The sequence below is a fragment of the Tachypleus tridentatus genome, chromosome 9, assembly GCF_004210375.1.
Source record: "Tachypleus tridentatus isolate NWPU-2018 chromosome 9, ASM421037v1, whole genome shotgun sequence".
NCBI classification, from domain to species: Eukaryota; Metazoa; Arthropoda; class Merostomata; order Xiphosura; family Limulidae; genus Tachypleus; species Tachypleus tridentatus.
Window position 1 is genome coordinate 41287928 of NC_134833.1, and position 208399 is coordinate 41496326.

A 208399-nucleotide genomic window follows, 5' to 3' on the forward strand; every position below is an offset into this window, starting at 1 on the left:
CTTGAACACAAATGAATAAATTTCGTTACGTGTTTACTGATTAACGTTTCGTTTTAGTATGGTCTTAAACTTTTGATCAGCTAGTATTTAGGCTAATTTTTTAGTGTTCACATTTTCCCTATTAAATGCTATGAAAGTCTTTTATTTCCTTTTTCTTATTTTCATCTTTCGAAGCTCTACTCAAATAAGTTTATTTGTTTGTTTGTTTTTTAATTTCGCACAAAGCTACTCGAGGGCTATCTGTGCTAGCCGTCCCTAATTTAGCAGTGTAAGACTAGAGGCAACTAGTCATCACCAGCCACCGCCAATTCCTGGGCTACTCTTTTACCAACGAATAGTGGGATTGACCGTAACATTATAACGCCCCCACAGCTGAAAGGGCAAGCATGTTTGGCGCGACGAGGATGCGAACCCGCGACCTTTAGATTACGAGTCGCACGCCTTAACACGCTTGGCCATGTCGGGCCTACTCAAATAAGTAGTTGAGTTTAACAACCCAGAATGCATATTTTTTATGTTCATTGGCCTTAAGATTTTGGTTAGCAGTGTATTTTATAATATTAATGTCTTCAATTTTTTAATTCTTTAAGTAATTCTCTTTTAACTCTTTTACTTAAAAGATCATTGATAAAAATTTAGGTTATCACCTCCGCCACCGAAGGTGAACGTTTATGAGTTCATTGTTGTGTGTGTATTTGTCAGCAAGATTTCTCGAAAACGACTGAATGGATTTCAATGAAAGCTAGTATGCATTTGGACTATAAAAAAACTAAGAAATTATTAGTATATATAGAGGTATATGTAGCTACATGTTTATTTAGGGATCTACTTTTATTTTATCTTTATTTACTAATTAGTATATTTGCTGCATCACTTATAACTACTGGTCCTGTGGTCATTTTAACTATCACTAGCCTTATCTCTCTTATATCACCTATATCTACTACCATTTAGTCTTTGTTGTACTGGAAGTTACTACCAATGTATAAGTTTTAGATCCCTAGAATCCTATTCTCCTTAATGCATACACTCAGCAAGAAGATATTGTAAGTTTTGACCAGAGCATGATTCCAAATTTGTATTTCCTTCAAAACTTAAGATCTCTGTTTATATAGCTTACCTCTGGTAAATATATATATTTCAGTTCTATAATTTCTTAGAAGATCTTGCCCTGAAAAGACTATTTGATTAAATGTTTGTACTGATCTGCTAAGAAATATAAAACACATATTCAAATTGTACATCTCCAACTTCTACTTAAAATATAATATTTTTCTGTTATAGGAGTTAAAATACTTGTCAAACTGCTTTCCATGCATTATCTAATAATTTCAGATTTGTTTTGCCAAAGTTGTACTTAGCAGAATATATCTTGCAACTATGTCAACCAATAACCAACATCATATAACTTCTATTTTCAAACAAACGAATGCAGAAATTCCATTGACAATACACATGATTGATCTAGAATCAACAACTGTCAGAACTACTACTAGCTAGTTATCTTCCATAATTTCAGCTGTAATTCCTTTTTGCTACTTCTAAAATTATTTGTTTTGATTTACAAAGTTTTTCTGAATGTTTTAGTACAACAGATTTTATTAATTCTCTTTGTGTGGATATCTACAATCATGGGCCATATGTCCATAAAGTCTGCCATTAAAGAATTCTACTTGTGTTTGTTCGCTTCTGAAAGAGTCTCTAACACTATGTTTCTGGTATTTCATATTTAAAGTATTTAACATTTTTGTCTTAATACATTGCTTTACTTTTGTGTTTGACTTTGCTAATTTGGCTTGATTTAATCTGGAAATACCTGTGCTCTAACATTTTTTTTTTTTCTGAACTCTTCTCTTGTAGTAGCTACTTCTATTAAATTAAACATAACTGCTCATGGTATAATGTTTTTCTTCATATATAATATTATCAGTTTGGTAAGTAGCTCCTTTTGATAGTTAAGATTTTAATGTGTCTTGTATCACCAAATCCATCAGATGTGCATAAGCTCATCCTGGCCTATTACCCAGTTCTTGTATTTTATGTTCTAATACTCTAACATATTATCTATTTGCTGTGTTTATTTGTTTCATTAAGGTGTTGGGTGTTTCACGTCTTGTATATTTACAAAGTAATCTATCCCTCAGTACACTGAAATCTGCAGTTAATCTTATCATGTGCTGAAATTAAACTTTCAAGCCACACCTAATGGTATTAACGTGAATATGTTTACTTTTGTCACTCTGTCTAGCATGAAAAGCATACTGCCACATCTGTAGGATCTGAAAAAACATTTAACATCCTCTAGCATGTCATAAAATGACAGAATAGCATTTGTTAGAAATGTAATATTTTGTTGTCTTACAGGAACAGATAGAGATATTGCTGAGTTACTGGATGATGTTTGGTCAGTAGTGTTTTCACAGAGGTCACCAATCAAAAGAAATTTATGTGAGAAGAAGGAAGTGTGATAGAGGCTTTATGTATCAACAAAACATAAGATATTTATTCAAGTTTTCTCTCTATATATAGTTAAAAATATTCTTCATAATTACTTTTATTCTTTAAAATATAATCGTTTTCAAACTTTAACAACATAAAACAGAGGTTCACAGCACCTGATCTTCTGCCATGGTAGACTTTGAACTCTTCTGGGTAGACTTTCAGGACAAACTCTTGGCAGGCTGACTGACAGTGTTTTAATCCCAACTTTATACAATTTAGTTTACTAATAAAAAATATGTGGATGCTGCTTACTAAGTTATTTTCCCATAATAAGTATGAATATTACATATTTTCTTTATCACTGACAGCACTTGAGAAGAATAACCAAGATATTTTTTAACATTACAATCATAAATTTATTGTTGAAAAATCATTAACTCAACTAAAGGTTTATGCTTCAAAGTAGTATTAGGTTAGTCTTTGTCTTTATGCAAGTGAAAACATTTATTTTACAGTAATTTTGATCTACAAGAGAGACATATGAGGATTTTTAAAGAACTCTTTTTATGAAATTCTGTTTAAATGTTATTTAGAAGAAAAATTAAATGCACAGTGAAAAAGATTTTAGACTGAGTGAAATACAACTGCAAGCCTGCATGGAGTGTTATTTTATTTCAACATTTATCATTACATACTATTATTTTGTTATATCATACAACACTTAGAGAATATAACTCTCGCATGGTAAGAAAATTTTTATTAAACTACAGAAGAAGAAATAAATTAAATATTAGAAAGAATTACATTTTTACTGTAATAGAAAAATTACTATACCATGTATAGTACCACATGGTACTATAATTAATTTTGTTTAACCTCTCAGTAACCTAAAATGACATTTAGAGTGTGTCAGTTACAGTTACATAAAACAATAGTTTTACTATATACAATTGATATAACTTGTGCAGAGAAATAAATGTCTACTTAATTAGAAAAAACACTAAAGTACTAGTATTCAGGAGTTTCTTACAACAAGTTTTTTAAGAACCTCAAAAACCTACAATGACATTTATAGTCTCTCACTTACAGTTATATTTCTGATATTTCTAGCTAGTTTCCACTCAAAAATTAAAAACAATTCAAATAAAAATTACACTACCCATTACAAAGTACTTAGAGCAAAGTTCAAGCAATACTTTGGTATCTTCTCATATATGTGATAGGTATAATAGAAACATGTTATGCTACACAATGCTTAATTATCAAATTGTTATACAAACAGTTTCTAACAACAATACGGTTTGATGAAAGTACACCTACTGACTGAATTATGAGTAAAGTAATCTCTCTCACAAACACACACTGATGTATACTTTGTGCAGAGATAAAGACAGACAATAATCAACCTTCCAATTTAAAAATGAATAAAATCCTCAAAAAACTGTGCATATTTAGTTAAAAATTTATGTTTGGGCAACTCAGTTATATGAGAAATAGGGCTATTACAGTCTGGATGTTTCAAAGGGTAAATAAAATGTTCCTATAGTCTTTTTGCACCTGATAGAAAACTAAATTGTTTTTATTATCATAATTTCATTAGTTTGTTCTGATTTTCATGCAAATCTATACACATTATTATGTACACATAACCATTATTATGTTTAAGCTGATATACAAATGCAGTGGTTCCCAACCACCAATCCATGGAAATTACAGATGGTACATAAAATAGATTAAAGGAAACATACTTGAGAAACTTAATACTGCTTGAAGCAGTTCAAGAAATTTTGGGATCAGAAGTAGTTAGTTTTCAAATGAGAACCACTGAACTAGAGGAGAAGCAAGATAGTCAACAGAAACCACTGTCAACTGGAAGGATGCTTTTACCTGACTAAACAGAGGAATTTAACCATTTTCTTATAGCATACCCATGGCCATAAAGAAGTGTGTAGAGGATTTTTGTAGCAATGAGATGTGAACCATAAACCTCCATATTCACAATCTGAACACACTACTGGATCAAACCCCATTTAATGTTAGGTGATGGTTAGGTAGAACTGTACAGAAGGAGCCACTTGTATCAGAAGAGTGTTCTGCACTCCTCTTGGTGGAGAGTTGTTGTATGATCATTTACATGCAAAGACACAGTGAACTACCTGATCATGGGGGCAGGTGAGAGTTTTAAAGCTTGTGGCATGTGAAAAACTTTTGATAACTATTATGTGAGGGGAGGGGAGGTGCAGTATCAGATATCACTGACAATCAGTGGCATTAAGGTTCTTGTAATGGTAACTAGGATCATATGCAAATCATTCTATCACTCTATATGTAAACAAGTCAATTGGATGTTTTGTTAATAGCTAATAACTGTCTTATGTTGATTTGCAATCTTTTCATGTGGTAATAAATAAAAGTATATATCACTGAATAACCAATAAGTCAGGTGCCTAATAATATGAAGTTTCAGACCAGATACTACTTGTAACTACTAATTCAGAGCTTTTAAGTAATATGGGTTACAAATAATTGAAAAGTGTGCAACTGCTATATTATTAAGTAGGTTTTAGGATAATTTATGAAGTTAAATTTGTCTTTGCTTCTTTTCTAATTTCTTATCTGAAAGTTATATTGTTGAGTTCAGTTTTGTTGCTTGTGAAGTCTGGTCCTAGCAGTTTCAAATTTTTAGTATATTATGCTTAACTTGTCAGAGTTCTAATGCAAATCCTATTTATATCAAAACAGAAATCCAGTGACCCAAGTCGTTATGGAAAATGAACTTTCCTTTGTTAGATGCAAATGCAAATTTACCTGGTATTAATGTTTCAGTTATTTTAAGTGCATAATAAAATATCTGATAAAACAATTAGTAAAACCACAAGTAATCTAAATATTAAACATTTGAAAACATTCTTAGTTTTTGCATTTTGTTAGATAAAACACGATGAAATGAAAAAATATATATAAAAATCTTGATACAGCAAAAAAACATTTAAATATACATTTATCACAGAAGTGATAATTCCCAGAAATGAGCATCATTAATCTAAATGAAGGCTTTATATATTCAAGAAAATATGATATTGTATTCTTTACTTTTACCTTCTTTAAAGGATCTCAGAATGATTATTTCAACTATTTAAAATTCACCTTGTAAAGGCAAAGCAAGCAGTTGTATATACTCCTACTAATGCTTAAGACATAAATTGCTATTTAATACATATATGCAAGTTAGTAAACATGAAGTGTTACGAAGCACAGATGTACAAACAATTTGAATTTTTTATGGTTACTGCAAAGTAATGTACAAAGAGCTTAAACATATTCCAAGTTAAGTGTGAGTTATTTAAGAACATTTGTACAATGTAAAACAGTTTTTAAGTCAGTTGTATGAAACAGAACACATCCACATATTTTAAATCAGCTGTCAAGTTAACTGTGAAGTACACTTAAATTGTTTTCATACATTCTTCTTCTAAAAACACCCATACTGAACCAGCTAGGAAAATCAGTAAAGTTATAATTTTCATACTCTGAAATTGTGTCTCTGACAGGCACTTACTTCTGCTCACATATATAGCTATTTTTTTCAGTACTACCCTCTACTTAAATTTTTTTTTACATGCCACAAACCTTTCATTCTCATGGTTTAACTGATTTTCTCATTGCAAGTTATCATATGACAAACCTGAACTAATAGTAGTGTCACACATCTATGTGAATCCTGACTCCCTCTATAATATTCTACCTAACAATCACTTCAAGTTTAGGCAGAAACAGAAGCACCAGTTGACTCTGGGAAGAAAGGGTGGGAGATGTGTGTAGAAGTAAGTACCTGTCATAAATACATTTTCAAGGTAAGAAAATTATAACTTCTGACAAGGTACATTAATTCTGCTCGCATACAACCCAACATTTAATAGGTGGAAGGACCAGTGGGAGGAAGAAAGTAAAAGCATTCTTTGAAATTAGACACACAATTTCTGTACCACATATACTTTTTGTACAAATGTGGAAAAGGAATGACAGATTTGAGCAGAAAATTGTAAGGAGCAATCCCAATGGGAGAGAAAAAGGTTGGACAGTAATCCTAACTCCAGTATATTATGATGTTGATCTCCCTGATGAATGAACATGGGTGTAGAGTGGCTAGGGCACGATGTACTGTACACAAGCAGGTCAACTGCATCCAAAACTCAAATGCCAATTATTCAGCTACAATCTAGAATTCAACTGCCAAGAACAACATTTATGTAAAGGTAAGAAAAGAGGATCATACCAACTTAAACTCAAGTTTAGCCAAGTAGAGGAAGAAATCCCACGACCAATCTATGAACAGATTACCTGTAAGCAGAATGAAATAACACCCATGTGTATGCCACTCAAATCAAATAGACTGAAACCACCTCAAATACAGTAACATCCTCCATAAAGGGATACTGCAAGAGGAAGAAGTGCATTCATCATGACTCACAACACTGAGGTTGTGCACTTGAAGTAAATTAAGAGAGGGAGCAGGGACATTCTGAACACATACATGAAAACTTATGTTGATTGGTTCAACTCTAAATCCAAACCTCAACTGCTGAAAACTGACTTCCATATAGAGAGAAAATGAGGGATCCCAATTATACTCCAAAGTTACAACGTCCCTTCAGACAGACCTGCACAGGGCAGAGCATCTATTTGGAGAACATTTTGTTATCTACACCAGCCGAACACCACTGCACTACTCTCAACAGAATAGAGTATTTATTGTTTACATTGTATATCATTCATGTGGGAGGATACCTCCATGGTCCAACTGGAAGGTGGTTATGACTCTCATACTCCACTAGAAAGAACGGGTGGGGAATACAGTGGAGAGTCCAAGGAATATTCATACTGAAGACAGTGCAGTGGATGACTATGAAACCCTACTTTGAAAAGCAGACCAAACCTGATTTATTCAAGCTTCTGCTTTACCAATGAAGTTCATGAGTTAGTACAGTCCAGAACAGGCATATTTATGAAGCAAGAACATCACAAGTAATAACTGTCTCTACTTTATTGTAATGAACACCATGTATTTTATGGCCATGGAAATTATGAAAGTGAAGTGTGGCTTTTAGTACAACTGTAAGTGACTGTAATATATCTTGACAGGTACTTTTCACCACAGAGCAGTATCCTGATCAAAACATGGAACTAGCCCATGGATTATTATATATACAAGAAAAGAAAAAGAAATTACTCAGATACAGACTCAACGAAGAGAGAAGGATGCAACAGGTGGAAGATGGTACCTTGGCAAAAAAGAAACAGCTACCCAAAGCAGGAAATGAGAGATGAATGTACTAGATGTAGTCCCAACCCTTGACAAATGGAATACCCCCAACAGACAATGAAGTTGAGATGTGAGTAAAAGGTAAGGTGTCTGAAAAGAGTGAAAGCTCCATGAACTGATTACAGGAAAAATAAAACAAGACCAACTGAATTATAAGCCAGACCCCAGGGAAGAAGGAAAAAAAATCATTAATGGAGTGGTGTTACAATGAAATGAAACTAAGGAAAATGGATTGAATAGAAAGAAGCCTTGAAATCAATGAAGAAACCTAGAGCATGTAAAGGACAGAGAAGGTTATCTGAATCTGATTGAAAATAAAGATTAGTGAAAGTGTGTCAGGACTGGAAAGGCAATCCACAATGAGGATGAAAACACCTGAAAGATGATATGCCAAGAGATATATGTCATGTGTGTGGGTTAAAAAAACAGAGATCCACTGTCTATCACCAAGGAAAAAAGAAAAAGTCCCCATTGGTGAGAGATACAAGCCATTACCATTGAATAGTTGGAAAGAAACATGATTAATCAAATCCAGACAAGAGAAAGAAAGTAAAATAAAGCACAATGGTCTGTCAGAAGTGTCAGAGTGTTAACAAGATATGACCTTTCATTCATAAATCATTTTCCTGAAGTCTCCTGTTAATTAACTCCCAACTGTGGAAATGAGCATCAAGGAAGAGAAATGAATCAAAAACAAGAGGGAAAAATCAGAGAACCCAATAACATGATGGATATGTTCAACCACCAATATATTTAATCAAAGAGGAAAAGACAAAAGTTAAAAGGATAATCTAAAGAAGCTCTAGTGAGAGACCTTGAGTCATACAGCATTTTGTGAAAAGACTGCAAATTTGGTTGAGTTAAAGAGAGTGGTATAACCAAAGAAACCACATCTCTCAGTATTTTAGAACCTGGCTAGCTGTATGATAGTGAACTGTAATGACATGGATAACAGAAAGCTATATTCAATGCATTTAAGACAGCATCTTGAGAAATGAAAAACAAAAGCCTAACTGTGATCAAAGACTACATATTAAAACAGAGAAGAGCCAAAAAAGATCGAAGTGGGACCAACTAATCCAGAACATTAATCAAAACTGAGCATATATGATGAAGAGAGAAACATATTGGTAGGACAGGAAGATGCCAAACATGAAACATGTATAAAGATGGCAATGATTCAAAATGCAACAAAAGAGCAACCAAAAACAAAACAAACATATATATATATATACATATATAATATAGCATCACAGATACCCCACGTGATGATAAATGTGCAGCAATAGCCCAACAAAATGGATTGGCAGAGAAAAAGAACTGGCTGTAAGTTCCTATTAAAAGTAGACTGTAAACAAACACTATAAACAGTGTCCCACCCCAGAAGGTCCAAAAGACAAAGAAGCCACATATGGAGGGAAAGAATTGAAGGTGGCAAATGCCCCAAAACTGAGGGAAGGAAGAAGAGGTATCCTATGAAAACATCCTAAGTGAAGGTGAAACACCTCAGAAAGTTAGATAATTCCTGTAGGAGAGTCAATAGCAAAAGATTAAGCTGGAAAACTAGATAAGGGATTATATGCATAGGATTAACAGAGACTGCCCCCCTCCCATACAGGTGTAGAGATTCTAAGTACAAAGAATCAAGAAGAAGATCTGTCTGATAGTAAGCTAAGGAAAATTGAACCAAAGCCTACGGAGGGCAAGGCAGAAAAGTATCCTTGTAATGAAGTATTAAGTTACATAACTGCCAAACAAGAAGTGGTCAGGTGGAATAGCACAGAAGGAGACATATGAATCATGTGTGTTCCACTATTATTGGTGGATTTGTGTTGCATAATAATTTCCAATCAAGAATCAGTTAAACCACATGAATTGAGGGGTGCATGGGAGTAAAAGGCTTGTAGCACATGAAAAGACTTTTGCAAATAGAGGCAGCTCTGAACTGAATGAGAATAGCTATGTATGTGGACAGAAATAAGGTACTTTGTTGGAAATTATTATATGCCCTGAGTTTGGAGAAACGTTTGTGAAACTAAAAGTTGTAATTTTTGTCTGCTCTTCAAAGAAGAAAAAAATTATATAAAAATAATATTAGCTTATCTCACAAGTATATCACTGATAAATAATTCACAGAAAATGTAACTGAAATTGATATTGCTATTATTCCAGTAAGGAAATATGTAATAGTTCTTTGTGAACAATTCTGACTTCCTAATGGCCTCTGTAGTCAAAAATATAAAACTACAGAATTTTGTGCTTGGTATTGAAATTAATGATTGTTTCATATATAAAGAATCTAGGATGCTAAATAGAATATTTAGCTGCATACAAGATGTTACACTTGTACATCCTTCCTTATTTGCAATTTTGACACCTGCACTTTACCATATTTTTTTTGTTGTCCTAAAACTTCCAATACCTTTAGTAGCTCCAAATCCTATAACTGAAATGTGAAAGTGCACTACAGAATATTCACTGTTCTTTAAAACACAACCTATGTGTACCTATACCTCAAGTTGTTATTGAATTCTGCATTCAAACACTTATGTAAGAAACTAAGCGCAGGAACACATCAGCATTAATTGAGTTCAAAGTCTTGCATTTCAGTTTGTGTGAAAGAAAGATACAAGATGTGCAACACTGGTGCAAGCCACACAAGATAACATAAATAGTGTTATAATATATGTATATAAGATGTTATAAGATATATCTTGAATTCATTTCTAAATTTTGTTACATTCAATGAAGCTAAAGCTTATTTAAACTATATCCATTATTTTTAAATATACTTATTATGAAGTACTTTACAATTCTAAAGAGAAAAGCAACTAACAAAACATGTGTACAAATACTCACAGAAAACCATCAAACTCTTAAGGAAATCATTTTCTAGTAATAATAAGTTAAAATGCAACACTGGTTCTAACATAAATTTGGTACAAAATGTAAGTACTACACAATCTACAAGCTGGAATTAAACTGTAACAATACTGTTTTAGTATATTGTTAATCTATTTTGGATGATTTCCACTCCTGGCACAGTGCTATAGCTTGCTGAACTGAAACTGCAGCAAAAATTACAGAGATAAAATAGAAGATGCGATACATTGAGGTCAATCCAAAAATCACAGTTAATACAGCTACTGCATGGACTAAGTATGATATAGTTCCATACTGCCACCTGTTAGAATAAAATACAGAAAAAAGGCTTGTTCTTTAAGAGAGTGAACAGTGTAGTTTGATTCAGAGAAACTTAAAGATTGTTAGCAAAGTTCTCAAAATTCAAAGTACATGTCAATAACAGAAAATTTTTTAAAGAACTTTCAACTATAACATTAATAAATAATTGAAAAATATAATTGTTTTTATGCATTACAAAGGAAGTGTTTTATTAAGTTTCTTTGAAAATAACTCTCATGGGTTTTCTATGTAGAAGGTTAAATGTATTTGTAAATACTGATTTCAATTATTACTTATATAGATTGAGAGTCAGGAAACAAAATTACAAGTACATAGTTGTGATAATGAGTTACAAGAATTAACATCTGGTTAAAAAAAGTTGTTAGTAACAGGTGTACCCAAGTGATGCAAAAACTGCATTATAATATTTATAAATAGAAATGTAAGAAGGGTATATTTAATCAGATATATTGATTGTCAGATTAATTTTTGGCTTTGTTCTAAGTACATAGCTTGCTCTTATCTGAAACTAATATTAATTCAACTTCATAAACCTACATTTATGGCATGCCAGGCACACTATCTACTTTATAGCATAGGGACTAATCTTATATCACTTGAATATTAGTTACATTAAAATAACTCCTGGAGAGTAAATATCCTACTATGAATTACGTAACTGTTTCATTTTTCATACCTTTTAGATATAAAAATAACCCTTTTCTCCAACATGAACTACTGATGTGAGATTGTAGCAGAATTCACCTACACGAATATCTAAGCATTCATTTAGTATTACATGCTAATAATGACTTGGAAATAAATACAAGAGGATCAGTGATGATGAGAAAACCCACTGGTAAAGAAATATATATGTAAAAATGGCTGGTATGGTTAGAGAAAGCTCCATGTAGAAAAGTGAACAATGTTTCAATCTTCTTCTGTCATTGTCAAGTTCACAAAGAAAGAAAGAGGTAACTGACCTATAGCTGACTACACGTTTGAATGGGGTTGTGTAACTGTGTGTAGGAATGTAGAGGGTGTGCTTAGACATTGGATATATTTATTAACATAGATATAAAGATCTTCCTTTGTATTGGTTTATTTTGGGCTTGAGTTGTTGTATAAGTAAGGCTTCTTTAATTTTGCATTTGTTAATGCCTGTTTCTTTATTTAGTATTTGGGTGTTTTCTATGTTTATGTTGTGCTTATTTGATTTGCAGTGTTCAAAAACATATGAAGATGACTTTCTATGTTGTTTGAATCTGGTTTCCATTTTTCTACTTGTTTCTCCAATATAGACGTCGTGGCAGTTATCACATTGTATTTTATAAATAATGTTGGTGTGGTGTTTGTTAGTGTAGTTTTTACATAGTATAGACCTTAGTTTTGTGCCTGGTTTTTGAATACATTTGGTGTTTAATGGAATGTTGTGATTTGTTATAAGTTTTTTTCAAAAATTGGTTATTTTTCTGCTGATGTCGGAAATATACGGCTTGCAGCAGTATATGGTTTCGTGATTTTTTTAATTAGTGAGATATATTTACTTTTGTTAGTTGATTTTGCTTTTTGTCTAGGTTTGTGCATATAATGTTTTCTACAGATTGTGGAGGAAACTTATTGATGTTGATGAAGTATTGTTTTACTTTGTCTAATTCTTCAGTTACCTCTTTCTTTCTTTGTGAACCTGACGATGACCAAAGAAGGTTGATATGTTGTTCGCTCCTCTACATAAAAATGTTTAAACCCAAACTAGCCGTTTTTACATATAAATACAAGAGAAGTTCAAATATTTTAATTTACATAGAGCTCCTTCCACATGAAATAAATGTACATAATGTCTTCTCAGAATCATACATTTTTTAAAGAAATTCAACTTCCTATGTTCCCTCTCACTACATGAAGATTGAAAATTAATGCTTTATTTTGTAAATAACTGAAAAAGGTAACATTTTCTTGATTTGAAAATGTATTTCCAATAATACTTATCTCTGCTGACAACATAGCTATTTCTCAATCTCCTTAATGTGCACGTTTTGCCTATCTAAGCATTGAAAATACTTGCTCCAGTCTTTTATACCCCATTCAGATAATGTAATCACTTTTTTGAGACATAAACCAGCTTATATTGCAGAGGTAAAGCAGGAAAGTGTGAACAGAGGTAAGTATTATTGGAAGTACATTTTTAATTTAGGAAAACGTTAACTTCCAAAACATACATACCTTCACTGACAATATAGCTAGAATCCCACACTGAGAAGGTAGAGGAGCTGATGTAGGCATAATCTACACAGAAAACATCTGTATAGAACAGAAATGCAACAAGATAAAAAATGATAAAAGAGTTAGGGAACTGCACAACATCCAGAACATGTATGTTCTTCACCTGGAACTTAATTCTGATATCTAAGGTGTAACAGAATGAGTAATCATCAGTATAGGCTACCTCCAACCAGATAGATAAGGTTTCACAACTTGGGGATGGAACTGAAGGGTGAGGGTACCTATATCCCATACAGAAGGTTAGGCTGATTCAACCAAAATATTATATAGACATGCTTTTGATTGGATTCCAACTTGAAGCCACAGAGTGATGCATTCTGAACCACCAAAATCATGATGAAAAAGTAAGCATCACCAAAATGGACAAACTTTCGTCTTCACTTGACTGAGAAAAGGTAAAGCTGTTTGATTAACATTTAATTCAGGAGCTTTCTTGCTTTCTTTCACGTGTGGAATCTTTTTTATACACACAGTCCCCAAGATGCTGAAATGTGTAAAAACAACATTTATGTTGCAGTCCTGTAAAGCTTGATGAAGTGTGGACAACTGATTGTATACAGTATTATGTGGATGTTCTTCAAGATGTGAACTCAAACAATGTATTGTAGACCCCATGTAGCCAAAGTTACACTTTGGACATGTAAATATGTATATAATGTGAGAGTGATGCATAACTGGGATCCTGTATGTATATTTAAAATAAATACTTAAACGAAAATGGTTTAAATACTATTCTAAACTTAGTGTGAGGGTGAACATTATTATTCAAAATAAATTTAATCTTTCTCTTTAATTCTCTTGAATGGTTACCAGTAAATAGTAGAATACAATAAATTATTTCTTTATTTTAAGATTGTTTAGTAGTTTTAGGAATGTAAAAACCTTTAAAGTAATTTTTAATAACACTACCAATTAATTGCAGAGAAAAACTATTTTATTGTAAAATAACATTAATGTTTTGTATTTCTTAATGAAAAGAGAAAAAAGAAACAACTATATTATAAACTTGATGAATTAAATTACAAATTAGGTTCATTTTAAATTAAAAAGGTGAAAACCTGTCAAAATGAAAATATTGACTTGTGAAATTTGGCTTATGACAGTGCTTAGTGTCAAAACTTCTACCTAAATTAACAATCTTAGTGTCTGAAAAAAGTAAACTGTAAGTCTGTTCTTTGAGTGTAAATTTAATATTTTTATATTGATTATTCAAGTAATTTTGAAATTCTAAGAAATCAGATTCACTTTTCAAAACTAAAAAAGTGTTGTTAACGAATCTTCTATAAAGGTTTAAACTCTACTGGACAACTTTTCAACCATTTTTATTTATAATAACTTAAAAATAAACTAGCCAAGCATGGTACAACAGTCAAACCCATAGTCTTAATGTATACATTGAGAAAAAAAAAACTGACTCATAAGTGACAAATTTTAACATCTTTGTAAATACAGGTTTGATTGTACCTCTGACCATATTAGAGTTTTGAAAAATTTAATTACCACTTAAACCAATAACATGCAAAAGATTCGTCTCCTGTAACAATAATCCATTATAGATCATGTGAATCAACTTTGGAAGCCACCCTGTTAGGATAATGGAAAATAAGTTATGGGAAAGAGAAGGATCCCAATGAATGAACAATTAGTTCTTAGTATCTCAAACCAATTTGGCATGAGTCACATAACACTAGAGATCCCTTAGAGGACATGAAAAACAATCATGATTATGGTGGTCACAAAGGGGAGAAATTACTGGCAAATTGCTCAGTGAGAAGGATCCTTCCCTGGCTACCAGAGTCTTGGGAAGAAAAGACATATCACAGTAAAGCAAAGAAAATGTGAAGTTATACAGAGTCTTATGCATATGGATGCAAACAACTCAGATAGAAAATGTCCACAAAACAACAAAAAGTACAATTTGAGAGAAAGATGGAACAGAGAACATAAAGCTAAGGGATCAAAATGAGAATGAGAAAATGCATGTAAAACAACTGTAAGATCACAATTTGGTAATTGGAAAGATCTTTTTGGCTGAAGAACATGAAAGGACTTCAGTAGACAGGATAGAAATGGGGAGTCAAAACCTTTTTGATATTTGGAATATTTAAAATATTGGATAAGGATGTCTTATACAAACCCACTATAGACAAGGAAGGCTGTTCTCAAATACCCAAGTCATAAAACAAGTGATGGTAGATACCTTTAGACGAAGAGGGTCTAAATTTCTTTTAATACACCACTGAAAATAAATATTCCATTTCTGTTGATAAACAGGTGAGGTGGGTCTAGGGAAAGAGATTTAGTTAAATACTGAAAAACCAAGCAAAGGACCATATAACTTCCAAGCATAAAAAATGAGTTTCCAAACATCTGGGTGAAGAATGTCTGATTGAGATTGTTTCAACAAAGACTGCCAATGTGGGAAAGTTAAAGGTGGACATTTTGGCAGAAACCAAAGAAGTCAAAACGATGTTTGAGCTTCCAGTATGGTGCAACCATGGGAATCCAACAGGAAGTAAAACAAACCATTTCATCAGAGGAATATGGTTGTGTCAAGATAAGTGATCTGCATTTACATTCATTTCTCCTAGAATATGATATGCTAAAATGACTTATACAATGGGAATAAGATCCAAGTTTTGAAACCAGAACTCTTAGATACTATTACGGAATTGTTAGGATGTATCATGATAATCTTTCCTGTCAAGAGAGACAGACCTCGTACAGAACCTCCCCATCCTCGAAGAGACGCATCTGTGAACAGATGGATCTTGTGATGAGGTGGTGGAATGGGTACCTCAATAGTAGTGTTGTTCTGAACCAAACACCATTCGTAATCAACAATGTTGTTCCTGAGTAATGAGACGAGATAATCCAAAGGATCAGAATGGATGATCCATTGGCCATGCAGCAAATACTGAAGGGACCTCATGTATCTTTGTCCCAAAGAAACGAATGGCTCAAGGAAAGCCCATTATTTATCAAAAGAGAGAGAGAGAGCAATCTGTTCTGTAGTAGAAGAAGATATACATAAAATCCTGATGATTATTTCCGTGGCTTGAAGCCTTAAATGGTTGGTTTAGTATGACTTAAGTAAGTATTGAAAAACACACACAGATAGATGACATATCACATTGGTGACAAAATAGATTTATCCAGTCTGATAAAGAAGCCTGCTTTTGTGGCCTCTGTTGTTCTGCTAATTGACAGGATGGAGTCAGAAGGTGCCAGTCCTTTATATAATTATGTGTGCATAGAGTCAATGGATGCAGGTGACAAGAAAAGGTTTGTATAACTTTCCAGAAAACAATGAATAAATGGGATTAAAATCCTAGAAGAATGGGATCAACCCTCTCTAGTGCCTTTTTTAACTAACAACTCTCTGTTGGACTGGGAATAAAATTCCACTTATTGTGGATCTGTGGGAAGTGGAGAGGCAACAGGTTGAGCAGATAATAGTGGAGATGATGTAAACTGAATGACCAACCCTAAAACCAAACCCTGGAGTACCCATGCATCCCTGATGAAAGAAATCCTGTTGTCCAGGAAGTGATGTAGTAATACTCTCTTGCCCATGGGATAGTCACCAATGCTGTTGTCATTGGTCACCTGAGCTTAAGATCTTCCATTATTTGAATGGATCCTATCATGGGAACCAAAAGGGGGAATTGGGAAACAATATGGGTTGATACTCCCAAATTAGTACCAGAAAGACAAGAAGCCAATGATGATAAAAAAGAATATAAATGGGCTGTATCAATTTGGGATCCTAATGTCTCTGGAACTCCAGTAAATAACAATGGATGGAGAAAACGGGCTTCCCATAATTCTCCTAAGGGCAGAAAATCATTAACAAACACTTTCTAACAAAGCATCTTTACCCAATATATCCCAAAAACAAACCAGCCAGGAAATCAAAGCAAGAATTGAAGAAGACAATCTGACTGAGATAGATGTCAGCAAAATCCCCAACTTGTCTTTAAGTTGTTGAGGGGATCATTGATAGGCTTTAAACAAAAACTGAATTGAAGATAAATACCTCAGGACTGTTGTGAGAGTAAGATAAATACAAGAATCCTGTGACCAGTTAAAAGTGATCACACATTACAATCTAGTCTTCTGCAGGTTCTAAAGGGGTTCCATCCATTGAGAATCTAAATAATCTCCACCTGGCAATGATAAGCCAAAGTATGCTGATCTGATAAACATGGAAGACAAGGCATAGTTAATCCATTTCATAATTAAGTGGCAAATCACCCAGCATGAACAGCAACATCAGGAAAAGGATGAAAATCAAGTTGTCACTTGCCATCCTTTCTGCTAAGGAAGGAAAAGAGGCAAATGCAATAAAGACATCCAAAATCTCACAACCTTTATTAACCAACTGAAGAAAAGGGGATGAAGCTGGCTAATCAAAATGATCCTCTGTGGAGATTGACCTTGCAAAAGAAGGAGCTGGAAAAAGCAAGTCAAAATTCTTGCTAGTTGTTCCAGAGTCATTAGAAAAATTTGCCTCAGAACCCCCTAGAAAAACGTCCTTGATTCACACATATATCTCCATCTCCAGATCATATTATGGACAGCCTCGACTGGGAGTGACCCCTCCCCTGACTGTTCACAAATACCAGATAGCAAAGGTGGAAGAGAAGAGGTCTGGTTGACATTAAGTTGGGATTTCATACCTATCAGTATATTTTCTTTGCTAATTAATCAATGTATAAATATAACAAAAAGATAATTGTAAAAATACCAACCTTGTTCAAAGTCACAATATAAAGAGTGAATAATCACGACACTCATGTGGATAGAAATCCATGCTGAATGTTTTGTTGAGAAAAAGTGATTACATTATCTGAATGAAGAGCTCATATACAGTACCTAGATAGAGGGTGCACTGAAATAAGTGGAGAAATTTGCAAGTTAGAATTTTCCTAGGGCATTCAAGAAGGCTATGAGAGACTGGAACAAGCATTTTTAATGCTTAGATGGGCAAAGAGTGGAAACCCTGGAGACTGAGAAATAGTTATATTGTCAGAAGAGGTAATAATGTTTTGGAATATGAATATTTAAAAAAATTGCAGGTTTAAAATCAGCAAAATATTTCTGGGGATTGAATTCACCTGAATAATTTAATAAACAATACTGAGGTGCAGGTAATAAAACTGAGAAAAAGAAATGTTTATGATAATCACCATTAATAAAGCTATCGAGAGGAAATTACAACTGCTGTAAATACAAACTAATACTATTGTAAGAATTATAAGGCAAGACTTGTGAGTAACCATCAGTCATATTTACAGACTTTTATTTAAAAAAACAAAATAAGTGAATCTGTAGTATATTTACAATCTTTTATCATTTTATTTACATAACAGAGATCTTCAATAATGGAACAATAATCAAAATTGCTACTGTTATGCATAAAACTCCCTTTTTTCTAAAGTAACAAAGTCTGGTACTTCTCTTCAGTGTTACTTGTTACAAACAATGAGCAGAAACAGTTTTAAATAAAGTTCATACACATTTTTATTACTAAAAGTACATACCTTAATGAAGATGGAATGTTCTTTTGCCAGAAAGTGCTGCAAGCCAGGATAATGACAAGTGATGGAAGAAGATGAGGATCATGTGTAAGATGAGAAGAAAATTCAATGTTCCTGACCCATACTACTAAAGATGGAATGGTGAGAATGACTGCCCAAAGCCATAGTGAATAGAGAGAGTTGTGAAAGTGCCATCTTGTAGTACCAGAACTAATCCCTCTCCTGTTTTCTAATGCTCGATTTTTTCCACATAGTGCAGTCAACTAAATAAAGAAAAATTACTTTATATAAATTTTCCAGACAATATAATTCTAAACAGAAACATTATGTCTGCTTAATTCAGCTCTACACTAATTAAATCAAGTGGATGTTAAAATTAAAATTATAATAACACAGCATTATTCCACATACTTTCAATGTTTTTCATTGGATGTGATGAACTTACTGTCCTTTACAAGCTACATAATACCAATTCAAAACCATAAAGTTCTTCAAATGACAAGTAAAATAATACAAAAGGATAAAAGCAGCTTGCTTGAAAACCATGTCAATGTTCCATCTAAAGCTTCTTTTGAGATATCTTATTTGATTGGGAAGAGCATTAACACTGTGTGAGATTCTGCCTGGACACACTCAAATCTATTGCTTTATCATGTGACACTGTTGTGAGACATATACATGTATTCACTGATGACATAAAATTTCAATTAATAATATGCATACAGAATAGTCTGAAGTTCACCACACAATTCAACAAAACCAAAGATGTTGAAAAAGTATCTAAGCTTCCGGTAATTATATGATACTGTTACAAAGAGAAAGGGTTTGAAAAGGTTTTATCAAGTACTGGAAGGTAAAGCTACAGAGGAAGCTATCTTCTCTCTTCTTTATACATTTTCCAACACAAACTATTTTTCTTAGATTATTTGCATTTGGGTATGCACTGATGGGGCAGCTACATTTATAAAAAACAGGCAAAAGTTCAAAGCCAAAGTAAGTGCTCTTGCTGAAGGTGTAGCATTACATATTACATTATACACAGAGAAGATTTGTTTCAGTGAAATTGCAGAATGAAGCACAGTGCTACAATGTATTGTTGATGTTGTGAACTTTGAGAAGTTTAGAGGTTTCAACAGCAGGCTGTTTTTCATTCTTTGTAGATAAATGGGATATACATATGACAAGCTTTCTGATGCATACAGAGGTATGCTGTTGAGTTGTGGGAAAGTTGTCAATCTCATTGTGCAGCTAAAAATGATCTTTGTATTTTTTATTAAAGAGAAATCCCATATCAACAGCACATTTTACAAATGAAAAGTAGCTTCTTGCTCTGTGCTATATGGCTGATATTTCTGATAAACTCAACAGCCTTAACTTGTTTCTATAAGATCAGAATATCAAGATTTTGCAGCTAAGTGACAGAATATCTACATTTTGCATGAAACCTGTGTTGTAGAAAACCAATATGAGAATGGAACCATGAAATGTTTCCTTGCATCAGTGAATTATTGAAGAAAATGACTAAAATCACAGATTTATTCATTATGTTGTTTTCATTCATTTAAAAAATACAACTTCAGATCAATTACAAAAATCAATGACAAAACCTTTTATGATTTAGAATCTATTCAACAGCAGCATATTTCTCTTACATCAATGGCAGAACAATAAAGTTCATAGAACTATACAGTGATAAAATTTTTCAGGTAGAAGTTATAACTTCCCTATGCTATTTTTGATAGGTACTTACCTCCCTCACATAAATAATCTTATTCAGTGTTGCCCTCCATATGAAAACATTAAACATTTTTTCACATGCCACAAGCTTCGAAGTTCCCATCCATCTTTGAATCAGCTGACTAAAATGTCTTGCATGGAAATCCTTATGCTAATTAATTTCCAGGAGCAGTAGTATATAAATATAGACTTATTCTAGACTAGACACACAAAAATAGTAAAATCCCTTACTGAAGATGGTGAAGGGTCTTGTGCAGAGAGATTACAAAGATTAGCTTCTTTTTGAAAGCAACACCAGAGAGAGAAAGCCCATGAGGTGTGACACCCACAAGATGGGAGATAGCTTAGTGAGGCAGTACTTACCAGGAGCCTATATCCATCTCAATCATGAAATACTCGTCATGAAACAGAAATGAGAGAGCAAAAAATAAAGTCATAAGAATCATTTGATAGTTCATATGTGTCACTCAATCATAAGACACTTCAGTATCTTAAAGACAAACAGTGAGGACTATAAATCAAATCATTCCATAATGGAGAAATATGTAAAATACTTACTACAAAAGTAGGGTGTGGTTCGTAGCATCTCGTACCTGTGTCCTAAGGAAAACACAAGACTCACCTGGGAGGACAGACCACCAGGAATAGCTTGGTTCATAATGTAATGGGATGTTCTCTATCACACTACTCTGTAACATTCGAGCCTTACTTCCTAAACTATGGCTGACCAATGGAATTGCACCATCCAGTCAGGAACTCTATTCAACTTCTGCAGCAGTTTAGAGCTGAAGAAGCAAGAGTTCTTTTATACTCTACTTAAAGAAATAAGGTGGGATAATTGTGTGTAGAAAGAGCTCCAAATAAATGCTTGGAATATTGTCAATGGGCATAGTCATCTGGAATTAGGAATCACACTGAAGAGAGTGCAATGGGTTATTGCAACTAAAGCTAGTAAGTGCAAACTAGGAGAGAGGGAATGCAAACACTTGGTGTTATAATTTTTTTTTTATTTTATCAAGTGAAGAATGGCCTAAAATAGACACTGCTAAAACAGTCTTGCAGAAAACCCTATCTCAACAGCTGACACTGAGCAGGTGAAGATGGACTTAATTTTCATACTCCATTGGTAATTACAGATCTTGAGTACGTATTTCTTGAGGCAACACTTGTCATTTGGTGGGTTTCATAATCATCATAATGTATACAGAACTATGCATATATATGTGTGTTGTTTAAGGTTACTGTGAGCCTAAATAATGAAAGGAAAAACACAAACAACTCATGAACATAGCCACTGTGAAGAGTGGAAAATGATGACTAGAAATGAACTAAAGACCAGGTGTGAGAATGGTGTAAGTAATGGAGCACTAGTGTGTCAGAGGTCACCTGAAATCTCATCTACAAGATCTCATATAGAGTATCTTGATGTTTAGAGGCAAAAGAAGCTATGAGATGACAAATATAATGGGAAGAAATATAAAAATAAGAAAAGTGTTCTTACCCAAATAAGATAAAACTAGTCAGATGGAGCATATAATCCAACCAGGCAAGTTGGAAGTTGATAAGTTACTTGATGAAGAGGAATCTCATGGTAAGAAAATTTTTTTGTTAAGTGCCCTAAAATGGGAAAGTACAATTCTTTCAAGCCACCAAAATTTTGAAGCAGTCTGGGATAAAGCTGAATTTGTATCTATAGGTAATAGTGCAGGAGGAGACTAAACAAAAGCAAGATGTTGCTTATTCAAAGGAAATGTGGAATAAATATATAATAGGATGTTGAACAACACCACAAAAAAAGCATCCTTGGCAAAATATATGTCTGTATTTGGACACCAATAAAAATAAAAAAGAAGTGGAGAATAACAGATGATAAGATGCACATTTAGTGGGAGTGAATTTACTAAAGACACCAGAGAATGGAGGAATCACTTTATCGAAAGGGCTCAGGTAAGATAACCACTCAATCATTAAGGCTGGAGTTTTCCATGTATGATAGATTGAGACCAGATACTTCAAACAGATCATGTATCCAGAACTGTACCTCACCAGAATAGAGGCAATAAAAATGTGGGATAGTAGAGCACCCAGGACCAAACTCTAGCAAGAAACCACTACAATTTATAACAGCCACACCTATAAAGAGGGTGAGAACATGAATAATATGAGGAGGACAAAAAAAGAGAAGAGATGAACCCATAAGACTGCATATGATATGAAAGCTGGTGAGGTTCCCTGATTTCAAGGGCAGAAAGAGATGGCTGGTGAAGATGCTAAATGTATAAGAAATACCCCTAAAAACTACATCACAAAGAAAAGGTACAAGAAAGGGAATCAAAAGTCAGAAAAAAGTAGCCTAGCAAAAAAAATGACCCAAAACTCAAGTACCTTCAAATAGTTGGCTATTCTTATTCAAGAAAATAAAATGTGTTTTCATTCATCCTTCTGAAAGAAAGTAGTCAACTATTGGAAAGTGATTGTGTATAAGGTCTTTTTTTAATTAGTTGTTCATATTCAAAATTCTTAATTTATGCATTTTCACTATCTATGCTAGTGGAAATCACTGACTTTTTTTTCAAAACTACTGACTATATCTACAGTATTAGAAACTCTGACTTTCACAAAAATTAACATATTGCACCAGAAATTTATGATCATTCCAAAAATATATGTATCCTTGACTCTGTATGATAAATTCTACTATAAAATTACTACAGGCACTTTCCCATTACCACAGTCCATTGTTAGATGATCAATAGTTAATATCCTAAAAATGGTTACGATACATAAAAATTGTTATGTCAACTAATAGTACATAATAAAATATCTAAAAACTAAACTTAGGAAGAAGATTAATTTGTTCATAATATTATTAATTATATTTACATTTGCCTTTCGTATTTCTGAAGATACCTATCCTTCAGAATACAGTAATAAGTTTACAGTTATATAAAATATTAGTAATTTATTTAGTTAAAAATAAAAATAACTAAATTAATTTTAACATACATCAATTATATTATTTCTCTTTTCTAAATTCAAAACATTTTAAAGGATTTTGAAAAATATGTATGTGCTAAACTATTTACAAACCAAACATTTCTTTAAACACAAAAATTATAATTATTTAATCCAGTGTTTTTCAACCTTTTCCAGTATCATTATTCACCTCTATGTTTTCCACAACAGCTTACTTACCCCAGTTTGAAAAAACATTAAAAAAAGTATGACTTACATGAACATCAAACTACAATTACAATAAATAATAGCAACTAATGACTTTTCGCTTTTGAATTTATTACATAATTTATAATACTCTTCTACCCCCATCATTCTCATTCACCCTGATTCTAATTTTATTAACCCTTGGTTAAGTCATTCACCCAGTTAGAAAGCATGCATTGATCTAAACCAACCTTGAAAAGATACAGGAAAAAACCTCCAATCAGTCCTAGTCCACCAGCTACTGTAAAAGACACTGCTGCCAAAACACTACAGGCCACAACAAACACTAGATCAAATGTTGGCTTCTTTTCAGTCACAGAAGGTACTACTTCTGTCTGTGAAAACCTTCATAGTAAGAAAAAAACATGTACAAGTAAATAAACATATAAAATTTCAAAAGCAATATAAATAAAGTTATATATGTACACAAGTTAATTCTGACAACACTGTAGGAGCATATTAGGAATATTAAACAGGTAATAAAATGCTTCAATATAACCTAATGGGCAAGAATTTGCTTATAGTCTAAACCTGACTAAATATACTTGGAATAAACTATAAAATACAATTCAATAAAATCTGCATCACCTTATCACCTTCATATCTTCAGTAACTGAAGTTTTGAAGCTTTATAAATTAAGTGGTTTCATGAAGGAGTTATGAAGATAAAATTCTGAATATGAATACAAAAGTTAGACTTATGAAAGAAGATTGTTTGTTTGTTTTTGAATTTTGTGCAAAGCTATATGAAGGCTATCTGCACTAGTCATTCCTAATTTAGCAGTTTAAAACTAGAGGGAAGGCAGGTAGTCATCACCACCCACTGCCAATTCTTGGGTTACTCTTTTACTAAAGAATTGTGGGATTGACCATCATGTTATAACACTCCCATGGCTGAAAGGGCAAGAATGTTTGGTGTGACGGTGATTTGAACCTGTGACCCTCAGATTACGAGTCAATTGAAGATCTAAACAATATTCTTTATCTTGCACAGTTGCAATATGGAAATATGATAAATCATTGATCACATTAATTCTGAGCTTGTTCAGGAAAAATTGGGAAATATAAAGAATGATAAAGCTTTTGGCCATATAATACTCCAATAGATGAACTAATAAGTTTCTTGCTGTTCTTACATTTTATGTCATGTTACTAAATATAAATGTTTATTATCATTCAGCAAAATTGAAGAGCTGGAATGACTTGTTTTATCATGATGCTAACTGATCTTATCTTGTTTTGATTTAGTACAATTCAAATGTGCACATTAGATTAATAATTAATGTTTTATTTAAAGTAAAATGCTTAAAAACCAAAATACACTCACTTTCTCATAATGAACTGATGTAAGGCTCCAAACAGAATGACAAGTGAAGATATTACCAACACCTGTAGAATTACTAGACCATACGCAATTAAATACAAGAAAACTCTCAGACCCAAAAAATGTATTTTTCGCTGTTGTAAAACCAGATCGTCAATAGATGGCACCAGTGGAATATGCAAATTGAATGACCTGTAAATGTAAAAAAACAGAGAATAAATTTTTTAATACTTGCTGAATGTTACTAATGTTACATATTTTAACAGTGAAACAAAAGGGAAGACAGCTAGTCACAACCACCCACCATTTGGTGAGGGACTTACTGATTAAGTAATTCCAAAAATAAGATAAAAGCAAGTTTAACATTAGGAAAATGCTGGTTTTAATTATTACAAAATTTCAACCCATAGCAATGAGTCATTATTAGGTAATATTACCTGATGATGACATAATACTATGGTCAAAATTTTGTAATAATTAGGATCAGAATTTCCTAATTGTAACTGTTATCCCATTTCCAAACTATTAAGTTAGTTAAAACTCACAAAGCAAAACATTAAAATGTCATATTTAACAATAAATAGTTATTCTCAAGTTAGTTTTTATTTTTGCATTATACTGATATTAATTAATAATTATGCATGATATAACTTAAAGAGGCTAGTATATACCAATATAAATTCTGAACTTCTTTATTTTAAATTATTTATTATAAAATAAAATAAAATTATGCAAATTAACAAAGAGGTAAACCTACTAGTGTGCAATTTGCTTTATACAAGTAGTACAATTATAAATCACAAAATTCTTTCAATACAAGCTGAAATGTACACATTTTATTTCAACACATTTCCAAATACACTGAACAAATCACTAAAATATTGTATTCTTTGCAAGGAAACAATAAGAAACTAATACATTAAAAGTAAAAATGAAGCAAATATGATATATGCATGTAAAAATGGCTCATTTGGGTTGAGAAAATTTTCTACGTAGAGGAGCGAACAATGTTTCGACCTTCTTCTACAAAAGATTAATGAGGCAGTTATACTTACCTATGTTTAAGACTTATTTAAACTACAAAGCATTCTATTAATAATATTATATTTGAAGAACTAATTACATACAGGGTAAGCATTCATTACAACTTAAAGTTTTGGATATTGAATGAATTGTTTATTACTATAAATTTTAAACTTATGTAACAACATACATATATACACTGCTGGCCAAAATCTTAAGGCCAGTAAATATAAAGAAAAATACGCATTTTGCGCTGTTAGACTCAACCACTTATTTGAGTAGAGCTTTGAAAGATTAAAATAAGAAAAGGGAAAATAAAAATAAAAAACTTTTGTAGCATATAATAGGGAAAATGTGAACACTATGAAATTAGCCTAAATACAAGATGGTCAAAAGTTTAAGACCATACCAAAAAGAAGTCCTAAACAAGGTGAGATATGCCCAACAAGAGGACTCAGTAATGAGTTGCATGGCCATCAGTGCGAATAACTGCAAGCATTTGCTTTGGCATGGTCGATATAAGCGTTTGCAGAAGGCTGGCTGGAATGTTATTCCAAGTGGTGAAGATGGCTTCACAAAAATCATGCACTGTTTGTAATTGACATCCATTTCTATAGACTTCCGCCATCCACCCCCAAACATTTTCAGTGGGGTTTGGTTCGGACAAACACGCTGTATGGTCCAAAAGAATCATGTTATCTGCCATGAAAAAGTCCTTTGTCCTGCGAGCATTGTGAATTGCAGCATTGTCCTGCTGAAAGATCCAATCATTTCCACACAAGCAGGGTCCTTCAGTCAATAAGAATGCTCTCTCCAACATGCCAATGTAGCAAACTGCTGTTTGACGCCCCTGTATAACCTGAAACTCCATTGTTCCATGGAAGGAGAAAGCACCCCAGTTCATGATGCGACCTATTCCACTGTGTCATGTAGAAAATGTCTCTGGTGGGATATGCTTTCTGTGCCAGTAACATTGGAAGCCATCTGGACCATTCAAGTTAAATTTTTTCTCATCAGAGAACAAAACCTTCTTCCACTTTTCTACGTCTCATGTTTCGTGCTTCTCAACAAAGTTTAACCGAGCTCTTTCGTGGTGCGCAAGTAGGCATGGCCTTTGAAAAAGTTTACAGTTTTTAAAGCGTTTCTCTCGTAGATGCCATTTTATTGTTCTTGAGCTGCATTCTGTGTCCATAAGGGCCTTAATCTGGTTTGACGATCTACTGGTGTCTTGCCGGACGACTCGTTGAATCCTCCTGCTCAACGCCGGTGAAATTTTCTTAGGCCGACCACTTGAAATTCTTGTTCTGTATCCCTCGGGGTCTTTTAAGAAATTTGCAACAGCAGTTTTACTATGCCCAATCTCACCAGTGATAGCACATTGACAGAGACCTTGCTTTTGCAGCTTAACAATTCTGCCACAAAAAAAATTTGTCAACTTTTTAGTATTTTCCATGTTTTTACCTAATGTAACACAGATGTTGCCAATGCTAATGCTTGAACACAAATGACTAAATTTTGTTACATTTTAAAAGCTTTGTTTCAGTATAGTCTTAAACTTTTGACCAGCTAGTATTTAGGCTAATTTCATAATGTTCACATTTTCCCTATCAAATGCTACAAAAGTTTTTTATTCTTATTTTCCCTTTTCTTATTTTCATATTTTGAAGTTCTACTCAAATAAGTGGTTGAGTCTAACAACGCAAAATGCATATTTTTTTCTTTATGTTCATTGGCCTTAAGATTTTGGCCAGCAGTGTATATAAAACCAAATTATCAATAAGATTCACCTGTGGATATGAATATGAAAACACTGAAATATTAGACCTTTTCTCTTTTTTTTTTTATTAACTTCTTCTACTGTTTTGTATGTTTTTGTTACAGACTTTCAGTAATCAAATTCTGAGAATCTATAACAAAAACAAATAAAACTGAAAGAAGAAATTAATAAAAGAAAGGGAAAAAAATCTGATATTCTTGTGTTTTTTATGTACATATATATTCCATTTCAGAATTAATGGCTAAATATATTCCAAGTCAAGCATAAACTTGTGATACATAAACATACTGCATAAAAGGCATGTGGGCAAAAAAATTGACAACTGTATGAAAAATATACAAAACTTTATCATGCTGGTATTTCTTATAAGAGGTTCTAGCATTACTTCTATGTTAAAATAACAATCACACCAAATATATATTTCCTTTCTACAGCCATGTGTGATTTATGATCTTATTTGAATCTAACAGCTACAATAAACTAGAGTAGATAAATAGATTACCATTAACTCTACCTAACGTCATTCATTCACAGAAAATAAGTTGACTGAAGAATGTAGAATAAAATAAGAACATTTCTTAATTATAAATGCTAGTTGACAGTGTTCACTAGAAGACAATAATTTATATGGTTATGAAGAAAAGACTAATATAATGTTTATAAGTTTAACTGGTACCATTTATTTACACAACACTAGCTGATGACATAATATAAGGCATGATAAAATAGATAACATTGTTTATAAGTTTAACTTATAATATTATTGGTTGATAATCTAATATACATTATAATAAATTATAATGTGTTATAAACAGTGTTTATAGGTTTAGTTGGTATAATTACAAAACACTGACTGACAGAACAGCCCTAAAAAAAAAAGACTTACGTCAAGCAGTAATATAATACAACTGGTATTATCACCAAGCTAACAAATGATGAGAGCTGCTGTGCTGACAGTAGAAGAGATGGGCAGAGTCCTGAAACCCATGAAACAAATGGTTTAATCTTACACTCTTTTTTTGCAAGTACTAAAATTTCTATTAGAGGTTTCAAAAGCCAGAAATGTGGTAAATTTCACTTGTAATTATTGCAATTTTATGCCTTTTTAGTTAGCTTCCTGCTAATAAGAGTGCTTGTGTTGTATTTATGTATTAGATGAATATTATTTTTATATTTTGGTGGTGAAAATTATCCTTTAATAATTTACTGATGTACTGAAATTTAAAAAAGTAGGAACATAACCTTGAAGAAACTTACCTGTTTTATTGATACATTGAAGTTGCTTACAAAAAGCAAACATGATAATTGCCACCATGTATCCAGGTAAAAGTAGACCATAGTATTTGATAAACTGTGATAAAACAAAATGTAAGCAAAAGTCAAACTATTATTAAAAAGTGATTAACACTATAAACAAATATTTTTGAAGTCATAAGTAAACAATAGGAAACAGCATTCAGTTTTAATACAGATAACAAATCAAAAATTAACAAAACATACATATAAATCAAATTGATTAACCCAAGCCATTCTAAGCGAAGTTCAAATAACAAAAAGTTTTCTATTAAGCTTTCAACAAAATAACCAGCTTAAACTGTAACAATAAATCTACTGATTTATACTAAATAATTTAGACACAATAATTATTAAAACAAGGTTATAAGAATACATGAGTTGTAGTGTTAACAGCATGATGACCCATTTACATTGTACACATAACTAAACTTCTACTAACTGTAAATCTGTATACAAAATGTTTAATAATATTGTTTTCCTTAAGTAGCATTAAATTTAGATAAAAACACTTGAAAGCTTAATCTATTGTTTGGAAACACATTCAATGAAAAGAAACAATTTTCACCTCAGCCCAATGTACTTTTAAGAAAAGGTTGTTGTTCATTGTTATTAAGCACAAAGCTACATGAAGGGCTATCAGTGCTTTACCTATCACAGGTATTGAAACTCAGTTTTTTAGTAGTATAAGTCTGCAGACATACTGCCATACAACTGGAAGGGGGGAGCTCACGAAAAGGTAAAAACAAAAACAAATTAAATTTATTAAGTACAGATAAGAGTAGCACAGAAGTATTTTAGTAGTTCAATGATTGCTTTGTTTTTTATCTAAAGTACATCTTTAGATAATTTTTAACAAAATATGTACTCAATTAATTAGACTTAAATAAAAAGCTGGAAATTTCAAAGGTAAACCAAGCACACAGTTGCCAGATTACTGTAGACCTAGTATGTGGAACTACAGGTGTAGCAATTGGTGATGGTGTAATGAAAGAGCCAAGAATGGGTATGAACTTGGAGAAAAATAAATATTTGTTAAGAAAAAGAAAATAATGATTGTTTGCTTGTTTCTTTGTTTGCTTTTGAAATTTCATGTGAAGCTTCATGAGGGATATCTGCACTAGCTGTCTCTAATTTAGCAGCTTAAGACTAGAGGGAAGGCAACTAGTCATCATCACCCACTGCTAACTCTTTGGCTACTCTTTTACCAATGAATAGAGGGATTGACAATTACATTACATTATTATGCCCCCCATGGCTGAAAAAGCAAGCATGTTTGGTGTGATAGGGAATTGAACCTTCCACCCTCAGATTATGAGTCAAGCACCCTAACCACCTGGCCATGCTGGGCCATAATGGCTAATGGTACAAATGGAAAGGACAACTATATTCTAATATTATTAGTTGAAAATTAAAATAAACCATACTTAAATATTAGTGTAAGATGATTCATATGATCAGCAAGAGTAATAGAGTTAAGGGTAAAACAAGGATGAAACTTCAATAGCAAGACTTGTCTTCTTCATGACAGTAATGAATCTGCTTTGTTTTACTCAACACAGAAAGAAACCAGCCTGAAAACTGAATTTGTTACACATATTCTCTCCTTAGCTAAATCAGCAGAAAGATGGATAAGAATCTGAAAGATCCTATGCTCATGTGACAGTTAAAAAGCAATCTTTTATACTAAAGGTACAGTTTGTCCAAAAATGAGTATACCAAAAATTAAGTTTAATAATTTTATTTCTATTTGAGATAATAACAAAAAATGAATACAGGAAACATTTTAATAATTAATAAAGTTCTACATGTCTTTCATCATTTGCTATAACTAATCTAATTTTGTGTTTAAATTCTGAGTTAAATATTTTCCAACACAGCAGCAGGGATGAATAACATAGCTTCACAAGTTCAATGTTTCAGTTCTTCAAGATCTTTTGGTTTGCTATGGTAGATTTTTGTTTTTTTAAAAAAAAACCAAGATGAAAATCTAAAAGGAATAAATCAAATGACTACCATCCAATGTTTTGAAAAATTTGTTTGAAAACACTTTAACAATTTGAGCAAAGTGGGGTGATAAACCTTCCTCTTAATAGATAGTTTTTTTAACAAACAAGAATTTCTAACAGTTGCAGAATCAACAGTTGTTATAACTTGTGTATATACAAATTTCCTGTAACAGTTTGTTCATCGAAGAACCAAGAACAAAACAAAAATTAATACAACAAAACAAAACCTGCAAGACTGCTACTTACATTTATATTCAATTTTTCTTGTTACCTCAAATTACAATAAAGTTATTCAACTTTATTCTTGGTACATTCTATTTGGACACCTTGTATATGAGTGTGTGAGAGTGTGTCTATATTTATCTATTTATATAGAGATAGATATATATACTTCATGAAACAGTAGATAGCTTCTGTGATTGGAGCCTGTTACTCAAATTAATACTTGAGCTGAATTTTTGATTTATGATTTTCTCAGTATTTGAAAATCAAAAGTTTGTTTGATTGTTTTGGAATTTCGCACAAAGCTACTCGAGGGCTATCTGTGCTAGCTGTCCCTAACTTCGCAGTGTAAGACTAGAGGGAAGGCAGCTAGTCATCACCACCCACTGCCAACTCTTGGGCTACTCTTTTATCAACAAATAGTGGGGTTGACCGTCACTTTATAACGCCCCCACAGCTGAAAGGGCGAGCATGTTTAGCGCAACAGGGATGCGAACCCGCGATCCTCAGATTACAAGTCACACGCATAACACGCTTGGCCATGCTGGGCCCAAAATCAAAAGTACCTTACAGATGTATGTATATGTATGCAGACACACTATATTATCAAAGTACCTTTATTACAACAGTACTTTTCACCTAGTAATGGACATGTTCACAATTAACTCTCATATGAATCCTATTGTTCACTACTGCATAAAGTTCATAAAAGTTAGATGTTCCAATAGTCATCCAAATGGAATAAAAATACCATGAGAAAACAATCTCAAGAATTTTCAAGATAAATAATTTTATATGTAGCTAAGATGTTCTGAGTCTCTAATACCTTTCAGCCCACCTACTCATACTCCCATTTAATGTCAGTAAAGTAACAAAGAATTTGAATAAAAATGGATGTGCTAATGCATAATAGTATTCCAATTTAAAAAACCAAGGCAATTCTTGGTTTTTCGTTTTTCAAAACATGATTTGAAAAAAAGGAACACGTGGCAACAAGTTCATTACAAAGAACTTTAGTGAGAGTTCATGACTGTACATTGGTACATCCACTAAGTCCATAAAATTCCAAGTTGTTGGATATAATGAACAGGATGCTACTGATAACATAATCATCACAGTCATCTTAATTGCAATATGGCTACTGTATTGAAATGGGTTTATTTCTCAATAGTATGAACTTAGTCCACTGCTATTGAGTAAGAAAGCCATAAATGATGTGAACAATGTCTGCACTGATAGAATTCTGTAAGATAGGTTCATACCTTATTCAGCAAAATAATATATGATGCTACATTGCAAGACATGCTCAGCAATGATCTGAGAGTATTCATGTTACACAGTTAAACTGTTTTATTACTTTGTAATGCACATTAAGTGTGTATTGTAAATTTTGCACAAAGCTACTCAATGACCATCTGTAAATGATGTTCTTGATTCAGAAATGATAAAAGGAAGGCAGCTAGTCAACTTTAGGGCTACTCAAGACAAACAAAAAATGGGATTGACCATCAATATAACACCTCCACAGCTGAAGGGATGAATGTGTTTGGTAAGTGGATTTGAACCAGTGAAATGTGTATTGTGAGTCAAGTGCCCTAACTACTTGGCCATGCCAAGTCATACAGTGAGTTATTACCTGTGCTAGACATAAAGTATTAAAGCAAAACACAAGCAAAAAAATGTTAGCAAAAGAATTAGTTCTCTACACATTTTAAAGATATCTCAAGTAAATTATGTACATTTTTACATAAGATGCTTTTATTTGTTTGCTGCATTTCATGAAAAGCTCTCTGATGGTTATTTGTGCAAGTTATTTCCAATTTTGATGAAGCAGACTAGCGTGAAAGCAGCTAGTCAACACAACCCACCATAAACTATTGGGTTACTTTTGTCAAACTGAAGTGTAAGATTTGATTATCACATTTATACCACACTCATGACTCCAAAGTACCAAGTATGATTTTTTAAATTACAGCAGTAAGAACTTTAAAACTGTGGAACCTCAGCTTCACAGTCATGAGCATTAATCAGTGGATCATACTTGACTCACATTCCTATGTAGTTAGGATTATGAAACAAATACTCCCCTCATTTATATCTTCACACTTAAATAGCCAACCTGTGTTTACAAATTTAAAACTGTTAAAATCATTCAAACCCAACAAGACTATTCCATATTAAAAATAATCAGGTAACATGCAGCTGAACTTATTCTTTTACAAGTACTTCTTTATATTTTGTGTACATTACAGGAGCTAGATTTTTTATAAACAAATCTAGAGTATTTATACATTACTGAATATAATAATACACATCAGAAAAACACAAATATAAAATTATACAAGTCAATTATTAAAAATTTGTTCCTTATGAAATATTAGTCTATTTTATTTCTTTATTTTAAAATAATACTGAATAACTAATATGTAACTTCCATAAACATACTGTCACACACTGGCAAAGATATAATATAAATGCAAAATCAATAATACAAGTTTTTCAAACTAAAGCAACTTATCAATACATTATTTTAAGCATTATATTGGACTTAAAAGTACAATATTCTTAAGGATCAAAAATAAAATACATTTCTTTAAATATCTAATGTAATGTATAAATTTATGTTTTACACATAATTTATGTATGTTAAATTCACCACTAGGTGGATATAAACATGTAAGTTGATGTCAATAATTAATTACACACTCAGTAAATGTAATGCATCAGCAAAATGCTCATATGCTATTATAACATACTGTGGTAGGCATACAGTGATATGAACTAGAATATCTCAGCAAATAGAAAGGGTAGGGAGTTCTTATTTTATATTCTATCATTTCAGTATTGGTAATTTGAGTTTCTAATTCATTAAAAACTGTATACTTTACATTTTACGATGCTGAAAATAGAATCTGAGTTAATGCATGAGACAATGTAACAAGTGATACACAAAATATCAATATTCACCTTTTAAATTATTACATTATTAAATAATGCAATAATTTAATATTATTTATTAATATTATAATACAATATTATTTAATTTAATAATATAATAATGTAACATTACATTATTAAATAATATATAATACTAAAATTTAGGTTACAAACTACAGTTTGATTCCAAACTTACGAGCACACATTCATAAAAGAATAGTTTTATAAAATTTTGAATGTAAGTTTACAAAACATGATGACATGCACTCTCACCATAATAAATATGGAAATGGTTAATGTATTAGTCTGTATCTGGTTATGCAAAACATAAACAAAGAGAGTATTAAACATGCTGCCAGCACAGCCAGTAGTAAAATTCTGATTACAGGGTTGTGCTTGTAACATGTATTTTCATCCTTAGCAGTGGCACTGTACTGATTAAGTAGTTACTGTTACAGAGTGTTCTGTTTTATATAATCTTGACTATTTAATCATGATGTACAATGTTTCAATCATAAGTAAAAAAATTATAATTTATCAGCAATATCTTTTGTTTTTTAACCATCATGTTTTATCTATGTTTATACAATTTCAGCTAACAATGGCTGGTATTAATGACTAGTGGTATATGTTAATCTGGTTTAATGCACTATTATCCAATGTATGATCTAATAATAAACCATAATATCTGTACCCAAATTTTAATACCACTGGATAAGGTCACAGAAGCTGTTTTTTTTCTCCATCATGCTATTCAATTTAATTAGTATTGTAGTTTCTCTCCACAGATGTGTAACTACTTGGTGTGCAGTACTTATCTAACAAATAATATAGGTCTCAGATACTTAAGAAGAGTTCTAAATTTTCAGTACTTTTGCTTTACAAGTTCTATCTTAACAATTTCATTTAAAAATTTCCTAACAAAACACAAAATTTGTATTTATTTTTTTATAGGTTTTGGTTCACAGTTATTTCATACTTTTATAAATTTACAAAGGCTAAGAAAAAAACTTGAGGAGGCAAATATCTGCTACTGACTAAGATTACATAGATTTCTAAAAAAGGATTTGTGGATTTATAAAAATGACATTTAAACCCAAGGATCATGAAGTCATTTCCTAGCTGCATGGTTCTATTAAAGTCACTACAAATGTTCATTATCTTACTTTCTGTGTGCTGCATGGTCCAAAAATACCAAAACAGAATATACAGTGATAACTGATGAAACAAAAGTGGGTTCAAATTAATTTTTCTTATATATTTCTTACATTACATTTAATATAGGTATGTGAAATTAACCTAATGAAAAAAATATTCTCTTAGATAATGCTTTATTGTATGCTTCATAATACAGAAGCACCAAAACAGAACTAACAGTGATAGTATAAAAGAAATACATATTTATCTTTTGTGATATTTTTCCAATAATATTTCTCAGAGGTATATGAAATGCATATAATAAGAAAAAAAAACTTTCCCTTATTGCATCATGTATTCTTTAGTATACCACAAGATTAAAGAATTAAAGAAATGCCTTTTAAACTGGTGTACATCTGTTATGAAGTAATACAAGTGCATCATGTTATTATACATCTTTTTAAATACATACAGTAAAATCATTACATGGAGGGAATAAAGTTCAATTGTTGTTATAATAATAATAATAATAATAATAAAAAATACATACTTGTCCTATGCTCTCTTTGACAGAAAACTCACATCTAATATTATAGCTACATTCAGGATCCAGAATCATGTGTAATTGTGGCAAACGGTTATCCGACTTAGCTGGCTTTGGAAACTGAAGTGTTGCAGTGACCCGAGTCAAAGCACCCATGCCCAGCCTAGAAAGCATAAATTACTTTTAGTAATATCACTGGATCAAAAGTTATAATTTTCTCATATGAAAATGTATTTCTGATAGGCACTTCCCTCCCCTCACAAAACTAACTCTTCTTTGCTGCCCCTTATATGCAAAGTTTTTATTTATGCATGCCACAAGCCTTCTGCTCTTTCCTATTAGAATCAAGTGACTTTAATGTGTCATTTATGTAAGTCATCATATGTCATCTCTCTATCAATGGGAGCATAATACACTCAAGAAACATGCAACTCCCTCTGTGCACCTCTACTAAACTATCACTTCAAAGTTTGGGAGCAAACATAAGCACCAGAGGTGTATGTGGATGAAGGGTTGGGTGTGTGAGGGGAGGGATGTACCTATCAGAAATACATTTTCAGTGCAGAAAAATTCTAACTTCCAATACAGCACTTCCCTCCACTCAAAGATTAGATAGATTCCCACATTGACTAGGAAGAAGGAATGGTGTGAGGTAAAAATAGATGTACCTTCTCCCAAAATCCCAAAAGCATCTGAAGAATACCTTTGTAGATGAGACAATCAAATCAGAAGAGAGAAACAATACCATTTCTGAGCTAGGTAAATATATACCTGTAGAACTGGGGAATTAAGAACCACTCTGATTACTGAGTATGATGCAAGAATTAGCTCTGAGCTGCTGGCCTAGCAACTTGACATCCAGTGTTGAAAGGATGTCTATCACATGGAATCAACTCCCCGACTGTTAAACAGTTCAGAACCATCCAAATGGCAATAACATTTCCATAAGAAAAGAGAATGAGGGACAGTCAAGGATAGAACTGGAACAATCCCCATACCCCCACTGTGACCCACAACACATATGGAGGAAATTGAGGGAGGAAGATAGACTACCTGAAACATGTATGAGGACTTATGTTGATTGATTCACTCTAAATCCAAAACCTACCCACAGGAAACTGACATTCAGTAAGAGGGCTCCAAATTGAAAGGGTGAACTGCATTTTGATGTCTCACTCTATTGTACTGATTATTGCAAGTTGGAAAATATTACATCATTTACATCTGCAGAACACCAATGCCCTACTTTGCACTGAATGGTTATAGCCATCTTTGTAGAACCCATAGATGGATGCCTTTATAGTTGACCACACCAGTGGCTTGGAACTGGTAAATGGTAAAGACTTCCATACTTTACCAGGAGTAAAGGGGGTAAGAATGCATTGGAGAGTCCAGAGGAACATCATAACCTCAGACAGTGGAAAGTGTAATCACAAAACCCTGTTTTGAGTAGCAAACCACAGAGATTTATTCAATCGAGGTATGGCAGGGATAAGCAAATATTCCCTTCTGCTTTACCCATGAAATCTACAGGTGATACAAGCTGGCACAAGCAAATTTATGAAGCAAAAATTGTGAGATTATTCACCTACAAGTGATTTTGTGAAATATCTCATCTCAATGTTGAGATTGCAAAGCCATGGAGGACAAAGTGGAAGTCAATATGGCTTATGGTGCAAATTTAAAAAATACCTGGTGAGGCACCACTCATTACAGAACATGATCCCTGTAAGGACAGTAGGAAGGATTGGCCTCTGAAATACAATAAAGTATTAAAAGAGACTTATCCTGTATTAGAGTTGCACCAAAGTTTGAATAGTCACAGGTGAAAGGCAAAAACCCAGTGGATATGAGAAGTTAATCTAAATAAATTAAGGTGGGAAGGGGACAAGAAGAAATATCCCAGTTGTATCAAATGATGATTTTTGAACCCAACTGGTGAAAGTAGAAGGGGAGTGATCTCTAGATTACCATAAGATAAAAGTCTGGAGCCACAAAAGGAAGCCATGCAGGCATTATAACAACAAAAATATACAGCACTGTACCGATTAAGTGGTACTGTTAGAGAGTATTTTGTATTATAATCTTGACTATTTAATTATGATGTACAGTATTTTAGTCAATCCTCCTGCTAATAAATGTAGAAAAATCTCCCTTCAGGTTACCTGCAACTCAAGCCTGTGATAAAGTGACTGTTGAAATTGAGAAGCTGAAGTGGCTGCATTGACTTCATAATTCATGCTTCAATGTTAAGAAAAGCAAATGTATTACAAGCACTATCAAATGAAAAGTGATAGTTTAGTACAGGTGTGTATAGAAAGAGTCACGTATGTGAGTGTACCATGCTTCTATTGGTAGACAGGTGAGGCATGATGATTTACACTAAAGACACAGTGGAATCAACTGATTCCAGTAGGGAATCAGTAAAAGGTTTATGACACACATAAAGAAAACACTTGTGTTTGTATATAGGGAAAAGCAGTAAATAAGAATAGCTAATCTTGTGAGAAGAGGGAAGTACTGTATCAGAAGTGCATTTACATTATTGACAGAGGTGTCAAAAATAAGCAAGTATATATAAGGCAAGTCAAAAAATCTTTGCTATTATATTGTATGCTGCAAATCTACAACAATTATAAATTTAAAATGGTCTCATTAAAACATCCTCTGAATATATTAACTTACACTTACATAAGTAACTTTTCAGATTATCATGTCAGATTAGGTATGATAAAGTAAGTACATTTTCTCAACACATTAATGAACAACATTTGGCTAAAAGTTTCTACATGATCCCAGCTCAAAAACAATTCACTACAGAGGCATACAATTAATTAATGCTGCCAAAGTTGGGTTGAATTTTTAGCAGCTTTACAAGCCAGAAAAAACAACAAAGTTAATTAATCCTCTGTATATAGGCTTGATCAATTTAAGTGACTTAGTAACCACTGTGTGACCATGAAGCGTTACATACTGTAACTTTGACTGTACTACGTGTTTCTTCCAGACAAAAGTTTGACAAGCTTTAAATAAATATGACAATTTTGTTGCATAGAAAAAAAATTATACTTTTAATAAATTACTTTAAATAAAGATTTGTCTTGGAACTTACAAGGATTTTACTGAGTCAATATAACAGAAAAATGATTTTCATACTAAGGATAAAAATATGTTTATTTCATCTTAGTTTTATAAATTATTTGCATAAACTATTGAAACTCCCAAATGAATATCAAAATATCTTCTAATATATATTTACATTTTATCTCTTATTTTCTCTACCCTAACACTAACTGTGGCAAAATCATCAATGTACAATGAAATGAAAAACTAGGAATTATGAAATAAATCAACAATACTATTTTTCTATTATGACTATATATTATAACACACAGTTACAATAATTTATCCTAACAGCTACTACATATGACCTTTTCACATTTGCTTTAGTGCTTTACAATGTATTTTAGACCTTTTCTCAATCAATTTACAATCACACAATGCAACCAGTGTAAGTTGATCAAATGACATTTTATTTAATTTTTCATTCAAACCTATCACCTCACATGATAAGTTTATAATTTTTACATTTTACTAACTTTTTTTAAAGAGTAAATGAGAAACATATAAAGAATAAGTCTGGAACTTCAATGTTGAGGTCATTTACACATAGATAGTGTTATTTATTAACCATATTTTTTATGACAATGTTGGTTGTACAAAAACATAATTCATGTACATTTAAAATATGCATCATAGAATAATACCAAAATATATCAAGCACAACAAAATAAATCCCAAACACCACTATAATTCATCTGGTTTCCTAAATAAGGTATAAATGGTTAAAAAGTTACTTTAGTGCTTGGAGCAATGACTTAAGTCTAAGCACAAGAAGCTTTACTTGTGAACTACTGACTCTGAACACCAAAATTAAACAAACAAAAATATAAGAGTCTACTACATTTAAGATGCTTTTTCTGTTGATTGTGAAAATTTCCTTTAAATACATAGTAGCTGTTTTAAAAATTACCCTAATATTATGATAAGATAGAAGGTGTTTCTCTGGTGGGTTTGAAAAATTCATTGATATCTCAGCAAGTCAAGAAGAGATTCAAATTTTATAGGCTGCCTGGTTACTATCTATAGTTTGTTTTTAACTGGTTGGATACTCTGCAACTCATATAATGGAGAAAGAATATAAATAAGGGGAAATGTAGTGCTTGAGATACACCACGTGACACTTAGAAGTGGAGGTTAAGAATATACTTAAATATTTCCTTTTGATACTAAGTTTATTGACATACTTGAACATAAAGTTGTTCAGTTAAATTTTGAATGTAAGTCTCTACACAAGGTTGTTCCATGCACAGTTTGACAAATCCAAATGCATATGATTAACAGAATATTGTACATATGTAGGCAGATTAAACATTAAGGCTGGAAAAACCCAGCTTTTGTTTTGCACTAACTTCCAATAACAATCAAATGCAGCAAACTAATTTACAATTACCAAAATCAGTTTAATTTACACATAACTCGGTCACTTCTCAAACTTTAATATTTTTCACAGTTAAATTACTTATAACTTGGCCAACACATTATGCATACTTATCATCAAGATGAAACATAAGATGGGTTTGTTCATTACTAAGAGTTAAAAGACTGTCAATCCATATGTACTACCAGTTAAAAATGTTTCTTATAGCTGAGTGTTTTTATAAATTAAGTGTATTAACCATTACAAAAGTATCATATGACTGTTATTAATGATTAATGAATGTATTTTACAAATTCCTCAATCATCATTGCTTTATCATAAAATTCTAATTGAATTACAAATTTCTTTCAAAACTATTAGTAATTCTATTTTCTAAGATGTATAAATTGTAAATTCTGTTGAGCCCTACCTTCCTCTTGTTTACATGATTTGAAAATTCATTCACATGGCAAGCTGTTAATATAAGAGTTCTGTATTTACAGGTAGAAGCCTAATTCAGTGTGAAATGCAAATATTACAGCTGCAATTCTTCAATAACTTAGAAAATTAATACATCTTTATTCAAGTATACTCAGATAAAATTCTAAAACTTACATTTAGCTGATTTGCATAAAAAATAATGTATTCAGTTATGGATAACTTTAACCTCAGTCTTAGACCCATCTTTAGGGCTAGTGTAGTTTTTATGCTTTTGTACATGGCATTTACACTAGTATTTCAATTCCTTTGTCACAATGTCTGATATACTGGACATATTTAACTTAATTCCTTCAATATTCTGTCATAAAAGACTATAAATTGTCAAAATTAGATTTTCAGGAGCAAAAAATTACTATTTTCTGTACAACTAATAAATTTAGTTTTTTAAATCACTGTTCTTCATTTCAAAGCTCTTGTTTCACATTACTATCCTTGTAGCACTTACATGACTTAAACTTGAATGTAGGTCTAAGCAAATCTAATAATTAGCCACAATTGTCATTACCCATATTTAGAGCAAATCCTGTTCTAGTATTAGTTCTTTCATGTTTCATAAGTTGCTGTTAAAATTAAGAAAGTAAGTAGTGTTTGTCAGTAAGGATACAAAATTGGATAATTACCTCTGATCGATAGCTATTGGACTAAAATTGTTCTTTTGGAGATTATAACATGCATAACTAATCATACCAGGAAATACCCAATAAAATAACTAATAGTGGTGATAAAGTTAGTATCTATTTGAATGCCATTTCTAAATAAAAATGTCAATATAATAAACATCAAGAATATTGAATAGCCTCAATATGTCACAAATACTTGATGCAATGATTAATAATATCAGAGGTTTCATGTTCACTTTATAAATACATTAAAAGATGTGTTAATACCTGATATTATAGGACTTGTCTTCATGACTCCATGGTACAACAAATGTAATTAACCCTGGCCTGGATAACAAAGAAATAACCAAAACGCATTCAATAAGATATCTAATATGTATCTTTTTACAAGCATGTAGCTTTAAAGATCAAATACTTTCAGGTGAACATATATGCTTACATACTTCTTGCAACAGTAAAAAGCAAATGAAATGTACTAATTATTAGTGCTTAGTTTAATTACTTTAGTATTCTGACATAAAAGACTTAAAAGCAACTATATCAGATAAGATTATAAGATGCAAAAAAATTGTTAATATCTGTACAATTGAAATAATTTAGTTCCTTGTATTTTTATTTTTCATTTCAAAGTTGTTGTTTCACTTCACTATCTTTAGAGTATTTTTATAGTACTTTTCACACACTATTATTGTTCTGCTGTGACTTAATTTATGAACTAATGATTTCTTTACCACCAACTTTTCTTAATCAAAGTTATTAATTATTACACAGATTCTTAAATATAGAGATTATATTTCCCTAAATGTATGCATCATATCTTTTTGATGCATGTAGCTATATATATATATATATTTGTAATAAAACACGTCCCAACAGCTGTGTGAGCAATGACTTTAGTAGTGACATTGTTGCAACAAAAAAAAAAAAGGAACATGTACATATGTGAATATTGTTCCCATACATGAAAACTACTGCAGAAAACTTACAACAATGACACTATTTTCTTAATAGTTACTCTAACAGTAAAATATACTTCACAGAAATATTCATCTGTACTACAATTTTGCTCCATATATTTTTGCTTGTGCTAAGAATTAAATAATTTTTACTTCTCTCCTACTTCATACTCATTTATCTCCTTTCTACCTCATGTCATCAGTAATCTTGTAAAGTATCATTCTCTATGAGAACACAAAATATTTACCATGTACCTCATTCTGTGTAATGACAAAATTCTTGTGCTAATCATCTTTTATCACATAGATAACTTTATGTGCACCTTTCACTCAAGTAACCTTATGCAGTCACACTTTTCTACACCCACTTTTTGTGAGTAGAAGAGTGAAAACAGTTAATTACAGATAAGCAATTGACCCAATTATAAGGATTTTTTAAATTAATAATTAGGCTGTAAAATTCATAGTCATCGTACTGTGGCTGACCACAGGCCCCTTTCTCTACTCTAGCTTGCCACATTCTTGGATGTCAAGATAGCATCTGTCTATGTATGTGTGCTAAATGTTCACTCCAGGTCATCACTGTTTCCTGCAATTAATCAACTTGCAGGATATTCAGTTGTAGTAGTGATTTTGTAGACCAAAAAAAGAACATTATGACACTCAGTTTTGTTTCTATCCCACAGTTTTAGAAAAAGGGGATTGCCTTACATTCGAAATCACCCTATAATCAGGTCAGTATGATAATCCTTTGAATTATATTTCACAAGTTAATTGTAAATTTAATACCATAATTATATTACATTTATAAAGACCACACTGAAATTGAGGAAGGGCCAGAAAAAAGCACAGAGATTCTCTCACTCCTGGAAATGAAGGGCATCAGATCTAAAAACAAACCAACAAAAACAATTTCATGAAACACAAAGAACTAAACATACAGGGGTAACATTGCTGGCTTTTGGTAGTTTTGTAACAAGATTACTGGAAGGAGACATGATCTGTCATGCACTCAGTAACATCGCATTGCTGGTCCCACAGTGATGACACACCAGGCAGTCTAAAGACCTAGTGTGAAAGGCATATTCACTATTATCAACATAATACACTGACAAATACTAATAAAGGAGGTATCCTGTATAGGAAGACAGATGTACTTGAGTTGTGCTAGTCCTGCTTTTACAGCTAATTAAGCAAAATACATCAAGGGCTGTGAAATGGAATTGGAAAAACTACTCTCATGCTAATAACACACAGTAACTAATACAAATAAAAAGCAACACGTTAAGGTATCATGAAAGTGAAGAGAAAGTTGGTGATTCCCAATTTGGTGTAAATAATATGTAGCAGGATATTTGGAAAGATCTTATGTAAGTGATAAAGCTGTAGAATACCCTTACTGGACACAAAAAAAATATTTTCCATAGGTATATTGAACAATACAAAAAAATCTGCTTTGATCTTCTAAAGCAAACAGTTTCTTTTTATGTATATAATGATTCTATCTCAGTACAAGTATAGCAATCCTCATGAAAATATATTTCAGTCAACAACAAAAGCACACAAGCCGTAATGATGTTACATAAAAGCCAATATAGGCAGAAAAATTATATATTTCTGGAAAAAACTTGAACCACAAGTGCTTAATTGTCAAAAAAAGGGCTTTTTACCAAACCGTAAAAATTAAAGCAACGTCCCAATCCAGAAGACAATAGGGATTAAGAGACTTCATTACACAAAAAACTTAAAAAAAATATCCACCTCTCATTATATGTGTCACTTTAGTAAATCCTACATTTAGATCAATGGGCCAGAGAAAAGGTGGGAATAGAAGCATTTGGATGGGAAACTGAGTTGCAGGACTTACCCATAAAAGTGACTGTTGTAACTGTAAAAGTCACAGCTGTTGAAAAACAAAGCTGTGCTGACAAATCAAGAACTACATTTAGCAAATACTGAACAAAATATTTACCAGGGTCCAAATGAAACACAGTATGGAAGTCTTCTTGATCAATCCAGGGACAAGATAATTACTGCAATGGCCAGAGACCAGAGAAGCAATAAAATGTGATTCAAAAGATTGCAAAAGTGTCTATCATTAAGCAACAAAAAATTGACAAAAATGTTTGGAAGACCACAAGATGAGGAGACTAATTCACAGTCAGTGCTTTGTTAGCATGAAAGTTGATCCATCAAAAGATTAATTCTTCACAGAATATGACAAGGTTATAAAGTGATAGAATGAGTACTTGCCCACAGAACCTGACAGCATTTTAACAGATATTTGACATTCATAATACTGATTATGTCCACTAGGATTACAGAGCCCTGTAAAATGTTTGAGAAGTCTATGCAGTTATTCTGAGTTGCTCACAATTCCAAAAAAAGTTGTGTGTTTTATCAGCTTTGATAAAATGTGGTTATGTAAGTGTTAGGTAGACTCCAAGTTGAAGTAGTGCTATATGACAAAATATAATTGACCCAAAACACTGTAAATAGAAAGCATAAAACATATGATTTAACAACTACTGTTCTTATACAATATAAAGTTTGTATACAATTGAATACTGCATATGGCAGAACACACATGTGTGCAGATAAAGGGAAAAAAAATAATTCTAAACAAGTCACCTATATAGTGAGTTTTGGAGCAAGTTATATGTCTCTTTATATTTTGGGGTAAACAACTTCTAATCCAAAAAACTGCTTGTCAAGTTTTTACATCTGGTTTCAAGGGTTGTATTATGTGAGCAAATGTGCTGTATTACCTAGGTTACACTGACAGGAAAATTACATGTGCAGTATCAAGGATGACAGAGAGTAGGTGATAGAAATTTATGTGTGCCTGTAAGCTTTGTACAGAGATCTGCCATAATTTTCCCATTTAATTCTTTTAAACTTTCACATCAAAAAAATTTACATTTGCAATGAAACAAATTATGTAAACTCAGCGGAAGGAAATACAGCATTTTCATAAGTAATTAAAGATTTGAGTGAAAAAATAAAAATGCATCATTAATAAATCTGAATGAGTAAAAAAGTTAGATAATACTGCAGTGAACTCATATTAAAAAGTTACTCAATAATAATTCTAAAGGATTATATTGCTAAAAACCAGATTTTGATACCCACAGTGGGCACAGCAAGAATAACTTATTGTGAAGCTTTGTTTTATCACTAAGCCAGTAATAGGTAAGTTTTGAAAGAAATAACATTTCCTTCTGCAATGTACACAAGCATAATTCTCACAAAGTAAGTCTAACACAAAATTTCCAAATAAGTATATAACATTTATATAGGTTTAACTAAATGTATATGTATACCTACCATGAGCACCTCCTCGACAAATTCGTGTTTCAATAATTATTGAATATGCTTGCCACAGTTCTTGAAGTCCAGACAAAAACAATTTGTAGAAAACTGCTCCTTCGGATAATGGAATAGTTAGTAGTTGTGTTGGACCAAAGTTTAGAAAGTTCCTCATAATTGAAGGAAGTCTTACTGTCTTGTTTCGAGAAATTTCTTTGTACCTTTCTCCAATCACATGAACCTGATAATACAAGCAGTTATCAAAATGTAAATCTGTTTCATTAATAATACTGATGTAAATATTCAAGCACTAAAACAGAATAATGAACCTTCTACAATAAATAAATTTAAGCACTAATAACTAATTATTATCTCTAAGATTTTAATAATTAAATAATAGACAAAAATTTATAACCTCAATTACATTAACCAAGTTTTAACCAGTGAGTGAATATTCTAGTGATGCCATACTGATTGTAATATTGTTATACACAGGTATATCATATGCTTTATATGTATTTTAGTGACAGATAGGAATTTTCAAAACTTTTCACTTATTTAGTTTCTATATAGTTGTAGTACAAACACACTGTATTGATGATTTGCCTTGTATTTGTTTTGTTTCTTACTTCTCTATAGTATGTGATGTCTATTCTACCTGAGGAAATTCTGCAGTGACATCTAGCCTCTATGGAGGAGGATCACACAGAAATATCCTTTGCAAGCTGAAGTAGTTATGCTCATACGTTACAGCTGATCAGTGTTGTGAGAGACTAAGAGTCATGAGATAACACTCTCTATTGGTAAAGAAAGCAAACTTACAAAATTGAATTTAGACAAGCTTTCTTGGTTCAGTTCTACTAGGAGATTTTCAAGTGAAGACTATATTTTTGATCACCATAGCTAGAGAACTACATACAATCTTGTACATAATCAACTCTGGTTCTGTCTGTACAAGTACATAAGTTACATTTTATAATTTGTTTCACATAAGAATTGTTCTTTGTTTCATTCAAAACATCCCCAGCAATCTCTTTGTTTCACACACTCACAAAAAAGAAAAAAATCAGTCAAGCTTCCAAAAAATTGTACTACAGTTGTTTTGTGAAATCTGCTGTTATTAATGTATCTATCAACCTGATACTTGTAGAGAAATCAGTTTACCTAAAAGTACCACGAGCAGATAGGAAGAAGTCCTGGTACCAAGAGAACAGGATTTATTGCAGAATTTCCATATTTATAACTTGAGTACTAGCTTTTACTTAACTTTGAAGTTTAATTGAGTTTAAAGAAACGCTTTTATAATTAGAATGGCTTAATTTAAACACAAAAGTACTCATGATCATGATGAAGAATTTGGCAGAGAGGGACAGCTGCAGGAAAAACATGTTGAGCCAAGGAGAATTTGTCTGTTTCCTAGGACTTTTGACTTGATATAAAGGTCCATAGCATTAGTCAGCTTCAAAATGCAGACTAAAGGCAATTTTTTCATGTATGAAGCAAACTATTCCCATAAGAATCAATCTTGGTGTAAAGGAGATGTTGATGACTGAGTCATTAAAGTGCAATAGCTCCTAGGATGTTCTAGACCATGTAGAGAGGTTTCTACAAGACTCCTAAGCTGTTGAGAGCCAGAATACCCTGGACTAGCTATGGTCCAGATGAATAACAACCAATGGAGAAAGGCTAGAAATTCCACTAGTGGATGATCATCCACCAGTCAGAGTTTCTTCTCAGCAGGTGATATATTAGGCATGCTGTGGTGATAATGATGAACAATGGGGTGATGTACTTGTCAGGACAAAAAGATTCCCTGCAACTTTCATGGAAGCAAGTGATATCCAAGGTTATGCAGGTCATTTGGGTTTCAGAGTTCCAGTTAGCAGTTTCTTTCTGGAACTAAATACATTGATGCCATTTCTACCTGGTATGGACAGGGGTACCAAAAGGGATAGGATTTTGCCACCTGTACAGGCCAACAGATTACATTACTCACATTCAAGAGGATGGCTGAAGAGAGGCCTGAATGGGTTTCTATAGTGTTTCAGACAGGTAACTGCCTGGAATGGATGGAACTGGGAATGGGCTGTCCAATACATGATCCTAATCTTATGTGGTCTAGAATTGGCCCTTAACTCTGTTGAACACTTGGATAAGGAGCAGCAAGAAGACTTAAATACAGTTGTGTACAAGCCAGATAGCTGATTTGAACCAGTGGAGAAGCAAAAGATTTTTCAGGCCTTGTTCAAAGCTCAACAAAGGATCAGCAATAACATTCTATACCAATTTCATAGAAAAGAATATCTACCAATGATCTTTACAGATCAAGAGAATATCCTGGTAGATAAGTTTATTGTAACATTCAAACTGCCTGATGGAGAGGAAGACACCTGTCATGGAAGTTATTGTGGCCATTCTGATGTTTGATGGTATTATCCAGTTACTTCCACCTTGTAAAGTTCTCATCATCTATATTGCCCAAAGAGATAACAACCAGCTATTCACAAATTCCAGCACTGAAGGTCTCTATTGAGTGTATAGAGCTTTGCAACAAAGTGTTTAGATAGATTATTACATGCCACTGTGAGTTTTGCACTTTGGATACATTCCACAGCCAAGAATGAAAAGACCAAAGCTTTGTAAACTAGTGAAGCATTAGCATAGTTGCTACTCAAGCAGCAAAGATGGCAGAGCTATCAGTTTCAGCCAATGACTTGAGAAATGTCAGCTGATCAACAATTTCAACACTATAATAAGTATCAAAGTAAGCAAAGTTATCAGTACCAACCATCAGGTTAATAGGGTGAGATGGCCAGCTACAAGCTGTGAATGCACTGCAAATAGCTCCAGACAATTGATAGAGCACAAGACAGCTTTGGGCACTGGGTTGGAGAAACACAGCAAACTGTTTAGACCAAAGAATATAGTGGACAGCCCAGTTCTGCAAGGGTTGGGTGGAGCCTGACATATGACAATAAATGTACAAACATGAGATGTTGAGTTCCTGGCAGACACAAGAGTGGAGAAGACTAAGGTGAACCTTATGACCTTTCAAGTCCTATAAGTGAGACATCTGATATGACAAGAGGATACTAACTTATTAGCAAATTGCAATAGACTATATGTAAGAGAAGAGATGGATCATCAGGCCAGTGCAGAAGGTGTTGCCAACATAATGAAGGTAGTCATTCTCATTTACAACTATGGAATCAGAATCCTTGGTATAAATACATTGTGAGCCTGTTCATAATTTTAGCTGTACAGCAAGTGAGCTGAAATTATATATGAGTAAGTTAATCAATGCCAATCAGATTGAGTCCAGGACCAGTAGACTGCATGAGTGTATGTAGTGAGGGATTAGTAGCACTTCCTTGTATACAAGTGAAATTCTGTGGCTTAATGCAGATGAAATCTGAAGCATGGTAGTGTGTGGAAAATTACAAAGGCACACATGAAATTAAATGTTTTCTGTCTAGAAGGCAGATAGCATGAGCTTTGACAGTCCAACAAAAAAAAAAAGTCTTAGTGTTGCTTTGTAACTATGAACAATTAGCTATCCAGCTAGATATGGAATGGTTGTATGCATGATAAGGGTGAAATGGAAGTAACCTACACTAACAGTAATGCTAAGGTTGTGTCCATTGCACCATGGCTAAAAACAAATACAAAGCTATCAACACATATGAAGTAACTGTTTGAGAACTGTGCTGACAATCTAGACCTAAAGCAGTGAAAGTAATTTAGTGACTTACTGGATGAATATGTTGATGTTTTATGATCAGATTGTTAACCAGGTCAAATTATGGTGAATCGGCACCATTGAGAAAGAGGTAACATGTTTCCAATAAAGCACCACCTGCATCATTTTCTTTAAAACACTAGAAAAGTCACAAATGATGAAATATAGAAGATATTGAAGGACAGTGTCATACAATCTTTGTAAAATGCTTGGTCATCAGTGGTAGTGACTGTCAGGAATAAAAGAGATATAGCAAAGTATTGATTTCAGATGGGTTCATGTGGTAATTGCAAAGAGCAGATGAATGTCTGGATGTGTTAGGAATTCCTGTTGGTTCAACACCCAGGTTCTGGCATCTGGAGACTAGCAAATTGAGCTGGATGATGAAAGCACGGCGAAGACTGGTTTTCACACAAAAGATGATGTGTATAAATTCAATGTCAAACTGTGTAATGCAGTAGCTACTTTCATGTGGTCGGTGGAGCTTAAATTCAATGGAACACAATGGGAGGAATGCCTGCACTATGTCAACAATGCTTTGGTGTTTGATTACATTTTTAAGTCCACATCTGAGAACATGAAGATTTTATTCAAACATATCAAAAACAGAATTGAAAATTTTCACTCATGTGCACAAAGTTGGAGTTTCTCAATCATATTGTCTCAACAAACACAGCTAAGACAGTCATAATGACAGATTTGCCTTGACCTGAAATAAAGCAACAATCCACAGTTTCTTTGGTTTTGTATGGTATTACCATTGATTTATGGCCAACTGTCAAAGATAATAGCACCATTGTTGACTCTCACAAAAGTTTAAATGCATTTCAGATGGAGAAAGGAAAATTATCAAGCATTCTTATCTCTAAAGGAAGCCTATTCTTGTCAAGACTGTTAGTTTCTATATGAGAATGACACCAGCAACAAAGATGTCAAAGAAGTGTTACTACAGTTACAGAGTGGAGTAGAATGTGTAAACATGTATGCCAGTTGTTTACTCACTGAGCTCAGTAGAAATACTGTATGACAGAGAAAGAGCTGTCTTCATAAAATACTTTTGTTACTCACTTTATTGTTGGAAGTTCACATTTGGGGTCATGCTTTACTGAAGTGTTTAGCACTTATTAGACCCTAGAAATCTGGATGGAATGACAGTATACTGGATAAAAATATTGCAAGAACATGAACTTGTTATACCTCTGTACCTGGGCCCACAACAGGGAAAAGAAGATGGATTATCTCAATGCATAGTAAGACATTGTTTCTTTGGGGAATGCTCTGAACTTTGACAACAATGAAGTGGAATGTTCCACTGCCAGAGGGATGCCAAAATTATTATTTCAGGAGCTTTAAAACATGAAACTAAAGTACCCTTACCTAAAGTAGATACTCCTTGCTGTCCAGCAAGATCAAGCCTGAGTATCACTAGGAAAATCTGAACTTCCATGGCAAAGTACAGCTTATGTAAGATCTCTTGATGCATGTACAATAAGTTACATGTTAAGTGAAAAATGAAGAATTACTGGTAAGTGAAACATGTTCTACTACTATGTGTGAAAAGCATTCATAAGTTTGAATAACATGCTTATTGACAGCATGACAGCAAATTCATAGGGAGAGGCCTACAGTATTTCAGAGATGAGACTACCTAGTATGAAACTAAAAGCAGAGTTTTTAATTATAATTTTGTGAGAGCTTAAATTAAACAAGACGAAGTTAAAACAAATTATCTTTCTAATTTACATTTTTATACATTTTTATTTTGGTCCATCTAAATAAATAAAAATGTATTATAAGCCTATAGTAAATTGATTTTATTTGTAGAAATGGAAGATATTTCAAAGTAACCTGTGACAAGATGTTTTTCAATAACTAGTTATCAACAAATTATTTTCTTATAAGCATATGGCTAATTCTGCTGCTGCAAGCACAGGCTACTGTAAAGACTTTCAAATATGACTCATATTCTGCTGCATGTGAAAAAGTACAAACAGGTTAAGAGAGAAGGCAGCTCAGTCTTGATTATGCAGTAAGATCTACATTCAAGTGTTTTGAAAATTCCAGATGTGACAGAGAGTGGGTGGCATGAAACTTTAATATCTATATAAAGTACTAATAAATCACACTGAAGGAAATAAAACTGTTTCTGACAGGTGGACCTGTCTACATCAAGAACAAAGGCAGAATTATGCAATAAGGTGTAAGGTGTGAACATAAGTTGAAAAATGGGGACCATGTTTGCTTGGCTGGGGATGGATCAAAGCATAAGTCTGTATTGGTCTACTTCTAATAAACTGCAGTAGTCAGACAGAGTGAACTTATGGCCTTGTGAACCACAACAATCAGGAAAAAAAGTGTGGTAATGCTCTCAATAACACAAATGTTTCATATGTGTAAAAGCATTTTACTCCAAAAAACTCTTTTACACTCATGGTACTAAAGCAGTATTTCATGTTAGCAAAGAAAGGGCATATTCTAACAAATGTTTCAGCAACTTTTTATTCAACTTTTTCTTAAAACATGTGTTTATATAAAAAAAATCAGTCTGTTGGTCGATTAAATATCTTGACTGATAGGTTTATTCTTATGTAAAAAAATAAATAACAGAAAGTTCAAAAGCTTACAATGTTCAGCATAACACAGATATTTATATGTTACTATTACTGTGGGTGAGGTTTTTCTTTTCACCTAACTATGGAATCAGGTACATTTTAAAACAATAACTATTTTGTGTACAGTTGTAAACACAAGATTTTGCATCATGTTTAAACAATACACTAAATGCAAAAGGTAAATAACATTTATAGTTAATGTGGCACATAAACACTAAAAAACTATGGATATAATAGCATGCTTTCATTATAAAAAACGTCTGTATATTGTAGTTTTAAATAGTAAATTACTAAACATTCTCATCAGGTAAGATGTTTATAGTTAAAGCTTTAAGTAATTATTCTTTATTTGTTACATATTTAAGTTATAAAGATTGTTACATACAAGAAGAAATCTTTAACCTCTAGTGCTAAATAGAAGACACCAATATTTAAGAATTCAACTTTGAATAATGCTAATATAGACTTAAAATACACTTTTGAGTACCATTTTATTTGATGGTGAGATTTGCACTAAAAGATGACTGTGGCCTTTCATCAGAAGATCTTTGGCAGGATACTGAAAACATTTTCTGTCAGTCTTCCTTTCTCTAGACAAAATTAATGCTCCCTTGTTTGAAAAGTTCTCTCCTTCGTGACTGAAATAATTAAAGTAAACACCACTCCAATACAGGTATTATACATATTTATATATAGCTGTGTCTAATATTGGGCATATTTATGTTCATTTACAGGTTACCAAATACACACCTAAGAACTTCCTTTTACTGTATAATCTAAAAAATCATCAAGTAAAGAGAAGGCATGCATGCATATCAGTTCTAGAAGAAATTAACAATTCATGTGGCTTAAATTTAATGTCTTAAAATCACTGGAAGACTTGATAACATTCAGATGTTTTTTTTTAACTTTAACATACCACCAACATGAAAAGTGAGAAGTTTAAATACTCAGACTTTTATAACTTTCTGTTGTTTTTTACTTTCTTAATTACAGTTACTTGACTGCAAGAACCATGTTTGGTAAATTCAAAAATACTTTTGTGTCTTTTGAAACATTTTAACACAAATTGTATATATATCTCATTCATTTTGGAACACAATAAAAACTTTATTGGTATTTAATTAATGAAATGTTAATCAGAACATTCCCCCAGAAAATAGTAAACAAAAGAAATACTATGATGCTCTACAGATCATTAAAATAAACAAGACAATAAGCTTTTGCTAAGATAACAAAATCATATTTTGTTCAATATAAAAAAATATATTAAAATCCTTACTAAACATAAAATTAAAAGTACAGAACAGAAATATACATCCCAAGGGAAAAGTCTAATAAAGAAACAATATTTTATTTCCTTAAATTATAAAATCTAACAGATTGGTAACAGCCCATTCCAAAAGAGATAGAAGAATACCTTTTAACAGAGTGTTAAATTGTTTTTTATTTAAAGCAAAATAAAAGAATTCTTCACATGAAGTGAAAGTAATAACAACATTACAGTTGACTTACCATGACATAGTGTCATTTCCTTTGGTCACTGCTGAACAAGCAAACACCCAATCCTCTTTCACCTATCAAGTAAGTTATAATTAAATATCAAAATACAAATAAAAGAAAAAGGTACTCAGACATGACTTTAAAAAAAGAGTTAACATTTTCTTAAACTGAAAATGTATTTCTAATCATACTCACCTCCTCTAACATTACAGCCATTACTCAACTGCCACAGTTTCTTCCTTTGTCTATCTAAGTATTGATCTGATTTTTCTCATTTCCTCCAGTCATTTATACCCCACTTAATTGCCTTTATTGATGTTTGTTTTGTGACATTCTCCTCGCATGTCAGTGCACCCTCTTTTCCTGTACTGTATGTAAGCAACTCAGACAGATAATTGTATCATTGCTTTGAGACCGATTCAATCTGCAGTCTCTAACACAGACTCTTAATGGGGAGGAAGGATAGGGGAGTGTGAATGGAGGTAAGCATTATTGGAAGTACATTTTAAATTTAAGAAAATGTTAATTTCCAAAACATACTTACTTCTGCTCACACTAATAGCTAGAATCCCACACTGAAATGGTCGAGGGGCCAATGAGGGCATTACCTTTACAGAAAGTATCTCCATAGATCATCGGTATGTCAACAGAAAATTGGTACACTAGTGAGAGAACTGCACTAAATCCTGTATAGATATGCTCTTCACCTGGAGCTCCAGTCATATACTGTAGATGGAAATTTACATAATTTATCATCACTTCTGGCCTTGCTCCAATCAGATAGCTGAGGTTCCACTGCTTCAGGTTGGAATTATAGGGCCATGTTCTCTACATCCCACATTGGTAGTTAGAAAAATTGAATTTCATCAATATATATATATACACTTATAAGTGGATCCCAACCTAAAGCCAGAGAGTGATGTGTTCTGAGCTACTGGAATTACAATGAGAAAGTAAGACAAAATGTACAAACCTCCTTAATCTAAAGAATTCCAAGCAACACCCCAGACTCAGGACTCAGGATGGGACCACTTGGTATCTATTCAATCCAATGATCAGCAGGAATTGGTAGGATTTCTTTATGTTTTATTCATTATAGTCTGAGTGGTAGTCCAGCACAGCATAGTAACATCATATGGTCAGCTCCTAGGTTGTCTTTTAGAACACCTCATTTCAACAGAGCCTGTTGCAACCTATATAAAGTATGTTAAATTAATGGTTGCTAGTGTGGAATTGGTTTGATAAAAATACACCTGCTTGGGCAACATTTGCCACAGAGTAGGATCCTGTGGAAACAAGGTAAGGGATCCTGAATGGTAGAGAAGAGATAAGCATAGCAATGAAAATACAACTCTGTATAATCTACCAGCAGTGGTTAACATAACTACAGTGAGTAGTAAAAAAATCTCAGATGAAGATGCTGCTAGATCATGCAAATATTGTGAGATAAAAGTATTAGGAAGGTATACATTTCAGCTGACACAATGTCCTCCAGTGGGCAATTCAACTGGGCAAGGTAAGAACACAAATAATGCAAGATAAAAAAATTGGAGTAGCTGTACATACCAGCCTGTAGAATGTCTTCCAGTGGGCAATTCAACCAGGCTTCTAAGAGCATAGCAATGTGACAAATCTGAGCAGATATGGTTTGCAGAAGTCTCCTCACCTTCAAAGAGAGCCCAGAAAAAGCAATATGGATCACTTTCATACTCACCTCATCAATATAACTGGGGGTAAATCAATCCTGAGAAAATGAATGATCCCAATGAATAAAAAGTTGTTGTCTAGCATCTCTAAAGACATTAATGCATTTAACAAAAACTTCTAGACCCTCACTGGACATAACTAATTATCAAACACTGATCAGTCATGGAAGTGGGATATAGAGATTAAATGAGTTGATGAAAAGAGTTTATATTCTTCCCTGATTGACAGTGACTTGGAGAAAAACTGGTCTGAGGATATAGGAAGAATAATAAAGCATACCATTCACAACTGGAGCAAACCACACTTACTGCCAACATTTGTAGGTCAGCAGCAACAAAAAGCAAAACTTCAGGGAAACATGATACATGGCACATGAGGCTAAAGTCTCAAATAAGTATTGAGGAAGGACATGTAATGCTTTCTTAATTCAGATATCAATGTGTTGAGGGACTGATGGTGGGAGTTAGGACCCTGAAACAGGGATAGAACTGTAACCTCCAGTAGGAACAACTCAAAGTCAAGACATCACAAATTAATGTATTAGCTGACATTCAAACCAATGAACATGCTAACAGTGGTTCTACTTCATCATCGGTAGATCTGGTGATCCTACGAGTCTTCCAACAAGGTTTAGTTTATGGAAAACAACAGGATGAACTTTAGAGTTGTAAATCCATAGGCTAACCAATGTTTCACTCGGGGACATTGATCTATTCAGGTTAATTACAAACTCCACCTTAGAACCCCTAATTTCCAGGAGCAGATGTGTTGGAATATGCTTCCAACTGGTGATGGTAGACTAAATCACATAGGTCTCATGACCAAGGCAGATAAAGCACAAAACTGTCCCTTAATGTAACTGAGTAGTGAATCTACCTCCATGCATGAGCCAAAATGTCAGTGGCTGGAGAGAAAAACTAAATATTTGTTCCCAAACCTTTCAGCCATTAAGTAAGGTGCACGCTTAAAAGCAACTGGGTAAAAGACCAAAAATATGACACACACAGTAGAATAACTGAAGAAAAAAGAGCTAGAGGTAGCTTATCTCAAAAATATGACACACTCAGTAGAATAACTGAAGAAAAAAGAGCTAGAGGTAGCTTATCTCAAAGGGGCCTTCTGAGAAGCCAACAGAATAAAAGAAGGTGAAGGAAAAGCAAACAGCAAATCTAAATTATCTTCAGACTGTTCAGGATCACTCTCAATTACAGCCTCAGAGTACCCTGGAGGAACACCACCAAACTAATAGCTGTCTCCATCTCACTATGAGTAAGATCTCTGGCAGTCACAATTGAGAGTGGCTCCCCCCCCAAATTTTTAAAAATGAAATTGAAATGAGTAACACAAAGAATTCTCAAAGTATCTCCTAACAATCATAGCACAGAGAAACCTGTTAGTGAATACTTTACCAAGAAAAATTTATAACATTATCTAAATGAGGTGTTCATATATGCAGTACCAGGATAGAGGGACCATTGATGTAGATGGAAAGTGTCACAAGACGAATATCACCAAGAGCAATTAAGTGTTAAAATGTGATACAAGAGACTTGAGCAAGTGAGAAAAATCAGATCAATGCTTAGAATGGCAAAGGTAGAAACTGGCAACCAAATAATAGCTGTAGTGTGAGAGGAGACAAGTATGTTTTGGAAATGTTAATGCTTACATATGTGTGTTTTTACAGCAAAGCTACATCAAGTTGTATACTGTGTCCTCCAAAGGGAATCCTACCACTCATTTTAGCATTGTAAACTCACAGACTAACCACTGTTCCACTGACAGGATATGTTAATGAAATCTAGGGTGCCCATGGAGGAGACAAAGGGGCACTTGCCCCTTGTAAAATGAGAAACATAATTCTTTATTTACTCAGCACATGTATATGAATTTATAAGCTTTTTATTCATGCTACTTATTACACTTAATTTTCAATTCTAATAAAAGTCATCAAATTTGTCAGCAATGTTACTTAAGATCTGTAAATATCTATCTTGTAGCTAAATATTGAAAAATGTTGCTACCACAGCAGCTTCTTGGATAGTAGACATGATACTTCTCACTCAAGTAATAAAAGAGACCAATATGGCCTACATACAGATACACAGCAAAACAAAATACTGTGTCCAATTACTGCCCCAAATTAAGACATCCTCAACAAAATTAATTACAGATCAATATAATTCTGCCATATTAAGATTATAAATATGGCTCTTGCATTAGTTTTGTAGAACTTGTTCCAAGTAATTTATTCATCCTCTGAGCCCTGACACATTGTGACTGGTGCCAATATGTTGCCACCTGCCTGTAATACTGGCTGAAGATTATTAAACAGACTGATGCAATCTTGCAGACATCCCACGAGACAACATGATCAAGGTTAATTAAAATTTATTATTGTGGAGTACATATAACTGAATGTCTGCAGTATGGCTTAAAAGGGACTTGTAAACATTAAACCCAACAAAACTTACTATGGGAGCTTGCCTATTCCCTTAACCATAATGGAAGATGTATCATCCCTTCATTTTGAGTTAGCATCTCCAAAGAAAAATTTCTGTGGATGTCCACAAAAGCAATAATGATATTTTTGTAATTCATGAATGAAAAGATGTATAACATTACACACCACATAGGCGCATAAGGGTAACTTGGAAAGACGTTTCATCAAATCAGTGAAGATACTATTCAACATACAAAGCAGTTTATTTTAAAATATACAGTGTACATGTATGTTATTTGGAGAGTAACTACAATAATGTACAAGATGAAACAAGTCTGAAACTTTTATTTTACAAGACCTTTCTGTACTAGTTCTATTCCTAGCAAACTACCTGTACATATTTCCATACACAATAGAAGCATTCTTATCCATGCATATATAGCATTGTTTATGTAGTACTCTTTATGCAGCTAAGAATCAAACACATTTTATGTTAAACAGAAGAGGTGTAGGGTAAGCAATTAAACAGGAATTAACCAATGACATCTTCTTCACACAGGTTCCTACTTACCAATCCATCACCAACAACAATAATTGTTTCACCTTCAAACAATGGCACTAAGATGAAGTTATATGACAGGACCTAAATAATATAAAAAAAATAATTGAGAAGTCTGCTAGAAAATATTCTGATATTCATCTTATAAAACTTTCATTCCTGAATCAGTAAAAAAAAATATATAAAACAACACACAATTGATATGTAATCACCCACAGCAATGCCTGTCTCAACTATCATATACAGAAGGAGAAACACTGAGTCGCAAAGAATTTAATTTTAATCATGGCTAGACAATAAATGTTTCAGTGGCAGTCAATTCTTCAGTATTAAAAAAAAAGGATAATGAGTAAGAACTGGAAATTCAGGATAATTAAACACTTAAACATGTTTACTGCCCCAAGTCTGTGATGTCTTGTTCAGTAACAAATTGAGTGATATGTTTATGTGAAGTTGTTAAATTATGTCTTGCCAGGTTAATGATATGATTACAGTTTGCTGGAAAGTACAATGCAGGATGTCCAAAGCTTCTTCAAAGTAACTGAAGTCTAGGATAAGACTCAGTATACTTAATCATTTCCTCTACAAGGTAATTATTGATTTCAACAGTGTAATGTGAATGGTAGTATCACCCATTACACACAACCTTTACAAATTTAACCTACATACAGATACACAGCAAAACAAAATACTGTGTCCAATTACTGCCCCAAATTAAGACATCCTCAACAAAATTAATTACAGATCAATATAATTCTGCCGTATTAAGATTATAAATATGGCTCTTGCATTAGTTTTGTAGAACTTGTTCCAAGTGATTTTTTTTTTAACTTTGATCAAAGAATTCTACTTCAGCAGTAACAAATCATTGTGGTTTGGGGTTACTTTGGTGAAAAGCATATTATCAGTTGTGTAGTGGACTATATCCATGCTAGAGTCATGTCTTTCTCTTGCTTTATCAACATAACTCAACACTACAGATATTCTTTCTTTTTTTTTTAATGTTAAAAATTCAAGCCTTAAATGCTTTAACAATCAGAGAATAAAAGAATTTCGTATCAGAATTTATGTAAGCCTACCAAAAGAGATCAGATTCAGACATCATCTGTACAACTTTCAAATCCCTATATTTCAACTGAATTACTGTGAATAAGTAAAATTTTAGGTTGTGTAGTCATAGACCAGGTGAGTAGTTTCAAGTAATGGGAAATGCATATTGCTAACACAGATATCAAACAAACATCTGTACCTTTATATTAACACTGCTTTCACAGTTTACACAAGATAAACTTTTATTTCACAGTTTATATAAACTACAAACAAGATTTTGTTTCTAATGGGTCATTTAATTTACAATAGCTCATTAAAGTTGAAAACAATATCATACATCTTTGATAACAATTTACTAGATTAACTGTCTAACAAAAATAAAGGGAAAAGAAAGAAAACATTAGCATTACAACCCAGTCTGTAGCTAGTAAATGTAAAAATTACAATACAGAGTAGTTGAACAGGAATTAAACAAAAACAAATGACAACTCCATCAGACTTTTCTAAAACTTAAACTGGAAACAATTTTGATAAATTTCTATCATCTTGCATACTACAAACTTTGTTTAGTACAGTAAAAATATAAAACCAGATATATATTTTTTTCTTTTTTATAACTGAGAAAAATTCTAAAGGAAAAAAATGCATATACTTTTATAGACACAAATAACACATATAGATTAACACTCTTCACATAAACTCAGGCAATCTGAATAACCACATGACCTCTTTGTACTTATTTGAAGTCTTTATAGATTTAAAACTTCTCACTTCAATATAGTTTGTACATATTCACAAAATTTGTCAGTCTTTCACATACAAAAATATCATATTTTTATGAAGTATTTTGAATATACTAAAATCAGGATTTGTCCATGAATATACTGAGTATTTGTTTTGAATAATCTACATCTAAAGTGATTTACATGTTATGATTAAAATACTTTTCATTATCTTAAAAATCCCAAATTTTATTTGTGTAATCTATAAAACCTCCTAAATATATTTCAAATGCTTGTTTTCACTAAAACTTTATATATTCTGTCATTTTCTCTATCTTAACTCTATACAAGGTTAGCCAATTTGACTGATGTCAATCCTCCTCATCACCCCCCCAAAAAAGAAATTGAAGTAAATCTGAATTACATGCCTTTTCTTTCTAGAATAGCTTTAAATGTAGCATGAAACTTCATTTATTTATCTCATGTAGCTTTAAACTTGTAACAGCATACATCTACTTGCAATTCAAGTTTATTCTTTTATGGCCCTTTGAACCATATCTAAATATTATTCATACTATCATAAGTTGTAAATAACTTGTGAAACATGCAGCTGACATTATACTATCAAATTAAATTACTTATGCAATACTTTGAGCTGTTTAAATGCATGCCTTGAGAAATATTTTTATTATATTATTATTGTTTATTTTACCTAAGCTAACCTTAACTAACCTAGGGATATGTATATATTTTTATATTTTAGTTACTTTTATAGTAATAAACAAGTATTCTTTTTTTTCTCAACTATAAATTACATCTAAACTTCCTTTTTTAAACTAATGGTAGTAATGCATTAAATTATTTTTATTTAGCTAAATAACGCACCCAAGAACACAGACTAATAATATGCAAAATGCAGACAGTTTCCTCTACCAATCATACTTTTTCTTACTTTTTAACTATGCAACAAGAGCCAGTACAAATGCATCCAAGCTATTCATCACGATTCCTGTGAACATCAAAGCTAAATTAAAAGTGAAACTGACTGTACTGTATTAAGAACACAACATCATATAATACTGATTTCAGTAGATGAAAACCTTGGCTTTCTATTGGTTATACATAACATAGAATTAAACATAAGGTCAAACTATTAACAAATCTTGAAAGAGAGAATGTGACAGGTAGGTGTGGCAAGAGTGTTCTGATTTTCCATTTGATAGCTCTGTCACCATACAAAAGTGAAAGCTATAAAACTATGGTTTGTCTGAGCAATGACAATTTTACAATCAGTAATTCATGTTTAATTTTCTAGTTTATAGGCCAGAGATATAAAAAGGGATGAGAAAATACCTAGAGTAAATGTGTGACATGACTCACACTAGAGGAAATTCATGATTTTTAAGAACACTGCTCTATGAAAGAATTTAAAACTTATATGGCACTAAAATATGGATTATTAGCTAAGATTTTATGCCACACAATTGGTCAAAACGTTGTTCTCTGCTTTATTAGTAAAAGTGTTAATACCCATATCAGCCATCCTAAGATACAATTTATCATTCCATCCTGTCATATAGATTAGGATTACTTAAAAAGAACCTAATTTTGTATACAGGCCTATCTGACCAGCTAATATATGTTTCCTTGTATATTAATTCTGGAAAATACAAAATATGGGAACTGCATTATGTTGTTGATAAAGAAATTCAATAATTGATGCACATCTTGAGTCTTATGCCCATCTAATTTTTTTACAAAAAGAAATATACAGTTAACTGCATGGATAAAAAAAGATATTAAAATCAAAGAATAGGCCAAATTAATGCTAAGTTTTTTCAAAATTTTTATTTTAGGAGAATGATGTTTTGGACTAGTACTCTTCATCAGATTTTACAATATACAACCAGTAAGCTGTGCAATCCATTTAATTTTTTTCATCCAACATACTTCCTAAGCACAATCTATATTATTAAAATATGTATATATGAATCTTATATAATAGGAAATATTTCATTCTGTAACTGAGTCATCTAACACTGCACATGTGGTAAATAATAAACGAAGACTGAAAACCTTGAATGAATTAATACATCAAAAGTAACTCAAAGGAGCAATGTTACCAGAGGCTTCTAATGATCATAAAATATTTGGTGTAATTTTTTAACTTAAAGGAATGTTTCAAGTAATATAAAACTATAAAGTAATAACAAAACCTGCATAAAAATAATATTAAAAATTATCTTGTTATAAAAACTTGCCATGTTTTAAGAAATTTATTAAAGTTGTGGCAAATCCTGGAGCATTATTTGATAATTTAGTTTTCATTTTTTGGCTTAAAGATAAACATTATCTCACCACATTTGAGGGTCATTTTTAATAATGGTAAAGTAAAACATTTTTCAACACTAATGTATTGTGATGCATCTGACAGAAAGCATCAGGAGCATTAACATTATATGATTCCATCCACAAGTGACCCTATATTGTTCTAACTATCTAAAAGATTATTCTAAGTGCCCACAGTGACTTTATGGCCATCTTATACAATATTTTTATAACTTGCTTTAATCAATTTATCACGATTTTTTTAGATAACATTTATATTTTAGAATCTAGCTTTATAACACACCATGCAATGCTTTTATAAGATTTTTGCTGTTTTAAATACAAACTATACATTTCTAAAGTACTTTTACAAACCACTTGTTACTTTGGTTGGAATACATGTATTTTATTGTTTTCAGGAAGTATTGATAAACATACTGTATTTAAATGAGCAGCAAAAGAAGCTTTGAAAACTTAACAGCCCTCATAACACTGACCTTGTTTTTAGAGAAGTGCCATGAAAGTTCTTCTTTTAGAATCCAAATACCCAAAGATGGAAACAGCTGATGTTGGAGTTTTGGTTGTCGAACAAAATGTTTTTCTCCATACTTTCTTAGAAAATGATATTTAAGAACTTTTTCTCTTTCAGCAAGGTCCTGAAGTATCTAATATAAATTTTTATTACTTCATGATTAGCAATATTTAAAAACCTATAAAAACACATGTATTTTAATTAAAGGCTGTCAGTAGCAAATGATAAAACCTGTACAGAATTAGATCTAAGGAAACAGGAAATGTGGAGCTATCATACCTCATATTTCCTATAGATTTTAATTAATTTACTTTTATACCTGTAATCTCAATAGTTATAAATTATTTCATTGAAAATTATAATAATTATTATACATGGTTAACTTTTACTTTAGAAATGGCTGCCTGGAAGCTACTGCCTTTTTCATAATGAAAGCAACATGGAAATAAAGCTTTTAGGTTACATTATAAAGTGACAGCATAAACACAAAAAGTTGATGTCAGAGTATGTAATAAAGAAGTATCTTTATTGAAATGCATTTAAAATAAATAACTGTTTAAGATTAATTCCATGTCAATGCTGCAAAGGGGAGGAAGACAGATATTTACACTTTGTCCAAAAGAGGGTTCTGTTGTGTAAAAAACAAAACATTTTGGTATAAGCAAATAATGTTAATTTTAGAGAATTTCTTGTATATTTTGATTCTATATGAATATTTAGAATTTTGCAGTATACTGTTTTGAAAAAGCAAACTGAATATTCTGAAATTTCCATTTTTACTATAATGTCAAAACCACAGTTTAATACAAAAACATCTTCATACAGTATTTTATTAAATATCAAAATATCTAAGCAATACTAGCTGAAAAAAGGATTGAAACATTTTGTATAATGTATGAAATTAAATTTACTACAATAATATAGCATATAAACAAATGAGGTATACTGCTCTCTTTGTGAGAACCATATTGCATTTATTCAGTTATCTCTCTAAATGCAAAATTCCTTCCAGTGATAGTTTGTAATTTGGAAAATGCCTAATAGATTACCAGTTAGAATAGTTTGTGCATGGTATATAAAGGAGAGGTAACTGAAACACAGCTGGTTTTACATAGCTCCACCTTTTCCAAAGAACAAGCCAGACAACAAGTTATTTTATAATGTAATTGATAAGATGAAATATTCTCCTCTGTTAAGCTATTACAATACAATTGGTGATAAATTCACTTATGTTAAATGTTTGGTTACCACAGCTCTATCCCAAGCTTTAAATAATTGTTTATTTTTGTCAAATGTTCACACAAGTTTGTTTCATTACTTTGAAACACAATTGACAAGATAAATTATTCTCCTCTGCTCTGTTCTTATAATATTAGATGTGATGCAATAATACTCCATCAGAAGAGCAAGAAAAACTTAGAAGATTCAAATAACATATTTCAATGATACAACAAGTACCAATTTTCAACAACTGGACTGCACACATACACATATGATTCATACAGTTACATAAACAAATCTGCAATAAACTACTGCTTTTGAAAATAACCAAACTTAACATTGTGCTATATTAAATCAAAACTGTTTTGTATACCTAACAGTAAGTCCCTCTACAATGTATTTTTATAATATATACAAAGACTGTTTTTAATTTTTTCACAAAATCTACTCATATACTTAGCACCAACATTTGCAGTTCTCTTGATGGTTTCAATAGTTGCATTCATTAGGTCTTCCTCCCTCTCATCTAACACATACTGGTACATATTCTTCACTTCTGTCTCTTCTTCTCCTGTTTGCATTTCTTTCAATATTTGCATTGAATCTCATACTGTTCTTCCATACAGTAATTCAACACTATACTCACTTGTGGGACTTCTCAGTAAGTAAATAATACTGCCTGAGGGTACCTGTCCCACTTACGTGGTCTCTCCTGGCATATAATTTTCAGCATGCTCTATAAGACTTCACAGACTCTCTCATAAAGTCCATTACATTTAGGGTTGTACAAAGTGGTAAAGAGCTGCCTAGTACTGAGAAGCATGCTCACTTCTTGCATCAGTTTTTAGGTAACCCAAGTTGCTCTGTCATTCAAAACTTGTTTTGGAGAGCTACTTTGCAGATCACTTTCAGAAGAGCTTCTGCTATATTCTAAGTATTTATTTCTGGCAATGCTATGATTCTGGGTAACATGTAGTATCGTTAACTACTGTCAGCACATACAGTTTCCCTTGTCAGATACAGGTGCTAATGGTACGATCAGGTCCACAGTTATATTGCTATATGTGACCCTACTATGAGTAGCATTTCACCCAGTGGCAGCCTGGTTAATTTCATTCCACGTATTGTCCATTGGCAGATGTCACATGACCTACAGGATCTGCTCACATCTCCAATGATGCCTAGCTAATGGAAGTTGCTGATGATTTTGTTCGCTATCTTCTTTGCTCCTAGTTGTCTTCCCACAAGTGACTCCTGAGCCAACTTCATCACTTGAGTCTGGTATTCTATTGGTACTATAATCTGCTTAATTTCCACAGTAAATTGGGGAGATAGATTGAATACAGTACTTCCTTCTAGTCCTGTTATCCATAAGTCCTTTTTCCTTTGTCTTGTGCTTGACTTTCTCTCAGGCACTGTCCCAGTTTCTGTAGTGAAGGATCTTTTGTCTGTGTTTTCTTCAGTTCACATAAACCTACATTTGGAATGTCACATTTAGAGACTTGCAGGGGCTTGATGTCTTGCTTAAATTTTTCTTAAGCTCTTGCTGTGACTCCAGATGACTCATCAGCCTCCTTTCTGTCTGGTTACTCCAAACTTCTAGTTCCTGATATGCTGCCAACAACCAACTCATAGACAGGTGCCTTTGACACATGGCCTAAGTTTTACCAGACAGTAGGGAGTGTTCATCTTTGATCTTTCTATGGGAAACTTTTTCACTGCCCCATCAATCAGCACACACACACATGTACCTTGCCTGTTATTTGGCCATCAGATACTGAACTGGTTCTCACTGCTGCACCCTGTTACATATTATAATTTATCTCAGACAAGTCTCTGATTTTATTATATTACGTGTTACAATTTGAAATAACTGGCAACTTATAGTTAAAAGTGAATTAAATGTTGATATGTTTCAAATTTATAATATTTACCAATAAGATAGATAAATACAATTTTCTTTCTTAACATAAATACATTTTAATATATAGACAACAATATCATTTGTAATAACTGTTATTACAAATAATGATTTATATACAAAAGTTTTATAAACTTACAAAAATACTGACTCTACTGTCTGGTCTGGAACTGAATATTTTATCAATGATTCACAATGAACAAATAATTTTATGTTGATAGTAGTACAGTTCACTTAACAGGTAAGTTCTCTCTCACTTCTCACACGTGAATTTTTACACTGAAGTTATGCAATGTCATTTTAGAAATACTAGCATTCAAAGTTAATTCTCTGAAGTTGAATGGTTTGTAATGTTCAAAATCTATAAACATTCCTCATCAAGTATTTACACTTTCCCAATTAAAAAGCATTAATGACAACTATAGCTTCTGAGGCTTATAGTATACTGACTGTAGCAAACCAACAATATTAAAATGTTTCTCTGTGTTGCATTGGTTACCTTTTGTAAACTTGAGAGGAGATTTTCTGAAAATTTCAGCTGAGGCAACAATATTGGTTTTTACATACATATATCATACATTGTTGATTCTTACATTTGAGAATCTTCTACAAATTTAGAGAACATGAGAGTCTTTTCCAAGAGACATTTAACAATATAAATTACTTGCATTTCTAAATGTATGTTAAACTGAAACAAATGTATATAATAAAATTAATATATATAGTAAATCCATTATAACCAAATGTGTCATAAGACTTCACTTTCTTATCCCTGATACAGCCTTCATCTATCAGCATGTTCTGGTTTGATGACACCTTTTGATATTTGCCACATGCTCCAATCACTACTGGCACTGTTGATCTGTTTGATGACTTGAGTTGGCCATCAGTCATGCCTTGTTTAAAAATGATGATAGCACTACTTTTGGTGGTGAATCTAATAAGTTATCTCTGTTCTGTTTCTTCTGGTATCGACATACATGGTGACAGCCATATTTTACTAGTTTCTCACCAGCACCATCTATGTGGGTAGTTCCAAGTGCTTTATGTTGAAATTTCTGCAACTGCTTGTTGGTGGCTAACTTGCACTCATTTGCAATGTGCCCCATTTTATAACCATAGCATCTCTTTTCCATTTTTTCTGTTAATGTCTTGCCACTTTTGATAGCATCCAACTTCTGTTCAGCCCCTTCTGGTTTCAACTTTAATGGGTTATTCCTCAACTTATGGGCTTAGATATACTGTTCTTCCAACTTGATCATCTTGTTCACATCCTTTACTGCTCTCTAATTTAGGAACAATGACATGTGAGTGGAGCATATTATCATGAATTGTTCATGTATTAGTCCAGTCCTTGAAAACTATCTTCACACTTGGCCATATCAGTCCACAGTGTGGGTGTTGCCATAGATGTACCACAAACTTAAATATAGTTTCTTCAGTGTCAGGTTTGATATTCCCTGAACTTCCTGCAAAAAACATTCTCCATAAGTTCATAGCTGTTCACCAAGGCCACTTTTAATTTATCAGAGTCCATCATTTCTTCTGGTGTCATGCCAGCGTACATGTATAGGCTTTTCCTGTGAGAAGGAGACTGAGACAGACTTCCCAGTCACCTTTGTCCCTGTTCTGACTTTGGGTGGAGTTTCATACATCTCCAGGAAAGTATCCATGTCATCTTTCTGTTCATCAAATTTGGACAGTTTAGGTCAGCTGGCCCTCACACCATTATTATTCTTAGAGTCCTCCATTTTTCTGTTGGGTGAGCTTGGTTATCTTAGTTTGTGCTCATATTCTCTCTATTTCTAATATTTCATCACTCTCCTTCTCTTCTTTCTCTTTCTTTCTCTCTCTCTAGGTCTTGTTATTTTAACAAACTCTTCTTATATCATCATCTTTGAGCTCAAGTCACTAACCTTTCTCTATACATTTATTAAAATCAGTTGATATGGTTATGCAGTGTGGTTGTAATCTCTACAATATTTTCATCACCACTATAGATGTGCATATGTGGACTTACTTCTGCTGTCGTTCATGTTTTTCTTTTATTACTGTTTACCACTGTATAATCCTGGCTGGCTCACCAAATGTCAAGTTTTACTTACATGTGTGTGCCAGAATTTCTACAGTAGGTGCCTATGATTTGTTGGCAGTAAATTTCAACAATAAACAAACAAAACACAGTGCACTTGTTTTAAAATAATATACTAACACAAATCAAATATATATAAAAATGTTTAGTACATAGTTAGTCACTACTGTTGTATCCAGAGCTTTAAATAAATGTCTCTTTTCATCAAAGTCCACATAGCCTGGTTCAGTTACTTTAGAATACAATTGGCAAGACAATTTATTCTCCTCTATTCTGTTATTACAATATAATCAATGAATAAGTTCACTTATTTTACACTGTTGGCAACCATAGTTGTACCCAAATTTTAAATAATTGTCCATTTGCCAGAATTCCATACAGATTTGTTCAATTACTTTAGAATACAATTGATAAGTCAAATTATTCTCATGTGCTCTGTTTCTACAATACAGTTAGTGATAAATTCACTTTAATTTTACATAAAATAAAATTATCAATAGACCCCCATTAAGACCATGGGCCCTGGGGTTGAGCCCCCTTTAGCCCCTACCTAAATAAACCACTGAAATAACTAAATTTAACACTCACACTATACTTAAATTAGAACAGTTGTGTATATCTAACATATACTTAAAATTAAAATCATCTTGCAGGTGAATTATTCAGAGTCTGTGTGTAATTAACTACACAAATGGCCTGGCATGGTCAGGTGGTTAAGGCACTCGACTCATCATCCAAAGGTTGTGGGTTCGAATCACTGTCACACAAAACATGTTTGTTTCAGCCATGTGGGTGTTATTATGTGACAGTCAATCCCACTATTCATTGGTAAAAGAGTAGCCCAAGAGTCAGTGGTGGGCAGTGATGACTAGCTGCCTTCCTTCTAGTCTTACACTGCTAAATTAGAGACACAAAACATGTTTGTCTTTTCAGCTGTAGAAACGTTATAATGTGACAGTCAATCCCATTATTCATGGATAAAAGAGTAGTCCAAGAGTTGGTGGTGGGTAGTGATGACTAGCTGCCTTTTTTCTAGTCTTACATTGTTAAATTAGGGATGGCTAGCGCAGATAGCCCTCGAGCAACTTTGCTGCGAAATTCAAAACTAACCAAATATTTTCTATATCTATGTTTTACCAACTTTATTAGCAATTAAGCTTTCAGGTGTAGTATGCCTCAGCTGGCAAAGCATGCAATTTAGTACTAGTAATATGTATAATATTGCTCATTATATTATTCACTCTACCTTACCTGGTTCAAAGAACTGTCCGAAATTTTGTGGACAAAGTCACTGTTTCATGACAAAATTCCTTTGAAACTGTTTACAAACCAAGCAAACAAACTATACTGATAATGAATTGTTTAGTAGAAACAGTAGAAAAATCAAAATTAAATATACTCTTAGGTGTTTGTGTTTGTTATTAAGCATACAGCTATAGAAAGGGCAATCTGTGCTCTGCCCACTGTTGATATCAAAACCCAGTTTGTAGCAGTATAACATCCTTTAATGTTGGTTCTTGTCAAATTCCAAACAATTTCATTCACTAGTTTTATTTTTATAAAGAAATTTCAAGAGAATTATGTAACCTACTTATAAAGTAAGCAGTGTGTCATCATGGGGTTAATGCTCAGTACATAATAACTTCAAATTTTAAGTTATTCTTATAATAATTTCTTTATAATATGCAACTAAACGATTTTCCAACATAGGGTTTGTAAAGACCCTCTATCAAGTTTGTTAGTTTTGAGTGAATAAAGTGAACAATAAAACAATAAAGCAACAAGATTTCTGCAAAAATAACCTTAAATTTTTGCTTAATGTTGTAGAATCACAAGAGCAATAATAAATTAGTAACAAATGGGTAAGAAAAAAAAATATATGTAAAACTCCAAGAATGATCCAAGCTGCTCTGACTCAAATAATCTTGGCCAAATATAGATAAATGTTTCAAAAGACATACTCTCATGTTTGCAAAATAGAAATAGTTTTACATGTACAAAATGAATGTAACTACATCTGACAATTTTTATGTTCTATTATAAAAAAATCCAATAAATGTATCTATTCCTATCCATATTAAATTCAGCAACCCAAAATAGCAGATAATTCATAGTGTGTGTAAATTTTGAATCATGAGATAAATAAATATGATTCTGTTCATATTTTCAAGCAAACCATTGTGATAACTTGGCAAGAATTCTAAGCAGGATAAACATGACAATTATAAATAACTTACTATAAATATAGAATTAACAGACTTCAAAGAATACCACATTAGTTTCAATATTCTGTGCGTACTTGTTTTTTTCCATACTTACAATTTATTACAATTGATTTCAGTCATTTGATAACTTTATAGAGTCTAAGTTTTGGCAAAAAACTATTACATATATTTCTAATAATTCTAGGCAAAAATGTTTACTATCATGTACAAATATGCATCAAGCAACAATCATCATAAAATAATTAAGATTTTCTGCAACATCTGATTATATTCTTAATTTTATGTTCACTTTTATCTTCAATTCAATAATCTTGTAACTTGTTTACAGGTTAAAAAATAAACTCAATTAATCTCATTGTTCAAAGTTGATAGAAAGCTACAAGTGACTGATGATTATGAGATGGTTGTGTTATTAAATTTTGCTTTTTCTTTGGTTTTTAACTAATGAAGATTTAAGAAGTATTCCACATCTTGAACAGCTGATAAGTGGAAATGAGAACAAACAAGCCGACTGCATTAACACTGAACTTGTTAAGAAAAAAATTGGGAAGTTTATAAAACAGTAAGACTCCTGGGCCAGATAATATCTCTTTGAATAGTGGGCAGGTTCCAGAGGATTGGAAGTTAGCTAGTGTAACTCCTATTTTCATGGGAGGTGATAAAAATTGTCCCAGTAATTACAGACCCATTAGTCTCACTTCAATTGTGGGAAAAGTTTTGAAAAGACTGTTAAAAGATGCTTTGCAAAATCATTTAACAAAATCTAGAGTTTTATTGGCTAGTCAACATGGTATCACTAAGAAAAAATTTTGTCTTACAAATCTTTGACATTCTTTGAAATGGTTACTGCTTATGTAGATGAGGATGTGGATTTGGTGTAGATGGATTTATAGAAAACATCTGACACAGCACCACGTGAAAAGTTTATAAAAATTATCTCTACAGGTGTAGAGGATAAGTTAGCAAACTGAATAGAAGAGTGGCTGGATGGAAGAAGCCAAGGGATGTTACAAATGGAGTTCAGTCAAACTAAATTAATGTCACAACAGAGGTACTCCAGTGTTCAGTCTTAGGATTTTTGCTCTTTTTGATATATCATCAATGATACAGATGAAGGAATGGTCAATAACTTATTTAAATTTGCAGATAATATTAAGGTCTTGGGTATTGATAGCTGTGAAGAGGAAGCTGCTGATTCACAAAAGAATTTAGATGATTTGTTGAGTTGGGCAAATAAATGACAGATGGGTTTTAATTACAATAAATGTAAGATAATGCAGTTGGGTCATCATAATTTGAATTATAAGTATAATTTGGATGGAAATAACCTTAAAAATGTTATAAAAGAAAGGAATATTGGTGTAACAGTCCATCAGTCTCTAAAGCCATCCAAGCAGTGTGCTGTTACTAGTGGTTGGGCAACAAGATTTTGGGTTGTATCTAGAGAAATACTAAATACAAATCAAAAGAAGTTATAGTTCATAACAGTGTACCTGTCACTAGTTAGGCCATATTTAAAATATTACATTCCGTCTTGAGCTCCTTAACCTTAGTAAGACATGGAATTGATGGAAAAATTTCAGAGAAGAGTTACTAGAAAGGTGCCTAAAAAAGAAGGGTTGTTATACAAAGAGAAGCTGAAATTTCTCAAGTTGTTTTCTCTTGAAAAAAGAAGAGTTAGTGGGGATCTGACAGAGGTGTTTAAAGTTGTAAAGAGAATTGATAGTGTTAATGTATCATATTTTTTTCATATTTAACAGTAAGAATAGTAGGGCTAGGGGACACAAGTATAAAGTTTGGCAGGGTATGAATCATCTTCAGCTATGACAGTTTTATTTTTATAACAGGGTGGTTGGCCTTTGGAATGGGTCACCTTCAAATATTGTAGTCAGTAAATTTAAATGAGTTTAAGAAAAAGTCTAATAAATATTTGAATATTTTAAATTTTTTTTAATTTTAAGTTAGTTTAAAGTGTGGAACAGTTTAGATAGACCAAGAGGTCCCATGTTGTGTCAAAATATTATGTTAGGTTGAAAAAGTGTGATATAACTGATATAATCAATATTTTTCTTACATTTCCTGATGGACAAAATTATCAACTGTTATACACATGCAAGTTACTTACAGTATGTGTCTTAAGATCAACAACATCAAATAAAGCCCGAACTGTTGTCATTACTAGCTGTTTGCACCTGAAAAAAAAACACAGATTTGTGGTATTTGATTTCAAAATTATATCTTACAAGTATGTGACATGAATCAACAATGAGTAGAAATTTGTGACAATTAATAAATTATAGAATTTTAGCTAAGTTTCAAAATCAAGATAAATGGGTAAAATTCCTTTCTGAAAGCCCTGAAAATATGACTTTATTAACCAAATATTCAAGAATGTACCTACTACACCATGGTAATATTTAGCTTGTAAGGACATTATGAAAGAAGTATGATATACTTAAACTTGTAAAGGTTAAATGATTTATTATACAATGGATATATTTAAACTTGTAATGGGTTAAATGAATTATTATACAATGGATATACTTAAACTTGTAATGGGTTAAATGAATTATTATACAATGGATATACTTAAACTTGTAATGGGTTAAATGAGTTATTATACAATGGATACACTTAATAGATAAACAAGTCTAGGTTTTCCTTTAATCAGGTAGATGTCAGAATATGTTGCAAAATATTCCATACAATATTCATAAAATATTTTTAGCATTACTTATCACTGATTTAAACAAAAAATTCAATGATTATTTATATGTTTTACTAGTTGATACCCATTCAATGCATGGAGAAGACATAAAGTGGTCTGAAACCCTTTGCATGTCTTTCAGCACTAATTTGTCTTCTTTATTTTGTTTCTTCAGGAGCATCATTTGGCTGTATCAATAGTTTTCCCTCTGCTTCAGTTATACAAATATCAGCTTTTTTTTTTTTTTGTCGTGTCATCCAGTTACTTTTTCTTTCTCTTGCTGAGCAACATTTTCTTTCTGGCACAGATGTTTAAATGTCTATTTATAGGAATAGACCATAAGAGAGGAAGACTGAAGTTAGGAAAGGTGATAAATGTGTCCAAGAAGGGCATGTCCAATCACAAGCAAACTCCACAAAAGACCTGCTAGCACAGAGAAAACTTTGTTGATAGAATGCAAACTGGCCAAGGAAAGCAGTATGCCACCAAAGTATCAAACTCTTGGCAAATGATAAAAAAGAAGAAAACCTGATGTTAATGGTACTAACTGGACATGTCTAATGCCTGAAAGCAAACATACCTGGAACAGGAGCCTTGTAGATGGTCAGAGCAAGAAGTGACCATGAAAGAAACTGAGTGAAGCATCACCAAATGATACACTAGTAGGAGTGGGAATGGGAACAAGCCAAACAAATAGAAAGAAGGTCAAGCTCATTGATGTGGAGTGAATGCATGGCCAATGTATAAACACAAGAAATCCTGTTCTCAACAGAAGTGTGCCTCAACAGACAGGGAAGCATCAAAATAGAGAGAGACTCCATTTGAAAAGAAATAAAGGAATGCAGGATGTAGTCTGAGCACAGTTTAGCTACCATGACAATTTCTCAAGAAGAAGTTGAGGAAAGTGAGCAATGGACCCTAAGAATGAAAAATGTGAGTAAATATGATCCATAGTAGGAGACACAGGGATGCACCCCAAAGTAATGAGGGGTTCTAGGGAAGCCAGAGTCTTCTAAAAGTGTAACAAACTCATTCACAGGATGATAATGAAAAGTGTAAAACTTGGTAACTAGATATGCCTTAATTTGCAGGCAAAGAAGAAAAGTTGAACATGGTTAAGACAAGAGAAGAAGAAAACATCCAAAGGTACTAATCAGTAAATGGGTGTTGAAAAGGACTAAATCCCAAGTTCCACACAACTTAATAGCCATAGGAAAAGCAGGGAGTCATGATAAAAGGAAACATCTCGGAATGGGCTAACAGAAGGAGATAGTCCAAGAAAATGAGCTCCAGCCTTGGGCTATGGATGTAGCAAACAAAGACCCTCACAATGCCAAAGAACACAAGAGAGGCGAACACCGAGTCAAAAGGAAGAGGAAGAAATAGTAAGATACAAAAACGATTAATGAAGTATAGAATGTAATTAGAGGACAGTCTGAGAAAGACATGTATGAAGGTATCTTACACATAAAACAGTCAACTGTAAGCCAGGTGAAAATAATACAGACTGGAATTTGGAAGAGAAAAAAAAAAAAGAAAATGGGAAGAGAAGAAGAAAAGAGAAAAGAAACATCAGCTATTGAGACCAACAGCAGCATCTGCACAAACAGCTCTAAGGAAGATGTGCATGGAAGACAGCTAAACTGTGAGAGGGGCTGTAGTATCTTCTCAGAACTTGCCTTTTCTTTTATTATGTTACACACAATACTTTTTTACATGATCTATGATGTAATCAAGGTAAATATATGATAATCACTGACAAGAAGAGTGACAAACAAGACTTCTTATAACAGATGAGAAAAAAAATCAAAAATAAGAAAATGAGAAGAAGACAGATCTGATGAGGAAAAAAAGTAAAGGGCAAGATCACAAAAAGAGGGGAAAACTAAGATGTAAATGAGAGCAAAAGTCATATAAGAACAGAATAAGTTACCATGGGGAAAGGAACACTACTGACCATATCTGGGCAACAAAAAAGGGAGCAAGATGAATAACAAGTACTCAAGAAAACAGAAGTGGTACAGTGGTGGAGGAATATAATCCAACCCAACAACTTCCAACGGCAGGATAATAAAGTATGGAGGGAAGTGAGGAAAAGTGGGACAAGCTGAACAGAAAAGGTAATAAACATTTACAAAAGATATCAAAAGCATGAAGAAACGTTTCAAATAAAATGTGGAGATAGAAAAGGAAATACAGAAGTGTAGAGATGAATTAACAAAACATATGAAAATGGGGATCTACAATGTGGAATAAAATCAGGATCCCCAAGATAGTTAGAAAGATACCAATAACAGGATATTGAAAAGAGAAAGAAAGAATGTCTACAAATTATGATAACAACTTCAGAAATGAGGAAGGAACTCTCAGGAAAAAAAAAAGCATGAAACCTAATAACAAGCAGGGAGAAAATTCCAAGAGTTATGGGTGATAAAGTGAGAAAACAAAAAATAACAAAGAGCACAATTAAAAGATAAGAAAAGGAATATATCTCAGAAATAAATCCAGAAAGATATTGATAGGTTAAGTTCATCTCAAAGATTGTAAAGTACTACCCACAACAAATCAACTTAAGTTTGAAGTCCAATGGATCATTCTCAACTGATAAGAAAGACATTTAGCTGAGAGGATGAGAATAAAAGTCCCAATAAATATGTGGTGATCCACAACACATTGAACAATGGCTGCAACAGCCCTGACAGTTAATGAATCTCCACAAAATACAGCAATAACAAAGCCTAAGTATGACTAATGTTATACCTCAGGACCAAATATAAATCACCATACTTTGAAAAGTCACAATAAAAATTAAAGCTTTTAAGGCAAACAGAAAGCAAAGATTAAAATTTCATAATGACGTAAATCTCAAAAACTTGGATGGAGATGAGTAATTTAAGTATGTCTGTTTAATACAATGCTGAGGAGAAAAATGATGACTCATGAGTGCAAATGAATAACTGGAGTTATTGAACATGTAAATGTGTCACCCTTATTCACATCATGTTATCATGCAGTACAGCAATTCACATAAAGTTTAGTGAAATTAGAATTACCTAAAGGCCAATGGCATGTAAGTCTCTAAGGAAGATGTGTAGGGAAGATAGCTGAACTGTGTGGAGGTAAGATATTTTCTCAGAACTTGCCCATTCTTTTAGTATGATGCAATACTTTTGTATATGATCTTTGATTTAATCAAGATCTTTACCTCTATTAAAATAGATAAGTCTTTTGGTGTGACTCTTTGATTCCAGTTATGAATCCAGAATAATTTAAGAATTACATTATTGTTAACATTTATAACAACTAAAATTATTTTAAATTTTACTATGTTCTTTGACTCTAGCCACAACCTGCAAAACATTTGTGGTAGTTTTTATGTCCTTTGCTTGAATTTTCTTTATTCTATAATTTTCATGCACAACATTTAAGCTTGCAGGCACTGTATTGGATCAATAAATCCTGGTCTAGTTGAAAAATATTTAGGTGGTCACACAAATAAACTCACATAGAAGTAACTTTATTTAATAAAACTACACATAAATTAACAATAAAGTAGAGTAATGGTCTTCACACAAGTATACAAAGTATAAAACAGTTATGAACATTCAATGTATGATATGGTTTTACAGGTTCAAAGAAAGAAACTCATGAAACCAAAAAAATATAACCTGCAGTAAAAAAAGTAAAACTAAAAATGTATTATTTATAGCAGTCTATGAAATGAATGAAAACTAAGTTATTGCGGAGTAAAGTAAATGTAAAGTTGTAATGAAGGCGAACTTAGCTGAATACACAAAAACATCTGAATGTGTGTTTACAAAGTGATAAGTATATGATTTGGAACAAACTGTGAATGCATATCTTAAACCCAAGTAAGTTCAGAAAGCCAATAGAAACTGCACATAATGTCATCATTTTTTAAAAATTACACACATATTAAGTGTTGTTTGTGTGAAATACTTTGAAAATAAAAAAAACTAAAGTTAAATTAAAGCCAGTTGTCAGATGATGAAAATGACATTGTATCACCATGTGGTGTACTCACTGGATACTAAGTTTCACTAAGCAAAAAACAGGTAAGATTATTATGAATGGAAAAGCTAACATACAATTTGGACTCCAATGACAAAAGCCTTTCTAATGATATTAGCTTTTTTAGCACTTGACTGAGAAATTTGCAAGAAAAGTTCTGAATACACGAACACACGCTTATAATCTGTAGTTGGACTTTTATAGTTGTTTAGCTCTAGTTTATGATCATAGCTATGATATTTGTATACTTGAAATGTATTTTACACAAGATATAAGTCTTTAAAAGGTTAATTGCTATATTATGTACCATCAGCAAATATTAAGACATTAGTCAATAATTAATTCACATTTATATAAACCACTTGAGAATTATAATTTACAGTGCTTTCTTTAATATCCAGCTAGTAATGTAAGGACTAAAAGATGCACTATAATTCTTAGTCAATGAAGAAAGAGGATGTTTTTTACTTTAAAGTAATAAAAACATATTTTAAGAGAAAGAAACTTTAGGAGACTTTTTGTTGTTGCAGATAAATAATTAAGTAAACATAAAGTACATAAGCTTACCACACAATACACAGATGGTCAGTTGATGCCCATACACCAGGAACTGCTGTACTCTAATAAAAAAAAAAAAAAGAATGCTTTTGAATATACATATTAATTATTTAATATTTAATTCATTAAACTTGTATTCTGGCAAAAAAAGAACACTTTTAAACATACTCAATCTAATATTTAATTCAAGTTATTAGAAACCCATTACCATTAATCATTGCATGATTCTGAGTCTGTTAAATATTAAAAAAACAAAGAAAATATTCAGTTTCACAAAAAGCAGACTGACTGATACTTAAAGTCAGTAAGAAACACAAGTCTTAAAGTTAATTTCATAAATGCATTATAATATATATCTAAATTTTTATCAATGGATAACATAACCAGATTTAGATATGTGAAACATCTCCTGTTTAATGACATAATGAAGAAGATATATATCAAAAATATGTGTTTCTCTGTGAAATTGTGGACAGACTGCATTAGCCATCCCTAATAGCTCTTAGGATTACCAATGAGGTCCATGTAATCAAATCAAAATTTTAAGCATATTTTAAAATTAATTACATATTAAACTACTTGTGATTCTATGATTTTGTTATTTACAAGGTACTTAATAACATAACAGTCACACAAAACATTTAAACTAAAATACTCTCAACATTACAGTTACTCTCACTAACCACAGTTAGAATTCCATAAATATTTTCCACATTGCTTGAGGCATGCTGCAGTTGAATGGTAGATAGGACTTGAAATCTTTGTCTTGGTAAACCCAACTGATCTTGTTTACACACAGAGATCTTTCTAGATTATGTTTTGTATTATATATGTAAAAATGGCTGGTATGGGTAGAGAAAGCAATAGAGGAGCGAACAACGTTTCAACCTTCTTAGGTCATCGTCAGGTTCACAAAGAAAGAAAGAGGTAACTGACTGATAGCTGACCACATGGTTTTGAAGGCAGTTGTGTAATTGAATGTAGGAGTGTAGAGGGTGTGCTTAGACGTTGGATATATTTATTAATATAGGAATAAAGGTGTTCCTTTATATTGGTTTATTTTGAGATTGAGTTGTTGTATAAGTAAGGCTTCTTTAATTTTGCATTTGTTTATGTTTGTTTCTTTATTGAGTATTTGGGTGTTTTCTATGGTTATGTGTGTTTATTTGATTAGCAGTGTTCAAAAATGTGTGAAGGTGTCTTTTTATGTTCTTTGAATCTGGTTTCCAATTTTTTACTTGTTTCTCCAATATAGAAGTCATAGCAGTTATCACATTCTAATTTATAAATAATGTTGGTGTTGTGTTTGTTAGTGTAGTTTTTACATAGTGTAGACCTTAGTTTTGTGCCTGGTTTTTGAATAAATTTGGTAATAACTGGAATGTCATATTTTGTTACTAGTTTTTGCCAAATGTTGGTTATTTTCTGCTGATGTCAGGAATATATGGTATGTAGCAGTATATGGTTTTGTGGATTATGCTTTGTATTGTTTTTTGAGTCACATGGAGACAACTTTGCCTTTTGGTTTCTCATCTGTTACAAGATACTACATTTTGCTTACCACAGCTGGGATAGAACTTATTTACTTTTTTTATTTCTGGATGGTTCTCATGCCCACATTTGATCTATATTTCTTTGTTTACCATTTTCATTAAGCACAACAAACACAATATCCCCTTCTTAAAAATTTTAAATCTTCAATCCGAGAATATCTTTATCATCTGAGTATAAGAATATTTTGTCTTGAAAAAGACTGTCACACACCCTTCACAAAAGTGCTTAAGTTTCAGTGGCATCATATAACCTGTGAAATGCCAAGTGATGTGAAAATGTAGTCTTGATACACTCTGTTCCACCACAACTTTAGTAAAAATGTGGTGTCACATGGCTTGCTGATTTGAATTATGAAAATAATTTTGATATAGCATACTCAACCTGTAAAATGTCTTGAGATTTTTTTAATTTCATTCCTACTAGACATTTGGATTACATTGAGGAAATTTATTAATACTGATGTGGCTCATTCAAAGCAAAATATTTTTCACAAAAATTCATTCAGAATTAACCAAGCTGATTTCATAGTATATGTTATAAAATACTTTTAAACTTAACAGAATTAGTACAAATGATTTTAATAAAAACAGTATTGGATCATTGTAAACATATACAGTATATAAACGAACATAAGTACAGACCAACAGTCATCAATACAATTTAGTCATAGCTGCTTACCACAACACTTATGCTGTTGATTGAGTTTGCTTCTGGTATGAGTTGGGTGAGATCAGATTGAACCAAGATATCTCTCTCACCTCCACTAACAGATACCACACTCACATGGTTTAAAGTACTGTTCCATTTTTTTTCCCACAAGTCATTCACTCTTGTGAAAAAATCCTGTAGAGCACTGTCAAAGGATGCCACTAAAACAAGTTAAAGTTGGAGAAAGGTCAGATGAGATAATAATCTATTCTGTTTGAGTGCCCTTCTTTAATAGACATAAGTGAAACAGTTACTAAGCATATTTCTAAGAATTTAAACCTTAGGTTATTTATACTACCCTTTGGGTTTAAACTTACTTCTAAATACCTCTTGAATTAGTTTAAAACAGAGAAAAGTTTTAAATCAAATTCAGTCTTGGATTCTACACACTTGCCTTTAAATACAATAAAAAAAATTCCATACTACATATAAAATATACCACAAAACTGTACAATATACATTACACAGAAATTTTTGTCTTTCACTTAAAATACAAGCTTTTCACTATTTAAAACTACTAATCCAGCTTCAAATACAGCCACAAACTTACTCAGGAAATATGGGTCCCATTTGTCCATGTTCTTGAGAAAAGCAACAGAACCAATGCAACAGTATAAAGGAATAAGAATCTCTGACACCTCAGCACAGAAGAACAATGCAGAATAAAAGTCAAAACAAGAATCATTAAGGATATCTTGGTATAAACAGACAGAAGTTTCTACAAATCAGAACTGATACTGTTGCTACAATTGCAGTACTTGGCTTAGGGGTTGGTCCAATTTATTCAAGATGGAGTTGATAATACAGACCTAAAGGGAGATATAAATACAAGCAAAAGGCACATGCCACTACTTATTGATCTATGCAGTGCTCCACAGGTGTTCCAAACAATGCTATCCACTGTTTAGCAGATTTCTCAGTGACAAACTATGCTGAAATTTAGTCATTAGATAATGTTTGGCTCACATGACTGAATAATTAATAAAGATCAGCAAATACTGATTACCATTATCAGTCTCTGTGAGATGATGAACTATATCCAGGACTCTTCTTTGGTGTGGCTGAATATTTATCTAGAAATCACAGGCAATACAGCATTTAAACCACTTTTCAATATCTCAATGCAAATACATCCAAGAAAGCTACCTCTTCATATTGGCTACAATACATAACCCTAAGTGGTGGTGTACAGTCTTTATATCACATAAAGTCCTAAGCATATTCTATCTTTGATAATCTGGAACAACTAATTTATCACAGATCTGGCAACAAGTTTAGGTGGTTCACAACAGCAGTAAAGCAGAAAATTCTGTAATTGTAACTGCTTATAAAAATATTTAAGTATCCTGTGTATTAAATTGCAACTTCCAAAGTTCCTCAATTGCCAGAGATGGAGTACACCTATAAATTCACACTGTACTCTAAAAATTAAAGTTAACACATCTTCCAAACTTCATGCTTTATCAAAGCCTTTATGGTTTAGTCACAGTAGTTAGAATTTGAACAGTCAGAAAATACACTCTCTCACTTTATCGCAACACATTTTATCTGAATTATTATTTTATTACATCCAAAATTTTAATTCAGTATGATCTCATATGTATTTAATTTTTGGAGTTACTAAGCTAGAGAAATATGATTTTATTTTCTTAATTCACCATTTACTTACATGATGCTATGTGTGGTGAAGCCTGGGTAAATATCAAGGGCACCAAGGCAGTATTAAATCCTTCATGTACAAATACAGCTCTAGCAAGAACACCTCCCTAATGCAAAAAGAAATGAAAAGTTAAATATAATTTTTAGTTAAACAATGTCACAGTTAAAATAATTTATTTTTGGGAATTATTTATACTGTTTTTAAAATATATTCATGAAGTTTGGAAACAACTTTTTACCAGAAATGCTTGTTTTTAAGATAACACTCAGGAAGAAAATAAAACTTTTACTTACCATTGAATGACCCACTAAAATAATTTCAACATTCTTCTTGTACATTTTTCGTATATGTTGTATGCACTCATGAACAAATTCTGTAAGAAAACCACTGAGATTTCACAACTGGAAAACAGAAATAAATTATATATACAAAAGCACATGTAAGCAAACTATATTCAAACCCCTCATATTTCCTCTATAATAATAGTTTTAAAACCTTGAATATCATGTATAACAAACTAAAAAAGAAGTTTAAATTGAAGGCAGTACAAGATAATCATTGCAAAAAAATCTGAAGACTGTTGCTGTTGTTAAACTGTTTAAAATATCCCAAAATATATATTTTATTGTATGAAACTTTATTACTATTTAGCATTCCCCATGGTGGTTTCACTAGAGATAATATTTATATATAGTAACATACAGTTATGTTGAAACTAGAATAGATGTGTCATATGATTTATCACAAACACAAGTATAGTACTTTAACAATAGTCCGAAGGTTTAATTTTAGTCCTAACCAAAACTGGCAACAAAAATGATAGTGTAGCAATTTTACACCTTTTGTATGTCAGACTGTGGTAATCAAAACTATCACATATTTCCAATGGATATGCTCTACTGGACTCTTACTTCAAGGCAATCCATTAAGAAATTATTAAAATATTTCCAGTTTTAGTGTCCAGACAGTTCACTACTGAACATTTCTATCTTGAATATTTTGCTACAGATCAAGTTGCTACTGGTCTTTTTGTTCTAGGGTATTTCATTACCTGATAGTTTGATGTCATAATCTCCATTACATATCTTGATTTTGTCAGTATTAGTTCACTAGACAAACATTCCCATTATTAAGCTATTAGAAAATATTAGTTTATTAGAGAAAAACTACTTCAAAATGAAAAAGGCTCTTATGTTGTAAAACAATATATTTAAAATAATAAGATCTGAACTTTTTAAAAAATGATTCAGGCTGTGAACAATTCCATAAAGAAAGTGGAGTTTACTGGGTTTTAAGCCTGTAGCCAAGCCACTGCCTTGAATAGTTATGGAGCCATAATGAGTCATTTATACATAGCTAGAACAGGTAGGAAATTACCTGGTAGCAAAATATCCTAGTAATAAAATGTCTGGTAGTGAAGTGTCTGGAAACATTTTTACTTTTAAGGATCTTATTCAAATTTGGTACATTGATAGATCTTTTCAACCAACAATTAAGAGTCTCACCTGATGCACATATAAGCAACATGTGAAAATAATTAGTGATGTCGAGAAAACCCACTTGTAGAGAAACATATATGCAAAATCATATTTTGGCTCGTTTAGGTTGAGAAAATATTTTACATAGAAGAACAAACAACGTTTCGACCTTCTTCGGTCATCGTCAGGTTCACAAAGAAAGAAAGAGGTAACTGACCGGAAGCTGACCACATGTTTGGAAGGGGTTGTGTAACTGAGTGTCGGAATGTAGAGGGCGGTGTTAGATGTTTGAATATATAATTTTATATTATTTATATTATTATATTTAATATAGGTATAAAGGTGTTCCTTTATATTGGTTTATTTTGGGTTTAAGTTGTTATATAAGTAAGGTTTCTTTAATTTTGCGTTTGTTTATATTTGTTTCTCTATTTAGTATTTGAGTGTTTTCTATGGTTATGTTGTGTTTATTTGACTTGCAGTGTTCAAAAACGTGTGAAGGTGACTTTTTATGTTCTTTGAATCTGGTTTCCATTTTTCTACTTGTTTCTCCAATATAGAAGTCGTGGCAGTTATCACATTGTATTTTATAAATAATGTTGGTGTGGTGTTTGTCAGTGTAGTTTTTACATAGTATAGACCTTAGTTTTGTACCTGGTTTTTAAATACATTTGGTGTTTAATGGAATGTTGTGATTTGTTATAAGTTTTTTTCAAAAATTGGTTATTTTTCTGCTGATGTCGGGAATATATGGTTTGCAGCAGTATATGGTTTCATGATTCTTTGATTCATGAGATATATTTACTTTTGTTGGTTGATTTTGCTTTCTGTCTAGGTGTGTGCGTATAATGTTTTCTACGGTTTGTGGAGGAAACTTATTGATGTTGATGAAGTATTGTTTTATTTTGTCTAATTCATCGTTAATTTTATCTGGTGAGCATAGTTTTATGGCTGTGCTTATTTGGTTTCTTAGTATGTTGAGTTTTTGTTTTGTTTCATGTGCTGAGTCCCAAGGAATGTATAGTCCAGTATGGGTGATTTTTCGGTGGATTTCTGTTTTAAATTGTGTGTCGGTTCTTGTAATTTTGATGTTAAGAAATGATATTTGATTGCTTTCTTCCTGTTCACATGTGAAGTTAATGTTGGGATGTATAGAGTTAATGTGATTGAAAAAATTAAGTATGTGTTCTGTAGATCTGAATCCTGCAACCGTGTCATGTACATATCTGTACCAGTTTAGTGGTGGATGTAATGCTGTGTTAATTGCTTGTGTTTCAACTTGTGTCATAAAAATATTGGCTAGAACTGGTGATACTAGGGTTGCCCATGCTTAGGCCATTTGTTTGTATATAGTTGTGGGTGTTGAACACGAAATTTGTCTTTATCATGGTGCATTCTTTGAGGGTTGCTAATTAGTTGCTGGGAATGACTATAGTTAAGGTCTCGGATATAGAGTTCTAAGGCTATCTTGCAGGCTTCAGTGGTTGGAACTTCTGTAAAGAGGAATATAACATCGAAACTGGCCATTAAGGCTTTATGATTAAGTTGATTTTATCTGGTGAGCATAGTTTTATGGCTATGTTTATTTGGTTTCTTAGTATGTTGAGTTTTTGTTTTGTTTCTTGTGCTGAGTCCCAAGGAATGTATAGTCTGGTATGGGTTATTTTGCGGTGGATTTCTGTTTTAAATTGTGTGTCGGTTCTTGTAATTTTGATGTTAAGAAATGATATTTGATTGCTTTCTTCCTGTTCACATGTGAAGTTAATGTTGGGATGTATAGAGTTAATGTGATTGAAAAAATTAAGTATGTGTTCTGTAGATCTGAATCCTGCAACCGTGTCATGTACATATCTGTACCAGTTTAGTGGTGGATGTAATGCTGTGTTAATTGCTTGTGTTTCAACTTGTGTCATAAAAATATTGGCTAGAACTGGTGATACTAGGGTTGCCCATGCTTAGGCCATTTGTTTGTATATAGTTGTGGGTGTTGAACACGAAATTTGTCTTTATCATGGTGCATTCTTTGAGGGTTGCTAATTAGTTGCTGGGAATGACTATAGTTAAGGTCTCGGATATAGAGTTCTAAGGCTATCTTGCAGGCTTCAGTGGTTGGAACTTCTGTAAAGAGGAATATAACATCGAAACTGGCCATTAAGGCTTTATGATTAAGTTGATTTAGATTAGACTTGAAATTAAAAGAGTCTTTGATGAATGAGCTAACTGATGTCAAGAAATGGTTTGATTTAATTCATGTTAGACTGTGATGCCCTGTACTACACTTATGTGTAATATTCCAGCTATGTTTCCAATTAAGAGCTGTATCCACTCTATAAAATTGCAACAACCCAAGAGGGAATCCACCATACCAGTCTTCCTAGTGTTTTTGAAAGAAGCAAAGGTTCTCCCATTACTCCATCAAAGAAAGAGGGATGGGAATTTCCTCAGTAAATGTGAAGTGCTTGGACTGGACAAGAATCACAACTACTACATAAAGTTCCATGGTGATAGACTGTCCAATGGGTTACCACAAATGAAGACAGCTGGCACTAGCTAGATATTATAGTTGTTACTGAAGTACAGCTTAAAAGGCAAAATAACATATAGTTCCAAAGCAACTACTACATAAAGTTCCATGGTGATAGACTGTCCAATGGGTTACCACAAATGAAGACAGCTGGCACTAGCTAGATATTATAGTTGTTACTGAAGCACAGCTTAAAAGGCAAAATAGACATATATTTCCAAAGCAGTCTTGCATAAAAACCCATCTCAGCAGCAGGAATTGAACAGAGGCAGATGGACTTAACACCTGTTAATCACCATTTGATGTAGAATTTGGAAGAGAGGAGTATTCTCTATAAGATCACATTGGCTACTTGATGGATTCTATTGTCTCCATAATGTGAACAAAAGGATTGAATAACCTTTGAAAAAAAAAAACACACTCACCTTTAGTAATTCTCTGTAAAGAGTAGAGAACAGTGATTAGAAGACAATGAAACCCTGGGTAGATGAAATTGTAACGTGGCATAAATAATGTGACACTAATATTCCAGTGATTGTTCATATCCTCATGTGCAAGATCTAATGCAGGGGACATCAATGGTGAGAGACAAGAGAAGCCATGAGATTATAAACTTGATGAGAGAAGACATGAAAAATAACAAATTGTCTTCACCTATAGAAGAATAAACTAGTCAGTGAGGAATATAACTAAATCAGTCCTAATGGAATGAGGTAAGTTATTCAAGGGAGGGGAATCCTATAGCAAGAAAAGACTTTGCTTTGAAAGGGATGGTTGAAAATAGCAACCAACAGCCTAGACAGAATAAAAAGTGGGTGGAGTGAAGAAAACTTCTAATCACCCTCATAAACAACCTAAGTTCTGTGTAGGAAGGGGCAATAAAGAAAGACTATCCTTTCCCTATTGTAAATAGTAAGGAAAGCATTCAAAGCAAAACAGTCAGAGCAATAGCTATCATAAATGAGAAAGAGATTAAATTATGTTTTAAATACATGAAAAAGAAATAGAACCACTCTAAGACACAAATTCCCCTCCCAGAGCTGTAGTCTGGGATTGGAGATCAAGAGAATGAAAGCTTGGGAGAATTCACCTGTAGGAAGGGCCTGCATATGTGCAAGATATTAGATCCACACCCAAGGCCTAAGCTCTGGAGACAAGATAGACCAACAACCAAAAGTAATAGTCATGGTTAAAAAACAGAAAGCTTAACAATACAAAAACAGAGACCACAAGAATATGTGTCAGTGTATGGAAGAAATTACAGTGGTGTCTGAATGGATTGTGAAAAGAAGACCAAACACACAATACAGAAGATGATAACAAGCCTGATGAGTAGACAACATCTTGAAGATTTATGTACAGAGATTGCTGTTATGAAAAACAGACTTCACAAATTGATTAGGTACCTAAAACTGCACCCTACCTGAATAACAGCATCAGTTGATAGGTTTTATTTACAGGTGTGGTTGTCATCAAACATACAGGTACACAAAGTACCACTTATTCTGTACTTATCACAGGTATAAAAATCAGCATATCTGAGCATTATAAGCACTTAGATCTACAGCTGAGCCATGGAGGTCTCCCAACAGATGCAAATTTTAGGTATGGTGAGGAAAGAGAGATGTTGAATCATGTGGAGACCAAGTGGGCCATCATGACAGAGTGAAGGGAAAAGAAGATAGTAGATCTCTGGATATACTTGAACTGATCTGCCAAAATTTACTTAACTCTCGTTCATTTCAACAGCACTCTTCAAACTCCTTTCTGTGCAAGTCACAAAGTTTTACTGAATTACATTCAAAATTAAACAATTTTACTATTGGTAATGAAATTAATATTATCAAGTATACTATAATTCAAAGTTTTATAACCTTGAATTCCTTTATTTGAAAAGAAACCTATGAATAAGAATATTTAAATTTTAATTTTATTGTCAAGTGACATATTAGTGATTATAGATCTTAAAGTATGTTTCTGTTATTTGAATAATAGCTCATATATACTGTGCATCTTAGCTAGCACTTAGCTTTGTCTCTCATCTAGATACATATTAGGTAGACAGTTAAATTGTATTTAGGTTTTGCTCTTGTTTTTGTTTGTTTTGGAATTTCGCACAAAGCTACTCGAGGGCTATCTGTGCTTGCCATCCCTAATTTAGCAGTGTAAGACTAGAGAGAAGGCAGCTAGTCATCACCACCCACTGCCAACTCTTGGGCTATTCTTTTACCAACGAATAGTGGGATTGACTGTCACATTATAATGCCCCCATGTCTGGGAGGGCGAGCATGTTTGGTGCGACAAGGATGTGAACCCGCAACCCTCAGATTACGAGTCGCATGCCTTAACGTGCTTGGCCATGCCGGGCCCAGGTTTTGCTCTTGTACTTTAATTATTTCTATTTTGAAACACATGCTTCAAAGGTTTAATAATTTTTTAATGTTATCCAAACTTCACCTCAGTTTCAAGGATAAGCTTACTACATGACAAAGATATTGTGGCATGTGTGTAGAAATAGTAATAAACCATTAAGGACAGGAAAAAAAGGGAATACTAGAACTAAACTATAAGAAAAGGTAAAGACATAAAATTATGAATATAATCTAAAAAAGATATTTTAAGGTTATCCAACAGAGTTAAAAGGTATATACATATTTCTATTTCTTGTTGCTGTTGTTTGTTATTAAGCATGAATGCTATACAAAGGGCTAACTGTGTTGTGCCCATAATGGGTTTCTAGAAGTGTAAGTCCACAGATATACTGCCATGCCACTGGGCGCTTCCATTTCTTCATTCAAAAATTTCATTGCACTGTACATTGATGACAATAGTTATAATTAGTGATACAGTAGAGAAAATTAAGAAAGAAAACATAAACATTTACCTTAAAAAACTTTTAATATCAATTTAGAAGGCTTTATAAGGGAAATTTGAAAACTATAAGATAAAAAAAAATAAATTTTATACTACACATGAAAATTACTACTGAAGTACTAAATATCTGAACACAAATTAATGCAATACATAACATAACAAACTTTTAGTAGAAATTGTAGAAAAAATTAAAAATTGTATTCTTCTGAAACCACACACATTTAGGAAAGTTTCTTTCAAATTAGAAATAATTTCATGCATTAGTTTTATTTTTGGAACAAAATTTGAGAGAGTTATGTAACCTACTTACAATGTAAGTTGGCTGAAGTGAAAAGATTAAGGGGACACATGAAGAGAAGAGAGCACCTGAAGAGATAAATACTCTTTTGAATGAAATTAAGGAAAGAAGTGAGTCCTGGGATCAGAAGTTCCATGTCTCAAAGACATAAATGAGTACACTGTACCTGTTCTGCATATGAACTGAGAAAGATACTCTTTCTAAGTGAATGAGAGGTTGGTTGTTCAGTATTTATTATGAAAGCAACTAGGCTATTTGCACCAAACAACTAATAAAAAAGGTAAAAGTAAATTTATTGTAAAAATAAATAGAGTTAAAAGGAAATTATGTCAAAAATTCAGATAAAAAAGTTAAATAGAATTAAAAAGGCCAATAACTCATAAAAAGTTAAAAACACCAGACAGTGTTATCATTGTCAGTGATACTGTCCACATCATGGGTAAATCTATGAAAATGCATGTCTAAAATGGAGCCATTTTTCATGGTCATAACAATGGCACAACAGTAAGACATGGGCAATTGTGACTTGAGTGTCACAAAGGTCACACTTTGGTGGATCAGTCCAAGATAAAAGAAAATGATAAGTTGAAAACTACAACCAATGCATAGCATAACCATGACAATTTCCTCCTCCCAATCCTTATGCAAACAAGATGGCCAAAAAACAGCAGAAGGTTTGACATGAAAATTCTTGTTATGATGTTGCTCACTCCACATAGACAGAAACTGACATGAAGCCTAACTTTAATAAAGGACTGTAGTCCACATATGGGATAGGCATGGCTCTGACAACACCAAAGCAGAAGGACTTCACTGAGGTGTCAGTAAATGAAAGAAGAAAGATTCAGTGCCCACTAACTCCACTCACCATGGAATCCTATAAGTGTATGTACTACAATGCCAAACAAGGACACTGCAGCAATGCCAGGGTTTCATGAGCTCTATATTCAAACACCTGCATCAAACATAATGTCCACAAGACCTGTTGAGAATGCCTAACATTAGTACTCAGTTAACCTTAGTCTAACAGAACCAGCCAATTGACCATGGGGAGGGGGGAAACAACTGTCTACAAGAATTCAAAGAATTCAAAGCCAAAATGATGTGTTACAGAAACCACTCAACCACCTGGATCCTCTCCTCCACACTTCATGGGTTGCCACTCACAGCAAACACAGGGGTGAATTTCAGATCCCAGATGAGGCAAACTGAAAAGTCAAAACCTTCTCTGAGAGGTCCCCTTACCACATATAGGCATCCACACTGAGGTGTCTAAGTGAATGAGATACAGGTTGTGGGTCAAGAATGAATTGGAACACCAAACCAGCCTCTCCAAAGGAGGAAACAGGTTGAACCTGAAAAAACCACATGGGATGGAGCAAGCAGAATCCACAGTTTATAAAGTAAAAATATAGTAGGCCTCTCAGCAAGGCCAACTAGACTCAACAAGAAATATATAAAGCTATAGCCAATGCCAAGATAAGAGGAGAAACTTACGGAAGTAAAAGGTGGGTAGAAAAATTATGTCATGGAGAAAGCATCTGAAACCTCAATGTAGATTATTCACATCTTGGGAGAGTACTCACTGCAAATAAGAAAATCATTTACCTTAAACCAAGGAAAAAAAAACAAAGTTAGTTCAAATGGGATAAATCTATGAAAGGATGCCAACTCTTATCTTTGTGGGAATGATATAAAATGGGAGTAAAGCCTCAGAATGGGTTTTGAGATTTTTCTGTGAAATTCTAATCAGTTGAGATGGAGAATAGAAGGACAGGGAAAAACCTGAGTAACCCAGAAGTTTGAACTAAAGGGTGTTGTACAAAGTGGGAGATCTTAGTCCCCAAAACCAGAAACGAATTGTTTCTAAGAGCTATATGGCCAGTCCTCAGATATGGAAGATTGGATAATAACAAAAGTACTACAAACAAAAGGAAGAAATATCATGAGGCTGCAGAGAATGAGAAACTTGGTGAGGCTCCTGGTTCACAAAAAGCAAAGAAATCAAGGTGGATGTGGATGACTGTTTATCAGCGTCATCAGCTCAAGTTCTCAAAGTAAAGAAAAATATCCTCCAAAAAAAAACCTCATTACAAAGAAAGAGCGCAATAAAGATGTTCTTGAGAGAAGAATTAGGGAGGCAAACATCAGAAAATAAGGCAACATAATGAAGTACACTCTAGAGACAAGGAAACGAAGTTAAGTGGGATGCAATGGAAGAAGAAAAAACTCAAGGGTAAAATAGAACACAGATATGTGCAAGTCTTCCCAGTGAAACTGACGGAATAATGATGTAAGGCCTCTAACTAAAACAAGATACAGCACAAGAGTGATAACATCATTAGCTGTCAGAGTGTCTCCAAGCACCTTTAGAATATTGGATGATTCCTGTTGAGGATTGTGAGAACCTCCAGAAATCTCAAGAATGTGGAAACATGAATTTATAATCCAGATTATCCACAAAAATGATTTCTTAATAGGCCATTGGCCTAATGATGATATTGAAGAGTACTTAATGAAACTCATATATGTTAAACAAATGGAATTAGCATTGTTTAAGAAACCTTCCAACATACAATGGCACATAGGTCCCAAAATAAATTTTATTTTAAAAGTATCAAATGGAAAATAATATGAAAGAAATTTGTAATTAAAATGTTCAGAATTTGGTATTTTTCCTTCTTACAATTAAGAAAAGTTAGGAAAGAAATATTATGTTAAAAATGCTAACAAAATTCTAAAATAATGAACACAAAAATACCACTAATTCCTATGAAAAAACACACCAGAGCAAAGCAGTTCCAATGAAGGAATGAGTCTATGTTCCAATGCTAGTGTTCATGGAGGTCTCTTACTGGTAGAGGGCTGAAGCATAATTATCATTACATCATAAACTGACATAGTGCACACTTATGTTTAACACTGGGAGCTTCTTTCAAGGCTTGTGGCATATGCAAAATTATTCACATCTGTTTTGTGAGTTAATAGTTTTGTTGTTGTGGAGAGATGTAGATATAAGTTTCTGAATCAAACATTTTACAGTAAGAGATACATGAGTAATAATATCACATGGTACTAGAATCACTACTCCACAAGGAAAATTAACTATTTAAATTACAAGACATGGCAACTATGATTAAACACTTACGAATTTGTTCATTTAAAACTCCTCCATATATACCTGAGAGTTCCTGAAGAAAAAGAATGAATGCACACATATGTTTACAGACAAACTTTATGAAATAATGAGCAATAACATATATTATGTAAAACAGTGACCTTAACTCATATGACATAAAGAATGCAGAAAATAACCCACAGTTAATCAACGTCCACTGAAATTAATAACAATTGTTTTATACCAGTAAATGTGATAAGCAGCTTAGTCATTAATACTAATAACACCATTTTGGAAAAAGACAGTAATAAATTATGATGTTTCATCAAGTTTTGCACTGAAAAGTCTAGATGAAAACACTGTTCATGCATGTACGTGTGATGATTAAAACTTAACCTATTCAAAATATTTAGAGATTTAAAAAATTGGTTTAAGTTTTCATTTAAAATAATATAAATCTACCTTAAATAATCAATTTCAAAATAAACACACATGGCTCTCAAAAAATTAGCCTATGTAAATTATGAGTTAAAAAGATCTGTTTCTGAGTTTATATTGTAAGTAATAACTTAGAATGTTTAGTTGTCATAAGTTAATGTTTTATAATTTTAAAAATATATTTTGAATTGCTACTTACCTCCTTTCTCCCAAACTTACCTTGATCGTGATTTGCTTTCTAAGCATTGCTAAAACGTTAAAACACTGCACTAGTCTTTAATACCCCCTTCATTTATGTTTCATTGCAGCACGATGTGCTAATCACGTGATTACACTCTACAAATCATACTGTACTATAATATACTAGTATAAATAGCTCCCTCTACCATTGCAGCACAATCTTCATGATGGCAATAAACACATTTGAAATAACAATGTACCTCAGAACAGCTAGCATGGGTATTAACACTCTCATTGCTAAGCAGAGAACAACATTTTGATCTTCCTAGGTCATCCTACAGGTTAACAAAGAGAGTTTAAAACTGACCATTACCAGACACGTCTTAGGGATGAGAGTATAAACTGGTATGGGATTGTAGGAGGCGTTGCAGTTGGATGTTAGGTTATTAATTAGTATAGGTATAAAGGTGTTACTTTACATTGCTTTAATTTTGGTTTCAGTTGCTGTATAAGTAGGGTTTTTTTAATTTTTAATTTGTTTATATTTGTTTCCACACTTAGTATCTGGGAGATATTTACAGTTATGTTGTGTTTATTTGATTTGCAGTGTTCAAAAACCTGTGAAGGTGTTGTTTTTTTGTTCTTTTATATGGTTTCCATTTTTCTGCTTGTTTCTCGAACATAGAAGAGAAAAAAAAGCACAATCTTCACTTTCAAGAACTGGAAGATAGAAACAAGAAACAACTGTGGTTCATCTGGGCAGAAAACATCCAGTGGAAGTGCTTTGCATGACTGATCAATTTATATCATGTATGTAATATTTTAAAAGAATAACAAAAGTGATCCTACCAGGAAAAAAATATCCAAGAGAAGCTCTTTATGATATGATGTACCATGACAAATGTGGTCCATCTAAGCAGAAAACACCAGGGAGAAGCACCTTGAATAGAGCATATTATAATATTGTATGATATATAACAATGATAGCCCACTTCTCAGAGTGGGTACATAGGACTATGAAGTTTGTTTTATTGTACGAATCCCATTTCAGAGGAAACTTCCATGGTCCACCACTCCAGCAACTGGGAATCAGAAGTTGCAAGGGCTTCCACACTGCACTAGAATAAATGGGAGGAATACACGTCGGGAATCCCAGAGGAATAACATGCTTGACACAATGCAATGAGTGTCTGCTATTCCCTATTTAAAAAAGCAAATAGACCCCAAGTATAAGAATTGCAGGTCAGTAGGGATGAGCAAAAACCTTCCCCTGCTTTACTCATGCAGTCCATGAATGATGATTCTACAGGGTGGCCCGTACGTCCCTACCCACCCATATATCTTATGTATCCAGTGTATCTGTGTGCTGTCCCTCATTCTCCCTGCATAATATTATGTGACACTATGTTGTGTGAGACATTTTCCTCAACATAGCAGGGGTTATTGTTCCAAATGCCACAGTAACAGCTGCCTTCAACTCATCATTAGAATTATAACATTGTTTAGACACAATGTCCTTTATGTATTTCCAAAAAGAGTTATCACATGTTGTCAAGTCCAGACTTCTTGCAGGCCATTTCATGGGTGCCGGGGATGTTACAGAACCGTGACCTATTCATTTGTCTGGAAACAAATTTATAATACATGCGTAATTGAATATAACATAATAACATATGTGTGTGTGTGTGTATATATATATATGATACAGTTATAAGAAAGAAAAATATATAGATATAGATAGTTTGTTATAACTTAAAGAAAACAAGCCAAAATAAAAAATGCTTTACTAATTGAAAAGGTCCCAGGGTGCAAGCTATAATGTGGGATTATAAAATGTACCTTAGGTTTCGGAGGTGACTTGGAAGTAGGACCCACATTGCAGTGGGGATGCATCATCTATTAGTCTTAACCTTCATTTGGCAGTCTTACATAAGAAATAAAAGAGTAGCAATAGATATAAAATTTAGGAAAGTGAGATGTGGGTGATCAAGCCCACAACGTCCCACACCTATATCACCCTTCACTGCTTGTGGACAGTTGTGGAAAGGTAACTGCTCTCCAAAGTAAAGAAGAAAGATTAATTGAAATAAAAATAAGAATAAGAAAATAAAGTACCACCACTTGGAGGTACATAAGTTGAAAATTAACTCTTGAAATTAGCATTCTAGCCCCTAATATGGTAGAAAGGCACTACACTAGTATAAAGTGTCCCTCCAGTTATCTAAATAAACTAGTATAGCTCCCAACCACCTCCCATTTATTAAGTTTACTGTGACTGTCATGCTCTAAACAAGCCTTTATATGCAGCAAGGTGTATATTTGCATAAAGTAGCGTCAAATTGTTAAATTACCTTATTCATAACTAGAAACAGTTATCAGAAATTAGGAGAGCGAGATGAGGGTGATCAAGCCTTGGTGGAATGGAGATGTAATGATCCAAAGGATCTTGGGGAAAATGTCCAATGAAGGCAATGCATGCACACCCAACCTAAGGGAATGAGAGCTTCCATGGAAACCAACAACCCCAAAAGAGAGAAAACCTCTCAAGCAAAGACAGAAGGAAAAGGTAAGGCTTTCATGACTGCCTGCTCATATTCCAGAACAAAAATGGAGAAGGCTGGGGTCAACAGAGACAGAAAGTGAAGAGAACCTCAAAATGAATAAGACACTATAAGGGGAAATTCCTGATGAGAAACTCAACCTGAGCATCTTCTTGAAGAAGTAAGTGGGTGTGATTGACTGACTTGGTATGGGAAGGTGTAAGCAGAAACCATTCATCCATGTAACAAGAAGTTCAAAAACCCAGCAAGTGAAGATGATGTGCAAAAGACCATACCACACAAATAAGCACATAAGTAGCTAAAAAAAAAACCAGAAATACCTAGAAATGGAAGACAGAACTCTTGTGAATGAACTGAAGAAGAATGACATCACTCAGACAAAAAAACAACACTGAAGTGAGAGATAGGACTTGAGAATGAAGCGAGGTGCTACCAGTTAAGAATACAACCAAGAAAGAGTTATGATGGGATTTCAATCTCCCATGTATTTTGGAGACAACAAGCAGACAGGATTAACATTCCAGTTGAGTGGAAACCACTTGTTCAACAGCCCCTTTGTGTAGTGGGTCTCAAACAGACTCAGCAAGAGGAATGAATGAGATATGATCACAAGGAGAAGGGAAGGGGTTCTAGGAAGTGGATAGAGGTAGGATGCAAAATAGAAGATGGAAACCCACATAACCCACATATTTGTTGTGAAATGTAGCCAAAGACACAAAGTAAACATAGTGAGAGAAAGTACTCATTACTAATGAAATAAAATGTAGAAATGTGTTAAGTCTATATAGCACAGAAAAATAAAAAACTACAAAACTATGAAATTTGACCAAAAATAGAAAACAATAAGTAATCACCAAATTATGAAAACCACTAAAGGAACTCAGAACATAAACAACCCTTACATATGAAATATATAAGTCCATCCAAATAATCTATAAGACAAAGGATGTGAAAATAAAACTGGCCCTATAGAACATAAGAATAAAAAGGTACTCATTTTGCAATAACAAAGTTGAACTCTAACCTAATTCCCATATATGCATGAATAGTAGTAAAGAAAAAGGAACTTGCAAATGAAAACACATTAATAGTGAAAAGAAATAAAAATATGAACAAAAAAAATAACAAAACTCTAAATGCATGTTTAAACTATATTAACCTAGATGGTAAAAGAAGTGAAAAATGAGTAGAGAAGATATGAATGATCTGAATTACTAAGTGTAGAAATTTAGTCCATCCACACAAGCTCACATAAGGTCACTGAACATAGGTATACCTAACATGAGTGAGGAAAACACATTGAAAAACTTACCACAGATATCCTGGGTAAAAAACAGTACTTAACTCAGAAGATTATGTGGAAGCGTGGTAACAAGTGTAAAGTGCTGTAGAAAAACAATGTACACACAGTAGTTACATCCCTCTTTGCAAAATTTGTAAAGTGAAAGAAAAAAATAATTGGTCAAATGTAAGACAAACTCTCCATGAAATAATGTCCTTTCCCAGGATGAGCATTTCAACATCCATCACATGAAATCTCGAATTCATATTAAGAATGAAGAATTTAGAAACAGAAACATTTCTAAAACAAACAAGTAGAAACAATGGAAATCAAACACAAGAAGTTGAAACAGATATCACAATTGAAATCTTGTAGTCTCATGGGAAAGGAAATAAAAAAACACACATCTACACACAAGAACCCTTATAGATAAAGTGAGTATTGTGCTGCAATGGTATGGTGCTAGTATAAGGGGTGTAGTGTGATTGGTGAAGGGTAGTCACATGATCAGCACATTGCTGCAATGGTGCAAAAATGAAGGGGTATAAAAGACTGGTGTGTTATTGAGAAATGTTAGCAGTGCTTAAAGGACAAATCACTGTTGAGATAGTGTTGGATGAGCAGAGGTAGTACCATTTAAGAAATATTGTTAATATTAGAAAAGCCTCAATAATTCAAAAGTCTTAGAAAACCCTATAACATGTATATATGTGTGTGAAGTTCAATTTTTTAAAACCTTTTATTCCATCTATGGTAATTGAAAGTGTATAAATATAATACTAAATATTATATGGTAAATAATATGTTCATATTACTCAATATAAATACTACATCTTAGAATCTTACTTTGAATAAATATTTTATCTCAGGATATTACTCTGAACATGTATTCTGAAGACAGCTGGTATGGGTATAAAAACTTTAGTTGAAATAAAGTGAAGAACAACATTTCAATCTTCTTAGGTCATCTTCTGGTCAACACAAAACATTTCCTGAAGACAGCCTAAGAAAGTTGAAAAATTGTGTACTTTATTTCAATTGTAGTTTTAATATCCATACCAGCTGTCTTTGGAATACATTTTTACTTCAAGTGGGTCTCTCATTATCATGAATTACTCTGAATAGTAGATAATCTCATAATACTCTGTATTCCAACACACTTTTACTGTAGGCAAATTTACTTGTAAGTGCTGTTATCAATTTAATAGATATTCATATGAATAATAAAACATCTATGGCCTAGTATATTGAGTTATTCTAGCCACATTGATCAGAAGTGTTCTAGTTAACAACATCTTTGTCATTTTAAACAATGTTGGCAATTTAAATGTAATTTAAATCAATTTTCATATCTGGTTTTACTAATAATGTAGGTATAAGTGGAATGTTAGTTGGTATGAAATATGGTTTGATGGCTCTATCACAAAAGGTCCCTTCTTACCTCTTCTATGCCAAACTGTTTATTGTTCAGCACAAAGTTACACAAGGGGTCATATTTTCTTTGTATAATACCAATATCAAAACTTGACTTTTATATTATAAATCTTTACATTTCTTGCTGAGCCACTAGGGGCTCTATGTATATATGAATACAGACAGCAACACTTGTCCCTCTTATAATGAAGGTAAATAAAATTGTGATAATCACTATAATTAAAATATAGCAACCTATTTCTTGTTCAAATGATCAATACCTCATTCAAATCTACACTGAACATGTTGAAATGAAACGGTGACCTCAAAGACTCAGCCATTCGTAGAGCAACAGACCCTAATGATCGAACTTGACGGTAGCTCCCAGCATTGCCTGGTATAAATAACAATGGCAATCCTCCCAGTTGACCACTTCTGGTAACAAAATTAAGTTGTACTTGGAATATAACTTGCCCATAAAGTAAATCATGCAAAACATAACACAGTTAAGTCAGAAGTAATTTCACTGAATAAATAGTATATAAGCATCAATTTAGTTTATGTTTAAGAATAATACTGTGAAAATGTAAAAGGAAAATCTTTCTTTTGTTTTAAACATATCTCAGTTAGATAAAAATAATTAAGCAGATTAACACATTTCAATCTACTTTATTGTAAGAACAAATTCATGAATAATTAAAGTTGACAATTATATCAAAATGTAACTAAACTATCTAAAGAAACTAACTGAAGACCTGGAAACATTTAATTAAAAAGAAAAATGTCTAATTACCTCAAACCTTCTGCATATCGCCTGTGAAATAGAAAAAGAAAATAAACTTTCTTCAAACAAACACACACACACACAAAATACATAACCATGTAAACTTAAAACTATCTATACAAGCATTCTTATTATTACCACATAAATAATATAAATGGGTTACAATCAGTGAAATAGGAACTTATTTTAACTAGATGGAATGACTTTCAGCAAACATGATATTGTTACACATGAAGAATATTGCTACTGAGTAATTAGTATAACACTATAAATTACACACATTTTCTTTTCAGTTTTGATGAATGGAAATTCATAAACTCTAAACTACTGTCCCTATTGCTCTCTCTACATCAATCTAGGGAGATTGATCTCCCCCCTCTTAACCTGGTGGCAACTCAAGATTTACAAAATAAACACATTTTAATCTTCAATATTGGTTGAAATCATAGTAGGTGTAGTATTAAGAACATTTCTGGTTATTGTCATCTGAACCATAATATAATATAAAATTAGATATTTTTTATATCAAGTATATCAGAATTTTAGTATATGAGTAGGATGGAATTTTCCAAACAATAAATGGACAGCACACAATCCACATTTTAAAATAATGTATTCAAAACAAATCAAACGTATGTACAAACTTCTTTAGACTAAATAATATCACAGTTTTATCTAAAACTCTAAATAATTTCCTTTATTTATCAAAAGTCCACACATTCAATTATTTTGGAATCCAATTAATAAGATGAACTATTTTTCTTTACTTTGTTTGTTACTGTACAATCTGTGAATGGCTCATATATGTTACTCAATGGATGGCCATAGTTGTATCTTGAACTTTAAATAACTGTCTATTTTCATCAAAGTCCATACAAATGGGCTCAACTACTTTAAACAACTTTTGATAAGAAATTATTTTCCTTATCTCTATTAATCTGTGAACTCACTTTAAAATGTCACCCACTATGTCTAATCACTCACAAGTTGGCTAACTTCAAGTTTAATAACTTTTTTCTCACTGAACTTTACTATTCTTTTTCTCTGCTTCTTTAAACTTGCACTCATCTATATTTATATATTGATTGGGCCTTAAATTTTCTGTAAATTATGTGAACAGTGTTATAATCAACAATACTCAATTAAGGTAACAAGCAAAATAATGCAAGTTTGAGTAACTTGGCATCAACAATACTACAACAATTGAACCACACACACAACAGTAAGATTTTTACCTAATTACATAACCAAACTTGTAACAACAATGACCTTTTAAATGGTTAACTATTAACACTCTTATTATGAAACTAAATGTTTTTTGTTTAATCATTAAATATTAATGCACAAAATAAATTAAATAATAATGCCTACACTAAACACTCTTGGATATCCAACCAATTACAGTCTTTTTACTCCAAAAACAGATGCACCTAGACAATATAAGAAAATTAATAGAAATTCTGATTCAATTTTATAATATAATTCAAAAAAGTCTTCAAAACCTTGTAAACCTTAAAAGCTTTATGTTTGTTTTTTAATCTGTTCATAATTCTTGCTTTTCAAATCTTCATAACAAATTACATCAAACTATCTAATTTGTTACAAAATTACTCATATGTGTTTCAAATTTCTTTGAAAAACAAAATAATTCTTTTAGTTTTCCTTGCAAACATTAATACAAATTTATTTTGCTTTGTTAACACCACTTCTCTTGAAAAAATTATAGAGCTAATAATTAATGAAGTAACTCTTATATACATCTAGATATAATCAAAAATCAAAATATGTAATGATCTTTTCATCATAAAATCTTCATGAATACTAATATTACAAATTCAGTAGTAAATATAATGAATGGCTCTATCAAGAACAATTAGTTACAATAAAAACTGAGAAAAAAAAAAGAAGTACTGTCTGGAAACCTACCTAAAGCTCATAGGTAGAAAAAAAGCTTATTTAAATAGGAATATTGGCTAACGTACTTTATATATATATATACTGGTCTTCTTTCACATTAAAACTTTTGGCTTTCAGGTTAGAATTAAAATGCATACATTGTGTTAAGGTTTAACATTTACCATGCAATGTAACCTGTTTTACAGTTGCTTTTGCAGTCAAATAAAACTATTTAAAGAATTTTCTTAACTTTATAAGAATTAAAGGAGACTGATTAAATTTGATATTAGCAACAATATTTGTGTTCAGTGATACATGTATGCATAATTTAGATCTTATGGAAGACACTGGAGTCTGATTACATATATATATATATATAAAAATAAAGATCAAGTACCACATACATGTATTCTTGGTTTTGCAAATGATGCTGAACATGTTATCTCCAAAGGATCACAAAGGAACAAATTAGCTAAAATGAAATCAACTTAACAACTTCCTTGAACATGTGTTATGTGAAAACTGCAGATACTCTGAAGAGACAGATAAATTTAGAATCATACCACATTGGTGTAAAATGGTGGAAACTCAAAGTAAATGCTTTTTATATACCACAATCTCTAGGATTCAAAATTTTTTAGAATGATATAATATTTGTTATACTTGAACATTTGGCATGAATGAAGCTCATATGCTTACAAAATCTAATTTTTCTAATTTAATTCTGAACAAAATTACTGTACAACTTAATTACATGTACATGTATATAGATTTAAAATGTATGAGTTGTGTATAAACATGCTAAATTACATGTACAACAGTTTGTAATCAAAATGAATCATCTGTGTTGCATAATGATGCCATGCAATAATTAGTTCAAGTGTATGAATTTAATGAAATGTTGATTTTTGATAACTTGTCATGATGATTACAACATTGTACAAACTATAACTAAAACAAGACTATTCACTATAACAGTTCTAGCCATATTAACACCATAGAAATTACTTAGAGAAAATTACTAGGCCATTAGTAACATTCAACTGTAAATCATTTTGTTCACTTTTATTCAGCATAAGGACATCTAGATTCTGTAATAAGATAGGGCATCATTTCAACTGTCTACTTTTCTACAGTATTAAACCTCTCACCTTGGTTGGTTTGCAATTATATATGTAATATTAAGATGGATTATCTATGATAAACTCAATGTTATTATTTGGTTGTATGAAACTATGAATATATCATGCAAGTTTTCAGTAGCAAATCATTAACCAGTTTTGAAAGAATCCACTACAATGGCTGATGAACAAAGTACGTAAAAAGTCAAACTTCTTTTAAAAGTTGAAAATATAACTTGTCTACTTAAAACAAATTCAATACACCATACTTACCCTTCTCCATATATGAACAATTTGTATCTTGGAAACTTGTGCATTACAGGAGAAGGCATGGCAATTCTCTGAGGAAACAAACATTTTTGTAAATTCTAAAATATTACCACACACTTTATATATATTTTACCAAATAATATTTATAATATTTTTACTATATATATATATATTTATTCATAGCAGTAAATAAAAAAGCTTTAGCTCATATAATTTTAAAAAATGAATTTCTTTATATTTACTTTGCAGAGCAAACAATAAAGCTCTTCCCAGGTTCACTTAATATAATATTCTGTTGTTTTCTTGTATTGTATTTATTAACACTCACTTTTGGCTTCACAAAAGGTATGTTGGAAAGTAACAGAGATTGATCTACAAGAAGGGGCTTTATGCTGTCAGACTTGTTTCCATGGAATTAGGAACAACTTGGTATTAAGATCTTCTTATATTAAAAATGTATTTCTAATAGGTATGTACCTCCTCACACAAAGCTATCTTGATCTTCTATATGCCCTCTAAAAATTTATAAAAACATTTTCATACTTAATGCACCAGTCTGTATACTCCACCAATTTTGTGCCATGTTTAAACATGTACATAACATAAGACTACCCTCTGCCAATAATACTGTACCACATATAATGATGCAGTTAGTTCCTCTACTATTCCTCTTCAATCCTCACTTTTAAGAACTGGTAGGTTCTAAAAAAAGAAAGGTGGAATGTGGAATGCTCACTTTTTCACTGAGTGGAAAATCATGATAATGTATGGTAAAGTAAAATTCAACAATACACTCAGGAGAAAGTCCCTAGTGATTGAGAAGGGCTCTCTTGCTCCACTGAGAGAAGAAAATGCAATGGAGAGTCCAGAGGGACTTCACAACAGAAAAAGTGCAATGAGTATCTTATTAAATCAAAGGATTAGCAGAAATGGGAAGAAATCCCTTTTTGCTTTACTCATGAAGTCTATGAGTGACAATCAATCATTGATGTAACTTATTGATATCTAGAAACACCTGTATATGTCACTAGGTATGCCCCCAGTGTTCTCGCAGAACACCCCTTCTCTACAGTGAGCATTATAGCACAAGCAGTAAATAATGCAGGTTTGAGGTAAAGCATCAAGAACATGCAGTGACTGTGACCCAAAAATGTAAATTTAGGTTCTTAAAGCCCATATACCTGGAATTGGTACACTTTCACTTGGTGATATAAGTAACCATTGTGTAGTTGTTAAAATGTATCATAACCAACCTCCCATGCAGGAGGGGAAAGAAGTGGAACTATGTTTGACAAACCATCATATGAACAGGAATGTTGATACGGATGGAAGATACCTTGATCGACCAATAAATGGAAATCTCCCAAGAGTTTATGTATGCACTCCAGTCTCCTAAAGATGAATCTCTGAGAGATGTAAACCTGGACAAGACAGAATAAATGGCACCCTACCATGGTCTGGTCTAACCATCAAGCCAAGTTAGCTCTTATCTAAAAATGTACAGTAGAAGGGTTGTCTAACTGATATTAGTAGAAGTTCCACTAATCTTTAAGTGTCCACTGAATAAAATGCATAAGAACCTAATCAATTGGAATGGGAGCTTCCATGGAAGCCTACATCCCCAAATGACATAGAACCTCTCAAGCTGTGAGAGAATGTGAGGTGAGGGCCTTTAAAACTGCTTGCTCCATATTCCAATGATGAAAAATAGAAGGTTGGATCCAATTAAGATAGGAATGAAGGAAAACCCCACATTAACGAGAAAATAAGTGGGGATAAGAACAGAATCCCACCTGTACTGCTTCTTCCAGGAGCAAAAACTTATGGTCTCTGGATTGTGGAAGGGAAGAAGTAAGTAGTAATCAGTAATCCATGTAATTGTTTTGTTTTTGAATTTTGTGCAAAGCTACATGAGAGCTATCTCACTAGCCATCCCTAATTTAGCAGTGTGAAGGCAGCTAGTCATCACCATCCACTGCCAACTCTTGGGTTACTCTTTTATCAATGAATAGTGGGATTGATCATCACATTATAATGCCCCTAATGCTAAAAGGATGAGCATGTTTGGTGTGATGAGGATTCAAACCCACAACCCTCGGGTTACAAGTTGAGTTCCCTAACCACCTGGTCATGCCAGGCCAATCCATGTAAAGAAGAGTGCAAAGATTCATTAAGTGAAGATATTAGACAAGAGCTCATTCCACCCAACAAAATACTTCAAGAGCCAAGGTTAACCCAAACGGTAAGGCTCTGAATTGGAATACTTGATTTGGAGCAATAAAATACTATCAACAATGTTAACCATGTGGAAACAAATCCTGAATTGTAGATTATGAGGAGAAAATGTGGTTTCTAGTATCAAGAATGTAAGAAAATGAGCTGAAACAAATCTCAGCACTACAAACAGGAAAGCAACAAACACATCAGTGATGTAACAAATAAAAAAAATTTAAGTCCCACACTAACAAAAGGTAGGATTACTTATAAAGCACATAGTTAACAATGAAGAAAATATTTATCCAAATGGACCAATAAATTAGATGTTATTTGTAGTAATGATATGTCACATACAAGCTACCTAAACATACCTAGTTAACAATGTACTTATAAATAGTGAACTGACACACTATATAAATTTAACCAGTCCACAAAGTACATATCAATAACGACCAGGCAAACTGATGAAAATTATCAAGAAAATTAAGTAATAATCAATATTTAACCTACAATTTATCTAAATCAATTCAGATGACAAAGGACACATAAGTAAGACCAACACTGATAATAATTAGCATTATAAGGCACATGTTTAACAATGACAAGAAAAAAAATTAGTCATATAAAACAGTGAATTAGATATGACTAGTAGCACAATTTATATAACTTAGAAACTATCTGAACATATTTAGCTAAAATATTAGTAATGAACTGGTACTTCCTCAAAATTTACCTAGTTGACAAGGTATGTAATATTAACATGTGCAAAATGACTAAAATTACCTATAAACATAAAGTAATAAACAATACCTAACTTGCAATTTCTGTAAATTAACTTAAAAAACAGAGGACATATAAATGTCTAACTTATCAAAGTTCAAGCAACACTGATGTGAAATACTTAGATCTCCAGTGTGTTAATAAGAACAAAGCCATACATAGCTCATCTGAGCTGCATCTACCATGGGTATACCATGTGTAAAGTGAAAAGTTGAAAAACTTACCACAGAACCACTGGGAGAACTGGAAGCAATATGAAGAAAGGAGGAGAATAACAAACCTCTACCAAAGTTAATAATGTGGAGGCATAACAAATGCAGCAGGAAGAAGAAAACTAGCAAAATCACTCAATCTCAAACATAGAGCAAAACCAGAAAATGCATTGATTGATAACTCAATCAAGTATCTGTAAAAAAAATTAGAGGGAAAAAACTAGAAGACATATATGATATGAAAGATTAAAATAAGAAGGTAAGGGTCCAAATAGCCTTCTGCCTGATTGTATTTTTCCTCTGAAACACTCACAAGTTAAAAAAACAAAGAAACAGCCAGCAAAATATAAGAACCTAGCTCCCTGCAAATTAAGGCCTCTACCTCCTCTGCAAATAAAATCAAACACGATTTCTAGGAAATCATGCCCATAGCATTTTGAAAAGTTACTGGAACTTCTGTATGAATACATTGAATTGCAAATTCATAGTAAGATGTCTTATAATTTCATAACAAGAAACAAATGCAAAAATAACAAACAATTGTTGAAACAAATGAAAGCAAACACAGTGATAAAAATTTGAAATGGCATAAAAGCACAAATGTACATAGAAGCTACATATAAGAAAACAAGCATCTAAACAATGCTGTGCCAATTAAGAAAGTAAGAACTTAGTGGGAATAGTAAAGGAGATAGTTGTGCCAATATAGGTGGTGCAATACTATTGGTGGAGAGCAGTCACATAATATGTAAATGTTCAATAATGGCATGAAATTGGAAGGGTAAATAAACTGGTGCACTAAGTATTAAATATTTTTAGCAATGCTTAGAGGGCAGAAATAAGATAGAGGTAACTCTTTGTGTGAATAGATGTAAGTCCACATCAGAACCAGGTATTCCCTCATTGTTAAATGTAGCCTGTCTGAATTGTGGAATAAACTTATAAAAAAAAATGCCAACATACACCATAAACAGTACATTGATAAGCCAGCTAACTATATCAAGTAAAACTTATTAAGGTTTTAGTCTTCCATAATAAATTCTACAGTACAGTGATAGGACTGAAAGACAAAAACATACTAGGTTGGGTAACCTTTGTGTTTGTATCTTCTAAGCTTTGAGCCAATTTCTAGCACTATCTTTCAGAACTCAGAATAACTTTCCATCAACATGTCTCAACCCTTAATCATATTCAACTCATAACTTTATAAAAGCTTTGTCTGTGATATCAGAGCTCTTCAAGATTGCTAGTGGTTGAGACACTTTACATCAGAAAATTGCTACAGTAAGTCATATGGTGTGAACTGGATTAATTGAGTGAAAACAATTTTTTATGGAATTTACATTAATGTTTATATTTTTTCTTATAAACTTGATTCTAGTCCTACTACAAATAATAAAATAAAACCTTGTGATACTAAGTTGAGAGACTGCACACCAGTGGAACTCTAAAATGCAACTACATTTTAATGTGAAGGGATTTTATTATTATTATTTTTGATAATATAACAGTAATGTGTGGCCTATCCTATCAAGAAACATTTGAAATTACTTAGATCAGTACATTTTTAATCTGATTTATTTTATTTCTCAGACAGCACAAACATCACATCTGTTATACTATGTGGTCATCATTTGATGATTACATCTTAAAGACATAATCGTATCAAATGTTTGTTAGTCACTAGGTTTTTCGTTTTTAAAAATGTTTCTGTTTTACTAACATTTTCAGCACTTTACCAACATTCCACATGCATGAAATTAAGTATGTCATTTACATGTTGCATGAAGAAATTTAGCTTCTACCAGACAAGTTCCCTAAAATACTTAATAAAAAAATTATAATTAACAGTAATTAGTCTTACTTATGAGTAACAAACAAGTCACAAAAAACTCTATGACCACTCTGCCTCAGGTGATCAATTAGGTATAGTTCCTATCAGTAGTTTCTTTTCCCCTTAATCCAAAAACACCTCATTAGGTTGTCCTGTAATTTGCCAAGCAGAGAAATTACTAAGTACCAAAACAGAACTTTCACAAGTAAAGCTTCATACAGTATGTTTATCACATTTGGTCATGGTAATTATCGCTATTCAAAGAATTTAATGTTAATATGTTTAATCTATCTAATCTTATAAACAGTTAAAGTACATACTGAATTAATTAAATTTAATACAATGAATAAAACTTGTATCTCAATTTAAAATGTGACAAATAATAGTTAGGTGTCCACAGAATAATAACATAGCCTATGCGTATACATGCTCTTTTTCTAGTGGACAAGTAACAAATTTAATCTACTAATGTATTTAAGTTGACATTGCTAAAGGGTATCTGTCTAACAGATCTATGAAGACAACAAACTAAAAGCCACCAATTCTTAAAAGTGGAAAAATGGTTTAAGAAAAGTTGGAATTTGAAAAAGTTTAGAGATAACAAATATAGTTTTAAACCTCTATTGTGTAACAAATGCTGAGACTTGTGCTGGAGTATTTATGGTGGAAATAAAGTTATTTATATTCCACAGTGATTATTTTAACCATGCCATCTATACTGAGCTGATGACAACAGTAGTAAATACTTGGACCAAAATATCTTTGGGTGCACTTTAATAAGCATTAGTTTTTGGTATTTTCAACCTGAGCAGCATCTTATACAACAAATGGGCTATATTACAAAATTCAGAGACAGATTCAGGTACAGCTATTCCATATTTAAAACTACTGAGCAGAAGGAGAACATCCAGTCAGAAACATTTGTCAACTACAGTTTACAGAATAGCATAATTCCACAGCTAAAGGTATGGAGCATGTTCAGGGGCATAAGCCAAACATGATTCTTGTAACTTTTTATCCACGACTAAATGAGCTATCCATTAGGCCTACCTAGTCCAAAAATTAATTGGCTTAAAAAAATTATCAATATATGCATACATAATCCAATAAGAACATCTAAATATATATATATATATATATATATATATATATATGAACGAAAATATAAACCTAAAACATGAATATATGTACATGAAATTGAGAATTTGTATACGATTTACATTTTGTCATAAGGGTACACAAATATGTATATTTATTAACCAGATAAAAAGCCCTGTTAAATAAAAAATGTTTTTTATAGTTTCCAAGACACTGAGAAATGAAGTATATTTTTCAGTTATTAATAAGATATAATGTAATAGCTTCAATTAATAAAAATAAAATTAAACAATTGCAATGTTGCACTATCAGATGTCAAGTAATATGGTATTGGTGAACATAACTGTTTTTAAGTTCAGCAACACCATGCTTCTTTTACAAAAACAATTTATTACACTAGATGGCCATACAAAAAATTGCCATTATATCTAAACTGTAAAAAAAAATCCTTAACTTTAAGCAACCTCATTTCCAAACTGTTTATCTCAACTTATAGCAGCAATAATGAATTCTCATCTTATAAGAACCTAAATACCACACTCAGAATCGAGTATCACACAGTTTAGCAGCTCAAGTTTCACTGGCAACATGTAAATTGTGTTTACTGAATGATATACTGCAATCAAAATAAAATTCATGGTAAATTTTTATAAGAAATTCATAAATATGAAATATTTACAATTTTACCTTTGAACATGAGTTTGTAACAAAATATTCATCACAATATTGACAGCATTTCATGAAATTTGTTTCAAATGAAAACTTAATTTGTACTTTGAGCAGATGATGACCAATGATGGAAAATGTCTAACCACGCCTTGTATCTTTACTTCAAAGGTTAGTACTGTGATTATTTTTTCTCAAAATTCTCAATAAATATAATATGATAAAGGGCTCTATAATATGAAAAATCTGATTATTAAATAATACAGTAGTAATTTTATTATGAAATTTTAAAAATAAATAATATGGTGTCAAAACAGTAAGAAGCATTTGATATAATACGAAATAAAATAAAGTTTATTACTTAACTTGATGTTTATTTATGAATATAAATATGAAAATTTAGTGTTTAATAGCTTATGGAGTTGAAATTTAGGCACTGAATATCTTAACTAACCTGCATTGTATAAGAAAAAGTGCAGAAACCTCTTGAATTCTTAATTAGTTTTACTTTTTAAGTGAATCATTTTTCTTTTCCCCTTTTTCAAATATGCATTTTTGTGACACTTGTAAGTTAAAAAATACACACACAAAAATGCCTTCATTTTATCAAAATTTGCATTGTTTCATTTTTTGGTGATAAATATCTTTTGTTACAGTAAGAAATCAAAAGTGCAAGATCTGATGATCTTCTATTTTAACTTCACTACTAATTTATAATACTATTATGTCCCTGTATCCAAGAGTTTTAAGTTCGTTAATTATTTTGAAATGTACTTAATATCATGATGTAAGACTAAGTCAAAAAATAAACTTGAACACCATAATTTAGCATGAACATTTTCAAAAAGATCTTCTTAAACCTTTGATTAGTAACCCACTGTCTAAATGTTGTAATACTTTTGTTAAACGTAATAAAACATCGATTTACGACTGGCAAAAAGACAAATCAGTATTGCTAACGTAGTAACACTAAAATATTACGAAGTATCAATACCAATTTTCGACATTTTGTTCATTAATTAAATCTATCTGTAGTATTCTTACTTTGACCTGATTTTACATCACTTAACAAAGAAAGACTTACAATATACTGCGGTGTTTCAAACATGTATGTCATTTCACATTTGTTTGCTTCAAAATGTGTTAGATATTCAAAGAGGCCAGTGAGACAGAATATGAAAGATATAAGCGAAATTGCCCACTTCCATTTTTCCATAACTAGACTGTTTTAGCACGCTGTAACTAAGTTATAGTATAAACCATGGCAACACCAAAGCTTTTCTTACGTTTCTCACATGTTTCTCTTGGCCCTCTATTGTTTACGATTAAATCGGAAATATATCTTTCCACAGATGCCTAAAATATCATCATATAGTGAGACTAAATAATAATCACAGAAAAGTTTCATCATAATATTATGAATTATCTCTGCAAGAAAAGGTTAGATTTTAATATTATTTTTGTTTGACAGGTATTAGGGAAAAAAAATCACTTAATAAAATAAACGTTATGTATGGCTGGTTACTGAACTTAGTTTGACTGGTAATCTGAAGATCGCGGATCCGAATCCCCGTCGCACCAAACATGCTTGCCCTTTCAGTCGTGGGGGCGAAAAAAATGTAACAGTCGATTCCACTATTTGTTGGTAAACGAGTAGCCCAAGAATTGGCGGTGGATGATGACTAGTTGCCTTCCCTCTAGTTTGTTTGTTTGTTTAATTTCGCGCAAAGCTACTCGAAGACTATCTGCGATAACAATCCTTAATTTAGCAGTGTAAGACTAGAGGAAAGGCAGCTAATCATCACCATCCACCGCCAAATCTTGGGCTACTCTTTTACCAACGAATAGTGGGATTGACCGTTACATTATAATGCTCCCACGGCTGAAAAGGCAAACATGTTTGGTGCGACTGGGATACGAACCCGCGACCCCCAGATTATGAGTTGAGTGCCTTAATCACCTGGCCATGCCGGGCCCTCCCTCTAGCTTTAGACTGCTAAAGTTGGGATGGCTAGCCCAGACAGCCCTTGTGTAATCTTGCGCGAAATTCAAAAAACAAACAAAACAGTTACTGAACTTAAAAAAAAAAAAAAATAGTGATGGAAGCAGAAATATCAGTTGATCCGGCTAATGATTACATAGTAGACTAAGCCGTCTCGACTTTACATGGAGAATAAAATCCATACATAAGTAGCTTCCCTAGTGTGTCAATTAAAAATTTGGCCGTTTGTTAACTTTAGAATACTAATTTTATAACTATTTTACAATATTGTTACATTTTATGTTTTATCTCTAGTCTTTAACTGCTAAATTAGATACGGCTAGTGCAGATAGCCCTTATGTAGCTTTGCGCGAAATTCAAAAGAAACCATCAGCTAGTCCTACATAGCTTTTATTTTCCTAATACTTGTTTGCTTACATTTTTTATTAGATGGCTTGCGTGTATTACCAGATCATAAAACTTTATACGTTTTGCGTAGAATAATAATATATATAATAGGCAGTCAATGATCGTGCAGACTGTCTTGCTCTAACAAAAGATGATAAAATTATAGTTACTGCTAGAATTAAGTAGGACGTAGACCCGTTTAAAGAAGAAGATAAAGGAAAATAAATCTCGATTTTGACAGTTCGCATGTTTTCGATTTTGGGATCTTCTCGATAGCTGGAAAATGGCATATACAACATAGATAGAGCGACTGTGGCATGTAGCTTTCATATCTAGCTTCTGATTTTTTATATGTTTACTGGTTTGTTTGTTTGTTTGTTTGTTTACTCCTTAATTCACTACGTACATAATATAGGAGTTGCTTGCTAGAGACAGTGATTGTATAGTGTAACACAAAGCATCGAGTATTCTCCGTGTTGCAGTTACCAAATTTTCACCAATTATTGAGTGGTAATTCTTGTTGCACTCTGTACTTAAGTTTTTAAAAGGAATACAACATTTCTGTAAAGAAAGTTTACTTCGATCGGTAGTAATTGAATTATAATTTTTTCATTTTTTTAAATTTTGATACAATAATAATAAAATAGATGATCAAAGATTGCGAAGACTGTTTTACTCTGGCAAATAATGATAAAATTATAGTTACTGCTATAATTGAGGCAGGGTGTAGGCCTGTTTAAACGTATGTGATAAATGTAAATAAGAAATATCGGTTTTGGCTCTTCGCTGGTTTGTGCCTTTGCATCGCTCTAAATCAATGGTTCTTAACCTGGGTTCAATTGAACCCCTGGGATTCGGTTAGTCAGTCTCAGGGGTTTGGCGGAGGTCAAGACACACACACTGTGTGTGTGTCCGTTCCGTTCGAACCCCACTCTTATGATTCGTGACGTCATGCTCCACTTGGCCATCATTGGCTGCGGCTGATCACGTCACATCACTTGGCCTTCATATCTGTGCTACAGGGAACTTCGTGCGCTTAGCAGTCGACTTGTGATTGTAGTAATCGTGCGTCATTTGTGATTTTTTTCCTAATCTTTCAATCCCTTCATACTAACTATGTCGAGCAAAAACAGAAAGTGATCGGACGAATACGTACAATATGGTTTCACGTTTATAACGGAACATGATGGGAGTCAGCGTCCTCAATGCATGATTTGCAATGCCAAGTTGAGCAATTCTAGTCTAGCACTGGCAAAACTAAGAGAAAACTCCCTAAAGCTGCATGGAGATGGAAAATACAAGAACACAACGCTTGCTGAATGCAAGGTAAAGAGAGACAGGTTCGATGAAAAGGCTACTTTGCCTGTTCTCGGCTTTGTAGCCATCGACAAACCGATCCTCACAGCATCGTACGAAGTCGCGTACTTGATCGCAAAGCAGGGCAAACCTCACACCATTGGTGAAGCACTCGTAAAACCAGCTGCGTTGAAGATCATGGTGAATATCATGCCGGGAAAAGCTGCTGAAAATAAGTTATCCTAAATTCCTCTTTCAAATGACACCATCAGAAGCAGAATAGATGATATGAGCGATGACATCTTGGTTCAAGTAGTTGCAAATCTGATTTCAATCCCAGCAAAATTCAGCCTTCAACTCGACGAGACCACCGACGTTTCCAATCTAAACCAGCTGGTTGTATTCGTGCGCTATGTGAAGAACGACGAGATAAAAGAAGATTTTTTATTTTGTAAGCCTCTTACAACAACAACTAAGGAAGCCAACGTGAAGAAACTTGTGGATGACTTCTTCAGAGACAACGATCTTTTGTGGGATATTGTTTGTGCTGTTTGTTCGGACGGAGCTTCAGTCATGCTGAGACGAAACTCTGGTTTTGGTGCGCTGGTGAAAGCCGATGCACTACATATCATTGTAACGCAACGTGTTCTGCAAGGCATGCGTTGGCAACAAAAACCTTGCCTTCAAAACTGGCAGAAGTATTAGAAATTGTAGTGGAATGTATGAACTTTGTGCAAAATAGTGCCCTGAAGCACCGCATCTTCAAAGAGCTGTGTGATAAAATGGGCTCTGAATTCGAGATACTTCTGTACCATTTTAACGTTTGGTGGTTATCCCGGGGAAAGGTGCTGAATCGTGTTTTTGCCATGCGTGTGGAATTAGCCCTGTTTTTGCGAGACCACCAACATTTTCATGCACATTGCTTCGAAAAATCTGAGTTCATTTTCATTTTGTGGAACATGGCCGATATCTTCAATACTCTCAATCATCTCAATCAACAGATGCAGGGCGGTGGAGTCAACATCATCGAAGCGGAAGAAAACCTGAAGGCTTTTTAAAAAAAAACTACCGTTATGGAAACGACGAACAGAGAATGATAACTTCGCAAACTTTCCCCTGCTGGACGACTGTGTAAGTAAGATCGAAGATGTGTCTAAAACCGGAGACATTTCTGTACCCGGGGAACTGAAGCAAGCAATTGCCATACACTTAGATGACTTCGCAAAGTCTTTCGACAGATACTTCCCCACCAGAAAGTCATATCCAGCATGGGTGAGACAGCCGTTCACGTTTAGTGTTGCGACCGCAGATGTCAATGATGAATACTTCGACGAAATCATTGAACTTCAGCAGAGCCAGGTTCAACAGCAACGTTTCAGAACAACAACGCTCTCAAAGTTTTGGTATCACCAAATCGTTGAGTACCCTCTTATTGCTAAGAAAGCCCTTGAGATACTCATAGCGTTTGTTACAACGTATCTTTGCGAGCAATCCTTTTCGAGGATGATAGACATAAAAATAAAGAAAAGGAACAGACTTTGTTGCGAAAATGAGAGTAGCACTTGCCAAGGTGAAGCTGCGCATTTCTAAACGTGTCTCTAAAGGCAACACCAAAAGTCACATTAATTTGCAGTAAATATTTATTGAGTTATGTTTTTGTTTTTGTGTGAAATGCGTGTTTTATTGGTTTTGTTCTTTGAACACAGTGATATTGGTGCAACTGATGCATGGTTCATTTTGTGTACTAACAAAATATCTACTTATGTTTTGAATTTTAAAAAAATCATATTTTATTTTTCCAATTACGAAGGGTTCAGTGAATGCAAGTACGAAACTTCCGGGGTTTAGTACCGACAACAAGGTTAAGAACCACTGCTCTAAATAGCTGAAAAGAGACATATATACCTACCTATTTTAAATATCAACAGCATGGAACTTTTATGAATATATTTCAACAGGTATAGTTTCAGTCAACACTAATGATAAATTGGGTAACATCCCAAAAAAATCTCTTAAAACACCACAACACAGAAAATATTGGTCAGTAATGTAAAGAAAAAACGTTATTTATGGATAAATATAGGGAAAGTTTTAGGTGGTTAAGGATTTTCCGAGCTCCACAACTTATTGTTAATATATTGCAAATCCCTGTTCATAAACAATGTCTTGCAACCATTAAAAGCTGTTAGAACCACTTGGACGTATTAAAAGAATGAAAAAAATCTTAATGAATCACAATAATACAAGCCTGAAAATCATCGAGTTGCATAACTCTTTCTGTAATCCTTGGAAATTAGTGACTATACTCACTTTTTCTTGCCTATAGTACACACTTCATTGGATCAACATCATCTGCTAATCCAAATAGTACCAGCCTCTGGTAACAGTTATGAAGAGAAAGTAAATAGTCTTTCTTCTGTGAATAAGTTTTAAGAATTCGTGACCAAAAACATCAGAAAAAATAATGAATGATCACGTTAAAACATAAGTTTATTGAAAACTCTAATAAGGGAGAAAATAATTAATGAAACATAGCTCATCTCACACAGAATTAATGTTAGATATTAACTCTAATTTAAATAAATGTATACTATAATAAAACGTAACACCAAATCATAAAATGTATACTATTACCAATAAATCATTCAAACGTTTGATCTTCATTAATACAAATGTTCATTTCATAACAATATCCACAATCAGCGTTGAGAAACAGGTAACTAAAATTGATGCATTCAAATAAGTAATATTATTAAAGTGAAAATGATATTATTATTTCATATTGCGAGCCTTTCATTCATATCCATTCATAAATCCAAAAATATGTACACTACTTTTCTTTGAATAATGTTTAAAAAAGTGTAAGAAGTCTGAATTAACCAAATATGTTGTGGTATTTGAGGCATTAAATATCTAATTTAAAAATTCAAATTTAACAACAAGGTAATGATATGCAGAATCTATGACTTAGCAGATAAGTAAACTTTTTAGCGAATAAGATTGTGTAAATCAATTAAACATAATCACCTTTCATTAATAACCCAACACAAAGCATAAAATAATGATCTCTTTGTGATATAAGACAGTGTAGAGATGTGCCAGGTATATCTTTATTCATAAATAAGATAAAAATGGGAAAATAACTGAGTTGAAATTTCAATAAGAAAGTATAGACAATGAACTGTTTTGAATCAAATCTTAGTCATTATATTTTGTTCAATTAAGGTTTCAAAATCTACAAGTTTTTCTAAAATTCAGAGTGCGTTCTAAGTTATTTTTATGGGCTGTATATAACGTCCGAAGTAATTCGATGAAGTTTAATGGTTTGTAAAATTCGAAATCTATAAACGTTCCTTGTCAAGTTCTGTTGTTTTCCGATTAATAAGCGTCAATCACAAATATAGCTTTCGAGACCTATAGCACATTGACTGTAGTTGACTAATAATATTCTCCTTCAGTCTCTCGGGTAACCGCTTTTATATGAATCATGGGAACTTCTCGAAGTGTCAATAATGTTCTAAAACGTTCCAGCGTTTTCATAAAACAAATATTGTTGATTTTTACTCTCAAGTATCTTCTACAAATTTCAAGAACAGGCAAGACTTGCGTAATATATAATCAAGGATATAAATTACATGCAAAAAAGAAAACTATACTGAAACAAGCATAGGTATTAAAATAAACGTATAATGGTTAATTCGTTACAACATGCCCAAAACCTGTTCGTGCATCATGTATCGAACCTGAGACCCTTCAACATGCTAAAAGAAATTGTCACGCCTAGATCTAAAAATAGAGCTGAAGAAGTCGTTGCACCGATCTTGTAAGTTATTAACACATTTGCTTAAACAACTGCTCAATTCAACATTTTAAACCATATTTCATAGCAAATTTGTCATAATATTCAGCTGAAAAAATTTTGCTTTAGTAAAACACATTTCGTCTCTTATAAGATCCAGAATAATGAACGTATAGTCGTGTGCATTTTCTGTAACTTCTGCATTTACAAAAATGGAAACATTCTTAAACTTGGAATCCTGAGAAAGTCAACTCTAATGTTTGTTTTATATGTATATACAAAATATTTTAGTAAAAATTAATGACAACATAAAATTTATAAAAATTGTACACATATTAAAACAATATTCATTAATAACCTGTTTATATAATACTTCAATATTCTGTGTTTTTATTAAATTAACCCAAATTATAAAGTCTGATAGGATACCCATACCACTTTATTATTTGGAGTTTAATTTGGGAGACGATTTTGAGAAATAACTATGCAAGAAACCATCATGAGACGGTCAGGACATAAAGAAATTTAGTTTTACAATGGGCCCGGCATGGCCAGATGAGTTAAGGCGTTCGACTCGTAATCTGAGGGTTGTGGGTTTGAACCCCGTCAAACCGAACATGCTTTTCAGACGTGAGAATGTTATAATGTGACGATCAATCCCACTATTCATTAGCAAAAGAGTAGCCTAAGAGTTAGCGGTGGGTGGTGATGACTAGTTACCTTCGCGAAATTCAAACCAAATTATCGTCAAAAATTCAGAGGTGTGAGGCTAACCAAAAAAAGACAGCGTTAGCTTAAATGTATCTCAAGACGGCTGGTATGGGTATTAAAACTTTTATTAAAATAAAGTAGAGAACAACTTTTCAACATTTTTAGGTCATCTTTAGATGTGGCACAGTGGTATGTCTGCGGACTTGCAAACTAAAAACCGAGTTTCGATACCTATGGTGGGCAAAGCACAGATAACCCATTTTGTAGCTTTGTGCTTAATTCAAAACAAACAAAATCATCTTTAAATTAACAAAAAATTTAACTTGAAGACAACCTAAGAAAGTAGAAACATTGTTCTGTACTTTAATTTAATTAAAGTCGATGGACAGTCGATGAACTATTCAGTTCTAGACCCGATATAACATTCAGTATTGTTTGAAAGTCTGCAAAACTCTTGTATATAAACCGTCATTTGTAATAACTATTAATAATAACTGATATTATAAATTTGAATGTTTTTTCTTTTCTTTGTTTGTATATTAAAATATATATATATATATATGTAATACATATACCATAAATGTAATAAATTTTATTACCATTTAATCAGCTTCTAAATTCAAATTTCCGGTTATTTGAAATAGTAATACACTTACACATAAAACATACTAAATGGGAGACTCGTCCACTCTAAATTATAAAACATGACATGATAAACTGGGGGCTCGTGTCCGAGATCTGAATCAAAAATAAAATTCTAAATAAATTCAAATTCAATTTATATTTATCAGTGCCAACAAGGTTTGGTTATGTCCGATTACCAAAGTTTTCTTGAATCATCCTTCTTCGAACAACTAGAAAACTATAACAAAAGTGAATTGCTTAAAATTGTCAGAATCTTAGAGTTAGGATAATAATAATAACATAATAAATTGGAGACTCGTCTGAAATAAATTATAATACGGAACAATGTATATAAGTGATATATATCCTGTTATTTAGTTCAAGAGTCCAACAAAGCCTTTCTAGTAGGCGGTGTTTCAAGCTGGCTCACATGATCAGTAGCTCAAATTTAACCGTAGCTTAACCTAAATCTTAGGGGCCCTTGACCTGGCTGTTTAGATCATGTGCGAATAAAGTGCTATACATGTAGAATTTTCAATAATTTAACAACTTTAAGTAGTATACTAGCGAGAAAAAAAAATGTGTGTCAGAAATGCATGCATAAATAACATAGAATGTTGAGTACATTATATTTACTACATTTTAAATATGTAAACCAGTAACTTACTTAGTCAGTATAACGAGTGTAAGGTTGTAGGGAATCAGAATGTATCAGAACTACATCTTGACATTGTTTGTTAGATCACAGTTAGAGTGATACGACCGGAAACTTATCTCTTTTAGAATGAGTAAATGAGTGAAACAGGTCTTTCACATGCAAAAATTTATATATTCATATTATACAGATGTCTTTAGATTGGGGTTTAGAATTTCCAAGACAGGGATATTCCTTGTACTCAACGTCATTAGAAAACAAAGGAATATGGATCAATTTGGGATACTCAGGAACATCCAGAAAGAGGCTTGCAACATTGAAGTGGTACTTTAGCCGCGGTACACAAACGTCAGCGTATTGTAGCGGGTGAGAACCTTCAAACAGAAAAATAAACAGCAAAAGATATCCATCTTATCTGAGAAACAATAAACAACATATTCAAAAAGGATCTCCATCCGGAAAGGCGGTACAAGCTACGTGTAAACAATTTATTTCTACAACATGCACGTTTAATTGTCGCATACCTCAAGCAGTTGGAGAACGAAGTAGGTATTCATGTTATTCCACACGTAGTCATACTGGTCAGGTCGCGACATATCTTTTGAAGATGCTTGTCAATACATAGAGCATAAGCTGTTGCTGCGGCATGGACTGTAACGACGTGTTTAGGCTCCAAAACTGTTTTAATATAACCTACCCGAGCTTCGTATCTTGCTGCTACGTTGCATTATCAATATAAAACGCATCTTATTATGAATATTCTTAAATATCGTTCTTCTAAGTACACTTGTTATGTTTTTCTTCAATATGCAACAGTTCCAGCTATCACGTTACCTACTCAATATAGTTTTCCAAATATCTTGTTCTTACACTTCTTTTTACTGAAACACGACTCCTCTGGAATTAAAGTTTTGGTTTTAAAAAATATTGCTTTTACTCTACTATGTAATGCCACGTTTATGGCTGTTAACTTTTCTGAATGATGTTTCGAAATAAAATTGTTGTTGCATTTATTTCTAACATAGAACAGTTCAGGGTATCAGGTTTCCTATATAGCTTGTTTTCAAACATTTTACTGTTAATTTAAGGCTGTAATTATCAAGATATTGTATAAATATTTTCCAAATATATCGTCAATCTTTCCAATATGTAACACCTCTGACTATTTTGTTTCCTTAACAACTGGTTTCCTGATATATTGCTACTACTTTCCTTTTCAATAGAATACAATAGTTTCAGTTATCATTTCTATGGCCTAGGGGTTAGCATGCCGAACTGCACAACGGGAAAACCAAACTTCGGATCTCGATATGCTGCTGAGCAAGCACTGCAGTTTCAGCTCTAGATGGAGATGGAAAAGGGCGTTATCGCCTTAATAATCATTCCAATATTTGATGAATGTTTGTTGCCCTCCCTCTAATCAGAAGTTTTATATTAAGGATAGCTATCAATGAACCTTAGAGTTTCTGACCCAGTTATTTTAGTACTAATGTTACTTAAGATAGCTGTAATTATATGCATATATATATATACACTTCACTATTTATCTTGAAGGTAAATTACTTTTTATCCTTTCTCACATGTAAAAGTTCTTACAATTAAGTTATTTGTGGTTTGTTTCTTGCTGTACATTCTATCACTTAACTTATACAACTCTAATAGTCAGATGCTCTAGTTATCAGTTTAGTAACATTATTAATTTTCAACGGTTTTACTTGTGTATCACTTTTCGGGGGGAATTACACGAGTTGTGACTCTTCTGTCTCTTATTTCCCAATTATACTCCTTTCTTTCCCTTCAAATGGTCATATTTCCTTGATAGTTCTGTTTATGATGTTGTCTTTGCTTATTAAGGTATTCTTAAGGGTGTTTTATTATTTATGGATCAGGGATTTACATTTGCTAATATATATTTTGAAGTAATTATGGAATTATTTTTCTGACTAATACGATCATTAAGTTTTTGGATTTCGTTATTTAATTAATTATAATTTGAGTACCAAGCTTAAAATTGTTTAGTTTTAAATTTCGTATTCATAGTTACTTATGTTACTTACCGTCACTCAGTTTACTTCTTTTTCTTTTTACTAATATTGAAACAACAATATTAAACAGGATCCCAAAAATGGGTCATATAATTGATATTATCTTGTAATTTTATGTATGATATAGACATACCACATGAAGTAATATTGTTAACATAAACTACTTTAACTCAGTTAAGCTAATATATAAGATTCTGAGTTAATTGTATTTAATTACTAATTTTACCATCAAAACTCGCACTTTTATTAATAGTTGAAATCATACCCACTTACTCTTATAGGGTTATTGAAAATATCCTCCCACACATCTCCCAACATAAGATGGAGTTTTATTATTGCGTTTTTCAAAACATTAATACGAATGCTTGTCTTCATCAAAGTTCTCCAGAAAGCAGCTACTATTATTAGAACGTACAGTAAGTTAATGAGAAGGGACAAAGTGTACCGCTAGATAGCGCATTTACCAAAGAATACTGTTTGGGACGAAAGGGCGGGGCACAAGGGTTCATCTCTCTGCTTCTTGGTTCTGACTTTTCTGAACGACTGCGAAGGCGAACGAAGATGTCGAAATACATCGAATACCTATGAAGGCTGGGTAACGAAAACCTTCGAAAACAAATCCGAAACCACGAATCGAACATATCGGTAAGAAATATTTTATAATTGCAAAGATATGACACCATTATTTTATGAAAACAATTGAGTTTTAAATAGCGGACATATGGTTTCAGCTAAATCATTAAACTGTCTTTGATTTAAATATTTTTAAGTTGCTGTTTGTTGATTTTTCTTCTTAAGACAAAGATACACATTAGGCTATCTGCGCTCTGTTCACAGAAATTCAACTCTGGATCTTAATGTAACAAGTACACTAACTTACTGCTGACCCACCAGGAAGACTTTTAAATTGCTCTGTGAAAACTAATTTATTTTATCTGTATCAGTAAATAAATGTCACCTTTCTTTTTTCTCTCTAAAATCTCGGAAAAGTTACCTCTCAAACAATTTAAAATCGATCCCTGTCTTAAATCCAAGGGGAAATACTGCCGATCGAAATGTTTAATTGAAAAGTACAATTTCTTATTTCCCAAAATCTGGGTTTTTTATATTGAGTGTAAATAGCGTTTTGAGTTTTGCATCTATGTTTTTATATTTTCATAATTCAGTGTTAATTGTTTGTAAATATATAATTATCAATTCTTAAATTGTCAAGAAATGTTTGTATTATTTCATTTTATGATTTGGGACAAACAGTATTTTAAGAAAAACAAGATCTTCAATGTATTTCAAGACTTCTCTAATTGAGAACATTGAGGGCATTTTCCTAACCTTTATGTTACTAAGATACATCAATATGTGCCAGAAAAAGTATCAGATATTAGAAGAATGCGAGTTCTGGAAACACTATGCCGTGAGGAAATTACAAACACACAAGTATACAATTGAAACAACATTTTTATTTATTCAATGTAAGTTTCAACTTATACTGACTGGCTGGCATCTTAGATCACTGTAAGACCACTGACTGGTTGCTGGACCAGTAGAACGTGTTGGAAAAAGCATATCTACACCAGAGAACAACAGATTGTTTGTTTGTTTTTTTAGTTTTGCAAAAATTTAGCACGGTAAGACTAGAGGGAAGGCAGCTAGTGATCACCACCCACCGCCAATTCTTGGCGTACTCTTTTACCAACAAATAGTGAGATTGACTGAAACATTATAATGCCCCCACCACTGAAAGAGTAAGCATGTTTGAGGTGACGGGGATCCGAACTCACAACCATCAAATTACGAGCCAAGCCCCCTAACCACCTAGCAATACCAGACCCAGAAGGAAACAGGAAACAAAATAAATATACAAAAATATATAGAAATCGCACAGTTTCACATACTTTAGATTCTTACCTCAATGATCATTTCTATTAAATACGTTCAAGAGAGATAAATTCTCAGCTCTTTCTAACTTTTACAAGTCTTTGTCCCACTATCTATTGGAATGAGCATGAACTCACTTTAGTGAGTCATAAAACAGAAACAAGGTCAAGCAAATATGGAAGAACTATTTTGTATAAGGTAAAAAATTAGTGCAACTTTACAACTTTCCCATATCCGGCTTATTAATTACATACACAATATTTTCACAAATATTTTAAACAAAATGCCTGAATAGATATTTATTATTGTTTGTTTGTTTGTAATTAAGCATAAAGCTAAACAACGAGCTATCTGTACTCTGCCCACCACGAGTATCGAAACCCGAATTCTAGTATTGTAAGTCCTCAGACATACCGCTGTACCAGTGAGGGGCAATATTTATTCTACGCTTGTTATGAAAGAGTAAACTATACTGACATTTCCAATCATAGCTCTTTAGAACTTCAAGCTTCTATGTATGGCGATATTTTCTTTCAAGGTTTCAGTGTCTAGTGAAATGTCACAGTTTAAATTTATAGCTAAATGTTGTCTCAATAGTGCTTCACGCACATTTCAAAAATGCCAGTCTTCTTTTAGTTTATATTGCAAAACGCCAGAAGAGGTAATAATTAAATACGAGTAAAAAAGCCAGAAAATAACACTGTCCATTTCCTGCTATTTAATTCCTAAAGGTTAAACATAGTAACAAGTGATTACAGTTTTAAACAGCAATGAAATTACATAAATAGTTAACTCTGTGTTGCTATTAATACATATGTTGTTTATAGAAATCGTATCGTTTTGCTTTTATAATTATTTCCTATCTTCCCTTATAAGTATTTTATTTGTATTTACTTGTTGAAAATTATGACCTAAAAATTCAGCAAATTTCATATCACTTTATCAGTTATTTAGGTTTGGAGTGTATATGTATCAGTAAAGTCTCCAGCTAGCTTCACCTCTCCCACAAAGTGAGATTTCTGGGTTTCAAGCCAAGTTCTATTTCTGGTTGTGATGTAGGTGAACCTGAGCTGAAGGCTCCAAAAAATGTTGAAGTAAACGTTGTTATAGAAACATAAACAAAACTTATGACGGAAACGTCAGTTCCCAGTAAAATCTCCCCTGATTGAATGATCACGATGATAAAATTTAACTTGAAGGACTGAGAAAAATACTACGTGTATTTAAACTTAGATAAACTGTTCACGTAAGATTGTGGAAAATGAAATATTTCTATTACCTCTTTCAACTGAACGTGGCCGTGAAGAAGGTTTTTTGTTCTCTTAATCGTTGGTAAGCCATCACACCAGCTGAACGAGCACGAATAGTGCCAGTCGTATACGTTGTCTAAATATATCTGTCTGCCATATCTAGGCTTTCACATTTTCACGTGTTTCCTAATCTAAATTTTCCGTCCATTAATGTTGTTCAAGTTGATAAGAAATAACGTCATCAAGACGATGTCCTGTTTACCGAAAATAGTTTATTTTTTTAATTTTATGTAATTTCTTTGCAATAGTTTACGTTTTTACAATTGCTCTGTTATTCCTTATCCACATAAATTATTGACTACCCTTTTTTAAATACATGATGTTTGCCTTTTAGTTTTAACAAATATTAAAATAAGTTCTGTTTGGACCCGGCATGGCCAAGCTTGTTAAGGCGTGCGACTCGTAATCTGAGGGTCGCGGGTTCTTGCATTCCCGTCGCGCCAAACATGCTTGCCCTCCCAGCCGTTGGGGCGTTATAATGTACAATCAATCCCACTATTCGTTGGTAAAAGAGTAGACCAAGAGTTGGCGGTGGGTGGTGATGACTAGCTGCCTTCTCTCTAATCTTACACTGCTAAATTAGTGACGGCTAGCACAGATAGCCCTCGAGTAGCTTTTCGCGAAATTCAAAAACAAACAAACAAAACAAAGTTCTGTTAGTGCCACAACCGTCCCTCGAGAAAGGAGTTTTATTCTAGTATTCAATAAGCTATTATGTGGCACAAGGGCATTAAAAGATCATTTTCATCTGTGACTTTAAGAGTACGGTACTACAATACACTTCCACAAACATGGAGTTAGATCTCTTTCGTACAGTGTCATATTTTTGCAGCGATTACAGAAAGGTGCACGTGAACTTTTTCTTAGGCTGCAGATCTTGTTTGAATTATTTATAAACGTAGTTATTGTGCCTAATTTGATTTTCGTAATAACTTGTGTGGTTTGTTTTACTTTAGAATATAACCAACTGTATGTTAATCAGTGTGACATTTTTAAAATAATAGTTACTGTTATATTCCGTTAAAGATATTCAAATTATTACGATTTCTCTTCTGGACAAATGATTGCTTATCTTATGAATACTCATGTTTCATTTGTCGTTTTAAAACTGATTTTGTGCCAATAAGTTTACCATGTCACAATCTTTTTTTTTTTTTTTTTTTATTATCAACCTTATACTTGGTTCTGTAACATCATTATCCCCTTTCTACATCATACTTTTGAATATTAATTAACTACCTACACCACGATCTTGGAATGATGGTTATCTACTAAATCATGATTTTGAATAACAGTTGCCTCTTTACTTTTTTTGTTTTGAATTTCGCACAAAGCTACTCGAGGGCTATCTGTGCTAGCCGTCCCTAATTTAGCAGTGTAAGACTAGAGGGAGGGCAGCTAGTCATCACCACCCACCGCCAACTCTTACGCTACTCTTGTACCAACGAATAGTGGGAATGACCGTCACATTATAACGCCCCCACGGCTGAAAGGGAGAGCATGTTTGGCGCGACGGGGATGCGAACCCGCGACCCTCAGATTACGAGTCGCACGCCTTAACAGGCTTGGACATGCCAGGCCAAATATTTCTGAAAAGCCACATTAAGTACCTTTGACATTAGGATCTTGCAATACTTTTACCTCCTCAGATTACTGGTTATCTCTTGATATTATAATCTCAAAATACCTACACTATGATTTTGTATAAAGTTCGTATTTATACTTCGACATAATCTGGTTTATTGTTAAACCAGTTTTATCATCTTTAATTATTAATTAACAATGTTGTAGTAAGCCGCGAATCTGGCCTACTAAAGCTATGATAAAAGGAGTTCCAGAAACAAAATGTTGATTGCAAAAGCTTTAGTACCGACACGATAGGAGAAAAGTTTTTCTAAAAGCTATAGTGGTTTGTTTGGAATTAAACACAAAGCTACACAATGGATCATTTATGCTTAGCTCACCCCTGGTCTAAAAGCTATAAATCTAACAAATTTTAAAATGAATATTAAGAACGCGAATGGGTTTGCAAAGTGTAGAACAGTTTCTTATTACTTTTGTATAGAAAAGAGTAAAGATAATAATAGTAGAAAGTGATGTCGTATTCAGTTAATAAGTAGGACATGCCAATACTATAGACTCTAGAGATTTTGAAAAAATACATTAATGTCTTAGGTTTCTTATTGTAAAAAAGGAAGAACCATTAAAAAGATAACGTCTCGAAAAGAATGGAGAGTGAAAAATCCAGGTTACTACTTGTATAGCAGAAACTCTTGTTTTTATGTGAGAAATTAAAAATAGGTTCGACTTTATTTTCTGTGAAGTACTAAAAATAATTGTCTATCCTATATATTAACGATTTACTCTACCTTTGAAACTTTGTATGGGTTAATTTAGTTTTCAACCTTAAATCTGAGATGTGAAAATTAAAAGTATACAAAGGAAAAGAGGGTTTGGTTTGAATTTCGCGAAAAGCTGCACGAGGACTATTTCCGCTAGCCGTCCCTAATTTAGAAGTGTAAAACTAGAGGGAAGACAGCTAGTCATCACCACCCACCGGCAACTTTTGAGTTACTCTTTACCAACGAATAGCGGGATTGATCGTCACATTATAACGCCCCCACGGCTGAAAGGGAGAGCATTGTTTGGCGCGATGGGGATACGAACCCGCAACCCTGGGATTACGAGTCGTATGTCTTAACCACCTGGTCATGCCGGGCCTGAAAGGAAGGAGAATAAAAAAGAGAAAAGTTTTTAGGATCGTTATCACTTTGCCAGTTTGTTGCTCTATTATTTGTAAGTTTTAATAATGTAGTAACGTTTTAAACATTAATGAAGTGTATATGTTGGTAAATAAGATTGTTATTTGTTTGAAGTTCAGCACAAAGCTACACAATGAGCTATATGTGCTCTGCCCACCACAGCTATCGAAACCCAGTTTCTAGCGTTGTAAATCCGCAAACACACCGCTGTGCCAATGGGTGGCATGTAGGATTATAATTGCATATTGTCTCTATCTGCATTAATGACATCGTAACCTATGCAGAGAATTTCTTAGATCCATGTTGAGAAATAATGTCTAGAAATCCAACACACTTTGAAATTCTATGAAACTTGCAAATACCAAAAAAGTATTTTTTTCCAGGACCTACACTTCTACAACAGGGCTGGCACTACTAAGGGTAAACCATACTTTATAAAACCATTGTTTGAAGCCTAGTGTTGTATCTAAATATATTTCTTCTATTGTTGTTTATGCTCATTCTGATGCCATTATTACACATTATTACGAGACACAATAATTTCCACTGCATGCAAGAAGCTTCTTCGATGGATAGGAATATCGGTCTTAGGCCTCCCATTTTTATAAAATTTCTAAAAATCTTTAGCTGTACCTAAACTTTAAGTATAACTAAAATTACGTTTAAAGAGGCCAAGGCAGAAAAAACAATGTATTTAATACTAATTCATTACTTAATTAATTAATTCGTCCAAATAAGGATGCTTAACACTAATTAATTAAAATCTTTATATTTAATTAATATATTCATTTATAGTTGAATCTTTATTTAAAAAGGACACTTAACACTAGTTTATTAAATCATTTAAAATTAATTTACTAAATCAATTATAATTAACTCGTCCTTAAAAGGACGCATAGCGCTAATTCAATAGGTAACTAAATCGTCAAAAAAAAGAATAGTTGACACTATTTTACCGATTAATTAAATTTTCTGTTCTAAAAGAAAAATATATTTATTAAAACTTAGCCTTTTAATTATCATACAAGTATTTAAGGATTTTCAGTGATATAAAAATTTCCAAAAACATTATTTAAAGTAATATGTTTGAATGAAATCATAACTCATGGAGCAAATCGTATGTCCAGAATGAACAAATATATTTTATAATACTACATAGTTAGTGCAAGAACCAACTGATTAAAGTTTTGATAACAATTCAGCGTTTGCAACAAAAAACGTTGGCTAATATAATGATTATATTATAATAAACTCTAATCAATAGTCACTTTACACAAGTAACGGTTAACATAATAAGTTTATAATAATAAACTCTAATCAATATTCACTTTACACGAGTAATCAAATTTTTATTATTTTAGAAATCATACAAAATATTTCTAAACTAAATCATTCGTGCACTTTATTTACAGCTTAATCTGACCTTCAATATACAAATCAAGACTTGTAAAGTGTCACAGGTTAGGGAATATTTAAATGTTTATTCATATGACGGTGTAAATAAAATAAATCTCTTAGACATATATAGACAAGTATTTCGATCTTTTATATTAAACAGACAAAAAACCTAGAAATTTCATTTTAGTATCTTTGAAGTTTCTTAGGATAAAACGCAATACATATTTTTATTTCACGTTTTGTAAATCCGGTATGTTTATAATCCAAATAAGCTGTTACATCCATTGTAATAAGTTTTTATTTAGAATTTGCTTATTTATCATTTAAATATAATACGTAAATTTAGATACATAGTCTTAACTTCTTGAAGGTGCAACTGTTTAAGTACGTAAAAGAATATTAGTATCATCTGTCTTACAATTTATACAATTTTTATCTGACATTGAAAGTAATGAATACATAACTTTCTTCAGTGTTTCACAAATTATACATATTATTTGAACGAGACAGTTATTGTAATCAATATTTGTTCTACCACTAAATATAATAAATAAGTGACTTACTGATTAGTGTTGTTTAAAATATCAGAACTTTCAGCTTGTACATAGTTAAGACTAACAGCAAATCGCGCGCTTACAATCTAGAACCATAAATTTAAGAATTATAAAGGTCAGAGATAAACAGTGTGGAAACCGACATCAAGTCAAAATTGTTTGGAGGGTGTCACGTGGTCACATGTACAGTGTTGGGCTATCAGATATTTCATCTTAACCGGTGGATGAGCTATGCTCATTACTCTCATTAAAAAGAACGTTATATACACAATTTTTGTATTTAATTAAACTGCGCGTTTCTAAAATACAATTATCAATAACGAAATGTCGTCTCTATCTAAGTTCATTACATAGCCATGCAAAACACTAACTGTACATTATCAATATTTGACGCGTTAGCGTAGAATTACAGCATACTGTGCCCAACATACAGTAAATGGTCAAACTGTATCAGTTGGCTTAGAAAAACAAGAAGGATCAATTTTACTTGAGTATGTGAAATTTTATTATTATTTTAATCATTACTTGTATAGAAACATTGTTGTTATATATTAGTCGAAGATTTCAAACCACTGACAACAGCCAATTTTGATTAATCTAACAGCAGTGATAAGTTTATTTTAAATGAAAGACAAGAGAAAAGATTTCTTTGCTTAAACATTTCCAATATGATTTACTACACTGACAATCAATACCATGACATTTACACAAATATACTAATTGTGTAAAGTATCTTGAAGATGTTGGCATCGTCTTTTCCAAAAACAGCTTTATATGTCAGCAAAACTTCAGATTACACTAGGATACTCTTTACACTACAACTATTGATTATAATAACTGTCTCGTTCAAATAATATGTATGATTTGTGAAACACTTAAGAAAGTTATGTATTCATTACTTTCAATGTCAGATAAAAATTGTACAAATTGTCAGACGAAAGATGTCAATATTCTTTTACATACTGAAACAATTACACCTTCAAGAAGTTAAGACTATGTAGCTAACTTTACGTGTTATATTTAAATGAGAAATATGCAAGTTCTAAATCAAAGCTTATTATAATGTATCTAACAGATTATTTGGATTGTAAACATATTGGATTTATAAAACGTAAAAGAAAAAGTATGTATATGTATTATATTTAATCCTAAGAAACTTCAAAGATACTGAAATGAAATTTCTAGGTTCTTTGTCTGTTTTATATAAAAGATCGAAATATTTGTTTTTGTTGTGTTCCCTGTCTGTATATGTCTAATAGATTTGTTTTATTTACACCGTCATATGAGTAAACATTTAAATAGTCCCTAACCTTGATTTATATTACAGATTAAGCTGTAAGTAAAGTGCACGACTGATTTAGTTTAGGAATATTTTGTACAATTTCTAAAATAATAAAAATTTGATTACTCGTGTAAAGTTAATATTAATTAGATCGTATTATAATACAATTATTATATTAATCGTTACTTGTGTAAAGTGAATATTGATTAGTATTTATTATAATAAAATTATTATACTAACCGTTACTTCTGTAAAGTGAATATTGATTAGAGTTTATTATTATAAACCTATTATATTAACCTTTACTTGTGTAAAGTGACTATTGATTACAGTTTATTATAATAAAATTATTATATTAACCAGTGTTTTTTGTTGCAAAAGCTGAATTATTACCAAAACTATAGTCAGTTGTTTGTTGGACTAACTGTGTAGTATTGTAAAATATATTTGTTCATCATAGACATACAATTTTTTTCCATGTGTTATAATTTCATTCAAACATATTACCTCAAATAATGTTTTTGGAAATGTATTATATCACTGCAAATCCTTAAACACTTTTTTGATGATTAAAAAAGTACGTTTTAATTAAGATATTGTCCTTTTAGGACAGGAAATTTAATTAACTGATGAATTGGCGTTAAACCTTTTTTATGATGATTTAATTAACCAATGAATTAGTGTTAAGCGCCCATTTTACGTCAAATTAATTATAAATGATTCAATAAATTAGTTTAAGTGTCCTTTTTGTAACGAATTAATTATAAATGAACCTATGAATTAATTATAAATGTTTAATTAATTGTTTTTAAATAGTTTTCTTAGGATGAATTAATTAAATAAATAATGAATTAGTCTTAAGCATCCTTTCTTGACGAATTATAAATGCATCTAGCAGCGCATACCTGGCGACACACCCTCTAGTGGTAACTTTGAAACTACTGTGTTTTCATCTTTGATGACATCACCTCTCACCATCTCTCCTGAGGCAACTAATCAGCGTGACGAGGCATCTTTTAGTCCCGGTAGATGGGTTTCATTTACTATTTGGATGACGACTTGTTTTGAATTGACTTAGGTGTAATTTTATAACGTATCCCTAACCCAATCACTTATGAACAAGTTTGTTTGCCTTTCCTAAAAACATTTAGGATTCACTTCTCTGACTCTGTATCAGAGAAGAATATCGCTATATAAATATCTCTTCTCGGAAAATGCTGTTAAATATATATATATATAGATTTAAGTCACCCGTGCTGAAGTTATGCTTCTTAGGGTCGAATGTTGTCGATTAACCAAATATATATACCAAACATGTCACCTATAGCGCAGTGGTTCGTTTCAGCAAAGGAACGCCACTGAATCGGTATACACATGATGACCCTAAAAAGTGCGATTAACATCTTGTTATAAGTTGCATTCTAGCATCATTAGTTAATGACAAAGTGGTTTTTGGATGCTTTCTGTGATCTATCTGAGACTTAAGGAAAATCAGAGTACAGTTATTCCATTCATACTGTTCGTTTGATAGATATGATAAACGCAATCTCTAACTTTGTTAGAAAGTACTTGAAGCTAGCTAATGATGTAACAAGAGAGGTGTGATGCTAATGCTGAAAAGCTGCTTTCGCAGAAACATAAACTCCCGATGTTGAACGGACATCGATAAGTACATATTTAATTGTAAAGAGAATCGGCAATATGAGATCCATATGTCAATGAAATGTCATTTCAAACTGTGTTTTTCCGCTGTGATTGGCTCTGGATGTGGCCCTCTGAACCAAACCAAATTTAGATTATCCCTTGGACTACTTTCTAGGCAAGTAGTTTGCAAATGAGTTAGATTCTAGGAGATCGTATTCTTAAGTTATTTTGAGACACTGAAACTGAAATAAGACTTATATGGAAATGCTATTATTAGTAAACTGTTTTTATCCTTGGACAAAAGTTGTTTACAGCAAATTTTATTTGGTAATATGAAAGTTAGAACAGGCCAATTATTAGTTTTCAGTTATTTGAATATTATAATTTATAAAATTCTAATTTCATAATAAGTTCTTGATTCAACTATTGATCTTAAAATATGTCAAGGAAAGATCCAGCATAAACAGTAAAAACATTCCCACGAAAAATGTTTCAGAAAATATAACAATTTTATTTCACTTAGAAATGTTGTTGAGAGTTTTTCTTATGATAGGAATTTATTGATTATTTTGTAAAAGATTAAAATAATCCGAAATTCAGTATTTCAGTAAGTACATATGTGATACTTTCTATAACGTACCAGCTAAAGCCAATAATTTATATTATAGATATGGGAATACATAGCTTAGAAAAGTATGATTGAATTCGAATTAATATGTTTGTAAATACAAAAAACTACGTGAATCACGTTTAAGATGTAACGTACTTGTGAAGTGTTATCGACTTTCTTTATCGTTAAACAAATTTAATAACCTTGAATTTAACATCATGTTAGGTTGTTAAGCTAGCAAAAACTATTTCGCTTGTTAATAAACTATTAGTTTATCCAGACATAAATGTCATTTATGAACTGAGAAGTTTAGAAAAGTATAAAACAGTGTTGTAAAACATGCTTTAATAAAAATAAGCACCATTTGCTTCAACACACTTTTGCCAACATGTAACGATGCCGTTTATGCCCCTGCTGTAGAAATCAGAGTTTCTATGGTTAGTGAACTCCATGAAAGCTTTTTTGGCAGCTCTCTGGTTTTGAAAAACTTTATTGTACAAAAAGTTGCCAAGGTGCTTACAAAAATGAAAATCTGTAGGAGAAAGGTCTGGGGAATAAAATGGATGAGGCAGAACCTCGATTCCCAATTTATTCAATTTTTGGAGCGTCATCCTTGACAGGTTTCATAACGCTGATTTAGTTGATCTTCAGTCAGCTAATGCTGAACCAACTTATCCAGTTTTTTGTTTTTCCAATCGCACTCATGTGGTTGGCAATGCTTGATTTGCTTGTAACTAGTTTTTCTGCAAGCTCACATACTGTTGTACGATGGTCTGTTTCAACTGCTTCCCTTAATGCATTTTCATCTAAAGATGGCTTCCTTCCATGACCTTCGTGGTCTTTAAAATTTTCATTTTCATGTCAAAACCTGTACGTTCAGCTTAGTTGAAGTTCCGTATAGCTTCGGTAGCTTTCGTCCAAGGACAAAAGTTCTTGTTCATGCTGCCTTGGAGGTTGCGATACTTACTCTGAGTAGAGTTGAAACAGCATACAATTAAGAAACCTTGTAAGCGACAAACGTTGGATTAAACCAACCAACCAACCAACGATAAGTTACTCAATATTCCGCTTCTAAATGTCATCGTGAGAATTCAGACATTTATTTCTGGACAATCTAATACAAATCAATGTTGTCAGCTCAAAAGACTAAATCTTACAGCACTTCCAAGAAAAATAACCACGATAAGCATTAAGTTTGCTAAAGCTAGTGGTTAATCGCACTTTATAAAAACACTTTTTGGTCCTAAGGTGCCTGCGGAGCTATTTCGTTACCACTGATCATGTTGTTTTTGATGGCCATGAACTCTCTACTATACCTCACCTCTGGATTCCAGACCATGTTTAAGAAAACAAAACTAAAAGGAAAACGAACACACACACTTACATTAGAGCTGCATTGGTGAGATCGTAATGCATATAGACGATCGAAATTCTATGATTTCACTTTCTTTGTCCAATTGTGTAATAAAAGTAGTAATCACGTTCGAGATGTAGCTAAAACCTTATGAACCTTCGTAAGATTCAGATCCTTGCCATTTCCTCTAGGATGGCATATGCCCACCTTCATCGCAACAGTTTTTGGGTAAGTGGATTCTCTTTCAGAGTCATAGCTTTCACTTAAGAATGATCATATGGTTTTATATTTCTTGATATGTATCTTTTTATAGTCTGTTGCTGTCTTAAACACTCTGTTGTACGAATTGTTACTTCTTCGTAATTTTGTTTTATACAGTTATACATAGTTTTCTAATCTCACTTTTATAAATACACTCGATCGATAAGGGCTCTATTATTTCGGGCCTGGCATGGCCAGGTGATTAGGTCACTCGGCTTGCAATCTGAGGATTGAGGGTTCGAGTTCCCGTCACATCAAATATTATCGCCTTTTCATTCGTGCAGACGTTATAATGTGACGATCAATTTCACTATTCATCGGTAAAATAATAGCCTAAGAGTTGGAGGTGAGTGGTGATGATTAGCTGCCTTCACTAGAGTATTACACTGCTATATTAGAGACGGCTTGCACAGAGAGCTGTATTATTCTACCAGTATCGTAGTTTGTCAGAACTCAGTAATATGCCATGCTTTAAATATATGAAAGTGCTAAACATGTCGCTAGTAGTGCCACAGTCTGATCTGCTGTGAATTCATTCCACATGCAAGTCTTATTTCTAAAGTACTATAAACTTTGTTTTTGTGAATATCATTTTAACAGACAAAATGAATGGCATGAAATTTAATACATGCAATTCACCCAAGAAAATATAAAAGGAATATTTGTATATTTATTGTTAACGATTTAATAAGATTAATATAGTACTTTACATAACCTCATCAAAAACTTATGAAAAACGTAGAAAGTTGCACTAGTACTTAATCAACAAATAAAATAATATTTTCCTTGTTTTTTGCAAATCAATCTCTTTTTGTATATGCATAAGGCTTCCACTCATATGTTTAGGTTTTTAACTACTAGTAACTTGTAAACAATAGAGAATGTTAGATTTTATAAAAGTATTAAATATTTAATCAGCTTTAAAACAAGCAAGTATACAAACATGTTAATTATGCAATTTACAGGTAGGCCACTTTTAATTCGAGAATTTATTCAATTGTATTTTTAGTTTTACTCTGTCAAAACATTTAGTTCAGTTTTCTATTTTTAGTTTCTGTAGCTACTTTAAAATTTTCGTTCAAAGCAACACATAACTCTCTCTAACTTCGTACTACTAAATTAATAGGAGGACAGCTGGTTAAAAACACTCAAACAACTATTGGGCTACTCTTATCTGACAAAAAGTGGAATTATGTAGTCAATCTTATCGCATTCCTAGAACTGAAAGTGCAGAGCACGTTTAATTAATTTTAGATGTCATAGTAACTGTATTCACATTTCAAGATTAATTAACTTACTAACATTTAAATGATTATGGTGAAAGCCTTATTACTTTTAATTTCACATAATCTGCATTTACTTCACTGTATTGGTCTAATTTTTCTCTATCATTTGATTTTAGTTATATTATTACCTTTGATCAATAAAGTCCTTTTCAACGGCAGTTTACTGGCCCAGTATGGCCAGGTGGTTAAGGCACTCGACTCATAATCCAAGGGTCGCGGGTTCGAATCTCCTTCACACCAGACATGCTCGACCTTTCAGCCGTGGGGGCGTTATAATGTGTGGTCAATCCCACTATTCGTTGGTAAGAGAGTCGTCCAAGAGTTGGCGGTGGATGGTGATGACTAGCTGCCTTCTCTCTATTCTTATACTGCTAAATTAGGGACGGCTAATACAAATAGCCCTCGTGTGGTTTTGAGCGAAATTTAAAATAAACAGTCAACTGCAATTTACAAGATATTATTTTCACGTGAGTAACATCATCAAATAATAATTCTAGTAACTTATTATCTGACATAGATTACTGCGCTATCAAATAAGACAGAACAAAATCCTAATAGAATATAATTTAAAAGAAACAATAAAATATTTCAGAAACTGGTTAACAGGAATGATAAATTTAAGTACTATACGTCAGTTTTGCCATCTACGGAGAAAACTGCTAGTGGCATCTTGATTCTTTTAATTAAACGTTACAGCAATGTACAGAAAAATTATTAAACGAAAATCATAAAAAAATACAATTCTCTGTTTGATTTATTTCATAAAAACTTCATATAGTTTTAAATGTGTAACTGCATAAAAATGTGATGTATTTGTAATTTTTTATTTGTTTTGGGGCAATGTTACATAATGGATTCTCTGTCTCTGTTAAAAGTGGGTAATAAAACCCTAGGTTTTGTTGTTTAAGTCCTTAAACCTACCGTTGACCACCAGGGAACCATGAATCTGTAATAACAATGCAAAAGAAGTAGTTTAACCTTGATAATTAATTATCAGATATATTTCTCATTCCATATGTTTTATTTTTTCTGGAGAAAAACAAAAACGAGAAATATCTGGCTCTATTCTAGCAAACCTTCATTTAATGTAAAACCTCTTAAGAAAAGAGAAATATATGTAAACTCATCAAATTAATTATTTCAAATATAAATATTACAGCTAAATAAACGTTATTAAAATGTATTCTTACCAATAGCAATAAATATAGATGGCTACATTATTGACGTTAGAAAAACATTGGTGTTCAAAAAAAATCGATTAAAGAAAACAATACGACATTCTATAACTTGAGTGTTTTCGAGAAATGGACCTTTCGTCATTAGGGTAAGCTATCGAGGTAAGATCCATCCTTCGAATGTGCTTCGAATGGTTATAGGGTTTCGTATGTTTCTTTAGAGATAGTTAAAGTTCTAATTATCAAATTCAATTCTGTTTACACTGATAAAGTATTTGTATCTCTGAATATCTGATCAATATACAATCCTTACAGAAAGTGTTCACCATCTCATCTCGAATGTTATTAGTTATAATATGTCTCTAATGTCCAAGTGATTCTTTAAAATAAGAGGCGTGATTGTTTTTATTTTGCCAGTAAATTTTCAGCATTTTGGTTGTTTAGGTGAGCACCAACTATAAATATTTTGGGTTAGTTTAAAAATTAGAAAAAAATTATATGCTACTAAGATTGTAGATCACACTTCCTGTCGGTAATGTAGTCATTCAACCTCTGACTGTGTTTGTTATTTAATTACGCGCTGAGTTTCTGTGGGGATATACGCTCCAGCCGTCCCAAATTTGAAGAACACAGATTAGAGGAAAGGGAAATATTGAACACCAACCACCTCCAGTTACTGAGCTGCTCTTCACCAATGAATAGTGGGATTGACCGTCATATTATATCCTCCATGGCTGAAGGGGAGAGCATGTTCGATGACGAGGTTCAATTCCGCGAGGTTCAATTGTTAGTCGAGTAAACTAGCTATCAGGTCCACTGTGAATTCGCCTTCAGTTTGTTTATTTTGGATTGAAGGTAATAACTTTAAGGAATTTAGCTTTGGTTTTAAAATGCAATCAATTAAATATAATTTATCATTTCAATACAAAATTGTTCTTAAGTGGCTTCGGGATAAGTCACATAGCTTACAACGCTAAAATTCAATGTTAGCTACCTGCATTGGACAGAAGACAAACATCCTATTCTATAGTTTTGTGTTTAATAACAAACAAACAAATAATATAAAGTTATGCTTTATGCATCTAAAACTGGTAAAAGTAAAATTTAATACATCAGACAAATTACTTTTGTTATTACCATTTTGTTTGCAAAAATAATTATAGATTGGTAAATACATAATCAGTTGCTATTCTGGCATCCGCTACTTCCATGTATATATTGGTCCATCACCCTCACTTCTTCCGATTTTGATATTACACTATTGCTTGTAATCATAAGTGTTGCTTTACGTTTTTCACAATAAAAATAATGCAAACACTCGTACATATACTAACAAACATATATTATTCGTAAGTACTGATTTTGATCGAAATTTTCGATGTAACATAATTTATCTTGGACTACTCTCCGATTTACTATGTTATGTACGTTGCATATTACGATTTTAAATAGCCGGAAATTTTAATTTTAAAGTTAATTAAATGGTTACATGTATTAAATTTACGATATTTGCCAACACAATTGATGCACTCAGCTTTTTTTCTTAACACCAATATATTTTAATACATAAACAACAATACAATTTATAATAACAGTTATTACAAATAATGATTTATGTACAACTCTTTTACAAACTTAAAAACAATACTGAGTCTTCTATCTGGTCTGGAATCAAATCTCTTATTGACGGTTCACGGAGAACGAATTAATTCTATGATAATATACAGGTGCACTTTTCTTGAAGAGAAGCTAGCTAGCTCTAGTCTTGGCTAGCCTCACACGGTTTATGAGCTCACTTTTCATCAAGGAAGATATCTAATATCTTCATAGAAATACTAACATCCGAAATTATAGTCTAACGGTATATAATGTACGAATTCTGTAAAGGTTCCTGGTAAATATCTGTAGTTTCCCGATTAATAAGCGTTTATCACAATTACAGCTTCCGAGATTTATAGCAAATCAACAATATTAAACTGCCTGCCCGCTTTGCGTTCGTTACCTTTTATAAGCATGACAGGATATTTTTTCATACATTTCAGCTAAGACAGCAATATTGGTATTTTACATACACGCATTGTATATAATCGATTCTTACTCTCAAGAATCTTTTACAAATTTAGAGAACAGGTGGGATTTTCGGAATACACATTTAACAATGTAAGTTACATGCACTTTTAAATATATATTAAACAGAAACAAACATGGATATAATAGTACGATATCTGTGTATTTAAATTCAAACTGAATATCTTATAATAAATTAATAAACTTTCCTTGACATAGAAATAATAAATATGTATTAATGTGATTTCTATGTCTCATTACATTCTTTAAAAGGTATGTCACAGGTTATTTGAATTATAACTAGAAAAACCCCTAATATTATCTTCTCTATATTGAGAGTTGATTTAATAAAATGGTGCAGTGTAATCCAAAAGTTCCCAATGCTTTTGAAAACGGAAAACTCTTTAGTTACTTAATGAAAAATTGGCTGTCATTATATTATTCAACCTTACGGGAATTTTCGGTCATTGTAACTCTCACTTTCTTTGTATTAGATAAAAGATTAGGTAAAAAAAAAGATTATTACAAAGGGGCGAATATGGATCGTCAAAAAGTAAAGAATAAAGTTGAATCAAAATGCAAACATTATATTTTTGAATCTACGACTGGGGACTCTAAAAAGTAAACAAACAAGACTAGAAATAGTGTCTAAATTATTTTATCAAACTATAAATCTCATTTTGACTCTATGTATACAGTACTTGCCAGTTTTAGTGACAGTGTCCCAGTGTAACGTTGCCGTAAACAAATATTGTACATAAAGAATGAAGGATTTCGTGCCTCGTCAGTTTAAGTGGATTACCTGACTTTAATTTAGAAAATAATAACTTTGCATTTCTTTACAAAAATAAGTTGATTTACATACATTTGCATCTATCTTATATGAAAAGTTTAAAACATTTTCTTTCATAGAGTTAAAATAATGATGTTTAATAAATTTTCCATTAGAAATATGGGCCTTTCTTCTTAGAGAAAGGCTCACTCTTCAAAACGCTCGGATTATACAATTTCATACTTTTGTTGTTTTTTTAAACGTACGTGTTTTCCTGACATCATGAGTACTATAAAACATGTAACGTTGTTTCGAATAAGTTGGAAGATGTATCTTGTTTTGAGATTTTGTTCACTGCTAATGAAAGTTTGATACAGTTTGAATTTGTATCTTTAGTTTAGATATTTCCATAGATCTAAACGAGGGAACTCTCTTGATTTTTATTTCAAATGTTCATAACTTCACTTGTGTTTGTTGTAAACAGAAACTTCAAACAAAGAGGAAAATGTATGATCAACATGCATCTAAAGATGAAGGAAAATAACGCTTTATTTGTTTTACATTTTGTTATTCAGTTTGAGATTAACATTAGTAAACAGCTTATAAAAACAGTATCACAATAATCGATCAATACGAATGTTTTTAAGTAATGTCAAGACATTTCTTACTTCATTACATATAATTATGAACACATGATTATTACATTTATTTATGACCTTTTGCTTGGGATTTGAAAATACCAAGTTAATGGCACTTTTTATATAGCCTTCACACAACTATACTTTTATTTTGTTCTTCAGACTTATTTTATGAACCAAACATTCAATAACTATCAAACACAATTTTTCCAATAGTATTTAAATACGAAATTTAAACTATAAAAAAGAAGTTTGAAATCACTTCATGTCATTTATTTTTTTGAAATATAAATCAAACCATCTTTTAGAAAAATATATATGATGTTTTAAAACAACAACAAATAATATGTTCTTACTTATAAATAATAAAATACATTGTGTGCCTGTTGAATGTTCTGTTAGCGATAGTTTCTGCTGCAAACTCTATAATATATCATGAACGTAGAGGATTTAGGTTAGTCCTAAATTATATACCGAGTTAAAAAAGCAAATAATCGTAATAATAAAAGCGTAAAAAAGAAACTTGATATATTAAATGTTTTAACTAATACTGTTAATGAAAATAACATTGATTAATTAAGTATACCTCATTTACATAACACACAAATATCAGATGCTAGTTACAGATTTACTGTGCGTTAAGATACTTAACATCATTATGATTGAGAAGAAGCGAAAGATTTCATAATCTTCCTTAAAAACGTATTTTGACCAATGAAAACTAATTAAACTGCTCTGACAGTGTAACGTTTGAGGAAATTGACTTGACATATGAGATAAATTGTTACGACACAAATATTGTGTCATTAAGTGTTGCAGGGAGATACAGTTTCGGTTTCAAGGAAATATAAAGAGTTCCGAATTACTGTAAGGCGATATTCTTCTTGGGTCAACCTCTTGCTTTGAATCTTGTTATTTTCATATTTTTGCTCGTGCCGCTGGTTAATTGAGCTACATTTTCACAATGTAGCCAAGTTCTTTAATTTATTACGCTTCTTTTCAATGTATCATATTCAATTATTGGAGCTGTTCCAACTATTTCTCAGAACTTTACCTTTCTTACTTCGTCTTTTCGAGTTATGTTAGCAGATTTCTGTATGTGTATTGGTAATTTAGAAAGTTCGTTTTTGGTATTAATTTTCGGTTTCTCTATCTATTTTTCCGTCTTCTGTGAAAATACTTGAACTCACTGACCTGCTGTAAGTTGACGTTAATAATATTGGCTTTTAACTGGTGTGGTGTTCTACTTACTAACATTGCTTCTGTTTCTTTGGTGCTGATTTTCATATCATACATTTAGTAGCTGTTTGCGTGGTTTTGTAACTGATTTTCAAGATTAATTTTAATTTTGAAATATATTTAAAACTATTACAGGGGAAATTTTAAATAATGCTACTTATGATTTTCATTTCATATCATCTACCATTTGCCTTACTTAATTCGTAAAATCCACCTGCTTTTCACTAAAACTAACTTGTTATTATAACGTTCTGAATTATATTGTACGATTTCTCCTTTTTATAATTTTCGTTAAATATTCAACAATATAATCAATAAGTTAGTTTAGAATTAATTTGCTTTCTTGAAATTAGTTCTTAAATTTCAAAATAATTTTTACGATTTTAAAACCATCAGAATATATGTCTATTTTTGAAATAACTCTTCGAAATAAGTTACATTTTAAACGCATACTTAAAAAAACTGATTATATTAATGAAAGTACTACGTAAATCAAATAGGCAATTTTTCATTTCTATGCATGCATAAGGTTAAACCTTATATTCCCATGAAAGTCGAAAAGCTATGTTTAAAAAGTTTGAAGCTGTGAATAAACATTAACTTATTAATAAATATTCAAAATGGAAGAAACGCAAGAAAGGTGACAGTGTTTAATCAGTTTGACGTGATACTTTCCAGATGCATTTCTAAAGGAAAAATGAAGGTAAAAATGATTGATTCACAGTTCCAAGGGAAATTGAAAAATAATGTCATTATTGTGTATAAAGAAATACTATGAAACAAAAATGTGATTTTTGATGTGAATAAAATTGTTATTAGTTGTTAATTTATAGCAATCTTATAGAGTTTTCTTAAAACCCCTCTTTTTTGACGGGCTATACGCTAGTATTGTCATAATGAAAGGATACTTTATCTTAACACTCAATAATTATGAGCTCTGTTTCCAGTAGCAAACGGATAAAAACTGTAAACTAATTTCTTTTAACGGTTACCAAAGGAAAGCGAGTTTAGTACTTTAGAAAGAGTTCACAATGGTTACAACATTGAAGATTTCGCAATTTGTTTTTACACAATACCATGTTGCCTTCAGATTTTACAAATAAAAGCTATTTTCTAGTTCAAAACAAAAAGAAGATAATAGGTACACTAAATGTGATTTGTATCACAGGTTTATCAAAACTATCAGATTGAGGATGATACAGTAAAGTTTGTGCTTTTACCACATCGAACACAACATAGCTGCATTGGGGTTTTAATTTCATCTCTCTATTCACATGAATCTACATGTTACCTATTGTAAGTAATATAATGCAAAATCCCTAAAGTTATCAAACAAGGATTTTTAGTTAGACTAATTGGTTCTAGTGTAGGGACCTATAACCAACCAGCAATTAACAAACTTTTTTATCCTGTTTTTGAAAGAATCTGTACAGAATGAATATTCTTTTACAGATATTTTCGAGTTTATTAATATCTTAAAGCGGACATAGTTTAATGATGATATTCATTGTGCTACTTATGATATCGAGTCACTATTTACAAACAAACCTCTAAATGAAACTATTGACTTTCGCTCTGTATTTGAATTTGTTGAAAATTAAATTGCACTGGTGTAACAATAAATGTGTTTAAAACATTTGTACGTTTTGTGACGAATAGTCACATTTTCTGACTAACGATTAAAATCTGTCAACAGACTTATGGAGTGGCTACAGGCTTCAATCTTGCTCATTTCTATGCTTCCACGAAAACGTTTGGTCGCAATTCTATACTGAACATTTTTAACTTGTGCATTACGAGAGAGGTGTTGAACAGTTTCTTGTCATTTGACAATGTTGTGTCCTTTAAGGAATTTCTTCGATTTTTTAATGTTAAACGTTAAACATTCTAATACAAAGCTTACTGTTGAAAATCGACAGATAGACAAGTTAAATTCTTTAATGTCTTAAATGACCATGATGTACAAGTAATAAATAACACACAATGTTAAAATAGGAGTTAATTGCATAAATATTCGCCAGACCTTCATATCTATTTAATAATACATGAAATAATTATCACTGTAATATGTCACTAGAAAAAAAAATTGGTTGCAGTATTTTGCATAAATTAATACATAAAATTTAAAAACAATGCTGCATATTTAAAGTAATTAAAACAGTCTAGTAACCGGCTTATACTTCTCATATACGACGTTAGGTGTACGAAGTTTTGAATGACTCAACGACTGCAAGGTTAAGCCTATTTCATGACATGTTATACCTACATAATAACTCTTTTAAAAAACACACTTTGAGTCGAATAATCTGATCAAAAGTGACGAACCAATAATTATTGATAGTAAGACATATATATATATATCAGTTCTAATGACGTTGTTAAATCCTGGGTATGGGGGGCAAATATTAAAACAAAACTTTTATACACAAATGAAGAAATTCTTATACAAAAACCCTGACATATAAATAATGCTACCTGAGATGGGGATCTGCGGCATAACAGATCCATTTCCCAAATACCTTTATTTTTTGCTATGTATATTACTATCTACACCGACTCCTCCTTTATGCACACTTTCCAACATCTAATTTTATTTTTGAGTCGTTAACGAAATTTAAAAAAAAGTTTTCCACGTGGCATACAAGTTACTCTTTTAATTATATAGACACATCCGATTCTACAGGATTTTATTCGCATTCTGAAAGTTTCATTCCCTTAACCATTCTTGTCCTCCCCTTAGTGGCACAGCGGCATATCTGAGGATTCTCATCGCAAAAACCGGGTTTCGATACACGTGGTTGGCAAAGCACAGATAACCCATTGTGTAGCTTTGAGCTTAATTACAAACAAATATTTAGCTGTAAACGAAAGTCCTGTTTTACAGAGCCTTTAAAACATCAGAAAATCAAAATATTTTCCAAGTAAAAGTTGAAAATGCTAAACAAGTGCTTAGAAGAAATTGTTTTTCTTCGTCTTCCTGAATGGGATAATCCAAACCCATACCGAAAAATTCAATATTCTATTTGTTGTTATGCTTGATGTTTCGAAAAATAACTGTTACTTTAGTCATACTAAGACACTATTTCATCCATTATTAAGAATAAAATTATCCAATCGCCATAGCAACATGATTAGTTAAAATGTGTCTTTAAACAGTCTAGGTTAAAAGAGATCTTCAACTTTAAAGACAGAGGACATACAATGAATACCTCGCCAATGTAATCAGAAGTATAGAACAACTAGAAACTCCGCAATAAAATAAAACAACACTGGACCACTAAAACCTATTGCTCCAAGTGTATGACCGACCACTGTCTAAACAAATGAGATTTTGTGTTTACTTCCAGTTTTTCTCGTCACTTTGTATTGACGGGTATAATTCCATCTTAGAATACTAGAATATCTAGATAATCAACTCCTAACAAAGATATGAGTGCTACCACTACACATTTAACCATGAAAAGGTAAAAAAAGAATAGAATATGAACTTCAACCGTTCAATATGAGGTAAACTAAAACCTTAATTAGTGAACGCAGCACTAACAGACTGTGTTAAGATATTGACCAATGGATAAGCTTAAGCCCGTTTGGCGAAGTTATCAGCAATGAACCAGCACATAGTTTCTTATAGGAAAGAAAAGTCTCTGCAAAGAATAGCTTACAACTGTGCTGAAGTTTTCTACAATGCTGCCTTTTTATTTTTTATTTTTTTGCTCCTGGCAGCACACATAATGAAGTATCAATTTAGTTTCTCAATACCTTTATGAAAATGCAGCTAGAAGAAATGCTTCTGTATGCTTGCAGTGTTGTATGACATCCCTGGTGCTCTTTTCAGTTATTTAATTGTGCAAAATCTGAAGTACCTGCTGTCTTAGAGCCCTAAGGACCAGTAGCTGTATCACAGATCAGCTACTTCGTTTTACTGTTTGGTAATGATGGTGCAACATAACATACTACACTCATAAATTATCTTATAAGTGCCAATACAACATTTTCTAGTTTGAGATGGTTGAATGTGAGGTACACTACACATTTGTTCAGTGGACACAAAATTAAGAGACTACATTAAAGCGGTGGCTAATGGATAAGCTTAATCCCATTTGATGAAGCTATCAATAATGAACTAGCACATAACTATTAAATAATATGTCTTTATTTATGTGTATTCAGGTGCTTTTCTTACAGATATTCTAAGCATATTTATGATATATTTGTAAAATGGATATGAGAATATCATGCATTTGTATTAATCCTCTACTCTAGACAAAGTATTGGTGACATACTTATTTCAAGAGATTGTACAGATCTCTGTATAAGTTATTGGAGTATATTCATTGAGAATAGTTGTTGATTCAGGTCAGTTATGGTTTGAAAATACTACACTAGTAATTCAATCTGTGATGTTTCATTATATGTAGCTCTCGTTCTTGTCTTATACACATATGAATGATTCTTGATCTCATCCTTTTTTGTATGTATGTTTCTGGTTCACTTTAATCTCTACCCGAGCATAAAATTATGTAGTAAAACAGGATATAACTAATAAGGATAAAATACATGCTATTTTCTATCTCTAAAACATTTTTAGATTTATGCATTAACGTTTATTTTAATATCCTTTTCTTTGTTCAAAATCACCCCCTATATAACATTTGTGAAACATTATGTGTAAATAGTCGCTATCTTTCTTGTGGATTTCAGTATACTTGAACACCACAGTGTAGGTCATACAAATAAGACCTCAGTTCCATTATACACATCTGTGTATAAACTCTATTAGCCACTCAGTATTGGATGTGCTACAAAAATCAATTTTAATCATCAAGTTTTACTTACCAATAACTGAAATTCAGATCTAGCATGTAAGACCAAATATAATTTCCAAAGTACGCGATCATTTACCTGGATTTTACTAACCTAAATTCTACACAATACTTTAGTATTATATCCTTCTTCTTAATAATAATTACTGTATAAAAATGACATTCTCCAAAGGTTATGTTGTTCTGTTCTTCAATGTTCATTTAATTTTGATGATGGATAAGTCTGTAATGCTTCAAGGGAGCTTGTTCATTTGTTGTTTTGATTCGAAATAGACCTTTACTGTCTGTTTGATAACAAGGTAATGTTTTGTTGTCAGATGGCCATCTAGTCTTACAAAACAACAACAAACTCCATAAGCAGTTTTTTAAATTACTGTTTCTGTGTTGAATTAATGGAACTCTGTATTTTCTTTCTAAAATGGCACAGCCGTAAAAAGGTAGACACATGAGTGATCTGCACCATTTTTCTTTCTGTTATATTTCCAAAGACTATTCTAATTAGATACTAAATAGTCTAAAGTATTCAGTTGCAGACGAAAATCAGCACAAACGTTTTAGAGAAGTACAACATGAAAAATTGTATACTTAAAACTTGTTTTTTATATTAATCATGTCGCTACAATAGATGACAATAATATGTTAGACTACACCACTTGAACATTTAGAAGCACTACAACTTCTGCTGTAGCATGTATACGTGTTATGTACTGTTTTGATACACTGTTTGGTTTGCAACGAATGTATTCCTGCAGAACTTTAGTTCATCTGCTGCATTAGTAAATCTGACTGACATCTGTGATAAAATTATCCAAATTTAAGATAATTACTAATACGAGTTGGAAAGGAACCTTTCCGCTCATATCAAGCTCATATTCATCATTCACAGCAAAGTTTGTGTTAAGTGCTTGAAGTGGTGGTTTTTCTTAGAATGTCTAATACATTACAACTTAACGAAAAATGAATATCAAAATCTATCACAGGAACTCAAACGTTAAGAAATATCAAACTATCTGACTTCATTACATTGACTAGTCAGGAGATTAACATCATCCCTGGCAGCTTCAGGAGAACAAGGTAGCAATAGTTTTATCTTCCCTCGTGTTCATCTTAAAAAACAAGGACAGTCTGGGTCGGCAACAACTAGAGATGTAATACAACCAACGCCACGTATGCAGGGAATCATTAAAATATTGTTCTGAAAAGAACTTAAGAGGTTAATGATTTCTCTGATTAATATAAGTAAACTGTAGTTTATAATATAAAACTATCACAGTGATGTGGTATGCATAATCGCCATAAGTCGAATTTTTTTTAAAAAACATGCAACCATATAAAGGTGCTGCATTATTTTTTTTAATCAGTGTTTCATATGTGTTCATCACGTAAGTAATAACCATATTTGTATAGAGCGTTATATTTTTCTAAAATATTGTCAATCGTTTACTAAATTTATGTATTTCACGTTTCAATATAATTTAGAATTGGATTATTTCGTAATGTCTCTATAAAATGAAAGTGTGACGTTTTTACACCATTTAATAGTTATGATTTAAAATAAGTATATGTAGTTTTTTAGTGAAAAATATTATCATATGTGTTATACGATACTAAGAACATAATTTTTATATATATGTAAAATGGCTGGTTTGGGTTGAGAATATTTTTTATGTAGAGGAGCGAAGAACGTTTCGACCTTCTTCGGTCATCGTCAATGTGATAACTGCCACGACTTCTGTATTGGAGAAACAAGTTGAAAATGGAAACCAGATTCAAAGAACACAAAAAGTCATCTTCACACGTTTTCGAACACTGCCGATCAAATAAACACAACATAAGCACAGAAAACACTCAAATACTAAATAAAGAAACAAACACAAAATTAAATAAGTCTTACTAATACAACAACTCAAATCCAAAATAAACCAATACAAAGGAACACATTTATACCTATATTAATAGATATAATCAAACATCTAAGCACGCTCTCTACATTCCTACACTCAGTTACACAACCCCCTTCAAACATGTGGTCAGCTATCGGTCAATTACCTCTTTCTTTCTTTGTTCGTTCCTCTACATAAAATATTTTCTCAACTCAAACCAGTCGTTTTTACATATATATTTTTCTCTACAAGTAGGCTTTCTCGTCATCACTGATTATAATTTTTATACTTTCGTAACTTATATTCTAACATCTGGTTTTATATTGTTTATACAACATAATGTTAAAATCAAAATTGTGCAACAAATATTGCACACTTTCAGGTAGGTGTTTCCAGTTTTGTTTCTGTAAATATATACACTGATTTTATATTGCCAAATACACATCATATATTAGATTTAATAATGACAGTTAAGTTGCAGGATATCGTACGGGAAAATGATATAATATAGGATAAAAACAAAAGTATGAAGTTCAAATTGAAAACTAACAGTTGATAAATATAAACGTTATATATATAATTAAGTCCCGATTTTTACTGGACGATAGTAACATGAAGTACAAAAGCATCAACAACAGTAAATCGATGGATCACTGAGTAATGAGATGGCCCCCTGCTAGTACAGCAGTAAGTCTACGGATGTACACCGCAAAAATCAGGGATTCTATTCCGCTCGGTGGGCTCAGCAGATGGCCGGATGTGGCTTTGCCATAAGAAAAACACACATAAACACACAGTAATGAGATATGGAATACAAACACATGCCATGCGACAGCAATAGAAGTTTGAATCATCAACTAATTTAAGAAAATAAAGACTAAGAAATATGCTGAGGTGTTATGATTGTAAAACTTAGTTTCGAGGTGATCAAGATATAATAAAAATATAAAAGTAAAATACTGTAGAAGAATTTGACATAACAAAATCACCAAGAATAGTGTCTGTCCTTTCTAAAACGAAGTATAACCTCACATTCTTGAGAGATTGAAATCTCATATCCAACTGTTAGATTATCGGATACACTAGTCATTATATAAAATTTATATTCAAGAATATAAAAGCTGCGATATAACGCTGGTGTGTCTAGAATCAGTGCGAATCGTAAGTACGAAATTATTTATGATCATAATATGTATTGTCTTTATCTGATAATTGTACATAAATAGGCAAGTCGCATATAAATAATATAGATCCTTTGATATTTTGTACATTCATAAACTACTCGTTACAAAGTCAGAGAAATTATACTAAATAATCATAAGACACATCAGTAATTTTAATTAAAATATTTCATGAAAACACATTTTGAACAACACATTTTTTCTTTTCTTTTAGATTCACACAGCATGTTTTTACGAAACTGCCACGATGTTAATCTACTTTAAATAATTTCACAACTGTTTAATTTGTATGTAATTTAACTTTTGAATTCACGGTTTCATAATTAATATCTCTTTGTGACGACTTTCTTCAGTCACTGTTAGCTTATACATTGTAATTTTTATTAATATGATACGTTTCTCTAGTGGTTCAGATCCCCCCCCGCTGACTCAGCGGTATGTCTGTGGACTTACAACGCTAAAAATTGGGTTTCGATACCCGTGATTGGCAGAGCACAAATAGCCCATTGTGTAGTTTTGCGCTTAATTTAAAACAACAACCGGTGGTTCAATAGTAAGCTCAAGAGCAGACAGCGCGAGAAATATGCATTCTATTCCCAGGGTGTATGTATATATCGCAAACAGCTCACTGGATAAGGTTATGCTTAAAGTTCAGTGAGGGTAATTTATAATTTTCTTCACATTGCATAGGATTGAATGAATGAACTTCAGTATTTTTTCAAACTTAAAGACTATTTGAGATGAAGACAAATGAAGATTTACTCATCTCTTTCTATTTGGTGAACGAAACTGTTGACTTTCTACTGTTCTTCTGTCTTTTATTAAAAAAATAAATGAATGATGTGTTAGATCTTAATTTTAATTTGTTTTAATTGACACTTAATATAGTCATGTTGAGTTCTAGACAACACCATTTCTGACGTTTTTCTCAAAACTAAATTGTTTGACTTACAGAGGTTAAGTACTTTATGTTAAAACAATTTCGAATTCTTACCACGTCGTTACAGTTCATCTGGTAATATTCGTTCACGTTCTAACTGATGACTGAGCATTTCAATTGCAAAATACTCCATCGTCAGGCCGTCACGTTTAAAGCACAGTCTTCTTCTTGCAGGATTTCCATAAACCATCTAGTGTTTGAGGATGAAATTCCTTGAATAAGTGTTGATCTACAAGACATGAGAAAAGTAAAAGATAATAAGGGATAAGTGGACACGTCCAAATGAAAACTTTTCCTGTTTTATTATTCTTAACTTTTACGCAAACGGGAGTTTATTGTGAGACATATCTAAAAATATAAATAAAATCACAACTTATATCTCCAGTAACTCCAGTATTATTAACTCAATATTTCGCTATTACAGCTTTTTCGGAAGCTTTCGATATCCTACAAGTTCACAAATCCAGTTAAATGTAAATTGTAAGACTGTCATTCATAAATCGAAAATTGATACACGTGTTTAGAAAGTTCATATTATTTTAAAATAATATCAATCATTTTTGAATTAATGTGGTTAGAACAAATGAACTAAAAACATCATTGAATTTAGAATAGATGCGTTACATAACTAAAATAATTATTCATATTTGTATTGGCAAGTACTTTTTTCCATTTTACACCAGAAGGCCTAAAACTATCTTGAAATAAGTCTGCAACAAGTCGTATCCCAACTGTTGTAAGCACTTCGCGGTATCTTGTAACATGTAAGAATAACGAACACAAAGGTCAGTGGTGAAAACATTCCACCGAACAGTATAGAAAATAACCAAGCGTCTCCGTTTGGAAAAACGGTGTAAGTCAAGGTACACAAATTGCTTTCCTGACATATTAAGCAGCTGAATCTACAACGCGAAATACTTGTGAAGAGCTATGCTTAATTAGTAAGACTGAATTTACCTATTTAGTCTTCCTAAACTGAAATAATTCAGTGTAAAGTGAATAGACTTACAACAGAACAATTAGTTTTTAGTTGTCGTTGATGTATTTTATAATTTATTACAGAGAGTGTCAAGAATCTTGTCGATCCACGCTACTGAAACCAAATTAACGAGCTTCCTTTATCGACAGACTAATCAGGGTGAAGAACTCCAGATACTCTTAAGAAAGAGAATAAATAAGTTAAGGACATCATTGCATTTGCTAATTACTCAGCCGTACAGTTAGTATATCTTTAAAATATGGGAGAGGAAGATATTCGATCATCACCTGGCTTAAACATGGACCACGAGTATCTTCGAAAGATTGAGTATAATCAACACACGAGGCAGCAACAGGTTAGTTTCATTAATGCTAACCGAGTCATACACAAACATAACTAGAAAAGTAATAATGAAACTTAGAAATATTATTGTGTTACACGTCTATTGAAGACTTATGCACTTGGTTCTAACAACTTAGATCTATTACGTCTCATAAGATCTCTATCTTTCTAGATAATTGGCAGAAATTAAAACTATTAATAAAGCTTTTAAACATGGCTAACATGGACGCATTTTCCAATTATCTTCGTTGTTCACGGAATTTGTACAGAGTGAAATGAATTATAATATTTAGAAATGACTGTAAATGTGTTTTGTTTAGTTTCTGTATTTTGTAGCTGGTACACTTATACTAATAAGCACGATAGATGTGGACTATTATTATGTTCTTGTAATGAAAGCTATTTATTGTCTTCGGTTAGAGGTCACTAGAAATCGACTAAAATGAAAACAAGTGGATAGAATAACAGTGTTGTCAGTTAACAAGATTGTCACAGAGTTTTAAATAACCAGTTGGTTTTATTCGACAAAAAGCTTACAATGTACTAGACAACTACGGGAATGAGTCAGCGAAAATCATTTTTTTTTTATATTTTGGTTCATCACTATTTAAACACTGCATGATTTCATATTAACAAAATAATTAACTTGCATAATAGGATATCTGCTGCAACCCACACTTTAAACTTTTTGCATATTTGGCTTAACCCTCAAACTGCCAATTTGTTTTAACACTGATGAAGTCAATATATTGAATATTATTGAACATTTTTGTGAAAACTGACTAAACAACTGGGCGAAAGCACTCATTTTAAGTGTAAAATACACACGAAATCTCAATAATAATTAGTGAAATTAATATTGATGATGATCTTGTTAAAAACATATTATGTTACTAGAGTCCTTCTAACCAACAAATTCTTTGTTCATTGTCAAGCACGAATATATACAATGGGTTATCTGTGCTTTGTCCACCCAGGTATTGAAACACAATTGTTAACGCTATAATCCTCAAGCTTACTGCTGATCAACTGGAAAGCATCAGCAAAATCATTAACCACAAGTAATTTGGTTCATAAATAGTTAAATATATATATTTAAAAATCCGACAGAGATTCATATAAATAATTCTAGGAATCAAGATAATTTCGTTTTAACCTAACACAAATACAAGAATGAGAGAGATTTTCTTTGTAATTATCATGTAAACGTCAAACAATTAAAACATTATTGTTTGGTTGAAATTAAGCATAATGTTACACAAGAAAGTATCTGTGCTCTGCCCACCCTGGGTTTCGAAACCCTGTTTCTAACGATGGAAGTCTGCAGACATTCCGCTGTGTCACTGGGGTGGTAAATTAAAATATATTGAACAAAGTATATCTACCGACTTTTCTTCCTATCATGTTGAAGCAAAATGGTCTTTAAATCAGAATACCTCAAGTAAGCTAGTCATGTTTATCGGAAACAACAGTGAAGTATTTACTGAATATTGTTGTAAGTACACAAGGCAAGGTGATTAGGGTACTTAACTCGCAATCTGAAGGTTGCGGATTTGATTCCCCATCCTACCAAACACACTCGCCCTTTCCGTCGTGTTATAAAGAGCGGTCAGTCCCACTATTCGTTGGTGATGGCTAGCTGCCTTACCCTAGTCTTTCGCTGCTAAATTAGGGACGGCTGGCGCAGATAGCTCTCGTGTAGCTTTGTGCGAAATTGAAACCAAACAAACCTGTAACTGTGCGCAACATTTCATTTAATTAACACGTAGTTTTGTTTATCAATTTTTTTATAGAAGCTAAACGCCTTTCGTTTACTCAGATTCTTTGAAAGGGCAGAAAAATGACGTGAATTGTAATGATTTTTCGCGCCATGTACCGAAGAATTTTCTTTAAAATAAATAAACGTTTGTCTCGTGACTGAACGTACAATATTCCGTGTACTGATAACTTACACTTTTGATGTAAACAAATAAGCTTCCTTGTTCTTTTTTTCCTGTCTGTATATAAATGAAGAGAAACAGTGATTTGAATAGCTTGGCATTTTAAAATTGTGGGCATTATAATTACGTCCAATCTTAACTTTCGTTCGTATAAAAGTATCGATGGGTAGTGTTTACGGACGACTATACCTCTCATCTCACTTATAAATTATAGACAGCTGTTGTAAACAGTCCTGAAGCAGCTTTGCATGAAATTCAATAAATAAAGAAACAAATATTGAGAAGTACAATATCGCCATATCCTGGCTGACGTAATAATTATAATGAAATTAATTTCTATCTGTAAAATGTGTATATATTCTTATCATCTTACAGAACATTTTAACTTTATTGTTATGATGTTTTTACATTTATTTCACTTACGTTAAAAAACGCTTCAGTTACAACTGATTTCGTTAAACATTTCTACTTCAAATTTAAAAATTAAACTTATATTCTCGAAACATATACAACATTTTCCAGATTCTGTGTGTAATTAGCCAAATTATTTTCTTAATTTATCGGAACATTTACCAAGTTCACAGTTAAATTATTCTGGGTTGTTAGAAACATCATAAACACCTATTACTGACGGAAAAAAAGTACCTATTTGTAACAGATTTCCTCCATGAGCATTCCCTTGTCTTTGATTTACAGCAAATTAAAGAAATGCGTGTTGTATTTCGCTACATACAATTTAGTAAAATTATAATTATTTGTGTGCTTAAGTGTTTCTCACCCGTTATGGGTCGCAAGATAGATCGTACAACGCATGCTAGAAAAGTTCGTTTTTCATATATTCCTCGGCCGAAAATAAAATTAGAACGGTGGATATTTGATGACTGCGACACGTTCGTAACGGTGGCACGAAGGTAAAATGTGGACAATCGTGATCTAAGTGTCGCAAAGGCTACGCATTGGCGGTTCAGTCTCTCATAAAAGAAAATAATGAGTAACATTGTGTAGCCTACATAAGACAACTTCCTCCCGTCGATTCTTAGGAAAACAAGACGGCCAAACAACAATAGTTGATCTAAAAAAACCTCGTTGTGAAGTTTTTCACTCCAACTCGAATGCCAACTGGAACGAAGCCAGGCTTTGGCCACAGGACCATAATCCATATATGGGACATGAAGGATGTTGACATCACCAGAAAAGATAGTCTTAGCTCTGGTGTCATCATGCTCTTTCCCTAGATTACCAGCATGGCCAGGTATTCAGAAAAACTGGATAGAAAGGGATGACAGAGAAAACTGAGTCAATCCTTTCTGAACGTATAAAAGAAAAGGGTAAGAATTGGCATTCCAGGACCACTAGAGAGCTCATGCAAACAGTAAAATTAATGTACTGTTTAGCTTCTATGTGATATAGGGCAAGAGAAATGGTATACAACTCGGCAATGAACACATAATCCCTAGCGAGGATCCTATGATCAACTACCAAGCCGCAGTCAATCATAACAAAGCTCACAGAATTACCTGATTTCGAACTATCCATAAAATATGAGAACAGAAGAATATTTCATAAGATATTTGTTATAGAGAAGACGGCACTTCCAATCGCACTCAAATGATTTAAAGATAGGTTACAAGTGGGGATGGTAAGAAATTATGGTAGCATTGATCGATCACCAGGTACAAAAGCCAAAAAGAGGAATTCTAGATTGTTTATTCTGAAAAAGTCATTTCCCCTTCCTCAAGGAAGGGAGGCACAACCCAAGGTGAGATACAATGGTATGAATAGAAGCTTGATAGCATATTGTAAAGAAAGATGCAAATGGTGGAGGTGAAAATGATGTTTGTGGGACTCGTTGCACAGATTCTATACTGGAAAATTGCAGAAGGCCCCTGATGGTGAACAGGGTTCAACATTCTCAAGGCAGAGGGCTTAGCAGAACTATAAATCAGAGGCCCATAGTCCAGTTGAAATTTATAAAGGCATGATACATCTTCAACGTAGAACATCAATCCGTTTTTAAAGAGGTGGAAGAAAGAACATGGAAGATGATCAGTGCCCTTGAACACTTGATACAAAGCTGTTTTAAATGAAAAACGAAAGTAAATCTTACAGTGAAAGATAAGCCTTAAGTACTTTGCCTCAGGAGCTACAAAACAAAACACTACCAAGACAGATCTCGGAATTAAGATGTAAACCCCATTGGTGGCAAAAATGAATGCAAACAGTTTTGGATGAAGTGAAGGTAACAGCGTTTGATGTGGTTCACTTCAACAAATAAGTAAGGGCATTCTGGAACTGCTGTTGATTAAGTCTTATGTATGATATCCAACAAGAAATGTGGAAGTTGTCGATATAGAGACTGTAGGAGGAAGTTGTTTAGTGATAAAATTGATCTTGATACTGAAAAGGATGACACTCAAGATACAACCTGAGGAGAATTCAAATGCTGTGTGAAAGAACAGGAAAAGATTGAAACTCCCGTCAAGTAAAAAGTTACTAATATAAAATGCGTAAATGGCTATGAAACCCATATGAGTGGGAATTCTTTAAAATACCAAACCTCTGCGTAGTTTTATAAACCCTCTGAGGGTCAGAAAAATCCTAAACAAGATGTTTTTCTTATGGAAGACCTTTCTGATTGAGGTTTCATGATGAATCAGGTGATTCATGGTGGAGTGGTGTCTTCAAAAAACATATTGTGAAGGCAAGAGTAGATTATTTATTTCTAGAAACCAAACAAGTCATGCATTAACCATCTTCTCTAATACCTTACAGAGACAGCAATATAAGCAGTTGGACGATAACAAAAAGAAATCATCTGATCCTTCCCAGACTTTTATAGAAGTAGAACAATAGCTTGCACCATTTATCAAGAAAAACGTTCTCCTGTCATATTCTGTTAAAAACAATCAGAAGTAGAGTAAGAGAGGCAGGAAAAAGATAGCATAGCATGTCGTAATGGATGTCATCAGGCCTGACCAATGTACTACCAGATTGATGAAGAGCGAGTTTCAGACCCACTAGGATAAATCAACGACTATAATCTTAGATATGACCAGCCCTAAAGAAAATGGGTGATGGCTCAGCCAGATACTTGATGGCAAAAATGGAGAGAAAAACATAAATCCTGGAAAGTTTCATTATTGTATTCGTCAAGAAAATTGGTGATACTCTAAACATCATCAACATTCTGGCAATTGGATAATAAGGTAAAAAGAAAAAGAAGATGGGAAAAGTACTTTCATTGATCTTCCGAATCTTGTCTCATATAATTTTAGAATTGTTGGTAGAAGATATGCTAGTGATAAACTTCATGTCTGGCCTGCCGAGCAGGAGCATGGGCCCACTAGAAAGGAATGAAGTTGAAAAGAATGGGATACCTGTTAAAGGTATCTATGGTCATTTCTGAGCTTCCATGCCTACTGCCAGGCAGGTGACTACCACGGACAAAGATACTATGGGAAGCATATTGAGATTTTAGGGGATAGAATGAACAAATATTTTAACGATACAATCAGTTTTACTGCCTCTATACAGTCATAGATGAAAGACTAATAACAGCACGATCTAGTTCCAAGGAGTGGCAAAGGAGGACCGGTTATCCTGCCCCAGCTTCAACCATGGCACTCGGGTCGGGTGTTATTGACCACAGCCAACCTCCCTTAAAACGATGGAAAAATTATCACTATTCTGTAGCTCATTGTAAATCCTCCAAGAAAAAGAAAAATAGCCAAGGAGAACAGACAGATAGACCAACAGCAGTAAAAGGTTAACTAGGTACAGAAAATAGGTAGCAAGAGCGGTATTGAAAAGAGACAGGTTGTGTTTAAAGAAAAACCCTACCATCATTATCAACTTTACCCCAACAGGGGATTATGTTGATTAAAGTCTTCCAGAATGATAAATGAAGACAGCAGCTGTTCTGTGTGATTGCTTGTAAATCTCCTCAGGAGACAGGTAAAGAGAACATATGGTGATTATATAACCCAAGGATGTTTTGAATGGTTAAAGAGTCCAAGGGAGTATCAAGTGAAACAAACAAAGTGGGTAGATAATGGTTAGCCAGTAGTGCTACTCCTCCGAGACTCATCCTTTCACACAACTTGTCATTCCATTGTAATGAAAAATGTTGAAACGTGACAGTATCAGCAAGTCTCAGGAATGTTTCCTCTAAGAGAGACACAAAAGATAATAGGAATCGATAAGACCTTAATGTCAACTAAATTAGAATGCAAACCTGTATCAAAGTGACCATTTTTATTTAGGTCGAGGAGAACTTGGCGAAGATCTTTCCTGTTTCTGAATAAAACATTTCTATTTAGTAGAAAGAGGTCTGTCGACCTCCTTGGAACCTACCATGAATCGACTGGGCTGATCTCTATCAAAAGAGACTCCAGAGACTAAGGGCCTGACAAAATTATGGTCCAACACTGCAAGACCAAAGATCATGGATCTGAGCAGTTACTAAAAACAAAAGTGGGGAAGAGACAAAAATAGACATGGACTTGAAAACTCATATCATGATGGGCAAAAGACTCTTCACGTGAAGGCACAAAAATATCTGTCTGCATTCCCACTGCAGCAGTTGAATGGAAAGCAGCAGAATATGTTTGACACAGAACAGAGGACAACAACTGCCAAGTCTCAGGGTAAGAAATGTTGGTTACAATACAAAAACATTATACCTATTTATCCTTCACCCACTTAGGACAAGTAAGTGGGGTGGGAGCCATTACAATTGACGCAGTAAAGTCCAATTAATATTCGTAGATGTCAAGATCATTGCCACCACAACAAGCATACGTCAAAGAACCATAACTAGACGCCTTCGAATGTTCAAACCACAGACACTGAAAACATTTAAGAGTATTGGGAATTTTAGAAAATACCTTACACTTCATATAAGTTTCTAATAAAATGAAAAGTCGTTATGAAGTCAATGGTACTAAGACTAGATTCCATCAAGATAGCATGGTATGGCTGAAGAATTTTAGTCACAAGGAAGTTAAAATTCCAAAACTATGTAAGTTTTGAGAAGGATCATAGGTTTTAATTAAAAGAATAAATAACGCAGTTAACAAAATCAAGAAGACAGGTGATGTAAGTCAGAGACCATCATCTAAGATCGTCGTTTGAAGCATTCTGGAGAGAAAATGGACAACGTAGTAACTCTAGAGCAGATTTCATCAGTGAAAAGTAATCTTATCGAGGAGTCAAGACTTTTTGTCAGTCATTTCTGGAGTATCATCAAGTATACAACCGCCAGTAGATTCATTAGATCATTTGCCTATGAAGAATTTCCCCAGTGAAAGGACAGCTAGTGACAATAAGAAACAAGAAGTCATCAATTTTCATTCCATGGGCCTTTTATAGCCACCGCTTAGACTTGCTGATTGGACAGTTTAGTGCTTTATTTTTAGTATTAGAATTATTCAAGTAGTTCATAATCCACTAAAGAGGCAGTGTCGTAAGCTACGTTTTCATTGTTTTAATGTAGAAGTTAGCTAGTATGAGATTAATATTAAGGAAGTTTATAAAAATAACCATTGAATATCTAGAAAGTTCACGATTATTCCAATAATCAAGTAATTTTAAATAACATCTAGACATGAGTATCTTATTACAAGTATGAGTATTCAGTATGTTTGTGTGAATTATCAAGTTACTGAAATCTGGGAAAGGTTGATGGAGAAAATGTATCCAGGTGTCAGCTGGCTAATGCTTCTGTTAATTTGAGCTAAACAGTAAGTATGTCAACTCTGTCATGAATCGGGGAAATAAGGGATAAGAGGTCATTCCATCTGCACCGTGGAATATATTCAATCATTAGAAAAAAAATACTTTTCACGATATCACGTATTATAATTCGGTAAATTAGTTTAGTTGTAATCCTTAGAAATTCACATGAACTCGTGTGCAAAATAAATAAACAATCATTAACACTTTTTAAAAATTAGGGTTAACTTGCGTGCTTTTTACTTTGAGAATTGTGATGGCTTTGCAAAATGACACAACAGATCTTTGAACTTTTTCTAAACACATATTTTAGAAAATACATTTACAGAATAATCACATTTACCGAGAAATTATTACGTGGATTAAATTTATGAATACTATTTTGTCCAATTCATATATAAGTTTAAAACCGTTTCTTATCTGTTTGGAGTAACAAAAAAATGACATTTATTATTACAAATCTGTTTAAACAAAACAGTAACATAGTATTATGTCCCAGTTCTTGGGACATAGAATAAAACAGAAGTAGGCCCTAATATTTCAATGTAAATTTTTGTTTGAAAGCTTTATCATGTCAAATAAGAATTTGTAAATCATAATATTCCATGATCTTTGTTGTGTTTCTTATTGTTAAGCACAAAGCTACACATGGGTTTTTTAGCGTTATTACCTTTTAGACTTACCTCTGAGCACCGTACATTATATTTCATGAAAAATATACTAATGCAATGATCTTTTCAAATGTATCACACATAAAAAGTATATTGCTATTTGCAATAATATTAGTATTGCTAATTATTGAATATCACAGTTTTAAAGTTTGGTAAAATCATCACTTCTTTTTAGGATTACTACTTTTATAGAGGAAGTTAAAAGCATTTGACAAAATAGAGGTAAAAAAAATAATAAAATTTGAGATTCACAGTGGCACAGCGGTGACTCCCACCGCTGGAAACAAGGTTTCGATATTTTTGTTGGGCAGAGCACAGATAGCTCATTGTGTAGCTTTGTGCTTAATTCGAAACAAATATTTTTTTTTACTGAGTATTTTCTGTATATTTGTATTGCATAAAATATAATAAGTGAAACATACAGTATTACAAAGGTGAATAGATGAATAATATAAATATGTTGCTTTGTAAAAACTTGTAGAATTCAGAAGAAATTTGCTCGAGATCGGGTTATTTATATATTGATTATAATCGCAACATTAAAATTCTGGAAGCAAACCTAGGCTTACATAAAAAAGCTTATCAAAACGGCTTTTTTCCATCATTATTACGATTTTCTAAACTGGCCTTTTAAAAAATTGAATAAGCCTTGATTTAACTATGAACGTGTATGCAGTCTTAGCAGTTTACTTAGATAACTAGTCCAAATGCCGTTTTGAAGAATTTATACCCCACAACCGGCCCGGCATAGCCAGGTGGTTAAGGCACTCGACTTGTAATCCGAGGGTTGCGGGTTCGAATCCCCTTCACCCCAAAGTTAGGGACGGATAGCGCCGATAGTCCTTGTGTAGCTTTGCGCGAATTTCAAAAAACAAAGTAAGCACAACAGAACTAAAACAATTCTCGATGATTAAGATAAACTAACCAGTATCCAGGTTCATATTTCTTGTTCACTTTGATGTTTTGTTGAATTCTTCTTAATAATATTTTTTTCATGTTTTAAATTGAAAAATTATAGCACAAAGAAGACGCTTCTCGCCGTCACGAAACAGCCAAGTTAGCTCGAAGAGTTGGTTTTCCAGCCAAATCATCCAAACCAACAATGGAGATTTATCGGCCTCCAGGTAAAACGTTTTGCATAATAATATCCCTGTTTTTCACCTACAGGCTTTTCTCTTTTTTTTTTCTCGGAAAAATTGGTCACCTTTTTACTTCATGCAGGAATCTAGCCCTAATCTAAAATAAGATTTTAAAATATTTACAATTTTGACGGTAGTCAATTCTTTGTCAATTTGATTTTATCTGTTGATTTTAACCCTTAGCTACTTGACGGCTATGTATGCCAATCGTTCTTAATTTAGCAGTGATAAATATCCAACACCACCCACTGACAGCTCTTCGGCTTCTCTAATCGAGTAGTGGGAGTGACCGTTTATGCCCTCACGGATCACCTTGATAACAACGTTTGTTTGTTTGTTTGTTTTGGAATTTCGCACAAAGCTACTCGAGGGCTATCTGTGCTAGCCGTCCCTAATTTAGCAGTGTAAGACTAGAGGGAAGGCAGCTAGTCATCACCACCCACCGCCAACTCTTGGGCTACTCTTTTACCAACGAATAGTGGGATTGACCGTAACATTATAACGCCCCCACGGCTGGGAGGGCGAGCATGTTTGGCGCGACGCGGATGCGAACCCGCGACCCGCAGATTACGAGTCGCATGCCTTAACGCGCTTGGCCATGCCGGGCCTGATAACAACGTATATCTTACTATGAAACGTCTATGAATGGAGAGATTTTAGATCAAAACGTCTTGACTCAGGAAATAATAAAAGGATGTAATAATTAATTATTTCATAATTATTCTACTCCGGTAAGACATCGCTTTAGTTAAAGGACGTACAACGTAAAATCCTGGGGTTTGATTCCCCGTGGTAGACTCTACGCAAATATTTCATTATGTAGTTTGTTGCTAAGAATAAACAACAATCAAAGTCATCAAATTGTAGAACTTGTAATCTGAGGTGTTTAAAGATACGAATTCATTTCTGTATTATAAATTTGTTTCAACGTGTGTCATTGGAGGAGATGAGGTTGATACATTCTTTATATTTTACTGTGAAAATACGGGAACTGTTTAAGTTGAACCACGTTATTTTAAACAAAAATATACAAATGACACATATTTTGATCCATGCAGAAGTAACCAAGGAACATCACATTCTTAAGTTCAGTATTAATTAATACCTGGTATTCGAATTTCAGTTATTTATTAGATCAAAATCATTCATAGCTGCGCATAACATTAAAATCAACTTCATTCAAAATATTTCCATGGATAGGAACTTAATTTAATTCATGATTTTGAAATTAGGTAAATCAAATATTTTTTGTGAAATTTTGTATACTTTTCACTGTATTACATGCCATTATGTTTACAGAATTTAAAGTTTTTAATCCAAATGTTCCTTTAGTTGTATTCGCTAAAACTTAATTCACACAAAGGATATGTAACTTTTCCGTAGATCTTGCTCTCTGGTTTTTTCCATATTGCGGTAACGTAAATTATGAGTCATGTATTCAAGTCGTAGGCTTAAGTGAATGATAAACTATCTATGAAAGACCAGCTGGAAAGTACATTTTCCTATCAGCTCTAATTGGTCCAGCTAGGTCACTGATATTAGATAATGTTATCTAATGAATTTTACGTGGCTCTAAGTGTAACAGTGTAAGTAAAACTGTTTTCCAGTTTGTTTGTTTTTAGTAAAAGGAAATTATGTATTGTGAGAAAGAGTCATGCACCAAATTTGGAAATGTTTGGTTAGTTGACATTTGAGTTTTTATTTACACAGATTTATTGTGACATTGGATAATGAGAGGTGCGTTACATATTATAGACTTATATTGTTATTCTGTTATATCCGTTTGTAACTACTAACAGTATCGTTATTTACATTACCTTTGTGAGAATCACTGAGTTGGTACTTGAAAGAAGTAGACTTGTGTTGCATCTACTTTAGCTTTTTATATCCCTTTAAAAAGATATTCCCTGAAGCTTATGTTGATGTTAACCTGTTTTTTCTATCTTGTTTAATGTGGCTGAGTTAAACTGTTGTAAAATGAATGTATTTTCCGATGATAACTTAAACGACAGCTTTATAAAGGTAGACCTTTAGGTTTCTTCTTGGTTCAAGGTAAATTCTTTCTTTGTTAGGTGTAAGATTGTCGGGTGATATTTCAACCTTTATGAAGCAGTTTTCTGCTCCAGGAACAAATGGGCACACTGTTGCGAGTGACCTACGGTTTACCCCATCTCCAGAACCAGCACATCATAAAAACAAAGTACAGTTTCACGGATCTCAGTCGAAGTCTAGCGAGAAGAAGAGTGCCCTCAAACGCTCCAAAAGTTTTACAGGGAGAGAGGACATGACAACAGGAAGCACACACACGGACGGTTTTCCTGCAGAGTACCAAGATCTTATCAAAAGGGCTTTGCATGGTGAGTGGTGGTGTTATGTACTAGGAGAGACTTCTGCAGGAGTAAGTCGGTACTGTGAAATTAAATCATAGTACATAGCTTTAATCCTCTTATAAATCTTATAATGATCTAGACTAAAATCTCATTTGCAACAGGAACTTATTTGCAAAAGTATTTAAAACAAATTTGATATGATACATGCAGAAAACCACAAAATAAATTATTTTCAAAATTACATGTTTAACTCAGTGCTTAAATGCGAAAGCAGCTCTTCCATAATTCACCAGTATTAGTCATGTGTAATAACATGTTGGTAGATATGTGTCAGAAAATATTCAGTGCGCTTAGCGAAGTATGCCACATAAACTCTGACGTTATGGTCTTAACTGAAATAAATTAAGTAAGCTTCACCCTGTGCTTGGTAACTAAGAAGTGAGCTTGAGGGCTTATGATGCATTAATTCAAGGTCTAATCCTAATAATAGGGCACAGTGCAATTAGCATGTCTTGCACTTTTATGCTTAAGACAATTAAGTCTAAAACAAATCGCATTTTAGACGTTATTAGCTAGTGACACAATAAATTCTGACGTCATGTCATCTGAGAACATTTACTAGAACAGGCATATGAAAATTTATTCGGGGCGCGGGCAGGATAACAATTTTTAAATGTACTTGAGGCCACACCACAGACACAAAACTGTAGCTAATAATCCATATTTTAATACTATATAAGTTTAAAGTTCTAAAATTTACAAGGCAATATTAAAAAATCCTGAATTCCCTCTACAATGAGAAATGTAATGAGAGATGCTACTTTTGTAGCATTTAATAGGGAAATTGTGAACACTATGAAATTAGCCTAAATACTAGCTGGTAAAAACCTTAAGACCATACTGAAACGAAGCGTTAATCGGTAAACACGTAACGAAATTTAGTCATTTGTGTTCAAGCATTAGCGTTGTCAACATCTCCCACTGACATCTCCTGTCTTACATTAAGTAAAAACATGGCAAAGGCTAAAACGTTGAAAGAGTTTGAACGTGGCAGAATTGTCGAGCTGCAAAAGTAAGGTCTCTCAACGTGCCATCGCTGGTAAGATTTGGCATAGTAAAACTGCTGTTGCAAATTTATTAAAAGACCCTGAAGGATACGGAACAAGAATTTTAAGTGGTCGCCCAAGAAAACTTCGCCGGCGTTGAGCAGAAAGATTCGACGGGTTGTTCGGCAAGACACCAGCCGATTGTCGAACCAGATTAAATTTTGAATTTATTTACAACAAATGAAACAGTACAAAAGGCATGACAAGAGAAAAAAAACATTCAATATATAAAAAATATTAAATATATACACAAAATATTAAATAGATCCAATACAAAAAAACAACATGAAATATAAACAAGTAGAAAAAAAACATGAAAAATATACAAAAAACATTAAATATATACAAAGAAAAACAATAAATATATACAAAGAAAAACAATAAATATATACAAAAGAAACTTTAAATATATAAAAAACCCATTAAATATATACAAAAAACATTAAGTATATACAAGAGAAAACAATAAAAACCATGAGCAGGTAGGGCAGCTCAGAATCCAATCTCCACCTTACCCCCCACCAATGTATAAAGTGGCGAGACGTCCGGCCGCCAGAGACGAAAAAATTTCCCGGAACCCAGCCGCCGAATGTCAGCCTCAAGGCAAAGCAACAGCCGATATCTGCCTTGCCCAGTATCTGAAAGTACGACACTAGTGCCTGCTCGAAAACCAAATTGTTTTGAACAAGCCAGATGACGCAATTAAAGATGGTTAAAGTATACTGGAAAGAAAAGGCCAGGTGGCTGGGAACAGGGACTGACACGTGGTACAGTATGGTCTCCGTCGAGAGAGGCGGGACCCGGAAAAGGTGGGCCACCCTTTCCCAGATCTCCACCAATGTCAGACAGAGGACCAACCTGTGTAAGACAGACACCACCTGAGTATGGCACACGGGACACAACTCAATCGCACAAGAGTTCCAAAGGTATGCGTGCTCCCTTACCGAAAGGATGTTGTGCACGACGCACCAGTTGAAAGCCTGGAGGTAGCTACCAAAATGGCGCAGCCTGACGCGGCCCCAAATAACGTCCCACGGCAGAGCAGAGTGGTGTTGCTCGATCCTGTGAATACATTCGGGTACCAGCAAACGGTAGAGGGAACGGGAGTCGTCAGTACGTCGGCAGACATGGTATGACACCACCGGATCGCCACAGCAGCGTCAACGTACCAAACAGGAGGAGCAAAACACATAGGTGTCTGCAGGCTCAAAGGTACACCAAAGAGCCTGCGCCCTATGCCAACCAAGACTCGAGTGAGGTGGCAACAGGGGTGACCCTCCAACGACAGAGAGCAAAAAAGTAGTAGAAAGGAAGAGGGAAAGACGCTGGGTAAGGACACATGGGATGCCAAGACCTCCTCTGCAAGGCAGCAGCGTCAAGAAACGCCTAGACACCACCTCAGGCTTGCAACCCTACAGGTAGGCAAAGATATGACTTTTGATGGCTCGTGCAGTTCATCCAGAGGAACAACAGCCCCCTGGTACTAGACCAAGAGGAGTATCCTCCTCCGCACCATCTCTGCCCTGTCAAACAGGTTAACAGAGCAATAGCAGTAATTGTGCACCACCAAACCAACATGCTGAACCACCCCTCCCAAGCATCCCCAGGGCCCTGAAGCAAGTGATCGGGGAGGGAGTACAATCCAGACCAAATTGGGAGTCAACAGATGAGGTCCATTTGCCAAACCCTCGCGCACGAGACTTGGGAATATTTAACTGGGCAACACTGGCCTGAGGGTATCGATGGACAATGGCCAGTGCTGAACTTAACGATGTGAAGTTATCAAGAAACAGGTTCACAGCGTCTGCATGCGCGACGTAAGTCACGCTCAAACCCCCGATATCTGGATACCACACACCGAGACCAAGTGACACAGATGAGAGAGCAGACACTATAGATATAATCAATGCACAAAGTGATGGGAACAATGGGCAAGCCTGACGAGGCCTCTGTAACATGGGAAAGGAAGATGTCAGGTACCCATAAACCAAGAGCCTGCTCGAAGCAGTCGCATACATAGCTCGCATATAGTGGACAAAAACTGGAGGAATACCACACCTCCCCAGAATGAACCACAGAAATCCATGGTGAACTTGATCAAAAGCTTTGCTCTGATCGAGGGACACAAAGACAGCAGGGATATCCCAATCTGTGATGTAGTGGAACAGGTCCCTGAGAAGCACCAGATTTTGTTGGATACTTCGACCCTGCACGCTGCATGTCTCAGTGAAGTGAACCAATGAAGGCATAACTGCACCCAAACGGGCACACAGGACCTTGGAAATAATCTTCGCACCCACGTTCAGGAGAGAAATGGGGCATCATGAGGAAAGATCTTCAGACTGGCTGGGATCCTTACAAATAAGAGAAATGAGCCCATCCAGCATTCCTGGCAGCATAGACCCCGTGGTCAGATAGGTTTTAAAAAGCCTGACAACTGGCCACACGTGGCAGTAGAATTCCACAGGCAGCCCATCCGGTCCAGGACACCTACTGAGTGGCATGGACCAAAGGGCCGACCAACACTCGCCCAAGTTGATTGGGCTCACAAGCTGGTTGTGGAATGAGGGGTCGAGGGAGGGCAGAAACTGAGTAATGTCGTCCCACAACCCCTCGTTCACGAGTGAAGCCCAATATAAACGGCGGTAAATAACCGAGGCACGCATCTAGAATGTCAGAGATGTCTGATGACAAATGACCATTCTCCAACACCAGACTGGAGATGTGTCTGGTCTTGGCCATCTCCCGTACCTTGCACAGTGGAACTCGTGTAACTGTTCTGGGATCGAGAGATTCCATTAGACTAGAGACGCTTGCTGCATGGAATATTTTGGAATAATCCAAATCTATGTCCCTGCACAGGTTTTCGATGTTCGAGAGGACCCAACGATTCATCATTCTCCATGGAGCAAGGCAGTTAAGACGTCCTGCTTGCCTTGCAGGGCAAGGCAGCGGGCCCGCGAAAGCTGCATACCAACTTGCCTCAACAAGCCCCACCCACCAAGACCCAGTGAGAAACTCGACAGAGCAGAGCCTCCAGACAAGGGCAACCAATTGATCTCCAACTTCATACTCAGCAAGGGGGAGACGTTGAGCCTCCACACACCTGTGCCCTGAGAAATGGGGACAAAATCCCGAAATGTGGTGAAAGTGTGTCCGATGGTAGGACACGTAAAACGAGACATCCACAACCCGGTGAACTGCAGCTCCACTGAGGCTCTGCTAAAGTCCAGGTGTGACATAGAACCTGTCAAGGCAACAAGAAACGCCATGATCAGTCCACGTTGCCACAAAAGCAGACCCATGGAGCACATGCCAGACATCAGAAAAGTCGAAATCCGACAGCATTTCATGCAGAGACCACGTATACTGATCACCAGAAAGAAGGTCACCCCAATCTTCTCAAGGCGAGGATCCGAGATGCAGTTGAAGTCGCCACCAAGGACGATATCGGCCTGTGTAACCATGAACCTGGCCAAGACCAAGAAGAAAGCATCCTGCACCCCAGACTGGGCAGGCACATAAATTTTGACAAGCCGAATCTTATGACCCCCAGTGACAACATCAACATACAGTATCCGCCCCTCAGCATCACTATGTGATGCGAAGATGCCACATTAATATGCGGGTGAAAGAGGATTCCACACCCCACGCACGTGTCTTGTCAAACGACCAGAAGGCGTGGACAGGATAACGAGAGGAAAACGAAAAGTGGTCCCTTCGAGAGGCAAAATGGGTCTTCTGCAAAAATATGGAAGGGAGAATGCACAGAATTGCTTAGCAACACCACGCATCCCATGGATGTTTAGAGTAATGCAAGAAAAACCAATCTACCATTCAAAGGGAAGGAATCAGTGATGCTACTGCTTCGACTTATTGATGGAGGCAGGGTCGAGCGGCCTCTTGATGCCACCCAATCCCACCCCTGCTTCGCAGCTGCAGCCGCCAGCATCTGACCACTGCCATTGCAACACGTGTACATCCAGACCTATGTCTGGAAAAGACAGGAGGATGCAGGGCTCCCGCTCTTCCCCATTGTCCTCACCCAGACCCGAGGGACCGGGAAGACAGGGGAAGTAAAAAAAATTCACGAATAAGCCAGGTGACAATAGCTCGTCCAAGGTCGGGGTAGGCACCTGCACAGCGTTGGAGGAGGGGACCAGAAGACCCACCAATTCCAACTTCTGTGCCGCTGCTGCGTCGCTAGCAGTGGAAGCCTGAGGCTCCACAGAGTCCCCATCAACCCCTGCTGACCCATCCTGAACAGGGTGGAGTACTCTCCTTAGAGGGACCCACCCCAACACTGACAGGGGTGGCAAGTTCGTGGTGCCCCCACAGCCCTCAACCCCCACATCATCCGACAGGGAGCCGGAGCCTCCAAGGAGATAGGGGACGCCTAAGGGGCACCCGATTTATCCTGAATCCTCACAATGGCCCCATCAAAACCAGGGCCCAAAGGATGGGCCAAAGTCTCCTCAGAGGTCGCCACCTGAATGGCACCCAAAATGCCTCCCTCCTCCTCAGAGGGCGAAACTTCTACGACCTGGGCAGGCGAGACATGGACCTCCTCAGGGGACCAAGACCCTCCCTGCCTGGACATGGCAGCCACCAGGACAGGCATCTCCTCAGAGACCCCACCCTCAGCAGCTGCAGACGACGGGAAAGGAAGAGCAGCCACCCCTGCCCGTTTAGCCCTCGCTCGCTTGGGCCGCATTACCGTCGGCATTTCCGCAGCCACTGTGGCATACGTCGCCACACGCCTTGGGAAACGCTAGAGCATGTGACTACCACTACAAATATTACACTTGACGGAACACGAACTGTCCTCATGTCCATAAGCCATACATATCCTACACTGTAGAGTCTGGCACCCAGTCAATAGGTGGCCCCATGCTCGATCTTGCACACCATCCCATATGCCAACAACACGTCCTTGAAGACGTCATGGGATTGTTCGTATGGAACCGACCGAAGGGTGATGTTCTGCCAGGCCAGCTCCACGGGCACGTGGTGATCATCCAAGGGAAAATTACCCTGGTTTAGCAGGCGACGGACGTGAGCGATCGACGTCAACGTCGCCACATGACGCCTATTGCCAAAATGTTGCAGACAGTGAACCTGGCTACCCCAGAGAGCAGCATTCAAGGCGCAATGACCTTCGAGATTAGCGTGGCCGCGGGCACCATAAGGCAGATGGACTGCGGCCGGACCGAGTACGGCCAGATGGCCGTAGCCATACCAACCTGCATAGTACATACAAAAACACGAAAACACTGGTAAATAGTACGGAAACTACACAAAACAGACCAAGATTTATGGATGATTGTTTGTTTGTTTTTTGAATTTTGCACAAAGCTACTCGAGGGGGATCTGTGCTAGCCATCCCTAATTTAGTAGTGTAAGACTAGAGGGAAGGCAGCTAATCATCACCACCCACCGCAAACTCTTGGGCTACTCTTTTATCAACAAATAGTGGGATTGATCGTCACATTATAACGTCCCCACGGCTGAAAGGGCGAGCATGTTTGGCGCGACGCGGATTCGAACCCGCGACACTCAGATTACGAGTCGCACGCCTTAACACGCTTGGCCATGCCGGGCCTTCACGGATGAAGCTGAACACGATACAGCACACGGAAAAAACACCACAAACTCCCGTAACGGGCACGGCGAATGACGGTGCCAATAAAAACGCTGATTAAATTTGAGATAACACACGCAGAATGCAGCTCAAGAACAATAAGACGGCATCTACGACAGAAAGGCTTTAAAAACCGTAAACATCTTTGAAGGCCACGCCTCCTTCCACACCATGAATCTCTCTCGGCCACTTTCATTTCATGTTTGGCCATTTCTTTACACTTTCGGCAGACGTTTTCGCTTGTACTCACCACCTGTGTGAAAACGGACCGTAACCAGTCCACAGGTCCCGGGCGCGCCGGGTTAAAAGGTGAGAGGAGGCTGAACAACCATGACATGAAACAGCTCGGTTAAACTTTGCTCAGAAGCACCAAGCATGGGACATAGAAAAGTGGACAATGGTTTTGTTTTCTGATGAAAAAAATTTAACCTGGATGATCCAGGTGGCTTCCAACGTTACTGGCATGATAAGGATATCCCATCCAGACGCATTTTCTACACGACACAATGGAGGGAGTTCCATCATTATCTGGGGTGCTTTCTCCTTCCATGAAACATTGGAGCTTCAGGTTTTACAGGGGCGTCGAACAGCAGCTGGCTTCATTGGCATGTTGGAGAGAGCATTCTTATTGACTGAAGGCCCTCGCTTGTGTGGAAATGACAGGATCTTTCAGCAGGACAACGCTGCAATCCACAATGCCATAGGACAATTAAAATATTTAATTCACTAGCTTTTCATGTACAAGGATATTTTTTTTCCAAAACTAAAAACGTTGATTGTTGTTTGTTTTTAATTTCGCGCAAAGCTTCACGAGGGCTATCTGCGTTAGCCATCCCTAATTTTATAGTGTAAAACTAGAGGGAAGGCAGCTAGTCATCACCACCTACCACCAACTCTTGAGCTACTCTCTTACCAACGGATACTGGGATTGACCGTTACATTATAACGCTCCCACAGCTGAAAGGGCGAGCCTGTTTGGTGCGACCGGGATTCGAATCCGCGACCCTCAGATTACGAGTCGAACGCCTTAGCCCACCTGGCCATGCTGGGCCCCAACATCGATAGATTTGAGGTCTGTGGAAAAAAAAAATGAAAATAGGTCATCTGGTTAATCAAGTTTCAAAAGAAATGAAAACTTCAGAATATATCTATGTTATGCAGTCAGAAAAGAACTATAAAAACATATTTATCAGTTAGTTGATATAGTTTTGGTAACCTGCAGAGATCACTTGCATAACTATAGACATTGTCAACTTCCAGTGTGATCGCAGAACGTCTTGACAGCGATACCAACTAAACGTCCAAACTTTTAAGCATTTCCAATGGTATCATGCATATAAACTATTTAGATTTAACTACATTATTACCTTGTATACAGCAAATACTTTCACAAAATGTTATTAACTTTTATTTGAAGCAAAAACGAGTATATTCTATTAAAGTGATACGTCGCGTTGATTGAAATGCAGTTTAGATCAAACTACAGTAACCCAATCTCGAAAATCAGCTACCCGACTATTCTTACTATAGAAATGAAATGAATATGCTTCATTGTGCCTTTTTAGCGCTACAAGAAATATTTTTGTGTCTGAATTGCAAAAATCAACTATTCTGGCTCTGGCGATAATGTTCCTTTCAATTACAATTTTGTTTGCTTGTGTTTTAAGCAAAAACCTAACAATAGGCTATCATTGTTAAGCCTATCACAAGTACCGAACCAAAATTTTAGTGGATAAGCCATAGGAAGACTGCAGTTTTTTGTAGTTCCATACACAAGTTGATCGAATTTGACTCTTTGTGTTTCTTTGTATCGCCTTTTTATACGTTGGAGCATTTAATTGGCTTATGTTATTTTGTTTTATCATTTTGCAAATCAAACTGATCAAAATGAAACCGAATTGTTTAAATATTTAAATTGATTTAGCTTCAGTTGTTTTTTTAAGTTACATTTTATAAAGTTGTTTTGTTGTTGTTGTTTTTGGAATTTCGCACAAAGCTACTCGAGGGCTATCTGTGCTAGCCGTCCCTAATTTAGCAGTGTAAGACTAGAGGGAAGGCAGCTAGTCATCACCACCCACCGCCAACTCTTGGGCTACTCTTTTACCAACGAATAGTGGGATTGACCGTCACATTATAACGCCCCCACGGCTGGAAGGGCGAGCATGTTTGGCACGACTCGGGCGCGTACTCGCTACCCTCAGATTACGAAGCGCACGCCTTAACGCGCTAGGCCATGCCAGGCCCATTTTATAAAGTAACCATCCTCAAATAAAGGTTGTGTGAAAACGAGAAATCCAATAAAGCAACATTTGAACTATTTTCGTAATCACTACAGACTGAACTTGGGTAGACAGACAGATGGTTATCAGATATTTCGGCCTCAGGTAATTCCAGGACATTCTAGACCTTGCAACTTTTATATTAAAACTTTTGATTTTTTGAACGTTATAGCTCTTATCAGTGTTTCTAAGTTATCTATCGTTAGCACTAATCTGAATGACATCTCATTTAATAGTTTGCTAAATCCCCTATGTAAACAACAGTGTTTGTTTGGTATTTTAAAGTCAATGCCAGATATTGTTATTTTAAGTGCCAGACAAAAAAAAAAACAGTCAAATCTAACATCATTGATTAATCTAGTTTAAAGAAATGACAACTCTAAGGAATTATCAGATTGTCTCTGAAAATAAAAATCGTCATTTTTAAAAACTATCTTTTTCGCGTCTATTTTCACCTGGAAGGTTGAAAAGGTTTGTCAATTTTGAGACAAACGTCTGTGTACCAGGCGGACGGAATATCCAGTTGGCCTAACATTCAGTTACGTCAGCTAACTGCACACTTAGTCGAATTGAACGTACGTACTTAAACAAAACTTTAATTTCTCTGCCCACCACGGGTATTGAAACCCGATTTATAGTGTTGTCAGTCCACAGACATACCGCTAGGGGGATTTGAAATTTAGACTTCAGCTTGAGAGAGACCACTGACCCAGTTTGAATGTTGCCAACTATTGGAGTGATATAAAAAAAGTTGGTTGATTTTAGAACTTTATGTTTCAAAGCAGCTAAACTATTTTGGCTAAACAGTCGATAAAAAGGTAAAACGAAGTAAAATTCTATAAAAATAAAAACAAAACATGCTAAAGAACTGTAAAAAATCAGATAAAAAGTTAAACAGAATGAAAAAGGCCAGTGGCTCGGAAAAGTCTAAAAACACAATCAATTACGAAGAGTTTGGTTTGAATTTCGTGCGAAGCTATTCGAGTGCTATCTGCGCTAGTAGTCATTAATTTAGCAGTGTAAGACTAGATGGAAAGCAGCTAGTGATCACCACCCACCGCCAACTCTTGGGCTACTCTTTTATCAACGAATAGTGGGATTGATCGTCACATTATAACGCCTCCATGGCTGAAAGGTCGAGCATGTATGGTGTGAAGGGGATTCGAACCCGTGACCCTTGGATTACGAGTCGAGTGCCTTAACTACCTGGCCATGCCGAGCCATTACGAGAAGAGAATGACTTTTATATATACACCGCTGGCCAAAATCTTAAGCCCAATGAACATAAAGAAAAAATATGCACTTTGTGTTGTTAGACTCAACCACTTATTTGAGTAGAGCTTCGAAAGATGAAAACTAGAAAAGGGAAAATAAAAATAAAAATATTTTAAACATTTAATAGGGAAAATGTGAACACTATGAGATGAGCCTAAATATTAGCTAGTCAAAAGCTTAAGAACATACCAAAAATAAGTTTTAAACAGGGTAGTAAATGCTCAACAAGAGGTCTCAGTAGTGAGTTGCAGGCCGTCATTGCAAATAACTGCAAACATTCGCTTTGGCATGATTAATATTAGCGTTTTCAGAAGGCTGGTTGGAATGTTATTCCAAGTGGTGAGTGGTGAAGATAGCTTCACGAAGATCATACAGTGTTTGGAACTAATGTCCATTACTACAGACTTCCCTTGCCATCCACTCCCTAACATTTTCAATGGGGTTCAGTTCGGGCAAACATGCTGGATGGTTCAAAAGAATCATGTTATTCGCCATGAAAAAGTCCTTTGTCCTGCGGGCATTGTGGATTGCAGCGTTACCCTGCTGAAAAATCCATTCATTTCCACACAAGCGAGGGCTTTCAATCAATAAGGATGCTCTCTCCAACATGCCAATGTAGCCATCTGCTGTTTGACGCCCTGTATAACCTAAAGCTCCATTGTTCCATGGAAGGAGAAAACACCCCAGATGAGACCGGACAGTGTTGCCGTCACCTAACAACAACAGTTCAGTTGATTCGATAAAGTTGTCTATAAATTTACTCACCCCAAATTTGCCAAATGGCAAGAAGCTGCGCTTTGATCACAGTATAATTGTCCAAAATAGGACAGGCACGGCTGTGGTAGCGCCATACCAGATGAACTGAGCTGCAGTGTCAGCAAGCTCGTTCGCTAAAATGCCGGCTCGGCATGGCCAAGCGTGTTAAGGCATGCGACTCGTAATCTGAGGGTCGCGGGTTCGCATCCCCGTCGCGTCAAACATGCTCGCCCTTTCAGCCGTGGGGGCGTTATAATGTAACGATTAATCCCACTATCCGTTGGTAAAAGAGTAGCCCAAGAGTTTGCGGTGGGTGGTGATGACTAGCTGCCTTCCCTCTAGTCTTACACTGCTAAATTAGGGACGGCTAGCACAGAGAGCCCTCGAGTAGCTTTGAGCGAAATTCAAAAACAAACAAACAAACAAACAAACGCTACAATACCGACAAGGCCAGGTATCCAGAAAAACCAGATAGAAATGGATGACAAAGAAAAAATAAGCCAGTCTTTTCTGAATACTTGTTGGTAAAAGGTTATGAATGGCTGGTATGGGTATTAAAACTTTTATTGATAAGGAGAGAACAACATTTCGACCTTCCTAGGTTATCTTCATTCCCATACTAGCCATTCTGAGATACAGTTTTATTTCAAGTGGGTTTTTCGTCATCAAGAATGGTAATAGGTTCATTTTTAATACACTTTAGTAGGACAATTATAAGCACACTAAAAATTAGTAGCTTGTACAATTTTTGGCAATAATTTCATGCAATACATTTTTCTTACTACTGATACAGTAATATGTCAAATAGGTTTAGCATTTTTATGTGCAGATAGATACTTTGAATAATTGGTAAAGCATCACTCATATCCTCACTTTAAAAGTAATATTTATGTTAGAGATTATAACCAACCTTAGAATAGTGTTTTTTTTATAAAAATGATGAATTGAATCCATATTGCTGTTATATCTTGAACATAAGCCACTGAATTGACTATTTTATGACAATATGAACCACAAATATTATCAAGGGATAAAATCATCATGTGAACAAATTATGAGTGTGATTAGATTATGATAGATGTGTCATAATTACTAACTATAAGAAGTTTGTTTGTTTGTTTGGAAATTTCGCACAAAGCTACTCGAGGGTTATCTGTGCTACAATCCCTAATTTAGCAGTGTAAGACTAGAGGGAAGGCAGCTAGTCATCACCACCCACTATCAACTCTTGGGCTACTCTTTTACCAACGAATAGTGGGATTGACCGTCACATTATACACCCCCACGGCTGGGAGGTCGAGCATGTTTAGCGCGACGCGGGCCCGAACCCGCGACCCTCGGATTACGAGTCGCACGCCTTACGCGCTAGGCCATGCCGGGCCACTATAAGAAGCTTTGTCATACTATTGAAAACACTTTCACACTTTTTTTTGGTAACGATCAACAATATACGTCGTTACGTAGCAACAAAACTATCACCTAATTGTTCTTAGGTTAACCATGGTGTTTACGTTGACTGCTCAATATTCATGTTGCTTTGTTAGAAAAGTTTTTGTATTCTTTATATTTTTGATAGCTTTGGTGACACAACGTCAAAATAGTTTTATTCAATTTTTAAAACACTGAGATGCTACCAAAAAAGAAATTATATCAAGTAATGTTTCAGCTAAGCCTTACGTAACATTTTTGTATTAGGCCCAATGCTTAAATTAGATTATAAATTGGTCTACTATTACTAACGTTATAGAGTCAGTGTTTAGAACATTTTGAATGGTAAATGAATGTTAAGAGTTGAAGATTTGTGTCGGAATGTCCGAACAGTATCTTCAAATTCTTGACAGTCAAATAAGTTATGAATTCTGTTTAAGTATCTTTCACAGTACATATGTGCGTTTGTTCACAATAATATTTTATTTTTCTGCGTAGTTTTTGCTAAAAATATGGTTATTAAAGAATTAATTCGAGACTGATGAAATAACTGAAAAGCAGGTACATTTTGAAGGTACAGACAAATTTGCTTAAATTAAATTTCATAATTTTCGAAATCATTCAGTAATAGTTCCCTGTCATTTTTGATGGAATTGTATACTAGTACAACCATAAGAAGCTATTATTTTATATAACAAATGCATGTGTACTTCAAAATGAAAATAATATTTAAAACTAAATTATACAGAAATAACTTAACCATATTATTTGTTAAAAAGTTCTTTAAAAATTATCTAAAACATTTGCTAACAGTGAATATAGGTTAGTGTATCAATATGTTATTTTTGAGAGGATAAACAATCAACAATACCGCGAAGTATTATATTTGATTTTAAATGGTCTTTACTTTTGAAAGCACGTGTTTACTCAGTGTCTGGGCTTTTACTGCAATCAAGTTCTTAAGTACAGCAGGAATTTATTAAGACAATACTTATTTTATCTCTATTACTCATGAAAAAATACTTATAAAATAAAAAAAATACTAAGTTGCATGTATTTTAATCGAGTATCTAGAAACGGTATTAATTTCCAGAATAATAAATTCTAAGCCAAGATAAAAGCATGCATTTATCACGCTTAAGAAATCCCAAATATTTTATTCTATCTTACTAGTTTTGACCTAAACTAAAGTTCAAGAATTGTGTGTTCTAAGACGTGGAATGGAGAACTTTTTGAACACAAGCACTCTGCCACTTCATTAATTGAATTTCCATATCTACAGTTTGGCCACATTAGGTTTTCTTCTTGCATTTCATACGCACCTAGAAAGAGCCCACATCTTATTTTGCACTTTATAGTGAGGCATTTGATAATGTTACACCAACTTGTTTGTTTGACCCAGTACTGCTGGATATATTAATTATACTATTTATAGCCTAGGCCCAACTTTTTCATCTCAAGAATCATATGACGGAAACAGATGCAGAAAACAAAATCCAGTACACCTGGTATTCAACATGTTTGATAAATGCTTAAAATACATGAAAGTTAACACTTCAGAGGTCTTGTAGTTGGAGTACAATGCACATGGCTATGTGAATAAAAGTTTTACCACATATTTTTATTCTTCTTTGTTTACAGACTATTATTCTATTGTGTACCACAGTTTATGGATATTTTGTATAATCACAACCCAGTTAAGTCTATAACTAAGGCTATTAAAGCACATAGCTTGCTCAACATCTGACAATTTTAGAGTTTTCAGTTAGCTGCCTTTTTTTTGATGAACGTGTTCAATCTCAGAGAAAGTTATAATCCTTAAAGCCGAGAACACAGTCTTTGTATAAAAAAAGTGAAAATATTTGGTGAGATATTATGTCGTCCAGAAATAATGTCCTTTTTGAACTGTGAAGTTTGAAAAAAGTATAAATTAGTCCTGTAAAACATACTTTAATCAAAGCAAACACCATTTGTTTTAACACACTTTTGCCAACGTGTAACAATGCTGCTTATGCACCTGCTGTAGAAATGAGAATTTCTATGGTCAACGCACTCCCTTAAACTCCTTTTGTAGCTGCCTTGTTCTGAAAACGTTTATTGTTCAAAAAGTTTCGAAAGTGCTTGCAAAAATGAAAATCTGAGGGGAAAGGTCCAGGAAATAAAGTGGATGAGACAGAACCTTAATTCCCAATTCATTCAATTTTTGAGACGTCATTCTTGACAGGTCTCATAACGCCTATTATGTTGAGCTTCAGTCAGCTCATACGGAACCCACTTATCTAACTTTTTCGTCTTTCCAATCGCATTCAGGTGGTTGGCAATGCGTGGTTTGCTTGTGCTTAGCTTTTCTGCAAGCTCACATGCTGTTGTGCAAGGGTCTGTCTCAACTGCTTCCCTTAATGCATTTTCATCTAAAGATGACTTCTTTCGACGACCTTCATGGTCTTCAAGACTTTCATATCGATGTCAAAACCTTTGGAATCAACGCTGAACTGTACGTTCAGTAACAGATCCATGGCCGAATGCCTGTTTGATGTTCCGTGTAGTTTCGGTAGTTTTTCTTCTGAGTTTGAAGTCGTAGAGGAATATTAGACGAAAGTCCTTCTTGTACGTGCTTCCTTGGTGGTTGCAAAACTTACTCTGAGTAGAGTTGAAACAGCAGACAATTTAGGCACCTTGTAAGCTACAAACGTTGGATTGAACCAACCAACCAACCAACGATAAGTTACTCAATATTCAGCTTCTAAGTGTCATCGTGAGAATTTTGACATTTATTTCTCTACAACTTTATAGATTGAAGGTATTAGGTTTACTAATTAGAAAATGATATTAAAAATTGCCCAAACCAAATTATTGGGAAATGCTCCTTTTGTAATTATATGGTTTATTTCTTTTAGATCCCAACTCTCTGACATCCCTTCAGCTGATGGAAATAGTGAGGGTAATGTGTTCCAAAGCCGTGGAGAGTATTCACCACGCAGAACCCGCCGCTCAGATGTGTTTTGCCATTATTGAGGTAGTTTTGTTCCTTCTAGCTGCTTGTACATTTTACCTGTATGTCATGGGATACATGTTACGTTGACAGTATATTTTTTATATATAATTTCACTTTTATTATATAAGTTATAGAGTTGATGATATGATTGGTGTTTGTGTAGAGCTTTCTTCGACATTTCTGTGGTGACTATCTTGTGTAGTATGGAACAAGTTAGTTTTCTGAAGAGTTCAAAAGAACAAACTAAACGTTGTGTCAAAATAATGCTTTAAATATAATTGTATTTTTCTCAGAAAACCAAATAATTTCAGAAAACTATGTTGGTTGGTTATTTACAATGTATTAACGGAAAGTAACAGGATCACCTGTTACAAACAACTAGTAAAGAAATAAAACTGTGTGATAGTCATCAAATTTAGCTTATGCTGACAAAATATTTTGCAGAGGGAAAAAGGCGAAACGTTTTTGGAGAGCCTGCTTAATTCTTGTCGTGAGTGGTTTAGTGAACGTGACAAGTTGCTGCGGTCAGTTACTGGGGCTGGTTCCCGCCGTTGGATAGCGTATATCACCTTCCTGGCGTGGCTGTATCTCTGGCTCAAAAGTCGTCACCGTCAGATCCTGGTTGCTAACGGGCCATCTGGCACTCCAGCTGCTGCAGACAGGTCTCTTTCATTGGTCATGCTCTTGTATGAGTGCTGTAAACTTATCTTACAGCCTCCATCTGTAACTTGTTTAGCTGAGGTAAATATATTTTACATATTTAAAGTGATGAAACAATGTAAAAAGGGAGCTAAAAGTGTTGAATCATTTAGCAAAAAATATTGCACTGACATGCAAAGTTATAGAGTTTGTGATACTTTTTTTATTGTAGATCGAGTGCCTACGTTTTGTGCTAACAAGTATAGGACAACAGTTGGAACAGGATTCTCCACAACGTATGCAACATTTGGTGGCCCATATGCGTGATGCTTTCATCAATCCGTCCATTTCGGCTCAGATCCGGAAAGCGCTTCTGGAACTGGTGGAGCTGCACGCCAGTAAATGGCAGCTGGATCTGCCTCAGTCAATGTATTATTTCCCCTATACAAGTGTGGACAGGAAGTGACGTCGCTGTTGAATCTTAGCTTCTCAAGCCCCTGTATCCAGACATGAACAGGAAGTGATGTTATAACCATGTAGCTGCGTATTGATTTCTAAACACGAAGATGTGCACAAATAATACCATTACTTGTTTCGATGGTAAAATACAATTTAAATTTTTACGTGTCAAAAAAACAATAATGGTCTAGTCAGATGAGGGCTTATACCTTTGTTCTTTTTCCTTTCCTGCAACAACGAGTTGACTATGTGCTTCATACTGTTTTTTTATATGTATATGTCTTCATATAGAGGTCACAGAGTTCTTGCACAACATGAAAAAAAATTACAAATGTATCTTTTGCAATTCGTAATGTAATGAATGTGTGAAATGTCTATCTATTAGAAATGAAGTCTGAGTAGGTAATTAAGAATGTGGTGCGAACCTGGAGGCTTTATAATTAACACCTAAAATGACTATAAAAATATATTTTATAATCATGGTCAAGTATCTTACAATATTTTCATACAAACTAACGCGTTAAATACTAAAAGAAAAAAGAAAAATAACACTGTGTTAAAGATTATTCCATTTGATAAATTTTTCCAATGTGCTTTTTTTAATCAAGCTTTTCTTTAGATTTTTCTTTTTAAGACAAATTATGCACGAGTGTAAACTAATATTTATATCTAACAACATAAAGAAATGTTATCTACCATCATCTCTTAGGTTTTGAAGTTTTCTAGTGCTGTTACCTTGGTATGTTGGCGTTCGTATTTTTTAAACTTTTATTTGTTCTGTCATAGTGTAATTTATTTTTGTCAGAAATTCTATTACCACACACTGTAAAACGATTTAAATGTTTAAATATTGTTTTTGGAGATTAAAATTATAAAAAACACGCTTTTCTTTTTGTAAAATGTGACAGAAAAATAAAATTTTAAATACAACTTAACGTGTAACGAGTAATTTATCTAAATACAGTGGCTTCATTTGTAAAGTTTCAGTTGTTTAGGGAATAATGGCGCAAAGCACCTAGGCTATTTGCGCGAAATAGCCGTTATAAAGACAACAAATAAAACAATATAAAAGGTAAAAAGGAAATAAATTTAAATCTAAACAATGATAAAAAGAGAATTAAAAATTAAACAGAATTTAAAAGGCAAATGACTCGTGAAAATTTAAAAACACGGTCCAGCTGGACATTGTAACCATTACCAATGACACTGTCTAATGTCAGGAGTAAATCTCCAGAGAAAAGTAAAATGGTACTGCTGCTCAGATTCATTGGTTCGTTGGGGCTTTATGGCACAAAGCGATGTTGTTATCTCCGACAAATAACTAGTAAAAAGGCAAAAAGAAGGTAAACTCTACAAAAAGTAAAACGAAAACGAGCAACACGCTAAACGATGCCTCAAAATCAAGAGATACCTAATTAAAGAGGATAATGATCCGCAAAAAAGCTTAAAACACGATCAATTTGGACAGTATCACCATCGCCAATGATACCATTCATTGTCAGGGGTAAGCCCTTAGAAAATACCTGTCTAAATGGTAAACTGAAACATGGGAAATTCAGAGCAGTGCCACAAAGACCACGCATTAGCGGATCAGTCCCATATAAAAGAAAATTATGGTTAAAAAAATCTGTGACCAATGCATAGCCTAGACAAAACAACTGCCTCCTTCTTATCTAAAGACTAATAGTAGGTTGGAGCTGGAAAAGCTTGTTATAAAGTTACTCATCACAAATTGAATGCTACCTGATGTGAAGCCATGCCTTTATTACTGGACCATATTCCATGTAAGGTACAGGCACGGCTATGACTGTATCAGAGCACATATACTTAGGTTCAATTTAACATGCTTATTCTCTAAAGTATCAGTACTGCCAGGAATTCAGAAAAACTATAAAAATGGATGATAAAGAAAACTGAGTTAGTCATTTTACAATGTCTAAGATGACAGGGTGAATGAAAACTAGCATAAAGCGATTTCAGAGCCGCTAGAGAGCTAAGAGTGTGTGTAAATAGTACATTTAGTTAACTGATTAGCTTCTACATGATTCAAGATAAGAGAAATGGCATACAATTAGGCAGTGAACACAAAAACTGTATAGAGGAACCTGTTAGTGACCATTGAGCTACAGTAAACCATGGTAGAGCCCACAGAATCACTTGATTTCAAACAATCTGAACAGAAGAATGGTTTAAAAGAAGTTTGTCAAAGAGAAGACGGTACTTCCAATCAAGAGTATCCATCTTCGTCAGATGACTGAAAGAAAGACCAATCATGGGTGGGGAAGGTAATGAGTCATGGAGGGATGGTTGATCATCATACTTAGCAACATCATCCAGCAGTGGACCTAATCCAGCCACTTGTGGTTGGATACTGTGGCAAAAGTGGAATCAGTAGACTATCTTTTCTGAAAGAGCACATCACACTGAGGAAGGGAAATACAACCCCATGTCGTATGCTATAGTAAGGATCGAAGCTTTGTAGCATATTGTACAAAAAAATTACAATTAACCAATGTGAAGAGGTGATTCACGAGACTCAATGTACAAACTCTGGACTAACAATGTGCAGAAAACTGGCTGCAAAGCCAAAGCTCCACATAATAAATAATTTCCATCATTTTGATAGCATGGGATCCGGTGGACCCATAAACCATACTTCAGTAGTCCAGTTTGGATCATATGAAGGCATGAAAGATTTTTAAAGCAGAACATCGATCCACTACCAAAATGGTGGAAGAGAAGACACGGACGATATTCAGTGCCCTTGTACACTTTATGAATCAACTTAATCTGATTAATAAGAATCAGCTTGTGATCAAACAGAAGCCACAAAATCTTCGCCTGAGGAAACACAAGAAGAACAACACTACTGAGATGGAGCATAGAATCGTGGTGGAACCTCTTTGATGGCAAAAATGAATGCAAATGATTTTTGAAACAGAGAAGTTAAAACAATTTGCTGTGGTCCACTTTAACAGGTAAGTGGAGTAGTATAAAACTGCCACTCAATAAACTGCATGTGTAACAACCAACAAGAAGTGTGAAAGTTATCGACATAGGGGCCATTTTCAACAGTAGGTATAAGTTATTTAGTGATAACATAAAAGTTTATACTCAACAAAATTGACACTCAAGACACAATGTTAAGGGAGTCCAAGTTTCTGTGAGAAAGAATGAGAGAGGGTCAAACCCACATGGACTTGGAATCACTTGTCAAACAAAAAAATTACAGAAAAAATGGGCAGATTGTGCATAGCATTGGAAGTTCCACAAAATTCCAAACCTTAATGTAATATGTTACGTATTGAAACTTATCCCAGACAAGCTCTCCAAATTATTATGTTACACGTCATAACTTGCTTCAGACGAGCTTCCCATTTATTATGTTACATATTACGTTAAAAATACCCGAAAATCTTAATTTTTAATTTGAAAGTTAATTGAATGTCAATATATATCAAATTTATGACTTTTGCTAAAAAGATTCGTACACACAATTTTCCTTCTTAACACAAATATATTTTAATATACAAACAACAATACAATTTATAATAATGGTTTTCACAAATAGTTATTACAAATGATAATCACATACAAAAGTTTTAGAAACAATACTGAATTTTCTATTTGGTCTGGAACCGAATGTATTACAGACAGTGCACGATTAGCGAATTAATTCTATGTTGATAAACAGGTACAGTTCAATTGACGGGAATGCTAGCTACATCTGTTCTTGGCTGGCCTCACTCTGTTTACTAGCTGACTTTTCACCAAGAAAGAAATCTAATGTACTCATAAAATTACTAAAGTCCGAAGTTAATTATCTGAAGGCGAAATATCTGTAGTTTTCCAATTAATGAGCGTTTTAATTATAGCTTCTGAGGTTTATGGTATAGTGACTGTAGGAAATGAATAATATAAATCTGTGTAAATGGGTAGTTATGGTCATAGAGGTAATATGCTTAAAAAGAAATGTGTCACCCCTCAACCTGAGGCTTGGTTGTCAAAAAATCGGCGGTTAGAAACAGAAGTACTGAATAGATAAGAATTATTCTTCCAGGGAGTACTGAAATACTCTTGACATCAGTAAACTCCTAAGCATTGGAGAGAAATATGAAAAGGTATGTGAAGCATACATATCATTGGCTTTCCTAATTTCGTCCCAGAAAACCTTAGAACTCGTGGTAGAAGCGATGCTGGAAGTAAACATGACCCAAGATTCTTTCTGACTTTGACACCTGATTAGCGAGGCAGATACACAAGCCTCATGGAAAATAAGATAGTCGGTAAGAGTGAATACCTGCAAAATAGTTTCCAGGCTAATTTCTCAACCTTCTGTTTTTGCTGGCAGACAAAAGTCCACTTTGGAAGAGGATACCATAAAAAAATGTGTTGAAGTGTCAGGAATGGAACGACCATCTGCCTAAATTATAAAATCTGTTACTTCCACCACACAAATGTTAATAGATAGAAACTAAAAACAGCAGGACCAAGTTCTTTGGGAAAGAGAGGTGAAGGAGAGTCAATCAGCATGCTACGACTTTCACTAAGGCACATGAGTCTGGTGGCAATGATTGTAACCAATCTCACGCACAGTTATGGGAAAATTATCTCTGTCATGTGGGTCACTATTAAATCTCCAAGAAAAAGGAGAAACAAGTAAAGTGAAGCTTAAAGACAAATGTACAGCAGTAAAGGGTTGACTAAGTACATGAAATTAGGTAAAGGAGCTAGTACTGAAGAAAATTTGTGATCTGAGAGCATATACGCCAAAGAAGAACGCTTCCCATCAATATCAGTACCACCTAGAGGGGATTGTATCCATTAATATAGCCCAAGATGGAAAAGGGAGGATCTGTTTTGTGAGAACATTAAACTCTGACTAAACATTAGTCTAAATACTGTTAGAGAGAACAAAAAACAATGGTATCACCACAGACATACAGATGGCTAAAGCCGCCAAAGGTGTGTCAAGTAGTACAGGAAAATCAATGCCAAACTTTCATGAACTCGACCATCACAAAACCTGTGATGTTGACTGAAAGAAATCTGCCACAAGTTGACAGTTTTAGTAGGTTTCAGGAACGTTTCCTGAAAGGAGAGCCACACACAGAATAATAAGAGTTGATTAAGGCCTTAAAGTAGCACAAATTAGGAGGTATACTTCAACACTTACATTGTATCAGGGCAACCATTTTTATTTAAATGGAGGAGAATCCTTCTGATTGCAACACAGCATTTCTCTTTACAAGAAAACGGTCTGTCGACCTCTGTAGAGCCAAGTTTGAAGTAGTAAAGGAAAATCAGATGAAAGTTCTACTTTTCCATGCTGCTTGGAGGTTGCAAAACTTATTTCGAGTTGAGTTGAAACAGTAGACAATTAAGACACCTTGTATGTGACAAACGTTAGATGAAGCTTTTAAATGGCATCGTAAAAATAGCGACACTTATTTCTGGAGAGCTTAATATCATTCACCACCTACCAATTTTACAGAAGGTGAGGTGTTTCAAAAAAACATTTCCCGAGGAGATTTAACCCGGCCTCACCCTTCAATAACCAATAGAATTTAAAGCAGGCTACTCTTACTTCAGCATGTTTGGCTCTAAAATCCGTTTATGTGACAGTTTATCTGAACCATACAAGTGTAAGATTGATTATGCAACATTTACTGAAGAATTTGTTTACACCACTTTCTTTCTCAGTTTTGAGATAACTTTCTTTTTAAAATCGCTTACTCACAATTTTTTTGTTTGCATTTAGCTGGAACGTTTAGCATCGGACAAAAACAAAACAAAAACAAATTCCAGAGTTATTGTGATACCGCATACGAAATAAACCTGAAGACAATTAATTTTTAAAAGACAAAGTTAAGCATCAGTAAGCAACTTCGTAGAGAAGGCTACATATTTGTCAATAATAAAGTGGGACTGAAAATGGTACCTGAAATAAACGTGAAAATCTCGTAAATAAATTCAAACTTCGGCGCACACCTCACAAGTGTGAATACTATGCTTACAGATCTCCCAGTTATGATATCTGCATATTCTAAAAAACCATGAGAACATGTTATAACACGACAACCACACTACATCTGTATACCTGTTACTCTCCACACGTTTGATTCGAAACTTGAAAAAAGGGCAAGATATTAAGTTTGTTTGTTTTGAATTTTCGCTCAAAACTACACGAGGTTGGGTTTGTTTTAAATTTCGCACATAAATTAAAGAGGGCTATCTGCGCTAGCTATCCCTAATTTAGCAGTGTAAGAAGGAGGAAATGCAGCTAGTCATCACTACCTACTGTCAACTCTTGGCTACTCTTTTACCAACGAATAGTGAGATTGACCGTCACTCGACTCAAAAGGCAAGCATGTTTAGTGTGACAATGATTCAAATCCGCGGCCCAATGATTAAGAATCAAGCACTCTAACCACCTGGCAATGCGAAGCCAGAATATTAAAAAAAAACTAGAACAACTGACGCGAAAGATAAGAAACATTTAATCTTTCATTTATTTCATCACACGTATTAAAGAGTTATGAGACATTAAGCGAAACATACAGGCTGTAAATGATGAAGCAAATAATTAATAAAATACAAGTTAGGAAGCTGAAATAGAGTTATAAAGTTGTTACAAGCCACTATATAAAGTCATATTCAACTAGCGCCCCTAGGACAACACTGACGTGAAAGCTGGTTAAAGAAAACGATAGATGGGAAAACAAAACAAAATAGAATATTTTGCTTACAGCCGCAACCACTGTTTTGAAACAACTAAAGTCAATGGCGAGCTTTATTATAATTCTATTTCAAATTAGACCAAATACCTTAACACGATATCTCTTGTGCTAATGTATAGACTACTATCTCCTTATTTAATTCGATTTTTTGTTCCCGTTTTCAGTAGTATTAGTAGAAATTAAAGCAACATAAAAGAGTGCTTGATTCGTAATCAGAGGGTCGCGGGTTTGAATTCCTATCACACCAAACATGTTCGCCTTTTCAGTCATCGGGGCGTTATAATGTCACGGTCAATCCCACTATTCATTGGTAAATGAGTAGCCCAAGAGTTGGCGGTGGGTGGTGATGACTATCTGCCTTTTCTCTAGTCTTACACTTCTAAATTAGGGACGGCTAGCACAGATAGCCCTCGTGTAGCATTGTGCGAAATTCAAAAAACAACCAAACAATCAACTTACTAATAATAGCCCTTTCTCCCCAAGTCCAAAGATCAGTATCTACGTCCGTCATATTCTCGCGTTCCATTTAAATGCTTTAGTTCAAATGTAAGCCTATTTAAAAGGATCAGGATGCTCTTTTTCGCAGGTTCGACAGTACGTGCACGTTATAGCACCTATATTCATTTACAGATCCCTTAGGAAAAAGCGACCTCTTTGGTGTCTTTCAGCTAGCAAGTTAGAAGAAGAAACAAACCTAAAGTGGAGCTATAGCGACAACACAACAATAAGACTATAAAAATAACCGACTAAAGTGCAGGAAAACTAAAGAAACAACAACTTTGGTGATGCAGCTGACGAAAAAAGACAAGTGTGAGGACTGACACGATAACGTCTTCAGTATACCAGAAAAGAAAAACGTACTAAGGAACTATTCCAGAATAGTGACAAAGGTAAGCCTATCAATAATAGCTAGAATAATGACGAAATACAATATATTATTCAAAGTAGTAATGTACTCAGTAACTCACCAAGTCTAAAACTTTGTGTAAAATATCACAAAGAGAACAAATACTGTTTAGAAAAAGCTTACCGAAACAAACTTATGTCAGATAACACAATAAACTCAAATAAGGACTCGGAGAGATGTGATAACATCACTGACTCAATAACCACCAAGTGAACAACGATACATACAAAGAAATGAAGAATGCACTTCACTTTGTACGAGCAATAGTGAAATAACGATTATCGGAGAAGAGAAGGAAGGACGGAAACACAATTCAAGAACAGACATTTACAGAGGTAAATAACAAAAGATCCAAAAACAAGAACTCAAAATAAAACATACAAACGAAGTATATACAGGACAAAACACAAACAAAAACAAAATCACCTGAACTAATCAACAAACCAAGACACACCATCATAAAAGGATTCCTTTACAATACAGAGAAACATAACTAGCTGCCAAAGTAAAAAGATGCAAACTAAATGCAAAAATCATTCAAATAAAAACTGGCACTAGAATAAGTCCTTGTTAAAAGTCAAATATCTCATGATCTCAACTCATTGCCAAAGAAACGGCCCCAAGACGCCTTTTAATTCAGAAAGATACCCATAGATCAACAAGAAAGTGGCCCACAACAAAAAGGCCTTTACCAGAGGCATTCACCCAATGATAGATCTGGAACTTGTCAAAAAGCAATAACTGATATACAAATTAAACAAAAAATTGAAAGAATAATATCAGGAAAAGCTAACACATACACATTAATCTAATCAAAGTGACTACAGAAAACACGAAAAAACATACAAAAACACATTCAAAATGGAGTAATTATATAATACCAAACATACATTGTCGAAGATGCAAAGACATTGGGAGTTGTCGTTGGGACTCAATACTCCAACTGTCAAAGATTTGGGTATGTAGCTGCTGCCTGCAAAAATGCAATTCGACGTATAGGTTATGGTTAAAACTAGGGATCATCACAGTACTTGTACTCACGAAAAGTCCAAATTCAGCAACTGTAATGAGTAATACACAGAATGTCAAAGTACAAAAGCATAAAACAGAGAATTTATAACATACAAACGACTATAAACACTACATGCATCAGAAGAACAGAATAAAACGTAAAAACAAATCACACAACTCAACAGAAGCCTCCAACCCTTTCAACACCACGAACACAAAACTTAAAGAACATATTCAGAGGTTACACGACAAGAAAACCAAACTAACAAACACAACTTCTGCAACCAGCAAAGAAACATAACCAACAAAGTACAAGCACCAACAATGAAGGTAACATAGGAATACCTATAACAATGTCAAACATAACCGATCTCCTATAGGAATTTAGTAAACGCAATTACAACATGAAAATAATAACAGTGATTATCACCCTTATTAAGAAACAGTTACATCGAATACCACATCTAATACCACAACATTCTCACTCACACCATTTCATAATGAATAGACCGAACTGTTCTAGACTAACTGATTCCTAGACACAAACTGAACTCCACTTGTGAATGTTTTATGCGTAAAAATAGGATTATGTGCGTGTATGAACACGAATGCTAAGTGTACCTTTTTGTGAGATCAGAACTAAAAGTGCAATCAAACATTAGTAAACCCCCTTACAAATACGCTAGTTACTATTACCTCATGAAATGGACATTGTATATAACAGTAAGTTCAGTGCAATAGAATAACACCAACTTATGATAGGAAAGAAGAGATATACGACGAACATGGCTCGCCCTGGTCTAAACACGGAACAAATCTCGACGCAAAATTGGCTCCAGTATAAGTTTTTTCACAAACACCGCGACATGTTGTATGTTTTTCACCTAAATTCAACTAAAACTTAAATTACTTTGTTTTATATGATTTAATTCACCTTATTCAGTGAAACTTGCTTTTAACCAATGTCCACAATAAAGATTCTCTTTAGTAATAATAGTATTAGTACTTTTCAGTTTCAAACTCACCTCTTCTGCAGAAATTCATCAACGTCAGAATACTTCGCCCTTTCGAAAATGAAATTTTTAACCTAACAATATACTCTCGTTACTTACTGGATGCCAAATGGTTTTGAAAGGCTCATTTCACACCAGAAAAAAAGTGTTTCACAATAAATTATTTTCTAAGAGGTAGTGATACTTATATGTTCTTTCATGGATTCTGTCTTTTCTTCTGTGAAATTACGTATTTTCTGAGAAGAAAAATCCTTAAGTAATAGTAATACTTTGGTTAGCGTAAACTCTTTGTATCTTTAAGTGCTTCAAATAATAATATAAACTCGATTGTAGAGTCAAAATTAGCAAAATTAATGGAGGAGACCCACAACTTAGTAAATATAACAAAATATACAGTGGTACCTCGGTTCTCGAACGACTCCCTTTTCGAACAATTCGGTTTTCGAACATATTGTTGGAGAAAAAAAATGTCTTGGTTGTTGAACATAAACTCTATTCCTGAACCAAGCTGCCGTGGCCCGAACCCCCGAAATAACCCGACTGATGATCGGAACGACCCTTCGACCATTTTAGGCCCAGCCAAGCTTGCCCAAAACATTTTACCCACACCTGTTGCTCAGTCTACACCCCCGCTAAAATCTGCTGTAAAGGTTCTCGTTTTTCTTTTTGTTTTTGTTTTTTGGGTTTCTAAATATTCTGATTAAATAAGCCACCATGGGGACAAAGAAGGATAATGAAAGCAGCAAACCAAAAAGAAAAGTTGTTAGAGCCACAATAGAGGTGAAAAAAGATCTCATAGCGAAGTATGAGAGTGGTGTTTGCAGGTCTGACATTGTTACACAGTTTGGTATGGCGAAGTCTACAGTCTGCATCATACTGAAAAATAAAGAGGTCATCAAAGGAGCTGATGTTGTAAAAGGAGTGACAGTGTTTACGAAACAAAGATCACAAACAATGAAAGAGGTAGAAAAACTGTTGTTGATTTGGGTAGACGAAAAACAGTTAGCTGGTGTTAGCATTTTTGAGACCATCATTTGTGAAAAAGCAAAGCAGTTGCATACTGACATCCTGAAAAACACCCCTGGAATGAGTGCTAATACAAGTGATGCCTTTAAGGCTAGTAGGGGGTGGTTTGAAAAATTTAGGAAGAGAAGTAGCATACATAGTGCGGTGAGACATGGGGAGGGTGCCAGGCAGAAACAAACCTCATTAGTCAAGTTTTTAGTGAGAAATAGGTCCAGTGATTCTAAACAGGTTGTAGCAGTGCAAAGAGACAGAAAAGAGAAAGAACCCCAGAAGGAGAGTTACCTGACGTTTTTATGGAAGGTGACTCCCCTTCCAAACAATAATAACCCTTCTATTCTCCGTGTTCCTCACCACCTTTCACTTACGCCATCAGCGTTCCTCAGCACAAGTAAAGTGCAGTTAAATTTTCATTTATTGTTTTTTATTGCGTTTATAGTTTTTGTGGTTGACTTTATGCATGTAAGTATTATTATACAGGTATAAATAAGCAATATTTTTACTTAAAATGTTTCATCATGCGTAATTTTTGGAGGTCTGTAACGGATTAATTTAATTTACAGTATTTCTTATGGGAACAATTTATTCGGTTTTCGAACAGCCTTCGGGAACGGATTAAGTTCGAGAACCGAAGTACCACTGTATTCGCTTGTATACAAACAATGATAGATTTTCGAGTGCATTATTACGAAAAAAGTTATGGTTACACACAAGAGGATTTTAGCACCAGTCAAAACATCCTCTCTTAAACGAACATACTAATAATTTTAATAAAATACAGGACAATGTTGTTGTTGTTTTGAATTAAGCACAAAGTTACACGATGGGCAATCTGTGCTCTACCCACCACGGGTATCTAAATTCGGTTTTTAGCGTTATAAGTCCGCAGACATACCGCTGAGCCACTAGGGGGCAATACAGGACAAACTGTCCTTTTCAAATATTTGGATTACTGGTTTGAAAGAACTAGAAATTTTCAAAAATTAAAACACAACTGATGTTTTGTTACACAGTACCGTTCGAAATTGTTAAGACAAGAGAATATTATGTCATTCTCTTCATTTTATGGGTCTAATTCTTTCATAACATTACATAATGTAAATTTCAACACTATAGTCATGCTTCACAGATCCGTACTGAAAAGTCAAGGTGAGAATACTTATCATTCTTTAGAATTCTCATATACTTGTTTCAAGAGCATATCATAAGATTTCTTGAATGTTTCGTAGGCTCTCAAATTTTCGTAGGCCCTAGGCACTGTGCTTATTGTGCCTAGTAAATAATCTGATCCTGATGGTAGTCCACGCAGTGTCTTAACTATATAGAAGAAGCTAGCAAGGAACTAGCATATGGTTGCGCTATATGCTAAAAAAATCATTTTAATAGTACTCCACAAATAAACCTTGATAAAAGCGGTGTTTGACACTATATATTTGTTTAAGAATATTGAGATAAGTGCTGCCACCTGTAGTTAGGAATAATTTGTGTGTGTGTGTGTGTGTATGTGTACTCAATGAATAAACACATATCAACAGATTATGGGCCCAGGAATGCTCTAACAGTGCTTAAACAGATGAAACTGTTTTAAAATTGTTAGTACAAGTAATCCAGAAGATACTGAGGATTACTGTAGAACAGTTTTGGATGAAAATTTTTGTTGGATGGCACAAGATTTACATGGATACTTTATCACAAGCTCTTGGTGATTCGTTTTCTTTGTGTGGAAGCCATTGTGAAATACTAAGATAAACTGTAAGTAAAATATTGATTGACACTCAATTTTTTCAAGTCATATAAAGGGAGAAATAGATCTAAATCAAAGAAAGGAATATTACTGTTGTGGTTGAAATAGTTTGAAAATGGAAGATAAAATATCAATTGATAAGTTGGGAGAAAATAATTGGGCCATATGGAAATTTCAAATGTAACATTTATTGAGAGGAAAAGGCCTATGGGACCATGTGACTGAAACAGAGGTATTGGCAGAGACAGCCAATGATCAAACAACGGCAGATTTCAACAGGAAAAGGGAAAGAACATTTTCAACAATTGTTCTGAATATTCAAGGTGCACAACTCTATCTTTTCACCTCGTGCACAACTATAGAAGCATGGAATGTACTGCGTGCTCACTTTGATAAGAACACACTAGCCAATAAACTATTCCTGAAAAAGAAGTATTTTCGATGTGAGATGAAAGAAAGCATGACGGTCCAGGAACATTTGAAACAAATGAAAGAATTAACGGATCAGCTTGCTGCGGTTGGGGCGGAAATAGTAGAAGATCAGATTGTTACCTTACTTGGTAGTCTGCCAGCGAGCTATGATACAATTGTAACAGTCAAACCAAAATTGATGATATCTCGTTAGAATTTGTGCAACAGGCACTGATTAAGGAAGAACAAAAGAAGAAAAGACCACATCGAATGAAACATCATCAGCTGCATTAGCCACTCGCAGCAACTTCAAACCACATGGAACACAAGAAACAAAGTAAAGGGGTAACAGCTTCAAGTGTTACAAGTGTGGCAGAGAGAGACTTATAAAACGCAATTGTCCAACACTGAAGGAGATTGTCCACAAAGCTAAGAATGTGGATACTAATGTGGCGGAAGATTATACTGATGAAAACAATGGTGTTACCTTTGTAACAAACCAGGATAAAGGAATAAGAAATGGGAAATGGTTGGTGGATTCTGATGCGTCTAGTCATATGACACACCAGAGGAATATATTATCAAATTATCACAAGTTTAGCACACCTCAACAAGTTAGGATTTGTGATGAAAGAACTGTTGAAGCTCTTGGAGTTGGAAACTGTAAACTAGAAATGACATTTAAAGTCAATAATTTAAAGCATGTCACAATGCAGAGTGTCCTTCATATACCAAAATTAGCTAGCAATTTATTTTCAGTAGGAGCTGCTACTGAAAAAGGAAATATTGAGCAGTTTGGAGTTAATCGCTGTTACATCCGAGGTAAATCAGGACAACTCCATGGCATGGGTACAAAAAAAATGATGATCTATACCAACTGGACTATAAGACCAGTGTTATTGAGAATGCCTCAGTAGCCTCAAACAGCAGCATGAATGGCTTGGATATATGGCGTCAATGACTAGGACATGTCGGTGTTTCACAGTTACTGAAGCTTGTCAGAAGTGGAAATGTAAGTGGAATCAAATTCCAGAAGTCTGATGAAGCCAGTTTCTGTGAGGGATGCACTGAAGGTAAAATGCACAGGAAGCCATTTAAGTCAGTGGGAGAAATCAGATCAAAGAGAAGACTACAACTGGTACACAGTGATGTCTGTGGTCCTATGCAAACTTCATCTATTGGAGGTAGCAAGTACTTTGTTACATTTATTGATGATTACTCAAGATGCTGCAAAGTGTATTTCATGAAACAGAAGTAAGAAGTCTTTGAAAACTTCAAGGAATTTGAGAAGTTGTACTCATATGAATCTGGAGAGAGCATAAAAATCCTGCGCATAGATAATGGCAGAGAATATATGTCAAATGAGTTCCAGCAATATTTGAAGTCAAGAGGCATTCATCATGAGATGTCAGTAGCATGTTGTCCAGAACAAAATGGCATTGCTGAGAGAAGGAACAGAACTCTTGTAGAATCAGCAAGAAGCATGCTGTAACATGCTAAGTTACCAAGAATGTACTGAGTGGAAACTAAAGCTACTGCAACGTATGAGGGTAACAGAGTATCCACATCGGGGATAAAAAGATGGTATTCCGCCTTATGAGAGATGGTATGGGAAGAAACAAGATGTAGAACACATGAAAGTGTTCAGATGTCTTATATGCACATGTGCCAGATGCGTCAAGACAGAAATTAGACATGAAGTCTATGAAGGTACGTTTCATTGGATATGATAACTGCACCAAGGGATATCGACTGTATGATGAAAAATCCAGGAAGATTTTCATATGGCGAGATGTTATCTTTAATGAAACAGAATTTGGTCAAGAGCCTGTGACAAATGAGTATATCTCATCAAGTGAACAGATAGTGGACCAAGAAACAGAAGTTAAAGCTAAAGATAAAGCTGAACGACAAGCAAGAAACAGGAAACCTCACATCCGCTATGGATATGATGAGTATGCTGATATGACAGCAGCAAATGAATCAGTTTGTCACACTGCAAACTTATGTAGTATGTTAGAGCCAAGCACATTAAGTGAAGCAATGTCAAGTGACAATGCAAAGGAGTGGAAGTCAGCTACAGATCTGGAATTTCAGTCTTCACAAGAAAATGACACCTGGGATCTGGTGGAATTACCAGTTGTAAGAAAACCTATAGGTTGTAAGTGGGTATTCAAAGTTAAGTATGGAAATACTGAAAATGTAGAGAGATTCAAGAGCAGGCTGGTGGCCAAAGGTTACTCACAACATTATGGTCTGGATTACAAGGAAACCTTCTCCCCAGTGGTGCGCTATGCATCAGTTTGCTCCTTGATTGCATTTGCTGTGCAGAACAACTTGAAAATTCACCAGATGGATGTCATAACTGCATTTCTAAATGGAAATCTGGATGAAGAGATATACATGTAACAACTGGAAGGCTATACTATTCCAGGGAAGGAAAACCTTGTGTGTAAACTGAAAAAAAAATCACTGTGGGATTAAAACAGTCACCACGATGATGGAACAAATCATTTCATCAACAGATGATGGAACTGGAATTTGTTCAGAATTCAGCAGATCCATGTGTTTACATACGAAAGGGTGAAAATCTAGCAATAGTTGCAGTATATGTGAATGATATTATTTTGGTTGCTGATAGTGATAATGAAATAATCACTATAAAGGAAGCACTGATGGAAAAATTCCGCATGAAAGACCTTGAAAAGCTCCATTACATCCTTGGACTCAGTGTTGTTCAAGATGAAAAGAATGACTGTGTATGGTTAAATCAAAGACAGTATATACAAACTATGTTGATGAAATTTGGAATGACTGAGTGTAAGGCAGTTGCAACTCTATCAAATGTAAACGTGAAACTGCAAAAGGATGATGGTGTTAGCACTCAGGTTGACCGCAGTTTGCGCTAGTCGTTGGTAGGTAGCCTTCTGTATGCTGCAATGGGAACAAGACTGCATATGCAGTGGGAGCAATATCGAAATATTTTGCTCAGCCAAACACAGCACATTTGACAGCAGCAAAGATAATCATACATCACTTGAAAGGAACAGCTGATCTTTGTCTTAAGTTTGAAAAGGTACCAGGAGACGTCATTACTGGTTACTCAGGTGCAGAATTTGCTGGAGACCTGGATGATAGGAAGTCCACATCAGGAAATATCCTCATTCAAGCAGGAACAGCTGTAAGTTGGATTAGCAAAAAGCAATCAACGGTGGCCCTGTCCACCTCAGAGGCACAGTATATAGCCTTCAGTCTTGCAGCACAGGAAACAGTATGGTTAAGAAGACTACTGCAAGAAATAGGTTCCGAAGTAGATGACCCTGTTCGTATCATGAAAAATAACCAAATAACAATCGCAATGGGTAATGCAAGAACAAAACACATTGATATTCGTTACCACTTCATTCGCCAATGTGTGCAGAACGGATCAGTAAAACTGGAATATTGTCCCACAAACATCATGACAGCTGACATTCTTACAAAGCCACTTGCTAGAAATGCATTTGAAGCCGCCCCCCGCTAGTACAGCGGTATGTCTCCGGATTTACAACGTTAAAATCAGGGTTTGATTCCCCTCGGTGGGCTGAGCAGACAGTCCGATGTGGCTTTGCTATAAGAAAAACACGCATTTGAAAGGTTCAGAGGTAATGTTGGACTGGCACCAATGGATAAATGAACCAGATAAAGTGACGATTATAATAACAGATTGAAAGTAATTGTAAAACATTTAGAATAACTGTAAGGTTATTGACAGTGATTGTAAGTTTGTGTAAAACTTAAAATTAAGTGGGAGGGTTTAGAATATTGAGATAAGTGCTGCCACCTGTAGTTAGGATTTTTTTTGTGTGTGTGTGCACGAGTACTCGATGAATAAACACATATCAACAATATTAAGTTTTGTTGTCGAACCACGGCCTAAAAGAAGTGAAGAGAATTGTTAGTAGAACATGGCGTTCATATAAAAGCTTTATGTGATGTTATTTCAACTCTTTGTTTGTTTGTTTTTAATTTCGAACAAAGCTGCTCGAGCGCTATCTGTGCTAGCCGTCCCTAATATAGCAATGTAAGATTAGAGGGAAGGCAGCTAGTCATCACCACCCACCGCCAACTCTTGGGCTACTCTTTTACCATCGAATAGTGGGATTGACCGTAACTTTATTACTCCCCCACGGCTGAAAGGGCGAGCATGTTTGGTGCGACCGAGATTCGAACCCACGACCCTCATATTACGAGTCGAACGCCTTAACCCACCTGACCATGCTGAGCCCCTCGACTCTTCGACAAATTGCTGCATACTTTAAAATGTTCATAAATTCATGGTAGTATTCATGGGCGTATGAAGAATTTTTTTGGTGGGCGGAAGCCGAATATGTTGAGAATTTAGATTTTTTGGATAAAAAGGTATTTTTGAGGAAAAGCAATTTCCTGCAGTACTGCGATTTTCTTTGATATATATTATGAAAATAAGAATACACTATTCTTTATCTTCTATTTCCCCGGCTAGGCCTGTGTGTAAGATATAAGTGCATGGTACCTTACGTATGTGTGCAAACCCTCAAAATAATAAAATGTACAGGTGTAAAAGAGTTTAGACATCCTTTTGGAAAGTGGGAGTGACTTATGTATTAATAAGAGCTTTAAAAAAATGTCCTCCGTGATAATAGCATTTATGGACAATTGAATATATATTATGGCTGAAATCTCATTTGTCAACGCCCTTGGACTATGTAACCTGTAAGATCTTAGAATATCATACTGTAAGTAGGTAAGCCCTTGCAACATGGTAATAAACATGTTTATTTAAGATTCACCTGTTACCTTGTATATATGTGTATGTCCTTACATTTTGTTTGTTTTTGAATTTCAAGCAAAGCTACGCGAGGGCTATCTGCACTAGTCGTCCCTTCAAATAAGATATTTTACTTATGTGTATGGCAAACCTCAGTTGTATTAACGGTTATTATACATGATTCTACATTTATCCACTGCTTCATTTTAATTTAAAATCTAATAATAAGATATTTCATGGTATTTGAGTTTAGTACTTTAAATAAATTTAACACAAAACAAGTAGTTTTGTAACTACAGAAGATGTCTGTCACCACATAAAAAGTAATTTGGGCCCTCTACATTTATTTCCTTTGTTGGCATTTCTTAAGTTTTTAAGGCCCTTCTGGTTCCCCATGGAATTGTGGGGCATACTTATACCACTTTAAACAAGCAAACATAAGCATAGTTTTAAACATGCAGTCCATTAATTAAGAAAACAATGTTGTGTCATATAAACAAGATGGACTTCTTTATTGTCTTGCTGCTGGAGTCAACAAAAGAAAAACCCAGAGACAGAATTATGGACTTAATACTCTAGAAAAACAAAAACAAATATTCATTTCTTAGGTTACATACTTCAGCCAACGGTTTACATATAACCTGAAGCCAGGGTAAGCCAAGTCTACAGCGTACTTTTATTTTATTTTTGTTTTTTTAAATTTTGCGCAAAGCTACTCGAGGGCTATCTGCACTAGCCACCCCTAATTTGGTAGTGTAAGCCTAGAGGGAAGGCAGCTATTCATCACTACCCACCGCCAAATCTTGGACTATTCTTTTACCAACGAATAGTGGGATTGCCCGTCACATTATAATGCCCCACGGCTGGAAGAGCGAGCATGTTTGGTGCGACCGGGATTCGAACCCGCCTTTTATTTTATAGCCATACCTTTGGCGAAATATATGCAGAAACACTTTCACACTAACTTGATATTTAAGAACTTGACTGCAGTATGTTTTATCTATAAAAATTGATTTGCACATGTTTACAACCTTGAAACATTTGCTCAACACTCTATCAAGATTATAGGCCAAATTAGAAAAAGTATTACATTAACATACTTTAATAAAGATATATTCAATAGTATTTATGAAAGGTGAAAATGTATTAGTAGTTCACTCACATCACTTCTTTTCTTACCACAGAAGTGCCCAGACTCTGAACTTTAAAATTAACAATAATAAAGAATCAGAAAATTAACTACAGGTTGTAAAGTGTGGTAACCATTTTCTTAAGGTTACATGCACAATGCCATAACATCAAAATAAAAACAAGGGGTTGCCAGAAAACTCTTGCAACCAGTAAACAGCAACTAAATTAAAAATAGGACAGAATAAACTAAAAATCCTAATAAAATGATACAAATTTATAATGTATAATATAATAACAATATTGAAAACCAAAGAAAAATAATAAATTTCAGTAGAGAAATGAATTAAACCAGATTACAATTAAAGCACAAAACAATGTAACAATATTATAAAGTAAATTATAAAGAGAGCCATTAGCAACTTACTAGTTGCATTAAAAGATGAAACACATTACAAATTTAAAAAATATAAAAAAAGTTATTATCAAAAGTTACCAAATGGAATGCAATAAAAAAAAAGACAAATGGACTCAAATTACAAAGTAATAATAGTATTAAAATACATGATATACCAAAGTGAAGAAGTATCGAATTCCTCAATAGACCTGGGTGTCTCAAAGTGGAGATATTGCAGAATGAGACCCAATGTTTCAATTTAATATACTGCCAGTGCTCCACAATTAGTATAGGTGTCTTTATGTGAATACGTATACTATTCCATAATGAATGCAAGTGTCTAAAAGTTAAAACATACAATTTTCTACACTGGGCTTGAATGCCTTATATGATATTGTTGTTATTTTTAACTGTCTTCTCTGGATTGTTAGTTGATGAGGCAGACACCTGAGAGATGCACAACACAATAGTACTTTGGTAATGTTGTGCATTTTGGATGCATTGAACTGCTGTGTTTAGTATAATAGTATTCCTCTCCTGAGTTGTCTACATTTCACGTGCAGTACCTATGCTAGAGGAAGTGATAAAGAATGCATTGCACTATGGTCTCCTTAATACTTTAAATATTTGTATTTTTATTATATTACAAAATTGTTTTTGATCAATTCTGCTGTTAATTCATTTTCAATACATTGTTATTCTTATATTTCCTATAAAACTGAACTAAGATTTAAAGACCACAAGAAACCTGTTTTCAGCTTTGTACATAAGACCATGGTTTCATTAACAAACTGAGTATTAAAGTGTTTGGCCAAACAAAGATCAGTTAGCAACATAGAATTAATGTCACATCTTGGACCACTGAAAGATTGGGAGTTCAATCAACAACACAGGATCAAAGGTACAACCTGGACATTTGATAAGGACAGGATAAACACATACAAGCTGATACCTTGTTTGATTGATAATAACCCAGTACCAGCGGATGCACAATCTTAGCATATGTTGATGAAACAATAATTTCTCCAGTTCAGGCCAGCTAATGTTTGGTTGTTTGTAGCAGAGTTGTGAATACACTGGAAAAGAGAACATAAAAGACTCGTCCTTATGTTTGAAAATGCTTATGACCTGGAAAGGAGGGAAGTGAACAACTCAAAGCCCTGAAGATGAAAGGCAGAAGACTTTTGAAACGTTATTTTCTACATTTATGTTTCTAGAACAGAGAGCTACCATCTATTCAACTTAGTTCCATCATGAATACTATGCATGAACAACTATCAAAGAAAAACGTAATTCCCAACTTCCTCTCTAAAATGAGTCAACTATAATATAAATAGATGAGTGAAATTCTGGCCGAAATTGCAAATAAATCTAAAATTACATCCACATTGTCCACAAATAACATCATAATACTCCAAATGAATATAGTTAACACAAAAAACATATATAGTGACTCTCTTTTTCATAAATAAATAAATATTGAGAATAAATAAATTATAATATCAATAAACTCTAAATACAGCCAAACACATTTCTGAATAAAAATTAATAAAAAAATGTATAAACTTCACACATACATCTATTTCAACATCCAATAACAAAGAACACAGTGTGTATATATATATAGTACATGATTTTACTGACTTGATTTTGATAGCAGTCAACTTGTCCAAGTCACTTATTTTACATTCTTTTTGAAAAGCAGACAAAGGTCAATATTGCAGATACTACTTGTTGAATTTGTATCACCCATACTGAAAAAATGCCATAAAAATTGAATAATAACAAATAGAAAGAAGTAAAAAATATTACTTTTTTTTGCTATAACTTCCAGGTAAATTATATTTTGTATCATTAACCACAAATACATAGTCAGAATTAGAAGGCTTGCATGAAATGAGGGTGAAATTACTTTTACTGTTATAAAATAGTATTTAGCCAGAATCATCATGTTAACATATTTTGGGACAACATAAGACATATTGGTCCATCTAGGCTGCTCCTCACTCTAAACTAAATTCAATTTAAAAAATATTTTAAAGCAGCCCTTATTATTTGTATACCAATCAAGTTTTTTCTTAAATTTACTCCCTTTACAACATTATGGCCATTTCATAGGCCAACCATATTGCTAGAAAAATGAAATTGTATTAGCTGAAAATGACTCCTACCCTGCCAAAATTTATATTTATGTTCCCTTGTCCTACTATTATTATCATTAAGTACGAAAAAAGAGGATTCATCCACACTACCAATTCCACATACAGTTTTAAATACCTCAATAAGATTCTCTCTAACTATTCTTTTTCTTTTAATAGAATACATTTTGGGAGATCTTAACCTTTTCTCATATGGCAATCTTTCTGTCTCAAGTCTGCCATTTATTTGCCCAAGTTAATAAATTATCTAAATCGTTTTGTAAAGCAGCTGCATCTTGTTCACAGCTAGCAACACCTAATATCTTAATATTGTCTGCAAATTTAAGTATTTTATTGACTATTATTTCATCTATATCATTGATGTAAATCAAAAAGAGCAAAGGTTCTAATACTGAGTCCTAAGGTACCCCACTTGTGACATTAATTCAGTTTAATTGAACTCCATTTGTAACAACCCTCTGATTTCCTCCATACAGCCACTCTCCTATCCAATTTGTTAACTTTTCCCCCACACCTACTGAAACAATTATTTTACAAGTCTCTTATGTGGCACCTTGTCAAGTGCTTTCTAAAAATCCAGATTCATAAAATATACATCATTATCCTCATCTATATAAGCAGTAACCCTTTCAAAGAATCTCAAAAGTTTTGTAAGGCAAAATTTTCATCAGTGAAACCATGTTCACTATCCATGAAAATTTTAAACTTTGTAAACGACTTTGCAAAGCACCTTTTAATAGACTTTCCAAAACTTTTCCTTCAACTCATGCAAGACTAATGGGTCTAGAATTATTGAGACAATTAAATTTATCTCCCTAGAAAAGAGTAGTGGCATTAGCTGACATCAAATCCTCTGATATCTTCCCACTATTTAAGTACTGACAAAAAACAGTACTGAGTGGCACATATATTTAACCTTTAAACTTTTCCAAACCCTTTGGGAAATATTATCTGGCCCAAGAGACTTATCATTTTTTTAAACTTACCAATTTTTTTTCTTAACCAGTTTAGAATTAATGCAATCATCTTCTTTCCATCTATCCACTATTCCAGATTATTTGTAATTAAAAACTGAAGAGGCCCTGGCATGGCTAGGTGGTCAAGGCACTCAACTTGCAACCTAAAGGTTGCAGGCTCGAATCCCTGTCACACCAAACATGCTCACTCTCTCAGCTGTGGGGGGATTATAATATGATGGTCAATCCCACTATCCATAGGTGAAAGAGTATCCTAAGTTTTGGTGGTGGGTGGTGATGACTAGCTGTCTTCCCTCTAGTTTTAAACTGCTAAATTAGGGATGGCTAGCAAAGATAGCCCTTGTGTAGCATTGTATGAAGTAAAAAAAACAACAAAAAATGAAGAATAAATTAAATTGAATAACCCATCCATTTCTTAATCATCAGTCACTTGCCTTCTTTTATCATTCCTTGAGGGTTCTACCCCCTTTCTAACCTTTGTTTTACCCTTAATGTATTTACTGCTAATTTTTTACATTTTCAGTCAACCTATTCTATATATCCTTCTTGATGTCGTAATTTCCTGTTTTAACAATATTCCTGATATTCTATAATCTTCTATGTCTCATATCATATCAGTCAATTTAAGTATTTAAATTTATGATACTTTTATTTAATTTTATCTCTTACACTATTTGTGAGCAAACATGTTTTTTTTTTTGCTTGCAGTCACCCTTTTCTTTTTATAAAGAATATTTTTACCTTTAATATTTAATGATTCATTGTTAAACATTTTTCACATCTAATTACTATCTCAAGGTAACTCAGCTGCCAAATTTGCAACATATAAATCTTGTTGCATCCCTTCAAAATTTTCTTCATTGAAATTTGTAACCCAATTATTATTATCTATCTCCATATGAAGCAAAACTAATGGAGCAATGATCACTTGCATCTGTATGTTCCTTTTTGATCATTTATATATTTAAAGTTAACAATAAGTCTAAACCGGCATTGTTTTAAGTAGGTTCCTTGACTAGTTAGTGAAGAAAGCCATCCTGAACAGTTTTCAAAAAAACCTTTCTCCCTCATGTTTGACTCTAGCATTTTCTGATCTATACGCTAGAAATTAATATTACCGATACTGATGAGTACATTAACAGTTGAAATCTTAATCTTATTGTAAAGGTTTTAATTTCATCTACATCATTTGGCAATCTGTAACAAAATCACTAAAAGCCTTTTCCCTTTGTATTCACTAATAGAAACTGGAATGGATTCAATCTTCTTGCTATTATCTTTAATATTCTCAAATTTAACAGTATGTAACTTACATTTTACATATAAAGACATTCCTCCCTCTTGACTGCTATATCCCTATTAAAATCATGTAACCCTGTATGTCAAAAAAAAATTTTGTCATCTAAATTATCTATGCTGAATCATACTTCAGTTATTGCCATTACACCAAAATCCTCCAATCCTGATAATGCTCTAAATTTATCAGTTTTATTCTTTATACTTCTAGTATGTAATAGTAACAATTAATCCTGTATTATAACTGCTTCTGTACTTATTTTCCATGCTAAACTTTTCTCTGCCTCTTATTCTTTTTTGCATTAAATTTTTCCTGGCCCTGACCGCTGTCTAGTCCTAGTTTAAAACTCCCCTTACAGTTTACAATTCATCATATCAACACTGTCGTCTATGGATTGTGAAAAACTTGCTACATTAAAAAAAGATGTAAAATATATACATTATTGTAAACTAAACTATATTATCATGACCTGAAATTGCTTGTACCAGGTTAGTCCTCAGGATGACCACTGGAAACTAGTGAAAATAAAATACTAGTTTAAACAAGTGATAATGGCTTATTTATAACAGTTCTCTCACTAATTATACCCAGTAGTGTGTACCTAAGATCACATGATAAGACTAAAATCTTTAAGAACCATATTTCTTTCATCAATACATTAAAGGTTAGCATAGCTTCACCATTTCTTATTATCAACTACATCAACAAGTTCACCTTTGAAACATTTATTTATCTACACAGCATTGAATGCCAAATGAGAAGGAACAAAAAGTCACATACTTACCTACATCTTAGTTAATAAAAAAAACATGAATAGATTAATCCAAATGGAGGCAATTAAATTGAAACACTGAGTGCATCTTGTAGTTGCAAAAGCTATATTGACTAGGGTTCAATTAAACAGCATTGAAATAAAAAATAATGTAAATTAATTATAGATGTACATACATATTAATTAATTACAAAAAATACTAAAATTATGAAGTAGTTTAAATGAAACACTGACCACAGCATGTTTTTATACAAGTTACAGTAGCATTTATATTTTTTAGTAAGAATATTTTTGCTGTTGAAGAAAGGACATGTTTAAAAGTGATCCTTTCATCTGTAACACTAAAAATGACTGTATGAAAAAAAATTCTAGTGCTTGTCAGTCTTATTTTCAAGATCCTATATTAAGTACATAGTTCACTGTCATAACAATATAAAAAATGCTTTAAAATTGTTTTGCCTTTATGACTTTTATTCTATCAACAAAAATTTGAAATTGAGTTTCTACAGCTGAGGAAGGTTTCTCTTTGTTCTCTATGCTATGTTCACTGTAGCATACAACTACACGTTTTTCATCACAAACCTTGAAACCATAAGACATTTGAATTTTTGGCCCATTAATTTAAAGCTTGCAAAAAAACATAGTAATACAAAAGTCACTAAACAAATTTTGATAGAATTTCTGAAAAACATTTTAAATTGTATTTGAAATGAAAGAACTTAAAATAAATCATAATAAATATATCCTAATGGGTACTTGAAATTTGGATAAAAATAAGTTTGAAATGTAGTCATAAAAGGAACTTTTTGTTAGCCAACATTAGTTCTCTCTATCAGTAAATTGATATAGGTAGGAAAAAAATACATGTATGTATCTGTATGAAACTGCTTTGGAGAATTTGTCCCCAAAACTAAGAAGGCTTATATTTATAAACTGAAAGTATGAACTGATGACCAGTGTAATTCCTGAGTGTTTGTAATTTAAATAATATTTTGAACTACATTAATGAATGTGGGGTGCAAAGTGTATTGCAAAATGTGTATCTTTCAGTCAAATCCTTTAACTATAACCATTATACAGAGCTATCTCATTTTTCAGTTCTTCTGCACCATGCACATGTATGTTTTTCTTATAGCAAAGCCACATTGAGCCATCTGTTACATGTAAATATACTGGTCTCACTTGTTCATATACAAAATTAACAAATAAAGTATGCCATTTCCCTATGGCTTATGTAATATTACTACAGCTTTAACCTGTTATTATATAGTAGACTAACACATTTATCATGTTATCTATCCCATATAATTAATTAGATAATTTATCAGCAAATTTTCTTATAAATGTTGCAGTTAATCCATTTGTCAGGTTTTTTTCCAAACAAGTTGAAAAAAAGCAGGATTTTTAATGTGCTTTTTATTAGTTTATTGTAATGATGATAACATGCTATTAAATTTGAGCATATAGTTAAAGATACAGTGAGAAAGTGTTTGGTTTAGTTCATTTTAGAATATATATATATATATATAATGATAAATTGTAATCTTTTAAAGCTGGAATGCACCTGACGTAACTTGGACATATCATAGAAGGGGTTAAATAAACCATTATCTCCTTGATGATCTCTCCATTCTGATGAATAATTCAGAAATAAGATTTCAAAAAGAAATTAGTACAGATTATCTTTGGTTAGTTTGAGCAATAAAATTCATAAGTTTTAAGACTTTTTCATAAAGCACACTTTTACTAAATTATAATAAATTAAAATACGTAAAAAATCATAACAAAAATCATCCAAGGATTGTAACTGCATACAAAATAATTTAATAAAGTAAATAGCTGCAATGAGATTAGGTAAAAATATTGTTGTGAAATATAACTTCTTTTACATTGTTTTGAATAAGTATATTGTAGATGTATTTGTTAATTTTAAATGACTCCTGACCTGAAATTCATCCACACTTTTTAAATAATTTTTGGGATTATTAAACTACACCACTGAGGTGGTCTGAAAACAAACAAATATGTCAAATCAAAACACAGAGCTATATAAACATATATGACTATATGTGCTAGCATTCTTCAGAAAGGTATTAAACAAGTTAGTTAAACTAAAATAAATAATTGTAATTATTAAATATTTAACAAATTATAACGAAAAAAAGTAACCTACAGGTCAGAGTAAGATTATGAAATGAATTCAAAAACTTGAACCTTCAAACCAAAATTTTCAATGAAATGAAGACATATTATTTCTCTTTGAATTGAAGGATTTCTTACAGCTCAGAACAGCTGCCTTTAGAAATGTTTGTGCAAAAGTTATTTTTGATTTGCATTAATTTGGTTCATACAAAAATGAGGACCAACATGAAAAATATACCTCTCGATTCATTATATTTTTACATGTTTTGAATCAGCAAAACCCATTTATACTAGTAATTACAATACTCATTTTGTAGTACATAATAATCTGTGACAAACGTGTGAAGAGAATGATATCATGAGTTGCTACTTCATGATTAGTGAATGGCCAAAAGTGAGAAATATATGGTTCTATTTATACTGTTAAACTTTGCAACAGGAAGTTTCATTGTGCTTACCTATGATTCCAAAGAGAAAGAGAGATGGAAACTTTTTTTTTTAATATCTGCAGCAGAACATCTATTGTATAAAATTATTTTTCAGCTTAAAGCAAATGCTCTATCTATCAGTAGCTGCATTTTACCAGTTTTGGAAGAATCTTCTTTTTGTGAATTCACTTTTCAATTACCATATATGTCTTGCTACAAATAAAGTGTAAAAGTCTGTAAAGAAGTATTAAAGAGGAAACAAGCTGATATTTTTTCTCTTTAAGTGCACTTTGTTGAATTATTTTACCAGATAAGTCAAAAGAACACATTAAGAAAGATCATTACAACAATATATACAAGAATATCAGAGGGATAGATAGGATACAGTATAATTAATAGAATTAGATCTAGGCTAGCTCTTCTTTAAAGATGATAACCACAGAAGAAAGTTACATAACTTCTAAAAATATACAATGCAAAGCAATGATATAAACTTGAACAATCAGAATTAAGCACTTTTGAGTCTTCAAATGTAGCCCTTCATCTAACAAAAGATATGTTTCTAATAAGTTTTCTGCCACTTATTCATAATTTATCTGCCTTGAATAGCTGGAAAAGAATATAATCTGCATATTTATTTATTTATTAATTAGATTTACTTACAAAATATTTGGTTTTCTTTTTTGAACATAAGAAATTATTCAAGAATTACATTACTGTAGATATTATTCACTATAATATCATGCCATTAAAAATTCTGATGATATATACCATAATATGTAAATATATATGTTTCTGCCCAAATTTCATTCATTGTGAAATCTATATAAATATAAAAATTCTGGCTGTTGTCTGTTCCTGTAACTACTTTGCAGAGTGTGTATTAGTATGGACATTCACTACGGTATGTTTTGGGGGTACATACAAATTTTCAGTTTTGCAATATTTGTCATTTTTGCAGTTTTTACAACTAATCTGATCCCCTTTGTTGGTTTTTCACTTCATCTGGTATGGAGGCTCATTGAGTACATGGGGAGATATATAGAAATTTTCAGTTTTGAATATTGCAGATTTCATGAGTGTTTTGCATTTTTACCACTACTTTTCCACATGCTGAAAGATCTTTACCAAATGTGTTATAAAGATTTGTTGGTTCTATGTGGAGATATATGCTATAATGTTCTCCTTAAACTTGGGAAGAGTTTGCTGCATTACAAATTCAACAAGACATCCAGAAATTACCATCCAGCTTGCATAAACTTATGGAGAAACAGTGATTTATTAAACTGTCAAGGTTTTTACTTGATTGACATAAAAGTTTTCTTGTGCTTGCTTGTATTTATATGTTACCTGAAGATGTTAAGTAAACATTGGTGAAATCTCATGTTAGTGAGTGTCTCTCCTTTATTCTAAAAATAGTCGTAGTTTCCAACAATGTTTGAGCATGCCAGCGTTTTTGTAACACAAGTATTGCTGAATCGTACTCTCAGGAATCTTCTACAAATTTCGAAAACAGGCGGGACTTGCGCAATACATGGTTAACAGTATATGTCACATGCACAAAAAACTACAGTGAAATAAACGTACGGCAGTAAATCTCTTACAATAAAGAATTAACTACGTTGCCAGTATGAGTTCTTCGTTAGGTCCGGCATGGCCAGGTGGGTAAAGGCGTTCGACTCGTAATCTGAGCGTCACGAGTTAGAATCCCCATCGCACCAACCATGCCATTTCAGCCGTGGGGGTGTTATAATGTCACAGGCAATTCCACTATTCGTTGGTAAAAGAGTAGCCCAAGCACACTGCTAAATTACGGATGGCTAGCGCAGATAGCCCTCGTGTAGTTTTGCGCGAAATTCCAAAATAAACAAACTAAAAGTTCTTCGTTAGGTAGTGAATTAAGGAAAATTCGTTAACATTTTCTTCAGTGACGTTTATTTAGAAAGTTTTGACGGAGTGTTTCACTTTTTTTTTCTATATCTTGAGTGGTACTCTTATTGCTCACACTCTTTGTACAACTGGCAAGGATTTCTTGAAATAAAATATAATAAAACATTGATAGTTTATTTTTTTTAGAAGTTCGTGTTCTGTACAAATCCATAAATCGGGTATTTCAAAATAAAAGTTTGACCTGGATTTTTAATATTACCACCTGCGTAATATAGAAGAAAGTTTGTTTTGAAGGTAGATATCTATGACCTTGAACAATACCAAAAGCCCAGAAGCGTGCTAGTTGTTAATAAAACGATATATTTTATCGTAATCAATATGTGTACTACTCTGATTTTTGTCTAAGTATATTTTAAATGTTTTGTAGAACTGCAAAACTGCGTTTTGAAAAATCAAAAAAATATTCAAATATTGTCAAAAATATATTATGATATTTTTGCTTTTTAT

General features: G+C 33.5%; 3 protein-coding genes across 7 annotated transcripts; 1 reads left to right on the forward strand and 2 right to left on the reverse strand.

Moving 5' to 3' along the window:
• Positions 1–3093: 3093 nt before the first annotated feature.
• LOC143225126 (GPI inositol-deacylase-like) lies at positions 3094–41918 on the reverse strand. The gene is made up of 8 exons (XM_076453973.1): positions 41868–41918; positions 36006–36162; positions 29115–29208; positions 28744–28834; positions 25061–25249; positions 23925–24078; positions 18778–19037; positions 3094–10949 (listed from the first exon to the last, which is right to left on the reverse strand). Exons 2-8 carry the CDS (start codon positions 36153–36155, stop codon positions 10775–10777), a joined length of 1113 nt encoding a protein of 370 aa, XP_076310088.1. The 5' UTR covers positions 36156–36162; positions 41868–41918; the 3' UTR covers positions 3094–10774.
• On the reverse strand, positions 36463–120770 carry PGAP1 (GPI inositol-deacylase). Its single transcript, XM_076458805.1, has 19 exons — positions 120572–120770; positions 101976–102043; positions 98695–98715; positions 98183–98336; positions 92058–92100; positions 82029–82108; positions 81745–81841; positions 80046–80236; positions 77823–77875; positions 72642–72708; positions 63023–63190; positions 58438–58509; positions 53732–53793; positions 52704–52854; positions 45884–46106; positions 44806–44884; positions 38165–38240; positions 37692–37753; positions 36463–36538 (listed from the first exon to the last, which is right to left on the reverse strand). The coding sequence occupies exons 1-19, from the start codon at positions 120671–120673 to the stop codon at positions 36463–36465; spliced, it is 1845 nt and encodes a 614-aa protein (XP_076314920.1). The 5' UTR covers positions 120674–120770.
• Positions 120742–179994, forward strand: LOC143225127 (MIF4G domain-containing protein-like). 5 transcript variants are annotated; one of them, XM_076453975.1, is made up of 7 exons: positions 120742–120943; positions 150481–150686; positions 160036–160141; positions 162229–162513; positions 177869–177987; positions 178411–178707; positions 178838–179994. In XM_076453975.1, exons 2-7 carry the CDS (start codon positions 150591–150593, stop codon positions 179069–179071), a joined length of 1137 nt encoding a protein of 378 aa, XP_076310090.1. In that variant the 5' UTR covers positions 120742–120943; positions 150481–150590; the 3' UTR covers positions 179072–179994. The 5 variants fall into 5 exon arrangements, with proteins under 5 accessions (XP_076310090.1, XP_076310092.1, XP_076310094.1 ...); XM_076453977.1 differs by having other exon boundaries at positions 162283–162513; XM_076453974.1 differs by having other exon boundaries at positions 120748–120943; positions 150415–150686.
• Positions 179995–208399: the final 28405 nt, after the last annotated feature.

What these genes read in the sequence shown, in the direction of transcription:
- LOC143225126 (XM_076453973.1), bottom strand. Translation starts at nt 36,155, where the DNA reads ATGGGTGCTTTGACTCGGGTCACTGCAACACTTCAGTTTCCAAAGCCA. An exon ending in TCAATGTATCAATAAAACAG is followed by an intron (nt 28,835 to 29,114) that starts GTAAGTTTCTTC and finishes CATGGGTTTCAG; the next exon opens with GACTCTGCCCATCTCTTCTA. An exon ending in TTTTCCTGTATCTTTTCAAG is followed by an intron (nt 19,038 to 23,924) that starts GTTGGTTTAGAT and finishes TTCTTTATTTAG; the next exon opens with TTGACTGCACTATGTGGAAA.
- PGAP1 (XM_076458805.1), bottom strand. Translation starts at nt 120,673, where the DNA reads ATGAAGACAAGCATTCGTATTAATGTTTTGAAAAACGCAATAATAAAA. An exon ending in CTGTCAGGTTCTGTGGGCAA is followed by an intron (nt 38,241 to 44,805) that starts GTACTCATTCTA and finishes TTAACATTGAAG; the next exon opens with CATGAATTATGAAGTCAATG. An exon ending in AATGAGTGGTGCCTCACCAG is followed by an intron (nt 36,539 to 37,691) that starts GTATTTTTTAAA and finishes TATTTCTGATAG; the next exon opens with GTACATCCCTCCCCTCACAC.
- LOC143225127 (XM_076453975.1), top strand. Translation starts at nt 150,591, where the DNA reads ATGGGAGAGGAAGATATTCGATCATCACCTGGCTTAAACATGGACCAC. An exon ending in GGAGATTTATCGGCCTCCAG is followed by an intron (nt 160,142 to 162,228) that starts GTAAAACGTTTT and finishes TTTCTTTGTTAG; the next exon opens with GTGTAAGATTGTCGGGTGAT. An exon ending in TATCAAAAGGGCTTTGCATG is followed by an intron (nt 162,514 to 177,868) that starts GTGAGTGGTGGT and finishes TATTTCTTTTAG; the next exon opens with ATCCCAACTCTCTGACATCC.